Source organism: Mya arenaria, chromosome 13 (genome assembly GCF_026914265.1).
Source record: "Mya arenaria isolate MELC-2E11 chromosome 13, ASM2691426v1".
In the NCBI taxonomy this organism is placed as follows: domain Eukaryota; kingdom Metazoa; phylum Mollusca; class Bivalvia; order Myida; family Myidae; genus Mya; species Mya arenaria.
The window spans coordinates 44,059,775-44,338,157 of NC_069134.1; the positions used below are offsets into that span (position 1 = coordinate 44,059,775).

At 35.0% G+C, this 278,383-nt stretch overlaps 9 protein-coding genes, 1 non-coding gene and 1 pseudogene across 15 annotated transcripts; 7 read left to right on the forward strand and 4 right to left on the reverse strand.

Moving 5' to 3' along the window:
• Positions 1-7,179: 7,179 nt before the first annotated feature.
• LOC128214150 (dynein axonemal intermediate chain 3-like) lies at positions 7,180-36,032 on the reverse strand. 3 transcript variants are annotated; one of them, XM_052920447.1, is made up of 25 exons: positions 35,898-36,032; positions 32,445-32,531; positions 31,702-31,837; positions 31,197-31,265; positions 29,969-30,153; positions 29,552-29,656; positions 28,116-28,280; positions 26,984-27,142; positions 24,935-25,092; positions 24,410-24,521; positions 23,846-24,049; positions 23,193-23,366; positions 22,706-22,828; positions 22,320-22,393; positions 21,461-21,599; positions 21,085-21,169; positions 20,681-20,820; positions 18,154-18,217; positions 17,202-17,332; positions 15,864-15,896; positions 14,560-14,598; positions 13,081-13,285; positions 12,816-12,907; positions 11,887-12,009; positions 7,180-7,989 (listed from the first exon to the last, which is right to left on the reverse strand). In XM_052920447.1, the coding sequence occupies exons 2-25, from the start codon at positions 32,508-32,510 to the stop codon at positions 7,849-7,851; spliced, it is 2,922 nt and encodes a 973-aa protein (XP_052776407.1). In that variant the 5' UTR covers positions 32,511-32,531; positions 35,898-36,032; the 3' UTR covers positions 7,180-7,848. The 3 variants fall into 3 exon arrangements, with proteins under 3 accessions (XP_052776407.1, XP_052776408.1, XP_052776409.1); XM_052920448.1 differs by lacking the exon at positions 14,560-14,598; XM_052920449.1 differs by lacking the exons at positions 14,560-14,598; positions 15,864-15,896.
• A 172-nt stretch (positions 36,033-36,204) lies between these two features.
• Positions 36,205-36,276, forward strand: Trnac-gca (transfer RNA cysteine (anticodon GCA)). Its single transcript has one exon. It is a non-coding gene; the product is annotated as a tRNA-Cys (tRNA).
• Positions 36,277-55,615: 19,339 nt separating this feature from the next.
• On the forward strand, positions 55,616-57,996 carry LOC128215289 (52 kDa repressor of the inhibitor of the protein kinase-like; annotated as a pseudogene).
• Positions 57,997-58,899: 903 nt separating this feature from the next.
• Positions 58,900-63,030, forward strand: LOC128213335 (uncharacterized). The gene has a single exon (XM_052918945.1). It carries the CDS (start codon positions 59,223-59,225, stop codon positions 60,981-60,983), a length of 1,761 nt encoding a protein of 586 aa, XP_052774905.1. The 5' UTR covers positions 58,900-59,222; the 3' UTR covers positions 60,984-63,030.
• A 3,547-nt stretch (positions 63,031-66,577) lies between these two features.
• LOC128213727 (armadillo-like helical domain containing protein 1) lies at positions 66,578-82,024 on the reverse strand. The gene is made up of 12 exons (XM_052919749.1): positions 81,538-82,024; positions 79,498-79,566; positions 78,809-78,975; positions 77,281-77,477; positions 75,477-75,561; positions 74,993-75,112; positions 73,678-73,750; positions 69,075-69,120; positions 68,372-68,455; positions 68,015-68,092; positions 67,449-67,530; positions 66,578-66,937 (listed from the first exon to the last, which is right to left on the reverse strand). The coding sequence occupies exons 2-12, from the start codon at positions 79,560-79,562 to the stop codon at positions 66,918-66,920; spliced, it is 1,017 nt and encodes a 338-aa protein (XP_052775709.1). The 5' UTR covers positions 79,563-79,566; positions 81,538-82,024; the 3' UTR covers positions 66,578-66,917.
• Positions 82,025-82,074: 50 nt separating this feature from the next.
• Positions 82,075-98,556, forward strand: LOC128215290 (transmembrane protein 53-like; the record flags this gene model as incomplete). Its single annotated transcript, XM_052921994.1, has 3 exons — positions 82,075-82,304; positions 93,773-93,973; positions 94,430-98,556. Coding segments are annotated over 3 exons (999 nt in total), but the record flags the coding sequence as incomplete, so codon positions are not given.
• Positions 98,557-101,904: 3,348 nt separating this feature from the next.
• LOC128214920 (uncharacterized) lies at positions 101,905-150,585 on the reverse strand. Its single transcript, XM_052921635.1, has 47 exons — positions 150,510-150,585; positions 150,219-150,275; positions 149,332-149,483; positions 147,774-147,868; positions 147,377-147,539; positions 145,040-145,222; positions 144,334-144,488; positions 143,530-143,815; positions 141,990-142,163; positions 141,583-141,672; positions 140,855-140,965; positions 139,051-139,188; positions 137,793-138,058; positions 137,454-137,564; positions 137,145-137,296; positions 136,623-136,853; positions 135,942-136,083; positions 135,136-135,312; positions 126,902-127,141; positions 125,929-126,153; positions 124,544-124,638; positions 122,068-122,270; positions 121,345-121,496; positions 120,097-120,233; positions 119,645-119,736; positions 119,196-119,372; positions 118,376-118,450; positions 117,954-118,094; positions 116,892-117,070; positions 116,508-116,663; positions 116,192-116,322; positions 114,080-114,213; positions 113,376-113,558; positions 112,238-112,465; positions 111,864-112,050; positions 111,170-111,339; positions 109,338-109,527; positions 108,754-108,916; positions 108,297-108,451; positions 107,985-108,139; positions 107,590-107,694; positions 106,914-107,031; positions 105,725-105,826; positions 105,211-105,391; positions 104,320-104,482; positions 102,848-103,027; positions 101,905-102,471 (listed from the first exon to the last, which is right to left on the reverse strand). The coding sequence occupies exons 1-47, from the start codon at positions 150,562-150,564 to the stop codon at positions 102,319-102,321; spliced, it is 7,308 nt and encodes a 2,435-aa protein (XP_052777595.1). The 5' UTR covers positions 150,565-150,585; the 3' UTR covers positions 101,905-102,318.
• Positions 150,586-152,658: 2,073 nt separating this feature from the next.
• LOC128214050 (dentin sialophosphoprotein-like) lies at positions 152,659-173,199 on the forward strand. 2 transcript variants are annotated; one of them, XM_052920287.1, is made up of 21 exons: positions 152,659-152,723; positions 156,909-157,140; positions 157,864-158,021; positions 159,037-159,187; positions 159,367-159,536; positions 160,978-161,050; positions 161,944-162,204; positions 162,405-163,377; positions 163,913-163,996; positions 165,156-165,214; positions 165,637-165,948; positions 166,358-166,408; positions 166,732-166,863; positions 167,561-167,721; positions 168,154-168,252; positions 168,749-168,950; positions 169,513-169,822; positions 170,097-170,365; positions 170,880-171,035; positions 171,301-171,419; positions 172,233-173,199. In XM_052920287.1, exons 2-21 carry the CDS (start codon positions 156,915-156,917, stop codon positions 172,326-172,328), a joined length of 4,062 nt encoding a protein of 1,353 aa, XP_052776247.1. In that variant the 5' UTR covers positions 152,659-152,723; positions 156,909-156,914; the 3' UTR covers positions 172,329-173,199. The 2 variants fall into 2 exon arrangements, with proteins under 2 accessions (XP_052776247.1, XP_052776248.1); XM_052920288.1 differs by having other exon boundaries at positions 152,661-152,733.
• Positions 173,200-173,246: 47 nt separating this feature from the next.
• LOC128214051 (putative dioxygenase Mb0100) lies at positions 173,247-179,325 on the forward strand. Its single transcript, XM_052920289.1, has 4 exons — positions 173,247-173,868; positions 176,605-176,744; positions 177,449-177,604; positions 178,434-179,325. The coding sequence occupies exons 1-4, from the start codon at positions 173,379-173,381 to the stop codon at positions 178,614-178,616; spliced, it is 969 nt and encodes a 322-aa protein (XP_052776249.1). The 5' UTR covers positions 173,247-173,378; the 3' UTR covers positions 178,617-179,325.
• A 1,134-nt stretch (positions 179,326-180,459) lies between these two features.
• On the reverse strand, positions 180,460-203,199 carry LOC128214220 (protein HGV2-like). Of its 3 annotated transcripts, none has more exons than XM_052920576.1 (13): positions 203,092-203,199; positions 201,857-201,967; positions 201,261-201,379; positions 200,106-200,144; positions 190,291-190,671; positions 189,614-189,798; positions 187,325-187,398; positions 187,076-187,149; positions 184,250-184,340; positions 183,437-183,731; positions 181,721-181,837; positions 181,199-181,291; positions 180,460-180,755 (listed from the first exon to the last, which is right to left on the reverse strand). In XM_052920576.1, exons 1-13 carry the CDS (start codon positions 203,130-203,132, stop codon positions 180,723-180,725), a joined length of 1,653 nt encoding a protein of 550 aa, XP_052776536.1. In that variant the 5' UTR covers positions 203,133-203,199; the 3' UTR covers positions 180,460-180,722. The 3 variants fall into 3 exon arrangements, with proteins under 3 accessions (XP_052776536.1, XP_052776535.1, XP_052776537.1); XM_052920575.1 differs by having other exon boundaries at positions 200,079-200,144; XM_052920577.1 differs by lacking the exon at positions 190,291-190,671 and having other exon boundaries at positions 200,079-200,144.
• A 13,273-nt stretch (positions 203,200-216,472) lies between these two features.
• Positions 216,473-241,901, forward strand: LOC128213353 (transcription factor BTF3 homolog 4-like). The gene is made up of 7 exons (XM_052918966.1): positions 216,473-216,537; positions 221,459-221,520; positions 221,856-221,969; positions 226,811-226,919; positions 227,526-227,615; positions 228,947-229,003; positions 241,335-241,901. The coding sequence occupies exons 2-7, from the start codon at positions 221,461-221,463 to the stop codon at positions 241,379-241,381; spliced, it is 477 nt and encodes a 158-aa protein (XP_052774926.1). The 5' UTR covers positions 216,473-216,537; positions 221,459-221,460; the 3' UTR covers positions 241,382-241,901.
• The last annotated feature ends 36,482 nt before the right edge of the window (positions 241,902-278,383 follow it).

The following is a 278,383-nucleotide window of genomic DNA, read 5'->3' on the forward strand; positions in this document are numbered from 1 at the left end:
TAGGATCATGTTGTGATTTGTGCATTGTTTTCACAATGTATGTTTATATATTATAATCTCCCTCGATAGACCACTCTCTGAATTACTTGTGTATTTTTTACAATTACGACCAAATTGATTACAATGATTATGGGCATATCTCGCCCTATATCAATAGCCAGCCGATAACAGTAAAACCTTACTGCACTTGGATTATTAAATTCCAACAAATTTATCTTCTTTGCACTCTTAACTTCAACATTTCTTATACCATCTTGCCCAAACTTGATTACAATATATAAGGCTACACCATGTGGCACGAATGTTCACATGGCACATTAGCAGGCAACATTTTATAGTATGCAGTACTCTCCCTGACTCGAGCGTTTCTTAACCAAACTTGGCTAAAAAAACAAATGTCTCGAACAAATACTCCACTCGTGGCGCTCACAGCAGCTCATCCATACAAATACTCCACTCATGGCGCTCACAGCAGCTCATCCAATACTCCACTCGTGGCGCTCACAGCAGCTCATCCAATACTCCACTCGTGGTGCTCACAGCAGCTCATCCAAACAAATACTCCACTCGTGGCGCTCACAGCAGCTCATCCAATACTCCACTCGTGGCGCTCACAGCAGCTCATCCAATACTCCACTCGTGGCGCTCACAGCAGCTCATCCAATACTCCACTCGTGGTGCTCACAGCAGCTCATCCAATACTCCACTCTCGGCGCTCACAGCAGCTCATCCAATACTCCACTCGTGGCGCTCACAGCAGCTCATCCAATACTCCACTCGTGGCGCTCACAGCAGCTCATCCAATACTCCACTCCTAGCGCTCACAGCATCTCATCCAAACAAATACTCCACTCGTGGCGCTCACAGCAGCTCATCCATACAAATACTCCACTCGTGGCGCTCACAGCAGCTCATCCATACAAATACTCATACAAATACTCCACTCGTGGCGCTCACAGCAGCTCATCCATACAAATACTCCACTCGTGGCACTCACAGCAGCTCATCCAATACTCCACTCGTGGCGCTCACAGCAGCTCATCCAATACTCCACTCGTGGCGCTCACAGCAGCTCATCCAATACTCCACTCTCGGCGCTCACAGCAGCTCATCCAATACTCCACTCGTGGCGCTCACAGCAGCTCATCCAATACTCCACTCGTGGCGCTCACAGCAGCTCATCCAATACTCCACTCGTGGCGCTCACAGCAGCTTATCCAATACTCCACTCGTGGCGCTCACAGCAGCTCATCAAACAAATACTCCACTTGTGGCGCTCACAGCAGCTCATCCAATACTCCACTCGTGGCGCTCACAGCAGCTCATCCAATTCTCCACTCGTGGCGCTCACAGCAGCTCATCCAATACTCCACTCGTGGCGCTCACAGCAGCTCATCCAAACAAATACTCCACTCGTGGCGCTCACAGCAGCTCATCCATACAAATACTCCACTCGTGGCGCTCACAGCAGCTCATCCATACAAATACTCCACTCGTGGTGCTCACAGCAGCTCATCCATACAAATACTCCACTCGTGGCGCTCACAGCAGTTCATCCAATACTCCACTCGTGGCGCTCACAGCAGCTCATCCATACAAATACTCCACTCGTGGCGCTCACAGCAGCTCATCCAATACTCCACTCGTGGCGCTCACAGCAGCTCATCCAATACTCCACTCGTGGCGCTCACAGCAGCTCATCCAATACTCCACTCGTGGCGCTCACAGCAGCTCATCCAATACTCCACTCGTGGCGCTCACAGCAGCTCATCCAATACTCAACTCGTGGCGCTCACAGCAGCTCATCCAATACTCAACTCGTGGCGCTCACAGCAGCTCATCCAATACTCCACTCGTGGCGCTCACAGCAGCTCATCCAATACTCCACTCGTGGCGCTCACAGCAGCTCATCCAATACTCCACTCGTGGCGCTCACAGCAGCTCATCCAATACTCCACTCGTGGCGCTCACAGCAGCTCATCCAATACTCCACTCGTGGCGCTCACAGCAGCTCATCCAATACTCAACTCGTGGCGCTCACAGCAGCTCATCCAATACTCATCCCCTCATCCATACTCACTCGTGGCGCTCACAGCAGCTCATCCAATACTCAACTCGTGGCGCTCACAGCAGCTCATCCAATACTCCACTCGTGGCGCTCACAGCAGCGCATCCAATACTCCACTCGTGGCGCTCACAGCAGCTCATCCAATACTCAACTCGTGGCGCTCACAGCAGCTCATCCAATACTCAACTCGTGGCGCTCACAGCAGCTCATCCAATACTCAACTCGTGGCGCTCACAGCAGCTCATCCAATACTCCACTCGTGGCGCTCACAGCAGCTCATCCAATACTCAACTCGTGGCGCTCACAGCAGCTCATCCAATTTTCAAAGAAAGTCGAGTGAATGTCAGCCTTGGTGTAATGCACATTGCTGTCTCCAGCATTGTAGTGGAAATAACTAAATCAAAGTGCTGAAAGCACTGATGGACTAGGGCTTCATTTAGGGGAATGTTGACAACCATGTTCTAAGCATTGAAAAAATCGGCTCACATCACAAGGGGTCACTGTAATGGGCTAGCTTAAACTTTTGACTTAAATTGCTTGCAAGCTGCAAAGGAAATTTGAAAAATCTCGTTAAGTGTGTGTAGAGTGAGGGGGTCAGGGTGTGGGGCTAAAGCGTTAAATCAGATAAAGTCATAGTTCTTTTGAATTTCTCAAAGTCGTTTAATCAGACTTGTACAAATTAATTTACGTGTTTGGCGTATGTTAACTAAAGTACACATACTTCTTTAATTTGATCAAATCTTTTATATCAAAGGTCTGTTATTTGCAGTTTCAGAGAAGATTTTCAATGATGTAATTATATACTATATAGAAAACCTGTCACCTCTTTTTCAGGGGAGTTTAAAACCACAGGGCCATACGTTGAACAATCTTTGTAAAAGACATCTACATTGTACACGTATGTCAGACTGCATGCACAATGCTATTAGGAAGAAGTTTTTATTCGAAAAGTGAAGAATTATTTTCTCCCTCTTAATTAGTGCTTGGTATTCAATTAATATAAAATGTTACCATGATAACTTAGTGCTGTTGATAAATATTAGGCACTGCCTTCTGTCTCATGCTATTCTTATTACTGCTGCAGACTTTTGTACAAAGCAAGTTGAGTAGACTAAGATGAGATGAATATCGTTTATCAAGTATAAAATATTAAAATGTCTTTTAAATACACTGACCATCAAATTTCATAACATGGTGTCAGCAGTTCATCACACTGCTTGTGAGAATGGAATACCAAACATAATCATATTCTTTATTATATACCCATCATCAATCCACATGCAATACATATCACAAAATACTTTAACCCATACTCCGCTCCAGTGCAATACGGCCATATACCACTCTTGTGACGTCACGTCATAACAAGTATGTTGCGCAATATTAAATTGACGTCATTAAACCAATGAGTGCATCCTTAAAATGCAATTTATTATGCAAAGATGTGGCTTCTTAGTGATCTAATCAGTAATGTATATAATAAAAGGATTATTAGTACTGCGTTTTGATCCGGATATGGCGAAATTTCATATTCGATTCTGGTAGTTTTTTGTAGATTTTGATTTTACTAAGCTTGTGCCTTGTGAAAACCGAATCTGCAAAAATCTACTTCTTGAGTCGAATACAACCTCCTGGATCAAAAATGCAGTACTCATAACCCTATTAATATGTACAAAACCTGTTACCCCATGGACAGAGCATCTTTAACCCACAGGGCCATTGTAACTTTGAACAATCATTGTATGCAGTACTTATAACCCTATTATGTACAAAACCTGTTACCCCATGGACAGAGCATCTTTAACCCACAGGGCCATTGTAACTTTGAACAATCATTGTAAAAGACAACTACATGTCAGACTACATACAAGATGCTAAGGAAGTAGTTTGGAAAAATGAGAATTATTTTCTCCGTCTTAATTTGTATGCATTAGATAAAACTCAATAAATGCAGCAGTTGACCATTCTTGTATTGTCCTCTGTCACTGTCCTGATAGCTCCCTATTTCAATAGTTGCAAGAGGTTGTAGGTTCATGATTCCCTGGTCCAATATGTTATACAGAAAGAAGAATCAAGAAGCTTTCTTTTCAGGCACTTCGAATTGAATAGTACTGTAACATTTGGAGTGCCTAGAATATGTTGGATTCGTAGGCAACATGTATCAGGTGTTGCAGTACATTTGGCAAATACTTTTCACCCGTCCTTGAAAATCTAAAAAAGCTTTCATTTCGCAAAAGAAGTTCATATAACTCTAATAAGGTTGCTAAATCAGAGTTTGAATAATTCTGAAAACTAGGTGTGCCTTTAATTGCAGCAATTTGAACTCCAACTCATAATGTCAATTAAGCTGGTTAAGCAATACTGCAGTTCCTTGGTATGGGGATTGCTTTATTTACTTGAATAAACAAACATTTCTTGCCTTGGATAGTACAATGTATCTTTGATTTGGATTGTAAAGTATAACTTATATAAATAAATATATATTCTTAACTTTTAATATGTAATTAGACAATTAGTTAATTTTTCAACTGCGCACCAAAACCCTGAATCTGAATACACAAGCTAATGCGGTCAATTGTAACCATGCCCCCCGACCCCCGGTCCCGGAATAGCGGGGACTTTTATTTTCGGTCCAGCCAACACCAGCTAAATTCCCCGCCCTGCGGAGATAATCTGGTGGTTAAGTCCCCACCAAATGCACCCGCACCTAAGGGACATTAGGTTAAGCCCCATCCACACTGTATTTTCCGGGAAGACCCGGCACTGTGAGGCCTAATGAAAGGTAAAAACATGGCCCATTTCGACGGCTATCCCCGGTATATCCCCGGATGTGGGAGCCATGGTTTCAATTGACTGGTGCATAATGATCCTTGTGATTCAATCTCATGCCAAGACGATTTCTGTTCTAATATTGCCAGGTTAGTTATTCTTAAGCATAAAAAAGCCTGGACAGTATTTGATAAAGACTGTTGTGATGTTAAATCTTCATTACTTCACTATTCCACAACATTGGGTGATAATGGAACTTTATTCAATATTTTGATTTTAATTTTGTTCCCTAAACGCCACAAGTCAACTGATTAATACAAATTAATTCAATTCTATCTCCACAATATTCGGCACTGCATTGTTAAATAAAACTTAAAAGTTACACTTGTAAATTATATAACCATATACCTTTCCCTCAAATATTTCACAAATTTGATTCTCATTATTTCCCTCAAATATTTCACAAATTTGATTCTCATTATTGCCCCCCCCCCCCCCCCCCGCAGTGTACAGCAGGTACTTTGACTTTCGGTCCAGCCGGTAAAATCCCTGCCATGCGGGAATGAACTGGTGGTAAAATCCCGTGAATAACCCTGGGGATCTAAGGTAAGAGCAATTCCCTGATATAATTTGCGGAAAGACACAACCAGTGCAATCTCCCGGCATTGCGAGGACACTAGTTTTGGCTTCCATAACTTTAATGTTGATATATATTTACATACTTTACATCATAATGAACAAGTCCAAAAAGGTAATATATAATGTGTTCGCTGAAGTTCTTTAGCTACGAGGACACCTGAAAGGTTAAAACACAGCCCTCCCCCCCCCGGTATATCCCCAAGGGGCCATGGTAACAATTGACTGGTGCATTATACGAGAGGAAATCAAAATTGAGCAGGCAAGATTGTTTTACCTACGGCGATGGTTTATCACACAGTCATTGAACAAAATGTACTTACACTGAGAGTGGCTCCAAGACTTTTCTATGCACATAGGTAAACAATTATCTTATTCATAAGCCAGATGCTGTGCACATATTCATACATTTGGCTTCATTTAGAATGAAACTTCATAAATAAGTATGCGCATATTTGATATTTTTTATCTCCATTTTGCAAAATTGAAATCACATGATTTTATCAAACGAACTTGTATTGCTTGAAAATTTACATGTCAAATTAAAAATGCTACCCACTGTAAGATCAAAATAAATCCGTTTGATGGTGGTAATCATTCAATGGCGGCTTTATTGATAAATCGCGTATGAAATTCACATCATCAGCATCCGGAAGTAGTGATAACATACATGTCTGAATCATTCGGCCGCTCTGATCAGAGTAAATGAGGTCAATACAGTAGACTGGTACCCTGATTTACTTTTCCTAAAAAATATAAAGTTATACAGGTACGCGGCATATGGGTTTTAGTTAACATTAATAGTATTTGAACAATAAATACCAAAAATCATGTTGTGTTTGAAAAAGTGCTTAGTGCCATGCAATGATTAGTTAAAAAATAAACTTTGTATCGAAAAGAAAATATCACGGAAACATGCAAATTATGTCGAAAAAAAGAACAGGGACCGACTTCGGATTTTTTTTATTAACTTAATGGATACCGTTTTTATAAATAAATACCAACATTCTATACAAAGGATATTAACAATACTTTTTTTAAACAAACTTTCCTGGTTGTTTTCTACTTAAACCGCACACTTTAGTCGCTTTACGTATGAATTCTCAAGACATTTCGAATGCGCGATGGTCATCGCGGTTATCTGATACTGGTTTCTTTTCGGATAAAAGAGAAAGAGGGTACCAGTCTATCAATACAGAGCATTGAACGGGAAAATTTGGATGCGTACTTTTCCAATATGTTCATATTCTTATTGCATATAATCTGACCGTATGCAAGAACATTCATGTAGTTAACCCGATTTACTCACTCGCTACGTATGAATTTCTTTTGCTTCATTAAAAGAACATACGGTTAGCTTGAATTGTTAGGAGAAATATTTTTATTGGATTTTTTCATTGTAATCAGTTCTGGTACTACTTTGATTATTCAAATTCGCTAAGGGCAATCCAATCAAAATACAGCGTATAAATACATTACGTCAGTGAACCCCCAGATGGGGCTTGAGAATGCAGATATCGTGAGTATCGCTATGAACTAGGCCACAAGTGCCCTAGTCCAAAAATGTTCCAAGATAATCCAAAGAAACTTGATACACATGTTGCAAGCGACAATACACACATGTACAGCCAGGCCCATTAATCTGGCTTTAATAATTGATGTGTTATGCCTCTTTTTTGATGGAAATACAAGCAACTAACTGTTCAACAGTTTCAAGTTTTATTATCCAATAAAAGCAGAATTAAGTCTGTGTGAAATATAAATATAATAAATACATTAATCAAATCAGAGTCAAGATTAATAACATTAAACAATGGACGGAATGAATGCCTTCACACAAATGTATTGAACAAGTTTTAAACAGAATATCACAAGTCTTTTTAGTACATGTTACATCAATTGATCTTTTAAGCAGAAAGGATAACAAACGTTTTATTGGAATACCATAATGATGTTTGCGGGAATCAACATAAGTACCATAAAAGACATACATGCTAAAGTTCACGTTAACATTTGTAATTTTTTTTTTCCTTTGTCTCATTGTATACAACATGGTAAACTTATTTTTTTGTATCACACATATTCTTGCCATTTTTTTTTTGCAATCAGCCATAAATGAGTATCGGTAATCTCCACTTTTTTACTGTATTTTTCTTTACTTAAAAACTTAAATCTTTGAGCATAAAGTGTTTTAGGTTATATTTGGTATTTTACATTAATAATATCCCTTACATTTATTTCAATTACAAATTCTTATGTTTATTTCCAAACTTCTTAATTTAGCAACCAGTTAAACACCCATTATTTTCCATAATAAATCTATCACAAGTTATTTTCCCACTCCCTGTCCTATTTAGAGTCATTTCCCCTCTCTCCTATGTCTCAGGCAGTGGCTCATCATCCTTGATAATGCCCAGCTCACGCAGGAAGTTGTTTTCCTGCTCCATGTATAGCTGGTATTCATTCTTCTGGCGGTACTCGATCTCTTCGTCTGTGAGCACAACATTCGGAGCAATCTGAAATCACAGAGGGAAAACTATCATAGACATGTTTAATTTCATAAGTTAAATTATGAGTCCTAGAACTTTTCTGATCCTGTGATGTCAAATATTAGTCCAAAATATTTTAATTTTAATGATGTTTTTTTTAAATGCTTTTGACTACAACATCGTTTCCTTTTGTTTATGCTCTGATGAAAGAAAAAAAGACCAAAAGATTGGCAGGAACACAATGTTTACTGTTTCAAAATTTGGATTTCTTTTAAATTGCAGAAATATTTAACATTTGCATTTTGAGGCTACAAGTTCCATTGTAGCATTTGTGTAATGCAGTGATAAAACATTGCATCATCAGGGCCAAGTTGCATTGGCAAAAATGTTATTCCATGGTATCCTATAAAAGAGCCTTCCTTAACTAAGCAACGACCTGATTTCAAAGCCCTGGTCAAAAAAGAATAAATTATCCAATAGAAAAAGAGTGGGCAAGATTAAGCCCCTCCCCCAGTTGATCCATATGGTGTGTCAAGTTCAGTTAAGAGGCTGATTTTCCTTACAACACCCTGAATCAAATTATAGCTCTCTGCAAGGCAGGAACATTTAAGCCATTAGAGGGTATGAAGGGTTCTCTTGTAATGTACCGTTCATAAAATTTGATGGTTTGTTCCTAAAGCGCTTAGAGCTTAGCTTAAATTGTGCACATGTCAAACTTGCAAAGGACTAGATAACTTGTAAGATCTCAGGCTAACTTTGTCTGCATAATTGTACACCTAGCTTATACTTTATTCATAAGTGATCTATGAGCCACTATTTATACACACGATATTAAGTGCATAGGACTTAACTACAATGGTGTTTTTTCACATTCAGTATGAAACAAAATTTCAAATGATTTTTAACATGCTTAAAATTTCAAACTGAAAGAAAACCATACAACATGTATTTGTCTACCTATATATTACATTGAACAGACCATATCAAATTGGTTCCTTGTTTAGTGTCATGTTCTTATTTCAAATTCTCCAAGATTGTACCAGCCAGGGGAAGAATTGTCACAAGAAAAACAAGCACTTAATCCAATAATGAACTTCTTTGATATATACACAACAAGCTCTCAAGAGGTGCTCATATACAAGAGACACTTTGAAAAGCAATCCGGCAATGTAGATCTTCAAAACAATTCTATATAATTGCAGATGCAGACATTTATTAAAAAGATATTTTGCTGGTTAGTAAAATACTTATGAATGCTGTTATATTTATATTTATTTTTGCTTTAGAAGGTCCAAAACCTACCAGGCAGATGACGCTAAACATAGGAATCAATTGGCCTTATGAACGTTGAAACTCAATTCTCAATTATGACCACACGAGATGTGAAGCATCATGGGATTTTAATTTGGCTCAAAGCCTGAAGCCTTCATTAAAAAAAAAACATTCAGAATATATGGGATTATCATTATGTCAATTACTAAATATTTAAGGTAAACACATGCTTTTGAGCTTCAAAATCCCCTGATGCAGAATAAATATGTAACTGAAACTAAAATTGGATCAAAAAAACAAAATTCACAACAAGTTGGTCCCTGAAAACTGTAAAGTTGTGTACTTACATCTTTAGAGCCCTAATGACCAATGAGAAATAGAGGTTAATACAGATGAACCAATGAGGAACAGTAATCAAGACATAGTGAAATGAGGAATGGAAATAAATACAAATTGACAAATGAGAAACAGTGATAAAAACACAGATTGACCTATGAGAAACAGTAAATAAGACAGATAAACCAATGAGATTATCGAGAACTATGAGAAACTGTGAATAAGACAGCTGAACCAATGAGAAGTCGAGAATTATACAGATTGACCTATGTGAAACAGTGAATCAGACAGATGAACCAATGAGAAGTCGAGAATTATACAGATCGACCTATGAGAAACAGTGATTTAGACTGATGAACCGATGAGAAACAGCGATTAAAACTAATGAACCAATGAGAAACAGTGATTTACACATTAACCAATGAGAAACAGTGATTTAGACAGATGAACCAATGAGAAACAGTGATTAAGACTGATGCTTCAATGAGAAACAGTGTTAATGACATGAACCAATGAGAAACAGTGATTTAAATAGATGAACCAATGAGAAACAGTGATTAAGACTGATGCTTCAATGAGAAACAGTGATAATGACATGAACCAATGAGAAACAGTGATAATGACATGAACCAATGAGAAACAGTGATTTAAACAAATGAACCAATAAGGGAACAGTAATTAAGACAGATGAACCAATGAGAAACAGTAATTAAGACAGATGAACCAATAGGGAAACAGTGATGAATAGTAACAGGTTTTGAACCTGTTTAAAAAACATATTGCGGGAAAGACTGTTTAGGGCAACATATCAATAAAGCATTTTAGTTGTAACTTCTTAAATCTGTGAGAATGTCACTATCGACAGCAAGTTCATTCTTTTTGTTTCCTTAGCCCGGTTTAACTTCTGGACTCAGGTTAAAGTTCAGTTATAAGTATGATAATATATATTATATAAAAATAATGAAAATTTGATGCTAAGATAATTTCCCATTTACTATCTTTAGAGTCTGAAGTTGAGAATTATACATAAAACTATTAAATGTATATAAAGTAAATAAAAATTTCTAGCGGATTTCCCCATTTGAAGTATAAACAATTTTAAGAAAAAATGCAAGAATATTTTAAGAGAAAATGCACAAAATCAAAGATTTGCGTACTGTGAAATCATTAATGTTCGTGGGGCATTAATGTTCGTGGTTTTTGTGGGTAGGGTGATCCACGAATTTAAGATCCCACGAAATATAGACCCTTTATTCACTTTTTCAACTGCCATTTTATGTACATACTAGTTTATTCGCTACAGAAGTCGCAGTATACAGCGTTAATACATGTCTCACTGTATATTTCACTATCATGGTTTTGTTAATATATTATATCTGCCTTTAACAAATAATAAACCAAATCATTTAAATGTGTTTCTATGAACCAAATGACAGAAGCACGTGTTTAAACGTGTGCTGTTAATGAAAATCTCCATACAGGTTTACAAGATGTGCGTGATGAGTGTCTCTACTCGATTTTTTTTATTTAATGAAATAACTAATCGGTTACTGAGCACCCAACGTGACAAAGAACAAAACAACGCGTTCAATATATTTATTAAACAAAAACGTGTGAATAAATATTGAAATGATCTTGTTTACTGAAATATACGCACCTTTACGTTGTTTTCACAGTTTGCAAAATTCTTAATTGGTATTCAATGGCTTCCCCTATCTGTATTTATGATCAGGGTACATCTTCTTTTATGACCTTAATTCCCAATTAAATCGATAATTGACATGGGTATATGCACTAATTGGCATCTCGTACCACTTAAGCGAGTGTCATAAACCGTGTGAGGTAGAGGACGGAAATCATGGGCCAGCGCGTGGAGAATATGCAGACGATCTAGGACGATCGCATATTCGAATTCGAATATTCGACCATGAATTCAAGTACCCACGAAATTGTATTTTTTTGGCAAACCACGATATTTCATGCCAACGAATATAAATGATTTCACAGTAATTTAAAATACAGTGACTAAATTCAGACTAACTTTAACAACATTATACACCAAAAAGTTTTTTTATTTTTCAACATGATCCTTTATAATATAAAATTATATACCACAAGATATCTGAAGATTTGTATTTGATATATTTAGTATAAATTTTACTTACAATTAAATAAAGTTTGAATGTTTCCTTTTTAAATAAATATCATTACTTCTTAAAATTACTGATTCAGAAGAAAGCAATCTTATGACATTTTGTTGCTAAGACAGTGCCAAGAGAATAGATCAGTATTGCAGCAGCCTACAGGGACACCTACCCCGGCCTTCCTCTTTGCCTCAGCCTCAATTTCTCTCTTCTCCTTTTCTCGGAAATCCCAACGGGAGACGACAAACCCTCGTCGCTTCACTTCTCGATCAAAGTAGTTAGCCACACCAGTTTCCTGCAATGGTTAGCATGTCTTAAGATTGTTAAATTTAGTTTCAAGTCAGTAAAATTTGTATGAGGACTGTGGGGAAAATTTAAAAAAACAAAAACATTCTGAATCAATCAACTTAAATCGATGTTTCCCAACTGTATGAATAATAAACTTTTATATGATATTTAACAAAACTACATCGTAGTCATAATTTATTATGTTTGCCGATTTTTACTTCACATTTTGTAATAGGCTATTCTATCACGTAATGATCCATAATTGTATTATGTTTATTTGTATGTTTCTTTATCATAATTTTTAGATATATATATATATTTAGCAATGACACTTATTTTGCCGCCAAACAACCTGTTTGTATTGTTTGTTTATATCTACTGATGAAGGCGTTACGCTGAAACGTTTAAGATAATAAACTTTACGTGTTTGTGTGGTTTATTAAATTCATATGAGGACTGTGAAAACTCTGCTTTTCATTTTTTGCTTCCTTGTTAAACAATGAATACCTTGGTATATAATATTGTGCAAACTGTTATTGATAATCATTATTATGTTCTTTCTTCTATATCTACAGAAGAATAATATATAGTTTTTACTGTTAGATGCACAAGCATAATAGCAGCATTCATGAGACCTCAAGAAATTTTCTTTGTGGATAAACTAAATTTTCGAATCAAACTATATATTATACATATATCCATGGGGAAAAAACAGAAATCTGGATAAAATAACTCATAGGGCCTCAATTGTGATAGTGGGATTTTTAAAAATATCTTCACAAATCACAAAATAAGTAGTTTATTATGACCCACCTCATTAGGTGTTGAGAGTCGGAGACTCCATGGTATCTCCAGGATATGCAGGGTCCCTGCGCTGTCCCCCACAGCCAAAAGGTGCTGCTTGTCTAACAACATATGGAGGAATGAATGGTAATGGTTGTATGCCAGCTTTAGATGTAACCAAAAGCATGGTAAGCTAAGGCAAAAAGTTCTTCCATAAAACCATAACAAAATTGCACAAATATTTCCTTTCAGTGTAAAGTCATCAAGATTGCATAATACAATAACCTATACGTACGAGAAACAGGATGTGGGAAGATACGTGTAATGGCGACGGGCGAAACGCTCTGTGTGATGGATGGCTCGTGTGTCTTGTCCAGAAGATCCCAAATATCTACACTGCCATCCATCTTGGAGATGTAGAACACACCAGGTCTCGATGGCGACCAGTACCCAGACGTATACCGAATCGGACTTGGAGCAGACTGCAGGATTGGCCCAGACTAGAATAATTGCATTATTTTGTTAAGACTGGAATTTAATTGGCGCCCAACTGTGTCAAAGGACAACAGTAAACTGAGTTGCAGTGTTAAGGCATTTGGGGTTAAAGCTATGTGTAATTTTACTTGCAGGATTAAGGAACTAAATAAAAGAAGTAATAACATACATACAAAGTTTTAGGTGTTTAAGTTTGGTGAAGGTGAAAGAAATCAGAGGGATATAAGTTTTTTAGCAATATAAGGATAAATACATGCTTATAATGCTTGCATGCTGGATAACTGTTTGATCAGCACAAATGCACACATGATTAAACAAGATACAAGCTACAAGAAGATACGAGAATCTTTATTTAGTCGGGTATATGATAATTAGATATGATTAAACAGCTGGACACAAATTGTTCACACTGTCCACATACAAACCTGAAAACACATCACCATAATACAACAGTGTAGAGAAAAATAATTCAGATTCTCATCCAGACATTTCTCCTACAGTTGACTACCGGGTAGACCTCATAGAGGCCAAGTATTTGTTAAATGGATCAGGGATTTAAAGTAACTCGCTCATGGTTTGTAAAATGCACTTCTTTTTTCTTATTACGAAATATAGTGTGGCAAATCATAAGGAGTGTTAAAACAGAAATACCACAAACTGGAACCCTTCAGCAAATGTTGATATTTGCTAAAATATTGTCTTTGAAGACAACAATTTTCAATAGGGTTAGTAACGCGATTGAAAATTATTTAGGACTGTGGTGTTCCTTGATTGGTTGATTGAAATTATCAAATGATGTTATGAATGTATAGTTAATAGGTTAACATATTCTCCTCTTTTGTTAAAGTACCGGTGGCCGTGAGGACTACCCGGCCGTTTTCTACTTTTTCTTGACTATACAAGTGAGTTCAAACCCCACTAAAACCAAAATACTTCTTTAGGCTATAACTGTATTCTTTTCTGCAATTTTGATATCATAGAGTAAAATAATGATAAAATAAGTGTTTTCAGATGCATTACCGGGAAAATTAATTTTTAGTCCAAAACATGAGCGAGTCACTTTAAACTGAGTTTGGCATGGATGAGAATCAAAGTATTATTTTCTCTGGCTGAACAGATGTCAAAAGCAATACATGTAATTCACAGCAGTTCATGTAATATGCCCTAAATTTAGTTATGACCAACATTCAACTCCACAGAAATTGCTGTTATATCCAGGTACACAACCAAGCACATACAATGAACACTTTGCTTTCATCCAGAAAGCCAACAATACTACCTTAAGCGACTCATTTTCTGCCACGTTTAAATTCTTAGCCTAATAAAATAAATCAAATTTAATGTAATTAAAACAAAATTAGAACATGTATATGAAAAATCCATAAAACCATGACAAGAACAGCAATTTGATATCCATGTAATGAAGGCAAATACAAAAGGATGTTTTAAATTACTATATAATCTCATTTACAGTATTGCATTTATCATACCAGTATGTTATTTCATAACAACACCCTTAGCACATTCCAACACTCAGCCAGTATCTTTATTGATAAAGGGAAATAACTCAACAATTAGCGAAGCCAGAGCTGTATGCCTTGCTGAACATATTTTCATATTGTCATTAATAAAATGTTTACTAAGTTTCATGTGATTAATTTCAACAGGTTTTGAGTTACAGCCAAGATTTAAGCTTTTGTATGAAGTCACGATGATAACAAGTCTATGACAATACTGGAACTTTTTCTTTTAAAATCCAGACTAGCTAAAAATAGATAATTCTGATAACTAGCTTTTTTGTTAGCCACAGACACCAAATTTCACATCAAATGCACAAATAAAAGTTACGATTACAGTGACAAGTTAATAAGTGTTCAAATATTCAAAATATTGCCAAGTCGAAAAAAATTCAGACAATATAAGTCTGCGAAATTAGAGTGTCAAAATGTAAGGAAAATAAGTGTTGTGTGTATTGTCAAGACAGTGACTTTCAACCAAACCATATATACAGTTGCTGAATTTCAATAATAATTTGAAAATGTTCATATGACTTGCTGTTAATTATAAAGCTTCAATAATTCAAAAAACTTCACCACAAAACACTCATTTGAAAAATCTTATATCGCAGAATGGGGGCACAGTCTTTAAATTTGCTCTCTTTCACAGAAAACTATGTTTGATGAGTTAGGTTGAAGTCAATATTTTGACTAGAACTTTGATATATTCTTAATATCTATTAAAAGGAGCAAGACACTTGGCAACCAAGAGTTTCTAACTTTTCTGACTTAGTTTATTTACCATTCTGAGTTACATAGGATTGTAAAAGTCTAAATAATTATAACTACATGCCATGAGTCTATCAACAAATCCTCAAGTGTCTTGCTGCTTAAACTCTCCATAAGGCAATGTTCTTAAATACAGCTTATATACATGTACAAGCATTTCTCTAACATTTCTAGCTTTCTCTTTCTTTCTAGCATAAATAATTTCATATCCATAAGAAATATTTTCTTCAAATACAAGTACAACCACAATTAAGTTTGAACTTCAATGTTCACTCCAATTCAGTGCACCTGAACTTACCACTTCCGCGGAGTTAGGGTTATTCTTGTCAATCTGCCAATAGTACACACAGTTACATACACAGGGTAAAAGGTCAGATTTATATAACCCCCACACTTATGAATAAGTCACATAAGCTTTGAGATTGTAGAGCCTTTTAATGGCCATGATCATATACAAAGATTGTAGAATCAATTTTATATACATATATATGTATACACTTGTTATTAGAATCAAGGTAAAAACACTTCAAAATTTAAATTATCAATAAAGCTCTGAATGGGGATCAAACAAAGGGACCCTCTGAGCCAAAGACCATTGGCTGCTATACAAGTCATCTGACTATTACAGTTTGTTGTTTTAATGTCCTATACAAGGCCTTTAAGTTTGACAGTATGCTTAGATATTTAAAATATCATGTAGATAGATCACAACTACTTATCTTGAAAAATAAAATCACTTACACAATTACAGAAAAGATATACATGTTTATTGTTTACATGAATAAATATAACTTGGGGAAAGCTAGAAATAATTTTCAACAATAATTGACTCCTACTTCAAATACAAGCAATAAAGCAGTCAACAATTGAGCAGAAATTGAGTGATCAAGCTTCAAAATATATGTGGGACATTTTTACAAGCGGCAACACTCAGGTACTTTCTAGCTACAAGGTAAGTTATATAGTATTAGGGTTAATTATATAATAGTATTTATTGGGTAACATAATTGTACATGATAAATTGCAAAGTAAGTGCATTATGCACTAATGTAAACTAAATGATATGCAACTAAGTTGTACAAAATTAAAAGAGGAAAGACTCTTAATACAAGATACTACATATTTTTTATGCATGATTGTTTTGAAAGCTCTATTTTTACCAGTAAGCTTCACATTACTGCTAAGTTGGTTATAAACAAGTTTTTTTTGCTTCAACGTATTCACTTTTAAAACCAAACCACTTAATGAGAACATGTTTCCCAACATTTGGAACTCCTTGGCCATTTTTGTCGAAAACAACCTCGGATGTATGCCGGTACATCAGTTGAAGTAGTTCGTAAATTCTTGAATTATATCATTAATTAAATGTAGTGTTTCAGAGTTGTATTTATTGATCTAAGTTTGAATTGATTGCCAGTGAAGTGTATTATTGCAAACATAATTAAGATTCCCAAGAGTTACGTCATAAAGTTTAACTGCTAAATAAAATTACTATGTGATCTACTTGCAGCGGACTTCAACGTACCCCTTTCTGAGTATGTCAACTGCCCAAATACATCCAAGGTTGTTTTCGATAAAAATTGCCAAGGAGTTTCAAATGGATTTCCCAAAAAACAAACAATGGGAGTCTACTCACAATGATAGCCTCTTTCCAGAGAGTGAAACTCCATCCACCAACACAGAGGAGAACATCGGCGAAAAATGGGGAACGTTGGACAGTCGTTAAGGGGCCGTCATGTACTGTGTGGTAGAAGTCTGGCTTTGGGGCTGGAAATATTTGTATTCATAAAAGATAATTACGCTTTGCTCAGAAATAGTGAATGCCCATTTCTCTGACTTTCATGGTTTAATGCTTAGAGGTATTGTTCAACAAAAAAGTATTTCTTGTTTCAATTTCACAAACCAAATAGTACCGGTAATGCAAAAATTTGGGCTTGTTGCTTTAATTCTAAATTTTATGACTTGTGGTGATGCTAATACAAACATAAAATGATAGGCGAATATAAGTGAATTAATGCTGATTTATTTTTCTTCTTCCAGTAAAAACCTAAATTCAATTTTCCAGTGAGAAACATAATTATGCTTTGCCTTGATGGGTATAAATACAGTCAAGTAAGGGATCTATATCTGTCCGCCCGGTTAGCTCAATCGGTAGAGCGTTGGACTCTGAATTGGACAACCTGGGATCGATTCCCGGGCGGACCACCTCTGTTGTGATTGGTTATGAAATCCTTTCTACGACCATTCGCACTGTACCACTGCCCCTGGCATGTACAGAAGTTGTCAGTTCCTTGCAGAGGTGAAGGCACCTAGTACTGGTTCTGCCCAGGATAGGTGTGCGGTGGTTGAACTGTCACTCTGGGACCCTTCAATGTGCTCACGCCGGGACTCGGAGTATAAACTACTAACACCACCACATCTATACCAAAGAAGCAGGTGCAATTTGAAAATAATTCTGAGCTTCTTTTTTATAGTGGAAATGATGTGACCTGCCCTGTTTTTGAATAACAGGTTTATAGAATAATAGCTCTCAAAGTGCTTCATTTTTAAAGCGGACCAACTCATGAATCTACAAATAAAAAACATACTCTGAATTTTTCCTGTGTCTTGGTCCTTCTGTGGCATCCAGTCAACGTAGACAATTTCCCCATCCTGTCAGGTAACATTTGGGTTACATTTAACAATTATACCCAAGAAAGCAAATATAAAAACCTATTTCTGAATTAATATGTTAGATGAATGTGTTTTGTACCATTGAAAAAGATGTTACAATTTCTTTCAAAGCCCACTAATAAAATCTAATTGCCAAATTTTATCAGACAAAAATGATATTTTTCAATATTTTGTTTGCCTTTATAATAATATTGCTTATAACAAAAAAATATAATATAATAATTACATTTGAAAATATAAAAAATATACTTACCACTAGGAAATCACCTGTATTTTACCAACAGTGACTACTCAGGATATACACACGTGAAAGGTAGATAACATGTAGAAGGTGGATTACACGGCGCAAACCAGTAAAAGGACATACTGTACACAGGGTCATAGACACAAACCCTCAGACACTGACATACACACTGAGGCTGTTATATCTCCTTGCTTAGAGCTCTGTAGCATTGGTAACTGTTTATATATGTAAAATTTTATCCAAAAACAAATAGTTAAGGGGCTCCTGACCTGCGCAATATAGACTGAGACCCGCAGAGATCCCTTATTCTGAAGTAGTTATTCCACATTTTTCACCCAATTGTTATGAAACTTGAGTATATTGGCCTTTAAGGGACAAATTAACATTACTACATAAATAAGTTAGAACATCTGTCATGATTATAAATCTATGTAAAACTTGATTATCAACCATGTTTGGGCCAAAGTAGATCACTAGGTCAGATAAAAGAAAAACTTGTCAATACTATATAGGCCCCTACTTTTGTTTCAATCATTACTAGTTCTTTCGAGTATTTTAGGTGAGTGGTGTCCCTCTTAATTCTAGATGATATTTTACCTAATAATTAATAACCAATTACATATTATACATGTATCTGTTTTAAGGTCTCCATGACACCATAGCATTATGTGTCATAAACTATCCAGATTATCACAATAAATAAAATACAATCATACTAGGAAAGATAAGCATTCACAGGCTAAAGTAAAATCACTTAAGAATCACCAATGTTTGAATAGTTCAGCCCTAGAACCAGTTCAGTCTTTTCATTTTCTAATATCTATATGTCTGGAACCCTGTCACAGACCTTTAAACACAGATGTGATCTCGGATGAAATCATGCTATACATGTTGGTTCAAACACTCTATATAGACATAGAAGGGAGTTTCAAATCTATGGGTTATAAGTTTGTGATCTTGTCTAAATTCTCAATTCACATGATATGTGATTGAGTGACAACTGAAGTAAGCAGTTTACATGCACAAGAAAGTATACAGAACAAACAGTATCAATCTAGAAGTAAAAAGTTACAAAGAATTTCAAGCATAAGGAAGGGTAAATTCTTGTTAAGACAAGGCTAAGGCTCTGTCGACAGGTAACACTGACTTATATACATAACCTCTTGTAACAGTAATTTTAAAGTACAATCATCAATCCAAATTAACCAAAATTACTCATTATGGTAAGCAATTTGAACACAAAGAGGGAAAATGAAAAATAAAAATTAATCAGTAAATCGATAAATTTGAAATGCTGGCAAATATATAAAACAAACTGAAATGAGGACCATGAGTGATAGCTAAATATGGGAAAAACTGCACAATGGAATATATAGAGGGAATAAGATTGCATGCATTCTGAAGGAGAACTTGCCAACTGTATGGCTACATGAGTACTGTATGGTTACATGGGTACCAAGGGAGTACTCAAGTACCAAGGGAGTACTCAAGTACCAAGGGAGTACTCAAGTACCATGGGAGTACATGATAACAGGAGTACCAAGCAGGAGATACAACAAGCCACAGGGTGTCTGAGACCAGGAGGAGGTTATATGGTAAGCAGCTAGGAAAAATGTCTCTAGAAATTCTTGCAATTGTCATATTTAAGTCAGATCATTATTTTTCAGATTTTCATCCACCATTTTATCCCTGTCTGAACCCCTCTCCCCCATCCCCCACTCACCCACTTATTTAATAAATTTTTCGGCAAAAAAGTGGCCCCAAAACAAGGTAACAGTGCCAAAATTCAAATATTCCACAAAACTAATAACTATCCTCTATATCATCTTATATTTTGGAAATCAGATATTCCCAACTGCCCCTATTTACAAACAGGAGCGCCATGGAACGTGTCTCTTATTGCAATTCTTCTCCCTTGAACAAGGGGCATCACTATTAAACTTAGGGTTATACGCCTCACTACCAATGTCAATATTGTCTCTGGCAACATGTGTACCAAGTTTCATTTGAATATCTTGAATGTTTTTTTTTCCAATGAACATGCAGTTAATCCTGACCAAATTTTGTGAAATAATATGACAATGAAAGATTTTGTGACATATTTCCAAGCTCTATAAGGAGTTAGCAGGTAATTATACGCAAATCCAGGATAATTTAGATTATCTGAATTCACGACAATTATCACAACCAAGTCTGACCTCCGTCCCAACAAAGAAGTGTGTCTTGACGCTCTGTAAGGTCCTCTTCTCTTTGCCCGAGCCTGGTTTTCCTGCCTGGAAATAACCGCCTGTGACGCTCGCTTCCTTGTCTGGAACCCCGCCCTCTGTTGCCTTCCCCACTGGAAATATAGGTTCGAAAACCTGCATCATTAGTATTGGTATGTTGAATTGAGTTTAGAATAATAATGTTGAAAATTGAAAAAGTATTCAGCAATATGTAGAGACGAGTATTAATAAATATTTTACATTTTGATAAAAATTAAGCCGTCAGTGCATATTATTGTAAGTTTCTTGTCATTCAAACAAACCCTCAAATCCCTTAGTGTCAACAAGTGTTTTTATAGAGCCCCTGGAGCCGTCTGTTTGAGAAAGTTATAACCTACATGCCCCCCTATCTCCCTGTTTCTCAGCGATTGAGAACCTAGTGGGGGCGTGGTCACCGCCGGGCTCAGACTTGTGCAGGTGCACCTGAAGATAGAAAGAGAAACTTACATATATATTCATAAATGATTCCTTTGGAAATTTTACATGCATTTTTTAATCATATCTAAATTCTAGTTTTATTAAGCCACATTAAAGGTAACTATTTTTCAGGATGACCAACTCATTAAAATTAAACATTCAGGTATAGCAAAATAAATCATTCACCAAAAATTATACATGTACACCCAAATCTTTAACATACTGAAATAACTGTTTATAACTATATACAGGATGAATGGTAAATTTTATTGATAGTGATAGTGTCTATCATCTGACCTTGAGGTGTGGTTTCCATGTGAGGTCAAGGTGTTTGAATGTTTCGGGGACTCCCATGGGGTTCTTTGGCCCGTCTTTCTGCTTCCCTTGTTGTTGCTGAGGTGCCTTTGTGGGTCGAGTGTCCCACACCAGCACACAGCTGCAGAAGAAGAAAGGGGCGGAGAATCACGTAAAAATTGTACATTTAACATAACTAAGGATATATGTACATGTACTTTAAACATATTGTATAATCAGTAATATTCTAAAGTACTTCTACTCCACAATTACCTAACAACAATGTCCAGTAACATCGTATAACTTCATTTTGCTTACTGAATTTCATCATTTATCTATGTGTAAATAGTGCTTTATAACATCCAAAACATAGAATGGAAATGGATTGTAGTTTATAATTCATATTTTCATGACCATGCAAAAAAAACAATTTTATTTCATACTTAGTCACTTAAATATATTATAAGGTTGACAATCAATACTGATGATTTTTTTTCAGCATTAAAGTGTTCTAATTTCCTTATTTACACTGTACTGGTGAGCATTTACTATATGTTCTTATTTCTAAACAGGGTGACAATGAATTTGACTTGAACCAAATTGCAAAAAAAGCATTAAGTCCGGGCCATTTTTTAAAGCAGTAAACTTGGTTGATTATGATGGCCCATCACACAGCCTATTCAGTGGGTCTGTTGGTTATAAAAAATATTGATATAAAATAATGCAAACTTAACATTAAACATGTAAACAAAATATTACAATATAACATTTTGCCTACTTCGTGAGTAAAAAACATCTACAGTTGGGAATATTTGAGGAGTCAGTCACTTCACTGTAAAAACAAACCAATGAATCGCCTTACTTGTCTGTAGCACATGTGAAGATCTGGCAGCACTGGAAACTCTTATTCTCCTGTGGGACACCCATTCTGTTGATCTGAGGGAGATATGGTCATTTGTAGCATGGCATATTCTTAAACAATGGGAATTTAGTTTGCTAATAAATAATATTAATTTAAACAGACAGCACTAGACTTCCAGCTTTTACCAGCTGAAAACTCCCTTTCTATACTTTTTGCTCTTTGTCTAAAGTGAATTTGGCCAAGCAATTTCCATGACTGCTTATAAGTTTTATGCAGTTTGTAAGGAACTTAAGAATTATTTACCCCAGTACAGTAAATAAAATATGTCATATATTCATGTGAATTCAAAATCACACTAAAGATGATTCATACAAACGTTGATATACCTCAAGATGGTCTGGCAGCCAAAGTAGGTCGGTGATGGGCGCATGATGACTGTTCTCAATATTGGATACAGCACAGTATCGCACAATAGGGGTCTTCAGGGCATTTGGGTCCTCAAAACCAGGCTGTAAGAGAACATTACATTTTATCATTACTGACAGGAGAAATATGTACATTTTCAGTCTTTAATGATGGAACTGTAGAAAAATAAGTGAATCTTTATGCATGAAGATTGAATTAAACTTACTTAAATTTGATAAAAAAGTCTTATACAATAGATCTTTATAACTGTAGACTTAAGTGATGTTAACTTCATAATGTTAATTACAGGTGAGTAGTTTAAAATTTTGTAAATATTATGACATACGTGTACATTTGACCAAGCTGCGCTGTATAAGCACAGTTTATTCCTCCAATAGTCCTTGTAAATTTTATCAACCAATAACCAAGTGCTCAATATTCTGAGAGCATCCTCAACAATGTACATACCAGGACAGTGGCCTTCTTTCCCCTATTTCCCCCGCGCGGCGCTTTGAGTCTGTCGGCATGTGCAGAGATATCCCACAACACCAACTGACCATTCTGACACCCTCCAGCTATAATGTTTGGGTCGGATGGACAAAACTGGAAACTGTGGATGTCGTCAGGAGCCTCAAGAAGTAGCTGAAAGCAATTACATAATAATTAAGATATTTTGTTCTCCCAACATATTGTATTCAGTATTTAAATTGAAGGAAGGTCTCTTCTGCAGCACTAAGTCAGTGGTTGAAATTAAAACAAGCCTGCAAGCCCCGCACTGGTAATATGTCCTCCGGGCTTGCTCAAATTCTGAATTTTATATAGCAGGGTTTGTTCAAAATTTGATGCCAAGCAATATTATAAAAATTCGGGCTTGTTCATCCAAAAGTCTAATTTCTATGACTTCTAAGTGATACAATAATGTGAACCTTAAATTAGATGGAATGTACACATTGATTTATGTAAATATCTTAAAAGGTTTTGAGCTACATGCAATCATGTTAATAAATTAACATGACGTTTTCGACACATTTTTAAACCTAATTACAACAATGGCTATTCCCCATTGATTTTCATAAAAAATGACAAGCTTAACACTGAACAGAGAATGAAATACAGCTAACCTGTGGATGGATGGGATCTGTGAAGCTCCATATAAGGATAAGTGAAGGTGTCATGATAACTTTAGCAGCGTTGTCTATCCGTTCATCAAATGAGAGTTTTTCTGCCACTGCCACTGCCACAACACCTTTTATAGTTGGGTGCCACTGTATGTCCGTAATTTTCTTCTCCTTGGAAAACTGTAGGTCTGTGAATGATTGGTACTCCTAGAAATGTACAAAGACACATTAAGCATTAATTAATTAAGCAAAGGGGTTGGTTAAATCATGGTAGATGTTGGCCGCAAGGCCAGGGATTTCAATTTGGATTACAGGAAAACCATCAGTCACCTCTTTGCAAGATTTTTTATATATTTGCTTGTATAATTTTAAAAAGAACTGTCTTTAGCATTTAATTATTTTTTTCTAAAGCAAGTTTATTTCAATTTAGAATGAACGAACAACATTTAAATATGTATATGTTTGAACAAATGCTTTCAGATAAGTTTACTCATATTCATAATATGATGTAAATGTTAGAAAAATATACCCAACAAATACAATTATAACAGCTAAGCTAAGCACTACCTTAAGATGGTTGTCTGCCTTGCTGCCAAAGGTGTCATGTGCATCACCAAGGTGAAGCCAGTCATTGAAAAACACGTCCATAATCTCATTCTGCTGTAGGGCCAACTCAAACCTAGAAAGTAAATAGCAGTTTTGGGGTAAAAAGTATTTTCAATGATTTTTGATCAGATGCCAGTAAGGGCTATTCCATTTAAACATATAACCCCCAGGGGAAAGGCACTTCTAAATTATGCCACCCACCTACAGAAGCAAAATTACCCTTGTGGGGTCCAAATTAGCGAAAAAAGACATCCACCTATATATATATATAGAGGATATCAAAACATAACATTTGTTTTAAAATTCTACTTCTTGAAATAATTTCTTATCCCTGACGAGGTGTTGAGTATGGTGTAGAAGAGAAAACCAGGCCACTCATAAAAGTTAATAATCAAAACATGTTTAACTTTTAATAATATTGTATTTGACTGTGCCATATTTGAATATATGATGTTATGCAGGTATACAAATTTGTTCGAATTTTACCTCGGACAGACCCCGCCAACAAACTCGCCAGTTGCTTTCTTTGCAACAATGGTCTCCTGTTCTTTCGTAGAAAATTCCCGCGGGTAATACTGGGTGTTGGCGTTCCTGGGGTATTTCCACTCTGTCTGGGTACCACTTTCAGTGAACCAGGGAATCGCCTGAATAAACGGTAAAGGTAAGATTCATCTAACATGGCTCTGGACAGCTTTTTATGGTGGCATACATAATATAAACTTTTACAATCAGCTATATATTTGTGATTGATAATCATTTACTATTCAAGAGAGATAACCAGTACTGATCATCAACAAAGCAACCAGGGGGATCAAACCCAGGGTGAGCCTGGTGCAAGAATGGTGGTGAGTTTAATCCTGACAAAGGACCTTTTTCCTGGTCATCAATCTGTCATTACAATAAATAGCGCACAATGTTGAGTGCTTTTCAAAGCAGTTGCACCAATCTTGTGCTCTAAATAAGTGTTTGAAGAAATTATATGAAAAACCTACCAAAGGATTTAATAATTTCCGTGAAGACTAATATATATGCAACTAAAAAATGTAAAGGCTTGACAATTTTAACTCTTGTCCCTGAGACATTAACTATTTAAACTTAAAGTAAAGTAATTTTCTATTGAAATCAAATGATAAAATGTCAGCAATAAAATATCTACAAAGTTGTTTGCCGTTTGAACATCTTAACCAAAACCTTCCTGAGACTAAGTGGTCTAGTGGTTAACCCTTTAGCTCATGTATACGAGATAGGCCGACATAGCTCATTAGCAGATGTAAACGCATCTGGCCGACCCTATACACTACTGGATGTATACGCATCTCCCGCATATTTCAATAGGGTCATTTCAATACTTCCATTTTGCATCTTTCTTTTTGTAAACAATATCCCGGATGTTTAAAAATCTGAAGCTTAACCTTTTGTGTATTGATTTTCCCTCGAAAATGTTGTCTGCTAAAACTTGAAGGTCATTATTAATACTGCCAATCACAGGTGTGAGATCCCACTGTGACGTAATAAAACCTCGAGGAATAGCAGTACTGTACAGTATGGAAATTCCCCCAAAACATTGATGCGTAAATCATTGAATATATTATGTCAGTTTAATTTACCATTAAAATCAATAAAGATTATAATTATTTGCAGATAATGTTTTGTGTTACAAACAATAGAAACAATAAGTAGCTGAGAAAATGATGAGTAAATTTTCTACTGAGCTAATCGATGGCCAGCATGGTTCCGGTCGTAAAATAGGTCAAGTAAACAAGTTAGTGCAAGCGTTTGGTGATTTAGCTCATTGTATTCATTACTTAGAAAACATTTATCGGCATTCTTTTTGTATAGAATTTTATGAGGGGGTAATAAAGTTAAACAGACACTCTGGACTGGATCTCTCAGCTGGACGACACCGGATATTCCTGCCACATTTTTGTGTATTATAAACAAGAACATCAATTGTCGGCTTTTTAATCCAGATGGGTCTTTTTTATAATAGGGGTAATAAAATTTAGATCGATCCCAGCATTTTATTACCCTTTGATTTAATGCTATTATGACATTTCAAAGAAATGTTACAAATTCCATCTTGGAAATGCATTCACAGATGAAATAAAATAATTTTATATTTCATCATTGACACCATTTATTAGATCATTTAACTATAGATCTATAAAAATGTATTCACAAAAAAGATTTGGAAACAATTATTTGGAGTAATATTGATTTTAAGGTCATACTGCTGTATTCATTTGCTCATTTTCAAATATCCTGAAAAGTACCTATAGAGATAAGGACTGCTTATCAGTAAGATGGCTATTGACTGGGAGGTGTAATCTGGCCACTTGTCTATGTGCTAAAGGGTTAAGGTGTCTGCCTTTCACCCAAGAGGTCATTGGTTGAAGCACAACCAGGGGCACATTCTCATGGTCTCTCAAAATGGACACCAGTACTGGTTTCTACCCAGGAAACAAACTCAAGTGTGATTCTATAAGCTATAAGCTTTTGTCACGGTCAAACTAGAATAAATTAGTACAAATGAACCTGAGTGCCCTTGTCTAGTTCATTCTTCTGAAGGTCGAAGGTTTTATCCTTGTATGAGGTACACTCAATGTAGCCATCTTTTACGTCACCCACATTCCGGTCCTGGAATTCGCACGGTGCTCCGAATAGGTGGCGCTTCCTCCGCACTGACACTTTTATCTGGAGGAAAAAAAAAATCATAATTTTTTCTTGTGTTCATATCTATATCAAGACAAAGAAAATCCAATTAAATTTCTATAATCCAACTTAAACAAACAACATCATTCTTAAATGTGATTGATTTGGTTTTAATTAATACTTCCTTTGGGCCCTCAATAGGTTATTGGGCTTTCTTTTTTAAATTGTCATCAGAGGGAGGGTAAAATAAATATAAAACTCAAATAAGTGATCAAGATTTTTTGAAAGCACTGTCTTTTTTTAAAACAATTTTTAAGGAAAGTCTCTCAAAATCACACACAACCTTTTATAATGAAAAAATACAGAACACGACAATTTGTGAACATGCAACAATTCTGTGACAGAGGACAATAATGTATCATTGTCCAATACTAAAAAACCCAGGTTACATGCATGGTGAAATGCAAATATCTCATTTTTGTGTACTTCAAAAAGACAATATCCAAAGGTCGACCATTGTAAGATACCTGATACTGTCCAATCGCTAGCTATTCAGCAGAAATTATCAGACATAAATCAGTTTGTCAGCCAATCCACAGTCAAATGATAAACAATTCATGACATTTAACACAACGTGAACAGTCCTGGCATGAGAATTTAGGGAATTATGTCAACAAAAATTTCTACTCACTGGTTGTATTCAATGATTTGGAAATGTATTTTCTGCATAATAATATATACAGTGTTAAAAACTAATTATCTCAGAAGCTAGTTGTGTAGTTATATCGATATTCATGGAAACAAGAAAAAGGTATTACTGCACTAAGCAACAACACAAATGTCAAAGGCATAATCTTTTTAAAAGAGAGTTATCTAACCTATACAAAATGAGCTTGGAAGATTATACCATCCTTCAATGCCAATCATTCCATGTAATAGGCTATAAACATAACAATTTCAACTGAAAAAAATCTACCGTTTATTAAGAAAAAAGCTGAAAAACTTGTTCCCATACCCTGCGTCTCATTTCCTCAACTGACTCCTCCTTAATTTCCTTCTCACTGCCATGTGAGACCCATTCCTTGGACTGTGGAGGAACATACTTGTACACTGTTGTGTCTTCCTCTTCCTCCTCCTCCTCCCCACCTTCCTCTCCCGCTGCACCTCCCTTCTTAGGGGGCTACAAAAGGGAATAACAGGATTAGAAGTGATATCCCATTCACCCTCCTTTGATCTAAAGTGACTCTCACTGCATTTTCCTCCTTAAGGGCTAAAAAAAGAGATCTGACCTTCTGAAGTTATTTCTTTTTCACTTTTTTTTTCTCCTAAGAGGCTACAATACAGAATAATATTATATGGATCAGAAATGATTCCTATTTGACCTTCTTCCTAAGTTGCTGCAGTACAGAATATATGGATCAGAAATGATTCCTGATTGACCTTCTTCCTAAGTTGCTGCAGTACAGAATATATGGATCAGAAATAATTCCTGATTGACCTTCTTCCTAAGTTGCTGCAGTACAGAATATATGGATCAGAAATGATTCCTGATTCACCTTCTTCCTAAGGGGCTTCAGTACAAAATATATGGATAAGAATTTATTCCTGATTCACCTTCTTCCTAAGGGGCTTCAGTACAAAATATATGGATAAGAATTTATTCCTGATTCACCTTCTTCCTAAGGGGCTTCAGTACAAAATATATAGATAAGAATTTATTCCTGATTCACCTTCTTCCTAAGGGGCTTCAGTACAAAATATATGGATAAGAATTTATTCCTGATTCACCTTCTTCCTAAGGGGCTTCAGTACAAAATATATGGATAAGAATTTATTCCTGATTCACCTTCTTCCTAAGGGGCTTCAGTACAAAATATATAGATAAGAATTTATTCCTGATTCACCTTCTTCCTAAGGGGCTTCAGTACAAAATATATGGATAAGAATTTATTCCTGATTCACCTTCTTCCTAAGGGGCTTCAGTACAAAATATATAGATAAGAATTTATTCCTGATTCACCTTCTTCCTAAGGGGTCTACAAAAGAGAAGACAGGGATCTGACACTTTCTCATGGCCTTTGAATTGAAGCACTTGCTTCTGCACAAATAAAGCTGACATGAGCATGATTCCAGTGTAAGCAAATATTTTTTGTCACAATCATGCTAAAGTTGGTATAAACAAATTACATGTAGTTAGGCAAGTGAGACTGCTGTAGACCCACATGTTAAAAAGGTACCTAATATAATAATACCAAGTCTCATATGTCTTGAAAGGTTTTTGGGTTATGGCCCAGGTTAACAAATGCTGACAACACCAAAGTACAAATGCTTCCAGAAGAACAGTACTACTTATATTAATTAAATATACATGGTTGTACCTTCATTTATAAATCTTGACACATACGTGTAGAAACATTTATATAACAGGAAAATATGCAAAGCTATTCTTACATTGAGCAACTTATCCTTGGCCTCCTCAGTGAGAGCGATGTAGAAGTTCTGGCCAAACTTAAAGTCATAGTCGTAGATGATGAGGAATTCATCGCCTGGGTATTCCTGGAATAGCAGAACATCAAGTAATCAAGAAGTAATAGGTAGCACTCAATATGCAGTACTAGCAAGTTACCATATGGAATCAGAAAACTTTATAATCAGCGTTATCACTTTTCTTGCTGTACTCTTACCATCATCTAATACCAACATGTGATTTTTATTATCAGATATGGAATCAAGAAAGTTTGTACGCTATAAGACATAATCGATGTACAGGCATCAAGAGCCTTCCAAATTTTCTCTTCCTGTTTGTTTTGTAACAATGAACTTAATAATACAATAAGAACATTTGGTGATAAAAACTTCAGAGCATACAATGATTTTCTGTTTCATAGGGTGGAAATCGCAGATGGCAGCACGGTTGTGCATGTCCTCGAGAATCTCCGCCTTGGTGATAATCTTGAATCGGCTGTCCTTCGTCACATCTTCGTCACACACACAGTGGTAGATCTGCTGGGTCTTAGATGACAAGAATATTGGCACAACATTCTCCGGTGGACCTGATAAAATAAGTGTGCAATGAAACACTGAGACATAGTATTCGTTCAGTTATAGTACTACCCATTCTGACAAAAGATTCAAGTTCATAATCTTATTAATTTCTTTTCTATAAGTCATATATCAATGGTAAAATGTCAATTTCAATCACATTTTCATAATAATGAGATGATATTTTAAATAGCATAAAAGCAAGTTGAGGAGGCAAACAACAGATTTTACTACAGTAAAACTGCAATCGCTCGAGGACCCCGGGGAACCGATGTTTCGAATGACCTGAATTTTAATTTTCCAGTCTGTTATGAAATATCTTTCAGTGTATTTTAAGTTTGCAGTCATCAAACCGACTGTTTACTAAAACACCGATTATGTGTTGCCTTGTGGAAATCGCTCATATGTTCATATGCTGTCATATATTAAATGTATACTAAATGTAAAAGAAATATCAATAAACAGAAATGTTTATTTTTACAAAATTGCCATATTGCAAAGCAAAGTGACAAGAAGAAATTCAGAAATTCCAATGTTGGATTGATATGGTAGTGTTCATTCATATTTTTATTACTCAGTTGCATTTCTCACAATTAACTTCTCGTCATTAACTTCTCATAATTATCTTCTCAAATGCCCTTATCAACTTCTATTGGTCATGCATAAACAGTGATAAACGGTTTTTCACACCTTATCAAATTGCCTTTTAACTGTAGTTGCAATTTTTACAACTTGCGAAAATTTTAACACTTAGCAATTGTTTGTTTATTTTGGAACATGCGTTCGGGGAAATGTGTGAAATTATGACCTCGAGGGAGCCATAAGGTTTTGTGCATGATGTGTGTACTTGGGACCAACTATATTGCTCGACTCCTCAACATATTTAGGTTTCGATGCAGCATAGATATATTTCATATGAAAATAGAAGGAACAATTTTCGGGAGCAAGCTCCGACCTCAAGGGACCGCCGGTTTTCGAACGACCCCTTGTTTGAACGACTGCAGTTTTACTGTATATCAATCACTGATCACTCTAATGTTTCTTTAAGTCCTACCTGTGTTTTCCTCTTCCTCCTCAGGGGCTGGAGTTTCGGCCTTAGGTTCCTCCTTATGTCCCTTTTTACCTGCATTGCAACATATCCATTTATTATTTCTATTGCACATAAGCTCTCTGACTCCCAAGTCATAAACTCATCGTTTTTCAAGAGTACCAAATATTCATAAACACATGTTCATCAGCAGGATTCTTTTTTTTTTAAATAATGATTTGCATGCCTTGGGTCCTACCTAAGGTTATGTAATATTTGAGTCCACAAATCTCAAGCAGACTTAAAATGAATCACTGATGGTTCCCTTTAAATAATTAGTAGTAGTAGTAAAAAACTAGTAATGCAAAATCATGTTACACAAAAGCAGAACAATGGGTTTCTTATGAAGAATTTCTTCATATTACATATTTATTTTAAAGATAAATAAGTTATATAATTAATATTCATCCATGCTTTGTCCTTTGAAATAACAAAGCAGATTTATAGTCAAAGTGAAACAGTAAAAACTCACCCTTAGGGGTTGCTCTTCCTCTTGAAGCTGGGCTCTTGGGTGTGACAGTGCCTGACTTAGGGCTCCCAGGCTTCTTTGGGCTTGACTTCCCAGAGCTTGGAGGAGTTTTCTTGGGCTTTGGTGACTTAGTAGTATCCTTTATGAATAATATTTTTTTTTTGAAATATTAGACATAAAAATGTAAGAAAAATGTTTTACATTTTTAACTTATATTCATCATTAAATAAAAAAAAAACTTAGCAATAAATTTCAAGTCTAAACTTCTAATAAATAAATTGTTAATGCTTACTTACACTAGTCACAGTTATGAAAATCATCAATAATGATTTTACATGCTTTTTCAAATATTTTTTTTATAACATATGTGGTATTTGTAAAATAACCAAACCAGAGTCAAAGATTACCATAATTTTCCTCAGACTTATTCTTTTTAAAGTTTGTTAGTCTAACAGACGTATGGGGTTACTTACTGTTTATCTAACTGACTACAAGGTAGAATATAAATTTGTGATACTGACTTTCCTTATAAGAAATTCTTATCAGAAATTCAATTCATAAACAGTCTTTGAAGATTGAAGGACTCAAAAATTCTCATTGCATCTGCTAAAAATGTTCAGGTATGGAAGTCTGAATGACTCCTAAATAAAAAAAATATTTTGCAGAATAAATATTGGCATCCAGTTATTATGCGGCAATCTCAGGTCAATACAAAACAATGTTAGCAAAGGTATTTCGGACTTTACCCTTTCTTTTTCCTCCTTCTGATCCTTCTCCTTGTCAGTAACTTCCTTGGCCTCAGTGTCTGACATTGTGTTGCCTTAGATTTACAGCTGGAAGAATATGGAAAAGGAATATATTATCAACACAGTGTAATTTGCTTTAAATCTTAATGAATTACGTTATTCCACATTAGCTATTTTACGTGCCACAAAGATTACACGATACATTGTATATAACAAGCAAAGTCTGTTTCATTGGATTTTCAGACATAAATAATCCAATTGGTTTTACTATTATAAAGGCAGTAATGGTTCCAGCGTACATGTATATGTATGGTCAATTGTACTCAATGAATAAATGTAAAATAATAAATTAATGCAAACACAGTTGTCGGAATTTCTCAGCCTACCAGGGCATTACTTAAAAAGTTATGTTTAAACAAGAGTGATAAACAAGAGTGGCCATTATGGGATCATTAAATTTCAATTACCTATGATCTAAAGAAAAAATTTGGTTTGATTCAAAACACTTCATATCTATATACATATTTATATGTTTTTTGTCCCTATTAAGATCGCGGGCCTCTTCTAACCAAGCTTCTTTTAACCAAGCTTCACCACTATGGCATAATAATAATATTAAAGGAAATTATTTTGACTGGATTCAATCTTTTCTCTCCAACAGAAGCCAGCAAGTCATTGTGGATGCTAGCAAATCAAATGTTGCACTGGTCATTAGTGCGAGCCCCAAGGGAACCATACTCCAAAATGCATCTCATTAAAAACCAGGCTGTTGCCTGATGATTGCATTATTTTTAGACAAAAACTGAACCTGCAGGACTGTGGACTACTCCCAGACAGTCTCAACAATCTGACATTTTGGGAAAAGAAGCGTGACATGGGCTTCCATCAAAATAATTAAGTGTAATGCCCTGCGAGTCTCCAGGACTAAGAAGAAAATTGTGTATGAATACAGGCTGAAGGGATCCATTCTCCAGGAGACATCAACCTGTAAGTACAGTACTTAGCTGTAGATTTAGCTTCCAACATCTCTTGGAATACCTATATTAACCAAAGTGTCAAGAAGGTCAACAGCATGCTCGTATTTTTTACAGAGGAAGGATACCAAATCCAAGGCATTCTTCTTGATGGCACTTTCCAACCTATAGTACTGTGCTTCGGTCTGGAGCCCTACACAAGCAATTCACATCAAAGCCAGAGATGGTGCAACATAGAGCTGCTCTTTACAGATGCAACCAGTACTGGAACACCAGCAGCATAACCAACATCTTCAACAAACGTTAGAGTACAGACACAAAAATATCCAGCTCACCATGATGCACCAATAACTGAATAATCTGATAGACATCAAGTCAGCAGTAATTTTGGAACCTGACTCTATTTACGCATACAAGGTCAAAACACACTTTCAATTTTAGACAACATGCACCCTGGCCTGACAACTACAAATACAGTTTTTGTTCACTTGCACCATCTGCAACTGTAATTCTCTACTAGCAACCGTCACTGAGGTTCCTAATTTGGTACACAGGAGTTTGCTAAAGGGAAACTCTAAGGCAGCTTTTGCCTGACAGCAGAGCTACAGATAAGGGTCATAAGGGGCGTAAATACACTTTAAAAATCGCCCATTACGACATAAAATCGAACAGCTGTTCGTACTAGTACGATTAAGAATAACAAATAGGGCATAACGTTCTTCCGAGTATTTTTTACCGTTCTAACTAGCCATTTTGACTAAATGTTAAACCGGTTTGTTAAAATCAATTCACTATCCTAAGAGACTTACAGAAGGCTATAAGTCAAGAAAGTAGTAAAGATGTTTAAATTAATCAGGACTTGTAATTTGCTGAGCAACATTTCAATTTTGTGTAAGTTCTTATACAATTATGTACTATAAAAGTTCATTAAATAAAAGAAGTCATTCAATTTTGTAATTTAATGTACCAGTACACTTTTAAAAATCACCACTACACTTTAATGTATGGCCCAAGGGTGTACCATACACTTTACTAGATTGCATAAGGGTGTAAAATACACTTTAAGTAAAATGTTATCTGTAGCTCTATGACAGTTTAAGGAACCCGTGATTGTTATCATCTGAACTGGTTGAGTGAATTCCCATAAGGGGCCACGCTTACTGGATTGGTCAGACGCTAAGGAACTAACTCTTAGGCACTCTTTTTGTTGACTTGCTATTTATATCAATTCTGTCACTTCTAATGCTTTTTCTATACATTTATTTTTATTTTTTCTTGCCATTAGCCGAAACATAATGGTCAATGAGGACAGTGTTTCGTGAGATGTAGATAAAAGATGTGAGTATCCAATTACTGTGGACGTAAAATTTACAATGCCAACTGTGTACACTAGTCATTCTAAAATGCCGTCCAGGCTTTTTTTTTTTAATGGTTAGCCTGGACCAGGCTAACCATCATAAAAAAAGCCTGGACGCTTTTTAGAATGACTACTGTGTACACAAGCCTAGTAGTATAAAATAATAGACGTGTTATACGGGATTCTTCCAATCCCTAAAGTCTAAACGGAAATGTGCAAAAAACGGGAGTGTTTTAAAAATATTGAAATTGTTTTAAGTGAAGTATTTTATTGTTGAAATTGATCATAAAGAGTAATATTCATATTTTACCATGTAAGTGAAATGTTATTTTGCACTAAACAAGCATTTAATGCATAAAAACAAGTTGTTTACCTTTCCAATAAAACGAAAGTTGACTGACACAAACAACTATTATGCGAAGGGGAACAACTAGATACAATCGTAATAACTCGGCCTCCTCCGACAAAGCTTCGAGATAGACCTTGTTATACAATCGTAACAACTCGGCCATGGCCGAAATGTTCCGAGCGATTTAAAACTGTGCCCTGAAGCCTTGCAGGTGCCCTTCATGTATATATCGTTATGTTTTGACAGAATGAAATGAAGAAAAGCCGTCAAACTCATAATTAGAAGTTGGATATTTATTTTTTGTGTACGGAACTAAATATAAAATAACATTATCTGGTAATATTTCTTGTTTTTATGATATTTTATAGACGCTATATGCTTTAACCCGGAATCCTGATCGGAACAACTACCCACTTTTGATACTAAACAATTTGTACATGATGGATTTGCCATATCAAAAATCTAAAAAAAATCCGTCAACGTACAATTATTTGGACTAACAAGCCTAGTTGCCTCTGGTAATTTTCGGTGCATTTGTTTAATGCCATTAATCAAACTAGGCAAATCAATGTTCTGGGCTATGGTGACTCTCTTCTGTCCAATGAGTAAAAGCAGAATCATAAAATTGCCCCTATGCACAAGTGGTGGGTGGGGAAAGGGAATTATTTCCCAATGTTGCAGATACACGAGTTCATATAAAACGCATACATCTCATAACTATTTGTTGGCAATGAAATAAAATTATTAATATAATTTATCTGAAGCATAATTACCCTGTAAAATACTTTAATGGTAGAAGTTTTTATTTGTTTTCGATTCACCTAAACGTTATTTCGTTACTCGGTCGCCATATTGACCGGATATTGACATGTTTCTACCGCAACGGGCACCTGCTTGTCATATTAAAAATATGTTAATAGTGTTTTGGGTTTTCATTAAAAATAAAAGAAAATGTCCCATATGCCTTGTGAGATGATTTTTATAAATGTTTATCTTTTAACCTTAACTAATAATGTATCATACGAAAACAAACTTGTGCTCTATGTATGTATATTTTATATACAGAGTTATAATATAAGTGGGGGTATAGCTCAGTGGTAGAGCATTCGACTGCAGATCGAGAGGTCCCCGGTTCGAACCCGGGTGCCCCCTTAAATTTTACTTCATTATTACGGCATTTTTTAAATCTTTATGAACACTACTATTAAAAAGCTTGTAAATTATTCTATTTTATTGAACGCTCTTATTCAGATAATGAGGCCAACACTTGAATTTGTATAATAATGTAGATAGCTCTTATTCTAACAAATCCGTAATTATTCTAAATTTATTTGATAACTCCTGGGACCAATAATCCTACTCCCAGAGTAACTGTTATCCTATTAATGAGATACTTGCAATGTAGCTCTTATTCAATTGAAGATAGATAGATAAATTTTGATTCAAATGCATTGTTGAACTCTCTTATGATCTCCCTATATCTAAATCTAAGTGACAAGGGTTGATCACAGGTTTGACGTTACTTAGGGGCGTTACGGCTTTTGACCTCCGCCACTCCCGGCTCTGAACCGATATTTATATGGTCTAAACTCCAAATTGTTGGCAGGGAGGTTAAGTGAAACTCCCCCAAGAAAACTTGACAGTTTCTAGGCCTAAATGGTGCATTTTGGGCGTATTTTATTCCTATTTTTCTCCCATGTAAACTTGGATGATCGTGATTAATGTTATCATTTATTCAATTAGACTCTCTAATTGAATTGAAAAGGTATATTATCATTATATGAAGAGATTGACTTTATGTAGATTTGGCATTCCACAAACATTTATAACAAGTTTTTGTGTGACATCATTGTTGTTTTTATTTATATCAATATTTCAGTTGATGAACACGTTTCACGTTTGGTGACAGACTACATTTTCAATTTTAGTAGTTCATTGTAAGTCTTTTCAGGATTATTTGAATTCTTGAAGTGTTTTTTTTTAAATCTCCCACTGTGATTAAATAGAGGATATATATTCTTGTTTGTTTCAGAGTAAGATTGTAATATATTTCACCGAGTGAGCACTCAACGGATATATTTCACAAGTGTTCACGATAAAATATATTGCAATCTTACATTGAAACATTTTTTTTTATTATGTGCCTAAATTGAAGTAAAAAGTCATTTAATTACACTTTTAAAAAACAAAACGCGCCAATTATATGCGCACGTAATGTCAATTCGGAAATGACGTCGTTGAAATTGTGTCCCAGCCCATAGCGCGTTAACGTTTGATTTGGAACAGATCTAGAGGCAGAGGGCTAAAATTTCAAAACTGAAAAATTTCAAATTGATATTTTCACTTCTTGAAATGTTATTTCACTGATAAATCTCTATAAACAACCGCAAACAATATAATTAAATACTTAAGTATACTTAAGTAAGACACAGTAATTAATACGTTTTTATAAATTATCTCTTTCAAAAAGGTTCAATCGATATGTATTGTGCAAGCCTTAAACATGCATTGTCACCAGGTCATAGCAATGGGATTTTCGTGTACAATGTATAATATATATGTTAAGGGGTAAGTAGATGACGCGATATGGGATATGTGGAGCAAAGGAAATCATATCGGGTGAGAGAGAAAGCCCTCATGACTGACGACAAAAGTGACCACCACAGCATTAGGATGTGTCGCGCTCAAGACCCTTGTCCCTACCTTCAAGGTCACAGCAACCGTCGGAACTTAGCATGTCTCCGTAGGTCTGTCCCGTTTTTTTGTCCTGTCCATATATTTCTCATTCATGGTCAGATTTTAAAATTTAAAGTTCATGCAATGGTAAAGAACAGTAAGAGGAACTGCATTGTACTAGAACCATAACTCTATTTTATCACACTACAGTGTTGTTTGATACTAGACGCCAAATTGTGACATCATCTATATCCATGTAATAATCATTATCTGCTTATTGTTGGAGTCCGATGAAAGATCCTTTGACACGGACATATTGCACTAAGGAGATAATGATAATTGCATGGTAAAGATACGGTCCGGACAAGGTTCAGTCTGGACGGACGGACAGACACACTGAAGCACACACATGAAAACTGCGAGACTCCACCTCATCCCTCATCAAGGTGAACCTTCAGGGCAAGTCTTTTGAAAATCCTATAATGTATGGTTAAGACACTGCGCGGACAAGAATCTTTTCATTCTTTTACCTCTAATCTTGACCATTACCTTTTTTATACAGACATGGGTCCGGTTCGTGACACGACACCTCATCACGGTCAAATTTCATAGCAACTTTTTTGAATCCTATTATTCATCCCGGACAAGGGTCATTTCAACAAATGACCTTTAAGTGTGACCTTGTCCTTTCAGGTGGAGAGCTGGGTCTTGTGAGCGACATTCCACCTCATTATGATGTACCTTGATGGCAAGGTTTTTGGAAAACCTATGACGCATGGTCAAGATACAGCCCGGACAAGAAACATTTCATCGTTTAAACTCTAGGCGTGACCTTGACCTTCGAGGTAACGACCTGGGTCTTGTACCCGACACGACAGCTCACCTTGGGGGACCTTTACGAAGAGTGACCCTGAAATCCGAGGTACATACCTGTGTCATGTACCCGACACGTCATCTCATCATGGTGAACCTTCACGGCAAATTTTTGAAAATTCTAAAATGCATAGTCAAAATACTGCCCAGACAAGGATCATTTCAACCCTTGGCCTCTAAGTTTAACCTTGACCTCTGAGTTACAGACAAGGGGGTGTTACAATAAAGGATTTCAGTCGTTTTAATACAGGCTAAAGATCAAATCACTAATTTTTTTTGCAAAAATGACAAAATATGGCACACAAATAATTTAAATTTATGACTCAGGTCGACTAAGATGAGTATTAAAACATTGGTCTTGTGCGCGACACGCCATCATATCATGGTGAACCTTCATAGCAAGTTTTTGTTTAAAATCATATGAAAACTTCTGGATATAATTTAATTAAAATTCATACAATGGTAAAGCATGATGAGATGACGTACATTGTACAATAACCATAACTCAAATACAGCAAATAACAGAGCTATTGTATTTTGTTATTTTTTCTTGTCCAGGCCATAACTTGAAAACTACTGGATGAAATTTAATAAAACATTCAACAACATAGAACAATAAGAGCGTGTAGTGTCGAAGAACCATAACTCTGTTTCAGCTAATTGAATAGTAATTGTCCATTGTTACTTTTGAACTCTTTTCAACAGCAACAACAAAAAGTATCTACAGCATTGCCTTTTTGGGGTTTGATTTATATATATTGTACTGCCGTATTTTTTCAGTTCGGCGTTCGGGCGTTTTAATCACATTCAGTGATAACTCTTTTTTCTTAAATATGCAAAAGACATAGATATGTGGCATTGCAGATAAGATTGTAGAATAAGGCCACTAGGAAACGCAGGTACCATTCAAAAAGAAAGTATAGAAAAACGCAACTAACATTTACTGTGAATTCGTGTTAAGTTATATATTTTTTTACTTAATACTTGATAATTGTAGAATTCATATCAATTAATGACCCCTGTACTGTTTTTCCCCTTCAACATCGATGACATGCATTAGCCTACAGTATTGAAGATTACTCTGACAAAATGGCTATATATCATAATTATATAAAGTTTGAAACATCAATGGTCAAAACTAAAAAAGATCAGTTTATCATAAACAGATTATATCAATGTCAGTTCATGAACATATTTTTAAAACAGAGACATTGATAACAAATCACGTTGTATTTACTCTAACTAATTCAACTAATTTAATGGGATTATGTGGTAAAATTGGAGCTTAGTATTTCCTGCACAAACAACAAAAACACTTTTAAACAAGAGGCACATCAGTGCCTGTGCTCCACTGGCCAAAAGGTTCAAGCAAAGACCACCTAACGAACATTTTCGTCAAGTTTCATAGAAATACAATCATCAATTTTTGAGGAGAAGTTATTTAAAAATTTTTTTTACTTTAATAGCTCTGGTGCCCATGTTGTGCAGCAGACCAGAACTGTTTGGGCTATTTTGGTTAAGGACTACCCAAGTAACATTTCTGTCAAGTTTCATTGCAATACGATCATCGGTTTCTGAGGAGAAGTCGTTTAAAGGTTTTTCTATTTTTACCTCTGGGGGCCATCTTGTGCAGTGGACCGAAACCATTGAAGCAAATTTGATAAAGGACCATCCAAGGAACATTTCTGTTAAGTTTCATCAAAATCTGATCATCGGTTTCTGAGAAGATGTTCTTTAAAGGTTTTTCTATTTTTTTGCCCTGGCAGCCATGTTGTGCAGCGGACCGGAACCATTTGAGCAATTTTGGTTAAGGACCACCCAAGGAACAATTCTGTCAAGTTTCATCAAAATCTGCCTATCCGTTTCAGAGGAGATGTCGTTTAAAGATTTTGCTATTTTTAGCTGTGGCGGCCATATTGTGCAATGGACCAGAACCATTTGAGCAATTTTAATAAAGGACCACCCAAGGAACATTACTGTCAAGTTTCATCAAAATCTGCCGAACCGTTTCAGAGGAGATGTCGTTTAAAGATTTTGCTATTTTTAGCTCTGGCGGCCATATTGTGCAATGGACCGGAACCATTTGAGCAATTTTGGTAAAGGACCACCAAAGGAACATTCCTGTGAAGTTTTGTCAAAATCCGCTTATCAGTTTCAGAGGAGATGTCGTTTAAAGTAAAAGTTTACGCACGCACGCACGCACGCACTCACGACGGACAATCTGTGACGACATAAGCTCCATGGCCTTCGGCCAGTGGAGCTAAAAATCACATCATTTGAGATGCTCGCTGCCATAGGTAATTCCAAATGAACTGGAATGACTTAATGAATAAATCTCCATCAGGCGAAATACGAACAACATAGTTACTGTATTGGCTGTATTCACACATGCCTTTGAAGGTCCATAAATTCTGTCATCATCTTCTAGTGTTTTGCATTTTCCAGTAAGTATGTTGGACATGTTCACCTCTTTGTTCAGCATTTCTGTAAGAACTGTGATTCCTTTCTCATTTATAAATACACATGCACTTTCATCCACATTGTAATCTGCTTTAGGAAAACTTACGTTCGAGAAAATTACTTCATTTCCTTCAATGTCAAATGCACGTACTGATATTTCGTCATTCATAGTGCAATTTACATTATTTCCAATCAAATTCAAGTTTGAACAAGTTTGTTTACCTCTATTATGTGTGATTGTTCTTCCCTGTTTTTCTTTCACTGCTATTCCCTATTTATTCTGCCTTCATGTCATGTTCTTTCAATTTTAATGTAAAGAGTTGTGTTTTCTTCTGCACTAAATCAACTATACCTTTGTTAATGTTCACACCACTAACCATTTTGCTACTTTCACCTTCAGTTTTCATCTGTTGTATGAAATTTTCATATTCAGAAAGCTTTGCCATTGTTTTCGTGCTAAGAATGAAGCATTGTTCATCTGTTCCATGTGCCATTAAGGCAATAAGTGTTGCCTGCCATGCTTTCATTTCAGTCATAATATGTCTTATTTTTGACATATTATATTCCTCCGACTTGGCTTGCAGTTCCTTCAGAAGTTGTGACTGTTGATCTTCAAACATGTCGAATATTTTATCTTTAAGTTTGTTTGTTACTACTAATATTTTTTTCTTGACCTTTTCTGTACTTTCTTCAGATAGGAGGGCAATGTTGTCAGTTTCTTTTACACACTTGTCTAACTGTTTCTTGAATTAATGTGTTTTCACCAGACTGCTCAAACTGTTTTATAAATTCGCTAACATCCTTTGCATCACTACATTGCCTGTGTTTTATAAATTCGCTAACATCCTTTGCATCACTACATTGCCTGGGTTTTATAAATTCGCTAACAACCTTTGCATCACTACATTGCCTGGGTTTTTTAAATGCACATTTAATGCAACAAAGGTCATCATGCCTTTCACAGTATATTTCAATCGGGCTTTGATGTTCTTCACATCTGTCAAATCCCATGAGGCTTGGACATCTTTCTGATGATTGTACCTCATCCATTGCAACCGTGACATGTTTGGATATCATAGGAAACGCTTGTGGTTTTCCAGACAGTTGGAGCATTGAAATTCCTCACAGTTTTTGCAGTATATTTTTGCTTGTCTGCTTTCCTTAAGTCTTTTGTAGCGTTCACATTTTTTGTGTTTTTTACCATCAACTTCTTCAGAAACTTTCATATGTACTGCATCGTCGAAAGAAGATGTCCTTAAAGTGTCATTTGAAGCTCCCATATCTATTTTCATTCAGAAGTGCTATATTTTTGTCGACAAAATATTAAGTATTTTACACAATAAAACAGTCTGTCAGTGTAATACGATTGTTTACAGAATGTGCTTTTTTCTGACGCAGATTTGGTTCCGTCACCTATATGTGAACCTTTGTCGAGGATGTTGGTTCAGCATTTTATCAATTGTTTATCCTTTCACTATTACTGTATCTTGGAATAGAAGTTTTGAAATTCATTTTCAGAAAAACCTCTTATCAGGTTTTTGGACTAGGGCACTTGTAAACTCGCGATCTGCATTCTCAAGCCGTATCTGGGGATTCACTGACGTAATGTATTTATACGTTGTATATTGATTGGATCGCCGTTAGCGAATTTGAATACTCAAAGTAGTACCAGAACTGATTACAACGAAAACATCCAATAAAAATAGTTATCCTAACAAGACAAGCTAATTGTATGTTCTTTTAATGAAGCACAAGAAATGGATAAGTAGCGAGTGAGTTAATCGGGTTAACTACATGAATGTTCTTGCATACGGTCAGATTATATGCAATAAGAATATGAACATATTGGAAAAGTACGCATCGATATTTTTCCGTTCAATGCTCTTTATTGATAGACTGGTAGCCGCTTTCTCTTTTATCCGAAAAGAGACCAGTATCAGCTAACCACGGTGCCCGTCGCGCATTCGAAATGTCTTGTGGGTACGTAAACCGAATCAAGCGTGCGGTCTAAGTAGTAAACAACCAGGATATTTGGTTTTAAAAAAGTATTGTTATCCTTTGTATAGAATGTTGGTATTAATTTATTAACAGGGTTGTTCTTTTTTTCGACATAATTTGCATGTTTCCGTGACATTTTCTTTTCAAATACAAAGTTTATTTTTTAACTAATCATTGCATGGCACTTAGCACTTTTTTTATATACAGCATGATTTTTGGTATTGATTGTTTAAACACTATTAATGTAAAATAAAAACCATATGCCGCGTACCTGTATAACTTGTGATTTTGAGGAAACGTAAATTCGGGTACCAGTCTACTGTATTGACTCATCCACTCTAATCAGAGCGCGGTGCGGGGTGATACAGGAATCCAGTGGATTTCACGTGAAATCCACTCAAAACGTGAAATCCACGCAGAACTCATTTATTTTAATTAATAATATTTTTTTTATTGTATACATATTGGAAAGTGCATCATGAAGGGTTTATATTTCAAATTTTATTGAAATTGGTCAAAAAATAAAGAAGTTATAGCAATCAGAAATCCAGGTGAAATCCAAATTTCGACAAGTGAAATCCACTCATAACTCACTGATTTTAATAAATAATTTTGCGTTTTTGTCTTCTTATTAGAAAGTGCCTCATAAAGGGTTAATATTTCAAATTTTATTGAAATTTGTCAAAAAAATGAAAAAGTAAGAGCAGTTTTTCGAAAATAGATCGGAAATCGAGGTGAAATCCAAATTTCGAGAAGTGAAATCCACTCATTACTCATTATTTTAATTAATATTTTTTTCTTTTTTGTATACTTATTAGAAAGTGCCACAAAAGGGGTTAATATTTCAAATGTTAATGAAATTGGTAAAAAAATGAAGAAGTAAGAGCAATTTTTCGAAAATAGATCGGAAATCGAGGTGAAATCCAGTTTTCGAGATTTGAAATCCACTCGTCATTCAAATTAATATGTTTTTCTTTTTTGTATACATATCAGAAAGTGCCTCATAAGGGGTTTATATTTCAAATCTTATCGAAATTGGTAAAAAAATGAAGAAGTAAGAGCAATTTTTCGAAAAAAGACCGGATATATTGGAAGTAAAATCCACTTTTCGAGAAGTGAAATCCACTGAATAGCTCATTTATTCTAATTAATATTTTTTTCTTTTTTGTATAGATATTAGAAAGTGCCTCATAAGGGGTTTATATTTCAAATCTTATCGAAATTGTCCAAAAAAATAAAGAAGTAAGAGCAATTTCTCAAAAATAGATCGGAAAACGAGGCGAAATCCGAATATTGACAAGTGAAATCCACTTTTAGAGACGTGAAATCCACTCACAACTCATTTAATTTTTACAAATATTTTTTATCAAAGCGGCCGAATGATTCACACATGTACATGTTATCACTACTTCCGGATGCTGATGATGTGAATTTTATAGGTGTTTTATTGAAGAAATTTATCAATAAAGTCGCCATTGAATGATTACCACCATCAAACGGATTTATTGTCATCTTACCGTGGGTAGCATGTTTAATTTGACACGTAGAATTTCAAGCAATACAAGTTCGTTTGATAAAATCATGTGATTTCAATTTTGCAAAATGGAGATAAAGAAATATAAAATATGCGCATATTTATTGATGAAGTTTCATTCTAAATGAAGCCAAATGTATAAATATGTGCACAGCATCTGGCTTATGAATATGATGAGTGTTTACCTATGTGCATAGAAAAGTCTTGGAGCCATTCTCAGTGTAAGTACATTTTGTTCAATGACATATTGTGATAAACCATCGCCATTTGTAAAACAATCTAGCCAGCTCACTTTTGATTACCACTCTTATAATGCATCAGTCAATTGTTACCCCCCCCCCCCCCCCCCCTTGGGGTATACTAGGGAAAAGGGCAGTGTTTTCACCTTTCAGGTGTCCTCGCAGTGCCTGCTGATTGCGGTGGTTTTGTCTTCCCGCAAAATATAGCGGGGAATTACCCTTACCTAAGATCCTTGGGGTGCGAGGTTATTTGGCAGGGATTTTACCACCAGTTCGTTCCCGCAGGGCAGAGCAGGGATTTTATAGGGGATTGGTTGGACTGAAAGTCAAATTATTCCCCAGACCTGGGGGGAGGGCGTGGTTACAGTTGACTGGTGCATAAATTACAAGTTCTTTTTCTGGAGACGCTTTGAGCTCACTTTTTGTTTGAATGAAAATCAATAATCAGTCTGAGATACAGTATGGTGATGCATTGTTGATAGATCAATATAAATTTGTGAAATATTTGAGGAAAGGTATTTGGTTAAATAATTTACAAATGTAACTTTTGAGGGTTTTTTAACAATGCAGTGCTGGAAATTGTGGAGAAAGAATTGAACTTGTATAAATCATTTGGCTTGTGGCATTTAGGGAACAAAATGAAAATCAACATATTCAATAAAGTTCCCTTATCACCCAATGTTGTGGCATAGTGAAGTAATGAAGATTTAACCTCACAACAGTCTTTCTCAAATGCTGTCCAGGCTTTTTTGTGCTTAAGAATAACTTACCTGGCGATGTCAGACCAGAAATCGTCTTGGCATGAGATTGGATCACTATGGATCAGTATGCACCAGTCAATTGTAACCACGGCCCCCACATCCGTTGTAACCACGGCCCCCACATCCGGGGGTATACCGGGGAAATGGGCCGTGTTGTTACTTTTCAGGTGGCCCCGCAGTGTCTTCATGGAAAATACAGTGTGGATGTGGCTTAACCTAATGTCCCTTGGGTGCTGGGGGATATGGTGGGGACTTTGCCATCAGATCATCTCCGCAGGGCGGGGATTTTAGCTTGGGTAGGCTGGACCGAAAGTAAAAGTCCCCACTATTCCCTGGACCGGGGGGGGGGGGAGGGTGGTGCATGGTTACAATTGACTGATGCATAAGCTTGCGTATACATTCAGATTCAGGGTTTTGGTGCGCAGTTGACAAACTAACTAATTACTTATTAGAAGTTAAGAATATATATTTTAGTTTTAAAAAGCACAATACATTGTATATTTTTATGTGACCTAACATTATAATGAATAATTGACTTTTCTTGCACTTAAATGTGAACAAGTATGCTTGGGATTGAACACTAAGGAAAACAAATTTCAAAGAATGAAATTAAATGAAGCACAAAATATCTTTGATATACAAAAAATGAAACTTTTTAGACTTTCAAAACTTTAACATTTACTAAATACGGTTACATAAAATGATGAATACATTTGTAGGATTTGATATCCCACTAAATGTAACCGTCGGCTTCGTTCATTCTAAACTTTCTCTCAGTGATAAGGAATAAATTTTATTCACTGCATTCTAACTTTATGAAAAAAAGAACAATGGAAACAATGCATTTACTACTGTTGATCAGTGCAGATTGTGGGATGTCATGGTTGATTTCACTGAACCACTAATAAGCCCTGCCGAAATTGGATACTGATTGGTCAGTCAGGTGTTTTTGGTAGGCATGATTAGCATGAATCTTAATTTTAACCATCATTTATGAATGTTTACACAATCATTGAATATTGAAATAACAAGCAAAATGTTAGTTTGAATGGTGAAAGCCATGAAATATGTGAAGTATTCAAAAAGAGACCAGTTTTCAGCTAGTGTAAGTATTGAGAAAATTATTAAGTAAAATTATTCATTGTTTATCAGGAAAATGTTGAAATCTCATGTTTAGGCCTATAGTGATCATACTTGATTGCTATGTTATTGCAATATGTTTTATTCATTGCAATATTAATGTAAAACATTTTTATGTTGACTTAAGTTTGTAGATAAAAACTAATGGTATAGGTGATGCGAGAATGATCTCTTAAGTCTTTAAAACCCCTTTTGGTATTGTGAGTTTTTTGCTCCAGTCTTGATCGGTTTAGCTTTTGAAGATTTTCAAAGTAACTGCAAAACAAGTCCAGCTGTCTAGAAAGACTATGTCAAACCCTTACCAGATAAAATTTCTAGTGTTTTCAAATTACCAACTTGGCAATGGTTTTATCATAACAAAGGATATTAATGCTATTGGTTTTAAAGAAAATGCTAGTGTTTTTGTATGTGGAATGATATATCATAAGTGGCACTAAATTGAACATAATTTATAGTTCTCATTGATAAACCACATAGCCCCAAGTACATGTTGATCTAAGATTTAAGGCTTGGATGGAGTCAGGGCAAGAAAATTGCATGTAACATTGTTAATACATTGTACTTTCCAACGCAAGAACTGTTTGTTTATTCAAGTAAATAAAGCAATCCCCACACCAAGGAACTGCAGTATTGCTTAACCAGCTTAATTGACATCATGATTTGGAGTTTAAATTGCTGCAATTAAAGGCACATCTAGATATCAGAATAATTCAAACTCTGATTTAGCAACCTTATTATAGTTTAATATATGAACTACTTTTGCGAAATGAAAGCTGTTTTAGATTTACAAGGACGGGTAAAGGTATTTGTAGTAAAGTAAATGTACTGCAACACCTGATACATGTTGCCTAGGAATCCAAGAAATTCTAGGCACTCCAAATGTTACAGTTCTTTTCAATTCGGAGTGCCTGAAATAAAAGCTTCTTGATTCTACATTCAACATCTTCTTTCTGTATGACCAATGACCAGGAGAATCATCAACCTACAACCATTTGCAACTATTGAGAGAGGGAGCTATCAGGACAGAGACAGAGGACAATACAAGAATGGCCAACTGTTGCATTTATTAATGTCTTTTACAAATATTGTCCAAAGAATGGCCCTGTGGTTTAAAACTCCCCTGAAAAAGAGGTGACAGGTTTTCTATATAGGATAGTATTACATCATTGAAAATCTTCTCTGAAACTGCAAATAAAAGACCTTTGATATAAAATGATTTGATCAAATTAAAGAAGTATGTGTACTTTGGTTAACATAGGCCAACCACGTAAATTAATTTGTATAGGTCTGATTTAACGACATTGAGAAATTCAAAAGAACTATGACTTTATCGGATTAAACGCTTTAGCACCCCCTCCCTCTACATACACTTACCAAGACTTTTCAAATTTCCTTTGCAGATTGCAAGCAGTTTTAGTCTAAAGTTTAAGCTAGCCCATTGAACAGTGACCCATTGTGATGTGAGCCGATTTGTTTAATGCTTAGAACATGGTTATCAACATTCCCCTAAATGAAGCCCTAGTCCATCAGTGCTTTCAGCACTTTGATTTATTACGTTATCTTGAAGGTAGATATTATTATGTCCTACTTCATAAACTTTAATGATGTACATTGTACCTGACATTGTTGGAAGAATAACAATTATATGGAAAAAAGAGCTATCACTGAATGTGATATAATGCTTGGACGCTTTTGTGACAATGTAGATCACGACATGATATAGAACGTTAGAAAAAAGTCCTATCATAATATCCGTTATGCAAGTTTATACACCGAGTAACGTGATACAGGTCGTCGGAGAAGCGTCCAATCGAAATATTTAAATTTTAAGCACTAGCATGTCTGCAACTAAGATTTTACATGACATTTCCCGAAAATGACGTCATAAATCAATTGCTCTGATGATAAGGCATTTTCATAAATATAAACACATTTCAGCAATTGAATATATTCAAAAATATTTCTTTAAGAAATATAGTACGTTCTGGAAAAATAAACATACGATGGTGGTACGTAAAGATCGTGGACAGGCTTTCTCAGGCTATTTCTAAATACCAATATAATTATATAATGTCGATCTAACTTAGAGTCACCTACTTTGGATCATTTAATTAAGAAACATATTGTGTAAGTATGACCATATCGTATTCTAGAAAACGTTTCTAAGGAAACTTAGGATGTCGAACACGGAGAACATATTGAAAATGTTTTGAGTCATAAAATACTTAAAACAAAGTTTGCATGATTCAAAACTCAAAATAAAATTAATATTTGAATGTGATAACGCAACGAATTTATAGAATTGAGCATCTCATAGGCGAAAAAGGCAACGTTAAAACCCTTGAAATCGATATAATTACATATAGCAGAAATTCTTGTCATGGAATGTTTTGCGGTTTATTCTTATCATTTGCTCCTTAAGGTTTGGCCACAACGAACCCATGACGCATTTGTGCCACGACACGACATCAAATCAGGGACAATCGTGGGTCATCGTGGGTGGTCGCAAGACAGTGCTGCGAAATTTTGAGCCTAGTGGCATCGACGTGCCGTCGTGAGGCAGAGTTCTCCGATAAGATGGTTGGCCATTTTAGGTTTTTAGAGCATAGTGCACAGACAGAATGTAACCCTGGTTAGAGCTACCCTGGTTTTTAACGTGCACCTGTGTTAAACATTGTAACACGTGACCCCTATTTATCGTCCCTCCCGGAAGACTATTAGAATTTTTTGTGGTACGGCGGGGATCCAGCGACCCCTGGATTGTTTGTCAAGTGTGTTTTCACTAGACCACAGATCCACCACTGAAGGCAGGCAACAGACCAGGCCTTGTTATATAGTCAGAAGACGGAGGTGCGAGCAATCCATGGGTGACCCATGACTGTTGTGCGATAGTCCTACGAGTAAATCTCGACCTGGCCGCCCGATAAACATCCCCGACAATGCCCGACATTTCACGATGATCCTAAGACTGTCGCACGACTGACTTGCGACAAACCAAAGTATCAAATAAAGTAATTTATGAATCAAATATAAAAACTTTATTAGATCTTTCCTTTCTAAATAGAGAAAGAGTTGATCTAAATATAACTTTTAAGTGAGGCCACAACACATCTGCAAACATGTCAAACCGACGGATTTTCTGGTCGCAATTGCAACGTCAAGCCACTTTGAAAATCCCACGACAAACCCGCGTCGGAGCTCGACGTCTTAGCGACGTCAAATGTTTACTGAGCCGCGATCGGTTTGTTATAGCGCAGTCAACGTCGAACCTAATTCAGGGGGTCCAACGTGTTTTGTGTTTGCCGAATCCTAAGTGAGGGAAATGTGTGATGTGGAATAAAATGGCGGTGTTCGAAGAGATATTGGTGTTTTGGGAGGATATTTTCACCTGGTAAGTAAGTTTTATCACTTTCTTGCAGTATAAATACGCCTACCCGGAGGCAAAACGTGTCAGCTTCTCTCAGTTTTTAACCTGTTTCTATAGGCATTAACAAAAAAGTTATTGAATGTATAAGCTGAGCGATTAGTTGTTTACAAAGTGAAAATAAAAAAATGTGTGACTTGAAACTGTGTTTTTTAGTCAAAGTGCACCTTTCTTGTACCGATTTTAGCTATTTTTCGTTGAATTTTTGCATATATTTTTAGTTTCGACGGTAAGGGCGCTTACATGGGCACTACACGGCCGATTTTTCTATGTTTAAACATCTTTTATGTACCGTGTATCTGTTATGCAAACTTACCTACCAGATACACTTGTATACTATTCTAGCAATTCATATAATATGTGCTCATTAATTAATACTCTTTATAATGTTTATATCAATGTAAGAACTCTTGATGTAACTCGAGCGTCTCGCAATACGGCAAATAAAAAGAATGCAAACATTATCAGTCCGATACTAGTCTACCACTGTTTTAAAACGTATTTTCGTTTGCATTCGTAATTTAATGAGCAAATATATGAATTGCTAGGATAGTATACCCGTGTATCTGGTATTTTTTGCATAACACGGTACGTTCTTATAGGCTAACAAATTGCGTTTTGTCAAAAATAATAACATGTCTTATTTAAATCCCAATCAGTAGTTATTATCCGGACAAGTGTGTGAAGGACTGACAGACGGACAAAGCGGCGACTTTATTCTCCTCCCTTCGGAAAACATGAAAATAATAGCAAAAAAATGCATTATAAATCACATTATACATTTTTATAAATTATCGTTTAAAAAAGGGAATATTATATGTATAATAATAATAATAATAATAATAATAATAATAATAATAATAATAATAATAATAATAATAATAACATCATTATTTTAAGAAGGTAACAAATTATGACATAATTACAGTGTAAACTATATAACATCGTATTTTCAATATGGCCTTCTAAAACAAAACATAATGACATCTTTACACAAATCACACATGTATACATACTATTATTCAAATATCATTAAATACGATAAACTACAAGTCATATAAAGCATAAATGCATAATTAAACATGTTAATTATGGTAAACACATGTATACAATTCACACATGTATACCATCATTCAAATAGCAAAAAGGATAAAAATGAATCATCATATTGAAGCAATGGAGCTGTATTGTGCAAGCCTTTAAATATGACATTGTCACCAAGTCAATGGATTTTGGATTCTAATGTACAACGCATAGTATACAAACGTACTGTGATTGCCCCGGATATTGTTAAGTTGCATTAAGCCAATAAAGAATACCAGGTGATCAAGGCACATAACTCCACAAATCGTTCAGCCAGATGTATGAGACTTGCACAAAACCGCGCTGCTATGTTGACAACACCATGACCATACTTATTTAAATGTTCAGCATAGATTCATGTGCAAAAATGAAAGTACAGTTAGATGTTGATATTAAATGAACTTTTCGCAGCCATATGAACGTAATATTGATTTGAGTGACGGCGATTGTTTAAAAAAAAACACCCAGATCAAGGGTTATAGACAATACCTTGTCCTTTTTCATTGAAAAACCGACGAGCTAAAAAGATACCTCTTAGAAAAAAATGCACATGAACATGGCTGCGACAGTGATAAGACATTGTTTGGCCACCAATTAGAAGTAAACATTTCAAGTACAAGTATATCAAGTATTGTAAACAGCGATTTGATACTGTGCCATATATCGCAATTCTTTGCACTGATTAAATGTGAGGTTCAATACATATGATAAAAGTCATAAAGTAGAATGTAATATGATATCTGCCTTTCAGATATCATCACTTCTATATCAGGTCAATTATGGAATTAAACATCAGACTCAGTTGTGATGGCGTAATGGTCGGGTCAACCCATAAAGCAGCCAATCGGCGCAAGTAGAACAAACAAGATATCTTAGTAAAAACTAAAAAAAATCCGAAAATGAATTTCAAAATCGTTATCATGAGATACATTACTAATGAGATGAACACTTTTTGATATATTGATAAAAGGTAGACCAGTGCACTGATAAGTTTTCAAATAGATAGCTCATCACGCCTTAGATTAAAGACAATTGATATCAGTTTGAACCTCAAGTGTGCTTTACCTAAATACTTAAAAAAATGAAAGACGAATACGGTAAGCATGTATTAAAAAGAAACATCACTCAAAAATATTTTAGTGTGTTGTTAAGGAAAGTTCAACGTTGATGAAATCAACCTATTCAACCATTGTTTAAGTTTGTTTATGATTTCCTACACAAGTTTACTGTACATAATTGGACATAGTTGAATTGAATTTGGACGATTACATTAATATAATATGTTTTAATTAACATTATACACTGTTCTGCACTTTAGTTTTTAACAAGTGATGTTTCAAACTATATAAAACAGTATGCCTCACTTGTGTACTGTATGTGTAAAGAAGAGTTTACGCAAAAAATTAATAACAACTTATTCAATCTTAATTTTTTTAAGAATTATAAACATAATTTAGATAACTAAATGGTGCACAGTATAATGTAAGGCATAATAAAAATTGATTCACCCGGTAGTAAAATCATTATATTTATATACTAGTCTCAAATTATAGATGTGTTATAATACGGGATTCTCCCAATCCCTAACGTCTAAACGGGTTTGTGCAAAAACCGGGGGGGGATTTGAAAAATATTGAAATTGTATTATAAAGTGAAGTATTTTATGGATGAATGATAAATAAAGGTTTATATTCATATTTTATCATGTTAGTGCAAAGCTATTTTGCACGAAACAAGCATTAAATGCATTAAAAAACATTATATTTACCTTTCCAATAAAACGAAACTTGACTGACACAGACAACAATTATGCCAAGCGGAACAACTCGACCCAATCGTAATAACTCGGCCACCTCCGACAAGCTTCGAGATAGACCTCGTAAATACAATCGTAACGACTCGGCCATGGCAGAAATGTTCCGATTGTTGTAAAATTGTGAACTGCAGCTTCATGCTCGTTATGTTTTGACAGAATGAAATGAAGAAAAAACCGTCAACTCATAATTCTTCGTTGGATATTTATTTTTTGTGTACGGAAATAATATAAAATTACATTATCTGGTATTATTTCTTGATTTTATGATATTTTATAGACGCAATATATATGCTTTAACCCGGAATCCCGATCGGAATAACTAGACCCACTTTTCGTACAAAACAATTTGTACGTGAAGGATTTGCCATATCAAAAATCGTAAAAAAAATCCATCAACGTACAATTATTTGGACTAATTTATATACATGCTAAATGCTCAATTCAACTTAAAGTAGCTGTAAAAGAAAGAGACATAGTGTTTGACTATTTCTCCGCTTTATACAAGAATGCCTAAGTCGATCAATAAAAGGACATCATATGTAAATATTTATGCGAAAAGCTACAGAAACAAGCTTAGTAGCAAAAAGTTTAAACATACACCCGGTTTAATGGCACTGGGTAAACGCCAAAGACATACATTGTAGAACATAAAATCATAAACAAACTGAAACAATGGTTGTCAAATAGCACAAAACTCCACAAACAGCACAGTGCATTCATAATATATATATATATAAAAACTAGGTATGTTTATCAAGGATTGTTAGGTACCGCCTTGGAACGGTCAGTAAAATGTAAATTTACTTGGGGTTTAAACCAGTTTGTGTGCACAACCCCACTCTTATCCCAACAATCATGAAAACTAAATGTATAAACTATGTAAAACATTATCCCCCTTTGCAGGCGCGTAGCCAGGCATACTCCCATACTCCCGGGAGTATTTCGATTTTGAAAAATGAAAATTTCAAATGGCCTAAAAATGATGTAAAACTTGAACCCTAAAGGGGGTACAGGCAACATATTACACAATGAAGACAGTCACAATTCGCATAAAATAAAAAATTCACCACATTTATAAATGCGTTTTTATACTAGCTTTTGTTTTCAGCAGTATTTTTTTTCTTGTTTTTCAATCGAAGGTAAACTACCGGTACAATTACATATCTGTATAAATCTGAGTTGTCTCCCATACATTATATACATGTCAAGTAAAGTTTATTGAGCGGGTAATTTTAAACCAATATGGCTTCCACAACATCAGCCGGTCCGCCGTATCCAGATCTTTTTCGGGAAGATGGCACCTGTGCCTCTTCGAGAGCATATGAAGACAACTTCAAACACAATTTGATGTCGCAACAATGGACTGGCGCTTCAACATTTAAATTTCCAACAAGGTTAGAAATGTTTTATATACCCCCCTCCCCCTTCTACACACTTTAATTCTATTTAAGCGTAAAATAGTACAGTATTTATTACATCATTACTGCTGTTGTTAATGATTTATATGTTATAATCATTAAATGATTGGTACATATTAGCATTAATTTATACTGAGTACAGTGTTAGTTTATACGACTTTATTTTATTCCATCTCAATCAGCAGTACCATCAGCTCAATACAAATAGTACTCAATGCACTGATGACAGCGGCAATGAGACTGTGGTGTAAAGGATGCATGGGGGACGTACGAACTTTACAATGTTAGTTCGATCCGAGCCGACGTCTTCAATTTTTTATTTTTTAAACTAACCCGAGATACCAAAATCATTAAATGTGACATAAAACTGACAATATGACTCGCGTACATAAATATTTTAATATATTTATATTTTTTTGTTTGTGTATACATTCAGGTACGCCCAAGGACGATTTCGTACACTACAAGCAAAGTATTTTGTGGACTTCCCATGGCTACGATATTCTTTATCGACGGATGGTGTCTATTGCGCCCAATGCCACTTATTTTCCGGCCCTGATTCACGCGTGAAAACCCTTGTTAGCTCGGATTTCCGTGACTGGAGCAATATCGCAAAAATTGTTGCTAATCATGCTAAGTCTGAAGCACATTTGGCGAACTGTGATTCTGCTGATACTTTCTTGTCCGTCATGAATGGCAATCAACCAGACATAATGCGAAAACTGTCATCACAATACAACACCGTAGTTAAAAAGAACAGACAGATAATGATAAGCATCACTGAAGCAATTATCTTCTGTGCAAAGCAGAACATTGCACTCAGGGGGCACGATGATGATGGGGGAAACTTCAAAGCTTTATTGAGCTTTCAAGCTAAACATGATAGAGTCTTGAAAGATCATCTTACAAATGGAGAACCCCGGTCCATGTACCTGAGTCCGGATATTCAAAACGAACTTATTGGGCTTTGCGGTAAACAGATTTCGGACGGTATTGTCTCGAAGTGTAACGAAGCAAATGTTTTGGCTTCATAGCAGATGAAGCCACCGATGCAAGTACAATGGAGCAAATGGCCATGTGTCTCCGTTATTTTGATGGAACAGGTTTACGTGAGGAGTTTCTAGGCTTTGCAGAATGTGAATCGACCAAAGGCGAATCATTAGCAAATGCGTTTTTAGCCAACCTTGAGCTTGCGGGTGTGCACATCAATCACATGCGTGGCTAAGGATATGACGGCGCAGCCAACATGTCAGGGATCCATAGGGTGTACAAGCTAGGATTCGGCTGCGTATTCCTGGTGCAGTGTATACCCATTGCAAGGCACATAGCCTTAACTTGTCAATTATCCATGCCTCGAAGGAAATGTACGCCCGGAACATGATGGGGACTGTCCAGCAAATTGCTTTTGCGTTTAACTATTCCGCCAAGCGCGTTCTAAGGTTCCAAGAAAACCTTGAGAATGACCCCGCTGCACGCGAAGAGATGGACCGGCGCACGAAGCTCCAATCTTTGTGCGAGACCCGCTGGGTCGCAAGGGCAAAGGCGTTGCACACGTTCCTGTGTTCATATAGGTATTTTCATAGTCAAACATTCAATACTTTGCAAATATAATGAATACTCTGATGAAAAGAACAGTTTTTAACTTATTTCATACTGATATTTATAAACATGCATAAAACATTAAATATAATTTGTACTCTACATGATTGTATTAAAAACATAAGAACATTTTAAATTGAGTTTATAATCTCTGATTTTTGCGATTAAAATGCCTGTTAATGCCTGAAATAGTACGTTTCAAAACCACTTTATTAATTTTTTACTTCCATATTAAACTATTCATATTTCAGAGTTGTTGTGGGGTCATTGGACGAGCTAGCGAGCGACTATGGGGACACAAAAGCCGCGGGATATAGCCGCTCAATACTGAACTTTGAGTTTGTCATAACATTGGTCGCGGTAGAGCATGCGTTGTCGGGTCTTGTTAACATATCAAAGATCCTCCAGAAGAAAGACTGCGACTTGCTTGAGGCAGCCGAGGAAGCACGAGTTGTTATCACCATGCTGGAGGTATTTTCGTTATTTCATTTATATGTAATATGTATATACATAATATAGTATTAATATTGTATGTATGTATGATCAATTGCCGTTCAAGCTGTCTTGTTTCAGACATGTTCGTAATGTCTATAGATATAGTATGATAATTCGACTTACTGGAATTAACAAATAAGTTTTACGCATAGCAACTCTCGAAAAAAATAAGTATGTACTATATGAAATGATGAATTAGCCATTAATATAAGACTTAGTATTATGTATGATTGTGTAATGGCTGGATTAATGCTTATAAACAATATGCGTTTATATGAATATCAAACCACCGCATTTCTGTGTGGTATTAAAACAGTATTCTGGTCATATTTATATTTATACATTTAACCGGAACTCATTACAGAATGAACGAAATGACGATATGCTGTGGGACTACCCATATGACAAAGCCGTTTCTCTAGCAGACGACATCGGCGTGGAGGCCACCGTTCCTCGTTGCCACGGTCGGCAAGCCAACAGACCAAACGCTCCAGCCCAAACCCCTTCGCAATTCTGGAGAGTCAACATGTATCTACCATTCGTAGACCATCTCATTGTGGAGTTGACGAATCGGCTGTTAAATCCACATGGAAGATTCACTGCTCAGTATCTACTGCCAACAAAAGTACAAATTAGTTTGTCTTTAATTTTGTCTTATATTTATATTTTATATGACTAGTGAATTAATACATGTTTCAACAATGATATAGATGATATTTGTTGACTTGAGTGTATGATCATGTTATCATTCACGAGTGGTCAGAGAAATAATATTTTCACGAGTAGCGAAACATGTTTCTTTATTATTAATAATATATTGGCGTGTAGATATTATATCGTTAAATGTCTTCATCATATTGGTAATGATACAAACTAGTCGCGGTAAAAACAATTGCAAACTTTATAACCATGCTTATTGTTTTATTATAACTATAGGCTGCTGGGCTCACACCTGCTCGGGCTGCAGAGATATACGCAGTGTACCAGCCAGAACTACCAGGGTGCGACCAGGAGACGTTCGTGCGGGAGTGCAACAGATGGACGGCTAAATGGACGACAACATCCCCTGCTCCATATCCATGCCTAGAATCAAGCTTGGGCGTGGCATCTGAGGCGTCCTATCCTAATATCCGGATATGCATGATGATTTTGTTGTGTATGCCTGTATCCACAGCTACGGCAGAGAGGTCGTTTTCAACGATGAAGCGGGTCAAGACCTACCTCCGAAATACCATGACCACAGAGAGGTTATCCGGGCGTGGGCTACTGAATATTTATCAGGAGCGAAACATTAACGTGGTGGATGCTTTTGCCCGTCAAAAAGATCGTCGCCTTGCTCTTATTTTCAAAGTTTAACCATATTGTAGACGAAAACTTTGGTTAAGTGGTTGCATAAACACTTAATGAACTAACTGACGCCGCAACGAAAGATGTTTGATATTATATGAATGTTATTTCAACTTTACAAAAATGTATAATGAAGTTAGTATTTGTTACGTATCGAATGCTAATATATGTGACTTTGCATTTTCCTTACATATTTCCATTAAAATCCCCCAGATATATTGCACGGTATAAGTCTTACAATTTTGATGCCATAATGCCCTCAGATGCCGTCTAAGACGGTCTGTGAATTAAAAAAAATTCGGGGGGGGGGGGCATGCCCCCGGACCCCCCTAGAAAGGCGGGAGTATCTCGAATTATGGCCTGGCTACGCCCCTGCTTTGTATATATATATATATATATGTGTGTAAAGAAGAGTTTGCTCCAAAATTTAATAACATTTCATACAATCTTAAATTGTATAAAAATAAAAATAAACAATATTGGATGTCTGATCATAAATAGTGCACGGTATAGTGTGTGGTTGCATACATCCGGTTGTACAAATAATTATAATATACTGAAATACTTAACTCTGTTTAATATGACTACATTTAAAAAAAAATGAACTCATAAGGCCCCCAAAAATAATCTTTGTTTCAAATAACACTATTGTAGCACGTTTTAAATGAAATGGTACAATTTTAACATGTTCACTCAAATATATTCGTTTATTTACGAAATTATTAAAAACTATCCACATATCGATCAAAACGCAAAAGGTGGTCGGAAGGAAAAAATAGGCCTTCTCGGGTTAGGTGGAAACAAATAATTGTTTTGTTACGCCTTATTTTATTTGAAAACTTGAAGAGATAGGTAACACAGGTAGGTTTGCATACCGGTAACATGTTAAATTGAATTTCAGATAGCAAAACACTGATAAAAATGTATTGGGATTTTGCCAAACAGGTAAATAAATAGTTAAAAGATGAGCATAACACGGAATAAACTGTTTGACTGAAAACTATTCGTGACTTTGTACAGAAGTGAATTAAAATAATCAGCTCGATTACCAATACAAAGTAAGAAAATTTCTAACAATCAGCAAATTTATTACACAGCTTATGAGAAAAGGACAATCTTCGTTTTGAACATTGAATATTGTGTAGAAAGAATCATCACAATATTATATAACCATAAATACAATATGGCAACTCATAACATTCATACAAGAAAACCATATTTGGACATAGATTCTGATGAAGTTGGTGGAAAAAAAACAGCATCTCTGCGAACCCTGCAAAAGACTTCAGGAGACCAATGAAGCAGAAATGTACTGCAAAAACTGTGAAGAATTTCAGTGTTCCAACTGTTTGCGAAACCACAAGCGTTTCCCTATGTTGTCAAAACATGTCATGGTTCAAATGGATGAGGTTCAATCAACAAAAACATGTCCAAGCCTCATGGGATTTGATAAATGTGAAGAACATCAAAGCCCGGTTGAAATATACTGCGAAAGACATAACGAATTTTGTTGCAGTAAATGCGCATTTAGAAAACACAGACTTTGTGCTGAAGCAAAAGATGTTAGCGAATTCATAGCACAGTTTGAGCAATCTGATGAGAAAACATCGTACAAGAAACAATTAGACAATTGTGTAAAAGAAACTGACAATGTAGTGCGTTTGTCTCGGGAACAATACGCTGAGGCCAACACAGATATATTGGAAGTGACAAATAAACTTAAAGATAACATAGTGGACATTTTTGAAGATCAACAGTCACATATTCTGAAAGAATTGCAGGCTAAATCTGAAGATTGGATTGGAAGCACTTTGTCAGAAATAACAGAAATTGAGAATGAACTAAAAACATGGCAGTCAACATTTACTGACATACTTGCAAATGGAACAGATGAACAATGCTTCATTCTAAGTAAGAAAACGACGAAAAAGCTGTCTGATTATGAATATACCATACAGCAGATGAAAGCTACAGTCAAAAGCAGGAAAAAGGAATGTGTTGTGAGCATAAATGAAGGTATAACCAATTTAGTGCAGAAGAAAACACAACCTTTTACATTAAATGTTCGGGAACAACTAAGAAATATCAGTGAACTTGTAGGAGAGCAATCAAACCATGATAAAGACGACAAATCAGTTCAAACTATAAACGGAAATAATGATTCAAAGCCACAGAATGTACAGCTACATTTACAGGTTTCAATGATGCTAGAAAGAAACAGTAAGAAGCACGAACCAAACACTACTGGTGTCGATTTTCTCCCAGATGGAAGGATTGTTACAATTGATAACATGAATAAAAAATGTTTTGTTCTGAATGAAAACTTAAGGTCAATTGGTAAACCATTTCAGTTTAATACTAATCCTTTACATCTGATAACATATGAAAAAACAAATGTAGCTGTGTCAGCTGGAGCCATTGTATTCTTGCTTAAAATAACCACTCAAAATGCAATCATGTTTGTGAATAAAATATCATTTCCTTTAATGATTGATGTGATGGCCAAGTTCAACGGTTCCATGTTTATTGCAAGTACAATCAATGATGCACATTATCCCGTGCGTGCATTTGACATGGAAGGAAATGTTGTCAATTTTTCCAAAATAACTTTTCCTAAAGCAGATTACAATGAGGATAAAAGTGCATGTACATTTATAGCTGAAAAGGGAATCATCGTGCTTACAGATAAAGAAGAAAGCAAAGTGCACATGTTCAATATTCACACAGGTGCCAGTATTGCACTAGAAAAGGATGACAACATTTCTAGACCATCACAGGCTTGTGTTGGCAAAGATAACACCGTGTATGTTTGCTGTCAAGGCAGTAATTCCATTGTTCGTATTTCACCTGATGGAGATATTCTACAAGTCTTTCAAGTTAAAATGGAAATTCCAAGTGCAGTGAGCATCTCCAAAGATGGCAAGAAGATGGTTGTTTCTGGTGCTAGAGAAGGATATGCGAAGCTCCATATTTACGATAAATACCCATCAAATTAGTAAAACAAGTTAGAGCAAAAACATTTATGTTAATTGAAGCTTTGCATGAACTGATTATGTTGTAAATGAACATTATACATTGATATGTTTTTTAGAGTTTAACTAGGGATATTTGTGACCTACAAGCATCAATTCCTGAGTGCTGGGGTGTCATAAAACATGTGCTAAATTGTATTGAGGTGTTTTAAGAATTACAATTCACTTACAGAAAAAACTTTTTAACATCTTGATCTCAAAATCATTTGCTGGTTAAGGGCAATCTCTAGAATGTTTAATGATCCTGCACCATACCAACCTGCAGTCTCTGCACGGACAAACTTCAGAAACATTATGTTCGTGATCGTGAACTTTCACCTAGAAACCCAAACAAAGACAGGATTGATTGATGACTTATATACCAGCATAAAACAAAAGGAATCGCCTACTGTGAAGTAGAAGATATCACTGAAATTTCATGATTCTTGACCCATACAATTGGGAAAAATGTTTGTGAAAACTGGGATTTTTTTTCCAAAACAGACCTACTTAGCCCGAAAATCATAGGGGTCATGTAAATGTTAAAATTATTTGTGTTTCATGTTTTTATGTCAAACCATTCACGAGTTATTATACAATAACACGTTTCTAAGCTGTGACCTTGAACTTTGACATACTGAACCTCAAAACAAAATGGTCACATTAGAAATGCTTAAGAGCAACCTGTAAGTGGAGTTTCATCAGGGTTTTCCGTGACACAGAAAACCTTAGTCCCTTACGTATTTTCTGAACTTCTAATAGCTGTGACACCCTGAATTTGTCAACCACGAGAGTACATTGACCCTCAACTTAAAAATTCCTAAAGAAAAATGTTAAATTGTTCTCAAGTTATTGTGCAGAACTTTTTTCCAAAAACTGTGGCTGTGACCTTGACCTAATGGCTCCCAAAACAATATGGGTCTTGTACTGGTCAAGACAACCTACTTATGAAGTTGTATGGTCATAAGTGGAAATCTTTCGCAATTAATAGGGCAGACAAGATATTGTCTTTCGACCGATCAAAAGGCCAAAACAGATAAAAACCGACATATACCAACATGTATACCCATCTTCGTTAAATGGGCCGTAACAATGACATCTTTATTGATTGGCTAAGTTCAATAAAGATATAAAAAAGAGCTTTAAACATTTGTACAGGCATAGGCTTAGATGAACTCGGATCAGTTTAAGCCCAGTCGTTATGGGTGGCGGCGGATTATCTTCGTGGCAGTTTGTCAACACAGACATTTTTTTTTACAAAAAATGTATAAAAACAAATGTTGTATATCGGACATGGCATTTGAAATAAATGCCCACAGATGCCCACTTTTCATTCGAAGTTATGTGCTCAATGTGTTTTCCCTTGACTCATATACGAGCTCGATCAGGTCTTGGACTTAACAACCTTGACCTTCGAAATAAATGAAATTGTTTTGGAACGTAAAACTATTGATGGCATTGTTCAAATACTTGTTACCCTTAGATTGTATTGGCTTATGCTTCCATTATGGCGTCAGACAATCATTTGACAGCAATATAGCATGTGATGCTCTACGGCTAGTGATATCGCTCTTAAGCCAAATATGTATTATTATGTGGCCAACGCCATCTAACAAAGATTACAAACCACTCCAATCTGCAAATCCTTAATCCGATATGTCAACGTATTGTATTACCAAGGTTAGGAAAAGAGTTCAATCTATATTTGTTTTTTTCAGTGTGTTTTATTGTTTAGCATGCTACTTAATTATTTTATTTTGTGCAAAATGATATATATATATATGATATGTTTGTTACACTATATAAGCATTACGGTATTATGATTGTCTGGTCATTACGTATGTTGATTTTATCATTCTATGATACTCAATCTGCATAATGGTAATTGAAATCTGATTATTAATCTTTTGATGGGCTGTTCGTCGACCCACATGTGCTGTTTTGGGGAATTGTATAAAACACATGTTGCTGTTCACGAGTCATATTGTGTTTTATCATTGTACGCTATTTTGAATAAATACCCTAACTTGCATTCTAGCTATGTTGTTGTGTTTTCCCTTTATACACACAAGTTTGACCCGGCCAATGACTTTACAACCTTGAACACTAACATAAATATAAGAAGTTTAAAATTAACATTAAACACTGTTCTACATTTTAGTTTTTAACAAGAGATGTTTCAAACTATATAACAGTATGCCCCCATTGTGTGTTTGTAAAGAAGAGTTTGCTAAAATATATTAATAACACCTTATACAATCTTATATTCTGTAAGAATATAAACATAAGTTGGATGACTAAATGGTGCACAGTGTGTGGTTCCATGTAACGCACAAGATAAAAATTGTTTCACCCGATAGTTGAAATCGTTATATTTATATACATGCTAAATACTCAACTCAATAACGATTACATTTTTAACAATAGCTGTCAAATATAGACAGCGCGTTTGACTATTAATATAATGTCTCCGCATTATAGCAGAAACCTTAAGTCGATCAATAAGGGGACATCATTTGCATTACACGCAAGATAATTATCTGACTTAATTAGTTACAGTGTGTGTATACCACGTGATAAATTACGTCATATATGCTACTATGAGTTATGTAGGTCGGATGGTTGAAAATGTACATTAAATGAAAGATAGAGTTCTCTTTCTTGTTAAACTAAGTATGTTGGATAGATTGGAACACATATCTAGAGTTTCAGTGCAATACATGATGTATATGCTAAGATATTGACATAAATGTCGTTCAATTCAAAACCTCAACCAGAATTTCAAAGTTGAATAAAAAAGGGCAATAATTTGCATTATATTCAAGATAAGAATTATGTCTCGTGATTACTTAAGTAGTTTGGATGGTGTGACGTTGACGCAATGGTGATAAGTATAGCTGTCTTTATTCTTCGAATAGTTGATCAAAAATGAATTCTTAAGTTGATTTATTAGGATAGATAGTCAAACATTCAAATGGTAACCTTTATAAAGTGACGAAGTGTACATTATTTTTACTTTGCCCAAACATATTGTATTTAAATTTAAATAGCAAAACATTGATACATGTATATAAAGGTGTTGGGATTTTGCCTAACAGGAAATGATATAGTGAAAATAATTAATAATCTGTATGGCTGTAAACTATCGAAGTGCCTTTGTAATGAAGAATGAATAAGAAAAATAAAGAAAAACACTTACAGTCAGCAAACTCATCACACAGAATATGAGAAAATACCATCTTTGTGCTGAGCATCGAATATTTTGTAGCAAATGAAGCCGTCAATACAATATGGCAACTTCAAATGTTAATACAAGAAACCCATATTTGGACATAGATTCTGATGAAGTGGGTTGACAAAAAACATCTCTGCGAACCATTTAAAGTATTTAAGAGACCAATCAAAAATTTACCACAAAACATGTGAGGAATTTCAGTGTTCCAACTGTTTGGAAAACCACAAGCGTTTACCTATGGTGTCCAAATACATCATGGTTCAAATGGATGAGGTACAATCAACAGAAAGATGTAAAAGCATGGTGGGATTTGACAAATGTGAAGAACATCAAAGCCCGATTGAAATATACTGTGAAAGACATGAAGACTTTTGTTGCATTTTATATGCGGCTTTAACAAAACACAAGCAAGGTAGTGGAGCCAAGGATGTTAGCGTTACCTTAAAACAGCAAACTGGTGAAGAAACATCGTTCACGAAACAGCTAGACAATTGTGTAAAGGAAACTGACAATATTGCACTCATATCTGAAGAAAGTACAGAAACGGTCAATACAGTAATATTGGAAGTAACAAACATACTTAAAGAACAACTATTGGGCATGTTTGAAGATCAAGTTGTTTCTGCAGTAGATTTTGTAGTGTACCTGCTTGGAACCGGTAGTCATACATATGGTTCCTCTAAGCCCTGTGTCAATATTTCAGCAAGACAAAGTACGTCCTCTACATCACGGTTTAGGTACTTTTTACATGTTTACAGTGTAGATTTTCTCCTGTTGCCTACTGTCTCTCCTGACTGCAATGCAATAGAACCCATGTCGGATGTAGCAGCCAAGCAGCGTTCAGGAATTGACAAATGCTCTTCGGGAAGAGTGGAATCGCATTACCCTGAGCTTTGTGTGCAGGTTTTGTGTGCCATTGAGGCGTGGACATTTAGTTTAAACTTTTTGCTACTGAGCATGTTTCTGTAGCCTTTTGCATATATATTGGTGCAGGTGTTGCCCACCACGAAGGTCATACTCCATATTGACATATTGTGGAAGTGATCATGATTAACAATAAATTTCACCTGTATCAGCATTATGATTTCGTGACTTTCTGCATACTTTGGATTGTTGTTATAAAATATATTTTGTAAACATTTATTCAGCTCGTTGTTTTAGTAATTAAATACAGCCATCTAAAGACCACTGTATTGTTTTTTGTTTTATTTATATCAGTTTATAAACCAAACTGCATTTGAATAATTTTTGAACATTCAATGATATGGCCCAAACAAGCACACCTTATGTAAAATAGGCTAAGGAGAGATAACTTAATAATCTATTTTCATCCATCCATTTAGTACTTTCAGACAAGCACCTATTAATGGAATATATAAGGTTACGGGGAGATAAGAGGGGGGAATAACTCAAACTACGCAGAATTATGGTTCTTGGGTGCTGTACTTGTATTCCATATACATGTATCTTTATTTTAAGTTGTTTTTCAACCACTTTAGTATTTTCCAAGATATGACCATCCAAAAACATCAGGTTAAGGGAGGATATATAAAAATGTGGTGGGAATGATTATGGTGTTTGTGCACTGAACTTTCTATCATCGCCATCTATTTATATTACAAATTTAAATTCAGTCCCTTTAGTACTTTCTAAGATATGGTCCGGACAAGCTGCGCTCATAAAAAAGTGGTTGAGAGGAGGTAAATAAATAATTATGAAATAAATATGCATCTTTGAACTAAACCAATTATCGTTATCATTATTATTTTGTTTTAAACATGTTTAAATGTTAATATTGTTTATTGTATTGCATTGTTTTGTCAGATGCTCGAAATGAGCCTTGACCAATAAAATAAAACTTTCTTTCATGATAGGGTTATTGTTTCTGTGCACTGCACTTCCTCTCATTGGCTTCCATCTATAAATGAAGTTTTATTTCAATCCCTTCAGTAGCTATTCTCTCAGTGGACAAGGGTGTGATGATCAGACAGGAAAAAACGGTGAATTCATGCTCCTCCCTTTGGAAAGCATAACAAATTAATGCAAAAAATGTTTTATAAATCATATTTTACATTTTTATAAATTATAACTTTTGAAAAGAATGTATTGCACAATCTTTAAATAAACATTGTCACCAAGACTGTGGAAATTGGATTTTAATGTACAATGTACAAATGGACTTTGATAGACCCTGATATCGTAATGTTGTAATAAGCCATGACAGACCATAAACAGGTGATCAAGGCACATAAGAAGAAGAGTTATGAGAATTGCACAAATGCTGCTTTGTTGAAAACACCATGACTTCGACAATATAATCAACAACAGACGATCTAAAAAATGCTTATTCAAATGTTCAGCTTTTATTCAAATGCAAAATGAAAATACATGTAGATGTTGACAATAATAAATAAAAATCAGCAATAAGCGCAAATTTTTTGTAAGTCTATGAAGTGTTCTTCACAAAGAGAAGTCATCATTTGCTGTCCAACCAACATGGCCATGAAACAATGTAGAAACATCTCAGATTTTACTTCAAATCGGAAACAAAAGCAGAGACAAACAGAGTAGTTCATCTTTCAATAATGTCAGCAGAAAATTCTTTAATATTCATAATGATGAAAGCTACATGTATGCTGTTCACAATCACATCTGCTGGGAATGGAAGGCTTTGCCAGACCACCTCAATCCACTCTGTCCACCACTGGAATCAGACAAGGACACAGTTTAATATTGTTGAGTATAACTATATCATGTATATTGCAATTCCATGTACTTTAAAGGTCATGTTCTGATATTGTGAAATAAATTACATGTACTAGTATCACATGACAAGTTATTCATCATTAAGGCATCCGCTACACAAATATATGAAGTTTGGATGCCCAGTCACCCCATATTATTTTGGTTTCATGTGCAGAAAAAGAATATGTAAAAATAAAAGACAGAAATTAATCAAATAAACAAGCTTTTTCACTTGAAAAACAGGTAATTTCACGTCTGATTAGCCAAAAAACAAACTACATTAAGACATTAAGAAGTTACAATTATCTATCTTGCTATCATAAACTCTGTATTAATTTGAAATGTTGTACACAACCGGAATGCATGTGTGTAAATGTATATTTATATTATCATAATTGTTATACAGTATCTCTTTTAATAAAAGCAAATTTTGATAACACTACAAAGCTTTCATTATAAGCCATACTCACATTTAGGAATATTGAGTTTGTTGGAGACTAACACATCAGCTTGCACATGATTCATGTTCAGATATAATGTCTCCGGATTGGACTGCAAATTAATGGTTGTAGAATTATATACCCATCAACATGTTCCAGTAAAGACATTCACTCTATTTAATGGTCACTATAAAAGAATTAGTTCAAACCACAATTGTACTCTTGATCATAAGTAATGTAGTCTATCAAGGAGCTTAACTTAACAATTATTCAATCATTACTTATAAGCTTTGGAAGTTTGTAACACATGTTTATTGTCAAAGGCACAAGGCTTACTTAGATTTTGTGAAGATTTCAATCATTTTTTGAGTTATGGCTCAATTTCTGCCAATGCCACGACGACTAAGACTAATTGAGGATTCTACATAAGTCAGGTGAAATTACAAATACAAATAGAGTGAGTTAAGCCCATGCACTGAACGCATGAAATACAGCCAAGCTTAAATGCCTTTTTTGCTTACTTGTCCAAAATCAATTTATTCCGAAGATTACAGATAATTATTTAAACGTGATATTGACTATTAAAAAGCTCTTACCATGAAAAGGTCATACAGGTTATCACCCATGGCATCTCGGACATGATCATCAACAATCGGGAATGTTCGACACAGGTACTGAAACAAAACAAACATTTATTTTATTTTTATGTGTACCTTTTTTTAAGAAACATATATTAATATGAAACCTTGCACTACCAGTAATCTTTTTAATATGAGTCTACTACTATTACTTCAAATGATCTTCTTTTTCTAACTTGTATTTCTTACCAGCAGCTGTCACCAGTCTAAGCAAAGGCCACCATAATGCAGTATTCAAATTTATTTGTTTTCCCATTTTGCCCAGAACTTCTATTGTGACACTTATTTAACAAAGCATTTGATCTAGATGCATACCTCTAGCGATATGCTGGCCTGTCGCTGACTGTCGGCGTAGTCCATGTTTCCCATCGCATACGTAAGGTTGTGCACGACTCGTAGCTGAAACATAAAATAAATAAAACATCTATCAATAATGTGAATGTGATATGTTTGTGATAACATTAAGGAAGCAATCAATGTAGCACACTAGTAGCTGGGGTGAGTTGCCTAAGCATCTAGGAGATTCTTTATATTTGAGACACGCCAATATTTCCAAAAAGATAAGATAGATAGAAGGCCATTGGGTAAATAACTTATGAAGAAAATTTTGTTGACCAAGCAGTTTCAGACTGTCCACTTTCTTCAGTGGATTTCGAAACGCATAACCAACATGCATTAGTGAAAATTTCCTCAATATCGGGGACAAGTATGAATAGAATATACCAAACAATACCATTTAAGAATTTTCTGGGGAAAAGGAAACTGACATTGCAACATTTAAACCATATATTTAGGTTCAAGTAGCTCCATCTTGTGATACTTACAACTTTTACGCCCTCTTAAACCAAATCTGGAATCTGCCTCTGCATTTGTACCTCCATCCATAAGTATTACCTGTATCAGTTATCTTGGTGTATACTCACATATTTTTCCCACTGCAATATTTCTGTATACTTCAATATTTGTTACCTACTAAGAGAATCACATTGATAGTTAACTACTTTGTAATCAGACTTACTTGGATTAGTTTTTCTGCAAGCTCATTGGAGTCCCTTGCCAAAATCCTGAAATCAAAATAAATAAAGTTCCATTCAAATACAAATGCTAAAAAACACCATTCCTTTATTTATAAAGCGATTTACACTATGATTTAAAACATAAAAAAGAAAGATAACTATTTTGGAATGAAAGGCTAAGCACAACTTAAGATTGCCAATTATTGTCTTTTGTTTTATTGCACCACTGGGGATTACCAATCAATGTCTTTTGTTTTATTGCACCACTTGGGATTACCAATCAATGTCTATTGTTTTATTGCACCACTTGGGATTACCAATCAATGTCTATTGTTTTATTGCACCACTTTGGATTACCAATCAATGTCTATTGTTTTATTGCACCACTTGGGATTACCAATCAATGTCTTTTGTTTTATTGCACCACTTGGGATTGCCAATCAATGTCTATTGTTTTATTGCACCACTTGGGATTGCCAATCAATGTCTTTTGTTTTATTGCACCACTTGGGATTACCAATCAATGTCTATTGTTTTATTGCACCACTTTGGATTACCAATCAATGTCTATTGTTTTATTGCACCACTTGGGATTACCAATCAATGTCTATTGTTTTATTGCACCACTTTGGATTGCCAATCAATGTCTATTGTTTTATTGCACCACTTTGGATTGCCAATCAATGTCTATTGTTTTATTGCACCACTTTGGATTGCCAATCAATGTCTTTTGTTTTATTGCACCACTTGGGATTACCAATCAATGTCTTTTGTTTTATTGCACCACTTTGGATTGCCAATCAATGTCTTTTGATTTATTGCACCACTTTGGATTGCCAATCAATGTCTTTTGATTTCTTGCACCACTTTGGATTGCCAAGCAATGTCTTTTGTTGTATTGCACCACTTGGGATTGCCAATCAATGTCTTTGTTGTATTGCACCACTTGGGATTACCAATCACTGTCTATTGTTTTATTGCACCACTTGGGATTACCAATCACTGTCTATTGTTTTATTGCACCACTTTGGATTACCAATCAATGTCTATTGTTTTATTGCACCACTTTGGATTACCAATCAATGTCTATTGTTTTATTGAACCACTTTGGATTGCCAATCAATGTCTTTTGTTTTATTGAAGCACTTTGGATTGCTTATCAAAGTCTTTTGTTTTATTGCACCACTTTGAATTGCTTATCAATGTCCTTTGTTTTATTGCACCACTTAGGATTGCCAATCAATGTCTTTTGTTTTATTGCACCACTTTGGATTGCCAATCAATGTCTATTGTTTTATTGCACCACTTTGGATTGCCAATCAATGTCTTTTGTTTTATTGCACCACTTTGGATTGCTTATCAATGTCTTTTGTTTTATTGCACCACTTGGGATTACCAATCAATGTCTATTGTTTTATTGCACCACTTTGGATTACCAATCAATGTCTATTATTTTATTGCACCACTTTGGATTACCAATCAATGTCTATTGTTTTATTGCACCACTTTGGATTGCCAATCAATGTCTATTGTTTTATTGCACCACTTTGGATTGCCAATCAATGTCTATTGTTTTATTGCACCACTTTGGATTGCCAATCAATGTCTATTGTTTTATTGCACCACTTTTGATTACAAATCAATGTCTATTGTTTTATTGCACCACTTTTGATTACAAATCAATGTCTATTGTTTTATTGCACCACTTTTGATTACAAATCAATGTATTTTGTTTTATTGCACCACTTTTGATTACAAATCAATGTCTTTTGTTTTATTGCACCACTTTGGATTACAAATCAATGTCTTTTGTTTTATTGCACCACTTTGGATTACAAATCAATGTCTTTTGTTTTATTGCACCACTTTGGATTACAAATCAATGTCTTTTGTTCTATTGCACCACTTTGGATTGCCAATCAATGTCTTTTGTTCTATTGCACCACTTTGGATTGCCAATCAATGTCTTTTGTTTTATTGCACCACTTTGGATTGCTTATCAATGTCTTTTGTTTTATTGCACCACTTGGGATTACCAATCAATGTCTATTGTTTTATTGCACCACTTGGGATTACCAATCAATGTCTATTGTTTTATTGCACCACTTTGGATTACCAATCAATGTCTATTGTTTTATTGCACCACTTGGGATTGCTTATCAATGTCTTTTGTTTTATTGCACCACTTGGGATTGCCAATCAATGTCTTTTGTTTTATTGCACCACTTGGGATTGCCAATCAATGTCTTTTGTTTTATTGCACCACTTTGGATTGCCAATCAATGTCTTTTGTTTTATTGCACCACTTTGGATTGCCAATCAATGTCTTTTGTTTTATTGCACCACTTTGGATTGCCAATCAATGTCTTTTGTTTTATTGCACCACTTTGGATTGCCAATCAATGTCTATTGTTTTATTGCACCACTTTGGATTGCCAATCAATGTCTATTGTTTTATTGCACCACTTTGGATTGCCAATCAATGTCTATTGTTTTATTGCACTACTTGGTATTGCCAATCACTGTCTATTGTTTTATTGCACTACTTGGGATTGCCAATTGTTGTCTATTGTTTTTTTTTACACCACTTGGGATTGCCAATAATTGTCTATTGTACCACTTGGGATTGCCATGTATTGTCTATTGTTTTATTACAACACTTGGGTTGCCAGTCGTTGTGTATGGTTTTATTTCACCACTTGGGATTGCCAATTAGTGTCTATTTATTTAACCCTTGATAAGTTTATTCAGTAAACTCATGTCATACATGCATGACAAAATGAGAATTGCAATGAACATATTATACAGTTACACATAAAGAGGCTTTGAAAAATTAACTTCAATCATAATAATAATTAACATCATGGTATAAAGAGGAGTACATTATATTTTATAAATGACTTTTTTAATGATACATTTCATAAATTTACACAACTTTGAAAACATAATACATTCTGGGTTTAATTTCATAACACGTTAAATGACAATATATTCGGAGTTCTAAAATTACAGTTATCAATGAAACGTCGCCTTTCGTTAGTGAAATAACTACACTCTAACAAATAATGAAATTCATCACCAATACGATTTGAATCACAAAGGTGGCAATTTCTGTCATTTATATTAATATTCCTCCAACTACCTACTTCAATAGGAAAATGATTGTTTCTTGTTCTAAATCGTATAACATAGTTCAATAATTTTGGCAGTGTTTTAACAAGATAGTTTTCAAATTCAAAATGTTCTTTAAACAATCTATAATTTACACATTTACTTGAAGAGTTCACAGTAGTGTACCATTCGTTTAAAAACAAATGAGACAATTTCTGCTTAACACTCTTTTGTAACCATTTTTTATTCGGAAATTCGTGGCTTTGCCAAACATTAATAAGACCACATTTGATGAAAATATTCTTAACATGTTTAATCCATTTGAAGTCATTAGCTCTAACATTGGCAGAATACAGGAATTTACTCAATGTGACATTGTATACTGAAATTGAGAGTTTATGACATGATGGAACGATCAAGTTGGACCAGTAATTGACCATACGTGAATCTATATCTATTTGTAAAGGCTTAACACCCGTTTCACCATATATCATACATGTTGGCGTACTACTTTTAACATTTAATATATATTTTAGAAATTTCAATTGGACCTTTTCGAGTATGTAATTGTTGCCAAAACCCCAACATTCACAACCGTATAGTAATATAGGTTTGATAATTTTGTTGTACAAATCTATTTGTAAATCAATAGATAAACATAAATATTTTGACTTTTTAAGCAAACAGAACATTGCCTTTGTTGCCTGTTTTGAAATATAGTCCTTTGTTTTACAAAACGAGCCACTTTTAGTAAAAATAACTCCTAAATATTTATATTCCGTAACAACATCTATTGTATCATTACATAAAGAAAACGTATGGTGGTTTAGTCTACCTCTAGAGAAAATGACAACCTTAGTTTTTGAGGTATTAACAGTTAAATTCCACTGTAAACAATAGTTCTCATACAGGTTTAGTGCATTCTGTAAATCTATAGCAGATTCAGACAATATAACAGTATCGTCCGCATAAAGGAGTACAAATAACTTTAAAAAATCAATTAACCTGTAATCATGTTCATGTTTGTTAATAACAATACCACTAAGGTTTGCCAATAATTGTCTTTTGATTTTTTCAAAGTTTTTGAACACAATTAATAGTTTATCCATGTGGTGTTATTTACATAACCTGCATACAAAAATTTAACTACATCAAGCACTATCAATATACCTGAATAAACTTTGACACATTCAGAGAAAAGAATTCTGTGATAAATTTCTTTGGTATAAAAGAATATAATTATTGGTCAATTAAATTATGTACAGTGTCTTCATATTTTTTAATGATCCCTGTACATGTGTCTATAGTATAGCTGAAAATATGGAGAACAGTAGTGAAAATGTTCTACTTTACATAGAAAATCAATAAGACAAGCCAATTTAAAACTGTTCAAATAAATTTCATCATAATTATATTATTTGATTGCAATCATTTGAGTTGGTAGTTTATGCTATCTGGTAACTAATAAATTTGATGGTTGCTGATGATAGTTACCCGATGGTCTTGGCAGCGGCTGCCTGTTGTACAAACACCGGTAGAGGGGCGTTCATCTTAGGCACATCAGCATCTACATAATGCAATGCAAAGTTAAACATAACCTTATTGTAGTGATTTAATCTTTAAAACATACACCACAGATTTAATGCTTCCATTTTTTTACATTGTGATTCTAACATAGCTAAAGAAATTTGATCTATAGACATAATATTATACTGTGAAATCATTAATGTTCGTGGGGCATTAATGTTCGTGGTTTTCGTGGGTTAGGTGATCCACGAATTCAAGATCCCACGAAATATAAACCCTTTATTCACTTTTTCAATTGCCTTGTTACGTACATACTCTAGTATATTATTTACAGAGGTCGCAGTATAGTGTGTTAAAACCTGTCTCACTGTATAACTTACGATCATTATTCTGTTAATATATTATAACTGCCTTTAACAAATAATGAACCAAATCAATTAAATGTGTTTTATGCAGCAAATGACAGTTATAAGCACGTGTGCTGTTAATGAAAATCTCCAAGTTTACAAGATGTGCGTGATGAGTGTCTGTACTCGATTTTTTTATTTAATGATATAATTAATCGATTACTAGTACATTGAAGGTTACTAAGCACCGAACATGACAATATACGCACCTTTTCGGTGTTTTCACAGTTTGCAAAATTCTTAATTAGCATTAAATGGCTTCCCCTATCTGTATTTATGATCAGGGTACATCTTCTTTTATTACCTTTATTCCCAATTAAATCGATAAGTGACATGGGTATATGCACTAATTGGCATGTCGTACCACATTAGCGAGTGTCATAAACCGAGTGACGTAGAAGACGGAAATCACGGGCCAGCGCGTGGATATTATGCAGACGATCAAGGACGATCACATCTTCGATTTTTTTTTTTCAAAAATGAAAATACACGAATTTAAGTACCCACGAAATTGTTTTTTTTTCGGCAAACCATGACATTTCATGCCCACGAACATTAATGATTTCACAGTAATAGAATAAATATAGTACATCTAGCTTGCTTCTATAAACAAAAATGCATGATATATTATATTATTCTGGTTACTGTCCAATTTTCTTTTCATAAACTGTGACAATAGTGAAATATGAAACCACCTGTAACTTGAAACAGATGCTAGAATGGAAAAGGATTTTATGTTTTACTGGTTTAAAGAAGACTTATTATTTTTTAGAAACTGCTGACCTTTGGGAATAGATTACGATCGATCTGAACTTTATACAGAACTCTATTCAGCAGCAGCGCACTCAACTATAAAATCTATTTTCTAGACATACCATCAAGAAGATCTGGTTTCTGAATGATATCCTCCTTGGCAGGCCGCAACAGTCCAACCAGGCCGCTGAGCAATGTTCCCGAGACCTCATAATCCATCAGCTCCTTGATTAGCTCAATGGCTGAAAATATGAAATAGTACAAATAGAAACTAAGCTGGTTATCAGTTCAGCATTTAGTAGGTTTGGTTTCTGTATGACATCCTTCTTAGTTAATGGCTGACCATAGAGCAGGTTGCCAAAGACCTCATAATCTATCAGCTCCTTGATAAGCTCAATGGCTGAAAATGTCAGGTTTCAGAAACAAGGGTTAAACTATTCCTACTCTGCATTTGTATTCAGACGTTTTAGTTGCTGTTTTTATAATCTAAATTTGATTTTTATTATTCATTGATTTTTGTTTATGATGAAAAAAGGATCCATGTTAACTAAAAGTGATATTTTTTGTCAATAAAGTACCATACCTTATTGACAACATAAAACTTACCTTCAAACTGAACCTCTAGATGGAGTGTTTTCAACAAATTCAGCAGTGGCTCAACAATGGATGGGTTGGCATTCTTCACTATTGGCTAAAACAAAGGTTATTTAAGAATACAAGTTAATACTATAAAAAGCAAATGACAGGTACACCAACCATACCATTCAGACAATACATCTTAAATTGGTAGATAATATAGCCTACAAGAGCCGTCGTAAGACAGCGCACTCGACAACACCACTTTGACTTAGAATACAATAACAACGTAATATTACCAAGTTTGGTCTCTTTATGTCAAACCGAACTAAAATTATTCAATACATAAGGTGACTGCTGCCCTCATACCAGCCCGCCCAAACAATGATGCAAGTCATTCAAATAACTTGATTTCCCATTATGAAAATGTGGTTAAGAATATACAAATATGCCTTTCAAAGGGAATTAAAAAAAATAATCAAGGGCCATAATTTGTATTTTGGCTTAAAACAGTGTTATGTTACTTGTTGTAAGATGGTCATAAATAATTTTGAATTTTATTTAGTGCAATTAATGAACGGTATAGAAGTTTTTTTATTAAAATCCCAACTTGCCCTTAACTTTTACTTGCCTAAAACTTTAACCTAAGTCAATCAGGGGCCATACCTTGTATTAAAGATATGGAGTTATGTAACCTCAATGGGTGATGGTCCTGAAAAATTGTGTAAAGTATTAAGTCAATTGAATGAAGGGTATAGAAGTTATTAAACAATATCCCAACCTACCCTAAAACTTTAACCTAAGTTCCATAGTCAATCAGGGGCCATAATTTGTATAAAAGATAATATGGAGTTATCTAACCTCATTATGTGATGGCTCTGAACATCTGTGTAAAGTATTAAGTCAATTGAATGAATGGTATTGGAGTTTTGAGTGAAAATCCCAACTTGCCCTAAAACTTAAACCTGCCCTAAAACTTTAACCTAAGTCAATCAGGGGCCATAACTTGTATTTAGGATAATATGGAGTTATGTAACCTCATTGTGTGATGGTCCTGAACAACTGTGTGAAGTATTAAGTCAATTGAACAAAGGATAGAGAAGTTATTAATAAATATTCCAACTTGCCCTAAAACATTAACCTAAGTTCCATAGTCAATCAGGGGCCATAATCTGTGTAAAGAATAATATGGAGTTATCCAACCTCATCATGTGATCGCCCTGAACAACTGCGTGAAGTATTAAGTCAATTGAATGTAGGGTATTGGACTTATCAGTGAAAATCCCAACTTGCCCTAAAACTTTAACCAGACGCAGACGCCGACGCTGGGGCGAGTAGTATAGCCCACCTATTCTTCAAATAGTCGAGCTAAAAATGGTAGATGATACGGGCCACATTGGCAGACAATACTGCCTAGACTGATAGACCATATGGTCTAGATTGCAAGACCATAGGCTAAGACTGATGAATTTGATATTGCCCAGGGACCAGTCATTCAATATGGGCCATATTACATCGTCTATTTTATTCATTTGAACATTCTGCTGCATTGGCATTATCATTTATGGACCAAGGTGAAGGTCAATTTAGCTGACTTAAGCGGTCATCTGCTTGGCCTTTTGTTATTTACAGGACAGGATAGAAATGAGACCCTTGTGGACCAGCCATGAACCATACATTGGGTAGAGGGAGAAGGAACCTTGTTCTAAATATCTGCATCAACCTGAATAGCTGGGCATCAATTTATTGAGCCTTTGGCCAGCTGAAGGACAGGATGGCAATGAAGACCTGCCATGAACCATACCCTGGGGAAAAGGTACATTGTATTACATACCTGCACTACCCTGAGTGACTGGGCAGCCATCTGCTGAGCCTTTGGTGAGCTACAGGGCAGGAGGGCAATCAGACCCTTGTAGACCTGTACCTCAAACTTGGGGTTGCCCTGTGCCAACATTAGGAGCAGGTTCCGACACGCATCCTGAGTCTCCTCTGATTTTGACTTGGCCAGGCATTCTGCTATGGCTCTGATACCTGTAAATATAAAATACATTATAAAATATTATTTTTAAACAATGTTATCATTTATTACAGTTTAACCATTATGTAACCCTCTTTACTTCAGATAGTCTTTTGATTCATCTTTTATCTTTTCTTGTAGTATACCAGTTTGTGCACTGCAGGGCAAATGCCAACAATATTTTGTTGGTTTAATTTAGTGATACAAGGAGAATATCTTAGAAATTGGAAGAGTCAGAGTTATATTATATTATACATTATGTACATGTATATGTATATCAAATATTTTATACAATAATTTGATACTGTACTATCGGACCCCTGTACTATATATTGTAATTCTTTAAATACAGTGATTAAAATGTGAGATATAATACACATGATTGAAGTTTATGAAGTAGGACATACATGTTATATTATATCTGCCTTTCAGATATCATCACTTTCATATTATGTCACTTATGCACCAGTCAATTGTAACCACGGCCCTCCCAGGTCCGGGTGTATACCGGGGATAGCCGGAGAAATGGGTTGTGTTTTTACCTTTTATGTGGCCCCGCAGTGCCGGGTGAATGCGGTGGTTTTGTCTTTGTGCAAAATATTGCGGGGAATGGGCCTTACCTAGGCTCCCTTGGGTGCGGGGCTATGGCGGGGATTTTACCATCAGTTTATCAATCCTGATAAAGGGGGAAGATCCACAATGCAGTTAAAAACTGTCCTGCTACAATAACTTCAAAATGTAGAACAATCATAGAGAAGTCATAACCCCATTGGATACACTCTTAGGTAGTATCAGGTAGTTACTCCTAGCCTTTCGTGTGGTGAAGATTCTGGCTGATCTTGACTTAATTTCTTTAAGATATTCAGTACGAATGGACAATTGATACAATCTGCTACACAATTGAGGATTAAATCAGATATTTGAGAAAATGTGAGGAATCTTACTGAGATTGTACACACATTGCAATTATCCTATTCCTATCGCGATACAAACAATTTTATTTTCCAAACGTAGGGTAATCATTAGCATTTGTACTAAAGATTAAATTGGGGAAATATTCTCCTGATTAATTATTATGAAAGCCTAAATGATAAGACAGGGGAATCGGGACTAAAATTGTGAAAGTGAGAGCCAGACTTTACAAGATACAAGAATCTTTATTCATGGTTGGGTTACCATAATATCAATAAATATTAGCTCTTTGAGCTATTTTCCCTGAAAACCATTCTAAAATTGAAGGTCTCCTCTATTAATTAATTTTGCTTTTTAGTCCTCTACATGCCTTCCACTAAAATCCGCTACATTGTTCATACCTGAGTACATAACGGATTTTTGGTTGACTTACCATAGCTTTCACAGATAAGTTCCTTGTATTTTCTGCCAGCATTTGCTATGAAATGTAGATTTTTCAATGCCTCACTCTTATCCAATTCTTTTGCCTGCTTCAGTCCTATGACCTCGAGTAACGTAAGGACACCACCAACCTCCAAGAATTCTGCCATAAATTTGTGTCTGGATGGGAAACAAATCATTCTTTAACATAAGAAAATCAGAGTCATTATATACAACTCTGTATAGGTAAAATAAGGCTAAACAGACTAAAGCCATCAAAGTATTATGGAGAGTATTTGGTAGACAATATTATACACATATTACTGATTTTATTTTAAATAAATATACTTAAAATCTTCACAAGTACAGGTAGATGCCAATGCTCGTTCTTTTACTTCTTTTTGTGATACACTGATACCAACTACAAGTTGTTGACCTTTTTCAGTTCTTTTTTTCAAATAAAACAGGTCCGGATGGCTCAGAGGTAGAGTGTCCACCTCCCGACTAAGAGGTTCCAGGATTTTGTGGCGCCTTACAAGAACACTCAGTATTGGTGAATTTGACCAAGGAAGCAGACTCGAGAAAAATAACTCGTTTAAAATAAGCTGTAAGCTTTCTACACAATCAAGCTTAGATAATTTTGTATAAACTAGGTATAAGAGTCTAGTAAAATAACCTCAACAAAAATATGGAAGTACATACCCACTTGAAGCAGAAAGAAATATTGATATTGCTTGCAACTGTTCATTCAGGCAGGTTCCTATCATGTACCTTTGATACTGTTAAGGAATGTTGATCAATACATATATATAGAGAGAGAGATAGCTCATGTATATAATAAATGGCAACATAATATTTTTTTCGTTAATGTATATGGATCTGGTTGGTCAGTGTTTAATTTAAATTGCAAACTTATACAACAAGAGCTGTCATAGGACAGCAGGCTAAGACTATGCCGCTTTGTCATAGAAATGAATACATTAATGTATGTGCCTGTTAAAAGCAATAAAAAAAGCAAATTAAAAAGTAGACAACCATGATGTGACAAAACCAGGTTTTCAATGATTGACAGCACTTCAGGCTTTGTTGTTAGATTCAGTTTCAACTGTTTTTTTTCTATTTTTGCTAACAGTGTCTTTGACCCTCGGAACCCTTATCACAATCACATGGAAGTCCTCCATAAACTCTTCCTACATATCAAGTTTGGTCACAATATGTCAACCCTAACTAAAGTTATTAAAGTACCACACTCTTATCTATTTTCAGTAACAGTGACCTTGACCCTAGGGGCCCCAAACACAATCCCATGAAAGGTCTCCATAAACTCTTCCTATACACCAAGTTTGGCCACAATATGTCAACCCTTACTTAAGTTATTCAGAACTAACCATTTTTCTATTTTTACAGTGACCTTGACCACAGAACTCGGGGCCCAAAACACAATCTCATGAAAGGTCTCTATATACTCTTCATATATACCAAGTTTGGTTGAAATATGTAAACCCTAACTTAAGTTATTCATGACCAACCATTTTTCTAATTATAGTAACAGTGACCTTGACCTTGTTCCTTAGGGTCTCAAACACAATCCCAGGAAAGGTCTCCAAAAACTCTTCCTATATACCAAATTTGGTCACTATGTCAAACCTAGCTAAAATTATTCGATACTTAAGGTGATTTTGATGCAGCCCTCCCACCAGCCATTCCGAACAATGACGCAAGTCATTCTAATTGGTAGTTATTCCTTTGTTAAAAACCTGGTTAAGAATAGAAAAAATGTGCCTGTCACAAGAAGTAAAAAAAGAAAAAAAGTCAATCAAGGGCCAATTATGTAACCTTATTAAGTATTAGGTCAATTGAATTAAGGGTAAAGAAGTTTTTTGTTCAAACCCCAACTTGCCCTTAACATTTAACCTGCCCTAATACTTTAACCTACATATAAGTCAATCAGGGGACATAACTTTTAAGGATAATATGGAGTTATGTACATGTAACCTCATTGTGTGATGGTCCTGAACAGCTGTGAAGTATTAAGTGAATTAGATTGAAGGGTATAGAAGTTATTAATAAAATCCCAACTTGCCCTAAAACTTTAACCTGCCCTAAAACTTTATTAAACTAAGTTCTTTAGACAATCAGGGGCCATAATTTGTATAAAGGATACTATGGAGTTATCTAACCTCATTGTGTGAACTTTAACTGGATGCCGACACAGACGCCGACGCCAGTAGAATAGCCCTCTTAATTATTTGAATAGTCAAGCTAAAAACTGTTCAATACTCCAAGACAAACACAACAAAACACACAAGAATTGCTCTGGGCGATGACAGTATCAGAACAGTATGATGCCATTTATTTGTGGGCATGTTGGCATTCTTACTATTCAAAAAATGAATATCCAGGCATTCAATTGTTGTCAATTTGTAACTTATCACTCCACATGCCGAACCCTAGACATGACCTATATCTGTAAAATACCAGCATAATGACAAAAAATCATATTTATACCTAATAAAGCTACTTTTTGTCAATAAGAAACTTTCTGCCACATTGAGAGTGCTACAACAGTATGGAGAACACGGCAATGTAACAGAATTGGCAACTCAAAACGACACCTTTTATGCTTTCGCAGCCTTTGCAATATTGTGGCACCCTGAACATTCCTGAAAATTGTATATTTGAATTGCTCAGATTGACATTACATATTAACTGTTCAATGTCAGTTTAAATTTAAAAGGATACGTAAGTCGTAATCAAGCTGTAAGTCTTGTAAGAAACAAACTTGCTGCTTGTGCAAATTCTTGCTCTAACTCTGGTCCTGTTTTATTTTGATTCTGGATGATAAAATCTTCCAATATCTTCTTGCGAGTACTTTTACTTCCTTTGTCCCATTCTTGTAACACAACCATTACCTTCGAAATAGCTGTTTGTTGTTTAGCTGACATATTTACTCAGTTGACACTATTTATTTTTTATTAAATTAAAAAATACCAGTCCCTCACTTTGGACTATGTAAAGAGCACCTGCACTCTGTCGTCTATGAGGATATGACACTGCTGTTTTTATTTACCAAAATAAAAAGAACTCTGATTTTGTTTTGAAGACGAACATAAATTGCCTAGCTATAACTTTTCTTATAGTTATATATCTTACATATGATAACAGACTAAATGTACTTAAAAATCAGCTGTTAAATTGGGTTTTGTAGCGTCCTGTTGCTACACCGCCATATTTGTTGACACCTGTTACAAAGGCGTTCATTGACCAATCCATTATAAATTGACCAATCAGGTGAGAGAAAACAAATTTAATACAGAATCTGACAAGAAGATGGAGGACGACGATCTTGAATACGATATCACCTTTCCTTCTCCAAATTCTACTGAAATAGGAGAAGAAAATGAAGAGTGTTTTAACGACAGGAAGGAACCAGTTATAATTCTTCTAGGCTGGTTGGGTTGTCGTGAAAAGTATCTGGCGAAATACGGGCAGTTGTATGATCAAAGAGGGTTAGTATTTATGTATTGCTGGATTCGTAACTGAACGTTTCGAACCAGGAAATACGCCGAAATAGTATTTTTAAATTGTACTTGCTCAACAATTCATCGTACTTAATTACACTGCATTGGCCTTAATTATAAAATGCATAATAAATATGATAAAAAAAACTTGTGATGTATAAAATCAAGGGACACAATTAAATTTTACTGATACAGTGGTAGATCAAAGACATAGTCCACCTAAATGGCTGTCAACGAGTCTTTTGACGATTTTTTTACTATGGCAGACTCTTGACGTCCACCATCCCAGCAAAAAGTAGCAAGCGGTCCTTGCGCAGAGAATCCTTGCGGCCATAATTTTGAAATTATCTCCGTTATAAATTCAAATTACTACGAAAATATTATTGCCCACTATTAAACACATATTTAGTTATGTCAGTATGCCCAAAAACATGTTAAGTTATCATAAAACACTTACAAATGTCGATTGTTTATCAAGTATCCCGATATTGGTAAATCTGGGGAAAAGCTGACTGGGTGTACATGTATAACAGTATTCGTGATCCATAATATATTAATGTGAAAATAACAACTGATGTATGTATTTCTTTAGACCTTGCGATCAAGGATAACACGTGAAAGTGCAAGCACTTATTTCCAACAGGGTCCTTTGTTTTTGCTGAAGGGACAGCACGCTGAAGAGACAGTTGTGGGATACAAGGAAGTCCGGGTGCGAGACCCTAGCTCTTTTTCGAAGAGACCCCTTGGTTCTTTTACGTGCTCGGTGTAAAGCACCGATACACGGGGTACAACTTTCCTGGGTTAAACCAGTACTGAGTACACCACTTTTCCAAGCACTACCCTTTAAATGCCAAGCGCCAGGCAAGGGAGCTACTTGTACCAACTTTTAACGTCTTTTGGTATGACGTGGCCAGGGATCGAACTCACGACCTCCCGCTCCGTAGGCGGATGCTTATCCACTAGGCCACGGAGACTGATGACAAATTAAATCCAGTTCCGATCACTGTCGGATAAAAATTGAACAACTTTGTCATTATTATTTAACATCAATGCATATTATTACAGTATATCATTTTGCCCGTTGTTAAGCGGTAGTGAGTTGTAGCGTTTCAGGGATACATAAGACATGTCAAAATAATAAACAAGTATCCCTGATCGCTCATTATTGTAGCTAATCAAAGACATTGAATTTTTGTTCACTTTACCAGGGGGTCCAACGTGAAATGTGTTCGCCGAATTTTAAGTGAGGGAAATTGTGTGAAGCCGAATAAAATGGCGGCGTTGAAAGGAATTTCGGTGTTTCAAGGATGTATTTTCACCTGGTAAGTAAGTTATATCACCTTTCTCGCAATATAAATACGCCTACCCGGAGACCACAAGTGTAAGCGTCTCTCGGTTTTTTAACCTAGATGTTTCTAGAAGCCTTTACAAAAAAGTTATTGAATGTATAAGCTGAACGATTGATTGTTTGCAAAGTGAAAATAGAAAATTGTGTGACTTGAAACGGTGTTTTCGGCCCTAGTTTCCCATTGTTGTACCTGTTTTAGCTATTTGTTATTAAATATTTGCATTATTTATCTTTTCGACCGCTACTGCACTTACATGGGTATTATACGGCTGATTTTTTAATGTTTAAACACCTTTTATTTTGGGCGACGAAGTTATATGCAGTTTTTGTGTGAAGCAGAATCAGAATAAGCGTGCTTTAAAGCTGCATTTTCACAGATTACACGGTTTGATAACTTTTTAATTTAAGTCCTGAACGATTTTTGCGAAAATCCATGGAAACCCGCTTTATAAGACTGCCGACAAAAAATTATATTTAAATTCAAAAAATTAATTTTCTATTTTCACTTTGTAAACAATCAATCTTTCAGCTTATACATTCAATAACTTTTTTGTAAAGGCCTCTAGAAACATAGGTTAAAAAACCGAGAGACGCTTACACGTGTGGTCTCCAGGTAGGCGTATTTATATTGCGAGAAAGGTGATATAACTTACTTACCAGGTGAAAATACATCCTTGAAACACCGAAATTCCTTTCAACGCCGCCATTTTATTCGTCTTCACACAATTTCCCTCACTTAAAATTCGGCGAACACATTTCACGTTGGACCCCCTGTTTACATGTATAGTCTTTAAAACAACCCTGCTGACAAGTTAGAATTATACACTGTCTGCCTGATCAAGCAAGTTAAAAAGCGGTAGGAAATAAACCAATTCAGAAAAGGGTATGATTAAAATACGAAAATATGCTATTTTCGCGAAAATAGCTTTTTTGGGTATGACTAAAATATGAAAATAGGCTATTTTTCGCTAAAATAGCTTTTTTGACTAAAATACGAAAATAAGGTTATTTTTGATGAAAATAAGTTATTTTCGCGAAAATAACATTTTTGACAAAAATTTAGTTATTTTTTTGATAAAATATTTGGGGGGGGGGAGTTTTGGTAAAACTCTGAAAATAGGCGAAAATAACATTTCGGAAAAAAATGTAGTTAGTTTTTGGATAAAATAAAGTTATTTTCGCGGAAATAAGTTTTTGTAAAAATCTGAAAATAGGGTTAGTTTTGGCGAAAATAACATCTTTGACAAACATGTAGTTAGTTTATGGCTCAAATAAGGTATTTTCGCGAAAATAAGATTTTGGTAAAAATCTGGAAAGTTTTGGTGAAAATAACATTTTTTTGAAAATTATGTACTTACCAGTAGTTTGGGCTAAAATAAAGTTATTTTCGCGAAAATAAGATTTTGATAAAAATCTGGTAAGTTTTGGCGAAAATACCATTTGTGACAAAAATGTAGTTAGTTTTTGGATAAAATAAAAAAGTTTGGGGTGAAATAAGTTTGGGTAAAAATCTGAAAATAGGGTTAGTTTGGGCGAGAATTTTTTTTGGACATGTCGGCATCCCCTTTAATATTTATGCAAAAAGCAACAGAAACAAGCTCAGTAGCAAAAGTATATACATAAACCCTGTTTAGTGGCAATGGGCAAACGCTAAAGACATAGAACACAAAATCACAAACAATTAAGAAACATATAACAGCACACAAACTTGGTATGTTTATCAAGAATAAAAAACATCATTGTACTAAAACTGGGAACAAATAAAGAAAAACAGTATTAAAGATAAAAGCGACTTTTATTTGCTAATTTAATCTCTCCTAAATGATATGAAAATTTAAAAGATTTGAAGAAAATGAAGTCACATGCCAAAACACTCGAAGTCAGCCAAAACGTGTTCGCCAGATACGGTTTTAAAGAAAACATGAATTAGCAAAATCTTCATAAAAATCAAAGCAATGAAAGCTTAGTTATGAAAGGATGCTATATTCAACCCAATATTTTGTTTCATGTATTCATCTTCAAAAACAAGAAGGCAAATGCTCTTCAAAAAATTGCCTTTATATCCACGGTTTAAATAAAATCCAAGTAATTCATTAAGTATCTGCCCAACTACCTGCTGGAAACATTTTAATTTAACGAATTTTCTTTAAAACTTTATCATAAAAATTGGGATGAGCAATACTATCAGCAATGAGCGATTTAAGACTACTATTGTTGTAGGACATATCTTTGATTGTTCCCTTTAGTATTTCGTGTACCTGCTGCAGTAGCACTAACGGTCTATAATTATGGGTCATTGTCATTAACTTAATCCGCTTACTGACAAACAAGTGTGTATAACCGCTTTGATGTTGCACATTTCGGAAGGAGGTGTGATCAACAGAAACATGTCAAAATACTATCAATAATCATTGTTCAATTTTCTTAAAAACACAATTGTTTCGAAACACTAATGCACCTGTCATATGTGTTATGTAGACCGAATAAAAGTTTTTCGGATTAAATTAAATTTTGGATTAAAAATTGTCATTTACGGCAACAGAAGAAGGTATTTTTCCCATTTTTTAAAAAAAATCTTATTTTCGCGAAAAGAACTTTATTTTTGCCAAAAACTAACCACATAATTGTCAAAAATGTTATTTTCACCAAAACTAACTCTACTTTAAGATTTTTATCAAAATCTGATTTTCGCAAAAATAACTTGATTTTAGTAAAAACTATATACATTATTGTCAAAAAATGTTATTTTCGCCAAAACTAACCCTATTTTCATATTTATATAAAAATCTGATTTTCGCAAAAATATCTTGATTTTAGTAAAAACTATATACATTATTGTCAAAAAAGGTTATTTTCGCCCAAACTAACCCTTTTATACGCCCGAAGGGTCGTATTATGTTATGGCCTCCATCGTCTGTCCGTCTGTCTGTCCGTCTGTCCGTCCGTTAGCAATTCCGTGTCCGGGCCATAACTTGGTAACTAATAAAGCGATTTTCAAATAACTTTATACAAATCATCACTACATTAAAAGGATGTGTCGCGCGCAATTTCCAGGTTCATACCTCAAAGACTAGAATCACCATGGGGGTGCGTTAGCAAATCCGTGTCCGGGCCACAACTTAGTCACTAATAAAGTCATTTTCAAATAACTTTATACAAAGCATCATTACATTAAAAGGATGTGTCGCGCGCAATTTCCAGGTCCATACCTCAAACACTAGAATCACCATGGGGGGGGGGGAGCGTTAGCAATTCCATGACCAGGCCATAACTGGGTTACTACTAAAGCAATTTTCATATAACTTTATACAAATCTTCTCTACATTAAAAGGATTTGTCATGCTTTCCAGGTCCGTACCTCAAAGGCTAATTTCACTGGGGGGTGTTAGCAATTCCGTGTCCGGGCCATAACTTGGTAACTAATAAAGCGATTTTCAAATAACTTTATACAAATCATCACTACATTAAAAGGATGTGTCACGCGCAATTTCCAGGTCCATACCTCAAAGACTAGAATCACCATGGGGGTGCGTTAGCAAATCCGTGTCCGGGCCACAACTTGATCACTAATAAAGTCATTTTCAAATAACTTTATACAAAGCATCTTTACATTAAAAGGATGTGTCGCGCGCAATTTCCAGGTCCATACCTCAAAAACTAGAATCACCATGGGGGGGGACGTTAGCAATTCCATGTCCAGGCCATAATTGGGTTACTACTAAAGCAATTTTCAAATAACTTTATACAAATCATCTCTACATTAAAAGGATTTGTCAAGCATGCTTTCCAGGTCCGTACCTCAAAGGCTTATTTCACTGGGGGGGCGTTAGCAATTCCGTGTCCAGGCCCCAACTTTGTGTTACTACTAATAAAGGAATTTTTAGAAAACGTGTCCTAGCCACAACTTTGTAACTAATAAAGCAATTTTTAGATAACTTTATACAAATTATTGCTACATTAAAAGGATGTGTTGTGAGCACTTGCCAAGTCCTGCTACTTTTAAACTTGTATTCTCAGATTTTCTAAGGAAGTTTCAGATATTCTATTTTTTTATAAAAATATTTCATTTCATAAAATCTGATTCCATATTAGTACATCCTTCATTGCACTACTTACCAGTATGTATGTTGTTTTACAATTATTCTATGTTGTAAAAAAATACTGTTGAACAAAGGTTTTTATTAGCACTGCTAACTTAAGTATCATTAAAGTTTCAATATTGGAAGTTTAAGCCTTTGTTGTAAACACTTCACACCTAGTAAGCAGTATACTAGCATAACCTAAATGTTTATTAAAGACCTCAAGCCAAATCTTCTTCGGGCGTATAATGCTCCGTTTCGCGGTGCTCTTGTTTCATATTTATATCAGAATCTTAATTTCGCAAAAAAACTTTATTTTTGCAAAAAAAATACTATATTTTGATAAAAAATGTTATTATCGCCAAAACTAACTCTATTTTCATATTTCTTTCAAAATCTTATTTTCGCGAAAATAACTTTATTTTTGCCAAAAACTTACTATATTTTGGTCAAAAATGTTATTTTCGCCAAAACTAACTTTCATATTTCTTTCAAAATCTTATTTTCTCGAAAATTTATTTTCATCAAAAATAACCTTATTTTCGTATTTTAGTCAAAAAAACTATTTTCGCATTTTAGTCATACCGGCTTTTTTGTCTAAATATGAAAATAAGGATAAGAAAGGTTTGTAACGAGGTTGATTTTTTTGTGATTAAAACTAAAAAGTTTTTTTATTTTATCGAAAATAAGGATATTTTGAGTGAATAAAATAGGATATTTCTTAAAAGTGATATGTAATATACTATAAGAGCGTTTAGTTGTAGATGGATTAATTTTCTGATTTCTGGCATTAGCGGGGCCCCCAAAAAAATTGTTTGTTTAGGGGAACCTTCCCAAAACTAGGTAGGGTAGGTAGGTTTTTTTTTTTTTTTTTTTTTTTCAAAATCTGTCGTTAGTTCAGAGTGTTTTCTTTCACATGGCAGTCTTTCCTACATTACTGTCATTGCCTGACTTTGTTTTATCATATAAACAATAATTCTTATTAAAATCTGCATTTATCCGCACTTCGTAACTCTCTATTCGCTAACGAATATTTTTTTTGCTCAGAAACGGGAAAAAATAGTAAGGGTCGGTGCATTTTTATAGGTTGGGTCGGGTTACCCGAAACGGACATTTTTTTTTTTAGGCCTGGTAGAAAAGTATCCATTTACATCCAGGCCACACCATGTGGAGGCGCTCTTGCCATGGCCCGTGTGATGTAGAATGAATTAATTAGTTTGTGAGTGCGTAAATGAATGAATGAATGAATGAATGAATGAATGAATGAATGAATGAATGAATGAATGAATGAATGAATGAATGAATGAATCAAAGCATGAATGAATGAATGAATGAATGAATGAATGAATGAATGAATGAATGAATGAATGAATGAATGACCTATTGAATAAATGTGAGGTTTTAGTCCGTGTTTTATGCCGGTCGGGACGAGCTTAGTGCGGCTGTCGAGAGTATGTCAAATAGGAGGTCGCGGGAGTTGTCGGGTCGCTGAGGAGATTGTTCCCGAAAATGGGAGCTTCACTGACTGAGCTGAATAATGAAGATGAAGTTTGTTTAAAAAATCAAGTCCTTTATTTTGAAAGCAAACACACATATATATATATATCAATAAACACAAAGTACAAATAGATGTTACAAATATTTAAACTAATTTGGGGAAATTAGCATACAACTCGCTTTTAAAAATGCATGTGAAAGGTTAACTGGTTGACAACATTTCATATTACAATAAGTTTAATTTAATAATTGTTTGTTTAATAACTTTAATAAAATGAACTTTATAAATACTTGCAAACAGAAATAACATCTGTACATTTCTAAGTGAGTTCATATTTTAAGACAAATAATTGAATAACATAATTTCCACATAATTCAAACTTCTTATTATATGAATATAACTTCTAAATGTTTTAACAATAAATTCACAAAATATTAAAACTATTATATTTATAAGTACTTTGATAAAATAAATTGAGTTAAACACAAAAAGAATAATATATAAAAATAATGACAACATACCTGAATAATGAAGATGAAGTTTGTTTGAAAATCAAGTCCTTTATGATTTTCAGGACACAGGCTTCATCTTAAATACTAAGTTTTTAACAATATGATACAGATCTCAGATTTGATAAGCATCATTAAATCATTAACTTGTCAGTACAAAAATTCTAAAATTGAAGCTGAGTAGCCTGAGGGATTGTGCTACTGTTTTGAAGAAAAATATATGATAGGTTAACATCAATTAATGTAATTAAAGGAAACCACTTAGCCTAAGGTGGCCAAATTATTAAACTTAAAATCAAGTTAAGAATCTAAAAAGATATTTATTAACTGCCAAAAATATTATACAGGCTGCAGGCATTTATATGTTTACATGATGTATAGACATGCAAAGTTCGAAAAGGAGTTTTTAGTCAGAATAGTTTTATTCTTAAAATATATCTAAATAAATAATTCTGAGTTATTTAACAACATACACATATTATCCACATACAAATAAATATTTGTAATTCCAATTATCATTTTTACATAAATTTATATTTAATTTATGTAGCAAAAATGTGGGGCATAATACGTGTGTAAGACCGTTGGTTCCATAGATGGAATTTGTAATTTCTTTTCGAACTGTGTTTGAATATCCCACGGAATCTTCCATATATCTTATGGTATTTTCTTTGAGATGTTTTGTGCAGAATAAACAATTGCCATCACCGTTGCTACAAATAGCTATCTTAGGGGTCGCATGATATTCCCGAAGATATGTATTGGCTATTTCGGAAAATATCTTTTCGCCAAACCTAACCCCGTTTTCAAATTTTATTAGACTAACTATATTTTTGTCCAAAGTGTTATTTTTGCCAAAACTAACCCCATTTTAAGATTGTTATCAAAATCATCTTACATGTATTTTCGCGAAAATATCTTTATTTTAGCCCGGAAATAGCTTTATTTTAGCCCGAAAATAACTTTATTTTAGTCTAAAATTCACTATATTTTTGTCAAAAATGTTATTTTTAGATTTTTATCAAAATCTTATATTCATGAAAATAACCTTATTCTAGCCCAAAACTTACTATATTTTTGTCAAAAATGTTATTTTCACCAAAACCAACCCTATTTTCAGATTTTTATCAAAATCTTATTTTCACAAATAACCAATAAGGTTATTTGTGAAAATAAGATGTTGATAAAAATTGCAACGGTGATGGCAAGTAGCCCAAAACTTACTATATTTTTGTCAAAGATGCTATTTTCGCCAAAACCAACCCTATTTTCAGATTTTTATCGAAACTTATTTTCGCGAAAATAACTTTATTTTCATTAAAAATAACCTTATTTTCGTATTTTACTTTTTAGTCAATAAAGCTATTTTCGCGAAAATAGCCTTTTTTCGTATTTCAGTCATACTGCAGAAAACTAAACCGAAAATACATCAAAATGGTTTGAGGATACTGATAGTATGCTTTTGGCTAGCTTTTTTCTTGAAAAATGAAATAAAATGTTTTGTTTGTACTAACTGAAGCAGTCAATTTGATTCTGTTTAATAAATAACTGTTTGACCTTCACATTGAAAATTTTAAAGTTTATTTGTAATTATCACATTATATATGTATTGATGTTCAGTCTACACTTTGTATAAAGGGCTGCGGCATAGATAAACAAATATGCGTTATTACTTTGATTGTTTGGGCAAGTTAGGAAGGTTTCAGGCAAATACAGTTTGTAAGCAGCTTGCAAACTGAGTGAGTTAGGCATACTATTTTACTTTGAGTTTGAACATTGTATAAAATAGAAAATAGGAGTCTTTTTATGATTTTTGATATCTGCAGATTCATGGCATCCATTCCACTGTCATTGCTGTTTAATGATTCTAAGTGCTGCTATTGGTAACAATTTTAAGCTTATCAGAAGCTGTTTAAAGTTTAAATTAATTCTGATCAGACAATTTATTTACCCTTTGGTTAAATGTTTCTTCATGTAAAACCATTGAAAAAAATAATGTAATATATGGATTGAAAAGATGGCCAGTTGATAATCATTGCAGTTGACTGTTAACATACAGGGACCCATGTTTTTTAAAAAAATATGGTCTTTATTTTCTATTTTTTTACTGCATTATTGGTTGGGTTGTTTGATACAGGTTCATGTATAATTAACAAAAATTCATTTCAGTTTTAGAATCTAAATTGGAACTTAAGCTTAAATGATTGCATGAGATTTGGGTGAGTTTAGCTGTTACAGGGAAATATAAATATTTCCTATTTTGTTTAACAGTTTTGCATTAGTTACTGAACTCCCTATTGCTTTTTTTCTTCTGCTGTTGATGTGGGAGGTCCTGCTAAGAAAGCACCATACCAAAAGATGATATTGAATTGGTTCTTGTGCCTCCATCGCTGGATGACTTGTTTTAATTAAGGAAAGAGGTCCTCTGTGTATAATTTTGTTATCCTCCGCCTATGAAATAGGGAGGGGGATATTGAAATGGCGTTGTCTGTCCGTCCTTCCGTCCGTCCGTCCGTCCGTCCGTCTGTCTTTCTTTCCTTCCGTCTGTCCTTTCTTCCGTCCGTCACCTGCGTTTTCCCAGTAACTAGCCGGTATAATTTCATGAAACTTAAAATAAATATGAACCACTATACTGGAATGATGCCCGTCCAAAAAAAATTTGATTGGTCAATTGTCCCTGGAGTTATTGCCCTTGATTTTTTGAAAAATGCACATTCACAGCCATTTCTCAGTCACTAGCTGGCAGGATTTCATGAAACTTAAAATAAATATGAATTACTATACTGGGATGATGCCTGTTCATTTTTTTTTTTGATTGGTCAATTGTACTTAGAGTTATTGCCCTTGATTTTTTGAAAAACTCATTTACAGCCATTTCTCAGTAACTAGTTGGTAGAAATTCTTGAAACTTGAAATAAATATGAACCAACATACTGTGATGATGCCTGTTTATTTATATTTTGGATTGTGTAATTTCTATATGAGTTATTTGCCCTTGATTTATTAAAAGATCCATGTTTGCAGCCTTTTCTATGCAACTAGCTGGTAGAATTTCATGACACTTGGAATAAATAAGAACCAACATACTGTGATGATGCCTGTCTATTTTTCTTTTGGATTGGTCAATTTTCCTTAGAGTTATTGCCCTTGATTTATTAAAAAATCATTGTTTGCAGCCGTTTCTCAGTAAAACCAATGTGCTTATCTTATTCTTTCTGAGATTTTTTTTAACCTTCAAGCACAAACAAGCCATCAAGCACAAACAAGCCATTGTTGGCGGGGGATATCTTTTCACTGAAAATGCTTGTTTACATTGACTTACATTGTATATATATATGCTAGCTTGAAAATATGACTCAAGTTAACTTAAATATTGATTATTGGTGTTACATGTAAGATTGCTTGAATTCGAAATTCATGACTATTGACATCAATCCATTTACTTCATGTATATATCAAATAATTTCTTAATTCTTGAAAAATGTTATTTAATTATGCCCCCCTTCAAAAAAGTATTGTCATCAAACTTGAGATGAAGGTTGACCCCTATTGTTTTAGGGTGATCAGGTCAAAGGTCAAGGTCACAGTGACCTTGAACGCAAAAAGCTGGTCTGTGCGTTAACTCGACAATGCCTGCACCCATGGCCCTCAAACTTGACATTTAGATTGGGGTGACCTGAAGATTACCCCTATGAGTTTTGAGGTCAAAGTCAAAGGTTAAGGTCAGAACTCATATTGGTCATAAAATTACTTATCATATTTACTTATTCCCGGCTGCTAAGGGGATACATGTTTATCTGCAAATATCAGTTATCATCTGAACATGATAAAAAACTGGACCTTTTATCCTCACACTTTGAATGGTCATAATCTTAAAACTGCCTCAAAGGCAACCAATGTCAATGACAAATCAGCTGTCTCTTCAGTCCATGCATATTTCATTAAATTGTACAAATATTCTTGACAACATGGCTCTCAGGGAGGGCATAATGTTTGACAAACATCTCTTATTTATTTTTCAGCTGCATCACCATAAGATACACATCACCAAGAGATGTAGCCTTCTTCAATGTTGAGAGGCTAGACGATGTTGCTTGTAAGCTTCTTGATCTGCTCAAAGATTACTCCATCGATGACAACCCTGTCATGTTCCATATCTTCAGCAACAACGGCAGCTATGTCTACTCCCACATTGTGAAACTTCTTACCAGTGGGGATGAAAGGTATATACAATGTATATATATATATACATATATTTATTCTATTCTAAATGAAAACATTACTGTATATTTACCCCATTGATATACAGATATCTAGTCTTTATGTGTATTGCTGTCAGATAAATTTTAATTCTGACAAGTTGCTTTTTATCATTTCAACTGTAATGTGGTCAAAATATTATTTACATTTACTAGTTAATGGTTATGTATTTTTGCTAATTATCTGTAAAACAGGGTTTCCAATATGTTCTGACTATCCAACCCAGTTTGCTATAATGTAAGTGGGACAGGTATTTAAAAATTTACTATGGACAAAGAATATAAAGTTGTGTAAAATAAGTTTGGTCTGGTAATAGTATCTGGTATTTGGACGTTATTCAAGATGTTTGTAATGAAAAAATTACATGTTCATGAACATTTGGATGCAGTAAATATTCAGTGAAAATATGTCTGTTTCAGGTACAAGTTTGTGAGTGTATGTGGTGTAATCATAGACAGTGCACCTGGAAAGCCAAGGTTTGTTAATGCAGCCAAAGCCTATGGTGCCAGTCTCCATGTGAATCCTGTTCTTAAATGCATGATGATGTTTGGACTACTGATGTATCTTGTTGTTAATGGATGGGCAGCAAAAATATGGAGCATGCTAAACCCCAAATACAAACAGAAATCAAACCATTTCTTGTTTGACAATATGGCCGAAGACCCAACAAGGTGGCCTATGCTATTTTTATACTCAACTTCAGACAAGATCGTACATTACTATGACATTGAAGACATGATGAGCCAGAGACGAGCGTTGGGCGTTAACGTAAGCAGCGTATGTTGGGACGATACAGATCACGTTTCTCACTTGCGAAAGCATCAAGAGGAGTATGAACAGGCTTGTGAGAATTTTCTGGAATACTGTGTGTCTGGGGCAGTCTCCAGTTTTGATGTTGCCGGAGCGATGAGTGGCTTAGAGGCAGACGAGGAGGAAGTGGAAGGTTTTGAGACGGAGGAAGATTATCTCCTTGCGAAAAAACAGTGACACGGATATTGTATATTAAACATAGCAACGAGTAACAGCTACCCTGATACATATCAGGCTTTGTTTCTAACAGGAAGCCTTAGTTTAGCTCTATCGTTACAAGTATGTTGTCGGCTGTATCCTATAATTGGTTATTGTTACCCTAGAAGCTGTACCAAAATAGCCTTTTTTGTTAAATGTATAAGAAAATCCTTATCAATAGTTGTATAAAAAAAGCCTTTATTGTTAGTTGCGTAAGAAAAGCATTTATTGTTAGTTGTATTAGAGCCTTTGGTGGATTGAGAAAAGCCTTAATAGTTACTTGTAAAACAGAATGCTTTATTGTAAGTTGAATAATTTGATAAAAGAGCTTGTTCTATTAGTTGTATTAGAGGAAACTTTATGGTTAGTTGTTTAAGATTTGCTTTATTGTATGCTTTAAGAGATTAGAATTTATTGTATGCTTCAACTGAAAGAGTTACCTGTAATGTGCCATTGGCTGGTGTGATAAAATGTATGTTGTATAAAAAAGCTTCAGTGTTAATTAGCTTTTGAATGTTAGCTGTGGAAATTGCATAAAACATTCTATTAATGATAATTTGTATTCTGAAAACAAGGTCAACACTTAAAATAAACCTAATTTAGAGTAAATACAAAATGAGTAAATTGCATTTTTTGCAAGATTGCACAGAATGGCAAATGTATTTTTCACTCTTTTATTGTGAGAGTGGTCCATCTTCGGTGTAGAATCTAAATGCAGTGCAGCTTTGTCAAAAATTATTTTAGTGCCATAAATGCATTATATATTGCCAAATAGCAGTTTGTACTACATTTTAAAAACTGCTTTGTGTGGATATATATATTTCTGTGATATTCAGGTATGTCTCGATTTGTGTTGTATCCTTTTCAACACTGCATGCTCCTCTTAAGACACAGCCATAACTAGTCTACAATTATATTTTCTTATTAAATTGCAAACAAAAATTAAATTTTACATAAGGTATATCTAAAAACATTCCATTATACATATGTATTTTTTTTTATAGAAAGATCTGTAGATCATAAAAGGAGGAAGACATATTTTTCATCAGATTGCATGTGGAATGAGCAAAGTGTTACAAAATACATTAAAGCATTTAAAGTTTTCAGGATCGGTGCTTCATGCAGCATTTATTATTTAATTACATCTTTATTTTCATCTGTGCTAAGTGTCTTCAGCTCCTTTAAATAGCATTTGATATTTGTCACTTTGTTATATTTTATTAGCTTTTTATTTATCATTTAGTTGATGTAGCTTTTTATGTTATAAATATATTTTTATTTTCTCAGAAGTCATTCATGCTTCATCCACTTGAATATTGCATGTAATGAATATAGAAACTCCTACACATTATATGACATAGTAATACTATTAATGATACATTGTGTAATTGAAAGCTTTTCATGTAGAATCTTGAGTAAGAACATCAGGAAGAACACCACATGTTTACGATTTAAAATTTTAACATTGTATCAAATATATTGCAATGTGTGTGAATTATAATACTTTTTCTTTATAATTACTTACTGATATATACAATCTTCAGAAGTCAGAGCCTCCATTATCTACAAAAAACAACACTAGTCTGTCAAAAAAGTTAAGGAAACTTAAATTGAATGTTGTAAATGTCTAGTCAAATAGTTGTTTTTGTGTGTTCTGTGCATATCACAATGCATCGTAGATGATTCATAATACTTTGCAAAAACAGTTGCATTGAATTATTATAACGGTCTATAAGTAATAGCTACTGCACCCACAAGGTGAGCTATTAAAATTATACATGTTTGCTTCAGCTCGAGTGTATAACTTCAACCACATGCTAAGTGGGTGACATAACTGTTTTGTGAGTGTGAGCGCATGTGTGTTTGGTTGGTGGTCACCAAGCTGGACATGTGGGTTTACTCCGGGTACTCCGGTTTCCCCCCACTAGCGTGCGTATAAGTGAATAGTGCTGTAATACTTCTGCATGCTGGATACCAAACAATTAAGCTCCTCCTTCTTTTTGCCGTTCCAATATGGGAGTTAATGTATAGGTGAAAACAAAGAAAACACTCTTCAATGTTTTACAATTCAAAATTTCACATAACCCGGTTAAACAAAGTTTACCATATATTCAGAATCAAAAAGTTTCCTTGAATTCATAAAAACACACAATAAAACATTGTCAAATATCACCAAACTTTCATATGACCAATGATTGGATTGTTTTTTGTTAGTACATGTATTCAAATTTCAATAATATCTGTGGTTGTAGCGGAGGGGATGGAATCAAGTACTGTAAACTTACCTAGCAATGATTAAAGCAATTAACCCTGCATTCATTAAAATGATAAACTACATATGGGTTATTGAAACAATTGCCCTACAATGGTAAACATGTTTCATTCATCATAGATGTATGTGTCAGTCTAAATGAATCATGACAATGTGGCCATCTACAATCATTATGCTTACAATGAGTTGATAATGAGGGACCATACCATTTCAATGACACAGAAATTATCACTGGATAATAATGAAGAACACAAACTCATATTTATTCACCCGCATTATTATGATGATAGATTCTCAGTTTCTATAATTTTCAGTCGCATACTGATACAGTTTAGTACATGCTATGAATATTTGTGTGCTTTGCATATTATGATTACGGAAAAAGTACTCAATAAGTAGCAAAATATATGTTACTAACTAGATTCGGAAATCCCAAAGTGCACCATTGTGTGAATAAACCATTCTATTATTCCTTGCATCTGGGATGTACTCTTCATTTAAATCTTCAGATCTACTGGGTAATCTTCCAGGCATGAACAGAAATCTTAGTTATAATTGTTGCACATTTACTCAAATAATCTTGCCATTTAAGGTCATACTTACTTGAATACTCCATATGCCAAGGTAGAGATTACAAACCCATTTATCTGTAATTTCTGTTAATTTTATTGTGATAATTCATTACAAGATTTGTTTTCTTTTTGTAAAGTGCTCATTAATATTGCTTGATTTATGTGAACTTCTTTGAACAACTTTTACCGATATATTTACTTCCAAAAAAATATTATGGTCTATGTTTTAATAAGAAGTAGTATGTGGAATAGATTCTGTTTTATAGTAAGACCAGATTTGAATGAAAAATTCTCTAGTAAGTTATTTGTTCCTTTTTTTAGCTTTTCTGTTAAAAAAGCACAGGTATTGTGTTAGCTTTTGTGGCCTCCTGTTACTGTAGCTGTAATAATGGTTGAGCTACTCCCCTTTTTCGACTGAACAAGAACACAATCAGTAGAAAATTGTCTTCTACTGCAGTGCTTTCATTAACTTCATCTTTAAGATTAAGACAGTTAATATAGGCTTTATTCAGGCTTTTGTTCTCATTTATAAATGTTGGCATTAGATCTTGCATACTTCTCTTAATTGCTTTTGATGTAGAATTTTTGGCCTACTTGTTTTGAGCTTGATGTTATTAGGCTGTTATTTGAAGTACATTTGCAAGTTCTTGTTTCAGATGTATTTTTGTTTACTCTAATAAATTTGTATCTTTTATTGTGTGTCCTGTTGTATATTAAGATTCCAAGTCGCTGAACAAAAATGCCTCATGGTGAAGCATTGTGTGTCTCTCAAAGGGGCCATAATGACATGAAGCAATTGCAACCCGCGATGAATGTGACAGATGGCAGCACTGAGTCTGTGTGTACATTTTCTTAACAATTTCAGTGGAAATTGTACAATTGTTTTAGTTAAAATGCTGACAATTTTAACAGTCCAAGAGCCATAACTGAGTTATTATTGGTCACCAAATCTGTCAAGAGATATGAATATAAGGATCAGAAACATGTTAATCAAACACATTTAAAATATCATGCTGATAAATATCGCAAACAAGTTTATTGAAGATATACAGTGATAATGATTGAGAAATGTCCATTTTGGTCAAAAAAGAAAAACAAATGCTCAAGTAAGAGTGTAGGCCACAGTCAGTTTAATTCTTTGTTTTTATAGTCCAAGAAAAGGTTGACCCCTTTAAATAATATTTTGTACGCATTTTTGGCACCACAACATACAGGTCAAGGTTAACAAACTTTGGTTACAAACCACTATTTTTTACAGAAAAATGTCTCCTTTTGACTTAAAATTTGCAAGAAAAAAAAAGTCTTGACGATAACTATAAAAGGGTCAATGATATGGATAATTTTCAATAAACATATTCAATACCATAACATACAGATCATATTTGTCTCTTTTTACAACCTACTTATTTTTTAGGGAGTTATGGCCCCTTTCCAAAATTTGTCTGGACAATGACTTATGACAGGTGGATTAAAGCGATGTAAAGTAGTAGAGTGGATTAAAAAAACACTGATACAGTTATGGCCCCTTTTTGAAAAAGTAGTTTACAACCTGTGCCCCGTCAAGCATGTAGGGGTATATATCACTCCTGCAATACTTCTTGATTGATTGGTCAATATTTATCCAGTTATTACTTTTTGCAAATCAAATTGATTCAATGTGCAATCTAGCCTACGGATGACCTATGGACAACTTACCAAGGTATTTTACAATGTCAGTCAAAATTTAGTTAATTTTATTGCAGCTTGTTGACCTAGAGCATCACATTTTAACCATAGCACTAGATAGCCTAAATCATATGATTGGTATCTCAAAATTACTAAAATAAATGTATTAACAACATCTTTTTGTTTGACACATATTAATACTATTTATTTGTAACATGGTAACATCAAAGTTATAATCAACAATATAATCAACAAAATGGTGAGTGACTGGGGAAAAGTAAACAAAAAATCACATAATTGTAACAAAATATCACATAATTGTTACAAAATATCACATAATTGTTACAAAATATCACATAATTGTAACAAAATATCACATAATTGTAACAAAATATCACATAATTGTTACAAAATATCACCTAATTGTAACAAAATATCACATAATTGTAACAAAATATCACATAATTGTAACAAAATATCACATTATTTTAACAAAATTTCTCATAATTGTAACAAATATACTGTATAGGAAAAAATAACCCTCTAACATATATCACACGTCCATGATTCAGGCACATACTGCAATAAACATGGACAGTTAACCGTTTCAAAATCTCTAGCCAACCTCATTTTCTAAAATAACATAATATAAGGCAGATTTCACAAAAAAGGCAATTATTTGGCCCATTTGCTTTCATTTATTGTTATTGCATGTCAACTTCATATATACAGCAATTGCCTTTTCCAACCCAATAAGAACACCTAATAGAAGTGATTTGTATTAAAATAATGAAAATATTGTGTTAAATAAGGTAAAAAAATGTAAAAATATGCCGATATTTAGGACAAAAAAGACAGAAAATCTTCCCGGTACCAATATACCACTTTTTTGAGGATGCTTTTCAGTAACATCTGGTAAGTATTTTATTCTTGTCTGTTGAATAATGTTTGCAAGAAATGTTAATTAAAACAATAATATATCTAAAATGATTGCATTTCGTTCGTAATATACTTAAATTTTCGGTAATTGCGCATGGTGATAACGTTACGGTAATCTGTCCTCGAATTGTTGTGTAACATTAGCAGACATGATCCACTGCTAACTGTTTTAAGCCTAAACACACCTTTATTAAATCACTGAAAACAAAGACTACGTGTTGGATAAAAACAGTATTGCATGTAACAAGAAATTGGTCATTCCCGATCATAAAGTTTTTTAGGTCTAAAAATGTGTTAATGTTACTCAAAATCGATTCTGTCCCATTTTAGCATGACGATAGCACCTTTTCTATTCGTGAATAATTTACACCGACTGAGGGTTAACATCCGGGTAGCGATTACTTTTATATTGGACTGGTTCACAGTTGACATTGAAATGATAAAAATAGTGGTGAATACCGTTGATAAAAACTTAATCCAAGTTTGGCTCATTCTGTCCTTCGATGTAACGTTAACATTATGTCACGCTAGCATTAAGACAAGCGCTTAATAAAGCAAGAAAATCGTTGAAATTTGATGACTTTCCCAGAGTTAATTATTCGAACATAACAATGTTGTCTGTAAACTATCGTTTGTAAGTATTCCTTCATTAGGTACGTAGTTTATATTGAATTCATACCGCTTTTGTGTTTGATATCGTTATTTATTGGACAGAATTAAGAATTTTTGTGATTATCAATTGACCGTGTTTATCAATCATTTATATAGTTTGTTTTATACTGTATCAAGCTCAAACAGTCTGTGGTAGGTCTGTATTTTAATTTGTTGTGAAACATTCTGTCCAACTGCTAATGTGACATACTGCTAATGTTACTCATTCTGTTTTGTGGTAACACTAGCACATACTCGCAATTAGCAATTTATAATATATATGTTTAATATCAAAGGTAATGATAATTGCACCATACAAGAGACATTTATATTACCACAACAAAACATTTATGTTTATAGCTTATCTGATCTGATATAAAAAGAAAACCTATGTTTGCAGAAAACATTTTCTGTCTTGTTGTCCAATTAGGGTTTGTTTCAATAAATTTATTTGAGAAAAACGAAACAATCTTTATTTTTTGTCTGTACAATCTGTTTTATAGATAAATGAACCATTTAGTGCAAGACAAAATACTTCTTTGGATCAAAATATTAAAAAAAACAAGTTTTTACCGGCAATATTGTAACACTAGCACAAATGGTATGGTGATACAAAATTCTTTTTTTTATAAAAATGCATGAATAAATCATTGCAAATGTTCTAAAATATGATAGATAAGAAATTGCTGTAAAAGATTATGTTGAAATCACAAATCTGCAATAAATTTTAAAAATCAATATTCGCCGGGAACTTTTTGGTCACCAAAACGTGAAATCTGCCATAAGCTAACAGGTTTCATTTAGATAAATAACTTTCTTAAACTTGATTAATAAACTCTAACACATGTTAACAATCAGGGAATCTTTAAAATCAATTCCTTTAAAAGTCTCAGAAATCTTTAAAAAAATAAGATTTATACTAAAACAAAATGAGTGTGGTTACCTTGATCTTGTTATAAGGGACTAAAGATTGTTTGATAAATTCAGGCCTTGTCTCTGGGACAAAGAATCATTGAGTAATGAAACAACTTTACTATCATTTAGTCAAAACATACTTAATTGTGTATTTTAATATAGCGCTTGTTTGATTAAATGTGTAGTTAACTGCTGCGACTTTTAATAGAAATTGCATGCACAGGTAAGTCAATTCTTATGAACAAGACAACACCAGTCTTTTCTGGTCATTTTTAAAACAAAGTCACTAAGCTGCAGGGCAGTATTCTGCATTATCCCTCCTGGTCTGGGCTACAAATTCATCAACAACCCGGTTCAACTGTTTATCCCTCCCATTCTTCACGACATTCAGGTCCCAGAGAGCGCCCTTAGTCTCCTTTATCAGTATCACATAGTCATTCTGAAATCACAAGGAAGATACTGTATAACCTTAGGCTCACCCAAAGGGGAGGGGAAATAAAAGCTTTACCATTCGTCTGAAGAGTGTAATAATATTTTTTTCAAACAAGTGTTAGACAAGTATGTTTAATGAACACTTATGTGTTTTACTCACAAACGCATGTAACCAAATATAAGGGAGCTTCACCCTTTTAATGTATTGATTATAACCAAAGTCACTGTTTAGGGTTGAACTATTAATAGGAATGTTAAGCTTGTAATCAAATTGCATCTATTAACAATTAAAGTGAAATGTCTTAAAATATGAATGGACCCAAAAAGCTTCAAGGGAACATTTCACTAAAGTTAATTATGTGTGGCGTATGTTAAACCCATACATTTGGCATGTCCTTTATGTCCTGGTAGCCATCTTGTTTCGTAATTATGTTCTCTTCCCAGTTGATTCCCATAATTCTACGGCTCGATGTTTTGGCATAAGTTGAGAACACATTTAGCACGATTCCCTGATCTGTCAGTGCACTAGATAGAGTGTTCAAGTCATCCGAACTGCCTGAACTCTGAAAAAGACATTTCATGCTTAAGTGGTAGGGCTTTTGTGAACATAAGTTTTATGCTGAAAAGTTTTTTTGGGAACAGTTATGGTCAAGAGAGTTTAATGTCACAGATATGGTAAAGTGAGTTTAGTGAACAGTTATGGTCAAGAGAGTTTAATGTCACAGATATGGTAAAGTGAGTTTTGTGAACAGTTATGGTCAAGAGCGTTTAATGTCACAGATATGGTAAAGTGCGTTTAGTGAACAGTTATGGTCAAGAGAGTTTAATGTCACAGATATGGTAAAGTGAGTTTTGTGAACAGTTATGGTCAAGAGAGTTTAATGTCACAGATATGGTAAAGTGAGTTTAGTGAACAGTTATGGTCAAGAAAGTTTAATGTCACTTATATGATAAAGTGAGTTTAGTGAACAGTTATGGTCAAGAGAGTTTAATGTCACAGATATGGTAAAGTGAGTTTAGTGAACAGTTATGGTCAAGAGAGTTTAATGTCACAGATATGGTAAAGTGAGTTTAGTGAACAGTTATGGTCAAGAGAGTTTAATGTCACAGATATGGCAAAGTGAGTTTAGTGAACAGTTATGGTCAAGAGAGTTTAATGTCACAGATATGGTAAAGTGAGTTTAATGTCACAGATATGGTAATGTCACAGATATGGTAAAGTGAGTTTAATGTCACAGATATGGTAAAGTGAGTTTAGTGAACAGTTATGCACACTTTGGTTGTGTTTTGTGAATAGGTATGCCTAAGAAATGTTTGTGAAAAGTTGTGATAAAGGGAGTTTTGTGTAACAATTATGGTACAGTGAGTTTAGTGAACAGTAAATTATTCAAAATGTTTTTTTAACAGCCATTTCTGAACAGTCATACTTCACAGAAGTTAGCAAGCATTTGCGCATTTTAACAGTAAATTGGTGAACATATACTAAAGTGAGTTTTGTGAACAGTTAATTAAATAGGTTAGTGAGATTTATATTTTTATACTAAAATGTTTTCTTTCTTTAAATGGCTATGCTAAAGTAAGTTTGGTGAACAGTATTTGAAAACATTCATGTATAAGTCAATTTGCTGAAGTCAATTTGTGAACAGTTATGGATTGATACAGATAATTAAACTACTTGAATTTCATATAATTTTAGTTTTTTATGACAAGGCTGTCTTCAGGTACGTAGCTGTTACCAAGCCATTTGAAGAATAGACAGAATCTAGTTTAAATATTTGTTGTATAACTTACTGGGGGATAACTGTGTCACCTTCATCTGATGAGCTCATGACTGTGACACAGTTATCCCCAGTACCTGTTCCTTGGTCATGATGAGCACAGCAATCTTGTGTGCGGTGGGGCGGAAGGGGAACTGAGCTGCCAGCCGTAGTGCCTCAAACCCATCAGAAAGTTTGTCGCCATCGGCCCACACATTTGCTAGGTTTTCAAACCCGTAATCCTCTCGATCAATGAAGTATCTAGAGTATAATTCTATCGAAATAACACATTATGTAATGTGAAATAAATACTTTTGGTATGACACTGGACAACTTTTACGATGTGGATGCCCTTGATAAAAGTACAGGCACATGGACTTGGATTGATTACATTATTTTGTTAAAAAGGAACTGGGTATTAGAAATTGAAGAGGGAGTACAAACCCAAAACACAGCCCCAATAAGTGAACATAAAGTAAAACTCTCTCATCTGCAAGGTGATGGTGTAACCCTCGTCCCTCATTCAGATCTATCAAATTTTCCCAAGATTCAAACCCAAATTCTGCTTTTCCATTATTATCAAACCAAAACTGCTTTTGAATTATTGCTACTTTTAGTGTTTCTGTGTACTGCATACAAGACTTCAGCGCCAATGGTTATATCTTAAAAAAATTCAGTTAAACATTATGCAAGATATTAATTCTATTTTATTACCCATTTAAAACTCAGTCATGTTTGTTTAACAAGGGATCTAAACATGTTATCCATATGGCAAAACAGCTTGTTGGAAATATAACCATGAACACATTTTTAAGCAAATAAAAGGTCGTGGGTTGGAGCCCAACCAAGGCTAAAGTTTATTAGTGCCTTATAACGTACTGGTTTTGATCCAGGATATGGATTCATAATTGATTCATATCAAATTACAGCTGTATTTACAATCAAGCTAAAATCTATCACTATATTACAATAAAAATACTTTTCATTACCCATTTCCACCACTGTCATCTCCACTCTGCAATACGGCTGGATCATATCTACCCTCTTTGGCATCACCTCCAAATGTCACTATACCGAGACGAACATCTGAAAACTCCTCCCATCCATCTGTCTGGGTCAGTAGCAGACCAAGCAGGTACTTGTAGGGGGCGCTATCTTTAGCAACATCAGCTGAAAGGATAGCAAGGAATATGTATATGAATATAACAAACTGCATGATTACATACGGTGATGTTTTACTATGTTTCTCATACAAGGCATATATATTACTGTTCACATTTAAAAGACTACCTTACTTCATTAGTTTGATTTTGTTCATCAATAAGCTAGTTTATAATCTATTGGTTAATACTCCAACAAAGAATTCAGTGATATATGATGATAGCCAAATTTTTGTTATTGACCCTGATGCCGACAGTCAATACTTTCTTCTTCTTAAAACCCCCTAGACATGCTAAAACTTAAAAAGGTTAATATTTTGTGCTATTGTAGACAAAATCGTACACATGTCCATGCTCAGGTGCTGAGAAAGAACAAAGACAATATCGAGAGGTCCAGTCTTGGAGCTTGTGAAGGACTCTAGAGCCTGAGGTAGCCAGCACTCTTCTGGAAAACAGAAAACATAGCCGAAAATTCATATATGAGAGAGGTGTTTTGTGATTGTAACCTAAATAAAGTCATCTTTTTAAACACTCAGAAGATATGGATTGTCAGATCCCTTAACTAAAGCCAGGATACTAGGTGAGTACCTAAATCGGAACACTTTCGGCACTTTTTTTTAAAAATAATTTTAGTTAGACTTGCATCACAACTACAATATTTTCCAACAGCATACTAGGATTCAAGACAAATTGGTTGATATAAATGGTATTTTTAAAAAGTACTTTATTAACCGCACAGTCAAGGACTGCCATTTCTGTCCTTGGAGTACCTAAATATGGAACAGTTTTAATTTGTTATTTATTTTTATGTATCCTTTTAAAATTATTGCTTTTATTGTTTTGTTTTAATAAATTAATAATTTATTTCATTTCCAGCTTGTTTTTTTGTCTGTAAAATTTGACGACTTAAGTAAAAAAATACAGACTGTACCAGTATGCTGTGATTGTGACAAGCATGAGCGTTCCCCTGCATGCCATGTACCGGTGTTGACATTTGAACATGAAAAACTTTAAATGATAGCGGCATTTAAAATACTTACCAGAGTATCGTGTTCTTTGAAACTTGTATCTAAGGCAAGTGTCATTATTGATTAAAATCTTAAATAAACCAATCGCAATATGAAGAACGCTTTTATCACCAGTGTTCCATATTTAGGTACTGTTCCGATTTAGGCACTCACCCAGTATGCTTTTATTTACTGACGAAACATAAACCCTTTTATTTAGTTATTTGAATACTGAGTAGTTGAATGACAACCTGCAGTGTCATTTTTATATGTAAAACAATTTATTTTTACCTTGAACACTTTTTTAACACATGTTTCAATAGGTTCTTGTCCTAATTATCTTTTTTTTAAATGGAAGGGATGAGTGGATTTTATGTTTTATTTGTAAATAAAAATCCTGTCTTTTTTACACATTAGTGCCTTTTTTCCAATCATTTACCAATTTCTTGTCAAATACAATTGTTTCAAATCAAATTGGCATGAGTCGAGAATAAAAATGGTTTGTTTCGGTCTGAGATGACTCACCTTGTGGCATAAACTCTTCGGCAATCTGTAATTGAATCTTACACTTTCTGACCAGATTAGCCACAACCTTGCACACTTTGTCATCCCCATCTGAGCATGGAGTTGCCTTACACACAGCCTGGAAACAAAACCATTTCCATTAAAGAGAGATTGATGTTTCATGTTTTCAAATCAGTAGGACTGGTGTTCTGCATTTTTGCAATGACAACATAAACATTTTTCATAAAACCATCTGAGCAAGTTTTTAAATCGACACAACATTGTAATCTGGTATGGAAACTTGCATGCAAGTGAATTTGTTTTCATTTACTCAAACATGAAATAACGCATTCACATTACGCAATTTGATTATTTTCAATTTATACATAATATGAAACTGTTTTAAATTTGAGGGTTGCATTGTTGTTTTTGATAAATGTTTTGTTTGGTTTTCACCAGAGGGCAGTGCCATCTGTAATAAGAGGTTGGTACATTTTAACTATTACCCTTGACCACGTATTTACATTGGAATTGAAGTAATGCTTATTTCAGTGCAGAAGTCTTGACATGAATTTGAGTTATTGCCATGCAACTTGGAAGTGTTTTGCACAATAAGTACACTGGGGACTTCACCAAAGCTATGCCAATATCACATCATTTTTATTAAAATCAGATTACATAAAAATAAAGAATTCACCTCAAGATCATCCATCGAACAGCTGCTCATGGCTTTCATAGTATCAAAGCAGAGTTCAGGAGGTCCATATGGACAGGGTTGATCTGTGCTGCATGCACCCTTGGGCTGAAAACATTATGTGGGTTATCAAACTCATGTAGCTGCCTGGCATGTACGGTGGTAGAACAGTGCTCAAGGAGTCCATTTGGAATGGAATGGGCAGATTAAACTGCAAGCTTCCTTAGGCAAAAAAGATGATGATGATGATAATTAGGTGGTGCAGATAAATGTAAAAGAGCCTTTCTGATATACCTCTTGTTGTTTATAACCAATGTTAACCAATGTTGACTTCCACCAGAAAAATACATTATATTCACCTATAAACCAAACAAATTAACACTTAAGTATAACCTAACCTCACAATCTGGCTGCTGATTGGTTCCCTGTTCATAGCAAGATGATGGGCCAGCCACTGCATAAGCTGCAAGCAGGGAGCCTGTGTCAGAGGTTATCTGCCCATTCAGCAGACGCATGTCTGTGTATTTTGAACCATCATTAATGCCAAAGAGACCTAAATAAAACAAAAACAGTTCAAACAAATTACTTTTGTATCAATATACGGTACATGCACATTTAAAATGTAACGGCAAAACTAAAAAATAGATACACAAGAATTTCCAAATACCACAGAAAAGATTAACAGCAGTTATATTGACCATTTTACTTACCAATCGTAGAATTTCTTTTTGCAGTCATGTAGAAATGGCATGAATCAACATCCAACCTATCACAAAACACTTTCAGACCAAAGTTTGTAGTCAGGGTGATAAGGTCATCATTGGTCACAACTGTTAAACCTCCACTTGTGATCTTTCCGTCTTTCCTTTAATATAAAGAAACAAATCTTGCCATTTTTTTCTCAACCCAGGTATGTGTCTCAATATTTTGGTTTAAAAATGCTATAAGCAGGAGCTTGTCTTTAAACTGATGTTAGTGAAAATTCCTGACTTTGATATGATCCAATACACAAAACCATCTTTACTTTTTGAAAAGATAATGGTTGGTGTCTTGAGAAAAGATAAACACATGGTTCACAATCAAGACATGGCTCAAAATCAAGACACAGTAAGGAAAGTGGCTAGTTGGCCTGGAAAGCTGCACACAATTTAACCAATGTAAATATACCTTTCAAGTTTACAATTGTCGACAGTGACTCTTTTATCCCAGCCAATAGAAATGCTTGTTTCTGGAGTCACCACAGTCACACCAACAGGGGAGAGTACTAGGGAATATTGTCGTCTGCTGGCATCTGCCAACAACAGATATGTGCATTCCTTGGCCTTCATGGCTGAAAAAATTAGCATACTGTATATAGGACATTTCAGGTGCCAAGGTCCTAATGGCAAAGCTTATATAAGGATATGATTATACCGGTAGTCAGATTGATGGAAAACTGTTGTCTGCTCGCATCTGCCAACAAAATGATATGGATTAAACATGTTAATATTTATGTCATTTTAGGGGTTACCCACTATGGAGAGCAAAAAGGAAAACTGTTGTTTGCTGGTGTCAGCATTCCTTGGCCTTCACAGCTAAAAATACCATTAAACGCTTTTAACTCTCCCATGAAACCAACACGCTTTTAGGACAAATGTGTTTGTGTTGTTTTTTTTAGTCAATTTTGCAAGTTTAAAAATCTTGAACCCATTATATAATAATCATTTTATCAATAAAGTAATATTCTGGTATGTTTCAACAATTTACTGTACCTGGGATGGACAAGAAACGGTCCTTATAAGTTTGAACTATCCAATCTCCAGACCCATCATGATGCCTTGTCACCATGGCAATGGGAAGAGCTGGGGGTTGTTTTCTTTCCACAAAAATAGGTTTAACCTTTGCAAGGTTGTACGACAATGTGCCCCAAATCTGCTTTGTTGATTCCTTCAATCCTTGTTTCTGTAATCAGTTGCAAGGGACATGTTATCGGAAATAATTGCTCTCTTCTTAAGATCACATAATTCTAGAATAAAAAAGATCAAACAATTATTGACTTCTATTGAGGACAAAATGATGTATTGCTAGACTGTGAAGTGAAATTTAGATGAGGCTCATTGAAAGATTGTTTTTTTCATATACAGTACATCACCACAGTAAAACATGGATAACTAGAACTGGTGATACCTCGAGAACTGTAGATTGGTCGAATACCTCGAAACCTACACGAGTCGAGCACTTGAGCACCATTGTTGGTCCCAAATACACAAATCATACACAAAAGCAAGTTGTAAAAATTGCAATGACAGACAACATGAAAATTAATGATTATTAACCAAAAATCACTGTTTACGCATGACCAATATTAATTGATAAGGACATTTGAGAAGATAATGGTCAGGGAAGATAATGATGAGAATTTAATTGTGAAAAACATAAATGAGTAATAAACGTATGAAGAACACCCTACTATAACTGTCTAGCATCAAGATCTCAACAAACAATCCTCCTTGTCACTTTGTTTTGTAATACTGTGAAATCATTAATGTTCGTGGGGCATTAATGTTCGTGGTTTTCGTGGGTTTGGTGATCCACGAATTCAAGATCCCACGAAATATAAACCCTTTATTCACTTTTTCAATTGCCTTGTTACGTACATACTCTAGTATATTCTTGACAGAGGTCGCAGTATACAGTGTTAAAACCTGTCTCACTGCATAACTTACGACCATTATTCTGTTAATATATTATAACTGCCTTTAACAAATAATGAACCAAATCATTTAAATGTGTTTTATGCAGCAAATGACAGTTATAAGCACGTGGTTAAACGTGTGCTGTTATTGAAAAGTTTACAAGATGTGCGTGATGAGTGTCCATACTCGATTTTTTTTATTTAATGAAATAATTAATCGATTACTAGTACATTGAAGGTTACTAAGCACCGAACGTGAAAATATACGCACCTTTTCGGTGTTTTCACAGTTTGCAAAATTCTTAATTGGCATTCAATGGCTTCCCCTATCTGTATTTATGATCAGGTTACATCTTCTTTTATTACCTTTATTCCCAATTAAATCGATAAGTGACATGGGCATATGCACTAATTGGCATGTTGTACCACATTAGCGAGTGTCATAAACCGAGTGACGTAGAAGACGGAAATCACGGGCCAGCGCGTGGATATTATGCAGACGATCTAGGACGATCGCATTTTCGATTTTTTTTTTTCAAAATGAAAATCCACGAATTCAAGTACCCATCAAATTGTTGTTTTTTCGGCAAACCACGAAATTTCATGCCCACGAACATTAATGATTTCACAGTATTGGAAATGAGAAAGAACTTACAAATTGTCAAACACCTGAGCAATCTAGTGAACATCCCATTACTGGAAGAAATTTCATTAGGACAAAAATCAAACGCGGAATAACTCAATCTATCGAATAACTCGAGAATAAAGGTTGGGGCCCAGCATCCTTGAAATATCGCCATTTTCTGTAGTCTTTTTTTTGAATAACAAAGTAAGGCATACATACATTAAATTTTGCTTCTAAAGGATAGAAATATAGTTATAAATGTCTTAAAACAACATGAGAATTACCATCAGATTGACATGCATGTCAAATGCGACGGTGTATGATCGTTTGTCTAGAACTTCCTTCATTTTAGGCCCTCTGACCAGATTTGACACCCAGACCAGGTATGCCTTGCTAAAGGTTTTCAGAGCCAAGAAGTGGGCCATCTCAAATGCTTTCATGGCCGGGTGAGCTTCTGTAATACATTACATTACAAAATCATGTTACTTTAAAAAAAAATTGATCTTCTAATGTTACTTATATTCTACAATATTATCAGTAACTGAACATTTTCTCTTAAAGTATGTTAACTATTATTAACCCAAACTATTGATCCCAAAAATATTATTCATAAGTACGGCAGACAAATGAGAAAGGTTGTCTGTTGTCCTGTGTGCCGTCACACATAAGAGCGTTGTAAAAACATGAAGACATTGTGACATTGGTATGTTTCCAGTTATTTTTGGCTTTCAAAACCTGAATCTTTTATTATTCAGGCTTCTAAATGATGAAAGTACAATTTGAAGTAAGCCTTATGTTTTTTTAGCCACAAAAACACAACATTGATAAGTTATCAACTTCATTTCAAACCACCTATATGCATATTGTTACTAAAAACATGAAAGCTTAGTTTAAAGAGAATATCTTGAACAGTTTTTGACATATGGTCAAGGTTCAAGTTTTGCATGACTCTGCCAAAAACAGCAATGTAAAATGTACCTTTTTTGCGCGCACCCTGTTCTTGCAACAATTTAAAAAACAGCGCAAGTCTAGCAGGTGGCCCGGATATCTGGCCCGGAACCAGTCTATATTTGAGGGGAATCATATTTTGGGAAATCATTGTCACACCCATCACGGTTTTGAACACATATGGTCCCAGCACGGTTTTGGCTACTGTACTCAAGCTCTGAAGTAAGTGAAAGGTAATACTGAACTAATTCATAAAATTGAATACTCTTTTCTTTCGCAAAAATTAATAAATATAGCAATAAAAATAACTGCACAGTCACGATAAGTTTGATTATGAGAGTTATCGGTTCAGTATCTTTAAATTCAAGTATAATTATGCATCTTAAAAATGGCCAAAAACTCACCATTTCTGTGAAGGGCAAGTTCTTCTCCATGATTGGCTTGTTAATTTCTCCACGCACATGGTCAGCCACGGCACTGACCAACCTTGAGTACAGAAGAGGCCTCTGCTGGGTATTCTCCAGGACTTTCTGGTCAAATGATGGCTCCCAACTTACTTTTATGAAAACAATACTGGACCCAACTGGTTTAAACTCCATCGTCCACAAAAGTACTGGAAATTTTGCACCTGGCTGGAAATTTAATGACCCATCTTGATTGTCAATATCACCCTGCTATACTGTTTATTGTTTTAATATTGGTGGTTCTTTAGTTTCAATTTCATTGAGTTTCTGGCCACTTTGTGCGATAAAAAATATATGATGTTAGAATTTACTAAGTGGCATATATATCCATTTTGATATATCCCTGAGTTTTATATTCAAAACCAGCTAATAATAATAATCTTTTTCTATTTTTAAATTGACATTTTGACATGGAAAAAGGTATTCAACATATGTTAAGACAGGTGTTATCAACTGTGTTTAATATCTGATAAAATACCGCCTGCTTTTGAGATCCAGCATTATAATGTACCGAAACCTTAATCAAGAGTGCTGCGGAGCAAATGCCAATGCTCATCTGTTTGTTTTAAATTGTGAAGGGGTCATTGCAATCATTAAAGCCAAAGTAATGGGCGTTACTGTAGCGTGTAATCTTTAGCAACAAATGTATAACGTTTTATTGTATATCTTGAACAATGTTTGAGTTATGGCCATGACATTTTGCATGTCAGCAACAACAACGATGCCAAGGCTATGACAATTCCTTGACTTTTTTTCTTCAAAAAACAGACAAGGTAACAACTAGCATTGATTGCTTGTCTACGAGTGAGAGTGGTCTTGTAATATAACATGTCCATGGGTTTGATTCAGGGATACCTTCTCATGACCTCTCAAAATGAACATCAGTACTGGTTTTTACCCCACCCCCCCCAAAAAAACACAAAAAAAAACCCAAAACAAACAACAACAAACAAACAAACCCTAGAGCGAATAATAGCTTAAAGGCTCCTCATAATGAAACTAAATTGAATAAGTTTAAAATGATCTAGGTTGCAAGTTACAGCACAATCATTTTAGAAAAGGTAATCCAAGTAGTTACCATTATCATGGATGACTTCATCTGCACTGTCATGGGTCCGGTGAACATGAATGAGTAGACCAAGGCAACAGGCTGTGAGTTTGGACGTATTTCACAAACCAACATGGGCGGAGCCTGTACAGGGGCCCCCGGTATACGCTGTAACTTATTCTCAAATGAAAACCCACCACCTTTCCCAAACACCTAAAAACAAACCATACATATCTTATGAGATGAAGTGTAAGCAAAATCATATATGTTGAGCTTATATACAAGAACTTTTCAGTTATTTTTTTTCTTAAATTAAGTTGAAAATATTCTAATTAAAAAACAAGAGGGCCAATTTGACTCCAGGGGCATGGTTACACTAACCTTAGTAGCGGTCCACTAGACATTGCAACATACCAAATATCTTACCTCTAGGTCTTGCCATTATTTGAAAACATTTAAAAAAACAACCTTACACAACAATCTCGTTAGAGAACCTCTAAACAATGCTACATCCCAAATATCTTACCTCTAAGCCTTGTCATTTCACAGAAGATAATTTTAAAGGTTTCCATAATATATAAATTCACAGAAGATAATTTTAAAGGTTTCCATAATATATAAGACAATGCAACAAGAAACCAGCTGTGATGTTATGTGATTGAAAATAGAGAATAAGGTACACTATTAAATTTAGACCACTAAACATCAAAAATAAAATGTGTTAGGGGTCTTACTTGTAGTGATACAGATCCATTATTTGTGAACTGTAATGGTTTGATCATATAGTCCGTATCCATGGTGATATTGAAGATTGCGTGGTTGAAGGCAAGTGAGTGTTTCTTGTGATTCTCCTCATTCAGAAATTGCTCTGGAAACAAAGATTACTCTACTGTAGTTTGTTACAATTTTCGTAAAGTCCACTGTTCATGAAATATAAACTTAAGTAAAGTTTTTGAGGTCTAACATTCCGGATGTCAATGCCTATTTTGCTAGGTTTTAATTTGTGACCTATCAATTCGCACAAATCAGGAAAATTAAATCCTCCTGAGGCTTAACCAGTAAATTGTATCTATGAACTCTTTTATCATAAATGATGTACCATGAAAAAACATTATTATATATATCCTAATTGAATAGCACTGAAAATGCTGTGTAATGAATGACCCTTCACGGCATTTCTTTATGTCCATATGTGTATACGTTCTCAGACATAGATAATAGATTCATTCAGAAACAAGAGCACCGGGAAACGGAGCATTATACGCCCGAAGAAGATTCGGCTTGAGGTCCTTTTAATGTAGTGATGATTTGTTTAAAGTTATTTGAAAATCGCTTTATTAGTTACCAAGTTATGGCCCGGACACGGAATTGCTAACGGACGAATAACAAAGATGTGGCCTGGACACAGAATTGCTAAAGCCCACCATGGTGATTCTAGTCTTTGAGGTATGGACCTGGAAATTGCGCGCGACACATCCTTTTAATGTAGTGATGATTTGTATAAAGTTATTTGAAAATGGCTTTATTAGTGACAAAGTTGTAACGCCCCCCCATGGTGATTCTAGTCTTTGAGGTATGGACCTGGAAATTGCGCGCGACACATCCTTTTAATGTAATGATGCTTTGTATAAAGTTATTTGAAAATGACTTTATTAGTGACAAAGTTGTGGCCCAGACACGGAATTGCTAACGCACCCCCATGGTGATTCTAGTCTTTGAGGTATGGACCTGGAAATTGCGCGCGACACATCCTTTTAATGTAGTGATGATTTGTATAAAGTTATTTGAAAATCGCTTTATTAGTTACCAAGTTATGGCCCGGACACGGAATTGCTAACGGACGGACAGACGGACAGACAGACGGACAGACGATGGAGGCCATAACATAATACGACCCTTCGGACGTATAAAAATGGTTACTCAAGTAGATGGCCTTTCTCCAGACAGTTTTTTTGGTAAAACAAAATGTGAATCGATCGCAGATTTCCTCATAAACCTAGGAAAGCATTATTTAATGTATTATAAAAAACATGGCGCGTCACTAATCTTAAAGAGACTAGACACCAGATGGTCCCAAATAAGACAAATGCAGTATTTCCTCAAAACAAGCCTAGATATATATATACAAGCTAGTATGGGGCTGAGAATACATCATTTTACTTGATAAAAAAAAATTGTCCCTGTCTTAGCTGAGTTTACCTGTTTAAAAATAGTGCATATTATGGTTTCCCAGTTTATATTGTGTATGTTTAGAATGTGAAAGTCATGTAAGTACTGATACATATACCGACACTTTTTTAAAAATCTCAAGGAATTTACATGCTAGACAAAGCCAGTAAATTGTGAATTGGAAAAATATGCAAAAGCTGTGATACATGAGTAAGTTAGATTCAATGCATTGTACACAATGATATCAATTTTATGTAAGTTTTCGACAATTTTATTTTTTCTTGCAATAGTTTCATCTGTTGTCTATTCCCTTATCTTGTGAAATTGACTTAAACCAAAAAATCACAAAAAAAGGACCTCCAAAATTTTATACAATCAACAATATTTGCTAGAACATAGAGATAAATTGATGATTTCTTAAAGTTCTTCTTATCCCTTATCAAAATGTTCAGTTTAGTTTATACTTAATCCTTTTGCTTAAATGTGACAGATGCTGACAGCAAACAGAATCACTCTCAATTCCATGGCCTAGGTAGAAACCAGTACTGGTGTCCCAAGAGAATGCTACCATTGTGAGGTTAGAACTGATAACACATTAGGGGAGAGGCAGACACCTTTACTGCTAGACCACACTCACCATCAATAATCTAACCCTAATTCTGTTGTTAAAATCTTACCTCGATAATTGAAGGTAAAAAAGGGGACCAGCTTATTCTCCATATGAGCCCTCACAAAGTACAGGGGTTTATGATGGGTGTAGGCATCCCAGTCAAACCCAACAACAAACTCATACTCTAGACTTGGGTCACTGGAAGGTAAAACCATTGATGTTAGTCTGTATCATTCATTTAATTGCAAAGTGGCAAAGATAGTTTACAAAGTTGTAAACCTTGGGATCTTATAAGACAAGTCTATAATATATCTTAGATGCTCAAGTATGAAAAGACAGACATTAAAATATTGAGGCGCCCATCAACATACTAAATTACAAACCTATGCTCCCAAGCAAAATCAAATGTCTTTGAAGCAACTCTGTGTATGTTAAAGTTGCCGCAGTAATGTTCTAGAAGAGGGGAACCATCTGTGTCTGGCGTTGGGGCACCACTGAGGGAAGTGTAGGTCACATTGCCATCACCATGTGACCAGAAACTGTAAAGTGGACAATAAAGACAATGTTTTTTTGATGTATGTTTAAGTCATTTAGATAATTTAATCATATTCATTTGAAAACAACCTACATATTCAGCCAAAGCTGGATTGTTAAAATTTTCAATTGAAAAATGTGACGTCTGAATTTTGCAAAGGTCAAGGCACACACAATTTAAAGTTACATGTACTACTCAACACAAATACTGCAACATTACTTGGACCACTTACTGGAAATTCTTGAAGGTCGTGTGGATTTGATATCCGAAAACCAACTGTGCTTCAAAATTTCTGTAACCCGCATTCCAAGGATTCTTCAAGGTAACATCAGTCACAAACTCTAGAGCCCCGGGTAAGGCTTTCTCAGAGTGAAATATGGGCTTCACAACATGGTTTATGGTCAACTTGGTCTGGAAAATGTAAAATATGATATCTTCATACATTTTCTTATTTGACTTTACAAGGTCATATCTATCACAACCCTGGCAGTCAAACATTTGCTTACCAACATGGTTAGTGGTCAAATTGGTCTGACAATATAGATTGTCTAGCACATATTGTTCTTTGACATTAAAAACGCACAGCAAATGATAAACAAATTATGTTTTTCTAAATAAACTGACAAAGTTATAAGAAAAGTTTTATAGTAATGGTTAACTTGTAGTCTAATGAGATGTCATAATCACTTACTTTGATGCACAGTTAACTAAGTTTTCATTGTTATATTCAAATATGCTCACTCATGTAAGGAGCTTTACTAAAAATCTTAAATATGCATTCAATAACACCATCTATTTATCGCAAAAATAACATGCTGAGCTCCTCCCAAAGCAAGACAGAAGAAAGCAAAAAACTATGGATTGTTTGAGGTCTCACCTACAAAGCAAGTATATTTTGGCCACTGGGGGAGGACAGGTACAGTGGCATAGCTTGAGTCTCCGTGTGGTTAGTTGCATTCCTGTGAAGTTAACTTGACCTATGAGCTATAAACTGCCCATAATCTTACCTTCCTTACAGGTAGTCCCAGATACTGGGGATGTCAGGTACACATGAAGTTATGGTAGATTAGGAAGCTTAAGATATATGTGTACTTGTGTCTCTGGATGGTTAGCTTGAGCCTCTGTGGAGTTAGCTTGAGTCTTTCTGGGGTTAGCTTGAGTCTCTTCGGGATTAGCATGAGTGTCGTTGGGTTAGATTGAGTTTCAATATGGTAGGCCTGACTCTCTGCGGGGTATGTTTCAGTCTCTATGGGGTTAGCTTCAACTATGAACTATAAACACTTAAAGGTCTTACCTGCCATGCCGGTAGATCCCAAATGCTGGGTATGACAGGTACTGGAGGAGGTTTAGGTAAGTTTGGTCTGTCAGGTGTCTTCTCTACCTCAATCTCTGTGGGGTTAGCTTGATCCCCATCCTGGCTCCTAACAGCCACTTCCTGCAATACAATTACCAGTAATCTTTGACAAATTTTTAAGGCAGGTCTGAGATTTTTCCTTCCTGAGACTTTCCATCACGTCATAAAATCTGCCATTCCTCAAACAAGAGCACTTCTAGTGAATGCAAAATCTTTTCCATGTTCTTCGTTGGTCAAGTGGCAAAACTCATTTTTTTACAAAAAAATTCTTTCATTTGGCATCTTTTACTGTATCATCAAACAAAACACTTACGTTCCCCAAAATTCACAGCCTATTGACATATTTATCCCCCCTTGCTTACCTCTTCATTTGAGGCCTTTTCCACTGAGTCAAACTTGTCATATATACTTGACAGAGATCTTTTCTTCCTTGACGACTGAAATAAAAAAGTATATAAAGAAATTATTGTAAATGACTGAATCTAAGTTGATAGGGGTTATAAGACGCAGGCAAAAATATCCATGAAAAACACGAGAAAAAAACGTTCAATCTATGTTTTGGGTTTTATGACGCAAAGAAAAATGTTAAAATCATCTGCCGCCATCGGCCACCATGTTTGTTGACAGTGACAATTTTTTTGTTTTTCTTGAAAATTGTGATGGACAATTTCATTCATACAATAATGAAAATTTAAAATAAACATTTTACGATACACCGTATCCTGATCTTAAACTGCCATTTTCACCTGAATAAACTTGATCGAGATGACGCAAGCAACATCCCTTTCTACATAAATCTAAACAAACTAGTTTTTTCACCATTTATTTTTCTGAAGAGCCAATTTCAGCCTGAAATTGACCTAAAAAAAAAAGAGTCAAAAGCTTGTTACTGTTTGTAAGAAGCAGGCATTTTTTTTACATTGAATTTAAGAAATAAAAGGAAACTAAAACAAGGATGCCCCAATATGCTGCAATTGTCACATAAGCAAGGGCCATAATTTTCTCCATAAACCAAAATTATGAGTTCCACAAACTAAGTGCAAGGGAAACCAAATCCAAGGTTCACAACTTCATCACCTATGTAACATTCTGCCAAGGTTTGTTGTCTCTTGGTGATATAGTTCTGGGGTTTTAAGCAAAACAGCTAATACCATATATTATTCAAGGCCATAACTTTATTACCTCATTATTCACATAATCAATTTCGCTGGTCAGGCTAAAAGAAAGTCTCTCCTCTATTGCCACAGAGCTTTTAACATGTATGGTAAAATCTTCTCCTGTCATATCCATAACCCCGTTGTAGGTGACTGTCGCACCATCTTTAGATGATAATATGTTACCCTGTACAGTCATCGTTTTCTGGAAAGATAAATTTGTGTCCATAATCATACATGTTAACAAAACAGCTGGAGTGCTACAAATGTAAATATAACATGAATATTCATATACAAAAGATATGCTATTTTAAGTCCAACATATGTTGGAAAATGCTTTTTACCAGTACCAGCTAAAATAACTTAAAGAAATGCAGAGGGACCTTGCGCTGGACAAAAGTACAGGCTTGAACATCTTATAGTTTTACTAAATCCTTCTCATAAAGCCTTGACATTCCTGTTGATACATTCACTGACCTGAACACCATCAGCTTCGTATGTGATGACATGGTGTCTTTGTGTATTGCCTGGGCTGTATTCAGTAGTTGACTCTATGTTCACTGTGTGTTCTGTATGTTATAATATTTGGGGATTTTTACTATGAAAATAGCAAGGGCAACGCATTATCATTATTTCATTTTCTAAAAAAAGTATGCTGTGTTGCAACACAGGATTTTTAGCCCAATGTCAGATTTTTTTAATAAAAATGAATACCGGTAATCCATATAATTATTAATATACCATAGCTCATTTTTTTCAAAATCAAGGCTTCAGACATAGAGCCAAAAACCCTGTGACAGTAAAAACAGTCTAAGCATTTAGTAGGAATTAGCCTTTTAAGTTTCAGAAAAGAAATCTTATCATAAATATTTCTTGTGACATCTGAGTCTGAATCATAATATTAAAGTAATATATGATAAAACATTCACCATAATACTGAATATTGGTTAACATAGATCCAGTGTTCTGCTTGCTACGAGAGAGTTGTAGAGTGGTTTTGTCCCCATTTCTCATGGCTGCTAGGGCATCAAGGTGCAGCATGTACATGAATGGCAACGTCTGGGAACTGAAATGACATAAGGTGCAGCATGTACATGAATGGCAACGTCTGGGAACTGAAATGACATAAGGTGCAGCATGTACATGAATGGCAACGTCTGGGAACTGAAATGACAGAAGGTGCAGCATGTACATGAATGGCAACGTCTGGGAACTGAAATGACACAAGGTGCAGCATGTACATGAATGGCAACGTCTGGGAACTGAAATGACACAAGGTGCAGCATGTACATGAATGGCAACGTCTGGGAACTGAAATGACACAAGGTGCAGCATGTACATGAATGGCAACGTCTGGGAACTGAAATGACACAAGGTGCAGCATGTACATGAATGGCAACGTCTGGGAACTGAAATGACACAAGGTGCAGCATGTACATGAATGGCAACGTCTGGGAACTGAAATGACACAAGGTGCAGCATGTACATGAATGGCAACGTCTGGGAACTGAAATGACACAAGGTGCAGCATGTACATGAATGGCAACATCTGGGAACTGAAATGACACAAGGTGCAGCATGTACATGAATGGCAACGTCTGGGAACTGAAATGACATAACATCACCATAAAAGTGGGCTGGCCATTTCATACCAAAGACATAAATGTTCCTGCAATATGATAACATCATATTAGAAAGGGTATTAAATCCTAGTGCATCTATTCAAGCTGAGTATTCATCAAACCCAGCAAATTGTTAACCATGCATTGGTGCTTCATTAAAGATCCATGCAAGGTTCTATTCGAAAATGTGTAGGCCAATTTTACACCCATAAAATTATTCAGCGTATAGTATTAGGAAATATTTCAACAAAATGTAAACTTTGCTAAAAGGATAAACAATTTGTGTTTCTAAAACTTAAGTTTACATTATAATTAGCCATCTTTGAGAAAGCTACAATGTGAAAACTTCGTGTGAAAAGTGTGCCCTGTATTATATCATAAGTCCGAGTATGTACATGTGACGTATCTTCAATTGAATGTAAAAGCAATCAATTATATGTATATGAAGGAGTGAAAGTTAAAGAGTCTATATGCCTCAATATCTTATGTCACTTTTCCCTTTTGCCTTTAAGGTCCATCATTCCGAGTCTAACAAAGTCATGAAACTACACAAACCAATAATAGGTGAACGAGAGATCCATATTTTTAGATAACAGACTGTCTTCCATGTTTTCAGCATGCATCTCGGCCCTTACATCAACTCCAAATGATGGGTGGGTGATGTTGAATATATACTGCCGGTCTTTACCATCCAGGTAGATATATTTCTGTATGGAAGAAAATGTATTGACATTAACATTATTTTGCATATATTTGTAAAAAGAGTTGTCTGTTATACAGCTGGCTCAACTACCTCCTCCATGCCTCTCACAGGAGGTCAGGGATTTGATCCCCAACAGGGGGTATAGCTTCTTATGGCTCCTCAACAAGGACACATATACTGGTTTCTACTGAAGAAACAGGCTTGAGAGTGTTTTGCATCAGAATTCAGCTTTCTTTACAATCAAGTAGAATATGTTCAATTATACATTAACTAACCCTTGATAGTTATGCCACTTAAACAATGCATTTATTTTTTGTTTACCATAAATATATGAAACAGTTAAAATCATACATACATCTTATCTGTTCTAACATATGGAGTAAATTCTAGGCATTTTCATTCGACTGTCAACTTGATAAGACAATACACAAAATGGAATCACTAACACTGGTCTCAAGATAATGATAAAAAAAAATAAAAAAATCTTTATTAAGATGACAACAAATCCATGGCTATGACAATAACTTGTCTGTTTTTCTTTTTCTACAATAAACAAACAAATAAAAGACATTTACCTTAAGTATGATTCCAAGATAGGGGTGATCTTTCACAGATATTAAATCCTTGTAGTAGTATTCATAGAGTGTGTCAGAATGGTAAGAGGTCCAGTCGCCTTGGTAATTCCATTCAATCTCCGGAAATGCAGAGTCAACTGTCAAGGATCTATTCTGTCTGTTGAATTTTATGTGAATGTTGAAAAGCCTGGACATCATGTCACCTACAGAAAATTGACAGTACCATATTACAGTACTAGAAAAGCCTGGACATCATGTCACCTACAGAAAGTTGGCAGTACCATTATTACAGTACCAGAAAAGCCTGGACATTGTGTCACCTACAGGAAGTTGACAGTACAGTATTACAGTACCAGAAAAGCCTGGACATCATGTCACCTACAGAAAGTTGACAGTACCGTATTACAGTACCAGAAAAGCCTGGACATCATGTCATCTACAGAAAGTTGACAGTACCGTATTACAGTACCAGAAAAGCCTGCACATTGTGTCACCTACAGAAAGTTGACAGTACCGTATTACAGTACCAGAAAAGCCTGGATGGTGTCACCTACAGAAAGTTGACAGTACCGTATTACAGTACCAGAAAAGCCTGGATGGTGTCACCTACAGAAAGTTGACAGTACCGTATTACAGTACCAGAAAAGCCTGGATGGTGTCACCTACAGAAAGTTGACAGTACCGTATTACAGTACCAGAAAAGCCTGGATGGTGTCACCTACAGAAAGTTGACAGTACCGTATTACAGTACCAGAAAAGCCTGGACATCATGTCACCTACAGAAAGTTGACAGTACAGTATTACAGTACCAGAAAAGCCTGGATGGTGTCACCTACAGAAAGTTGACAGTACCGTATTACAGTACCAGAAAAGCCTGGATGGTGTCACCTACAGAAAGTTGACAGTACCGTATTACAGTACCAGAAAAGCCTGGACATCATGTCACCTACAGGAAGTTGACAGTACCGTATTACAGTAATAGAAAAGCCTGGATGGTGTCACCTACAGAAAGTTGACAGTACCGTATTACAGTACCAGAAAAGCCTGGATGGTGTCACCTACAGAAAGTAGACAGTACCGTATTACAGTACCAGAAAAGCCTGGACATCATGTCACCTACAGGAAGTTGACAGTACCGTATTACAGTACCAGAAAAGCCTGGATGGTGTCACCTACAGAAAGTTGACAGTACCGTATTACAGTACCAGAAAAGCCTGGACATCATGTCACCTACAGAAAGTTGACAGTACCGTATTACAGTACCAGAAAAGCCTGGATGGTGTCACCTACAGAAAGTTGACAGTACCGTATTACAGTACCAGAAAAGCCTGGATGGTGTCACCTACAGAAAGTTGACAGTACCGTATTACAGTACCAGAAAAGCCTGGACATCATGTCACCTACAGAAAGTTGACAGTACCGTATTACAGTACCAGAAAAGCCTGGATGGTGTCACCTACAGAAAGTTGACAGTACCGTATTACAGTACCAGAAAAGCCTGGATGGTGTCACCTACAGAAAGTTGACAGTACCGTATTAAAGTACCAGAAAAGCCTGGACATCATGTCACCTACAGGAAGTTCACAGTACCGTATTACAGTACCAGAAAAGCCTGGATGGTGTCACCTACAGAAAGTTGACAGTACCGTATTACAGTACCAGAAAAGCCTGGATGGTGTCACCTACAGAAAGTTGACAGTACCGTATTACAGTACCAGAAAAGCCTGGACATCATGTCACCTACAGAAAGTTGACAGTACCGTATTACAGTACCAGAAAAGCCTGGACATCATGTCACCTACAGAAAGTTGACAGTACCGTATTACAGTACCAGAAAAGCCTGGATGGTGTCACCTACAGAAAGTTGACAATACCGTATTGTTGTACAATCAAATGATCCAAATCTTCACTTTTGTCTGAACAGGATTAAAAATAGTAAAACTGTTGTTGTTGTTTTTTTTGCTAAAGCATATTGTATAACTTTTGTAGCAATAATAAAATAGCATCATAAAATCAAAATCTTTATCAATTTGTACAAAAAACAAAGTCATATATTACAAAAAACAAGGTCACATATTATAAATAAAGAGATTATGAACAACATAACATTCTTAAGTTTTTGTATTTTAGACAAGAGCACAGCACGCAGATGCCGACACCCTTCTGCTTTTCTTGGCCCATTTTCATGCATTGTTTTGCAAATCTTCATTACCACCTTTAGCCAAAGTTATTATAAGACTTGTAGCATAATAATTGTGTGTATTGTCATGTCATGAACATTTGCACCAAGTTTCATGTCATTAACTTTTTTTATTATTTTAGCTATATATAGCCAAGGCTTAATTGTTTGCTCAAAGCTGATGGCCTAGACTACAACAATTTGCTCATCTTTTTACCGGGGAAACAGACAAGCTAAAAATTAGTGGGTCTGCCAATTTAAAGCAGAAGCATGCAAGTTACTAGTATGTTAAACTACCTTTCCCTGTGTGTGTAAACTGTAGATTGTCAACTAAAGCACCACCAGTCTCTTGCTCCACAAAGTACTCAAAGCGCAGCTCATACCATCCAACTCTGCAAAGGAATAGTGATAGATGATAAGTTGCCTCAGAAAAAACTAATTTCTTAAAGGAAAGCTAATATTCATACAGCATCAAGTTAAATTTCAATTGTTACAAGTTTTTCTCTTCTTTGTTGATAAGTATTCATTCAATTTTTTTTTTTAGAAAAACATCCGACGTACCAACCCATTAGAAAAAGTTGCAAACGGGATATTCTGTTTAGAGATGGTCTTATTAGACATATTTTTATCAGCAACTTCCATGGTGACGGAGATGGCATATGGCCCTGACAATGCATGGTAGTGGTGACAGAGATGGCATATGGCCCTGACAATGCATGGTAGTGGTGACAGAGATGGCATATGGCCCTGACAATGCATGGTAGTGGTGACAGAGATGGCATATGGCCCTGACAATGCATGGTAGTGGTGACAGAGATGGCATATGGCCCTGACAATGCATGGTAGTGGTGACAGAGATGGCATATGGCCCTGTCAGTGCATGGTAGGTGTGACAGAGATGGCATATGGCCCTGACAATGCATGGTAGTGGTGACAGAGATGGCATATGGCCCTGACAATGCATGGTAGTGGTGACAGAGATGGCATATGGCCCTGACAATGCATGGTAGTGGTGACAGAGATGGCATATGGCCCTGACAATGCATGGTAGTGGTGACGGAGATGGCATATGGCCCTGTCAGTGCATGGTAGGTATGACAGAGATGGCATATGGCCCTGACAGTGCATGGTAGTTGTGACAGAGATGGCAAATGGCCCTGACAGTGCATGGTAGTGGTGACAGAGATGGCATATGGCCCTGACAGTGCATGGTAGGTGTGACAGAGATGGCATATGGCCCTGACAGTGCATGGTAGGTGTGACAGAGATGGCATATGGCCCTGACAGTGCATGGTAGTTGTGTGAGTGTCTTATCTAACCATTTCACCCCAGGGTAGGTATCAGGAAAAACAGGTGCACTGCCAATGCTTGTTTTTTGTTGTTCTTTTAGTCCAAGAAGGGGCTTAACTCAACTATTATTAAAGCCATTGTTATGGCCGTAAATAAAACGGATGAGTTGGTGATAATATTGGTAGGTTGCCCTTTATAAAGATGTGCCTTTTGTCCTTATAAACAGGTCAATCTAATTTCAAATGAATATCTTAAAAGGGTTTTGAGCTATGGCCAAGGTCAGAAATTTTGCACAACAACGCCACCAAAGACACCAAGGTTATAACAATGCCTCCACTAATTAATTTGAAAAACTGAGACAGGTAAAAACAGAATGGCCAATTTGAACTTACTTATCAACAACTTCCATGGTGACAGCCATGTCAAATGGCCCAGACAATGGGAAGTATGCGTGGTTATCTGACGCCTTCACATCAGGATATTTGGCGACAACACAGAAGGACCGCCCTAACAGCAAGGATTTCTTAGAGTCCAGGCATCTGGTGTAAGTTTTTTCAAATGCTGCCTCTCTGCTCAGTTCTTCATGTCCAGAGTGATGTAAAAGGAACATCCTTCCACTGAGAAAGTATAAAACAATACATTTAAATTGCTTAGTGGCTCTTTTCTAAATTATTTGTATTGGAAGTGATAGAACACATCTTAGCTTGTAATTTCATCAAGACAATGGCAATAATGCCAAATATGGATGCCAGGTGTCCCCACAAAATTGTTGCATCATGTCATGGGTAGTTTTTGCTGAGTACTTAAATGTTTGATCTTAAAAGACTGAAAGTACATTATATAGTATAGAAAATAGTTGTTGCATTTGTGTTTTTGTTCTTTTCTTCAACTGAAATCTTACGCTAAATGGCATATTTCTTCTTTATAGAACTGGTAAGGTGTAAACAGGAATAAAAAGTTGTATATCCCATATCATTTACAGTAACTGAAAGTAGTTCTCAATTCATGATTCAAATACGGGAATATAAGGCAAGAATAATTCTATAAATAACTTCAAGAGAAAATTCTTCAGTAAATAACTTTACTTATAAACTTTAAGTCTTGTCGATTTTCAACACAACATAAAAACAAAACAATAACCACACCTTTGATGACACCACTCATGTGACTAACCATCATTCTTATAATAACTGATCCAATTAGCTAACATAAGAACAATTCTATAGATAACTTCCAGGAAAAATTCTTGCAGATTTTCAAGTCAACGTTAATACAAAACAATAACCACACATTTTATGGCATTCATGTGACTAACCATAATTCAATAATGCTTGATCCAATTAGCTAACATAAGTCTTGACTCACTCAGCATGCAGGAGCTGCTCAGAAGTTTTACTATCCCCGCTCATTAGTATTGGCTGCAAATAAAACTCTATCTTTTCCTTTGTAGGGTTTGCCGTTTTGACGATTAGATCATCGTACCCGTACTTTACTCGCATGCGGGCCCCACGTTCAGAGTTAAGCCCTATCCTCATCTGTAAGCCTGAACTGTGAGTTGACCCACCAATGGGAATGGTCAGTTGTCCAGTCATTGTGGTTGCATATCTGAAGTAGCCACATTTAAGATTTACGAATTGTGTGTAAAATCACAAAAAGAAAATTTCACGGCTGCACTCTGATTAAATTGAACTGTTTCCCTACGAGCATTTTATCTTCGCCCATTTTATCTTCGCCTGTGGGCAAGATAAGAATTTCTAGCATGGTTAATTTATTGGATCTACCTATCTGAGGTGGGAGAAATCCACCTCTCACCCAATTTACCAGAGAAACATCTGTAAAAAGGGGACACAAGTACTGGTTTCTACCTGGGAAAAGGGACACAAGTACTAGTTTCTACCCACGAAAAGGGACACAAGTACTGGTTTCTACCCACGAAAAGGGACACAAGTACTGGTTTCTACCTGGGAAAAGGGACACAAGTACTGGTTTCTACCCACGAAAAGGGACACAAGTACTGGTTTCTACCCAGGAAAAGGGACACAAGTACTGGTTTCTACCCAGGAAAAGGGACACAAGTACTGGTTTCTACCAAGGAAAAGGGACACAAGTACTGGTTTCTACCCAGGAAAAGGGACACAAGTACTGGTTTCTACCCACGAAAAGGGATACAAGTACTGGTTTCTAACCACGAAAAGGGACACACGTACTGGTTTCTACCAAGGAAAAGGGACACAAGTACTGGTTTCTACCCACGAAAAGGGACACAAGTACTGGTTTCTACCCAGGAAAAGGGACACAAGTACTGGTTTCTACCCACGAAAAGGGACACAAGTACTGGTTTCTACCCACGAAAAGGGACACAAGTACTGGTTTCTACCTGGGAAAAGGGACACAAGTACTGGTTTCTACCCACGAAAAGGGACACAAGTACTGGTTTCTACCCACGAAAAGGGACACAAGTACTGGTTTCTACCCAGGAAAAGGGACACAAGTACTGGTTTCTACCCACGAAAAGGGACACAAGTACTGGTTTCTACCCAGGAAAAGGGACACAAGCACTGGTTTCTACCCAGGAAAAGGGACACAAGTACTGGTTTCTACCCAGGAAAAGGGACACAAGTACTGGTTTCTTCCAAGGAAAAGGGACACAAGTACTGGTTTCTTCCAAGGAAAAGGGACACAAGTACTGGTTTTTACCCAGGAAAAGGGACACAAGTACTGGTTTCTACCCAGGAAAAGGGACACAAGTACTGGTTTCTTCCAAGGAAAAGGGACACAAGTACTGGTTTTTACCCAGGAAAAGGGACACAAGTACTGGTTTCTACCCAGGAAAAGGGACACAAGTACTGGTTTCTACCCAGGAAAAGGGACACAAGTACTGGTTTCTACCTAGGAAAAGGGACACAAGTACTGGTTTCTACCCACTAAAAGGGACACAAGTACTGGTTTCTTCCCACGAAAAGGGACACAAGTACTGGTTTCTACCCACGGAAAGGGACACAAGTACTGGTTTCTACCCGGGAAAAGGGACACAAGTACTGGTTTCTTCCCAGGAAAAGGGACACAAGTACTGGTTTTTACCCACGAAAAGGGACACAAGTACTGGTTTCTACCCACGGAAAGGGACACAAGAACTGGTTTCTTTCCACGGAAAGGGACACAAGTACTGGTTTCTACCCACGGAAAGGGACACAAGTATTGGTTTCTTTCCACGGAAAGGGACACAAGTACTGGTTTCTACCCAGGAAAAGGGACACAAGTACTGGTTTCTTCCCAGGAAAAGGGACACAAGTACTGGTTTCTACCCAGGAAAAGGGACACAAGTACTGGTTTCTACCCACTAAAAGGGACACAAGTACTGGTTTCTACCCACGAAAAGGGACACAAGTACTGGTTTCTACCCAGGAAAAGGGACACAAGTACTGGTTTCTACCCACTAAAAGGGACACAAGTACTGGTTTCTTCCCACGAAAAGGGACACAAGTACTGGTTTCTACCCAGGAAAAGGGACACAAGTACTGGTTTCTACCCAGGAAAAGGGACACAAGTACTGGTTTCTTCCCAGGAAAAGGGACACAAGTACTGGTTTCTACCCAGGAAAAGGGACACAAGTACTGGTTTCTACCCACGGAAAGGGACACAAGTACTGGTTTCTTTCCACGGAAAGGGACACAAGTACTGGTTTCTACCCCGGAAAGGGACACAAGTACTGGTTTCTACCCACGGAAAGGGATACAAGTACTGGTTTCTACCCACGGAAAGGGACACAAGTACTGGTTTCTACCCGGGAAAAGGGACACAAGTACTGGTTTCTACCCACGGAAAGGGACACAAGTACTGGTTTCTTTCCACGGAAAGGGACACAAGTACTGGTTTCTACCCACGGAAAGGGACACAAGTACTGGTTTCTTTCCAGGGAAAGGGACACAAGTACTGGTTTCTACCCAGGAAAAGGAACACAAGTAATGGTTTCTACCCAGGAAAAGGGACACAAGTACTGGTTTCTACCCAGGAAAAGGGACACAAGTACTGGTTTCTACCCACGAAAAGGGACACAAGTACTGGTTTCTACCCACGAAAAGGGACACAAGTACTGGTTTCTTCTGTACTGGTTTCTACCCAGGAAAAGGGACACAAGTACTGGTTTCTACCCAGGAAAAGGGACACAAGTACTGGTTTCTACCCAGGAAAAGGGACACAAGTACTGGTTTCTACCCAGGAAAAGGGACACAAGCACTGGTTTCTACCCAGGAAAAGGGACACAAGTACTGGTTTCTACCCAGGAAAAGGGACACAAGTACTAATTTCTACCCAGGAAAAGGGACACAAGTACTGGTTTCTACCCAGGAAAAGGGACACAAGCACTGGTTTCTACCCAGGAAAAGGGACACAAGTACTAATTTCTACCCAGGAAAAGGGACACAAGTACTGGTTTCTACCAAGGAAAAGGGACACAAGTACTGGTTTCTTCCCATTGAGTATCAATGCTCTTAAACAAGAATGTAGATCATAAGGTCATTCTCAAGGACATGTGCAGTAAATACTAAAATTTATTTGAAATAAGTTATTTCAATGTCAAGGTTGAGTTAATCCTTCGGAAGTAAACAGTTTCTTTTGTATGCCTTTGACACCAGCTCAATCTTTACAGAACATGCCTATAACTTGATATAACATATGCATTTTTTCCTCTTCTACAAACAGTGTAATCTTAGCAGCTTACTCCAACAATGTAATATAATGGGCATTTATAAAATTTGCATAAAATTTCATTTCAATTCGTTTAACAGCTCTTAATTGATCCAAATTCAATATTTTTATGCTTTAAAATTATAAAAATAATGTATAAAAATATGTTTTAGGAATTGTTCTATGTCATATATTTTTTACAACAAGAGGGCCATGATGGACCTAAATCGCTCACCTGAGTAAAAGAGTTTAACCTTTGTTATCAATATAGCTTGTTTCTTAAAGAAAATTAAACAAAAGCTGTCACAGTATGTGACAAATGCCCCCGAATGTGACATTGTCCTATGAACAAGTACATAAAAAGTTGATCTTGCCTTTACGTATCAAATACATATGGCAAGTTATTTTAAATTGCCTCTGAACATAAAAAAATACCACCCATACTTGACAGCCTACACTCTCATGTCCTCATATTCAGCATTCCATTGTGAATAAGTGTGCATCTTTCACCTTAGAGGTAGGGACATGGGTCTTGCACACGACACATCGTCTTGGTATGTCGAATACATGTGGCAAGTCATTTTAAAATCTGTCCATACAAGAGAAAGTTACAGCCCGTACACGACACCCTATACTCCATGTACTTATATGCAGCATTCCATTGTGAATAAACACTAAGTGTAACCTTCAACTTAGACGTAAGGACATGGGTCTTGCACACGACACGTCGTCTTGGTATGTTGAACACATGTGGCAAGTCATTTTAAAATCTGTCCATACAATAAAAGTTATAGCCCCGACATGACAACCTAAACTCATGTCCTTATATATGCAGTATTCCATTGTGAATAACACTTGGTGTGACCTTGACCTTAAGGTAGGGACACGTTTCTTGCACTATCCACACAGAAGATAAGAATGTAGTATCTGCATGAACAATAATCTATATGAAGTTCAATGGAAAAGTCTGATTATTAAATTTATTATTAAGTAAAAATGAAATTTCTTCTAAAGAATAAAGTGTATAATAACAAAAGATGTTTGTCAAACATTATGCCCCCCCTGAGCGCCATGGTGTTATATGAACAATTGAATGAAATATGCATGGACCGAAATGACAGCTGATTTGTCGCTAACATTGTATGCCGCTGAGGCAGTTTTAAGATTATGACCATTCAAAGTTTGAGGATAGAGTGTGTTATGACCATGACCTTTGACTCTATGACCTCAAAATCCATAGTAGTCATCAGCTGGTCACCAAAAATCTAAATGTTAAGTTTGAGGGCCATGGGTGCAGGCATTGACAAGTTATCACACAGACAAGCATTTTTCGTTCAAGGTCACTGTAACCTTGACCTTTGATCCAATGACCCCTTAAATCATAAGGGGTCATCTACAGGTCAGACACAACTCCAAGTCAAGTTTGAGGGCCATGGGTGCAGGCATTGTCCAATTATCACTTGAAACATTTTCGCATTCAAGGTCACTGTGAACCTGACCTTTGACCCAAAGACTCCTAAAATCAATAAGGGTCATCTCCTGGTCAGGCCCAACTTACATGTCAAGTTTGATGATCATAGATTCAGGTATTGTTGAGATATCACTGGGAGAAGATTTGTTAACTTTTTTGCGTTAAAGGTTACTGTGACCTTGACCTTGGCCTGATGACCCCCAAAGTCAAGAGGGGTCATCTACTGTTCAGGCCCAACCTTCATGTCAAGTTTGATGACCATAGGTCCAGGAATTGTCGAGTTTGCTTTCAAGGTCACTGTGACCTTGACCTCTGACCCCTTAAATCAATAGGAGTCATCTACTGGTCAGGCCCAACCTCCAAGTCAAGTTTGAGGGCCATGGGCGCAGGCATTGTTGAGTTATCACTCGGGCAACCTTTTATCGTTCAAAGTCACTGTTACCTTGACCTTTGGCCCAATGACCCCTAAAATCAATAGGGGCCATCTACTGGTCAGGCCCAACCTCCAATTCAAGTTTGATGGCCGTGGGTGCAGGCATTGTCGAGTTATCACTCAGACAACCTTTTACCATTCAAGGTCACTGTGACCTTGACCTTTGGCCCAATGACCCCCAAAAACAATAGGGGTCATCTACTGGTCAGGCCCAACCTCCAAGTCAAGTTTGAGGGTCATAGGTGCAGGCATTGTCGAGTAATGACACGGATAACCTTTAACCATTCAAAGTCACTGTGACCTTGACCTTTGGACCGATGACCCCCGAAAACAATAGGGGTCATCTACTGGCCAGGCCCAACCTCCAAGTCAATTATGAGGACCATGGGTGTAGGCATTGTCGAGTTATCACATGGACAACCTTTTACCATTCAAGGTCACTGTGACCTTGACCTTTGGCCTGATGACCCCCAAAAACAATAGGGTTCATCTACTGGTCAGGCCCAACCTCCAAGTCAATTATGAGGGCCATGGGTGCAGGCATTGTTGAGTTATCACTCGGACAACCTTTTACCATTCAATGTCACTATGACCTTGATCTTTGACCCGATGAGCCCCAAAAACAATAGGGGTCAGCTACTGGTCAGGCCCAACCTCCAAGTCAAGAATGAGGGCCAAGGGTGCAGACATTGTCGAGTTATCACTCGGACATCCTATTACCATTCAAGGTCACTGTGACCTTGACCTTTGGCCCGATGACCCCCAAAAACAATAGGGGTCATCTAATGGTCGGGCCCAACTTCCATATCAAGTTTGATGACCATAGGTCTAGGCATTGTTGAGTTATCACTCGGACAAGCTTTAAAATTATTTTACCATTAAAGGTCACTGTGACCTTGACCTTTGACCCGATGAGCCCTAAAATCAATAGGGGTCATCTACTGGTCAGGCCCAACCTTCATGTCAAGTTTGATGACCATACGTCCAGGAATTGTTGAGTTATCACTCGGACAAGCTTTGGTCTACCGACGGACCGACCGACCGACCGACCGACCGACATACCGACATGCCTGTGCAAAGCAATATACCCCTCTTCTTCGAAGGGGGGCATAATTATTTAAATCTATGAACCTAAAAAAAGAACAATAATTACCTCAGAAGTGACTATGTTGAAGACTTAATAAAAATTGAAATCTATTCCCTTGTTACTAAAAATAGAAAGTAGTGGAATCTCCAACAAAAAGGGAGACCATATAGCAAGACTTGCTGCCCTTGCTTCAAGAGTAAACTTAACATAACTATCAGATTTTAACAAAATGTATTTATAATGAACTTGTAGCCCACGGGCTAAGGCAAATTTTTCTCCAGGGGCATAATTTGAATAAACATGGTAGATAACCAATCGACAATTTCATACACCAAATTTTTAAGCACTAGGCTTCATAATATTTGCCAAAAAAAGTCTTGTAATTTTCTTTTAGGTTGCCATTGCAACCAGAGTTCTGCATTCATTTCTTTGAACTATTTTGAAAAAACACCAACCAAGGATCATTCCTATGAAGTTTCATTAAAATGGTCCAAGGGGTTTAGGAGAAGATGATGATTATAATCTTTAGGTTGCCATGGCAACCAGAGTTCCACATGGAATTAATTTCTTTGAACAATTTTGAAAAAGCACCAACCAAGGATCATTCCTGTGAAGTTTCATTAAAATTGTCCAAGGGGTTTAGGAGAAGATGATGATTATAACCAATTGTTGACATTTTCCTTTAGGTTGCCATGGCAACCAGAGTTCTGCATGGAATTCATTTCTTTGAACAATTTTGAAAAAGCACCAACCAAGGATCATTCCTATGAAGTTTCATTAAAATTGTCTAAGGGGTTTAGGCGAAGATGATGATTATAACCAATTGTTGACATTTTCCTTTAGGTTGCCATGGCAACCAGAGTTCTGCATGGAATTCATTTTTTTTTAACAATTTTGAAAAAGCACCAACCAAGGATCATTCCTATAAAGTTTCATCAAAATTGTCCAAGCGGTTTAGGAGAAGATGATGATTATAACCAATTGTTGACATTTTCCTTTAGGTTGCCATGGCAACCAGAGTTCTGCATGAAATTAATTTCTTTGAACAGTTTTGAAAAATCACCAACCAAGGATCATTCCTGTGAAGTTTCAGCAAAATTGTCCAAGGGGTTTAGGAGAAGAAGATGATTATAACCAATTGTTGACATTTTCCTTTAGGTTGCCATGGCAACCAGAGTTCTTCATGGAATTCCTTTCTCTGAACAATTTTGAAAAAGCACCAACCAAGGATCATTCCTATGAAGTTTCATCAAAATTGTCCAAGCAGTTTAGGAGAAGAAGATGATTATAACCAATTGTTGACGCCGGACGACGGATGACGAACGACAGACGCCGGACATAGACCGATCACAATAGCTCACCTTGAGCACTTTGTGCTCAGGTGAGCTAAAAAAGTAGAAAATATGTTTTCCTACATCGCAGATATCCCTTATTCGAAAAACCAAACTACACCAAAAAAAAATGGAAAACCCCAACCTGAGATTCTACAATGAACCAATACGTCATTTTGAGGAGATGAATTTTAAGCACTTTTTACAAGATAACATTTTCAATGTTTATTTTTTAGTTTTAGCTCTCTAGCCTCTATTTGCAATGGACTGGAACCATTTGAATAGGTTTGAAAATGACCAATGTCGGGTGGTTTCGTGTTTCTCTCGCAATATTGGCCACTTGGTTTCTGAGAAGATGTCACATAACCCAATTGTTGATGTCACACAATATACAATTAAGGACAGACAATAAACACTGGGTGATCACAAATCATAACATGCTCTGGTGGACTAAAAAAACACACTAACATTTATACATATCACATGCATTGAAATCAACCCACCTGCATCACTATTGTATTTCATAAAATCTTAAATCTAAAAATAATTATTTATTTTCTGCTGTAGCTCTACTAGTAATGGAAAACTTACATAACACTTTGACTTGATGTTGCTTCTACATTAGGGCTTACTTTTCCCATGAACAAAGCGAGGTTGGACTGAAGGTCAATGTCGATCTTGTTGAAGCCTGCAACGCTTACAGACATGTTCATGGGCAGCCCGGCACATGTCGGCAGAATCTTCTGCAAACTTATCCACTCTATGTTCCTGTAGGGGAAACAGTACCAGTGTTTTCTGATATTTCCTAATAATATTAATATAGAATTAAACATTTTTCATTTATAATAAAAATACATCAAATTAATCTTACAGATATGTTACCAAGTTTTACACAGGTGTTTCACAATAATTGTTTGCTTTGTTTTGGTTTCTATGACAATTCTAAAAGTTTGAACTTTGTTTATAAACATACTAAAAGGAAACAAGGAAGAATGACAAACATGTTTTAACAAAAATGTCTTTAAGAATTTCATAAATTTAGAGGATTAAAAAAGGAATGTTGACATTTTTACATTTTTAAAGGTGTAATGCCAACATATCATAATTTAACTATGCCTTAGAAGAAATCATTTAACATGACAATTCTAGAGTTTCAAATAAAAGAGTGTCAAATCATATGTGAACACAGCATAAATTGGACAATGACAGTGTTGATATTTTGTTTTTAGACTGATGAATGATTTTAAACCACCAGTAAGCATACTAAATACATGTACCTAACACACAGATTGACATTGCTGTACAACATGGCTTTGTGTTAAACATCCACCTACATAAATGTTAAATAGTTTCAATACTATTAAATACTGAGATTGAACAAATTCTGGTGACTTTACTTGAAACGTTTAAAGACATCCATTCCTGCCATTAGTTGGTGGAGGAATTTCTCTGGAGAAAATGGCTGTCCACTCTGCGGATTTTTAGCTTCTCGAACCATGGCGATAAGCTCCTGCAGGCTTGCAAACACAATATTTTTACCTGCAAATGAAGATTTATGCATCAATTTTAGATTTCTTTCAAGATATGTACATCTTGAATTTATGAATCCAACAAAAAATATTCATAGTTCTGGCCATATTTGGTGATGAATGGACAAAGGCTTCTAAATATTGATCAGAAAATACCAATTTTATGTATTTTTTAGACTGAAGCGATATGGCTGGTTATCAAACTGTTCCAAGATATTATGAGACCGAATTTGGTGATGATTGGACAAAGGCTTTTAAAGTTATTGAACACACAAGACTAAATTTTAGGTAATAATTAAAGGACAATTACTCTTGAGTGACAAGAGTGATATGGCTGGTTATCAAACTCGTCCAAGATATAATACCCATACACATTCTGACTAAATTTGGTGATGATTGGACAAAGTTATTGAGCAGACAACACACTGGAAGCTGCCTGCCTGCCAACCCCCCCCCCCCCCACCTGACCGCCCGTACTCCACAGCAAAAACTACAATGTGTCCTTTTTTTTTTTTTAAACAGGCATAATTAAAAAAACAACAGACATACCTTTCAATTTTAAATTCACACCAAGGTCAAAGTTCATTCCAGGATGGTTAACCTTGTCTATGATCGCATTCACTGCTTTGATAATATTCCTCTGAAACTTGGCCACTTTCTCCTCTCCCTGACTGCTGCCCTGTGCATGACCTTGACCTTGGGCCATCTTGTAAAGGGCATAGAGGTCAGATAGGGTCATATCAGTCTTTCTCATAATCACATCCATTAGCAAGTCAAATCCTGCAGGTAAAAAAATCATGCTTGAGAAAAGTTTAAAATCTGTTTGTTGCAAAAAATATAGAAGGAGATACATATGACATATCTCATCTTCAATAATGATGATCCAACAACAAGCTTAAGATGTTAATCAATGTCATCTATGTTTTAAAATCACCAAAGAAAATACCATTGATGTTTAAGATGCTTGTGTTTAAAATACCAATGCAGTATATAACAGCATAATGTATATTGTTCATTTTAAACTGACATGAACTACTTATTTCTAAGGAAATTTCAAACTATTTCCTGTACCTTTAATATCCAATGTGACTTCTGCAATGTTGTACTTGTGGTCCCTGATGTGATAGTTCAGGGAGAGTCGCATCATTGAGAGGATGTTGAACGCGGGGTCGTACACAATGTCCACGTACAGGTTACCTCCAAACATCTCGGACAGCCCATGTCTAGATATTCAAAATGGTTTGGGTTTTTTAAATACACATATTTCAATGAAATATTGAACAAAAGTGCAGTAAGCCGTTGCAAAACATGTCTAATTTATTGTCATTAAGGGCATAACTTAATTATTTAAGCTATACCAAGTATGCAAAAATGTCTTACTTCAAAAATCCCGAAAGATCAATAGTTTTTGAAGTTTTGGGGCTATAGGCATCTGGTATATCAAAGTTTACTGGGTTTTGTTGAAAGACCGATGTCCATGCTGCTGTTACGCTGAAGAATAAACAAAATCAATAAAATAATAATCAAACTATGCATAGCTTTACAGACAGTGCAAGGCACAATTTTTTTTATATTATAACAATCATTCAGTTTACAGAGGAAACAAACTTTTAAACAGAAATTATATAGAACAACAGATTTTTATTTACAACACTAAGTTTTAAACGTTGAGCGGCTTGAATGGTTATCACTATACAGTTTAATTACAGAAATTCATACTTAGCCATTTCAGGGGTACTACCCTCCAACAGCGTTCTAATGTTTGAAACCATATAAGCCAACAGCTGCTCGACATCATCCTTCTCAGTGACTTTTTTCATTAGCCTCCTTACAATGTCTAAATCCGTAGTTTTTGCCAGAGTGGTAAATGTTAAGGCTCGTAATGTAATATCCTCTCTCCGGTCGTCAAGAATGGTAAAAAGAATGTCGCGCATAGCATCAGGTGTGCCTTTGTAACTGAGCAGGGGGCTGGTGGAATCGAACAACTAAAAAATCAGAAGAGTGGCTTTTCCTTTTGATATCATGATTATGGTTAACCTTATGACAAGGAGTGTCATGAAGATCAGCATGCATGTCATGCTACTCAACCAGAAGAAAGTTGGTATTAAATATACAAAAGGTAAAATTTATGTCACAGTAATTAATTTAGATATGAGAGGATTTTGATTATCAATTACGTTGCATATTAAAAATATCAATATTGACAATCAAAATCTAAGCATTGCAAAAATGGAGTAAAGGAAAAAAATACAAAAAAAAACAACCTCTTGTAGTTCATGTTTATAGGGGATATTCACTTTGAATTTTATGATACTGTGAAATGATTTGTTTTTGTGGGCTTGAAAGTTTGTGGTTTTCTGAAAAAGGACAATTTCATGGATTCTTAAATTTGTGGATTTTCATTTTTTGAAAAAAATTAAAAAACTGCAATCATAAATCGTCTGCAAATTCACCATGCGCTGATCTTGTGCTATGTATCATAAACGTCATGCAGTTTATGACACTGCAATGGGACAATTTTTGCAAACTGTGAAACACAGAAATAGTGTATAATTAAATAATGAATTAAATATTTAATCAAAGAATTAAAATCAAGTAGCGAGGCTCAAACACATTAGGTTAATAATCAGCCCATTTTACATAGTGCTGCACAAGTTGATAATCAGCTTGTTTTAATGTTCTGTAATGACTGGCAAAAAAACTGCATGCAAGTACTAATAATTGACTTTAATATATATTATCATTGAGGTTAAACAATGAGTTATGTACAGTGTACTTACATGTTGTATACCGTGACCCTGTATATTCATGTGAATAGATTTATACCCTTTTACATAGCCAGTATGATTTCAGAATTAAACATCAAATTTTTGTTGAGATCTTGAATTGGTGGATAAGCCAACCCACGGAATCCATATAAATGAATGTCCCATGAATATTTATGATTTCACAGTAGATGATACAAATCTCACTATACCTGAACAACGTCCCTTCTAGCAGAGACAGGCACATTTTTGTTGATAAGGCACTGTAGCACAGCCGTTAGGAACGGACGTTCTTGGTAATTTTCTAGGACATATTGTATCGCATGGTCTCGCCCTATGTTTTCTAGGGTCTGAAAGAATACAAATTGGATAATTTAATTCAAGATCAACTTTTGTTTAAACTGGACAAGCAGCAAATGCCAACATGTGACTATTTGTGTCTCAATTGTTATGACATACAGGCTTTAATAAGCATGTACATATTGACACTAGTAACATGTGCACCACATTGCATGTCAATATCTTTAACCACTTTAGAGATATGGCCAACGTTAACAAATTTTAAAGACCTTGGGCCCAATGTTCAGAACTTTCTTAAGGTAAATGCATGCTGAACAACATCCTTGTTAACTTGTAAATGTGAACTATTTGATGATGTGCTCATAGATTTAAACAAAACAAGTACAGCTAAACAATCTCAAATATTGCAGATCTCAAATGCATCCATTTTTCTTTCAAAGCAGTAAAGATTTGGAAGTCAAGTACAATGACCTTCTGAACAATAGGCCCATTGATGATGCCAATATTCACTGCAATTTGATGCAAGTATCAATGATGCAATAATCAATGATGCCAATAATGATGATGCCAATATCGATGATGCCAATATCAATGATGCCAATGTCAATGATGCCAATAACGATGATGCCAATATCGATGAATGCCAATATCGATAATGCCAATATTGATGATGCCAATATTGATGATGCCAATAACCATAATGCCAATAACAATGATGCCAATATTGATGATGCCAATATCGATGAATGCCAATATTGATGATGCCAATATTGATTATGCCAATATTGATGATACCAATAACGATTATAACAATACTGATGATGCCTATATCAATGATGCCAATAACGATGATGCCAATATCGATGAATACCAATATTCCAATATCGTTATAATTGATGATGCCAATATCGATCGATGATGCCAATATTGATGATGCCAACATGGATGATGCCAATATTGATGAGGCCAATATCGATGATGCCAATACCAATGATGCCAATATCGATGATGCCAATATTGATGATGCCAATATTGATGAATGCCAATATCGATGATGCCAATATCGATGATGCCAATATCGATGATGCCAATACTACTTGACACTTTTTTTCCCACAACCTAAAAACATATTTTTGTGCTTCGTAAAAAACTGTATCATGGTATCATATAGAAGCATTTACTGGGAAGAATTAGAAGAGAAATAACATCAACGCCTGTCTGTTCTTTTGAGCCAATAAGGGACATAACTCAACACAGAATTATGGGCCTTGTTACACATGTGCACATTCTCACTAGTAATGTGAATATTTGAATGGCTATCAAATTGCAGCCAATTTAATGTTTTGTCACTGTTTTAAAGACTTTTTTAAACTTCCCAGGGATATAACTTGACAGAGTCATAGGCCATCCTACACATGTGCATATTGTGACTAGTAACATGGATACAAAGTTTGATGTGGATATATTAAATGATTATTGAGTTCTGGCCAAGTAAATCAAACGTATGACAACAACTTGACCTGTTTTCTTCAAGAATCTTTAGCTGCAATGAATGGTCATTTATTTCACATCTTCTTAATAAGCAAGTAAAACCATTTAAAATTAAATGAATACTAGATGTGGTCACCAAACATCAGAATTTAACATTATAGTTAATGTTGGATAATAAGTTTATGTGTGGGTCAACTCCCTTAAACAAGCTAATATTCAAGCTACCTTTATTGCTATGCGGAGCTCCCTGTGAGCGGTCAGTGGTGTGTCTGTGTCACACTGTTCCTCCAACTTGGCCAATATATCCTCTAGCACTCTCCCAAGAGTAAGGTCAGCCTGTAACACATGTATAAATAGAGGGTCTAACAATATGGAATTCACAGAACAGAAGAGCTACAATCAATAAAAACGAGCCTTAATTATGAATAACCACGAGTGTGATATTTCATTCATATCAAAATGCTGATAAGCCATACTTATGATGATATTCAGTTGAACCTGCAGATCCAAAAAGTATTTTATGACACCATTAATTCATATTTATATCAGATAAAGTAATTTGATGATTAAAAGCACCTAACAAAAATAAAAAAAAGCATCACCAGATAAATAACATGTTTACAACTCTGCAATTATGATACCACGGCAAAATTTGTTACAGTACTTACATATCAAAACTATGATATAAAATGCATAATTAAGGTGGCAAAACTATAAATCTATGTGTATGGGCAGACTTTTTTCACAGTGCTCTTTAAATCTGCTCTAAAATGAACAAGTTTAAAACATCAAGGCCATAGCCTGAATGCATGTTTTAATTTGTGCTCTATGTCCAGAAGATATAAGTAAGATTTACATGACATATACACTGTATGTGTATTTTTGCAAAATTTTAAACCTCACAAAATTAAAACAATTTACAGTCCTGTTGCAATTTGAAAATTTCTACTAACAGTGAGTGGCACATTTTTTGAGTGTTTCTGGTGACTAAGAATGGTACCCATCGGCATCAAGACATTTTTCTTCTGGGAGGAGATATAATCCTGAAAAAAACATATGGTGGAGGATGAAATTGATGCAAAAAGACCTACGAAGTGTTTCAAGTGTAAAGACATGTTTGTAAGGATATAAGGTTAGGATAATCTTTATAATTGCACACTTCTTTAGTCAACAATAAACAAAGAATGTCACTGAATAAAAAGAGATTATCAATTTTATTCCTGAAATGGATGCATTTTATAATAAAGGACCCAATTTACTTTCACGAACCAAACTATTGACATGCCATGTATTTTCTTAATACTGTTCATAGAGACACCCATGCAATCATGGTCAAGATAGCGCTGTGCAGAATACTTACATAGAGAGGGGACACCACAGTCTCGGGTACATCAGGGAGATGGGTGAGACTGCCAATAAACATGAGTTCATGGACCCAGTCCACACCACCCGCCTTTAGGGTCGAAACTACACTGCGCATACACGCCTCACTGCCACAGCTGTTTAGACCATCCAGGTAAAAGTTAAGGTTAACCTGAAAAGACATGGATTAAAATATCACAATTCTCTATTTATAACTTGACAATAATTGAAGCAAAAGTTATGGGCTTGCCAACCAATGGGCAAATAATCACTTGCAACAAGTGCATCTAGTTTCATGTGAATACAGTAAAACTGTGTTCACTCAAGGGCGTTTGGGCCTGAGCTAAAACTTCAAGAGATCCGATGTTTCAAACAACCCAAATTTCCATTTTTGTCTGTGATGAAATGTCTTTCAATGTCTTTCCAAAGTTGTCATAATGATCGTTAACTTTGGCACCAGTTATGTAATGTGTTGTGGAAATTGATTATATATTCAAAAGCTGTCGTATACTTAATGCATAAAATGGTGTTAATCGATTTTTCACATCTTATCACATTTCCTTTGATCTGTCATTCCAATTATTACAACAAATTTTACACCTCACAATTGTTGGGTTTTTTTGGAACTCACTTTCGGGAAAATGTGTGAAATTATGACCTCGAGATAATCATAAGGTTTTCACATGATTTGTGTATTTGAGTCCAGCAATTTTATTTTTATTAAGGTTAAAATATTTACAAACACACCGAGCTATCGTAATACCTCAACTTTTTTTGACATTAAGCTAAACAATCTGTGTTAATAACCAGCATAAAACATAAACTGTAACCTTTACTCTTACTCTAATTCTACATACAAATATCGAGGTAAACAGGATTGTTATTACAAAAATAGTTTAACTGATTGATTTTCTTCATAATAGAAAGGTCTTTTTCAATACGTTTTCATTGTTGATGAAGTTGCACAATATCCTTGTGAAGCGATTCATTCCCTAGAATTCCTTAAGTAAAATGTGTCCCCTGATGGGAGCACCCATCATTATCATCATCTCAATTATAATGTAAATGGTTCCTTCAACCTTAAACTTTGACCTAATTAAACTCAAAATCATTAGAATTCATATCTACCGTTTATGGTCAATATTTCTACGATGTTTGATGACCATAGGATCAAGTGTCTTAGATATATCAAGCCAAAACTGTTTTTTGAATAAGAAATATACTCGAGGTTAAAGGGACTTACAAATTTTATGTAAGTATGATTAAATTATGTTTCTTACTTTCATGAACAAACATTGCTTACTTTTATGAACAAACACAAAAAATAAACTGACAGATACTCATTTGACAACAAATTCGTAATTCAAGGACTAAAAATAGTTCCAATTTTAATAGCTTTTGTAAAGCTTTTTGGCATAACAGAGCATGCTTTCTCTCAATTTAAAATCAATAAATATTACCAATAGAGCTCTTATATTGATTAAAAGACATTCATATAAAAACAATCTGAAACATACTTAGTAAGAATCAAGGCTAACCTGTTGGTCGGCAGAGGGTCGGAGGGCTTCCAAAACATCACTGGTCGTGTGGCGAAATTTATAGACGAGTTGCTCAAAACTTGCAGGAACATTCTTGTATGTATATCCTCCATTTTCATACTCTGACAACAGATTCTGAAATGCAGCTGAAACCTCTGACTCTGAAAATGTCTGCATGTCTCCACCAGCGAAATCAAATTTTATATTGATGATTGAGCGTCCATTGAGGCTCTCATCTGGTCTCGGTAAGGACTCTTCCACGGAGCTGACCAGCTTCAGATCTTGGCTGTAATTAGAGAAACAAATTATTTTTAAAAAAAACACACCAATTTACAGCCTTGACAAGTACAGCGGATACAGCGGATTTTGACTTGACCCTGAACTATAAACACTAGCAAGGCCATATTCGAAAAATCGAAAAGGGATACATTGGTTGATAAGATGGCCCCTGTGTATATTTTCCCTAAAAGCCAAGCCAAGTGTGGGTCAAAGGTTTGAAATACTGGCCCCATTTTTTAATTGTAACAAGAATAAGTATCTTATTTCAATTATCCAAATTACTTACTTAAACTTGATTTTACAAAATAAAAATTAGTATCGTGAATTTCATTAAGATGATTTCCTTTATAAGTCTAAAAACTCTTCAAAATGAGAATATTACACAAAAAATAGTGTGATTAGCTTGATCCTGATATAAGGACATAAGACTGTCTGAGAAATTGGGGCCTTGTTCAGAATGCAACAAATGTATCTGTAGAGAAAAGTAAACCATAAAACAAACTGATCCCTATAACTATTATGTACCTGACTTGAACATAAGCAGTGTTTATTTCCCCCTCCTGGCTAGTATGTGCCAGAGGTTTGAAATACTGGATCTGTTCACACGTCACATGGTTCAGTTGCTCGTCATTGTCCAGTCTGTAGTCACATCCAATCTCCGACACAAATGGGTAGATCATCTGATAAAATTGATATGCTAGAAATAAACAGCTGTTACAACTAGATATACAGCTAAAGGTTTATAATCACATTTTTGTAAGCATTCCATATCAACATTTTTTTGTATGAATTGAAGATGATTTTTGTCTGATGGTACAAGCATACCGCAGAATTAACTAGATAAGGAATCACCACCTCTAATACAGTGATCTCCCTTGACGAGTAGACCTCTGCCAATATGTATGAAAAATGATGGAAAAAAAATTTATTAAAAGATTTTGAACGTGGTCACAGGGTTGTTTTCATTATAACAGAACATGTAGGAAGGCTGTGATTACTGTACATCAAAGGGAAGTCACTGTTTTATGGAGTTGAAAGAAATCATGCCAAGGGAAGTTATACTTCATTCAATTATTGGTCAACTCTTGAGGTTACAAGAATGTTACTCTAACTGGCATGACTTCATGACTTGCAAATATGTAGATGAAATATTTCGAATAGTTTGTATGTCTTTCCGAAATTAGTGTATAATTTAACTTTTACTTGGCTGAATAGATCCTGACCAACTGACCTCAGAAATTGGCTCCTCTGTGTAGCCACCAGCAAGAGGTCGTATAAGAGATGCAGGGTTCGTAAATTGCTTCTTGAAGACCTGAGGAATGGAGCATTCCCGGAGATTTCGATGAGTGTGGATTGTGTTCATCTTGTCACTTGAGAATGTGTATTTGGTTTGACATGTTCCAAATATGTCAGCCTGAAATTGAGTAAAATATATACTTAAAGTAGTTTATATAGTCCATTGTGTTAAAACTGTCACAGGTACATTATTACATGGTCAGTTCACTTGCTGTATTTACCTACAGTACTTGTGTCTGTTTTGAGACATCAAGGAGGGGCTCGAAAAAAAATACTATTATTAATCACATGATTGTAGCTTGTGCAAGAGATGAAAAACAAAACAGATTATGATTTACAGATAAGTGATACCTGTTACACTCTACAATTAATGGTCAGAACTGGCTGCGATCAAGTGACTGAAAACAAAATCACTCTTACATGAATTAACTTTAGAAGTAGTGAATATAAATAAAAGCTGACTTCAGTAGTTTGTTTGTGAAATGAAATTTATGAAAAAGATTATATGTGGGTAACAATGCAAATGTTGATCTTGACATATTACAAAAGATTAAACTGTACTCTAAACAGAAACATTCATAATGCTTGTAACTACTTAGTTAGTGCCGAGCTATATTTTTTATTCTCTAGAAAACCCCCAAACGTGATTCTTGCAACAGCCTCACTAAGTCAAGGCTGTATTTGTTATACATATTGTGTCTGGGTTGGACATTTCAGTTGTAAATCTTAACTGTTCTTTAAACAACATTGTGGGCCAATTGTTCCCAACTTTGTTCAAGTAAATTAGATTATCAACATCATTGCTGTTAACTTTCAAAGCCTTACTACTCCGCAAATTTAATGGATACACTTGTGAGCTGCTGTATTTTTAATAAGTTTTGAAACAACTGTTTCAGCAGTACCTGTTCATATTTAAATATGTGTGCACATCATCAAATACTTTTATTACATGTCATTTATCAGGTTGTTAACTTTAACAAGAGTTCTGAACAATCAGCCAAATATCTTTACAGGAATATGCAACCAGGTATAAGATATATAATGGCACAAATACTGTCTTACTACCAATCCGCACCAGATCCACAAGTATATTTATGCAGTTAGTTCCATTAAACATATACAGTTGAACACCGTTAATCCGAAATCGTAGGGACCCAATAAATTACTTCAGAATAGCGGTGTTTCGGATTAACAATTTTCCGCCCGCAAATGACAGCGTTCGCGAATTATAGATGACGTGAAATACTAAGTCATGATGATTGCAATGTCGGTTTCACTTTACCAATATAACACTAGGTTTGTGGTATCTATCGTATTCAAAAATATTTGTTGATTTAGTGTTTAATAATCGACAAACAATTCGTTATTATACTTTAATAAAACAACATAAAACATTTAAAACAAAATGACAGCACATGTATGTATTCGGAACATAGCACAGTTTAAAAAAAGCATGTTTAAATAGCACATGTTGTTTACTCAGTATCGTTCAGTTTATTTTTTAAAGAATGATGTGATGTCTCGCTGAACTCTGTTGATTCCGTTGATGTGTTTCTTAGTCAAGTATCCGTCCAGTTTGTTAATGAAGTCGTAGAATTCGCTTCCATCTGTCTGCTGCTCCAAATATCGTCTCATTCCGGTGGTGAAGGATGTCGCTTGGTAATATTTATTATTTATTATATACACACTACATCACCCAAATGAATCGCTCATTTTCTGACATCGATGTTTGTAACATATGCGTGCTCAATGTCATTCTTTAACAAGCGCTAATTGTCCTCCATTGTCACCTCAAGCCAATATCCGAGTGCATTCGCAGTAGGTGTGAAAAACATGATCGAGTTCGAAATAAGAATTGATAAATAGGTGTGAAATACTAAATCGGGACCGCAATTTTTACCGAATAGCGATTTAGGATTAAAGACCAAAAATTTAGTTAAACGAAGAAGGAGTAAAATCGGGACCGAAAAATAATTTTGAAATAGCGATAATTTCAGCTAAACGGTGTTCGGTATAGCGGTGTTCAACTGAACATAACTATGGTTCATAGCTATTCTATTATTAATACAAAGCTTAATGGTGAGAGTGGTGTAATGGTCTAAACAGTGGCCGCCTCTCACCCGAAAGGTTGTGGGTTCAATCCCACATCAGGGGTACTTTCTCATGGCCAGTACTGGTTTCTACCCAGGAAATGCATTCCATAGTAATTCATAGCAGCTTTAAGCAGACTTCAGAATCAAGCAAAAATTAGTATAAACAAATACAAAGTCACCTCCTGTAAAGGTTTCTCATATTGGTCAGCCTCAAGTATCTGGAACTCAACGGCCGACAGAATGCCTCGTTTAATGTTCAGGGAGGTGACACTCTCACCATTGTCAGCGACAATACTGTTATTGAGGATCAGGCCATTGCTTGTTTGGAAATAAAGTTCATATCTGGAAAAAATAAATATAGTTCATGCTACATCTATATGTAGATAATTTTCTATGAATGGTTCTTTGAAGATTAGTCTCCAGTGATTACATCACTCTGCAAGGAGTATACTCGCAATTGGCTAAAATCGTATATACATACAGAAGCAGTCAGGACAAACTATTTTCAAAATAAAAAAAATGCCTGGAATTCATATATAATTCTTCTGTTTGCAAAGACAATGAAACAATTCCTGCCTTTCAAGATCCTGAAGGAATCCATCTGCTCTCAAAACATCTTCATACCAGTCCTCAGTGCCAGACTTTTTCTCTTTGAGACTACAATCTGAAATCTTTGTATGTAACAAAAAAAGAACATTATTTTGAGAATGTTCAGTAAATTAAACTTATGCATAATGTGGGAGCTGGACAAAACCTCCCATGTCATTTTTGACTAGGTGGACAATACATCCTAGATCATTTTACATGGTGGATAAAACGTCCCATCCTCGACATTAAATCCCATAAATGTTCGACAGTATGTCAACACATTTATTACCACAAATAAAGCTTGTTTTTCAAAAACTATTAAATTATTTCTAAATGCCGATGTTTGTTACTTCTGTTAATGGGCTTTGAGTGTCAAAATGATCTGGAATGTTTTGTCCACCCTGTCAAAATGATGTGGGAGTTTTTATCCACCTAATCAAAAACGACATGGGAGGTTTTGTCCTACAGTCGCATAGAGTATATCATTAATTAGCAAGGATATGATGAAGTGATCAGGAAATGATGTCATATTATATTTCTAATAGATAAATAGTGAATAAACTTTGACACAACGTCATTAGTAAACAGAGTTGTACTTGCAACTTCTGCATGAAACTGTTGCAAAGTTTTGGGTATGTATTGCTACATGTATAAAACATTAGATAAGTATATAAAATATAAATACAATATCACATTCATGGTCATTCAATATAAAAAATTCAACTCACAAAGGTTTCAAAACAATAAATAAATGGTTCAACTTATTGAATAATTTCCATATTGAATGACCATTTACATAATACTATGCTAACCTTGTCAGTTGGGGTCATTGACAAATCTAGGTCACATTGTGAAAAGGTTTATTATTCGAGGCCAATAAAGGATTTCGATAACTTGAATAAATGGTAATACATCCATGGCTATTTTCACTTCAAATATGATATAAAAACTGTTGTCATACTTTACAAATGCATAACAGCAGTGTTCACTGAACAAGCAATAGGATGAGATTTTTGTTTACTAAATACAAGCAAAACAGATGAATGTACAAAATGTATGGTTTAGGGTATATAAATAATAGCTAAAGAACTTCAGCGAACATGTTATATATAACCTTTTGGGACGTGTTAATGTGTAGCAAACATCAAAAAAAAATAATTTCAACATTAAAGTTATGGAAGTCAGAACTACATGTACATGTATGTAAATAATTGCAAATTTCATACATAACTTTTAAACAAAGCTATAGCATTTTGATCATCTGATCAATATTCCTCTCGGGAAAATACCAAATGGAAATATATTATTTCACGTAATAGATTATTCTATTACCTATACTTTGTATCATTCTATTAACCGTTTCAAAACAAAAGAAAACAAGTATTACTATAACGTTGCGTAAATAAACAATGGTAATTATGTTTCTAAGGGAGGTAACAACTAAGTTATATTTACTCCAAAGAAAAGGTTACATTAACGTAAAAGAAAAGTATATCGACACACTTGATTGATCTTAGTAGGCAATATGAAATTAGTGTGTACTCACCTGCATTAGAACTTCGCAATAGCGGGGTACTTTAAATGTCACACTACATGCAATTTGTGATCCTGATTTTGAATCAGACACGCCAGCAAAGAAGCTTGAGGTTGTGATAGTATAATGGTAGGTGTAAACATTCTTTCTTTTGAAAAACGTCTCTGTAAGGAAAAAAGTGGAACAATTTCATTAAAAGTTAAAGTGTATGTTTAGATATATCTAAAACAATTTGTACTTATAACATTGATCAGGTACAGTCCAGGACTTAGCGTACGGGGAAGGGGTGAAATGTACAGTAAGACTCAAACCTGAAACTGGCGCGTCGAGACTTTCTGTTAAAGACGTTTCTTCAAAAAACTCACCTTACATTACATGACGCAACAGTTATTTGATTTATTTTTGTGTGTAGATGGAGCACTGAGTATACACTCCTGAGAGGGTGCATTAACATTGGCTGGTGAAATGGTTGAATTTGAAGGATACATTAGGAAGTAAATGCACCTGATTCAAAATATGTAATACTAAAATATATGCTATTAACAGTCGAACTGGAATGTTGAAAAGTTGGTTTCGGGGCGGATAATGTGCGAAATAAGCAGTTATCCGGTTAGCGCACTCGCTTTTCACCAAGCCCTATTTGAATTACAACTTATTTGGGGAAAGTTATATCAACTTATGCTAATTAAGTCACTCTCGTTGGTACGATGTTGCGCGAGATTGTGACCCGCGGTCTTGTGTTGTTAGCCGAGGAGCCGAAGTGCCCGGAGAAAATCCACTTGTCTGGCTTGGTGACAATCAATCAAACTAACTTACTCCAAGAACGGGAAAAACAATTGTAAAACAATGTTTGAACTAAAAGAATTAATAACAAATCATTCGAAATCGTGAATATTTACCTTTTTTGTTGCATTCACTTCTCGACGGCCTCTGAATTGATGCAGTATTTGCTAGTTCTAAAACAAATGTAGATTTTTGCTATATACATTCTGAGACAGCTTATTAAAATGTGCAGTCTTAGTGACCTGGGGAAAATTGAAATGGATGTATTACGTAGGCTAACAGCGAATAATATAAATCGGTCATGTGTGAAAGAATTAATTAAAAATGCACGTGTAAACGGTGTAATTGCATCGTTATAAAAAAGAAACAAAGAGACGATCCTGGCCGGCTGCATGGCTTTCAGCTACCTGATAAAAAGATACATCCCAGGAAAAGGTAAATACTGTTGACACACAATTTCATCCTGTTAATTTTTCCAGTTCGTTAAGAAATGTTTAAATAAATTAATAATCACAAATTCAATCTTAAACAACATAAACACTATACATTGTTTCACTTTTTGAAAATTTTAAGTAACTATTATACAGAGAATCAAACTATTTATTCACGAAAATAGTTATATCATCGACATGACATTGGTCGACTTTTGTTTCAGAAGCTGATTACAGCATGAGGTCATTCATAATGACATGTAGGTTATTGACTTAAGATATATTATCTCTGATACAATTTTCGTTCATATCAAGTACTATATTTATATGAATGTAACAACTCACTAAATTCATTTGCATGTTCTTTACTACTCGTGTAATTTTTGATACTCGAATATTCGCTTATTCATATATCGCATTTTCCTAATTTTATGCTGATCAATATTAATTCTAGAACTAAGTAAATACTTAACAGTTTACTTTTTGCTTTTGTTTATTGATAATTATCATATTTTATATTATTTTTCAAAATAAAAATCAAGCGGTGGACATTGACCTATGTGTCAATGAACCAATGTTTATCACTGCTATCATATTATAAATGCATGTTCTTGGTTTACTAACCAAGATTTTTATTAAACTGTGAGATAGGTTTTGATACAGGACGGTCCTTTTCTAAGTATATTTGTACCGTAACACCAACAGTCATTGAACTCCAGCGATGTTCAAGAGTTGTTTTTATTCAGAATGACTGCTTTTTGCTACTTTATATATATATATATATATATATATATATATATATATATATATATATATATATATATATATATATATATATATATATATATGAGAGAATTTGTATATTTGAGAGATGACCACAACCGCTAAGATTGTTTGCGAAAAAAATGTAAGAATAAATTTTTACTTTCATTTTGTTCTTATCTGTTTGTTTTGCTGTATTTTTTGCGAAGATTTCTTGAAATAGGTAGTATTTTCATAAAGTCTTATATTGTCTTGTACTAATGTGCTAGTTACAACGTATACTTTTTGTCTCAGATATTGCACATTAACCCGCTCAATGCAGTATATGTCAGCGGCGGATCCAGGGTTTGATAATAAAGGGGGCACAACTTTTGTCGTGTAATTTCTCTCCCCGGAACATTAATGGATATAATATAATATAAATCGGTGAGGGAAGGAGGGGGTGGGGTGAGGGCAAAGGGCATATTGCCTTTTTCGTTTGAAATCGTGCATTCTGGTGTACTCTATTCGTATGTTTATTTGACATTGTAAAAGCGGTGCGGGGTGGACACCAGTGTATTTCACGTCAAAACGTGAAATACACTCAGAACACATTCGTTTTGATAAATAAATAAAGGGTTTATATTTCAAATGTTATTGAAAATGGCCAAACAAATGAAGAAGTAAGGGCAATTTTTCGAAAATTGATCGGAAATCGAAGCGAAATCCAGTTTTCGAGAGTGAAATTTACTCATAATTAATTCATTTTGTATAATAAATAAAATTTATTGCAAACATATTGGAGTATGCCTCATAAAGGGTTTTTGATTTAATTTCACGTGAATGTAATCCATTGGATTCCTGTACAACCCTGTACCCCATATAACTGTGAAGTCCCCCTAAAATGTCCCTTTTACGAAAATGACACATATTGTACTACTTCAGATAAGCTACAGATCTAATGCACGAAATACCATCAGTTCGATAAGTGTAATGTTTTATTCTCGAGCTCACTTCATTATTTGTATTCTGGGTTTCACTTTGGTATCATTGAATATTTTACTCGTGAATACTTTGCAGCAGCATGAAAAATATGCGACAAGCCTGCATGGTCAAGTTATTTCGGTAAATGTCTGTGTTGTATATAAATATCAAAATATAATACCAACTGGAAAAAGTCTGAGCCAGTCCACTGAAAACCCTTTTTATAAATGTCCTATTAAATCGGATAAACTCTACGCAGCGGCGCATGTGGGGAGGTCACTGTGTAGGATATTACAAATTTTGACAGTCTATTTTCTGGTAGTTTTTCCTACGGTTCAAAGCCTTTAATTTGATTGGCTTAAGGTATTTGGAATAGACCAATACCTATCAAGCTTTGGAAGCGGAAGTTGTTATTGGAGCGAAGTTTAAACTGAACTATTTTGGAATCAGCGCTGTGAGAAAAAGGTTTAAAAAGGTTTTTGTTTATTTGTTTGAAATAGTTGAAATCAATCTGACTATTCGATACTAATGATAATTCGTTTTCATAAGACATTTGATGACACGTCTGGACTGATACAACACTTGTTTAACTCTGTGAATAAGTTTTAAAAGATTAAATCATTAAATGTGTGGAGGAGCATGAAGAATTCAGTTTGTAACAAGTTGATATACAACTTATGTACTGTGAGAAGAATAAGAGGACTGTGAGGTTTCCAGCAATTTCTAGCATATTATTTCTTTCATTTTCACTACCAGTTCATTGATTTCAGCAAGATTTTCTTTAATGAAATATTAAATTAATCGATTACATTGGAGGTTACTGAGCACCTAGCATGACTGTACAAAACGACACGTTCAATATACTTATTAAAGATGCACTCTTACTCCCAACTTAGTCTAAAATAATAGACGTGTTATACGGGATTCTTCCAATCCCTAACGTCTAAACGGGAATTAGTCTAAAATAATAGACGTGTTATACGGGATTCTTAAAATCCCTAACGTCTAAACGGGAATGTGCAAAAAACGGGGGTGTTTTAAAAATATTGAAATTGTTTTAAGTGAAGTATTTTATGGTTGAAATTGATCATAAAGAGTTATATTCATATTTTACCATGTAAGTGAAATGTTATTTTGCACTAAACAAGCATTTAATGCATTAAAACAAGTTGTTTACCTTTCCAATAAAACGAAAGTTGACTGACACAGACAACAATTATGCGAAGGGGAACAACTCGATACAATTGTAATACCTCGGCCTCCTCCGACAAAGCTTCGAGATAGACCTCGTTATACAATCGTAACATCTCGGCCATGGCCGAAATGTTCCGAGCGATTTAAAACTGTGCCCTAAAGCCTTGCAGGTGCCCTTCATGTATATATCGTTATGTTTTGACAGAATGAAATGAAGAAAAGCTGTCAAACTCATAATTATAAGTTGGATATTTATTTTTGTGTACGGAACTAACGTAAAATAACATTATCTGGTAATATTTCTTGTTTTTATGATATTTTATAGACGCTATATGCTTTAACCCGGAATCCTGATCGGAACAACTACCCACTATGATACTAAACAATTTGTACGTGAAGGATTTGCCATATCAAAAATCTAAAAAAAATCTTTCAACGTACAATTATTTGGACTAAACGGGAATGTGCAAAAAACGGAGGTGTTTTAAAAATATTGAAATTGTTTTAAGTGAAGTATTTTATGGTTGAAATTGATCATAGAGAGTTATATTTATATTTTACCATGTAAGTGAAATGTTATTTTGCACTAAACAAGCATTTATTTAATGCACTAAAACAAGTTGTTTACCTTTCCAATAAAACGAAAGTTGACTGACACAGAAAACAATTATGCAAAGGGGAACAACTCGATACAATCGTAATAACTCGGCCTCCTCCGACAAAGCTTCGAGATAGACCTCGTTGCACAATCGTAACAACTCGGCCATGGCCGAAATGTTCCGAGCGATTTAAAACTGTGCCCTGAAGCCTTGCAGGTGCCCTTCATGTATATATCGTTATGTTTTGACAGAATGAAATGAAGAAAAGCCGTCAAACTCATAATTATAAGTTGGATATTTATTTTTGTGTACGGAACTAACGTAAAATAACATTATCTGGTAATATTTCTTGTTTTTATGATATTTTATAGACGCTATATGCTTTAACCCGGAATCCTGATCGGAACAACTACCCACTTTTGATACTAAACAATTTGTACGTGAAGGATTTGCCATATCAAAAATCTAAAAAAATCCGTCAACGTACAATTATTTGGACTAACTCCCAACTAAGATTTACCACATAATACAAATGTGTTGATATACCAAAAAGGATGAATAAATGTCACAAACAATGGTTCTTATGAAGAAAACTGAGTTTAATTTGAAAGAAAGGTGCAGAAAACATGATATTTCTACCTTATGCGACTATAGTAGATCACAGTAAATCTTTTAGCATTCACCAATCATTTAATATTTTTGCCGGTTTTAAGCAATTATATACATGGTTACAATCTTGTTATCAGTTACTAATATTTTCCATAAATGCATTATTTAGTAAGTAGTTAAAGATGCATCAATCAAAATTCATGTTTGTTATAAAAGTGTATGTTATGATTTAAGAGTGTCACTTTAAACAAAAACATGGGAATAAATATTGAAATGAGATGATTTTTTAGGGATTGTTTACTCAAAATGACGGATTTTCTCTGTTTTCACAGTTTGCAAAATTCTTAATTGGCATTCAATAGCTTCGCCTATCAGGGTACATCTTCTATTATTACCTTAATTTCCAATTAAATTGATAATTGACATGGGTATATGCACAAATTGGCATGTCATACTGCACGCTAGCGAGTGTCTTAATTGAACTGAGTGACGTAGAAGACGGAAATCACGGGTCATCGCGTGGATATAATGCAGACCATCTTTCTAAAATGTAAAACCACAAATTCAAGTACCCACGAAATTGTAATTTTTTCGGCAAACCATGAAATTGTAATTTTTGGCAAACCACGACAGTGATTTTTTTTGCTAATTTTAGGGCCGAATATCGGCCCTTTCCACTTGTCAAAAGGCCTCCATTTTCCCCCAAACATTGCCAGTTTTTTCCAAAAACAGAATTCAGTTTTCCCCTTTTTCTTGAGTTTTTTTTACTTGCAATTTAAACCTGCAAAGTTAATTTCCCATTTCAGTGAAGCTACTTCTATTTCATACATTTTTTTATAGCAAACTTTCAGATATTATAAGTCCTTGTATCCGCCAAAATCCGGTTCGGGTAACCACAAAATAGCCAATTTTTGTTTACAGTCTTTTTTGCCGGAGACATTTTGCAGGACGCACTGTTATTTTCCTGCTTCCGGTTTTAATTTTCAGTTTACTTTCAGTTTTTCGTAATGCAAAATACACGTTTATCCTGACAATTGTTGCCATAGTCAATGAAGTATGGTATTCAGTAAACAACAGCAGTTTCACAGCATCGAAGGGAATTTATTTATGTCTGTTTTAAGTATCAATGTTTTGTTCTCAACTGTTTAATTCTAGATAATGACTAAATTAGATTTTGAGTGCAAAATTTAATACACAGACTTCAAAAACATCGACACACAATTGACAACCAGTTTAAACATGTTGTCGTGAGTATTGTTTTGAATTCAAAAATGCATTTCTCAGTACAGTATTCATATTCACTAAATCATCAATGTTTAATATAAGAAGGTAAAAAAACTCGGACAAGCTTGTTAACTGCTGTCTTGCATAACCATGTTATAGAAAAAGTCTGTATGGACACACATAATATATAATAATCTCAGTAAAAGTAGAAAATTAATTATTTTATAAGTAAAATTACCATGTTATTATTTTCCCAATTTTTGGACTTTTCACGCTAATTTTCCCAATAGAAAAGGCACAGGCAGTAAAATTATTTTGAAAAAAAATCACTGCACAAAATTTCATGCCAACAATAATAAATGATTTCACATTATTCAACAGCTTATTGTGTATAAAATAATCATAGTCTATAATTCATATTTTTTTTTAAAAAGTATCAACTTTATTATGATGAGGCTTGAATAATTTGTCCTCAATAAAGTTAACAAATTATTTGGGATTATATTTTACAATATATATTGTTTTTTAAAGTATTGTTACAGACCTAGAATTAACAATCCATTAAGCATGTAAGTTACAGATCAGTGACATGTAAAGTACAAGTGATGACCAGTGTTAGCAGTTTTGGGACCTCTAAAATACTTTTGGCAGATGAATATATACGAATGCGGGTCAAAAAGGACCACTTCCAAAAAGGCCCAGTACCAAAAAGGCCTGGTTACAATAATGAGCGATCAGGGATACTTTTTTTATTTTTTTGATATTTCTTATGTATCCCTGACTGCCATAGTAAAAAAATCATCAAACGACTCGTTGAAGGCCATTTAGGTGGACTACAAATATGCCTGGTGTTTCCTTTGATTTAAAAGTAGGCCTTTTTGGACCGAGCCTTTCTAGTACTGGGCCTTTTTGACCCGACTCTATTACGGTAATACATGCTACAATCTTAATAAAGTCAGCATTAGCACCTGTGATAAATGATGATATATGGATATTTTTTACTTGAATTTGTTATTTCATTCAGTAAGAAATGGAAGGTGGAAAGGCAAGAGGTGAATTTGCCAGCGCATACAAGCTGTCTCGCCCCAAACTCAATAACAAGGCTCAGAGGCGAGAAAGAAGATCTATTGAACAGAAAGAATTTCGTCATGTTGGTCTGATTAGGCAGCGTAACCTCCAGGATCTGTCCCCACTGCAAGAAGGAGACCAAACTGTCAATAAAAGCTATAAGGGCAAGACACCAGTCAAAGTAAAAGGTAAAAGAGTTTGTTTAGTCAGTCACATTGACAACTAAGTATGATATGCTAAAGGAATCCAAACCACAAATAACTTAAAAACCTTTCACTTTTATAGCTCTATTAACCTTTATATTAAATTATTTTGTTGGTAAGATGTTTATGGCAGAGTGCATTTTCAACATTTAGGGAATTATTGGGGGAAAAATGCTAAAATTGCATGAAAATAAGCAAGAATGCCTTAAAAATACACATAGAAAAACCTATTTGCTAAAGGACCCTTCGAGGTACATTTAACATGCTTTTTGAAAGATTCTTTTTTAATTTTGGAGGGAAATCTATACGATATAAGTATGAAGGATTTCTGCTTTGCATTTTACGCCATTGGGAAAATTGTCAAGATGTCAGTGTCTAACGGACGCGGACAAAATTGCTATCAACTGACAGTTTTACATACTATTTAACATTTAAGAATATATCAACCCTTCCATTCAACAGTTATTATTATTAGAGGAAAAAAATAAAATATATTTTTTTATATATTTGGAATTTCATTTTTGAATTATGGAAAAAAGTAAATATGTTAAATCATTTGGAATGGGGTTCCAAATGGGACAGAAATGAGAGTGTTGGAAAGTTTACATTGATTTCACTTCTGTGCATGTTTTTATCTCTTTTTTTACCAAATTCCAACTTAACACGTCTAATAATTTTATATTGTACTTTTAAATTACTCTCTTTCAGAAAAAAAGGGCGTTGATCGTCTTGAACAACTGAAGAAATGGAGGGAAGAAAGAGAAAAGAAAAAGACTGTTGAAAAAGTATCCACAAAGTCCTCGGTGTTCAAAGTGGGAAAACTTGAACACAAAGAAACACACCTATTTGCTAAAGGACCTTTCAAGGTACATTTTACATGTTTTGTAAAAGAATCTTTTTGAGTTTCGGGGGGATTTTTAATATATAATTACATGTATGAAGGATTGCTGCTTTGCATATATATTTAAGCCATTGAGAAAGAATATCCAGTTGTCTGTGTCTAAGGGACAGATTCAATATTTCTATCAATTGGCAGTTGAACATACTTCTTTTTAAAGTTTATTATCTATTGATTTTATTATAAACAAGGTTAATAGAAAACATAAAACTGAACATCTTAAGTTAGGGCTGACACATTGTGACCAAACTTTGTATATGGGAAGAGTTTATGGAGACCTGCCAAGGGATTGTGTTTGGGACCCATTGGGTCAAGGTCACTGTAACTGAAAATAAAAAAAACCAGCTGAAACTCAATATCTTTAGTTTCAGTTTATATACTATAAACTAATGTTTAACTGCCATTTATTGAAAACCTGGTTGCGTTGCATTGCAGCCTAACTTGTTGATTCCTATTAAGAATTAAGATAAAGATTGCATGAACTTGTTAGTGTAGGTGAATCAAGACTCATTACAATACACAGGTTTTTCTGCCATGTTCATAGTCAATATTCAGACATGTTCCCAATGCCAAAAAGTTTCAAAATGTTCAATAAAAATTCCCAATCTAAAGTTACCAATATGAAAACTGTAGATTATAGGTAATTTCCTCAAAATATTGATAACATGTGCAAGAAATGGTTTTTCTTTTGGTTTTTAGCAAAATTTCTCAAGTTGTGATACAGTATATACAACAGTGTTTATATTATCTGCACGTAACTTGGTCTGACAGAATATCTGTCAGATGTGAATATGTGTTATCTATCAGTATGGTCATAAGCAAGATAAAATTTATAGACTTAATTTTGTGTTATACTTTCTTATTTCGATCACAATATAAGAAAATCAGACCGAATATTTCATGATATCTGGACCAGTGTGAGTATGGGTAGCAGCTACATAAGATTGATTTTGTTGCAATAATTTCCATCTATACCCTTTCAGAAGCATCAAGTCAGACCACAGCCAGTTCCAAAGCAAGATAAAGTTCCAGAGAAGCCTGCTGTTGTGAAAACCACAGCACCACTAAAGACAGCCAAAACAACAAATAGTGCATCAAGATCAAGGAATGCTTCAGGCAGTAGGAATACTTGCAGTGAGTGTTTTTTACATTATAATGAATCCCAACTAACCACCCCAATCATATTTTTTCAATGAATTTCATCAAATATCTTTGGAGAAATATAAGAAATGTGTATAGCAAAATCTACATAAGACCGTTCAAACACAATATATATATGGATTTTCAAGTGGGTTACAAAAATCACTTTACAGGTAACAAGTCAAGCGCCGCAACATTGACCAGGTCCCGAGGCCAGACCCAGCAAGCAACCAGAGGTGTCAGCTCCAGCAGGGAGACTCGCTCTAAAGTCACCAATACAGCAGAGGCTAGGAAACCTGCTCATACCACACGCGCATCTTTGGCCAAAAACAAAAAGGCTGAGGTAGTGTTCTAGATTACTATAGGGTTTGGGCTAGAGCGTTATGGGAGGGTTCTGCAGCATGTCCTTTTTGGAAGCACCCTTCTACCCTAATGAAGACCAGAATGTGCACCCACCTGCCGACAAATAATTATGGTCATACTTTACATATGTGGTGGCTGAAACTTAATATTAGGCCTAAAAAAAAAAATTGTTTGGTTAGGGTTACATCCTTAAAAAAAATAGGTAGGGTAGGTAGGCTTTTTAATTTTTTTTATTTATTTTTTTTATTAGGTTTTATATAAGATATATATAGATTATATTTCATCATTGGAGAATGGTGTTAAAGCTATTTTCTGTACAAGCATTTAAGGATTAAACTTAATATTAAAAAGCAATTAAAAAAAAAACGAAATATTTTTTTTATTTTTTTTTAGTTTTTCATATTTTTTTTCAAACTGACTATAAAAATGGTAGGGTCGGCGCCTATTCCGTAGGTAGGGTCGGGTAACCCGAACCAAATGTATTTTTTTTTTAGGCCTTACTTAAATTGTTAAACCTTTTCTATGAAATTCACAATGTTTTAATAGTTATTCACTGCCTGATACAATGTGCCCTCTAGTCACTCAGCACCCTGTCCCTTTTTGTAGCACCCTGTCCTTTTTAAAATCTGGCTAAAACCCTATTACTAGTTACCAATTTGTTGTTTAAGGGCCCATATTCACGAAATATCTTTTGTAATTTCTTATTTTTAGTTGATTTTCTAAGGCTTTCATAATAAAAGAAAAACAGAAGAGTTTTTATCTTCAAAGTAAGTTAAGTACATACAATGAATGAAAATCAAGTATTTGATATATTACTAAATTCTGATACCATATGACCAGTTAAATGCATATTTTAGGAAAATGACTTAAGTTAGGAAATTATTAAATAGGTTTTATGATACCGGCTCTGGTATGCAATCGTGATCTCCTTCGGGATCAAGATTGCGAATGATTTGAGAAAGAAATCTTTCTCTTAATGTAGACTAATATTTTAATATACAGTATTGTTTAGAAAAACAACAACTATGTTTCAGTTTGTGTAAAATTGCTTCTGTTAAGAGTCCAGCTAGAGTCATGTAATACCTAAAAAGTCAACAGAAACATGAGCACATTTAAACCTCTTTATTTTATGTGGTGTCAGTCAGGGTTCCCGCTGGCGATCGCCATTGTCGCCATTTGCGACAAAATCGCAAAAGTGGCGACAACTTTTCAAATTTGGCGAATTTATGGCGACAACGATTTTTTTCTAAAATATTTTCTTAAAATGACGTAAGTGGTGACCATGCGGCCTGCATGATAATCGATTCTGACAGTCATAGTTGTACCATAGTCAAATCTAAACAGTACTGAAGAATAACATTATATGCAACATAAAAAACTGAACTTTTCATTTTTGATATGCATCTGTCTTTTGTTTTCAGAGCACTGTGAAAAGTAGCAAGCAACCAAAGACACTGGTCGACAGAAATGCAAAGCGAGCTAGAACGAATGAGAGTAAGTTATTAAGTAGGAGTATATTACCATACATATAAATGACAGTAATTCAATTTCAAATTGGCTTGAGTGCATTCTTCTGTTCTTGAACATTTCGAATTTGAGTTGCATAAATTTGCTGGTCCAAACCATTACTTTGTGCACATATTACCAATAAATTGTGCATCCCCAGAATGCACATCTGTAGGAATGATGAGTCCTCATTTAAAACAAGGAGTAAAGAACTAAAGATGCACAGCAAAAAGAATCACTGCAACAATATAGAACAGTTATTAGATAAACTGATCTATAAATGGAATTAAGTTGTGAAAGTTAACTGTCTTAAACTAATAATGGCATTTGACAAGTGTTAAATTAATTTAATCCATCTTGTTATACATACATTTTTGGTTGTCTGGGGTGAAGGAATATGTCAGGGTGTTGTAACAGTGTTGTTGTCATCATAATTGTGCAAAACATCTATCTAGGCCATTACCCATAATATTCAATATTGTTTTATTTATTCCCTTATTTCAACTGAAATTAAACACACTAGTGTTGGAGTACATTTGCAATGGTTGAAAGTTTTCAGTACAGGTACTGTAAGTAATTTGATAAAAAAAACTGTGTAATGTATTGTATCTATATGTTTTAATTGTATTAAATATTCTCAGGATTGTTGGAATGTCAATCACCACTTCCATCAATAAAAGAAGAATCAACTCTCAAATTCTTATACATTAACTAGGCTTAAGTAATTTTAGCAAGCCAGGAGCAATATAAAAACTCAAACTTCAATCCAGTCTGACAAACAGTATAAAACATATTACCAGTGCAAGGCTTTATATGTGAATTTAAACAAGTTCACATGAGGTACATCAATTTTGTATTTCTAAAACCATGAAATATTTCAGGTCCAACAAGAGAAAATCATGCAGGAGATTTCAACGAAACCAGGATTACCCGAAGGGGTGAAGAGAATTCTTTTGCTCCTGAGGATTTCACTTTCAGTGCTACTTCGTTCGCTTCAGCCTCGTACATGTTCCAACCTCTAAGCCCAAACAGTGCGAACATGTTCCTAAATGCAGGCCAGGATAATTCCTGTTCTTCCTTCTTAATGAATGAGCCAGGGAGGATTTCAACTCCAAAGACTGTGATGATGAAGAAAAAGAAAGGTTGGTGTTTATAACAGTTTTTGTTTTTGCTGATTTGTGTCAAATCATTTAAAAACTCAGTTTTCTATACAACTGGAAATCAATGAAGGTTAAAATTTAATAACCAAGCATATAGGTGACTATGTGAAGTTGATATTCTTTTATGTTTATCTTTTACTTTGTTACTCCTTTCCAAGGCATCATTAAACTCCTTTTTGCAGCTGACGCAGATCGTACATTAGTTCAGGAGATTACTGTTGTTGCGTCAGAGAAGTCTGCCAATGAGAGTAGTCTAAGAAGATCCTCGCGGCTCCGATCTCAGACAAGCACTTACGACCAGAACTCATTGTCTGTCTCTGTGACCATGTCTGCCACACCCTGTCAGCTGGATCAATCAGCTGAAATTTTCCAAGCTGACATTGGAAATCTGCAAAAACCAGAAATACAAGAACCTCATGTGGAAACTGAGACAACTGACACAACTCTGATGGAGCAAACAATTGAAGAGGCAGCAGACAGTTCAAACCAATCTGTTAAAGCTGCTAAGCCAACACCTCGTACAAGTCTGAGAAGATCTATTTTACTGTCTCATCCAGAGCAAGGTCAGGAACAGGGTACAAAGACAGATGAAGGAAAGGTTCCGAGTTCCCCAAAGAGTGCTCGTCGTAGAAGTTCCAGGAGATCTGTAGTTACATCATATGAGGAGGAAAATCAGTCAATTGGAAGTGCCTTAACACCAGGTCAGTCAGGGGCTGGCAAGACCAGACGATCTGTTGCTTGGTCACCTAAAGTAGAACCTGTTCCAGAGACAACCAGCTTAGAATCTGAGACTGTCACACCATCCCAACAGACAAGAAAGAGCAAGCGCCGATCAGTCATTTCACGGCCAAATGCTGACCCCATCATTGAAGAGAAGACTGAGGCAAACACAACACCTAAATTGCTAGCAGCAACCCCAGGAAATAGAAGAAGTTCAAGAAGGTCTATCATTACAGATATTCCTGAATCATCAGAAGAGGCTGATGTTGCACCACAAGCTTCTGCCATTCCATTTGTGGGTCCGCCACCAGGTGAAGATACCTCTGATATTGGTAATGATGATGTCTTCAATGACTCGCTGAAGGAAAATGTTTCCCCTAGACCCCGTTTGAAGACTCCAAAACACATCAGGAACAAATCATTTGGTGGATTCAGGTAAGCATCAATTCTGAAAATAAAGTATTCTGTTCATACTTGTGTAAATGTGGAAAATAAAAGGAAATGATCTTATACTAGTAAATAGTTACAAAAAAAAATGTTTTCAAGTTTAAATTCTTACTTTAGTACATGGATTTAAAACTTTGAGCAAGCCCTGCTATTTAATAATATAAATTTTGAATAAGCCCTGTTGACATTTAACTTGTTTCTGAATTACCGGCTTGTGCTTATTTTGATCCCTGTTTACATGGACTGAAGTGAAACTAGCAATATTTGTCAGTTGAATTGATTTATATCCAAACAAGTATATCTTGAGGTTATTTTCTTGCAAACTGTATGCGAATTTTGTATTTTCTTGATGTTTAAATTTAGGATAAAACTCAGGTTACCTCAGCTTTGCATTCAGCTGTCTTATTAGGCATGTCAGAAAAAAATCAGTTTGTCTGTATCTTAAATTAAAAAAAAATAATCTTACAAAGTAACACAATATGCTGAAATTGACAGATTTGCTAAGAAAAATGTTCACTTTCAGGATTCCAGACTCACATTCCGCTGTGCTGTCAGGAAGGAGAAGTGCTAAGAGGAAGAGCATGATGCCGAAAAGCCCGGAGGAATGGTATGTGAAACAGTTAATATAATATTATATTATAAATAATACTAGGAATATAAAGATGATAACTTCATTTAACATGGATAACATATTCTACAGTACTTACCATATGGTGCAAGACAAACAATAATTTTTTACAGCCTTTCCTAACAATCAGCTCACATTTTTATAACTTATTTATATTACCAAACGATCTACATGCTACTGTCTATGTCTTCATTGTATTTATATATTTATGTTTTCACAATCAAATTTAACTGTAAGGTATAATGGCTGGTGGGGAAGAGTCAATTTCATTTTAATTGGAAAATTATTGTGTAACTATATTGTGTCAGCTGAATGATATTGCCAATGATTACGGTAAGTATAAAAAAATGGCCCTTCTTGTAGAGTAAATATTTTTATCACAAATGGCATAGTTTTTTTTTAAGCAAACTAAGAATGTATCATACATATTGTATTTAGTCAAAAACAATGTCAAAATTTAATATTTAAATAAGGAAAATGCAATTTCATTTATTACCTATTTCTTAAGGGAACTTGGCACAATGGAATAGCGTTAAATAGGTTTACTTTTCACACCTGTGACCTGTGTTGTTACATCCTGTGTTAGGTTGCATCAAGCCCATGGCTACATGCTACAGCAATTAGGGAAAATTGACTTCCTGCTGACATTTTTCATAGTGCAAAACAGCATTGTTCAAGTGTTAGTTGTCAGAAATTAATTAATGATAAAGCTGATAGTACATATTACTAATCGCCTGTCTTTAACACAATCTCAGAGATCATACAAATGTTTGTATATATATAGCAACCATTTTGGCAAATGTATAACACTGCAGTATTTTATTTGTCAGAACAGTTTGCAGATTTTAAGATTTTACTGTTTGCTTTTATTCAAATCAAACAATACACATATTGAAACTTGCAAACTTGATCTCTATACTGCTTGTAAACAAGATCATTTCTTTTACAAATATACATTAAAAAGAATTGTGGTAGTTTTCAAAAATTGAATTGTGATTTTAGCATTTGAAGAACTTGTCTGTTAAATTCTATATCCAACACATATATGTGAATCTTGTGGTGTAATTCTTACAATGGAGTTGAGTCCCTGTGGTTATATGTCATACACCGTGAGAAGAAATGTTGATTGTATTGTCAGGGTGGAGGTTCTCAAGAACAGCCCTATGGTGGAAATGAAGAGGAGAAAGTCCAAGTTTGGTAAGTACATGAGTCAGATAAGCTTTGTGCCATTTCAAAGGTAACTGTACAATTTGAAACTTGGAAGGTTTGGATGCTTAAGTATGGAATATTAGTAGGCAAGGGAAACACCTAAAATAGACATCTTTAATCATTATAGTTAAGTTATTGAGAATAAACATTACTGATGAAGACTAGAATATCTTCTGCAATTAACTAAATGCTTTTAAACATTATTAAAACAAAAGGTAGATTGTTGCGGTTGCAAGGTATGTTTTTTTGTGTGATTTTGGTCAGTTTTTGGACATGTCATGTAGTCAGTAGAAAAAAATAGTCAAATAAAAAAAATGCTCTGATTTTAAACTACCATATTGTTTTAAGAATAATCTCAAATATTGAACCCTTGGGAAATTTATATAATCAGAAATATGCATTTTCACCAGGTGACATGTCACTGCCAATCCTCAACTACGATGAGGACATCCTGGACAGTGAAGAAGCACATAGTATTCTCGAGTCCCCAGAGGAGACTGCCCAGACAGACCAGGAGCTAGCTGCCCAGTCCTCTAGCAAGCCCACAGCTATATCAGGCCCTGGTTCGCCTGTTTTCTCCATAACTGAGGCTGTTTCCAGTATGGACAGTGAACGTGATAGGAAAATGTCAGGGCGGCGATCGTCAGCTGCTTCTTCCCCTTGTAGAATAGTAGCAACTACGCCTGCTTCAAAAGCTGAGGCAGCTATCACAGCGTCTGCAAGTGAGAGATTCAATAATTCATATAAGCATTGTGGTTTTAGGCTTAAGTTGATTGATTAATGCTTTCCAGTGACACTGCTGAATGATTTTTGTATGTCTGTCATTCTAATTTTCTAACTCCCTGTTTTTGTAAGTGATTTATGCAAGAATTGGTGGCAGATGATAAATTAAAATGATTTTAGTTATAAAGACACATTGAAGACATATTAATTCAGCATTAGAAGTCAGATCGTCCACCCCATTCCCGAAGATAAATTCTTTAAAATCATGCAGAATTTCCAAATTTCACTAGCCACTCTTGAAATGTTCACTCCCAATAAAGTGATTTTAGCTAACTAATACCCTAACTTTAGACTCTTGAATGTAAAACATGTACTTTTTTCTCAAAGGCATGTCTATAATAATTGCAGGCACAGTTCAGGTTGGAGAGGTCAGCAGTACACAAGGAAACCTCAGTGATGGTAAGTGTTTACTGTCTTTCTTATTAATTCATATCTTTCTGATTGTGATACAAAGATACTCCTGCTTTGTGCTGTAAAACTAATACTCGGGACAATAAAAAGCACTAAAACTGTGCCAAATAACATATTGCATCGTTGTGCCAAGTGAAAATATGCTTTATGAATTGTTAATCTGCTAAGACATGTTTACAGCAAGAGTCTGGAAATTTTTGACAATTATTATTCACCAACATTAGGGAGTTGCTGACCCATTGTCAGTGAATTTTTCTATTCTTCTTAATAACTTTTACATCATGATAATGTATCGCTATCTCTTCTTGCAGACAACAATGGTGACAGTGAATACGATGTTTTGTACTTCCGTAACCTGCTGGTGACTGAGAAAACGCGTCTAAATAACCTGTGTGATGTTTGGAATGGAGTTATGGAAGGAAACCCCTCCCTCACTGAGGAAGGTAAAAAAAACTTGAATTATAGCTTCGACTTGCTGGAATTTATAAAACTGCAACAATTGTCATAAAAGATTAAAGTTATACAATGACTTGGTTTTATGTTCTCTGTTATACTCGGTATCAAGAAAGCATTAAAAAATGGTGAAGTTTTCTCATCTATTGTATAGGGTTTAACCCATCTTTTAAAAAGGACGGGGTTGCAAAAGAGTGACGGGAAGCAATGGGTTGAAAAATGCATGTGCATAAGATATTTAACATTGTGAATTGGAAAGATAATAGTAGGAACTATGTTGAGTTAATGTTATGTTAGGTTTAAACTGCAAAATATGTATTAGTCAAAAGTTCTTATAATGATCTGAAGTATTTAATTCTATATCAGTATGAAGGCAGAAGGGTACCCATGCTGCTCACCATGAGTGCAGAAAGGTACTACCACAAATGGACACAGTGTAGCACTAAACCCTATGATAGTAGTAGTAAATTGCAGTCATTGAAATTAGACTTTCGGATGAACAAGCCAGAATTCTTATACTATTGCATGGAATCATATTTTTGAACAAGCCCTGCTATATAAAATTCAGAATTTGAGCAAGCCCGGAAGACATTTTACCAGTGCAGGGCTTGCGGGCTTGTGCTAATTTCGACCACTGAAATTGATATCAATTAATCTGATAGATACTTGTATTACTCCGTATTTCAGTGACTGGTCAGATCCGGACAACAGTGGGTAAGGCCAATCTCCTGATGAACCAGCGATTTAAGCAGTTTACTGGTCTTGTTGATGCGTGCGAGTTTAAGACTGGGGAGAAGGAAACCACATGTACTGACCTGAAGGGCTTTTGGGATATGGTCTACATTCAGGTACCATTTTCATGTCTGTTAGACTGCCGATCAAATATTTTGATATTTTAGGCGCTTTTCTGTTTGAGAGATTACAAGTAGTGTGTTTGATTTGTGAGAAATTTAAGTGTGATATATCCAGGGTCCACTTTCACTTACCTCTTGAAGTTCAATTTGGGGCACAGGAAATCAAAAAACAAAAATGTTTTATTTTATTGGACACAAATTATCCTCGTATATCTTGGTGCATAATGGTGCATGGGAAATTGGATTAATTTTCACTATAGAACAGGGCAGGGATTGTATTATATCCTTGGTCAATTATTGATTCTCACTCAGGTGTCTGTCTGTTGGACTTTTAAAATGGTTTTGTTTAGAAAGATAATTTGTTCATAGTATAAAAACAGTGAGATAGACCTTATAACTTTTTATCACATTCCCTTTCTCCACCAGGTCGAAGATGTAGACGGTCAGTTCCAAAAGCTGACCCGTCTCCAGGACAACAATTGGATAGACACAGAGGTCAAACCAGTCACCAAGAAAGTGGTAAAGGTCAGTAGGTCTAATTTGTTTGTGCATATTAAGACATGCCAGTACACATTTATCCTATTCTGAATCACAAAAGGACACAGTTGTCAAATAGCTGTAGGTCAAGTGATTATCTCTTGAAAATGTAGTTATATTGACCAATCTCCAAGAAAAAAACAGGATTACACAGAGATTGTAAGGTTGCCAAAAGGTTTTCAAGGTCAGTTGGTCAAGGTTACATTGTTTTACTTTATGTATGAAAACATGAACACATTTCAGAAGACAGGGTTTTTTCTTGGACATGAGAGTATTAAAATGATGTGCAGAATGAATAATTAAAAATTGAATTGAATGTGAATGCTTTTTTAATATTGAAAATCTATATTCAGTCACAATTTTATTCATTAATTGATTTATAAGTGAAAATCCCCTGGTCTTAATCATCAAACCAAAAGTGGCTAAAGCTGTCAGTTCCATTATGAACTGTAACATTGTAGAAAATATATTTCAAATGTTACAGAAGAAGGTTTCAAAGCCAGTAGTGACAAAGCCAGTTAAGTCCAAGTTTGCAGCATTCCGGGCTCAGATGATAAAGAAGAAAGAGGAAAAAGTGAGCTCGCCCAAGCAGGTTGCCACCCAGGAGGATGAGGAGAAGGTTTTTGAGATGCCCGGATTCTTTACAGTTGCGTCTCCTGTACGCACACCCAAGTTCCACTGTGATGGTTAGTACCCATGTGATTTTATTAAGACCCTTTTTCACAATTATTTGTATTGACACTTGGAGTGGTCCAAAAGTTTAAAACGTCCTGATTTGGTATTTAGTTTAAACCCGCTGGAAGGCGTAGCATTGTATTTTTCCCTTGTTTTTATTTTTTTTATTCATCACATTTAAATCCAGTTTAAATATACTGACGGTGACCCTCTGTCAGACTATTGCAAGCAAGAAATTTATTGTGGGACTGAATCATTTATTATGCAGGCCGCATGGGCGCCACTTACGTCATTTAAAGAAAATATTTTAAGAGAATATGGCGACCGCCAACGGGAAGCCTGATTTTAAGGATGGACTAATATTACGTACTAACACTAAGCCAACATTAACTGCAAATTTTTAAATGAAAATGATTTTTATTTTGCATTTAGACATAGAAATTGCTTGAGTGATAAAAAACGTGAAGGTTATGAATAAAAAAAGATTTCATGTAAATAAACAGAGGACAAAAGTTATGTACCTGACAGTGCGCCAGATGCTTGTCCATACTGAATATTTTGCAATCTTTACAGGTGGGACACCAAAGAAAACTCCCACAGCTAGCACGAATTCTAACCCAAGCAGTAGTAGCACGCTCACAGTTCCATCCAGCCTAGAACAAAGCCAGCCAAAACATAGTGCTTGTGATTTACTTACAAGACGTACTCCGTCGAGGAAGAGTTATGCTCCTGCTGTGCCGAGCCCACTCCTCCTGGACACCACACCCGCTCCGCGCCCGGTACGCTCATGTACGCAAAGAACGCCCGTTGTGCCCAAACGTTTACTCGACGAAGAGGATGATTCAGTCAGCGATAGCAAGAGACTTAAACTTACACCAGCTAGGTAGGTTTAGTTTTCTTTATTGGTTCTTGCAAATTCTTTAGTGTTACTTTACATATATATATTGGTTTTTGCAGATTGCATCACAAATGTTAGTTTGACTGTGAAAACAGTAGAATTTACTAAAAGTAAAAGCACTTTCATATGAGCCAGTATGTGAATGATTAAACGACCTATGCCTTTAGACCCCAAATGAATGTCTTATAGTGAGTTTCTTTGAAAAATTTCACAATCAACTTAAAATTAAGTTAATCCTTATTTGTTCATTAATGCACAGAGGACTGCGGACAAGGAAGTCAGTGAACTTTATGGATGTACCGTCATCTGTTGAATCCCCACGTGTGGAAGGTACAGATGAGGACTTTGCCATCCTACTCCAGCCCACTATGTGTGATTCCCCCACAACCCAGGCATCCCCTGTCCGGGCAGAAAGCAACGAAGAGTTCCTGAGACTTCTACAGCCCTCTTCTCCTGCTGAGCCCAAGGAGACACCCGACTCTGATGATGTATTTTCAAAATATCTGCAGCCACAGGATTCTCCTGCAGGTTAGTAATTCAGATTTTTTCAACACATACCTGAACTTAAATATTTTCAGCGATCTTCTCTCAGGCCTTAATAAAGTAATGGTTAACACTGGGAAAAACCTAGTTGCCTCAGGGATAAATCTAGTGTCTTCAAAGATAAGCTTTAACAACAACAACAACAGCAAAAAAGCAAAGTTGTACTGTACACTTCTTGCTCCTTTGCAAAAAGGCTTGGAAAGACATTCCACTAATACATGTATATACATCAAGTAACTAAGATGTCATTCCACTAATAACCAAGTTACTTTTACCTTTTTCATCCTCAAAAAATCTTTGTGTTATTTTCAATCCCAATTTAAGTAAAACCTGTCCCTGATACGACCTTTACACTTGAAAAAGGTTGTTCACCTAAGATTTCATATAAAAAGATTCAATTCAGGAAATATTTAAATTTAATAATGTTCTAAGTTGTTGTTTTCCGTCATTGGACCCGTTACTGCTCTTCATATCACATATATCTAAATAAATATTACAGAGAAGCCGACAAAGCGACGGCATTCAAGTCTGAAGAGCTGTAGATCCACGGATAAAAGACGCAGCCGGAGCAGGAGTGTACACTTTGCTGGTGGCAAAGAAGAGGAGCTGGGGCACATGAAGCTTCCACACACCCCATACAACAGGGACTCACTTGGTAAGACAGTAAATACTATGATTTCAAAATGTTACAGACTACCCATGAATATATATTGCTATTTACATGATTTTAATACATCTCATTATCATTTTTTTTAATTATCGATATTGCATACTAACCAAATGTAACATTCTATTTAAAAATAGCTAAAAGTGATTATTGATCACTTTTTTCAACATTTAAATGTTTTGATAAGCCTAAAGAGTTTGTTAAGTCTTTTTTCATAAAGTTAAACTAACTTCATATGGACTAAAAAATTCAGTGAAGACAAAGAGAACTTCAAGGCGATCCTCCAACAGTAAGGCAAACCTGGATGACATCTTCAGCATCGATAACATCGATAATGACGAAAACATCCCACCACCTTCCTTCCGCTCAGCTGTAAGATTGCATTGAACTATGAGCTTTGTTAGACCACCTAATCAACAGTATATGACAAATATTGTAGAAACAGAATTTCAGTTCATTACTTAAAAAGTTAGAGATTACTAGAAATCAAATCAAAATTTGAGTTAGACAAATCAAAGAAACCAAAAATTACATTTTCACCGAAACAATTTGTTTTGGAATACATCTCATTACAACCAAGGATAAAATGTATGAAAAGTAGATAGTATGGTATGCCCATTGATAAGATGGTGAAATATATACCTCTGTACAAAAGTGTACAACTATTACTAACAATTCAATGTTAATATTTTTAACATGTCTCTTTTCCCCAAAAAAATGTTGATTTGTTGGAGCAGTTGTGTCACCAGTATTGAAGATGTGAACCTTGGTAAAAAAAAAGAAGAGAAAAATTCACATGAAATTTGGTAGACATTTCACCAGCAACAATGACCTTTTCTGGTTGAATAGCAATTTTGCATTGCGACAACCGAGAACCCAAATATTGTTACATGCTGACGTGAATGTGATTAATTTTTGAAAACAATCCAGAAAACAATAATAAAAATAATTTGTCAGGATATTCAAGGAGATGTCATGAAAAGTAGAATGAATAAATTTGTGTAAAACACACACATTCTTGTGAAGATTTTGGTATATATATAAACCAAGACTAACAAATGCCACTTGCTTAGCAGGGAAAGAACCTGACAGGTGTTTGCCATCCAGTTGCAGTTCTCTTTCAGAACCATTATAAGAATGTATGTTCAAAATGCAAAGTTCAAAATGCAACACATTTAATTTCAGAGACCTAGTCTGTTGGGCACACCGCCGGACATCAAGAAGGGGAGCAGAGTGAACAGGAATGTGCCGACAGCCACCCTCATCTCATTCACACCATGAGCAACGTGGACCCTGTCTTACTTTCTCCCGGAGAAATATCCAATTGTATAAACATTCAGTCCTGGAGAAATAGAGTTATATACACATTATTTTGGAGTTTATAAAGCTTGTGAGATTGAATTATTACATATTGGACAATATATGGCAGGATGTGATTCACAGTCAGTGTTTTATCATTTGTCTTAAAGCTTATAAAGGCGACATATTGGACATTAACTTGTAAGGCTTCAAAACCTATTTCAGTGTTTTATATGTGTTCTACATCCCTCTTTTCTAGTGCTAATTTAAAAGAACAGGAATGCAAGTTTATTGACTGATTTATTGTCTTAAACAGTAAATCAAATTTTCATTAATATGTTAGCTCACCATTCATACTACTTAAAATAGAAGTATTTTATGCAGCATTCATGAATGTTCACAAACAATGATTGTTCCCGAAAATTTAACTGGATTGAAAAATTCGTCATTGAAATGTACATATATATATATATTTCCGACTTTCGAAACTGCAAGAAATATTTTCTTCTTAAATCTGTCATTGTAGCTAACCAGTTTTTTTTTATTTCTATGACTTATGCAAAAATATAATCAACTTCCTACAAGAAAATATTAATGCGTTTGTAATAATCTTGACAGTTTCCAAATGTTTATATTGACATCAGTTTTCATACATTGTCTTTTTGTATTGTCTTTTTCACCTCTTCCATTTGTACCCAATTGGACCAGCACTTAGTTTAGTTTTTTTGTACTTTTCCTCTTGACTGTTATATCCTTCACTGTTTTATTACCTATGCATGTTCCTATATTCATACTTGTTTTGTTAAACTGTACAGATATTGTCAGTATGTTGCAATAAATGCCATAAATTGTATTGCTTTTAATGGAGCTTGAAAAGCGGTAGATAATTTGTGATCAACATTTAGTGTAATCTAACCGTAAATCTGTATCAGCATGACGCTTACAGTATTAAAGCATGCGCCTACTGACTATCGTGATCACAATATTAGATTTTTGTTATAACATCACGGACACGAATCGGTTTATAGGTCCATGTTAAGACTTATTAAAATGCGAACATGTTTCCTGCGTAAATTTAAAACGTCAACCGAATCAAGATTATTTTCGTCCGTATTTGATGTGCATAATTTGGCACTTTCAGTTTGTCTAACAATGGACGTTAAACCGGCACAACTCGGTGTCGAGATACGAGGTGTAGACCTAAATGAAAGTATTTCCGAGGAATTGATTAAAAAAATTAAATCGGAAGTGCATGTTCAAAGACTTCTCATTTTTAAGAACCAAAATCCCATCAGTGGAAAACGGCAGGTTGAGATCAGTAAATGGTTCGGCGATCTGGAATCGACCTTTTACAAGCATCCGAAATCGCCACATCCGGATGTATTTCGCGTTTCTAACGTCGCGGAAGAGGGTTGTACCAATGTAGGGAGAACCGGGTGGCATATTGACGGCAGTTTCATGGCTAAACCTTTCGGATTTTCACTGTATTATATGACGTCAGTTCCTAGAAATGGAAACACTGGTAAGTTTAGAAGCTCCCGACGATCAGTTACTGTACTGTAGATCGTATTTGGAATTAATACATTTTTGTTAAAATGCCAAAGACTATTTAGAGGCCAAACTTATTGTAATTAAAATAACCGACGGATCGATATTTAATATAAAATAATAAATAAAAATAAATATATATTGGAAAGGTAAACAACTTGTTTTAATGCATTAAATGCTTGTTTAGTGCAAAATAACATTTCACGTACATGGTAAAATATGAATATAACTCTTTATGATCAATTTCAACCATAAAATACTTCACTTAAAACAATTTCAATATTTTCAAAACACCCCCGTTTTTTTGCACATTCCCGTTTAGACGTTAGGGATTGGAAGAATCCCGTATAACAAGTCTATTATTTTAGACTAGGTTTCCGACCCACTGATAATGATCTGAGTTTAAAGTGACACTCTTATTCAAAATCAATACAAACACATAGCAAATATAAATTTTGAGTGGTAATCCTTCAACAACTTAACTAAATAACGCAATTATGGATAATAATTACTGAAAACAAGATTGTAACCGTGTTTTTAACAGCAGAATACGCAAAAAAAATAAATAATGCTTAAAGATTTACTGTAATCTACTATTGTCTCCTAAGATAGAAATACCGTGTTTAATGCATTTATTTCAGATTTAATTCGGTATCCTTCACAAGAACCATTGTTTTCGACATTTATTCATCCTTTAAGGATTATTAAATCACTATTATTAATCGTGGTTAATCTTATTTGGGAGTAAGAGTGCATCTTCAATATAGGCGTATCAGGTTACATGGACATTAAGTACATATACTTACTTCAGGATTCAGACTTGTTTATGATTTCGTATTTATATATTCACATGAAACTTGGTAAGCAAATTCATTGTGACAGTATTCGAATATATTATCCAGCCAGTACCATCACCTTTGATGAAACATGATTTTAATAATGCCTCTTAGTCAACTGATTCAAACAATTTATATTAATCAAAGCGCGAGGCGCTGAAAGACTATCTGCGGGCAAATATGTGAGAGTTGCAAATTTTATTTGAACTATGGGAATGGGTGAAGAGCACATAAATAAAAGTGAAAAATGTGCTGACAGCGGTTGTGCCCACACTGGGCGAAGAAACAAACATATCAATATCTTTTTGGCGTCTTGTGTCATTTTGTTTTTTGTAAATTTCACTTCAATCGTCGTATTCCCCCATCCCCATGTATTTAGTGTTACAATGCATGCCCCATTTCAATCGTTTCTAAAGGTTTTTCGTTGCTTTGATTAGATATCATACGATAGGAAAATACAATACATCATAGATAGCATTTCCTTTTATTAACATACACGTTTTGTTTAGGGAAAATCATTTTTTTACAAACAACTTCAGCAATTATTCCATTTAAAATGCACAGCTTTATATCAATTCAGTCGACGTATCCCCATGTATTGTAAGTTACAGTAAATGCTCTTTTCAATCGCGTCTAAAGGTTTTTTCGGCCGGTTTTTGCTTTGATTAGATAGCATACGTTAGACAAATTTTATGGACTTACACGTTTTAATTCTTAAAGGAAAATTATTTTATTTTTACGAGCAACTTTAGCAATAATACCTTTTAAAATGCAGAGCTTATCAGATGGTCGTTTTCCCGCGGTGAGGACAAACATGTGGTCAGTTAATGTATGTAGAAACTATGTTTAGAATATAGGTCAGTTAGTGAAGTTGAAACTATTTTTTAAGATTACCGGAACTAGTTTGTTTTTATGAATGAGAATATGATTGTGCTTTTTATTGATAAATGTAATGTTATTTATGTTTAATGTAAGTACCTATGTAGAAACAGTACTAATGCTGTTATGAATGTTTCGTACTCTTTGGATGTTAAACAGGTTTAATCCGAACTACTTTGCTTCACCAAACGTATGCATGACTCACTGTCGTATCAGGGCATGTGTGCTTATATAAATTGAAAGCCTAATGTCTAAAACTATGCCAAGAATACACCGGAACGAAGCTTTTATGCAAAAATGAAAACAGCTCATTAGAAATATAAACGCCTTAAATCATAGAGTGAAAAGTATCTTGTTATTGTGTAGCAGGTAAATTACAATGTATAGTATTTGAAGCATTAGCAATGCGAAACCTGAGATACAACTATTTTAACACTAAGACAATAATTATATTTGTTTCTTATCTCATAAAAGTTAAATAAAAAATCACCATTACAAATAAGCGTGCTTCAGGGTCACGTCAGGTTTAAATAACAAATCCTGCAGGCGATGGGACACTTGCGGTCGGTAATAATTTCTGAAACATCATTGGCTAAACTAAAGTGAATATCAATACTGTACGTTTTCTTCCTACCAGAGCCTCCATTATCTTGACCCTCATTAATCTGATATATATAACGATCTAAAAAAAGTTATATTCTGCTAAAAATAAAACGCCGGGATACATAATTACAGCGCGGAAATAGCCGAACAAACAAAAACTCGTACTCGGACTGCAACACGACCAATCCATTTGTATGGTTTCGACGTCATTTTGCTAAACATAGAGCGCATTGAGACAAAAAAATGGGTTAAAACGACATGAATAGAAGTAGTTCTTTGGAGTTTGTGGTCTTAAGACTACCTGCGCGCATGCGCAGATAGTCTAAAAACCAGGACAAGTGTTGGCACCCGCCATTACATTTCTTGTAAAAAGTTGTACTGGCTATTCACAGACTTTGTGCCTCTGAAAGAGTTGATAGAGAGCTTATCGGAGGAGCGACGTGCCCGCTTCGAGAGGCTGTGGATGCTGCCAGACCGCCGGGACCGCCTCACACACCCTCTTATATATCCGCACCCCGCTACCGGACAACCGGTAAAAAGTAGTAAAATAAATTGCTGTTGCATTGTCCTACGCTTAGGTCATGACTGGAACCATGACACTTGCCTTACTACGTTATCGGTAAAAATAGCATCAATTGTTTCAATAACAAATTAAAGGCCTAGTTTAATTATTCTACAAGTGACCCCCCCCCCCCCCAAAAAAAAAAAAACAAAAAAAAAACACAACCTCTGTGTATTGATCTTAATCTAATTGCCTAAGTGCGTTATCAGATCTCTGATCTGAAGATCCTGCTGTGCAGTTTTGGAGGTTTTGTTATAGAAATGGACCCTAAATGGCCCTAAGCCGAAAAACAAATACCCAGGAAATTGGCCCCTATTGTGACATCAGTGCAATCGGCAGGAGATGCACAGCAGGGGATTGTCATGCCAAATATTCCTTAAACTTGGCTTTAACGCAGATTGCTTGTATGTTGTTGCCTGGTTTGAGGCTTTTGATAACAAAAACGCTGCAGGGGTCAATAAATATAAATCATTTGAACACGGAACCTGACATTTGAGCAAAACTAACACTTGTACGTATTGAGTTGGATGTGCTGCCCAGTAATGTTTTTTTTAAGATTAAATTTGTTAAATATCAAATATATCACACTCAGTTATTCTAGATTATTTACGCCCTTCTCTGAAATCTTATATAACATCTCATGAATTTAATAATTTTGATTTGAAACATTTCAGACACTATGTTTCCACCTCGGTATGACCGAACGGTTCGTCTGGGATTATGGAACGCCCCAACAGCGCGTTACTGACCGCTCCGAGACGGCCGAAATTATACAGGAAATTCATAACGAAATTGTCAAGGACGACCGTAAACTCGTGTATTCTCATAAGGCATGTAGTTATGATTATATGTGGTATTTATTGTTGGAATTGTGATGACCATCGCTCAATTATACGTGCAATAAATATTTTCACATGAAACTTCACATCACACAGAACAAATGTTACTTATGCTGATTTGAGCAACAAGATACATAATACTGACTGTAATAATTAGTGAGTAAATTAGGGATGGAAACCGGATACCAAATCGCTATCCGGATATTCGTATCAAGTATTCGAATACTATCCGGATACTCGTATCAAATTGTTTTCATAATAAGTAAATTTCCTATTATATGTCACCCACCTTCTGTTATTTGACACAAGTGTCCACTTAATTTATAATTCGTCATATGGCAATTTCACTTTTTCATTCATTCTTTCTCAGTCTTAATAATTTATAATGTATTAATCAAAGCTAAACAACTCATTTTACGTCATAAAACTCATGATGAATACCACATAAACACCTCGCGAATTTGATGTCACTTCGGCCGAGGTGGTTGCTTGGTTACTGCCACGTGCTTTCGAGTTTGTTATTTATCAACAGGTTTCATGTTAAATGACGCTTTGATTATTTGATTAGTCGATTGTAATTTTATTTCATTATATTGTTTGATTTAATGCAATACCTACAATTTCTGCGGTGTTTTTTGATGAAGGATATAATTGCGGAAAAGATAAGAAGACAAAAAGACGATATATTTAGAAACGTACGGTAAAGTTTGTCGAGGTAGAATTCCGAGTGTACTATTTTCATGTTCATATCACTCATAACACCATATCAGTATGCATTTTACAATACTTACATATAGTGTTTATACATTCCTTCATTCAGTGGGAGGAGGGCGACTTCATAATTTCTGACAATCTCGCAGTGGGTCATGAGGCGTCCCCCGAAACCCAGTTGCCAAGGGAAAAGGTTGGGCTACGCGTCCTTCACCGGACAACGATCAAAGGCACGAACGTGCCGAGCAAACCGGGCGTGGTGGCGGAGGGGAGTAGCGATGAGGATAGATAAAAGTGGAACATTTGTACAAAAAAATACTTGTTTCTTGTTCGAGCCCAGGACCCATATTTACTTACGCCCGATGTCTGAGTTCTAAAGAGAGCCATTTTGTATATGACCGTAAACCTATTGCCAGGAAATGTCGATGTTAATAGCTGTACTGTACAAGTTACAAATAATATGTTCATTGCCTTATCACGTGACATGGCGTTTGTGAAAATAAAATTGAAGTATAAAACACGATTTGGCTATACATACCAGATAAATTGAAAAGGGCAGATATTTGCATTACACTCTATATTATTTATAAAAGGTGGTCAACAAACAGAAAGACTAACATTTTGTCAAAATGTATGAATGTGTTTTGCCTGATTGCTACGAAAAATTGTACTCTGAAGAACAGTAGGGTAGTTTCCGTGCGCAAATCGGTTGTATTATGACCAGTTTTTCAAAAAGAAACGTTTAATCCCTCTTGTACATGCATTTGCTTGACATCTGACAATTGGCACGACTGCCTCCTACATATTGCTGAAGTTAAATTCAGGCTAGATGTTTCAAAACCGACAATCGCTGTGATTCTGTTTTTATCTTTTTACAAGTGCTGTGCTTAAACTGTCAAGTATAAAATATTCAGTTTTGAGGATTGCTTATGTTTGAAACTAGTAATGTTATTGAAATAAATTGATGTGCTTGTTGTGTTTGTATGACTAGTAACACTGTATTATGTGTTATTATTCCTTTCGTACCTTTGTATATTTATTTGTACCGTTCTCAGTTATGTTTCGTTTAGTGTGTTACACATCATGCTTATAATAATGACATATTCAGAACATGTCATATTTGTATTAAGTTTTGGGTTATAAAACTTATAAATATCGGGACAGAATCAGGTTCAGGTTTTGCACTATCCATGTGTTAAACGAATTTAGTTGGAATTAATCTCATTATCGTAGTACATGTCCTTATGACCGGTGGTTACAACAAATATCCTCGCAAGACGTCATCGCTGCCAAGCATCTCCGGCCGACCAAGGACATGCTTATCACTGTAGGACGAACAATGAAGGGCTTCCAACTTGTGGCTAAGGAATAATGCTGCCTTGCTACGTTTGTCATTTTATCAAGTATATCCCTTGACTATCACTGTGGAGAAATAAACGTATTACAGCGAACATGTCTGCCAATCTGGCTAGTACTTGCAAATGTACAGCGGAAAAATCTGGCCTGTTTGATACACTGCTACCTGCTTTTATTTCAAGAAAATAGCAAGTCTGGCTATTGGATTCGAAGTGACTTGAACGTTCAAAGTCTGCTTGTGCGCTTTGGTTGCATTATGGTTGGGCTCCGACATGTGTCCAATCACGACTTGTGCACTTAAATGCCATTAAGGGACTAAATAGTGACTGCTGTTTCCACCACGGGCATGTAGGTTATATATACACTGGAACTAGTTAAGAACCAGCTCTGACCAGGGTTAAATATACTAAGGCCAAGTTACGAAGGAAGTATTTCAACCATTGATAGTACGCGACCTTGACCGCTAGAAAAACGGACATTTTATGACGCCGTCTTTACGATCACGCTTTCAAGTTCATTTTAATATATTGTTTTATTAGAAAACACTAATTTATTCTCTATTTTTATAGAATTTCATTACATTTTTTCAATCTGGTCTGTTATTTTGATCCCCAGTATCAACTTCAACCAATATTCCTAGTGTCAATATCCACAAATGCTTAAGCATTAATTGGAGGAAAACACGAAACTCGCACCGAGAAGACTAGCCCAAGGGAGCATTCAACGTAAGAAAACAAGTTTGACTAACTAGCATAGTTATGGTAAAGAAAACTAAACCATTTTGCTGCACAAATTTATTTGTACAACAGAACAGAAAATAATCCGATTCTTCAACGCAAGAACATGAATAATTCAATATCAACTTTCTTTTAACAATGGTTCCTATATACACAGTCACATTGCACGTCCTGTCGCGAGGCTTTGTATGCCAAGTCTCTCACAAGTCCTAGGCATCATGTGTACATAAGGTAGTACAATCCGCCCTTAATCCTCCCAATAACTGTCCGTGTATCATTCCTTCTAGGGCAATGTCAGGCTTACTTCAGGACTTGGTCTCCATGGGCTCTTCAGCTTTCTGAAATATTCAGTGCAAGTGTCAATCTCCAGGAGCACTCCTATTGTCTGTCTAGTTAACCGAGATCAGTTAAGGTAGAACTAAATGATTTTATCACATGCGTTATATAGACATGTGTAATATAACAATATCACACTGCATTTTGTAATCATCTGATTTGGAAACAAAAATTGCTCCAAGTTGATATAATATTCCAGTTAGTCACATTTATTTATAATATTCCAGTTAATCATGCATTTATTTCTAAATGTTTTTATTAAGATTAAGCCAAGGCTCTCTTACTAATATTGTCGTTGAATAAATTTGTGTATTTTAGACAACTCACGAAGATTCCTCTAAACAAATACTTCACCTAAATTACTGGCACTATAACGACTCCAACACTAAAGTTAAGAACAAATGCTTTTTCTTTAAATTTCAAATGAGCTAAAATGGTCGCTTACCTTGTCATGACCGTTGACCTTCGGTGCGTCTCCAGCGCCCTCTTCGGACTTTGCCTTTTTTGTCGCCTCCTCATCCCCCTCTTCAGACTTGCGCTAAATGGACAATGCAGACAAAAAATAATAGATAAAAAAACTACACAGCCAAGTGTGGGAATATTTGTGTGGTAAATCACAGTACCTTGCATATTCTAATTCAAACCATTCTATAATTTAACATTTATTAACAGATCACAAAATTTACAATAAACAAGACAATATACCCATTTTCACATCAATTTCTGGTTTATACCAACCTTTAGAGAGCCTTCAAATTATTTACATGAAACTGGTTTACTCTGCTATTGACAGTAATTTCACGATCTTGTTTGTTGAATAAATTTGTCTTCAAAGTTCCAAGAGCATTTGTTTGCCTAAGGTTTTTAATATGAATATTCAAATCAGGGCAGTCCTGCTTCAATTACCCAACCTTTTTTAGCCATAACCTGAATGGAGAGTAAATAAATCTTTTCTCTGCACACTGACCTTTCTCTTGATGAGGTGGCTTATGTCGCTGGCAGCCTTTTCTTCCTTGGATGGCTCAGCTGGAGTGTCAATAGGAGCAGAACTGCTGGAACTGCCGGAACTAGAGGTCAGTCCTCCCTGGAAGTACAAGACAAGGACATTTTAAACAATGGTGCAGCGTTTTATATAACTAAATACTGTTTTTTAATATACTAACCTAGTATATGGTTTGTGTAGCTGGAGCTTTAGCAAGGCCTTAACTGGCAAAATAGCTGTGCAACCACAACTTCAAGTTCCAATAGTCAGTTGACTTCTTCGTTATCAATGCAAGTTTATGCAACAGGTTTTGGGTTCACATGGCAATTCTTAGTAATGGTAAATATAGCACACACATGATTAACCATTAATTATGACAAAACCCATCAATTTAACAGATCAGATAGAAATGAAAGTATGTTAACATATTTGAAGGACATAAGATTTAGATAAAAAGTATATAATATCTATAAACATTATATATTTTACAACGACTGTGAAAAAGGTTATACTAAGCACAAGAGTGTGGTCTTGTATTGTGGGGAACCCAGAGTACCTGGTGAAAACCTTTCGTCCGGATTGGTGACCTTTAACCAAATAAAACTAGAGCTATCACTGAAGGGGATTAATACCCCCCACGCCACCTCTCATTATGATTTATCATTGTATGAAGTTTTATGAAATTCCATCTAATAGTTTCGAAGTTACTGTACGGACAAAAGTTTGACAAAAAAAAACCACAGAAAAAGGCAATAACTCTGTAATTTGCTAAATTATTGTAATGATTCATGTACACTGAACTCCTTTTCATTGTGCTGTACCATTGTACAAAGTTTTATTACATTCTATCCAGTAGTTTTCAAGTTATGCTCCCGACAAGAAAAAAGTGACAAAGGGCAATTACTCTGTAATTGGCTGAAATAGAATTGCGGTTCCCACACACTGCACTTCCTCTCATTATGATCTATCACTGTATGAAGTTTTATTAAATTCCATCCAATAGTTATCAAGTTATGCTCCGGACAAGAAAAAGTAACAAAGGGCAGTAACTCTGTAATTGGCTGAAATAGAATTGCAGTTCCTGTACACTGCACTCCCTCTCATTATGATCTATCACGGTATGAAGTTTTATTAAATTCCATCCAATAGTTTTCAAGTTATGCTCTGGACAAGAAAAAAGTAACAAAGGACAGTATCTCTGTAACTGGCTGAAATAGAGTTATTGTTCTTGTGCACTGCACTTCCTCTCACTGTGCTTTACCATTGTATTAAGTTTTAATAAATTCCATCTGGTAGTTTGCAAGTTAATGTCTGGAAAAATATTTTACAAATAAAGGGCAATAACTCAGTAATTAGCTAAAGTAGAGTTATGGTTCTTGAACACTGCACTTCCTCTCATTGTGGGTTACCATTGTATTCCATCCAGTACTTTTCCAGTAAGTTATACTCCGGACAAACAAAAGTAAAAAAGGGCAATAACTCAGTAATAAGCAAGAATAGAGTTATGGTTATTGTACACCGCACTTCCTCTCATTATGCTCTATCATTGTTTGAAGTTTAATCCAATTCCATCCAGTAGTTTTCAAGTTATGCTCCGGACAAGGTAAATTGCAACGGACCGACCGACAAACCGACCGACTCCAATATACCCCCTTCAAACTTCGTTTGTCGGGGGTATAATAACTCTTTTAAGCAACCTACCAGAGCCTCCTTAGCAAGGTTTTTCAGATCTTCCATATTTTTCTTCTCATCTTCCACATCTTCAATTTTTGCCTTAATGTCAGGAAGTATCTCCTCGAGCTCACCGATTTCTTTCTTTGCTTTGTACACTGGATGGTCAAAGTCAGAGGTTTCTTTTTCTTCAGGTTTAGCAGCATCCACCACTTTGGTTAGGTTGGCTATGCGGTCTTCCATTACTTTGATGGCATGCTGGTAGCTCTCTGTGGATTCTTTGAAGTTCTTGTTGAAACAATAGGCAAGACCAAGTTGGTAATAGCTTAATAACAGTTAAGTTAATAATGGAATTATTTGAATATTTTTTTGAAAGAGAAGAGTATTTTTTGGCTATCCTCCATTCTTAGGGCAATATTCTAGTCAACATCAGCTGCTCAAAAACTTACTGAAAGGCAAGGGGTGCCTATATAATTAAATCATTTTTTTCAGCCAAGTGACTTGTTTGCTTTTTTTTTTTTGGCAAAATAATGTCATGGCAGCACAGATCTCTCCTGTCCGTTATATGATCTACGGGACATTTTGATGAAACAAGCCCACCACAACAGCTGTTGCCTACAATAACAAATGTCGAAGCATACATGAAGGTTTTTGTTGATTAAAACTGTTGTTCTGGAGCTAGCTATACGTAATGGTGCAAATGTCTCTGGTAACGTGTGTACCAAGTTCCATGGAATTGTCTTCAGTTATGGCAAACACTTGAGACAAAAACAAGGCTATGACAATAACTCAACTTTTCCTTCTGAATTCAACCTCAACTGGACTAAATACTATAAAGGATACGTTTCTGCAATCAACCTGTTATCTGAGTCAAGGATTTCTTTCTGTATGTCCAGGCATTTGTTGAGATCTTTGATGGCTTCCTCATATTGCTCTAAAACAAAAAAAAACATTTTGCAGTTTCTATATTGGGAAGCGCAATTGCATACATTTTGGCAACATGTGCCTGAATATCCCGCATAGGAATCCAACAACCTGCGGTCAAATTTCCATTCTGCATACATTTTTTTTTTACATGAACACTTAAAAGAAGAAAGCAAGTGTGGCAATGGGAAGATAATTAAATATTTAATACATTGATTTTATGTTGGCAATAACTTTGTAATATCATCCAGTTCTTTTAAATAATTTGCAGATATTCATTTGAACCTCAGAAAAATAAAGCAACTTTTACATGTGTTAACAATACAGCCCTTATTTAAACATTGTTGTTTTATCATGGTTTAATACATGCATTTTATTCACATTTCGCATGAAATTAATTTTTGATACCCGTCTATAAAATGTGAACCAGTACCTTTAAAGGTGTTTAGATATATAGGGGATATTATGAAAGGACGCTTTTCTGGTGACCTGTATCACGTCGAGTTTGGGGTGTAAACATGCATCCGTCGAAACCGCAGGTCGCGACAGATACGTTTACTCATGGTACTTATTTTACAAGTATACACTAATTGTCATTTCCTGTAGACATGACGTGGCCATTCTTCACAAAGTAAATATTCAGGGGATTTTTTGACGATCATAATAAGCAGAATTGAGGGAAGTTTGTGAGTTAATCGCTATTTCTATCAGTGACGCAAATTCGCCTTATTCACAAATGCAAATAGCTATGATCTGGATATTTACTGAGTGTGTATTTTAAACTTATTGTGGTTTAACGCTGGCATTTTTCTTTCCTTTTTTTTTTTCCGTACTCTCGACATATTATGTATCCATTGCAACTGACCTACCCTTACCCAAGGCAAGCGTTAATAGTGGTAAAACGTCGTTATTATAATCCTTTATAACTTCAACGTCATTGCTGTTTCTGTTTCAATTTCGTTGAGTAAGATCACTGTTTCAAAAGCGAAGTCTGCATGACGTCAACAGATGACGTCGAGTTACGGAGTGCTGTGAAAATGTGCATAGGCCTTCAGATCTCGCCAGCAGGAACCCTAAAGCTGATGAAAAGGTCGACAACGCTTCCACTGTTCGGCAAAACGTTCGTATATAAGTGGCATGAGCGTTTCCGCAATGGAAGTTGTCTATAAAAGACAACACGAGGGCCGGCCAACTAGCGCAAGTGAATTTGAAAATTGATTGGGTGAAAGACCATATCTACAAAGACAGGCGGGCAACAGTGTGAAGTTTTGGAGATGATCTGGATATCGAGATCGACTTTTACCGGATTCTGACTGAAGAACTGGGAATGTCCAAATTACTGACCGAACATGATGTGTGGCATGTTCGAAGGCTTTCTGCAACGTTACTCGGAAGAGGGAGATACCTTTCTCGATCGTATATCAACTGACAAGACTAGGTTGTATTACTATGACCCCGATACAAAAGTACAATCATCGGTTTGGAAAACACCTCGCACACCACCTTCAAAGAAAGCGTGTGTACAAAAGAGCCTAGGCAAGGAGATGTTTATCTTTTTTATGGACAGGCAAGGAATGATCCTGCAACATCGGGTCCCAGACGGCAGAACAGTCAATGCAGATTATTACTCAAAAGGTATTTGTTATTGGTTATACTAGTATGCATACTTGAAATATTGATAAGATTGTGAGTTATGTGGAAAATTCAGTGTTTAATTATGGTCAATAATTTGGATATTAATAATTAAAAAAATTAAAAATCTGATCGTTTAACCATTTGATATTCTTTTTAAGGTTCTACGGAGAGATCTTATTCAAGCATTCCGAAAGAAGCGGCCGAATGCAGACCTGGACCGCTTAGTTCTTCATCAAGACAATGCACCGGCTCATAGGGTAGCATCAACGCAACTGGAGATTGGTTCCCTCGGATTTGAGTTGTTAGAGCATCCGCCTTACAGTTCTGACCTGGCCCCCATGGACTTTCGTACATTTCCGGACATCAAAGGCCAGTTATGAGGTAACAAGGAACTTGTTGGTGACGTCAGCTGATGTCCACGACGTCGTTTGTGCTCCGGGTGTTGCCTGATGGGTAGTTTCTGTACATCCGATAATGGATTCATGTTTATTGTAAGCTGTTGATATATTTACATTGATGTTTCGAATTATTAAATATTGTCATGCTGATTTTTCTGTTCATAATAACCAGTATTGTAGAAGTTATTATACCATTCCGCCAACTTCTGGGACAACCCTCGAAAACATGGATTATGCAACAATTTATGAGCTTCGAAATGGAAAACTACTAGTTCACTTAAGTAGCTGTCTAGATATATTGAAAGTGTTCTCTGCTTAGTGTTTATCCTCATTGTTTTTTGAAGAACATGAGAACCATGTTCCTGAATATTTACATGCTTCTGGAGCGCGAGTAAAGTTAGATAATTTAATGTATTTAAAAGTTGACAGGTTTTACCAATTTTTTTTTGTCACACTATTTTAAGCAACACGAAAGTATTTTCGAGATAACACACGGTACTCGCATGATACGGAATCAGAAAACGACACTATAGCGATACAGATTTTTCAATACGGCGTGCTGTATTTTCACTGTTGGATATGGAAAAGGAATTTGATAGGCATATAATAAATTTGAATATTGGACAATGGTGTCTGTTTTAATTCCCCATTTTTTTTAATCAATTGCTATATATTGAAGTTTGCACAATCTATAGACTTCATTCCAACCAACCTGTTTCTAGGCTGACTTCTCCAAGTTTTAAGTGGGATTCAGCTGACCTTAGTTTCGCTTCCTTGGATTCGTCCCTGTTAACAAAAACAAATTCCAGTGGAGGTGAGACAGGTATGTGATGATACTAGAGTGTGAAAATATATTTGCTGTAGTTGTATCAGAATACATTCTTTGAAAGAAAATGTTGAACACATTACTCGAAATGTCAGCATCCATGATTAAAGCAACTACTTGTATTTATAAGCATACTTTGCGTAGATGAGTTTTGCTAGTTCCAGCATCTCCCAGGCCAACTGCAGATTTGAAACGTCTTCTGGGTTCTCCTAAAATAATTGAAAACAAAAGCTGTCACAGTATGTAACGAATGCCCCCGAATGTGACATTGACCTACGAACAAGGTCAGTACATGAAAAGTTGATCTTGCCTTTACGTGTCAAATACATATGGCAAGTTATTTTAAATTGCCTCTGAACATAAAAAAATACCACCCATACTTGACAACCTACACTGTTATGTCCTTATATTCAGAATTCCGTTGTGAATAAACACTTAGTGTATCTTTCACCTTAGAGGTAGGGAAATGGGTCTTGCACACGACACGTTGTCTTCGTATGTGGAACACATGTAGCAAGTTATTTTAAAATCTGTCCATACAAGAGAAAGTTACAGCCCGGACACGACAACCTATACTCTATGTCCTTATATGCAGCATTCCATTGTGAATAAACACTAAGTGTGACCTTGACCTTTAAGGTAGGGACACGGGTCTTGCACGCGACACATCGTCTTGGTATGTGAAACACATGTGGCAAGTTATTTTAAAATCTGTCCATACAAGAGAAAATTACAGCCCGGACACGACAACCTATACTCTATGTCCTTATATGCAGCACTCCATTGTCAATAAACACTAAGTGTGACCTTCACCTTTGAGGTAGGGACACGGGTCTTGCACGCGACACGTCGTCTTGGTATGTGGAGCACATGTGGCAAGTTATTTTAAAATCTGTCCATACAAGAGAAAGTTACAGCCCGACACGACAACCTATACTCTATGTCCTTATATGCAGCACTCCATTGTGAATAAACACTAAGTGTGACCTTCACCTTTGAGGTAGGGACACGGGTTTTGCACGCGACACGTCGTCTTGGTATGTGGAACACATTTGGCAAGTTATTTTAAAATCTGTCCATACAAGGGAAAGTTACAGCCCGGACACGACAACCTATACTCTATGTCCTTATATGCAGCACTCCATCGTGAATAAACACTAAGTGTGACCTTGACCTTTGAGGTAGGGACACGGGTCTTGCACGCGACACGTTGTCTTGGTATGTGGAACACGTGTGGCAAGTTATTTTAAAATCTGTCCATACAAGAGAAAGTTACAGCCTGGACACAACAACCTATACCCTATGTCCTTGTATGCAGCACTCCATTGTGAATGAACACTAAGTGTGACCTTGACCTTTGAGGTAGGGACACGGGTCTTGCACGCGACACGTCATCTTGGTATGTGGAACACGTGTGGAAAGTTATTTTAAAATCTGTCCATACAAGAGAAAGTTACAGCCCGGACACGACAACCTATACTCTATGTCCTTATATGCAGCACTCCATTGTGAATAAACACTAAGTGTGACCTTGACCTTTGAGGCAGGGACACGGGTCTTGCACGCGATACATCGTCTTGGTATGTGGAACACATGTGGCAAGCTATTTTAAAATCTGTCCATACAAAGGAAAGTTACAGAGCCGGACGGACGGACGGTGCGATTTTAATATGCCCACCGTTGGGGGCATAAAAATAAAATTATATTCGCAAGAGAAACTATTTTGGTATCTATTTTTTACACTACAAATACTTGAATATAATGCAAACAAGAGGTTTGTTCAACATTAATGACCTGTACGATTTATGACTTTTACCATTGACTATGACCTCAATATCCATAGAGGTCATCTACTGGTCACCCCCAACCTTAATGTTGAGTTCGAGGGCCATGGGTGCAGGCATTGTCGAGTTATCACACAGACAAGCTTAGACCTGATGACCCCTAAAATCTACTGGTCAGCGCAGACCTCAAGTCACATTTGAGGGCCAAAGGTGCAAGCATCGACAAGTTATCACTCAAATAACCTTTTCACATTCAAGGTCACTGTGACCTTGACCTAAAATAAATAGGGGTCATCTACTGGACCTGACAAGCCTTATGTCAAATTTGATGACCATAGGTCCAAGCATTGTTGAGTTATCACTCGGACAAGCTTTACCAACCTTATCCCATTTAAGGTCACTGTGACCATGACCTGATGACCCCTAAAATCAATAGGGGTCATCTACTGGTCAGGCCCAATCTTCCATGTCAAGTTTGATGACCCTAGGTCCTGGTATTGTCGGACAAGCTTTGGTCTTCGAAAGGGGGCATAAAAAGCATTGTTTTTCTAAAATAATAGAGTTGCAAGATCACCTCCCTTGTATCTGCTATCCCTACCTCCCTTATGTGAAATAATGTGTCATATTCAGTGCTCCTTACCCCATCCTGGGATCCATTCTGTGAGGTGGTCTCCCCTGCATCCTCTGCTGGCTCTGCCCCTTCCTCCTTCATCCCCTCTCCTTCCTCCTCCATCCCCTCTCCTTCCTCTTCTTCAGTCCCCTCTCCTTCCTCTTCTTCAGTACCCTCACCATCTTCTCCCTCCTCAGCACTGTTCTCCTCAGATTCTAAGAAATGAAATAATTACTTTGGTTGATTGGCTTCCCTCTACTAACAGTCAAAAGTATGTCATGTCCCTTCAGTTTAATTGAAACATTTGTTTCAATACTTTTATTATCTTTTAAATGCATTGTAAACAATAAAAGAGTCAAATGAAACTCCACAAAATTAAAGATAAATATTCTTTAAAAAATGTATCAAAATTAAATACTATCTTTCTTTATCTGAAGTTGTTTACTTTTTTTTAATCTTACTGATCCCATTTTCTTTCTTAGATCAAATATACTGCAAAGTCAGATTTTTTTATGCAAGAAACAGGAACTTGTGTCAGAAAACTAAGAACGTAACAGTGCCTATAAAAAGAATATTATTATAACAGCAGTGCATTGAAACTAACATGTTAGATGAACTGTCTGAAACTTTGGAGAATTAATAGTATGCTTTGTTACTGCAAACTTCCATTATTGGAACCAATAAAACAGTGGAATTCAACAAAGAACCTTTTTCTTCAGTTTTGTCCTTTTCTGTTTCTTTAATATCTTTCTTCACTTCTCCATCCTCTTTTTTCTCCGCATCTTTCTCAGTTTTCTCATCTTTTTGGTCTTTTTCGGATTCTTTAACGTCTTTTTTCACCTTCTCTTCATCCTCTTTCTTCCCTTCCTCTACTTTCTCTTTAATCTCCTTTTCTTTGACCTCGTCCTGTTCTTTCTTCTCTTCTTTGTCTTCCTTTTTCTCTTTGTCTTCAGTATCCATTGAAACCTCCATGGTCTCTCCTGATTCTTTCTTCTGTTCTTTTTCTTTATTCTCTCGTTCTTTTTTCTCAGTTTCCTTTTCTCCCATTGCATCATACACCTCTTTTCTCAATTTATCGCGTTCTTCCTCTTTGAATTAAAATTTGTTTGAACAGTTATGTACATTAAATTTTAAAACAGAAGGGCCAGAATGGCCCTGAATCGTTCACCTGAGATATGTGAAGACAAACACTGCTTAAATACATTTGTTGCAATGTAATTCTACCAACTTAATCAAAGTGCTTAAAGTGTTGAATAGCTTTCGGCCTGCAACGTTATGTGAGTATAATCATGTAATTGTAAAACATTATTAGCATAAACATCTAAAGATAGTATATGCTCGCTCATTATTTCCTTCGCGAAAACTTTTAGAGTTTAATGTTGAATCTCAATGAGATCATGAAGTATAGGTCACTTAAAATGTGGTATACGCCAAAAAGTTACTTATAAGGTATGGAGTAATTCTCAATATCATATAAAACCTAACCAGGGTATGCCAACTAAACCAAATGCATCCCAACAAAATGCATTAGACATATTAATTAGGTTTACGTTTATGGCTTCTTTCTACAGCGCCAAATACCTCTGGATCGAATCACCCACATACTATTTATTTTCAATAAAAATTGTCAAGTACCGTAATTCACCTAAGAGTTCGGACACCTTAAATTAATTAAAAAAAATTCGCTGTCCGAAAACATAGAAAATTACCATTTTATATTTTATTTACATGTCTGTTTAACCTGCCTTTTTTCTTCATGTTTGCATTTTACCACTTATTAATTTATCCGTAGTAATCAATGGTCATAAACTTATTTATTACGCCTATAAGTGTAAATCCATGGGTGAAAGTTGCAAATTTTCAAAATACTGAAAAATTAAGCTGGGGGCCAGGGGTTTAGGGGGCCGGAGGCTCCCGGAAGCTCCAGGAATTAAGCATTTTAAAACACATTTCAAAGCCTTTCCTGTCTTTTAATCAATCAAATATATGTTGGATATTTATAATATTTCTGGCAGCTTTTGTCAACATACATGTACATAAGGCCCCTGACAGAAACATCCCTCAATACTTCAATTCTTGCTCATTAATCAAGAATTCATTTAACTCTGTAACTCATTCAATAAAAGTTAAAAAATGAAAAACAGAATACAATTAAAGATTTATATTGAATAGTGTTTTGCATTTTTATCAAGTTACCAATCGGACCATTTCACACCTTTCGAATCGACTTTTGACAGCCTTTGCCACCTCCATTTGTTTTTCGCAGGCTGTTCAAGCTCTTGAGTACTATACCCTGGGGGTACAAACTTCATTGTTTAATTTTGACAGCAGTATTTCGATTTATTTCATTGTTTATTTTGCTTCCAATTTGCGGTATGTCGTAAATGATACTGATCGTAAATATTCGGCATAAACCGACTTTTTCCGCAATCGAAGTTTTTGTTGGCGCAGAAACTGCCGAGGTTTTTCGGAGAACATTGGAATGACGATGCTTTTTTACGAAAAGAAACGACTATTTATGGAAACGTTCGGCTGATATTGCCGACAGAATTTTACCGCTTATGGCAACGCTATTTATAGAACGAAATTGGGAAACCAGAAAATTTAACTTTGTTTTATCTACGAGTTTGAGTAGATCGCGATGTTGATGATGGGGTTTGGGGTACCCTCCCCACCCCGAAAAACTCCCCGGATTTACACGATTTAGAAAAATGACCCCTAAGAAGACCGAAAATACGGAATTCCGTATTAATACGGAAAACTTTCACCCATGTAAATCCTTCATCAAGTTAATTAAAACACCATTTTATACATGCATTGAACTGAATAAACACATTCTATCGGCTTCAGATAAAAGAGTCACACTGTGTGACGTCACATAACTTACAGTTATACCCACGAGGATCTCGTGGAGAGCATGGACATTGCTATGCATGATTAATGTATAACTGTACAATTATTGATTCTTACAGTCTATAAGTGTTGTACAAGTTTGAAAGTTTATTGGCAGATTGTTTTACAAACATGTCATGTCTATGTTTTCTTAATCCCTTGATTGCCCTTGTTGTTTCTTTAATCCTCCAATAAATATATCACACTTTCTTTTTTAACAGGCAATAAATCGTTTAGGATGGGTAGTAACTAATTAACTTGTCACAGTGGTGTATACAGTTAGGTAATCTAGCCAGGCATTGTAAAGATAAAAATCAATAATCTTCGTCTGTGAAACTTGGTAACTGTGAAAGTTATGATTGATGTCCTTTGGGTGTCCGAAAATTAGGTACACAAAATAAATAATTTTGGAAAATAATTATGGGTGTCCGAATATTTAGAGTGTCCGAACTCTTATGTGAATTACGGTAATAGCAATTTAAAACATAGAAAATATACTTATGAAAGAACTACAATCACCAAAAAACTGATTGCAGGATAAAATGAAGAATTATAATTTCATTTAAATCATTATGAATTGATATATTACGCCTAATTAGCATTTAATTGCATCATAATACGATCCATATTTTTTCAGGGGTTTGAACGACTTCTCAGAGTTTATTTCCGGGGAATAAACCTATCAGAATGCGATGACCATATGATTTTCTGCATAACATAGATTGAACAAGAGCTGTCACAGTATGTGACAAATGCCCCCGAATGTGACATTGACCTATGAACAAGGTCAGTACATGAAATGTTGATCTTGCCTTTACGTGTCAAATACATATGGCAAGTTATTTTAAATTGCCTCTGAACATAAAACTAGAAATGTGTCCATAGGACACGGATGCCCCCACTTCGATTTTTTGTCACAGAAAATAAGCCATAATGATTATTCAGGATAATCTGCACAAGGGCAAATCCTTTCCAAAAATTAGATCGGATAAGATATTTTTTAAGTATTGTTGGGAAATAAAGGGCCCTAACTCCTAAATGATTAAAGCGATTTCCATGGCTATCGAACTTGATCAAGGTATTATGGTCACAAACATGTGTTAAAAGTTTGGTGAGGATTGGACAAACAGTTTTCAAGAATTAGATCGGAAACAATCTTCGGGACGTATTTTTCAAGTCTTTTTTTGCAAATAAAGGGCCGTAACTCCTAAATGACAAAAGCGATTTCCATGGCTATCGAACTTGATCAAGATATTATGGTCACAATCATGTATGTAAAGTTTGGTGAGGATTGGACACATACTTTTCAAAAAAGGGCCGTAACTCCTAAATGACTAAAGCGATTTCCATGACTATCGAACTTGATCAAGATATTATGGTCACAAACATGTGTTTAAAGTTTGGTGAGGATTGGACAAACGGTTTTCAAGAATTAGATCGGAAACAATCTTCGGGACGTACGTACGTACAGACAGACAGACGTACGTACGGACAAGGGCAACCCTATATGCCGCCACTTTGTGGGGGCATAAAAATACCACCCATACTTGACAACCTACACTGTTATGTCCTTATATTCAGAATTCCCTTGTGAATAAACACTTAGTGTATCTTTCACCTTAGAGGTAGGGACATGGGTCTTGCACACGACACGTCGTCTTCGTATGTGGAACACATGTAGCAAGTTATTTTAAAATCTGTCCATACAAGAGAAAGTTACAGCCCGGACACGACAACCTTTACCCTATGTCCTTGTATGCAGCACTCCATTGTGAATAAACACTAAGTGTGACCTTGACCTTTGAGGTAGGGACACGGGTCTTGCACGCGACACGTCGTCTTGGTATGTGGAACACATGTGGCAAGTTATTTTAAAATCTGTCCATACAATAGAAAGTTACAGCCAGGACACGACAACCTATACTCTATGTCCTTATATGCAGCACTCCATTGTGAACAAACACTAAGTGTGACCTTGACCTTTGAGGTAGGGACACGGGTCTTGCACGCGACACGTCGTCTTGGTATGTGGAACACATGTGGCAAGTTATTTTGAAATCTGTCCATACAAGAGAAAATTACAGCCCGGACACGACAACCTATACTCTATGTCCTTATATGCAGCACTCCATTGTGAACAAACACTAAGTGTGACCTTGACCTTTGAGGTAGGGACATGGGTCTTGCACGCGACACGTCGTCTTGGTATGTGGAACACATGTGGCAAGTTATTTTAAAATCTGTCCATACAAGGGAAAGTTACAGCCGGGACACGACAACCTATACTCTATGTCCTTATATGCAGCACTCCATTGTGAATAAACACTAAGTGTGACCTTGACCTTTGAGGTAGGGACACAGGTCTTGCACGCGACACGTCGTCTTGGTATGTGGAACACATGTGGCAAGTTATTTTAAAATCTGTCCATACAAGGGAAAGTTACAGCCCGGACACGACAACCTATACTCTATGTCCTTATATGCAGCACTCCATTGTGAATAAACACTAAGTGTGACCTTGACCTTTGAGGTAGGGACACAGTCTTGCACGCCACAAGTCGTCTTGGTATGTGGAACACATGTGGCAAGTTATTTTAAAATCTGTCCATACAAGGGAAAGTTACAGAGCTGGACGGACGGACGGTGCGATTTTAATATGCCCACCTTCGGGGGCATAAAAATCATTACATCGCTATTTATAGCAAGCTAATTAATATCATATGCAGAACGCAGTCCATAGCTAAAAGAGCAGATTGCTTACTAGGTATTTTCGATGTAAATGTTAATGTAAACAGGTCGGTTACCACCGTAGTTGATATGCCCGTGCGCGCATTAATTCGCCAAAAGTTAAAAATGTTATGTCGATCTGACGATAAGATTTCCGAGATACGGTTATAAAAGTCTGCAAGCCTAGCAGCCTACAGCCTAAAGAGTATAGATAATTTCTTTAACCTACAAGTCTATAGTAGACATAACCTAGATACGTCTAAAAGGAACAATAATTACCCAAGTAGTAACTGATTTGCTAAAATAAATTCATTAAGTATGAAATCTATTCCCTTATGTTCTTAATAATGACCTACAGAATAAGCAAGATGTGCCCCCTTTGCTTCTAGTGTGTATTTAAACTGAGAGATTTTGAATTTTCACTCTGCATACACCATAAAAATCCAGTGGAAAAATTGCTGCAGTTTAAGCAGTTATGTTTTTGCTGAATCCTATATATATATAGCTAGGAAATGATAGATTTTTAAATGTAAAATATAAAGTCAGCCATTTTTTGTTGTTGTTGTAAGTCAATCGAGATTAGGGTTGCATACCGTTCATGACCAAACGGTCCGATACCAATTGATACCAACGAAACGATACGGTATTTTAACGATACCGATAACAAGCGAATAATTTAATGGTTTCTACCTATCAACAATGAGCTTAAAAGACTTAAAATTAAGTATTCCTGCTAGACAAAAACCTTTTCAATAGCATACATGTATTAAAGTTGTGTTGCCATTATATATAACAAACAGGTAGAAAAGTATTTCAAGTAGCGTTGTAGATAGATTGAATCTTGCGCAACATATCTGGAGTTCTTTAGGCAATATCAGAGGTGCTCGGATTGTCTTTGTTACCATTTGTTGCAAGGTCTTGTTTGTAGAAGGGCACTCTAGGAAGCTTCATGCGCAAGTTTCATTGAATTTGGCCTGATATGTTTTAGAAAAGGTCTTTCAAGCCATTGTTGTACATATGGATGGCGGACGAAGGCCAATCATAATAGCTCACCTTGAACACTGCATGCTCAGGTGAGCTTAAAAAAGTTTCACTATCTTGTTAAAACTATATATACTACTTAATATATTGGCAGATTTCAAATCACAAGTCTTCAGTTTCATAACATAACTCATATGCCATTTTTACAGTCAAAAATCTAAAATTTGCAACAAAGTCATTAAACCTTTCTAGTATTCATGGTATTACCGTAAATGACAGGTTATAAGAAGATAGGGGTTATAAGACACATACATATCACATTAAAAAAGTTTTTCTCTCTGAACAAAAACTTACTTTCTGAACATTTTTTAAAGCTGCACTCTCATAGATCAGGGTTCGAATTTAACTTTGAGGAGCACTCGCAAAATTTTGCAAGTGCATTTTGAGGCAACTCGCAAAATGAAAAATCAACTTGCAATTTTATTATCTGCTTTATTCCCTTATAATATTGTCTAATTAATGTAGAAATTTACACCTAAGACATATTATGAATATAAAAAAGTATCAATATTGAGTGACTCGACTACTAGAACTTGTTGATTGGCTTATTCTTTTTGGGGGGTACGGAAAGACTCATCTGATGCTGGCAGCTTTTTGATAACAAAGCTGTCCAATAATTTGACATTGTTCACTTTGTATATTTACCCTCGCCATCGGGTAATTTAATACCCATTCGAACAAGCATGTTACAGATTTCATTAAGTCTGTAAGTATTAAAATCAATAACATTATAAATTTGAAATAAAAAAAGCAACAGTAAATGTAGCGTGGATACTTTGGACCATGAAATCTATCGATCGACTAAGTCTATTCATTTTGACAGTTGGGTGAAAATAAGAGGGTTGTCCGGAAAGTTTTGAGACTGTGTCTATATTTCAAAATGTTTTTAATATAAATGAATAAACAGCTGTGTATATAGACTATTCACGCGATTCCTTTTGAAAAATAAAATTAAATGATCTCATGATAAGGAAGGAAATGATTGTCAAGTCAGCCCATCTAGCGCTTCACGGAGCACTTTGAAATTGACGTTTTCTGAAAACTATTCAAAATTCATATAGACTACTTCGTCTGAATAATAGACGCCAAAACGTCACGTCAAAACATATGACGCCAGAATGACGTCAGCTGCATCACTGTGTAAATTATTGACGCAATCTAACTGTAGACATGATTGTAACGATCAGTGGAAGTAGAGAGGTATTTCGAAGATGTCGGAAAAAATCCAACATTGACGTCAGGCACGGAGCAGCGCACTATGATCAAACACTGAGTTGGCAGCGGAATAACTCCTACAAATACTTATACGTTTCTAACACGGTATAAATCAAAGCCAACATGTTCAAGGGCTTTTTCTTTTTCGCTGGCATATACGTTTCAATGCCGTGCGATTTCAAGCTGAGTGGAAGAACGCCAGTCTCGAGTCAGAGTGAAAGTCAGTGCTTGACATGTTACAAGAAGACCGGCAGAGGACAATGAGGGAAATTGGCGAATCCGTTCAGCTAAAAAGAACAGTTGTTCATAATATCATAAAAGGGTGGTTGGAACAGATATTCAAGCAATGGGTCGATTGTCACCGTAAGTGTGTACGTGCAGAAGGAGCGTATTTTGAAAAACTGTAAATGACGTGACGAAATAAGACAACGAATTTCTCCGTGGCTTGTAACCTGTACTTTTTGCAATGTTTGTTGTATACGTTCACTTCACAGTATATTGTTGAAACTTTCAGGATTTGTTTATATTAGATACAATTGACAGCTGATAAAATTTTAAATGCATCCTATGAGTGGTATTTTTTTTATGAATGCAGTCTCAAAACTTTCCGGACACCCCTCGTATATTCAAAGGATGATGGGGTTTACATATAGTGCGCGAAAGCGCTAAATTTAGCCAATGATTGAGCTAGGTGTTTACGTCATTCGTATTCACTTTGTATAATGCACACCTCGGAGCATCCCAGAAAGATTCGAGATAAAACTCTGCCTTTTCCGTATTTGTTCTATTTTTGAAAACTTACTAGAGCGTGACTCCGTACTGTCTTCTTTATACTGGTAGTGTAAACATGCCACTTATAGGCTGTTTACACTCGACTACGCAGCGGAGTTAAGTTCATGTTTATTCTACTTTCCTTTTAACATTTTGTGGTCTAAAAAAGCCACTCGCAGAACTTTGCGAGCTTGAATAAAAGTCACTCGCAATTTGTAAATGTCGCTCGCATTTGGCGAGTATGCGAGTCTAAATTCGAACCCTGTAGATATACTATTTTAACAACTTATTTTATTTTTTGTCTTAGATAGAGAAACTTATGACGTAAATATCTGCAAACCAACGATAAAAGATTGCCGACAAAAGATCAGATCGCCGATTTTCATATTTCCGTTCGAAAATTTATGTTTTATGGTTTACTTACAGATAAAGAAAAATGCATAAAAAATCAATTTTTGAACTTAAATATAAATATCTGCTATCTATTTTTTTGTCACGACGGTTTTAACCTATTATCGCAAAATTCCAAGGCATTTTCATGACCGGGAACAGACTTTTCAATATTCCCGACTTTTTCCCGGTAGCGTGGGAACCCTGCTGTGAGTAAAGTTTCAATGCAATACATGATATATTTGCTGAGATATTGACTTAAAATTGGTTACATGCAAAACCTTAACCAGAATATCTATGTTGAATAAAAAAGGGGCCATTATTTGAATATAATTCAAACTAGAGTTATCTTACTTGGTTAATTAAGTAGGTCGGATGGTTGAGACCATTGCATTAAGTCTCAATGCAATACCTGAAATAGTCGCTGAGATATTAACCCATGTGTGCTTACACGCAAAACCTTAACCAGAATTTCTTAGTCGAATAATAAAGGGCAATTATTTGCATTAAATGCAAACTAGAGTTATCTAACTTGGTTAATTAAGTAGGTTGGATGGTCGAGTGCCATTGTATAAAGTCTCAATGCAATACCTCAAGTAGTTGCTGAGATATTAACCTATGTGTGCTTGCACGCAAAACTTTAACCAGAATTTCTAAGTCAAATAATAAAGGCCCATTATTTGCATTAAATTCAAATAAGTGTTATCTAACTTCATTAATTTAGTAGGTTAGATAGTTGGGAATACAGATCTAAAGTTTCAATGCAATACATGATGTATTTACTGAGATATTGACTTAAAGGTGCTTGCATGCAAAACCTTAACCAAGGTGTGACGCCGCCGCCTGGGCGAGTAGTATAGCTATCCTTATTCTTTGAATAGTCAAGCTAAAAATAATAAACGTTTTTTGATACACCATTTCCTGATCTTCAACTGCCGTTTTAACCAGGTAAAACTCGTTTCAGTTTCTAAAAACTTAAACAAACCAGTTTTTCCCCATTTATCTCTCTGAAAGCCAAATTCGGCCTAAAATCAACTTCAGAAAAAAATGTCAAAAGCTTGTTACTGTTTGTAAGATGCAGGCATTTTTTTAGTTTGAAATCTGAGGGGAAAAAGTGTGTCTTATAACCAGTCATTTACAGTAATGTATTCTTTAATATCATTTTAACAGAAACTTATCTCCATTTAAATTATAAAATATATTCTAACACAAACTGGTTAATAATTGAAAAAGATGTTGGCACTACCAGTTGCCCGTGGCTATATTTATAACTGATGTAAAAGTATTGCATATTTTCAAGTTTTCTTGGGAGAAAAGAATTAAACCGACAAATGTATAGGTTTTCTACTTCAATGAAAACTTTGGTAAACATGTGGCAACTACAAAATATGTCTTAGCCCCAACATAGTGAAACTAAATTAACATTTGAATTTCACAATGTAAACAATGATGAAGATACCCTTGATTTCTTCCTTTTCAAACTGACCATCTTTCTGTTCTGTTGTCTCATCATCTGTGTCTGGCACTGGCAAATTGCATATAGATATACATTCTAGCATGTACACAACCACTTTTACAAAGCTAAGTAAGCCACAAGATTTATAAGAATCTTAACAAATTATAAGAATCTTAACAAATTTAAGATGAATTGTTATTAGTCATTCCCAGATGAGCCATGATGCAAACATTACTGATTTAAACTGTTTTACACAAGCTCAAGATTATTTCTTTAAAATTTCTAAAATAAAAACAGGACAAGTTAATAGAACACAAATAACAAGGACTCTGCTAAACCAATGGGCCATAAATACTGATTAAGTTGCTGATGCAAACTGTGACAAGAAATTGCACAACAAACTAGCAATAAGTCAGAGATTGAGGAAGGCTGTTTGAGCAAACTTATAGCTCTGGATTTTTAGAATAAATAGAAAATACAATAACAGCTGTACCTGTTTAATGGAGTAAAACATGAGTCAAGCATTATGTTCAATACTATAGGGTTTAAAATCAAGAGCTCATCAAAAATATTTTTAAAAAAATGGTATACACTGTTGCATGACGTAGCAGGCCCTTTTCTAGGAATTGAGAGTAAATATTTGCTTAATATATACTGTGGCAAAAGCTGAAAACCTGGAAAAATTGCTGGGTGCCAGGGGGCTGGTTAAAGGCCAGTGGATCAAAAAAATTACCTCCCTTGATGTTGTACAAACTTTCATTCTTTAGTCAATCTTGATGTTGTACAAACTCATTCTTTAGTCAATCAATAAAAACATTCAGCTATTAAGCGAAGGCGCTTTCAGGATATATATAGCCGAGAAAATAAGATTGTTCCGTCGAATCATCAAGCAGACGTGTTTTGTTTATAAATAACTGATGAACTGAGATGTATGTGGTAATTAATGCGATCAAAGAAAACTTTAACCCATGTTTATAACAATTATCGCCCAAATCCTTGAATTAGGAATTAAAATTTCAAAATAAATTCGCAATGATTTTAATGAATTTTCCAAGAGGAATGATGAGTCAGAATATCTAATCCTTGAGAAAAAGGCATGTTCAAACAACAGTGTACCAGTTACACCTTGGCATAATTTTTACATAAAAAAAACATTTAAACAGCATGAATGGAAGTATTTCCCACCTCCTTGGAGAGCGTTTCCCAGCACGCCATTCTCCATTCTGGCAAGGTCCAACAGAGCCTGCCCATAGCAGAAATAAGCATCTGCACACTCCTTTGCAGTCTCTCCATACGCCTTCGAGCTGCAAAAGGAAAACACATTGTTGCTAAGATTATATCATATTTCTTTAACTATTTTGCCTCATCCAAATGGGTGCTGCTTTATCACAACCCCTAATAATGGGCTGTCGAGTCAAGTCAAATTCGGCCTTAACAGTCCTGTGTCTAGACTCCGGTTTCATTTTGTTTAGCTGCACAATTGATGCAAGTAGATGGCCATAGGGGGACATACCACATCAGATGCAACAAATGAGCTGGGTGGGCCCCAATGCTAGTCAGGGTAAAACCCCCGCAAGTGTCATTTTCAACTTTGTGCCAAGTCTGTTGACACAGTCCCAAACCTAGATTGTAAAAAAGCATATATACAATAGATAATTTACCTCGAACGAAACAGCAGCACCTTGCCTTAAACAAAGAATTTTTGGCTACTTTAGGTTTTATTTGAAGCTTTGCACATGCTACAATTGTCAATAAACAAAGAAAAAGAAATTGCAACTCACAGGATACTGCAAGCTTCTTGGAACTGATTAACAGCTGTAGGAATCTCTCCACATACCATATTCCTCTTGCCCTGGGCAAGAATATTTACTGCAGACTCTGTGGCTGCCATCCTGAAAAAAAAAGAAACTTAAAATGAAGTTTCGGCAAAAAAGTATGGAAAAACAGACAATGCCACACAGCAGATGGTATTGTTGCAGGGCCTTTCGAAGAAAATAATTCAGGCACAAGCTAGGGGTGGGGTGAGGGTCGACTCAAGTCAATTTCTTTTTTTTTACATTTCCACTCCCAAATGGCACATTTTGGTGCACTCTATAGGGCTGGGTGTCGCTGAGAATTTTTCGGTGTGATACTTATTGCAATATGGAGGTAGCGATACGTATTGTCGATACAATACAGCAATAGTTATAGTACAAAATTGTCTGAATAGAGAGTTAACACTTTTTATTTCAGAAAAACTTAAAACGTGTACACAAAAATCACCAACAAAGAGTGTAGTTTTGTTATACAAAACAACAAAATACTTCCAGTATCAAATGATAACTAGAAAAAAAGGTTTTTAGCAAGCAGGTAATCTTTGACTGCAGGGTCTACAGAGATACATATGCATTTTCTTTATTCAATACTTAATACAGCCTGCCAAGTATCTGCAGCCAGTTACACATATTGCTGTTCATATCCTATTGGGACCTGTGTGAAGATACACAGCCCTTTTGAGAATGGACCCAATGCCTTTCCCCCATTGGTCAGAAAAGAAAAGACTCAACACTTAATTCAGTGGAGTTTTTGTAACTGCTGTAGGATACGGCGTTGATTAATGACCCTGTATAGGTATCATTATTAAAATCGCAATATTGCGTTTATTCAAAATACTTGTTCACATACAAAATTCCGGTAGAAAGCCTGGCCCCATTCCCCTTATGGCTGTTGTAGAAAGACAGCCGTGAGTTATACTTATTATTATCAATTCTTAGTTGGGACGGACCAAAGCTGAGTGCAAATCATTCATACTCCTGAGAAGTGATCATATTCCTAGTACTTTTCATCTCCAGTTCGAAATTGTGTCACTATCAGCAGGTTAAGACCATTTTTGACTCATAAATGAAACACTGTCAGATTGTGCACAACTTGGTTGCTGAAAAATCCTAAATTTACTTTCCTTCAAGACAATAGAGGCGAGTAACTCCATAAGCACTTGTTGATTTATCAGTAAAAAATATAATTCATTATGTTATACCTGTCTGAATCCGACGACGTGCTGGTGCCTTCTGATGACATTTGTGACAATTTTATTTTCCTCGAGGATTTTTCGCGCGACACTTTTGTCAACAATAAATTTAAAGAAAATACGCTTCCGTATTGTACATGGTCAGCGTGCAGGAAAATTGAAAGCACTCTCTATATGTTGAGCCGTATGGGATTTTAGTGCAAGTAACGTTACTTCGGTTGGTTCTTTGTCTCTTTAATAAGGTTTTTCCTGTTTCATGTTTAGTCTGATTCGGTCACTTGATTATATGAACTTTATTGTAAAATCCATGTTAATATTTTTCACAATTTAATGTTTACATATTTTACATCAACACATTTAGACTTGAGACTGTTCGGTGATGGCTTTTCACATTAAGACAATTATTATAATTGATATGTGTTCTGATATTTAATGTTTAGCTTAAGTAATATGAAAATACCGCATCTGGAGTTAAATTTTACTGTTAAACTGCTAGACACAAATGCAGTTTTCTTGCTGCGTTCTTGGTGTACATATGTAGATGAATAAATGGAATACAAGATTTAGCTTTATCGTATCTTCCATAAACCCCCTTACATTAAAACACTCAGCTTGTTTTTCTTAAATGTATGCGACAAAAAAAAAAATGACATATTTTATTACATTTCCAATAATACAATTGGTAAGGAATTCATTATCTCTTTTATACCGTGACTGTCAACTTTAGACAGTCCATATGTTTGCTAAAGAGATGTATTGGGAAATAATTTGATCTCTATAAAATTAAATATTGGATGATACTTTCAGAGAAAAGGGGAATTATCGGGGGATCTTTAAAGTCATGGAGCCTTGGAGGGACAGGTCGATGTCGGGTTTTCCATATCTAAGATTAAAATAGATATCCATATTATATTGTAAAGGTCCGCTGTAAACGGCCGAAGGTGCGTTCATAATAATATTCCGTATAAAACGGAAGTACGTTCATACCGGATGTAAACTTGGTTGGTGATATGCAAATTAGCAAATCCCGGGCTATGTGAGAATAGAGAAGTTAGTGTATATAAAGAACAGTGGACCCCCTCAGGGTCGAGCATGCTTTTCCCTGAAGGGATCTGTTGGTGTTTGTTTCATTACGCCAGAAAGCTCGACTATCTGGTGTTCGTTATTTTTGTTTGGCTCGCACGTTACAATAGTAACATTGTCTTGACAATAGTTTGGAAAAATATATTTTAAAGTTTTTTTTCATTTAAAACATTTATAATTGCTAGTACCTGGGACAAATCAATCCTATTCCCAGCTAGCCCCTTAACTACATGTAGACTCCCTATCAATTAAACAAGAAGAAGATTTTAACATGCTGTAAAACTGTTTTATATAAATATCATGCATTTACATCTTTACTTAATTTAAAAAATGTATTTTTTATTCGTGTACATGTATATTAATAGACGCGACCAGGTCTATAGGGATGATACATGTTTCCAGTTTTCCATGGACAAGGGTCTTTGGATAAATATTTAGATTGTAGGAAAAGTGAATACTTATCAATAATACATTTTGTTCAACTTTCCTTACCATATGTTGTAATGGTACCTTTTGATGTCCGTGAATAGTCTTACCTGTAGGAAAACAAAGAGTACTAGCCAGTAGTTTAGCACTGCTAGGGTGATTAATTCCAGGCGATTATGCACAAGTATTTTAATTAATGCCTGAAAGGATAATCAATTCAATTCATTTTCGCTATCGTATTCAACTTCATTGTTAACTGTTCTACTTCTGTTTAAATGTATACACTTAATTATGTTTCATAGGTGAACGAACAGGCAACCATTTGGTCTGGGTTTTTTTTGGACTAGGGCACTTGTGGCCTAGTTCATAGCCATAACCGCGATGTCTGCATTTTCAAGCCGCATCTTGGGGTTCACTGACATAATGTATTCATACGCTGTATTTTGATTGGATTGCCGTTAGCGAATTTGAATAATCAAAGTAGTACCGGAACTGATTACAATGAAAACATCCAATAAAAATAGTTCCCCTAACAATTCAAGCTAACTGTATGTTCTTTTAATGAAGCACAAGAAATTCATACGTAGCGAGTGAGTTAATCGGGTTAACTACATGAATATTCTTGCATACGGTCAGATGATATGCAATTCGAATATAAACATATTGGAAAAGTACGCAGCGAAATTTTTCCGTTCAATGCTCTTTATTGATAGACTGGTACCCTCTTTCTCTTTTATCCGAAAAGAAACCAGTATCAGCTAACCGCGGTGCCCGTCGCGCATTCGAAATGTCTTGTGAATTCATACGTAAAGCGAATAAAGCGTGCGGTCTAAGAAGAAAACAACCAGGAGATTTGGTTTAAAAAAAGTATTGTTATCCTTTGAATACAATGTTGATATTCCGAAGTCGGTCCCTGTTCTTTTTTTCGACATAATTTGCATGTTTCCGTGATATTTTCTTTTCGATACACAGTTTTTTTAACTAATCATCGCATGGCACTTAGCACATTTTTAAATACAACACGATTTTTGGTATTTATGTTCAAATACTATTAATGTTTACTAAAAACCATATGCCCCGTACCTGTATAACTTTATATTTTTGAGGAAAAGTAAATAAGGGTACCAGTCTACGTATTGACCTCAAAATTTATGAACAGAGCGGCCGAATGATTCAGACATACATGTATGTTATGCTACTTCCGGATGCTGATGATGTGAATTTCTTAGTGTTTTATTGAAGAAATTTATCAATAAAGCCGCCATTGAATGATTACCACCATCAAACGGATTTATTTTCATAATACCGTGGGTAGCATTTTTAAATTGACACGTACATTTTCAAGCAATACAAGTTCGTTTGAAAAAATCATATGATTTCAATTTTGCAAAATGGAGATAAAAAAATATCAAATATGCGCATACTTATTTATGAAGTTTCATTCTAAATGAAGCCAAATGTATGGATATGTGCACAGCATTTGTGAATAAGATGATTGTTTACCTATGTGCATAGAATTTCTTGGAGCCACTCTCAGTGTAAGTACATGACATTGTGATAAACCATCGCCATTGATAAAACAATTTTGCATGCTCAATTTTGATTTCCTCTCTTACCACAGAGGCAGGTTGCGTTGTTTTGACATAAATTTTTTGATAAAGTTATGGCTTCTTAAACAGGGTCATGTCAGCAAATATATGGAAACTCAGGGTAAAAAAAAACAACAAAACGGACAGGGGCGTGATGTGTCAAAACAAAACAACCTGCCCCTGTGAAATGCACCAGTCAAAAATAAATATCAACATTAAAGTTATGGAAGCCAGAACTAGTGTCCTCGCAATGCCGGGTGATTGCGGGGTTTTGTCTTCCCTCAAAATATATCAGGGAATTGCTCTTATCTTAGATCCCTTGGGTGCGGGGGGGTTATTCACGGGATTTTACCACCAGTTCGTTCTCGCAGGGCAGGGATTTTACCGGGGATTGGCTGGACGGACAGTTAAAGTACCTGCTATTCCCTGGGGGGGGGGGGAGGGGGGCGTGGTTCGTGGTTACAATTGACTGGTACATACTTTACAAGTTCTTTTTCTGAAGACGCTTTGTGCTCACTTTTTGTTTTCTAGCCAAGAATGAATATCAAAAATCAGTCAAAGATACTGTATGGTGATGCATTGTTGTTGATAGATCAATATAAATTTGTGAAATATTTGAGGGAAAGGTACTTGGTTAAATAATTTACAAGTGTAACTATTGAGTTTTATTTAACAATGCTGTGCCGAATATTGTGGAGATAGAATTGAATTTGTATTAATTAATCAGTTGACTTGTGGCGTTAAGGGAACAAAATTAAAATCAAAATATTCAATAAAGTTCCCTTATCACCCAATGTTGTGGAATAGTGAAGTAATGAAGATTTAACCTCAAAACAGTCTTTTTCAAATGCTGTCAAGACTTTTTTATGCTTAAGAATAACTAACCTCGCGATGTCAGACCAGAAATCATCTTGGCATGAGATTGGATCACTATGGATCATTATGCACCAGTCAATTGTAACCACGGCTCCCACATCCGGGGGTATACCCGGGGATAGCTGGCGAAATGGGCCATGTTTTTACCTTTCAGGTGGCCCCGCAGAGCCAGGTCTTCCCGGAAAATACAGTATGGATGGGGCTTAACATAATGTCCCTTGGGTGCGGGGCATTTGGTGAGGACTTTACCATCAGATAATCTCTGCAGGGCGGGGATTTTAGCTGGGGTTGGCTGAACCGAAAGTAAAAGTCGCCGCTATTCCGGGACCGGGGGGGGGCATGGTTAGGCCTAAAAAAATTACATTTGGTTCGGGTTACCCGACCCTACCTACGGAATAGGCGCCGACCCTACCGTTTTTATAGTCAGTTTGAAAAAAAAAAACTAATGAAAAACTAAAAAAATAAAATATTTTTTTTCTTTCTTTATTTTAATTGCTTTTCAACGTGTAGTTTAAAACCTTTAATGCTAATACAGGCGATAACTTTAACACCATTCTCCAATGATGAAACTAACATTCTTATATAAAGCCTAATAAAAAAAAAAAAAAAAAAAAGCCTACCTACCCTACCTTTTGAAAAGGATGTAACCCTAACCAAACAATTTTTTTAGGCCTTACAATTGACTGATGCATTAGCTTGTGTATTCAGATAAAGTTAAGAATATATATTTATTTATATAAGTTATACTTTGCAATCTAAATCAAAGATTTGAAAAAGGTATCCTTTATCAATAAATGCAAGTATACATAAATGACTGTGCAAATCTTTATGTATCATCCAAATATGAGTACCTTGCAGGGTGAATGTTATTTGTAAAAATTATACCAAGTGAGCTTTCAAGATTACCTTTCCAATCGCATACACAATGCAGTTTGAAACCTGGATAATTAAAACAAATCTTGGTTGTAGACCATTACTATTAAATATTTGATAAGTCACAGACATTATAAGGTACAGTTTAAAGGGGCTGTACTCAGTTTATGATGAAAAAGCAAAAATTTAAAGAAAATTGTAGAAAATTGACATAAACTTGGTATCGATGTGTACAATTAATGCATTGAAACTTACTAACTGATGATCCCCATAGTTTACCAATGATTTATTAATAGCAGTTATTTCGTGTTTTTCCATTAAAAAAAGATTACTAGGTATGTCTACCGAGTAGAATTCATTCCTTATGCGTGATCTGCCGTTGATGTTATTACATGATATTAGCGAGTTAGGTATACATCTGGAAAATTCCACCCAGTAAAAGTAAATCTTCATAGCATAGTGGATACGACACTTCACTGCAATTTTTTTTTGTATTTTATTTACAATAACGATATCAAAGAGTAAAATATTTTATTAAAAAAGTGTGCTTAGATTCGTTACAGGAAAAAAACAACTCTTTGGTGCCAATCTGGTGTACAGTCCCTTTCATAAACAACAAGTGAAGCCAATGCTGTATTAATTTGAGACAAACAAAAAGAAGACAGCACAAAGTTTAAAAAGTGTGACCAATGTGAGAATACCTTACATAATTTATAAATTTTCATGCGATTCAGACAATTTTAATGCTAGAATTCACAAAAAATCATTCCCTTGAATTATTCCTGTCATAGTTTAAAGCTGCACTCTCACAGATTTACCGTTTTTACAACTTTTTTTGTCTTGGAAAGAGCAAATTTTTGCGTAAACATCTTCAAACCAATGATATCAGATTGCTGACAAACAATCAGCTCGTAGTTTGTCATATTTCCGTTCGAAAATTAATGTTTTATGGCTTAAACCGTTACTAACAGTTTAAGAATAATGCTTAAAACATCAATTTTTTAACTTTAATATAAAAATCTGCCATCTAAATTTTGGTAAGCAGTCTTATATAACTGGTTTCCATGGATTTTCGCAAAAACTGGCTCGTTCCAAGACAAAAAATAAAAAAGTTGTCAAAATGAGAGTGCAGCTTTCAACTCATAATAAAATTTCAATGCACTGCATTTGACATAATTTTAAACAGATGAAAAAATGTTATTTTTAAAACGCACAATATATCCTTTATTTGACCTTACATTATAATGAATTTATTCAGATCATTATTAAGTGACTTTTCTTGCACTTAAATGTGAACAAGAAAGCTTGGGATTGAACACTAAATGAAACAAGAATGAAATTAAATGAATCACAAAATATCATCAAAATTATACACACAAATGTTCTTTGATATACAAAAAAATGAAACTTTTTGACTTTCAAAAATTTAACATTTACTTTATACGGTTATATAAAATGATGAATACATTTGTAGGATTTGATATCCTACTAGATGTAACTCGGCTTCTTTCATTTTCTAAACTTTCTCTCAGTGATGAGGAATAAATTTTATTCACTGCAGTTGTTTTCTAAGTTTATGAAATAAGAACAATTGAAACAACTCATTAACTACTGTTGATCAGTGCAGATTGTGGGAGGTCATGATTGATTTCAATGAACCACCAATAAGCCCTACCAAAATTGGATACTGATTGGTCAGTCAGGTGCTTTTGGTAGGCATGATTAGCATGAATGTTAATTTTAACCATCATTTATGAATGTTTACAAAATCATTGAATATTGAAATAACAAGCGAAATGTTAGTTTGAATGATGAAAGCCATGAAATATGTGAAGTATTCAAAAAGAGACCATTTTTTCAGCTTGTGTAAATAATGAGAAAATTGTTAAGTAATTTTTTTTATTGTTTATCAGGAAATGTTGAAATCTCATGTTTAGGCCTATAGTGATCATACTTGATTGCTATGTTATTGGAACTTATTGCAATATGTTAATTCATTGCAATATTTATGTAAAACATTAATTATTATGTTGACTTAAGTTTGTAGATAAGAACTAATGGTATAGGTGATGTTAGAATGATCTCGTAAGTCTTTTAAACCCCTTTTTTGCTCCAGTCTTGTTCAGTTTAGCTTTTGAAGATTTTTAAAGTAAATGCAAAACAAGTCCAGCACGCTGTCTAGAAAGACTATGTCAAACCCTGACCAGATATAATTTCTTGTCTTTTCAAATTACCAACTTGGCAATGGTTTTATCATAACATAGGATATTGGTTTTAAAGAACATATGTTAGTGTTTTTGTATGTGGAATGAAATATCATAAGTGACACTAAATTGAACATAATTTATAGTTCTCATTGATATTACACATAGCCCCAAGTACATATTGATCTAAGATTTAAGGCTTGGATGGAGTCAGGGCAAGAAAAATGCATATTAATACATTGTACTTTCCAACGCAAGAACTGTTTGTTTATTAAAGTAAATAAAGCAATCCCCACACCAAGGAACTGCAGTATTGCTTAACCAGCTTAATTGACATTATGAGTTGGAGTTCAAATTGCTGCAATTAAAGGCACATCTAGTTTGTAGAATTATTCAAACTCTGATTTAGCAACCTTAATATAGTTATATGAACTACTTTTGCGAAATGAAAGCTGTTTTAGATTTACAAGGACGGGTGAAAATTATTTGCCAAATGTACTGCAACACCTGATACCTGTTGCTTAGGAATCCAACAAATTCTTGGCACTCCAAATGTTACAGTACTATTCAATTTGGAGTGCCTGAAAAGAAAGCTTCTTGATTCTACATTCAACATCTTCTTTCTGTATGACATATTGGACCAGGAGAATCATGAACCTACAACCTTTTGCATCTATTGAGATAGGGAGCTATCAAGACAGTGACAGATAACAATACAAGAATGGCCAACTGCTGCAATTATTGAGTTATCTAATGCATACAAATTAAGATGGAGAAAATAATTCTTATTTTTTCCAAACTCATTCCTTAAGCATCTTGTATGTAGTTGTCTTTTACAATGATTGTTCAAAGTTACAATGGCCCTGTGGGTTAAAGATGCTCTGTCCACGGGGTAACAGGTTTTGTTGTTCCTGCGTTTTGATCCAGGAGGTTGTATTTAACTCAAATAGATTTTTGCAGATTCGGATTTCACAAGGCACAAGCCGAGTAAAATCAAATTTACAAAAAACTACCAGAATCAAATATGACATTCCGCCATATCCGGATCATAACGCAGTACTAATAACTCTTTTATTAAATACATTACTGATTAGATCACTTAGAAGCCACATCTTTGCCAAGGTTACACATAAGAACACCATTGAATTCAAATTATTCGATTTTGTTTTGGGTTTGTGAAAAATATAATGCTTTTTGTTTGGGATTTTTTTCTGAGAATGGGGAATTTCAGAGGCTAATGCTGCTGCTGTTGCTGCCACTGCTGCTACGTCAATTCATTCTCATTCATCAGAGGTTCGATCGTGATAAATCTAATGCTGTGGTACGCATAGCATCATCACTCTAGTGAACGAGAATGCGTCAATTGAACAATAAGTGTTTGAAGTACCATATTTGTTTAATGGCTATGAGTCGTCATGGGTGAAAAAAGCCGTTTAGCCTGAAAATACCCTTAGATACTCTTCGGACCGTTTTTATTTCAAAATATGTCCATTTAAGAACTAATCGGGAAACTGTTTGAGGGCAAATTACACCAATCTGGAAGCCACAACTCGGTGCTTTTTTCAGACACATGACAGTGAATCAGAGCGTCTACTTGCCATCTTTATATGTTTAAAAGCTGAATGGTTTTCGATGTAAAAAAAGGATAACTGAACATGCTGGATCTACTTGATCTTTTTTTAGTTTATATTTTCAACAAAGTGTATGTACTCATACACTTATCGAATACATATAGTGGTTTTGTTTAACCAATTTTATTTTCCTGCTAAGAAAACGTAACTCTTTAGCTCACCAGAGCACGAAGTGCTCAAGGTGAGCTATTGTGATCGGTCTTTGTCTGGCGTCTGTCCGTCCGTCCGTCAACAATTGCTTAAAAAAACTTCTCCTTTGAAACTACCTGGCCAAATTCAATGAAACTTCACAGGAAGCTTTCTTGGGTGACCATCTACAAAAATACAACAATGGCATCATGATTGATCAACAACAACAACAACAAAATGGCCGACTTCCTGTTTTGCTTCAAAAAAACATCTTCTCTGAAACTACCTGTCCAAATTCAATGAAACTTTACATGAAGCTTCCTTGGGTGACCATCTACAAAAATACAATAAGGGGTCATGATTGATCAACAACAACAACAACAACAACAACAACAACAACAACAACAACAACAAAATGGCCAATTTATTATTTTGCTTTAAAAAAAACATATCCACTAAAACTACCTGTCCAAATTCAATTAAACTTTACAAAAAGCTTCCTTGGGTGACCCTCTACAAATATACAACAAGGGGTCATGATTGATCAACAACAACAACAAAATGGCCAAAATGTCAAAATCTGATAGTTATGTAAAGCTTACTCTTGAAACAAGGGCAGCAAGTCTTGCTATATGGTCTCCCTTTTTGTTGGAGATTCCACTACTTTCTTTTTTTAGTAACAAAGGAATAGATTGAAATTTTATTAAGCCTTGAACATAGTCACTTCTAAAGTAATTATTGTTCTTTTTTTAGGTTCATAGATTCAACTTATCATTATACACTTTATTCTTCAGAAGAAATTTCATTTTTACTTAATGATAAATTTAATAATCAGACTTTTCCATTGAACTTCATGTAGATTATTCTAAGCTACAATCTTATCTTCTGTGTGGATAGTGAATAAGCTTTAATGTATTTCAAGAAAAAAATGGTTTTGAAGATGTGAAGGAAGGTGATGTTGTCCTAGATGGAAAAAGCAATGATATTAGTGGAAGGTGCTGAATGTGTTCTGATATTTGATTTTTAGACCTTAAAGGCAGTTTGTTGATTTTATTGGATGGTGCACTGTTTGTTGTTTGTGTATCTATACTAAAAGTTCTTTCAGTGTGCAAGCAATTTAACATAGTTTTGTCAGTGTGCAGGCAATTGAACGAAGTCCTGTGTGTGTGCAGGCACTTAAACAAAGTCCAGTCAGTGTGCATGCAACTGAAAAAAAGTCCTGTCAGTGTGCAGGTATCGGTACCAAGTGCTGTCAGTGTGCAGTCAATTATCAAGTCCTGTCAGTGTGCAGGCAACTGAACAAAGTCCTGTCAGTGTGCAGGTATGAGAATCAAATTCTGTCAGTGTGCAGTCTATCATCAAGTCCTGTCAGAGTGCAGGCAACTGAACAAAATCCTGTCAGTGTGCAGTCAATCACCAAGTCCTGTCAGTGTGCAGGCAACTGTGACAAGTCCTGTCAGTTATTATCCAGGCAACATGTTTAAGCAGTATGTTTTTCAATATTCTTTGAGGACAAATATCAAGCTATATTGATTACAAAGGTTGAACTCTTTTACTCAGGTGAGCGATTTAGGGCCATTATGGCCCTCTTGTTTCTAACGTTACAAGATACAATCAGTCTTTATCTAAAGTCGGGTATATGCTTACATTAGCACTATGAGCTATTTTACAACATGGATGACAAAATACATAGCATATCAAAACATAACAAAGAGCTGGTGACCTAGCTGAAAATAAATGAAAGGATCTGGGACAAATAACAAAATCCTACTACAGAAAGCAAATAGTTTTAAATAGGTATACATGTATTCTCTTTTATTCCACTTCTCAGTGATTTATCAAATTATATAAGTGACATGACATGCCGGAATGTAATTAATAATATAAATAATACAGGTTCAAAAAATACATAATTTATACAGATTATATATGTGTATAATTATTACAAATAATTGGTTATAATGATTGAACCAATCCTTCAAATTTTGCTTTCAATATATACAGGCATGCATACTATATATTTACCCGTGATATATAACGAAAAATAAGCATTTAGTGGCAGGTTTAAGATGTGTATGTTGGGGTACTTATGCGACAAAATGCAAACTATATTTGATCATATTTACACACTAGTATTGTTATTGTACACACTTATAGTACCGTGAACAAATTTGCATGCTTTTTAAAGAAATATCTTAAAAGTTTCCTCCGAAAGACTGAACGCTGTATTAATGAATTTTGGCTGGAAGATTGAGCGCATTAGATATTCATTATCCGAATTTACTAGCAACGTATATATGTTCTGACCGCATACTGTTTTAATTTCGTGTAGAAAAGTTTTTTCTGAGGCTGCCAGTTTTTCTAACATATGATAATGGTATGCACTATAATACCACTAGTTATAGTTTTGCAGAGTTTACACGTGTATTCGAGTTGAAATTGTCTGTAAACTAAGGCCTTGGTTGTACTTATGGCGTGAATGTTTCCGTGCGTGACTGTGCATTCAACCAAAGAATGGATGGAGCAAAAGACTCATGGACACTTTGGAATCTTCGGAAATCCTCGTCAGAGTTTGTTTTTCTTCGCCACTGTGTTTTGTGATACAATGATAATGTTCGATTGACATCTAGTATTAGTTTCCACTTACTTTTACCTGGGAATATGGATGTTTTAAGGTACACATTCAAAACCCAATCAGTTCGTATTTTAGCAAAAGTGATATTATTTCTGGAATGTAGCCTGTCCGATGTTTAAATCCCTTTGTTACGTATAGGTTCAGTCTAAAGTTGAATATTTGACGGGTTATAATAAGGTGGGCATAGTACAAAGTTTTTGCAGGAACATGAGTTTACGTTTATGAATGTCGTATTCCATTGTGTACCAGCCTAGCATGCTTAGGGCCATATCCGTGCGTGTCGATGTCGGCAAACGTTGAATTCGTTTAGCTGCTAGGCGTTAAAACTTTCTAATCGCAGCATTGTAGTATATAATAATAATAACTTTATTTCATGAAGATAACACATTAAGTTACATAATTATCTTCTTTACAATGTGGTCTTCAATGGATTCTACAAACGTATTAGTATACAATTCTTATTCAAATAATAACAAACACGACGAAATTCAAACACAACATATACTCAGTACAATGTTCAAAATTATAAAAGACAAGAATAAATCGCATTTAAACAAACAATTTGAAAAGACAGTCATTCACTAAGTCATTGTTTTGTCATAAGGTGTTTTTTGAATTGTGTTTTAAATGCAAATAAAGATGATGATTCGCGAATAAAAAGCGATATTGAATTCCACACAGATTAAGCAAAATAAATAAATGGCTTTTTACCATATATATATATATATATATATATATATATATATATATATATATATATATATATATATATATATATATATATATATATATATATATAGTTAGTCTTATAGCAGAGGGAACGGCTTAAATTATTACGGGTGCACGTGATAGACCACAATGAGTAGTTTGTGTTATTGGTAAATGAAATAACTTCACTTAAGTATTCAGGCATGAGACCATGCAAAAGCTTATAAATAATAAGTCCAACACTAAATTTACATCTATTGTCAAACGATTACCAGCCTAATTCTTTGAACAATGGACTAAAACGGTGGACCATAATTCTGCGCCGTACCGTGAGTGCTATGGATATGCTAACTTTAGTCACGAGAGAGGCTATTGTCATTCTTCCGGAACGTAAGAACATTTGACCATTAGCGTGAATAGTCGTGAATGCCCGCAGAGTTTTACCACCGTATTGTATGTGTTCCGGCGTATACTTTGTTATATCCGGGGGCTTTTCTCATCTTCGTTTTTCTGATAGCATTATTTAACCCTTTGATCTGTACGTTTTCTGTTAAATTTGGGTCGAACGCATAGTCTATTGGAACAAGTATTTACAAAAGCCGGTTCTTATTATACGCATGCATACAATTACAAAAATATACTTAGTATATATAGTGACAACATCAACAAGTTCCCCGTGCTGTACGGCCAGCCCACACTCGCACGGTTCCTTTAGTTGACACACCACTGCAAAATGGTTAGTTCTTTCAAGGATACGCGTATACTTGCGTATTTAAAACAGCAAAATTATAAGAAGCATTATGAACATGGGAATTACACAATAGCGCACTGATGTGCAGTTGGTAAAAATGTTATAATCATGTAATTTACTCGGCTTTCCAAAAAAAATATATTTCCGGGAAAGTATTGCTTAGAGGATGTACTTATTAACCATTTGTTATTAGTGTAATTTCGCGTGAAAAAATGGTCAGTTAAATATGAAATTGACTCTGGATATAGAGTTTTAAGGATATTTATTTAGTGATATTGCGGTTCAGGCAAACAGTTTCCTACCATGTGACCAATACTTCAAACTCTTTAAGAAACATATTGTTTATGTAAAACTTATTGAAAATACTTGACTGTTTATTTATCAATAACTGTTACTTTTAGTGTCGGTATTTTATTTTGCTTGCAAATTATCGGCGATTAATTGTGATTCGGGAAAAATATTTTAGCATATAGATTATTATAGTACACAAAAAATGATGACGTATTTGTCCTTTTCACGGCGGCCATCGAATACCTCGTGGGTTAAACGAGTAAGACGCAGTTTTTATGCGATTTTATAAGAAAGATCTGTTTAAATAGTGCCCTTACCAAGTTAAACAATTGCAATTACATGTACACATAATATTTATTTTGCAATTATGTTGGTATCATTACAATTTGAGCAAATATTTGGGACCATTGTTTAGCGGGAGCATGACAAATAAGGACATGCTTAGCAAGTTTGACCATGGTGACCGCAGGTTGTGCTTTGTTTTAACACAATAACAACATAGTGGGACGTATTTAGAGGTTTATTTTGGTCTGGAAATACGATTCTGGGATGTGCAATTCAGACCACACTTAAGAGATCATGTGCTGTTATCTCATTATTAGTAATACATAACTGTTAACAAGGCCAGATACAGGTCTAGGATAATCACAATCTTGCAGACTTCAATAAATTTGCAGGCAATACATTAAATGATAATACTTCACATGTTTGCATCTTTAAAAATCTCCAAATTAAAAAATCCATTATTCAAATGGACTGGTAATTTCAGGCGCATAGGAAGGAAATAGTCCCAATAATTGGATGTTGACGGATTTTTTTAGATTTTTGATATGGCAAATCCTTCACGTACAAATTGTTTAGTATCAAAAGTGGGTAGTTGTTCTGATCAGGATTCCGGGTTAAAGCATATAGCGTCTATAAAATATCATAAAAACAAGAAATATTACCAGAAAATGTTATTTTATATTAGTTCCGTACATAAAAAATCAATATCCAACTTATAATTATGAGTTTGACGGCTTTTCTTCATTTCATTCTGTCAAAACATAACGATATATACATGAAGGGCACCTGCAAGGCTTCAGGGCACAGTTTTAAATAGCTCGGAACATTTCGGCCATGGCCGAGTTGTTACGATTGTGTAACGAGGTCTATCTTGAAGCTTTGTAGGAGGAGTTATTACATAGTAAAATATGAATATAACTTTTTATGATCAATTTCAACCATAAAATACTTCACTTTAAACAATTTCAATATATTTACCCCCCCCCCCCCCCCCCCCCCCCCCCCCCCCCGTTTTTTGCACATTCCTGTTTAGACGTTAGGGATTGGAAGAATCCCGTATAACATATCTATTATTTTAGACTAAGGAAGGAAATTGACATTGGGGCCGCGGAAAGGGGTGGGCTTGGGAGGGATGTCCCCTCCTGTCACACCCCTCCCGTCATCGAGATTTTTTTCAATTTTAAGCATTGAAAGACTATTTCCAGTGAGTTCAGGTTTTATTTTCATGTTTTATTCTAATCCTTTTTCGGTTAAAATAGTCGAGAGATATAAAAATAATAACGTTTCGTAATGTTTTTTGGCATTGTAGTTACAAATCCACCAGTATTTATTAACTTTTAAATAATCATACTCATGTAGTCTCGCAATGTATGTTAATTAGCCAATTGGCGCAGTAACCTATTTACATAGTGAAGCCACGAGTGACTTTGGAACCATTGTGAGTTGAATGCTCTGTGTTCAGCTTTTTTAGTGCCAAAAGATCTCTTAGGAAATTTAAATATGCTAGGCTGATTTTGAACGTCCATTTTAATGTCAAACTTGATTGTGACAACGTTCGAAACATTACATTTTGCTGGCTTTATAATGGCAATTCTGATTTGACAAGTAAATACAATTATCACAATCAACTAGAGTTTTTGAAACATCAAAAACGATACAAATAATTATTATCTTATTGCCTCGTTTTCTTCTACTTACCCGTCTTTAATAATCCGCTGACTATTTTCACGCCATTCACACGCCAATTAGCTACATGGTGTAATCATGACATGTGACCTGTAAATTCAATATCGTGTCAGACTGGTATTAATCTATATGCAGGGTTCGAATTTAGACTCGCATACTCGCAAAATGCGAGCGACATTTACAAATTGCAAGTGACTTTTATTCACGCTCGCAAAATTCTGCGAGTGGCTTTTTCTAGACCACAAAATGTTAAAAGGAAAGTAGAATAAACATGAACTTAACTCCGCTACGTGGTCGAATGTAAACAGCCTATAAGTGGCATGTTTACACTACCAGTATAAAGAAGACAGTACGGAGTCACGCTCTAGTAATTTTTCAAAAATAGAACAAATACGGAAAAGGCCGAGTTTTATCTCGAATCTTTCCGGGATGCTCCGAGGCGTGCATTATACAAAGTGAATACGAATGACGTAATCACCTAGCTCAATCATTGGCTAAATTTAGCGCTTCTGCGCACTATATGCAAACCCCATTTTCCTTTGAATATATTTTCGCCCAACTGTCAAAATGAATAGACTACGTCGATCGATATATTTCATGTTCCAAAGTATCCACGCTACATTTACTGTTGCTTTTTTATTTCAAATTTATTGATTTTAATACTTACAGACTTAATGAAATCTGTAGTGTGCTTGTCGAATGGGTATTAAATTACCCGATGTCGAGGGTAAATATACAAAGTGAACAATGTCAAATTATTGGACAGCTTTGTTATCAAAAAGCTGCCAGCATCAGATGAGTCTTTCCATACCCCCCAAATAGAATAAGCCATCAACAAGTTCTAGTAGTCGAGTCACTCAATATTGAAACTTTTTAATATTCATAATATGTCTTATGTGTAAATTTCTACTTTAATTAGACAATATTATAAGGGAATAAAGCAAATAATAAAATTGCAAGTTGAATTTTCATTTTGCGAGTTGCCTCAAAATGCACTCGCAAAATTTTGCGAGTGCTCCTCAAAGTTAAATTCGAACCCTGTATATGCGCTTACCTTTATTTAAAATACGATTTTTAAGAAAATCGGTATTAAATATTCGCGGCATTTAAAATACGATTTTTAAGAAAATCGGTATTAAATATTCGCGGCCCCATTGCCGTTAATTGCCAGAATATTGGGGCTACAGCCCCAGCTCCTACGCGCCTGAATTTTATTATTTTCCAATGTTCTTGTTCAAATATAATCTTCCCACAGTTATATATGTTATTATGTAATTAATGTTTTATAATAGAATTGAAAAACATTGTGTATTGGGTATATATGCGTCCATTGGGTGAATTTCGTTCAACTAAACCAAGGTAATGTGATTTTTAAATCAGGCTGAATCCTCTTCGTCTTGGTTGTGAATAGCCACAATAATGCACGTTTAAGGAACTTTTTTTAACATTTGGATATTCAGTTTGTTCCCTAAATGCCACAAGTCGACTGATCCATACCAATGTAAAATATATTCTTCAACTGTAACTCCACAATACTTAATAATTCACTGTTAAATAAAAACACAAAAGTTACACATTAATTATTTTAGCCAAAACATTTCTCTTATTTCACTTAAGTATTAAATGACACACATATAATCAGTCTAATTCAGATCGACTTCTGTCAATAAGGCAACGCCATTTTGAACCTATCTAGCAGGTGCCCGTTATCTTTCTGCTCAATATACTTAGCGCTGGAATCTGTCATTCTTGGCTAGGAAAACAACAAGTGGGATATGGACGCGTAGAGTCGCCAAACCAAAAATCGTCCAATACTCTGAAGGGGCTATTTATATGGACTAGGTTGTGAAATGCTTTAGATGTTATTCATCTTTGTTACTCAACTGTTACAGTTTTTTGTTTCCATATATATATCTTCTGGTTAACACTGTGGGCAAATTCCTCTTGAACATTGCATGGGGGAATTTAAAATCAAACTACCAGCCTCTACACTTGGTCATTTCTTAAAGGGTAACACATTTTTATACGTCGGAAGGGTCGTATTATGTTATGGCCTCCATCGTCTGTCCGTCCGTTAGCAATTCCGTGTCCAGGCCATAACTTGGTAACTAATAAAGCGATTTTCAAATAACTTAATACAAATCATCACTACATTAAAAGGATGTGTCGCGCGCAATTTCCAGGTCCATACCTCAAAGACTAGAATCACCATGGGGGTGCGTTAGCAATTCAGTTTCCGGGCCACAACTTTGTCACTAATAAAGTCATTTTCAAATAACTTTATACAAAGCATCATAACATTAAAAGGATGTGTCGCGCGCAATTTCCAGGTCCATACCTCAAAGACTAGAATCACCATGGGGGGGGGGGCGTTACAACTTTGTCACTAATAAAGTCATTTTCAAATAACTTTATACAAAGCATCATAACATTAAAAGGATGTGTCCCGTGCAATTTCCAGGTCCATACCTCAAAGACTAGAATCACCATGGGGGGGCGTTAGCAAATTTGTGTCTGGGCCACATCTTTGTTACTAATAAAGTGATTTTCAAATAACTTTATACAAATCATCACTACATTAAAAGGATGTGTCGCGCGCAATTTCCAGGTCCATAACTCAAAGACTAGAATCACCAATGGGGGGGGCGTTAGCAATTCTGTGTCCGGGCCACATCTTTGTTACTAATAAAGTGATTTTCAAATAACTTTATACAAATCATCACTACATTAAAAGGATGTGTCGCGCGCAATTTCCAGGTCCATAACTCAGACTAGAATCACCAATGGGGGGGGGGGTGCGTTAGCAATTCTGTGTCCGGGCCACATCTTTGTTACTCGTCCGTTAGCAATTCCGTGTCCGGGCCATAACTTGGTAACTAATAAAGCGATTTTCAAATAACTTTATACAAATCATCACTACATTAAAAGGATGTGTCGCGCGCAATTTCCAGGTCCATACCTCAAAGACTAGAATCACCATGGGGGGGCGTTAGCAATTCTGTTTCCGGGCCACATCTTTGTTACTCGTCCGTTAGCAATTCTGTGTCCGGGCCATAACTTGGTAACTAATAAAGCGATTTTCAAATAACTTTATACAAATCATCACTACATTAAAAGGACCTCAAGCCGAATCTTCTTCGGGCGTATAATGCTCCGTTTCGCGGTGCTCTTGTTATTTGGTGGTAATTAAAATGTTTACTGTATTGTAGGCATGATAATGAATCCAGAGAAACTTAAACAGCTCCAAGAGCAAGTTCGCATTGGAGGAAAGGTAATACTTTTTGTTAATTACAGTTCGGTTCTTCATTGTCGTTTTTATGTATTTTGCTAGAAACACTGAACACTGAATTTATTTTGAGAAGTCTGTAACATTTCTTGTGACATTTTGTATGATAAAAACGATATAATAGAAGAGATTTACATGAATGCTAACTGGTAAAACAAGAACAGAATGTACAATGTTCAAATTTGTTTTTAAAGACAATACTTTGAACCTATTTGCCAAAAACTGTAAATATTTCGGAACTGATTTTTCTTGCACAGCTCACTAGAAATGATGAATGTGATATTTTAGAAATTGTTTTACTTACGCATTTCCATTTCCAGGGCACAGCTCGCAGGAAGAAGAAGGTTGTGCACCGAACCGCCACCACAGATGACAAGAAACTCCAGAGCTCCTTGAAAAAACTTTCCGTCAATAATATTCCTGGGATTGAGGAAGTATGATTGTTTTTGTAGAGTAAATAATGTTTTAATTAGTTAAATTGTGCAATGATTCAATTACTAGCACTGTTAGTACATGTTTATTTTATTTCATGTTAAATTGTGTTGATAAACAGGCATTGAAAATATACTAGTACTTGGCATCAAACCTTTTCAGCAAGCTGTTTCAAATAAAATTTAGAACTTTACCGAGCCTGGAAAATGTTTTACCAGTGCAGAGTTTGGGCTTGTGCTAATTTTGATCAAAGCTCTAGTTAATTACTAACCAGTATGACTGTGTGGTAGTTTTGGTATGTTGTACTGATTGTATTCATCATGTAGGTATGCCTTTTATTGCCCTCAACTTTAAGGGGGCATATAGATTTATCATTTCCCAACTGTGATTCATTAGGCCAAAAAAATGTTTAGGGTAACCTTCCCAAAATTTCTAGATAGGGTAGGTAGGGATTTTTTTATTTTTTTTTTTCAAAATCTGTTGTAAGTTCATCAGAGTGTTTTCTTGCACATGGCAGTCTTTCCTACATTACTGTCATTGCCTGACTTAGTTTTATCATATAAACAATAATTCTGATTAAAATCTGCATTTAACCGCCCTACGTAACTCTCTATACGCTAACGAATATTTTTTTGCTCAGAAACTGAAAAAAATAGTTAGGGTCGGCGCTTTTTTATAGGTAGGGTCGGGTTACCCGAAACTGACATATTTTTTTTAGGCCTAATACCTAGAGTTGCGGAAAAAGTATCCAAGGTTCGAATTTAGACTCGCATACTCGCAAAATGCGAGCGACATTTGCAAATTGCGAGTGACTTTTATTCAAGCTCGCAAAATTCTGCAAGTGGCTTTTTCTAGACCACAAAATGTTACACGGAAAGTAGAATAAACATGAACTTAACTCCGCAACGTAGTCGAGTGTAAACAGCCTTTAAGTGGCATGTTTACTCTACCAGTAGAAGACAGTACAGAGTCACGCTCTAGTAAGTTTTCAAAAATAAAACAAATACGGAAAAGGGAGTTTTATCTCGAATCTTTCCGGGATGCTCCGAGGCATGCATATTTCAAAGCGAATACAAATGACGTAATCACCTAGCTCAATCATTGGCTGAAATATATTTCCGCCCAACTGACAAAGCGAATAGACTTCATCGATCGATATATTTCATGGTCTAAAGCATCCTTGCTACATTTACTGTTGCTTTTATTTATTTTGAATATATAATGTTATTGTTTTTGTGTCGCCTGAAAAGACGACATATAGGGGTTACTTTTGTCGTCGGCGGCGGCGGCATCCGCGTCCCATTTTCGCTTGTCCGGGGTATATCTCCTAAACTATTAGTGGTATCAACTTGAAACTTCATATGTACATAGATCTAATTGAGGGCAAGTGCAGTGCACAAGAACTGTTACTCTTGCTTCCATATTTTTAGAGTTATTGCCCTTTGTTATTTTCATGCTTAAAGTTTTGTCCGGGGCATATCTTGTAGAATACAAGAGTTATCAACTTGAAACTTCATATGTAGATAGATCTCATGGAGGGCAAGTGCAGTGCACGATAACAGTAACTCTTGCTTTCTTAGTTTTAAAGTTATTGCCCTTTGTTAATTTTCATGCTTAAAGTTTTGTCCGGGGCATATCTTGAAGAATATAAGAGGTATCAACTTGAAACTTCATAGCTAGACAGATCTCATTGAGGGCAAGTGCAGTGCACAATAACAGTACCTCTTGCTTTCTTAGTTTTAAAGTTATTGCCCTTTGTTAATTTTCATGCTTAAAGTTTTGTCCGGGGCATATCTTGAAGAATATAAGAGGTATCAACTTGAAACTTCATAGCTAGATATATCTCATTGAGGGCAAGTGCAGTGCACAATAACAGTAACTCTTGCTTTCTTAGTTTTAGAGTTATTGCCCTTTGTTAATTTTCATGCTTAAAGTTTTGTCCGGGGCATATCTTGAAGAATATAAGAGGTATCAACTTGAAACTTCATAGCTAGATAGATCTCATTGAGGGCAAGTGCAGTGCACAAGAACCGTTACTCTTGCTGCCATATTTTTAGAGTTATTGCCCTTTGTTAATTTTCTTGCTTAGGTTTTGTCCGTGGCATATCTCGTAAACTATAGGAGGTTTCAACCTGAAACTTATTCAGTAGGTATATCTGATTGAGGGTTCAAATGCCACCTACACTTGAAAGTTTAATGGCAACATCATTGTCTATAAATGAATAAAATGCCAATCTAACAGCTATAATGTCGACAGTAAATTATTCGTCAGGCGACACATCCGACTCGCGGAGTTCTAGTTAATACTTAAATACGACTTAATGAAATCTCTAGCTTGCTTGCCGAATGGGTATTACCCGATGGCGAGGGTGAATATACAATTTTAGTGAACAATGTCAAATTATTGGACAGCTTTGTTATCAAAAAGCGGCCAGCATCTGATGAGTCTTTCCGAACCCCCCAAAATGAATAAGCCATCAACAAGTTCCAGCAGTCGAGTGACTCGAGATTTATACGTTTTAATATTCATAATATGTCTAAGGTGTAAATTTCTAATTAAATTAGGCAATATCATAAGGGAATAAAGCAAATAATAAAATTGCAAGTTGATTTTTCATTTTGCGAGTTGCCTCAAAAAGCACTCGCAAAATTATGCGAGTGCTCCTCAAAGTTAAATTCGAACCCTGGTATCCTATCTAGATTGATGAAACTTTATAAAATGTAAACTTGTGCACTATTATTAACAGTTTTAAGTAACTATTTTGGCTAAATGAAATGAGAGACTTATTTTTGTTAAACTGATAATGTTTCCAGATATTGGTACCTTCGGTTTAGCATTTGGCTGCCTCCATTAAGGGTAGAGGAATGATCAACAGAAGTTGTGCATCTTGTGTTTTGTTTGTGGCTGTGCACAGCAGTTATGGCCCATGACAAAATTTGAATTTTCTGTCTAAAAAATGTATACGAGCTGGTCATAATTAAGATATTAGTCTGTATGTGATGTTGTGCACCTGGGGTCATGGTCAAGGTCACTTTTACCTAAAATAGAAAACAGATTTTCACTTTAATAAGTCCAAATCAAATTGTAGTGATAAAATATGGTATGCAGTGATAATAAGGTATGTACTACTTATGTAGGTAAATTTCTAGGTGGAAAGTTTGATATTGACTTTAAGCCATCAAAGCTGTTTGTTATGCAACCGGTAATGTTGTCAGTTGATGTATTTTTGGTGTATTTGGGTCACATTTCTATTTTCATTATAAATTACTGTTATGAATTTAAAGTTGTTATCCCCCGCTGAATCGAAGATTTCGGGAGGGGGATATTGTTTTGGCGTTGTCCGTCCGTCATTCCGTCCGGTACCATATTTTGGAAGGCATTGGTCAGAAAATGATCAAACTTGGTCAGAATGTTCCCCTTGATCATATCTCGACCACTTTTAAAGTGGGTCAGATGGGATCAAAAACTAGGTCAGTAGGTCAAATCTTAGAAAAATCTTTGGAACAAACTAGAGGCATTATACAAGGTCAAATATTCATGAAACTTAATCAGAATGTTTTTTTGATAAACTTTTGGCCAGAAATAAAACTGGGTCACATATGGTCAAAAATTAGGTCACTAGGTCAAATCTTAGAAAAATCTTGTCCGGAATCATATCATGGTAACGATTGGTCAAGTTATGTTCAAAATTGGTCATGATGTTAACCTTGATGAAATATGGACCACTTAAAAAATTGTGTCACATGGGGTCAAAAACTAGGTCAGTAGGTCAAATCTAAGAAAAATCTTTGGAACATACTAGAGGCATAATACATGGTCAAATATTCATAAAACTTAATTAGAATGTTTTCCTTGATGAAATCTTGGAACTGGGTCACATATGATCGAAAATAAGGTCACTAGGTCAAATCTAAGAAATGTTTGGTCCGGAATGGAAATGATTGGTCGGATTATGTTCAAACTTGGTCATGATGTACCATTTGATGAAATATGGACCGCTTGTTAAAGTGGGGCATATGCGGTCAAAAATTAGATCACTAGGTCAAATTTTAAAAAAATCTTTGAAACACATTAGAGGCAATATGTATGGTCTTATATTCATGAAACTTGATCAGAATGTTTTCCTTGATGAACTCTTGGAGCTGTTTTAAACTGGGTCACAGGTGATAAGAAATTAGGTCACTAGGTCAAATCTTTCAAAAATCTTGTCCGAAAGCTATTTTATTGTGGTGTTTGGTCTGATTAAGTTAAAAAATGGCCAGAATGTTCTCTTGGGTTAAATTTGGACTGCGTTTTAAAATTGGGTCATATGGGTCAAAAACTAGGTCACTAGCTCATATCTTACAGAAATCTTTGGAACACTCTAGAGGCAATACATCTGCTCTAATTTCCATGAAACTTAATCAGAATGCCTTGATGAAATCTTGGAATAGTTTGAAACTAGTAGGTCATGTGGGGTCAAAAATGAGGTCACTGAGTGAAATCTTAAAAAAAACTTGTGGACACTCTAGAGGCTATATTTTTTTGCATATATCTGGACCAATCTTCATGAAACTTGATCAGAATGTTTGCCTTGATGAAATCTTAGATTTTTTTTATTTCAAACAGTTGCAATCAAACTCAAACTCATATATATATATATATTTCATCAACAATTGATTTCCATTCCTTGACTAAGCCCAATCAGGCGGGGGATATCAATTCAACGAATTTGCTTGTTGATGTTGCTTCCTACAGGTTATACATCAAGATTATAATGGACATACTCTTCTTTTATCTGAAAATGTAACCTAGCACACAAGGAAAAAATAGTTACACTTGTTCAACTTTGTTTTTGAACAGGTAAATATGATAAAAGATGACGGACAGGTAATACACTTCAACAACCCTAAGGTTCAAGCATCACTCGCGGCCAACACTTTTGCTGTCAGTGGACATGCAGAAAATAAACGTAAGTTTTATCTTGTTGAAATAGTCATCAAGTTCTGTTTGCTAAGATTTATCTTCTTGAATGATACAGATAAACAACACAGATGTTAATGATGTATCTTTTGACGACTCCAACCATTTAGCTTTAATAATAGAAAATATACTGTGTGATTACAGCTTTGCAATTAAAATTATAGTGATATATATTTGATGATGTTTGTTGTTCTAAGCTATAGCTTGTTACCAAGTTCATTAAACTTCATTATAGCCCAAAGTGTTGGGTATATTGGAGTAAGCTTGGTTGGGTAATGTTCAGAAGATAACTCATGAAATGTTCAACAGATGGGGGAAAAAATGATATGGTATACATATTGGTTAAAATCAACTGTTTATGGAAAAGCCCCTTTTTATTAAAAAAAATAGTATACCATTCGTGTGTCAAGGGAGGTACTCTTCTCTCCCTTCACAGCTCTAGTCTAGAGGCTTATTGTTTTCTGAGAGATTACATTTCTGTTAACTTCAGCTATGTTTGTTAAAATAAGTTTTAAAATGTCCAAGTGTGTTTAGAGTTATGCTCATTTGTGTAGTAACCTGCATCTACAAAACATTATTTGTATGTATTTTTCAGAGATTTCCGAGATGTTACCTGGTATTTTGAACCAGCTTGGATCAGAGAGTTTAAGTAGTCTTAAGAAACTGGCATCAACAGTTGCTGGGGGTAAGAATGAAGGATTGTTAGCAGCTTATTTTGTCTAACAAGATGACCTTTTCTTTTTATCGACCGGTATGTTTGTTAAAGAATGCCCAGTGTTGGATGTTTAATGTTATAACATAAAATGTTTCCTTAAATTAAGTATTGAATCCTGACATATTTGCTAAGAATGTGTGGTTAGCCAACTGTTTGTAAGTAGGGAGAAAATGACATGTATTACCCACTGTAATTGGATTAAAAGAAGCACATTGAATGATGAAAACTTGGAATTACCATTTGATATCAAATGAAAATATCCAAGCGGCTTTTTTTTCTGATTGTGCCTGACTGTAGTCCTTAAGAAAAGATGATTGATTGCTCATAACACTGTTTTATGACAAAGTTCAGTAAATTTAAAGCACAATAACAACTTTGTATGTAGCTTTAACTGTTTGGCAATATTTGGGGTGCTTGTTGAAATTATTTTGTTTTTAAATAAACGTGGTCTTAGGTTCTAGAGCCAAGAAATACATTTAAAAGTACAGCTTACGGTTTATTTCTATGCCCCCCTTCGATGAAGAGGGCGTATGTTGCTTTGCACATGTCGGTCGGTCTGTCGGTAGACTTTCCTAGTGATAATTCCTGTACCTATTGTCAGCAAACTTGACCTGAAGGTTGGGCCTGACCTGTAGATGACACCTATTGATTTTAGGGGTCATCGGGCCAAAAGTCAAGGTCACAGTGGCTTTTAACCAAAAAAGTTTTAAAAAAGCCTCTCCGCGTGATATCTTAACAATGCCTGGACCTACGACCATCAAACTTGAAATTGGGGCTAGGCATGACCCCTATTGATTTTAGGTGTCATCGGGTCAACGGTCACAGTGACCCTGAATGTGAAAAGGTTGTTTGAGTGATCACTGGGCAATGCCTGCACCCATAGCCCTCAAACTTGACTTGGGAGTTGGGCCTGACCAGTAGATGACCCCTTTTGATTTTAGTGGTCAAAGGTCAATGTCACAGTGACCTTAAATGCAGAAAGCTTGTCTGTGTGATAACTCGACAATGTCTGCACCCATTGCCCTTATTCCCTGCTGCTAAGAGGATACATTTTTATCTGCAAATATCAGTTATCATCTGAATATGATTAAAAACTACCTACTATCCTCAACTTCCAATGGTCATAATCTTAAAACTGCCTCAAAGGCATCCAATGTCAATGACAAAGCAGCTGTCATTTCGGTTCATGCATATTTCATTCAATTGTCCAAATAAACCTGACAACATGGTGTTCAGGGGGCATAATGTTTGACAAACATCTCATGTTTAAATTCTAATTTTACTGCATGTGTGTGTTGCAGGAAGTGGAGACAATACCAAGCCAAACACAGAAGAGGTAGATGATGACGATGTTCCTGGTAAGTGGATTGGCTTTCAAGGCCATTGTTGTAGACATATTTTCTTATGCGATGGTAATGTGTACGTAGTATGTGCGTTCGTGCGTCCGTGCGTCTGTAAACAATTGCTTGTGAACACGATAGTCTTCAGTTTTGATTGTATCTCGATGAAACTTGTAGAGTATCTAGATATCCATTAGAGCTGGATTCCTTTCGAAAACCAGCCAGACCCGCCCATGCATGCCTAGATTATGGCCCTTGATAGTATAAAAAAATGCTATTGTGTAAACAATTGGTTGTGAACACAATACAGTCTTCAGTTTTGATTGTATCTCAATGAAACTTGTACAGTATCTAGATATCCATTAGAGCTTGGTTCCTTTCGAAAACCAGCCAGATCCGCCCATGAATGCCTAGATTATGGGCCATGAAAGTTTTAAAGAAATGCTTTTTAATGCATAGGCCCTATTTTTAGCCAGGTCTGCATGAGCGAATTCTATTTTTAGCCAAGTTTACATGTACATGTAAATTTAAGTCTGGAGTTAAGGGAGACAATTTGCAAGTCTAGGATTTTGAGAGACAATTTGCTTTTTGCTTCTGCAGTTGATTTTGTGAATTACTCTGCCTTTTTCTTGTTGAAAGCCCAAAGGCCATTTTTTAGCTTTAAATTCTGTAGTTTGTGCATTCATCTTAACAAAATTGGTTGTGAATGTTTAAGTTATGCACCTGGTGTCATTACTGGCCACACCCAGGGTTCACAGGTTTGGTAAACATAAATCTGGAAAGGTTTGAAAATCTTTTTGTGTGTTCGTGCATCCATCTCAGCACAATTGATTGTGAATGTTTGTTCAAATTGATCAATGTTGTCCTAGGATGCCCTTGACTTTGACCTTTTGACCAACTTTTTTTTAACTTTTAAAACTACAGAAATTTTTACTACGAGTACAGTTTTGAAAGCATTTTTTTTTTTTTTTGTCAGATGACTTTTACTTGGCACATATTAAAATAGTTCATGCAAGTAATCTGCTTACAATACTTTCTGGGCTCAGATGTTGAACGTGCTACGTTTTCAGGTAACCCAAACACAAAACATTAACTAGATGTCTGTTGCCTTTTACCCATACATACATGCTCTGGATTGAGATTACCACAAAAGCCATGCCAGTAGACCATAGGCCCTTTTGGGCCTCTTGTTTCATTATGTTGAGGCCAAGTATTCAATGCTGCTTAAATTCTATTCTCAAATGTACAGGTCTTGATTTATGTAAACCAATTGTTTGAAGAATGAAGCAGCACATTCGATATTCAAAGACTATTGGAGAGTTGAATTAGAGAAATGATTAAGAAAGTTCTCTTTTGCCTTATTATATGGATGATAAACTACGAGTACAAATCATGTGTAAAAAGTATGTTCGGTACCCGACAGGTTACCTTCTTAGGCAATTTCATCATGATTTTACATTCTTGGGAGGTTGAAATTTAGTAGATGCAGATCAGTATCTTCCACAATATAAATCGATGGAATGCAGATTTATTCCTTAAACGAAAAATGAACCCGGGAGATCACTAACAAAACTAACTGTGTGCACTTAATAACCTTTTTTATGCCCCCACAAAGTGGCGGCATATAGGGTTGCCCTTGTCCGTACGTACGTACGTACGTACGTATATGACTTGTACGTACGTACGTCCCGAAGATTGTTTCCGATCTAATTCTTGAAAACCGTTTGTCCAATCCTCACCAAACTTTAAACACATGTTTGTGACCATAATATCTTGATCAAGTTTGATAGTCATGGAAATCGCTTTAGTCATTTAGGAGTTACGGCCCTTTTTTGCCAAAAATTCCCGAAGATTGTTTCCGATCTAATTCTTGAAAACCGTTTGTCCAATCCTCACCAAACTTTAAACACATGTTTGTGACCATAATATCTTGATCAAGTTCGATAGTCATGGAAATCGCTTTAGTCATTTAGGAGTTACGGCCCTTTTTTGCCAAAAATACTTCAAAAATATATGTTTCCAATCTAATTCTTGAAAAGTATGTGTCCAATCCTCACCAAACTTTACATACATGATTGTGACCATACATACATGATTGTGACCATAATATCTTGATCAAGTTCGATAGCCATGGAAATCGCTTTTGTCATTTAGGAGTTACGGCTCTTTATTTGCAAAAAAAGACTTGAAAAATACGTCCCGAAGATTGTTTCCGATCTAATTCTTGAAAACTGTTTGTCCAATCCTCACCAAACTTTTAACACATGTTTGTGACCATAATATCTTGATCAAGTTCGATAGCCATGGAAATCGCTTTAATCATTTAGGAGTTAGGGCCCTCAGATTATCCTGAATAATCATTATGGCTTATTTTCTGTGACAAAAAATCGAAGTGGGGGCATCCGTGTCCTATGGACACATTTCTAGTTTTAAAATAATCTGCAAAAAATTGTTTTGTTTATTGATATCTTCTTAAAATTAACATGTATTTTGGTTGTTATCTTTTTTCTGACAAAAAATTATGTCTCATTAGAAAAACCTGACTTTAAGGTTCTGAAATCCAAAAGTTGTGTATTCGGGATTGTGAACACTGAATGCAATATTTGATGACCTGGCCTTCAAGGAGAACATTTTGCAATCTGTATGAAAATGCTTGTTAAAGGCTGTTCCATCATTTAACATCTCTAGACTTGTTTGGGATGAGAAAATTTAGCTACCTATTTGATGCTGTAAATCAAAACTTTCAAATAATTAATATTGGATAAAGGGATAATGCCACAGTGACACTAAATGATGATAACTTGGAATTACCATTTGATTTTCAACATGAAAATACAAAAGCGGCAATTTTGTCTGATGTGAGGCTGTTGGCACATTTACAACTACATATATTATATGGAATTTATAGCATTCTTTTTAAGGAACACAATTTCTTTCACACATCTGCATTCAGATATCAACATTACTGATCATTCTGCCCAAAACAATCATTAGTGAGGGGTTGTCCCAAGACAATATAAGCAAACATTCTTTTGTGCTAATTGTACTGTCAATTTAATATTTTTACAAGACGAATTTTGATGCAAGACATCAAAGATGCGGCTGAATATGTTTTAAGCGTAAAAATATATGTTTGTTATCATAATGACAGTAAACATACGTTTAAATATTCTAACATTTGTTAACATTCCGAATAAACGCGGACATAGCTGAACTATGACGATTTAATTAACTTTCTAGATCGTAGTAACTCCGTTGTCTCCGGCATGCGTAAATTATTTAGACTGGTACCTTGCATTATCACTGATCAAATTATTGGTGTCGGGTCCATTCGGCCGAGATATCATTTCGGCCTGATCCTTTTCGGCCTACTTTTATTCATTAATGTTTGTTTTAAATCGTGTGAATTACGCTTTGAACTTTCATTTTATATCAGTTAAATTTAAATTGTGTTAATTTCATTATTGCGACATATATTTGTTAGTAAAATCGTGTGAATTAAGCTTTGTACTTCCAATTAATGTCGTGTTAAGGCACTTATATTTGTTATCAAATGCATGATTTAAACTATTATCCACAATATGCCCGTAAATTCTCACATGCTTATTTACTACCACAGCGTCTATATAAATCGTTTTCACAGAAAGTAAATTTCTAAACTAATGAACTCGTATGACCGGCGACCAGTCAATACAAAAAACACAAGAGAATAACTTTTTTTAATTTCCTGTTTTAAACATTAGGCTTATCCGTTTTATAAAACGTTTTGGAAGTTTTACACACATCAAAACGGTTATTGACGCCAAATTTTAAGTAAAGTTGAATAAGAGTTGATATCATTAACAAATCTTCTTTTTTTCATAAGGCCTAAAAAAAAATACATTTGGTTCGGGTTACCCGACCCTACCTACGGAATAGGCGCCGACCCTAACGTTTTTATAGTCAGTTTGAAAAAAAAAATGAAAAACTAAAAAAAAAAAATATTTTTTTTTTTTGGCTTTTCAATATGTAGTTTAAAACCTTAATTGCTTATATAGAAGATAACTTTAACACCATTCTCCAATGATGAAAATGACATTCTTATATAAAGCCTAATAAAAAAAAATAAAAAAAGCCTACCTAACCTACCTATTTTTGAAAAGGATGTAACCCTAACCAAACAATTTTTTTTAGGCCTAACTAAAATTTATCCGTATTCACTTCCCCATAGACAATTGCAAACACGTATCCCTCCAGGCCGCGTCTAATGATCAATTAACATAAGTGTACATGTATATTTTAAAACTTGCAAAAACATGTTCAAATGATTCAGTTACTTGTTAAGTTTTGAGCAAAAGAAATGTCATTGTATGACTAATGATGGTTGATTTTCAACATGAAAATACAAAAGCGGCAATCCTGTCTGACTTGACTGTTGGTATCACTTAACTTAAATGCAAAAAAACAACAATAAGTAGCACTTGCTGTATTTTGTGCACCAACCTGGAAGGAGGGTATATTGCATTTAAGCAGAATTTAGGGGCATTTTATCATGTTACTTAATTGGACTTGTTTGTGGTGGTAGATAACCTGCATAATTGGTGCTAAGTCAAAATGTTCAAATAATGAACATTGAATAAAAGATCATGCCACAGTTAAATGATGATAACTTGGAATTACCATTTGATTTTGAAATGAAAATGCAAAAGCGGGAATTCTCTCTCTGTTGGTATCACTGCACTAAAATCAGTAACTGAAATAAGCATTAAATACAATAGCTACCTGGATTTTCTGGGGAGTCGTTCAAGAACTTCAATTATGGCCATAATTTATAATTGTAAAACTATTTTATTAAACACCGCTTTAATGGTTGATATTATTCTGTTTGAACAATGTATGTTAAGTTTTGCCTGTCTTAAATACAAGACAAAAGAGCATTAGTTTCTTTTGAATGAAAAAGCTGGTTCCCTGTACTGAAAGGATATTTTTTAGAGGATGATGCCACAGTGACATCAAATGATGAAAACTTGGAATTACCATTTGATTTTGGAAATGAAAATACCAAAGCGGCAATTCTTTCTGATGAAGCTGTTGGCACAAACATATATATTTATAGGCTTAAGTCCTTGGTGACGGACAAACTGGCATTCTTTAAGAGATTACATGGTAGGCGTTGACTTGAAAACATTTCAAGAAAATGACACCTAGTGATTTTACATTCATTTTGTGCTTTGATAAGCCCCTTCAGTATACTATACCTGCAGTAAATTCTGTGCATAGTTTGCCCCTTGTAAACTAGCCTATCTTGGACTAGGAAGTATCATTTTGTGGTGCTTTTTTGAATGCTTGTAACAATAACTTGGTGATGACATAGAATTACCACATTTTATGAACGAATATAAAATAGGGATGGCAACGAGTATTAAAATTAATACTCGAGTACTCGTACGATTGTTCGATCGAGTACTCTGGTACTCGATTACTCGGAAAAAATGAATATGTGTTCGCGAAGACAAGATTGTGTATACATGTATCGTTAATGGCGTAGATTGTGCGTTGGTCGTATAATTGGTCATTTTCACCTTTAAAGTAAACTTTCATTACGTATTTTAACAAATAATGATATAAAAAGAAAACAAATGTTGTTTCAGGCTTTTAATTTAATATTCGTTTCATTTTATACAAGTATGCACTGCAGAAATGAACAACAATCAGAATTTCAATGAACGAAAATTAATAGCATACATAAAAAAGTGAACGAAATTCAATACCAAGTTCAGTATTTTTAGTTGTTTACTCTACAAATTATTTTTTTAAAATGATAGTTTTTCGTACTGTGTAATTGTTGTTTACCTCATTAATATTCATAATTCTTGATTTAAAATATTAACCAATCAGTTGTGATAATCATTGCAAAAATAATTAAAATACGCCCATTAAGATATCAATTCTAACGGTCGATACTCTTTCGCTCGTTAGCGTCCATTGTTTGGTGAAAGGTCTTTAATTGGTATTTGGTTGTCCGGTTAGCGCAGTGGTTAGCGCACTAGCTTCTCACCAAGGCGACCCGGGTTCGATTCCCGGCCTGGGCGCATGTGAGATTGGTTAGTGGTCACCAAGCCGGACAAGTGGGTTTTCTCCAGGTCCTCCGGTTTCCCCCACAACACAAGACCACACTCTCGCGCAACATCGTGCCAACGAGAGTGACTCAGTACAAGCTATCATAGCTTTCTTCACAATCGTTGTAAAATATATGATGTTTAAACTTATTGGTATACAGTAGAATTGTGTAGGTTAAAGCACCGCTATCAAAACTTCGCTAATTGACATCAGTGCTAATTTGAAATAGGGGTCCTTTGTTGACAGTTTGCAACTATCACAACAACAGTCAACTAATTGATTGAGGTCAATTGTATACACAGCAGGGATTAGAGGGACCGTAAATTGTCCTTTTGGCAACTAACCAGATCTGATATTTTGTCTGTAAATCGTGTATTTGGTGATTTTTATAGTTTTTTCCGAGTACTCGAGTAGTGATTTGGTGCTCGAGTTTTCGGACGTTCGATCGAGTACTCGGGTACTCGTTGCCATCCCTCATATAAAATAAAAAACTTTATTTTAGAAATATACATATGAAATAGTATTACCACATTTTATGAATGAATATAAAACAAAAAACATATATATTTTATAAATATACATAAAAATATGAAAAAAAGGATAATGCCACAGTGACACTAAATGATGATAACTTGGAATTACCATTTGATTATCAACATGAAAATACAAAAGCTGCAATTTAGTCTGATTTGGCTGTTGGCATTACTTAATTAGGGGATTTCGTAGCATTCAATTTATGATAAATCCTCCCGCATTTATTTGCAACAGATACATTTTGCCAGTAACATGTGAACAGAAATGAAACATAAACTTTAGAAGACATGTTTAAACAGAGACATTATGCAAGGGCCATCATTCTAACAAACATAGTTGTGCTGATAAGCCTTAGATTTTAAATGACAAAACCTTGCCTCCTTTACATTGTGTGATACAACAGTTGCTGTACATGTGTTATAAGATTATTAATAAACCTACAAAAAAAAACAATTAAATAAAAAAATATCATTCGATTTGGAAATGAGAATACAAAAGCAGGAATTTTCTCTGATGAAGCTATTGGCACCACTACACATTAAAAACAAATTTCGTAAATTAAAGCATTTAATTGAATAAATTCTGGCAAAAATATTGCAAAGCTAATGCTACTATGCCTTTGGCTATAATTAACAAAAGTTAGCATTTTCCTTTGTGTTTGTTCTTGCTAAAGAAAATGTACCTGCAGATATTTATAGATGGTGACCCAAGTTTGGTAAATCAATAGAGGTTATGGAGACCTTCACACTAGGAATGCATTTGAGGGCCAAGGTCACTGTCACTTACCTGAGAAAACTTAATCTCTCAAGGAAGGTTGAAGTTCTTCAGTCTATCATTGAAAATCTGGTTAAATCTGGTTTTGTTGCATTATGGCTTTCCTGTTAATTATGAAATGCTGACTTCACATATTTTGAACTTCTATTTTGATAATGTTGAAATTTATAAATATTACTAAAATATGTTTCTGAAAAAAGTTCTTAAATGAATATGTTTGAGTTATATTTATGTCTGAAAACAGAAATAATAAAAATGCCACAGTGACATACAAATGATGAAAACTTGGAATTACCATTTGATTTTGGAAATGAAAATACAAAAGCGGCAATTCTCTCTGATAAAGCTGTTGGCATGAAAACATGTTCCATAAGTTTTTAGTTTATAAAATATTTATTCTAGACAAAGTATTTTTGAAACCATGTCCTTGGCTGTAATCAACAAATGCTAACTGTAGCATCCTGGTGTTGTGTTGTAATTTAAAAATAATGTACATACTGTTACATTTAAAGCTCAAATTTCTGTAAGATGTAGCTGTTGTCAAAAACTTAAGTTTATTAGGAAAACGAATGCAGGATTTTATTGGTATGAAGTTTAAAATCTTGAATAACTTGCATTACAAAAATTAATCTATCAATAATTGATTTTTTTTGCTTTTTGTCAGGTTTCAACATTTTTGAAAAATTGGTCTGACTTATTTTCTGCACATATTGTATTGAAAAGATTTATGGAATAATAAGTACAATGAGTTCATTACAAATTGCTGTAATGAATTGAAAAGGAAAGTTTGATATTTTGAACTTCTATTTGGAAAATGTTGAAGACAATAAATATTACTAAAATACTTTGATTAAAAAACAAAAACAAAATTAGAATGCCACAGTGACTTACAAATGATGAAAACTTGGAATTACCATTTGATTTTGGAAATGAAAATACAAAAGCGGCAATTCTCTCTGATAAAGCTGTTGGTGCAACTACACATTTAAAACAAGTTTTGAAACTAACTGCATATACTTGATTAAATTCTGGCAAAATTTCGTGGAGCCATGTCATTGGCTATAATCAACAAAAGCTAGAATATTACTTTGTATTCTTGCTGAAGAAATGTACCTTCTGATATTGTTACTGATGAAATGCTTGAACTTGACATTAATCTAATAAAATAAAACAATGCCACAGTGACCTACACATGATGAAAACTTGGAATTACCATTTGATTTTGGAAATGAAAATACAAAAGCGGCAATTCTCTCTGATAAAGCTGTTGGTGCAACTACACATTTAAAACAAGTTTTGAAACTAACTGCATATACTTGATTAAATTCTGGCAAAATTTTGTGGAGCCATGTCATTGGCTATAATCAACAAAAGCTAGAATATTACTTTGTGGTCTTGCTGAAGAAATGTACCTTCTGATATTGTTACTGATGAAATGCTTGAAATTGACATTAATCTAATAAAATAAAACAATGCCACAGTGACCTACACATGATGAAAACTTGGAATTACCATTTGATTTTGGAAATGAAAATACAAAAGCGGCAATTCTCTCTGATAAAGCTGTTGGCATGAAAACATGTTCCATAAGTTTTTAGTTTATAAAATATTTATTCTAGACAAAGTATTTTTGAAAACATGTTCTTGGCTGTAATCAACAAATGCTAACATCATACTGTTGTGTTTTAATATAAAAATAATGTACCTGCCCTTACATTTAAAGCTCAAATGCAGAAAAAACCGCTGTACTGTCATAGTCTTGGTGTTGTAATGCAGTGTCATAGTACAAAAATGTGTATTAAGCAAGATATACAAGGAAACTTTGGTACACATGCTGCTAAAGACTATATACACATGTATAATCAGGCCCATAATTCTGTCTTTAGAAATCAACAAGTTGTGCTCCTTTTTACTGAAAAAATACTAGCCTTCTCATTTGCGCTGTGGCTTGGCAATACCATTTGAATTTGGAAATAAAAACGCAACAGTAGCATTTCTGTAAGGTGTGGCTGTTGACAAAAACTTAAGTTAAATAGGAAAATGAATGTAGGGTTTTATTAATATGAAGTTTAAGATCTTGAATAACTTGCATTACCAAAAGTAATCTATCAATAATTGATTTTTGTGCTTTTTGTCAGTCTTCAAAAAATTTGGAGAAAGTTAGAAAGTTTGGTCTGACTTATTTTCTGCACATATTTTATTGAAAAGATTTATGGAATAATAAGTACAATGAGTTCATTACAAATTGCTGTTATGAATTGAAAAGGAAAGTTTGATATTTTGAACTTATATTTGGAAAATGTTGAAGACAATAAATATTACTAAAATACTTTGATGTTAAACAAAACAAAATGAGAATGCCACAGTGACTTACAAATGATGAAAACTTGGAATTACCATTTGATTTTGGAAATGAAAATACAAAAGCGGCAATTCTCTCTGATAAAGCTGTTGGTGCAACTACACATTTTACTTAAATATTTTGCTGTAAAAACAAACAAAATTAGAATGCCACAGTGACTTACAAATGATGAAAACTTGGAATTACCATTTGATTTTGGAAATGAAAATACAAAAGCGGCAATTCTCTCTGATAAAGCTGTTGGTGCAACTACACATTTAAAACAAGTTTTGAAACTAACTGCATATACTTGATTAAATTCTGGCAAAATTTCGTGGAGCCATGTCATTGGCTATAATCAACAAAAGCTAGAATATTACTTTGTATTCTTGCTGAAGAAATGTACCTTCTGATATTGTTACTGATGAAATGCTTGAACTTGACATTAATCTAATAAAATAAAACAATGCCACAGTGACCTACACATGATGAAAACTTGGAATTACCATTTGATTTTGGAAATGAAAATACAAAAGCGGCAATTCTCTCTGATAAAGCTGTTGGCATGAAAACATGTTCCATAAGTTTTTAGTTTATAAAATATTTATTCTAGACAAAGTATTGTTGAAAACATGTCCTTGGCTGTAATCAACAAATGCTAACTGTAGCATCCTGGTGTTGTTTTGTAATCTAAAAATAATGTACATACTGATACATTTAAAGCTCAAATTTCTGTAAGATGTAGCTGTTGTCAAAAACTTAAGTTTATTAGGAAAACGAATGCAGGATTTTATTGGTATGAAGTTTAAAATCTTGAATAACTTGCATTACAAAAATTAATCTATCAATAATTGATTTTTTTGCTTTTTGTCAGGTTTCAACATTTTTGAAAAATTGGTCTGACTTATTTTCTGCACATATTGTATTGAAAAGATTTATGGAATAATAAGTACAATGAGTTCATTACAAATTGCTGTTATGAATTGAAAAGGAAAGTTTGATATTTTGAACTTCTATTTGGAAAATGTTGAAGACAATAAATATTACTAAAATACTTTGATTAAAAAACAAAAACAAAATTAGAATGCCACAGTGACTTACAAATGATGAAAACTTGGAATTACCATTTGATTTTGGAAATGAAAATACAAAAGCGGCAATTCTCTCTGATAAAGCTGTTGGTGCAACTACACATTTAAAACAAGTTTTGAAAATAACTGCATATACTTGATTAAATTCTGGCAAAATATTGTGGAGCCATGTCATTGGCTATAATCAACAAAAGCTAGAATATTACTTTGTATTCTTGCTGAAGAAATGTACCTTCTGATATTGTTACTGATGAAATGCTTGAACTTGACATTAATCGAATAAAATAAAACAATGCCACAGTGACCTACACATGATGAAAACTTGGAATTACCATTTGATTTTGGAAATGAAAATACAAAAGCGGCAATTCTCTCTGATAAAGCTGTTGGCATGAAAACATGTTCCATAAGTTTTTAGTTTATAAAATATTTATTCTAGACAAAGTATTTTTGAAAACATGTTCTTGGCTGTAATCAACAAATGCTAACATCATACTGTTGTGTTTTAATATAAAAATAATGTACCTGCCCTTACATTTAAAGCTCAAATGCAGAAAAAACCGCTGTACTGTCATAGTCTTGGTGTTGTAATGCAGTGTCATAGTACAAAAATGTGTATTAAGCAAGATAAACAAGGAAACTTGGTACACATGCTGCTAAAGACAATATATACACATGTATAATCAGGCCCATAATTCTGTCTTTAGAAATCAACAAGTTGTGCTCCTTTTTACTGAAAAAATACTGGCCTTCTCATTTGCGCTGTGGCTTGGCAATACCATTTGAATTTGGAAATAAAAACGCAACAGTAGCATTTCTGTAAGGTGTGGCTGTTGACAAAAACTTAAGTTAAATAGGAAAATGAATGTAGGGTTTTATTAATATGAAGTTTGAGATCTTGAATAACTTGCATTACCAAAAGTAATCTATCAATAATTGATTTTTGTGCTTTTTGTCAGTCTTCAAAATATTTGGAGAAAGTTAGAAAGTTTGGTCTGACTTATTTTCTGCACATATTGTATTGAAAAGATTTATGGAATAATAAGTACAATGAGTTCATTACAAATTGCTGTTATGAATTGAAAAGGAAAGTTTGATATTTTGAACTTATATTTGGAAAATGTTGAAGACAATAAATATTACTAAAATACTTTGATGTTAAACAAAACAAAATGAGAATGCCACAGTGACATACAAATGATGAAAACTTGGAATTACCATTTGATTTTTGAAATGAAAATACAAAAGCGGCAATTCTCTCTGATTTATCTGTTGGCAGACTCCAAATGACGCTTTCCTTTACTAGTAACTTATGAATTAGGCTAGCTCAAGTTTCCTAATTTACTAATGTGGGTATTCAGCACTCTAGTGTTTAAAACCTTTTTTTATAGAACAAAGTTGGCTTAATGTTTAATCAAGCAATAATGTGAAAACGATGCAGACTGAGACTTTTTCAGAAATGTTTGACCACCAGTGACTGGTTTCAGTATGAATTTCTTTTCTATTTCAGATCTGGTTGAAAACTTTGACGAAGCTTCAAAAGGGGAAGGAGACTAGACTAACAGCAATTTGAACGTTCTTCGTTTCATTTTCACATTTATATGTTCTCTATGTGTTTGCTACAACAGATTGTGTGTATTTGAATGACCCCCAAATAATGTACAAAAACGTTTCCCCCCAAAATACAGCTTGATACGACGCCAAGCAAGTAGGTCCAATGTTGACCAATGCAAAATTAATGGTTTTCTGATGTTCCAGATAGCATTTGATTTCATCGGTTTATATTGGATCTAACTGATAGGCACTTATATATTTATTAATTATGTGCGAACAAAACTTACAAGGAATATATGTAATATGTGTTTTTAAATCATGTAGTACTTTGAAAAAATACCATACCGTTGCAAACATGATGTAAAGATGCGTTTCTTAAAGCTATCATCTCAGTTAGCATTAGTGCTTCAACATCATAATGTAATATTTACTTTCTCAGATATTTGATTGTAGGCGACATTTTTACTTTTATTTCCTTGCCTATGTTCATTTATCTAAAAAAATAAAAAAAGCTTTTTTGGTACACTGCCTTTGTTTTTATCTCTCCGGATTATTTTGCAAGAATAGAGAATACGGCGATTGGATGAACTATTTTTGGTGAAAAAATAGTGATTGGATGACATGTTTGTGGTGAAATATTGTTGCCATTATGAAAGTTTATTATGATGGATATTTAATTGTAAACAGTCTTCTGGAATTCAATAGGTGTTATGTTTGTAATATACAAATATAACACCTATTGTATTCCAGGAGGTCCAAGCATGCAGGTGGGAAGAACAATAAAGGTGGTCTGTTTTGCCTAACCTAACATTTTTGTGCTCCATGCAAAGGTCTAGGTTGGTGGTCAAGGCCAAGCTGTATTTTGTCCGATAACCTTCCGAGTCACAAATTATAAGAGATTTAGGCCAGTCCTTGGGGGGGGGGGGGAGGATAAAAATATTGTCTGATAGATGAGTATCGCGCCCCGAGGTTGTGATAGGTCGGACGTCCTTAGCCTTGTTTTAAGCCAAATTTAGGTGAATTCAAATGTTCATGTACATCAATGTGATTTAAATGTCAAGTCCATCATTACGGGCCAACAATTGAAAATCTTGTTCCTGCACGAGGGAGAATTTTACACTGGCTCATTGCTTTCTTTAAACGGGATACTTTCCGGTAGGGTCGCAACACTCGAATTAAAATGATGGCTGCTTCTGATCAAGTTTTTCTGCAAAAGTTATGTTCCCAGTTCTAGTGAGCATTGAGTAACCGTATTAAAGCGTTGGTGACGGTCTCGAGGTTTAACTACAAAGGGGAAAAGACTGGCCCGAATATCTCAAATGCTCTAGCCAAATTCGATTTACCATACGAAAGCATAGTATTATTCAAATTTTTGCATGTGTTTTTATGCTTTTTTGTTTCATGGAATGTGTTGATAAAAACGTTTTTGTCTTTATTGCAAAGAAAACTAATTTTAAAGCAAAAAGTATACTTAAGTGTAACAAAACAATGAATTGTACATTTATGGCTGTGGGATATTCCCTCTCGGAATATTGGTCAAAGGCGTTCTATTATCAACACTCTTTGATAGAATGCGCGTTTTAAAGGTGCAAAAACATTAATAACCTCTTATACCATGTGATAAATGAGATAAGATTGAGATTTGACTGATTTGATCGTGATATTGGGGTCAGGTATACTCGACAGGTTATCGATTTGGTTACACAAGTGAACATTTTTACGAGTTCTAAGTTGACTACAGTTGCATTGAAATTCTGTGTTAAGCCTTTAATTCTTTTCAACATGTTTACGAATAAGAAATATTTTAGTCTGTGTTTCTTAGTATATATATTCTCAATATGATAGTGTCATGAGTCATGACCAATATTAATTAATAAAATATAACTAGAGTTTTATTCCATAAATGTGAATGATGCCGTTCGAACCAATAAATCGTTAGGTTTATCCAATTGATATAAAACGAGTACTGCATTAAAATTTTAAGCGGAGATTAACCCTTAGCAACAATAGGCTCTCTTAAATCATTGGCTAAATAATGAATCGCCTTACCTCAGGCCATGTTTTCCACAACTAAGTGCCGTCTTCCACCCAAAAATCGGCGAACCAGCGTTTTCCCCCCACTAACCAACAATACTTCCACCACTTAACCCCGTAAACTGTTAAAAGCATTCAGCTAATATTCTGCGATACTATACCATTGAATCTTTGAAAAATACCCATTTGGGCTACAGCAAAATTTGATAGTGACATTCATACGGAACTCCTCGGCCATTTTTTATTATCGAAAACAACCTCGGATGTATTTGGTTGATTTACATACTGTGAAATCATTAATGTTCGTGGGGCATTAATGTTCTTGGTTTTCGTGGATTGGGTGATCCACGAATTCAAGATCCCACGAAATATTGACCCTTTATTCGCTTTTTCAATTCCCATGTTATGTACATACTCTAGTTTATTCGTTACAAAGGCCACACACAGTATACATCGTAAATATCCGCCTAACTGTATATCTTACTATCATTGTTTTGTTTATATATTCAGGAATCGATGATTTCGCTAAGTTATTATAAAGCTTTTAAAGCTTGTGGTAGAACCTTAAACGTTGAACATAAAGAACCTAAGCGTAAATTTAAAAATCCATGGTTTAATCAGGAATGTGAAAAGTCTAGACGGGAATGTCGTTTGGCTAATAGAAATTTTAGAAATTTCAAATGTGATGGTAACTGTAGAATATTACTGTCAAAGCGCAAACACTATAGATATGCAACACGCAAATCAAAGAACATTTATAATGCTAATAGGAAAGATGATTTACATAATTTAGCTAAATCACAGCCGCAGAAATTCTGGTCAGAAATTAAAAAACTTCGCAGTAGCAAATCAGGCATTTCAAAGTTGTCAGAAGGCGATTTTTTTTACCATTTTAAGAATTTGTTTTGTGATAGCACGATGTTCAGCGATGATGAAGTTGAAAGATCTTTTTTAGATAGTAATGATGTTGTTAATGTTGAGCAATTGGACAAAGAGTTTGATATTGAGGAAGTAGGTAAAGCTATTGCAATTCTTAAGCGAGGTGAAAGTAGTGGTACAGACAAGTTAACTGCGGAAATGTTTATCGAATGTAAAGACATATTTGCTCCGGTGTTAAGCAAATTATTTAATTATATGTATTTCAACTCTATATCCGACTAGCTGGACAAAAGGTATTATTGTCCCTGTACCTAAGAAAGGTAATCTAAACGATGTAAACAACTACAGAGGCATTACCCTCACAAGTATTTTTTCGAAATTATATTCAATTATTCTGGATAATAGGCTGCGGCTGTGGGCGGACAATAATAACTTACTGTCAGACTATCAATATGGCTTTAGAGTAAACGAAGTACTTCTGATTGCATATTTGTTTTATGGTCTATTATTAACAAAGTAATTAACAATCATAAACGAAAGTTGTATTGTGCATTTGTTGATTTCCGTAAGGCGTTTGATGTTGTTTATCGGAATGGTATTTGGCTTAAGCTTATTCGCTACGGGGTTTCTAGTAGGATGGTATCAATGCTTAGGAAAATATATGATGTCGTTGCTTCATGTGTCAGAGTAAATTCAGAGTATACGGATTTCTTTGAAAGTCATATGGGTGTAAAACAAGGGGAACCACTCTCTCCACTTTTATTTCTGTTTTTCATTAACGATATGCAACAGCATTTGGATAGCGATGACGTAGATGCTGTTACTATTGATGATATTCGTATATTTATGTTGTTATTTGCCGATGATACTGTGTTATTTTCATATTCTGCTGATAGTCGGCAAACATTGTAAAATAATCTGTGTAATTATTGTAAGACATGGGGTATATCTGTCAATATTGAGAAAACTTGTGTTATGGTATGTAAAAAGGGCAACCATTTAGAAAACGTAGATTTATATTACGACGGCAAGAAATTAAATGTTGATAAATTTACTTATCTTGGGAGTAACGCTTTCTCGCAACGGTACTTTTTTGCATGCTCAAAAGCATTTATCTCAACAAGCCTTAAAAGCACTTTTTTCTCTTTCTAAATTATTTGAGCTTGTTGTGCTTGATATAAGAGATAAGCTCAAATTGTTTGATGCATTAATTAGCCCAATACTTAATTACGGCTCGGAGATTTTGGGGATTTCATATATCATCCGATATAGAACGTGTTCATCTTAAATTTTTAAAACATATCCTTTGTGTAAGACAACAACTAGTAATGTCGCTGTATACGGCGAATTAGCAAGATTTTCAATGAAAGTTTTGCGAAAAATACGTATTGTAAAATTCTGGTTTAAATTAAAGAGTAAACCTGATTCACTTGAATACATAGTTTATAATATGAAAAATGACCGCGGTCAGTATATTAATACATGGTCTTTATCTGTACAAAAATTGTTTAATGAACTCGGGTACTCGTTCTTATTTGCACTTGATGTTGTATCACAAGCCCAAGTTGATAGTGTTGTAAGACGAGTATATGATGTATATTTACAAGATTGGGGTGATATGGAATATGTACTAAATGTAATATGAACTGTGTTGAAAATGAATACCACTTCTTACTTATATGTCCATTTTATTGTGATCTTAGAACATCCCACTTGCCTAAGTATTATACACGTTGGCCATATTTGTCCAAATTTGTAACATTATTGTCAACAACTAACGTAAATATTATCAACAAAACCGCAACTTATTTATATCAGGCTTTTAAACGACGAGGTTAATACTTTTTCATGTTAATACATGACTTACATAATGATATGCTTAATTATGAAGATGATCTTATCAACCCATATAGTTTGCATACTTTTCTCCATAATATTATACTAAAATTATGCTGATTTCTTGTAAATTTCACCACCATGCTTGTTATTCAGTGTTGTGGCAATGTATTTGCCAATAAAATATTGACTTGTTAATATATTATATCTGCCTTTAACAATTACTAGTAATAAACCAAATCATTTTAATGTGTTTTTATGAACCAAATGACAGAAGCCCGTGCCTAAACATTTGCTGTTCATGAAAATCTCCATGTTTAAAAATGTGAGTGATGAGTGTCGGTTCTCGATTTTTTTTTCTTTAATAAAATCACGGACCTATAAACCATATATGTTATGTTAAAAATAATTGATCGATTGCATTGGACGTTACTGAGCAACGAATGTGACAATGTACAAAACAAAGCGTTCAATATACTTATTAAACAAAAACGTGTTAACAAATATTGATGAGATGATATTCAAAGGTAATTGAATTTGTAAACATCAGCTATCTTCAGGGATTGTTTACTCAAATATACGGACCTTCTCGGTGTTTTCACAATTTGCAAAATTCTGAATTGGCATTCAATGGCTTCGCCTATCTGTATTTAGGATCAGTACATCTTTTATGACCTTAATTTCCAATTAAATCTATAATTGACATGGATATATGCACTAATTGGCATGTCGTACCACTTTTAAGCGAGTGTCAGAAACCGAGTGACGTAGACGACGTAAATCACGGGCCAGCGCCCGGAGATAATGCAGTCGATCTAGGACGATCGTATTTTCGATAAAAAAATAATCAAAAATGAAAAACCACGAATTCAAGTACCCACGAAATTGTAATATTTCGGCAAACCACGAAATTTCATGCCAACGAATATAAATGATTTCACAATACTCAAAAAGTGGTCCGCTGCAAGTAGATCGCGTAGTAATTTTATTTAGCAGTTGAACTTTATGACTTAACTCTTGTAAATCTTAATTATGTTTGCAATAATACACTTCACTGGTAATCAATTTAAACTAAGATCAATAAATACAACTCAAAAACACTACATTTAATTGATGATATAAGTTAAAAAAAAAATACGAACTACTTCAACTGATTTACCGGCATACATCCGATGTTGTTTTCGATCGTTACTCCGGTCTTGTGTAATTTACTGTATAACGTGAGGCTCGTTCGCCTTTAAATCGAGCTATGAAGTTCAAGTCGGTTCTTGACGTGAAAAAGTCGTTAACGCCAACTTATGATATACACTACATACCAAACTGAAAGACTCGTGATCATTAGCGATTCTAACGCAATAGGTATCCTCTCATATGGGTTAACAATTGTAAAGAAGTTTGTTTGAATTACACCAACATGTTGATAATTTGGTTGCAATAAACAAAAGTAGTTAGGGAGGTGGGGGGGCAGTTAGTTAAGGAACTAAACTCACTTAGGAAACATGTACAGTCGAGAAATTACCATGGAGTTTGGAAAACAGGAACTTTTATTATACTCATGCAAGCACAATTACAACATGCATATGTCATATTTGCCGAGAAAATGCGAAACATTGTGGATTAAATCAACACGTTTATTTTTAAACATTGCCTCCTAAGCCACAATCTACTCAATAATTTTCATATTTAAAATTATGATACCAAACTAAGGGCGTTTTTGTTGATACTAAACCATATTTAGTTTAGGTTTCAATGGTTTCAGCAATTACGAAACCGGTTTTGATAGTTACGAATGCATGGTTTTGTATACAATTTCAACAACATGGCGGAGCTATTGTAGCTACTGTGCTACACAATTACTAATATAATACCTTTATCATTTAGCTCATTTGCCCATTGTAAGGCATTCCGGCATTGTTTTCAAAAAGATTTAGTTTCAACAAACGTGGTTGATCACTTTCCGCCATGTTGTTTTTGAAGTAAACTAGTTTTCGGATGGAACGAACCGATGAAACCGCCCCCGGTAGGGGTCTCGACAGTTTCAAAAACCGGTTTCGGTTTTCGTTAAAAAACAATTAAAACTGGTTTTGGTTTTATTTGAAACTGTTACAATAGATACACAGTTCGTGAAACCGATATAAAACCGAAACCAGTTTATTGCCAACAAAAACGCCCTAAGATGTCGCTCGAAGAATATGTTTTTCGCCACATACTCGAGGTTTTCTTTCAAAATTTAAAGAAAAACTCCACTTTTCAGGCAAAAGTTAGTACCTGAATCGGTACATTTCATTCTAAATCAGCCATTTTGTTTGCCGTGAAATATTTTTCTCACTTGTCAGAGGCGTAGCTAACCCTCTTTTAATGTGTATTTATAATTGTGCTTGGATAGGGGCACTTGCCCCCTCAGAAAATTTGAAAACCATGGTGCATTCTGGGCATCCTGAGGGGCTTTATTTAGTACTGGAAAATAGACAGTTTTAGGAGCATGTAGTCAAGTATGCTTACTGCAACATTTGCTTATGTTTGCATGAAAGGAAAGTACGTGTCCCCAAATTAACATTACACGAAGTAAATCATTAAAATAACGAAAAATATCCGCATTTCAAACATTTGCGTTCTGAACAAAAGTATGATACACTGGCCGATTTTTCACACAGCATTGTTAATTTGTCATATTCGCCATTTTGTGTGTTGGCAGTCATCAGCCAATGAAATTGCTCGATTCAACCGTTATACTCAGAAATCAAAATGGTCGATAAATCACCGAAACCTCTCCGGAACACCTCGGCCACTTTCCATCGAAATCAATCGAAATAATACTACTAATAAATTGTAGTGTAACGTGTATTTGGTATGTCTTCGTTTCAATTAATTGCCAGTGAATTGTTTTATTTAATAATTAATAATCCCAAGAGTAAAGTCATTAAGTCTAATTTTCGATGAAAAATGGGCGAGGAGTTCCGAATGAACCTACACCAATCGATACTCCGGCCGTGTTCAATCAAAAACGGTATGTTCCAACTTTCCCAACCGCTATTTTTTAATTTTAAGAAATTAGCGGTTGGGAAAGTGGGAACAAACCTCGAAAACACCCTCGGATGTATGCCGATACACCAGTCAAAGTAGTTCGTTATATTAATAATAATAATAATAATAATAATAATAATAAATAATAATAATAATGATCATAATAATATTTATGAATAGTAGTGTTTTATTTGTATTGTAATTTGCATTAAAATTTATTCCCAGTGCAGTGTATTATAGCATAATTAATAATAATTAATATTTCTAAGATTAAAGGTTTAACTGCTAAACTGGAATAACTTCGCGATCTACTAGCAGCGTGTTTGAATGTAAAGAATTCTGACACTCTACCGTCCATAAACATCCGAGGTTGTTTTCGATGGAAAATGGCCGATTGTACCAAAACATACCTTAATGGGTGCCAATCGTAACAACTTGGCCATATCCGACAAGTTTTGATATTTATAGGATAAACGAAAATGTGATGAGGTCACCGGCTATTAACAACGTTTTCATCCGCGTAAAGAAGGCCCATTATACTATTATTGCTCAAGAATCAATGTTTAATTTTCCAAAACCACAGAATGTCGAACGGGGATAATTACAACATCTATACTATATTTTCAACAGGACCAGTATATAAACAAATAAACATCCATAAACAAATATCACTATATATCAGTGAAAACCACAATACTAATTGTATAGCTTGAAAATGGGGAATCAAACCATTTGCCATGTTCTGTCTGTACCGCTATGATCCTGGCTTACTAAGAGGTCAATCAATTAGAAACCCCACGGGTGTCCGAACGTAAAAAATGGAAGCAGTAGCGCAATGCTCCAATTGAATTTTTCTAGTCTCCAATAGTTCAGCAACCGCTTTAAACCGTACAAAAGGATACTTCAAAGCTTCCCTACATATTAACGTGATGTTTATTTTGTCGGCTTCAAAAACGCGTACATATACGGAATGTTCCATTTTAAAATTTCTTGGACGAACGTATTATATATAAATTACGTTACACAGTAGGGGTGTCAAATTTATTAATCTTCTGAAAAAGTAGTAAACCATTAAGCATATAACATCTTTCATATAAGTTTATGATTTACAAGTTAAGTTTAGACACTTTATACTAAAACCACAAGATAAATATTAAATACAAACAAAATGTCTGAAAGACGTATAACGAAAACGGCAATAGCCGTTAATTGTCAAATACTTTACAACTTTCACTAAGACAGATATAAGTTGTTGTTTATTGTTCAAGCTCCGGACTTATTTAGTCCGGGAACACTACAGTTGGCTGGCAACTCAGTCAGGTGACAAAGGCAAGGCAGTTTAACAGGCAGACACAGAGACAGACAAGAAAGCAAGTAAGTATGTAAATACTTTATTTATGACATTATTCAACAATGGTTAACACAGTTTTCAATATGATCCAAACACTGACGTCAATGTCAATTCATCACGATTATAACTACGTATACTAGGAGCAAGACCCTATTGCGAATCACAGGGTTATTTCACATTCGTCTGATTTGTAGGAGCAAGTCACTTCAATATCTTAGTCCACTCTGATTTGTATTAAAATACAGCATAAGCAGAGCAAATATGAATGCATGGCATTGAGAAGGCCCTCGTTGGTTCGGTCGTCGCCGTAAAACGCGGTTCTCTCAACACAAACGCGTGCAAACTGTTCATGGTGACGCTGTAATAGTTCAAACTCTAGTTGAAACAATATTATGTTTTCGTTTTTTAATAACAAAACATTTCCATTTCCGAGCAGTTCAAATTCAGAACTGTTGTATTCAATTTGTTTACAGAAGAACAAGACGGTAAGATACAGAAAGGGTGTGGTGCTTCTCATATTTATTTTGTGTTGAACACAGTGTGGACACTCATAGGTCTCAAAGTTAATAGTATACAAAGTCTGTGGAGCCCAAACTGTGACGGACGTTCCCTGGACTTTGCTCGTTAAATTTAGACATGCGTGGTATGTCCGATAGTCGGCCGTCAACTCATATATTTGCTTATGAAGACGCTGGTCAAATTTCATTTCGGTACCATTTAAATTCAACGACCATGGTTGATTCAGATTATTTTTGATGCTTGACAAAAACTCGTCAAGAAAGAATTCGTCAAAATATCTACTTAATTCTGCGACAAAATAAGGAACTGTGTCGCTACTATTCTTAAAGCAGATATTTATGAGGACTATATCCCAGTACTGCCATGGCATGAGAAATCTCTGTTCATTTTTAAGAATAACTGATAGATCAATCGTTAAGGCAGACAACTCCTCCAGCGTCAAGTGCGCTTGTGGAATGAGCTCTACCATAATTGAAGGACGAAAATGCTTCCACTGCTGAATTAATGGGCGACATTTTTCTTGCTTCTGAATAAAACCACTCTGGCAGTAGAGCGGTCGGCATTCATTTCTCTCCTGAAAAAAACACCAATGATTATAATTATAATGACACCCATACATTCTGACATACTGATATAAATCCTCAACATTATACATGGATAGTGCTTAAGAGAAAGAATAAGTGGTTTAGACAAGCAACTATTCCTCAGGTCACAAAGTTTGTTTTTGAATTCCTTGAATTTCCATACATTAAGGTCAATGTTACAAAACTGGCTTATATTTTTTGATTAAAAAAAACTCAATTAGATTTGAGAAAATTGATATATATATATATATATGTGTGTGTGTGTGCGTATTAAAATGCTCTTGTTGTCTAAAATGTTTTGCCATTTAAGTAGAATTTAAGAGGCAACTCATATATATATAATGCGTTACTGTAGGGTTAATTTGAATTGTAAAGATTACCTTTGTACAAGCATTGAGTTGCTTAGGGAGTTTCAGATGAGACTTTAAAAGAAATTGTTCTTCATTTGTATCCAACAGAAGTATCAGATCCACGTGATCACCGTAAACAGCAGTTGATTGCGTGTACCTACGAAGTGTTTCAATGGATACTTCTAAACTAAAAGAGAAAATACAAATAATGAGATGCCCTTTAGATAGCACCATCAGAAGGCTTAATTGTTGTATTGTACAACTATTTTCGCCCAATTGTAAAGACAGCTGAACGCGGAAATCAAACACTCTCTTGGTCGTTTCCTTTGCAAGATATAAATGTGCCCTTTCTGGGAGGCCCAGAGAAAAGTTCCCCTGGTGGGGATCGCATTCACGGAGTATTTAGTGGAGTATGATTACTAGACCACTTCAAGCTATCATTTTAATTTCATTTTCAGCATGACTGTTAGAAGTGAATTTGCAAATACTGGAAGTCAAGGGGCATTTTACTGCCACCATTGTTGACTGGATATGCGCCACTTGTGTAATTGTGTACCCAAAATGCCTCAATACAAGTTTGCGATGAATGATTTATATAGATTGGTCCCCCCAGCTCACTATTGGAAATGGTTTCATTTCTCTCGTCCTTCCTTAGTTTCTGTCGTTGTAATCTAGATGTTACATAAAGTAAGAAAAAGAAAGACTCGGTCAGTTAATTGACAGGACAATCTTTTGAGAACAGGACGTTTCGTCCAATATAATTTATAAATGAACTGGCTGTTTTGTTGTCAAAGCTCGGGTTGAATTATTATTCAAATATTTAAAGACCAGAGGGTACGTTGACAATTTTGTTTTTATTTTTCTTCCGGACCACGCCAGATGTTTTACCAATTTTGATAATTCGTCGGATATCATAATCAGTACCCGTAATTGTACGTTTAATAACAAGTTCAAATGATTTTCAAAACATTTAAATTAACATGCCATTTAAGGAATAAGTGTTGTCTTGGCTTCCAATTCAGCTGTGCAATATTGCTCAATTCGCCGTGATGATATAACATGACGAAGGTTAGAATTTGTTTAACTTAATTTCTTTTGTTAAATATTTTAAACACTGTTTAACACCAGAAAAGAAGTATTTCCTTTTCATTTAAGCAATTATATTTAGTATTAGGCATAATCATTTAAATTGCTGCCACGTTCCCTGATTCTGATTTTGCGTATTGACAGTGTTGTATGAGTTGTATTTTCAGTGACAGTCACAGGGGTTTCTCACGATTTTCTATTTCCCTACATATATGATGTATAGACACAAGGGGTATACAACAATTTGACCAATTCTCAAAAGAATGGATTCACCGCAACCTTACCAATAAAATATCGATACGACTGCATTCGGACACACATTCGCAAAAAAATCCCAACTAAAAAAGTAAAATCATGTTGTGTATAATGTAATTCGCAAATAAATATGCAGTTCAATTAAAAATCAAAAGTGTTAACTCCAAAGACTAAGTATATAAATGAAATTCACCGCTAAAATTGGCGAAAGTCACCGATCCAATTTTGGTTTGGTTTTATACATCGGCCATTTTGATTTCTAAGCTGATTTCTTTGGCTGATAACTGCCATGTCATAAAATGGAAGTTTGACAAGTAAACAGTGTTGTGTGAAAAGTTCTTGTATTCAGCTCTTGTTCGGAATGCTATGGTCACAAATGCGGATGCAATGATGATATTCTATGTTATTTTAATGATTGACATCGCTAAAAATTCGCCTCTTCGTCGATAGAAATTCCTTTTACATACTTTGTTTTGCTTTGTGAATCCGTGTCAGAATTGCGCAATTGTGTTGCAACCCTTGTCATACATATAGGGTAAAAAAAATCGAGAGAAGTCCCTGTGTTCTCGGTCAATTAGATGACTTGAAGTAAAATATTTATGATTGATAAGGGCTCGTTCGCTACGCTCACTCCATCCATTCTTAATCATCAATATTTTATTTCATGTCATCTCACTATTACATAGCCGTTGAACATTTCTATTCTTACTTGCAAAGAGCGCAAAACTCGTTCTTGTAAGTCTTCTTTATAAAGGTAAACGGCAGCACGAGATCACCTTCGCAAGATTCCTGGATTTCCTTTGCATGTATGTGCGGGTTCATTTGTTGCATTATTTTTTCGTCAAGTCTGTAATGTTAAAATAAATGTGCGTAAGCCTGGGTGGGGTGATCTTTGCAGAACTTTTAATTATAATACATTTCGGATAGCGTTATAATCGTACATTTATAAGTGTTCTCTTTCAAGATAGGTTATACAAAACATAAGAATAAAGAACAAACCCTAAATATGTTAGATTAATCTAAATAATACGCCAAATAAGAAAAAACATAATTGGATAAACATTTTGGAAATTTTGCATGAAAAATATCACAACTGCTTGTTTTAGATTAACAGTAACGGGCAGTATTGATTTGAGAAAGGTCATTTATAAAGTTTGTCAAAGATTGTAAACGTAATTGCAAAGTTTAAATGATATTGTTATAAAACCAATGCGAAGTAAATATGTTATATGGAACGTGTGCATGGGGGGATTCGAAAGAGCCCAAGTGTTTCGTGCAAAGGCCAGTTATGAAGCTTTCTGTCTACGGACGGTGACCGAGGGCTGGGGTTGGGTTCTTTTTCTAGCACATTTAATATTTGATGATAAATTGCGTTGTTATTATAAATCAGGGCTTATATCAAATCATTTAATTGCATTTAATAATAAAGCATTTATGAGCTTGAAGTTTTAGTTATGATTTACAGTCATACTATTTGTTTGATCATGTTTTATTTTGAATTGTACAAAATAAAATACTTAAACACTCTCAAGAGGCGCGTTATTGCAAATAAATAATCTTACAGGGTTCCAACAAAGGTACACATCGCTAGATAGAAACAAAACAAATAACCATCAATCAATGTCAACATACGTGCATGTGTCGTAGGAGAGTTTTGGACATCGCCAGTGACGGATGCGTTCTGGTCTTGAGAAAACATAATAAACTTTACAATAGGTCAAATCTTGGTTTTGTAGCTGGTTAAATAATGTAGCAGAATCAATTCTTATATTTTTTCTCAAATATTTACACACAAATTGAGTTTGGAATATCTCCTTGTTATGATCGTCACCATGACATTTCGCGCATTCGATGTTCTTATAGATTTTACTTCCGGACCAAACCGGATGTAAAGTTGGATCACCAATGGTGGTTACGTTACGGTCCCCACAAGTATGGTTAGATCTTGGCTGAAATGAAACAACATCTTGATGATATCTATTTGATTGAAAATCACGTTCGCTGGACAAAATAATGATGTACTGTAGCCAATTGTATGCAACAGTTTTGGTTTGGTCAAAGTTATCCAAAATGTTTACTGATTGGTCAATATTTACCCAATAATAACTACTAACCAATTAAATTGTTTTAAACAGCCAACTAGCCAAAAGAAAACCTGTGGATAATTTATCAGAGTTTTATACAATTGGCTGCTGGTTAAAGTTGTCCAGCGGTTAACATTAACCAAGTTGGCCAGTTTATCCAAACCATTAATCCGATTTTATAAACGTAAAAATGCAGCGGCTAAGTTAACCAACTCGGAAAACTTTAACTTAACCAAAACCACCAAAAGATCCCACAATGCACTGATACATATGTTTCCGGTCAGTGCATGTTTACCGCATTTTTCTATTAACATCGATGACTTTTCCGGCAAATACAATGACCTCACGAAAAGTCAATTTAAATGAAACAAAAATACCGAATAAATCTATTACCGCTTTTTACACACACTACACGAACTATAATAACAACTAATCTAACTACAATATACCTTAACAAGTTTATTGTAAGTACCAGATGCCCAGAAATTATATTTGGTAAACCAAAATAAAAAGTATCACTTTGATTAAAATGTAATGACATCGTCCATTCAACTGTGTTTTTTAAGATGCCATCTAAGGAATGTTGTCAGTTTCAACTTTGTCCTTGAAAAAATCAAATGAGTTGTGTATGGGGCCACTCCTATTGACGCCTATTCAATATAATTATCATGTTTTCTTATTTGTTTACATTATTAAAACTTTTAGTTTGTATTTGTTATAGTAGCTTTGACTGTAATAGTGCATGGGTATTATTATGTTATTTTAAACTCCGTTATAATATAGGTGACTTTTGGTATCAGTACATTCAAATTAATAGTTTACTTTTAACCCTCTGAGCATAATATTATATCACACTAAACTTATTCACAATACGGCCTTAGATCATTTGTCAAAGAAAGAGTAGCAACCATTTTACTAATGTTCATAAGAAAATCACATCTACAATTATTTGTTTCTGGTCTTGAATGCTTTACTTATGATCATTTTGTCACACACACACACACACACACACACACACGCACACACACACATATATATATATATATAAATAATGCATTTATGAAAAATATAAACTACTGATAACAAGATTGTAAGCGTGAATTTAATACCAGAAAGCGCAAAAAATATTGGTGAATGCTAAAAGATTTACTGTAGTCTACTAAAGTCTCATAAGGTAGAGATAGCGTGTTTTATGCTCATTTCTTTCAAATTAAACTCGGTGTCCTTCATAAGAACCATTGTTTTGACATTTATTCATCCTTTTTCGGAATATTAAAACAATATTATTACTTTTGGTAAATCTAATTTGGGAGTAAGAGTGCATCTTTAATGCTTGTTAATACTCAAATGCTGGACATATTATGTTTATTTAACTCGATTGTATTTGTATATCATCAATGGAAGAAACATACTATGCTTTCAGCCTGCCTAATTGTCTCTGCCTAATTCAGTAGTACTAGTTAAACCATTATGTAATTCCAGTTCCACTTTCCAGGACCACAAAATTAATAGACATAGGATATAACCGCTCGTCTTTATTTTCATTCCAGCTATATATGTAAATAAATTCATAGTCAATCTATCAGCTACCTATGATTAACAGCATAATAAGATTACATTAATCAAATCTTAAATTTTATTGTTAAAGAGATATGCAAGTTTATTAAAATAACAACAACCAAACTACACAAATCTGGCAAAAGCCTATTCATTTTACTCTATTTATTATAAGACAACCCTGTTTTTCAACCGACCATTCATCATTCAGTCAAACTATTCTTTATTCAAAATATTTTTACAGTAAATGCAGTCCTGTGTCAGTATAAGAAAACGTGAAATGCTATTGTTTATATTCCAATCGAGCCATTAACTGTCAATTTTATAGTTTACAAAGAAAACCATTACTAGTGAATTTATATCAAATGACTTTTTGGGTGACTTTTAAAAAAACAACAAAAAACAACAACAATGAACTAAACATTGTTTCGACATGATAAGTTTTTGTTTTTTCTTACACTGTCCGTTCTACTCGCTATTTTAAAATTGCCATATTAAAGAGGTCTAACAAACAAATCGAATGAAAATCTGATAATTAACCATAAGTATTTGTAATTCAATCATGGCAATACACGACACGATGTTGACAAGTGAGCCCTCTAAGAGCTGCAATTTCACAGGTTTTATTCCTCTCATGAACTTTTAGTTTCAATTTTGTGGTGTTTCCTAAAACATGAGTCTGTCAGATGAGCTTGGTCCTCCACTAGCAGCAATCTAAAGAAAAAATATGAAATATGAATTATAATTGAATATTTTAAATCATATTAATCTTGTATGTGTGTTGAGACATTTGATTACATTTTAAAGGTGTATGAATGATATGTTTGCCAAAGAAGGGAACGCTCCTTTAAAACATCACGAAAACTAACCTATATAAGTTACAAGAACTGGATTGTCCAAACATAAGTGTAATGCAACGAAATGCAATTTAGTCTATATAAGACTCCAGTGGTCATTAAGCAATAAAGCAGAAGTATGGACATTCATGCTTTACATTTGAATGTGGCTCCAATAAAATGTACCCATTGCCCTTCAAGAGAAAATTTAAAACAAAGTATTTGACATCAGGCAGTCACGCAGACCGACAGATATTCAACATCCTACCCATAACATTTGGTAGGGTAGGCATTTTTTATAACTACTCTTCCTTTATTATATGATATCTATGTTCATAGTCATTAATGAAGGTTGAATTATAAAGAAGCCTTATATTATAAATAAATATATATGTATTTGCCTTTTTTTAAATAACTGTACTAGTATACTGCTATGTGTTTTGAAATTTGTTTTCACAATATGATTTTTTTAACAAACTCTGGTGTCGGTTCCATTCCCTACCAGATATTTGTAAAACTTTACAACAGTGGTTCTTTTGACTTTGGCTGGTAAACCAATCAAATAAAACATAATTATACATATGATACAATATGAGATCAATTATCTATCAATTTATCAATGACATGTTATTCGAAAGATGCAGTAAGGTCTCAAACTACAATTATGCTCACTCCTTAATGTCCACACGCACACACGCGCACGCGCACCCTCACGCACACGCACGCGCACGCACGCACGCACGCACGCACGCACACACACACATTTCATGTGTTTTCAATATAATTACATACCACTGTCCGTAGCAATTATCCTCCTGAGTGCCTCTACTAGGTTTTATCAAGAGAAAGTTGAAGAAGTAGACATTAGAATGGGTAAGATTCTTTGAAAATGACGTCATTGCTGTCAACTTTTCTCTCTGTTTACACGCGGTTTATTTTAATTGTAAATATGTGCAAATATAACAAAAACTGTTCAAAGCGAGGGTATATTTATATAAAGAAAGGGTGGAACCTGATAGCATATGTTGGTCTCGACCCAATGTCGTGACATGTGTAAGATTTAAGAATAATGTGCACACAAAACAAGATGAATATCGTTCTCAAAATGCAGCTTGTTGTCACTGTTTTTTTCATGGATCCGTGGATAAGTTACATGCCTAAATTGGGTCACAAATAAGATATTGAGTTTTTCTTACCTATAAATTCACGACTATCATGGATATCGATGTTTTAATCTTTTTCTATTAAGAAAGAGTCCATTTGTCTGTAAAATCGTCGAAATTAAGTGGGAATCGAGCTTTTATTTATGTCTGGTCACCCATCTTTGTTTTTGATAAGTCAGTTAATCATGTACTCTCAGAGGTCGGTTAATATTTGTCTAAAAGCCCAATCACGCGCTGGTTCGGATAAATTTATTTTTATACAATCGGTTTTCGGATACTAGTAACTTGACAAAACCAGGAAGATAACCAAATGATAACTGGTGGCTGGGACCTATCTACGGTTATACAATTGGCTTTCGTACGTTACGGCATAAGTCTTAATATTTCTTTAATATGACGCGCTTAACATTAATATTATTTAAAAGAACAATAGCAGTTAACAGCGATTACAACGAAATAATAGGAGAAACAACTTTACCGGACAGGTGTCGACCATGTAATAAGCAATAGGCTCGTCCCTAAGCTTTTGTGGAGAAACGTACGTATCAATACATTTGACCTGCCCCGATTCCACCAAGTGATGATGGTCCATGTCCTTGTAACAACAATTCAAGCTTAATCCGCAATCTTGGAAACACGAGCATTCTACAATAATGGACAGTATCTGTTTGTGAATGGAATGCAGTATAATGACCCCACACATAGCTTAAGACGAAGGCAACATAATCATAGGTTTAAGGAAGGCCGTATTTCCACTTCTTTAGTTCGCTTACGTGTTCGTGAAGGAAAAGTGATAAAAAAAACCTTTGCTAAATTTGCATGTGTTCTGAATAAAAGTAGACATTAAATTAATGAAATTATAGATTTTAGAAAAGAGTTACCAATCTTTAAGCACATGACTATGTGGTGTCACCTCGTACCTGATTAAAATATAAAACCCTTCTACTTAGATTATAGTCTATTATACCATTTCTCGAAATAACAAGAAAAAATAATTGTATTGGTTTGTATTTGTGTGTATTTTAGTGCAAGAAAACGCGTAGTTATCACGATTTTGATTTTTACAATTTGTATGAAAAACAACAACAGTAGTTGATAATAAAAATTGGTTTGTTCTTAACACATGTTTTATTTCAATTAACAATAACTTAGTTCCAACACCATTATATAATTGTTCTCCAAGACTCTAAGAAGATAATTGCCTAATGTATACAAAATATCTACGATATATCAATTAAACGAACAATGAAACAATGTATCTCTTTTAAAATGTTATACTTTCAGTTTGACTTATACATGTACACATGTGCGCTACTGCAATCAAATAACATTAACAAACGACAACATGCGACAAATTCATGTATTAATATTTTAAATAATTATAACGATAAAAAAAGAAAATCAGTTCTACTGCACCGGAAATGAAGGGTTAACGCCAAGATTAGTTTGTTTAAAAATAATAGCATATAATTACAATGATCAAATGACGTCACGCTTATCCAATCAGAGCGGAATACTGAAATAATGGAATACAGTATATATCTTTATAAACATTTTTTTGATCGTCTATATCCAATATATACTCGCAAAAGTTATAGAGATCATATTGCGTCAGTCATTCATCGATTTAATTAAGTTGTTTTTTAACAAATTATAAATTTCTATACACCCACTCATGAAATAGTCCTTCACGGACCGATGGGTACGCAGCGAATCCAGAACTAAAGATTGTGTCATATGCTTGCTTTAAATCTATAAAGTATGTAAATTATAACAAAGAATTCTATTTTGAAATATTGTTTTCTATTCTTATTTTCGAAAATATATACCTTATTTTCGTATTTTAGTTAAAAATCTTATTTTTGCGAAAAAAAACTTACTTTCGTAATTTGGTCATACCGGTTCGAAAAATCCATTGAAACCATTGAACATTTCCCCATACTTAACAAAATGACGTTTGATGCATTACTCAAATACGCGGCGCAATAGGTTCAAATGAGAATCTATATTTTTATCTCAATTCGAATGAAGGTAAACATGGGTTTATACGTTATAAAAGGTGATTGAAATAAGCAACAATTTAGGAGTATTGTTGAAAATGTGCCCTACATATAAGGTCGATATCAGGTGCGTCAAATAAAAAAGAAGCGAATAACTTTGTTGAATTTTGTTATAGACGTCTGACTATCTTTTTAAAACATGTTTTTTCATCTATTTACGGACATTGAAATGGCTCTTTACTAACTAGTAAAAGAGAAAGTGAAAACATGTGTTACGCAAAGTATTCACTTTACTTTAATACAATCTAAAGGTTATCCATAGACACATGTCAATTGGAAAGTGTAAGCATTTATCGCTTGAATAAATCCTCAGAAAGGACAAGCATTACTAAATTAAGACTGAAACATACACGACCCTAATTGTTATCTCTATTTTTAGCGACTTGCATATAATTACCGAAAAAATGATGAATGGTTTGTTGCTGATGAAATCGTCTTTGTACAAATGTTGTACTGTTATAATATTTTACATAACTTTAGCCTTTTAAAATATTATGCATTTCTCATGAGACAAACCTGACAATATTTTTATCTTTACACAAATCATATGCTATATTTGTTTTGAACATCAATATTAATGAGTTGGCTTAGTTTAAAAAAAAGAAAGAACCAGAAATTAAACAGTCTATGTGTGTGCGTGTGTACTGTGTGTGCGTGTGTACTGTGTGTGCGTGTGTGCGCACGTGTGTGTGTCCACAAATTCCACAACGCGTGTGGAACTATCATTTATGTATCGTTACCTTGAAATGACATATGCATGACCAGTAGACTTGTTTGATATTAACCAGATATTGATTTTTTGCTGGAATGAAGGTCCGTTGTCTACTGACTATTTTGTGACATCTTATAAGATAAAGTGAAACATTATAACAAATATTGAATTTGTCGAGATTTTTTCATATTATTTATTTTAATATTTATGTTAACATTTTTTTCTGAAGAAAATAATTAATCTATAAATATATTTTACCTGAGCAAGAGCCATAGGGAACCAGCTGACCTTCTGGGACTTCCGTTGACGTTCCGTTACAATTGTATGACAAAGGACAAATGTAAAACACTTGATCATTGTCCCGAAAGCTGTTGGCTGGCCCGCACAGGACAGTTGTTATAGATAGGACGTATACAAAAACACACGCTTCAAGCATGGTCAATATCGTCAGGAATGAGTTTCGAAACGAAATATGTTTATTTATACGATGGTAATATAATCTTATAATGTGGAAACAATAACCCATTGTAAATTCCATTTCATTAACCAGAAGTGACCTGAATAATACATCATTGTTTGAACCGCGTATATCTCGTTGCTGTATTCATACTACGCGTTTGATCTGATTGGGTCCCATGTGATAAAGGTGATCTACGATGTTGGAACAAACAAATTGACAAAGGTTTCATTTCTCATGAAATATTAAACTGAATTTCTCAGTTTTCATCGCTGCTAAAGAATTAAATGTTATAATGCTACTTTAAATAAGCTTGTTCTGTGACGCGTTGAACCAACTGAATATCATTTCAACACTCGCGTAAATGACGTCATACACGTCTGATTTTATTTCAATTAGTTTGCTGACATCCTTTTTGCTTGCCTCTGGGATGGGAACTTGAAAGGCGATGGTTAACTTCATGAGCTGTTCCGTTTCATTGACAGACCTTCGTTTGAAGGGCCGCAGAAAATCTAGATAGATTTAAGGGTAAATGTAATCTAAAGTAAGCAACGTTGTACTCAAATGATAATTTATCGATAAATGGTAAGATGAATATTAATATTAACCCAATTGTGGCTTGCGGTATAATATGCGAATACCTTGCGAGGAAAGGGAACACACGCTCACACACCACACATGCTAAGATACTGAAAGTGACGAACACATGCAAGAGCTGTCTAATACGTAGAAGTAGTTCGCATTTTAGCAAACGTCGGCGCTCGTAAATGCTGGAAGAACATTGCATTTACGGTTTTTAATAAATTAGGCCATTTTTTATTAATTGGTTAACCTTTTTTTTTTAAATAATATCGGATAGTAGGAAGAAGAAAAGAAATCCAGACAAGTTATTAAGTTTTTAACAATACAATATGGTTATTATTACTGCGTTTTGATCCGGGAGGTTGTATTCGACTCGAGTGGATTTTTGCAGATTCGGTTTTTACGAGGCGTAAGCCGAGTGAAATAAAAATCTGCAAAAAATCCACGAGAGTCGAATACGACATTCCGGATCAAAACGCAGTACTAATAATCCTTTTATTATATATATTACTGGTTAGTTCACTTAACAGCCACATGTTTTCATAATAAATGCCATTTTAACGACGCACTATTTTGTTTTATGTCGTCATTTTAACATCGCGCAACGATACTTGTTATGACGTGGTGTCACCTGAGTGGAGGATTACGGCCGTATTGCACTGGAGTGGAATACAGACTACCGTATTTTGCGATATGTATTGTGTGTGGATTTATGATGGGTATATAATAAATGTATTTATCATAAGTATTAGTGGCAAAACCCGGAACACAAAGATTAAATCTCAACAAACTGAAAAGACATGAATAAATGCGTAATCATGTTTTGTTTTCTATGAAAAACAATATCTGCATTGCCTCGATTTTATAATAAATATTAACATGTTCAAATGCTCACTTTGTCTTACACCTGGGTTTGGCCTTTCAGTCCAATGTTCCCTCATACCAATTTCATATTTTAAATTAATGTAATCATGATATAAGCATTTTACTCACTTCACCTTGAAATTATGTCACATAAAATCAATATTATTAAAAACTTTCAGTTTCACTTTTTGTTGTTGCTTATTTGAAGAGCATTCCTGACTGCAACAATTTTAACCATTTGCAACACAGTGGCCACATATCGGCCTTACAATGTCTGACCAGCAATATTAATTGGCTCCTCATTTCTAGGCACTATTTCTTCTTCTCCACAGAAAAAGCACACTGGAGCAAATTTCACTGACTCACCTGCAGTATAAACTATTATTTATAAACTTAATTTTGCACCAAAGCTCAATTATTTTAAAATTTAAATTTTTAAATGGAATAATGAAATATACATGTTAAAATGAAAATTTATATTCAGCAATGCATTTCTGAAAATAATATATATTTTTCTGCAAATAGCAGAATTTTACTTAAACCAAGAGTTTGATTACTTGAATTGTAGGTAGTCTCCATATATGTTCAACAAGTAATGCCCCCTCGGACAAGCACGGTGTCGTGTCAAGGCCTTCGGTCTGGGAATGGGGTAGCTACACACGATAAGTGTTTTTTGTCAACACCAACCAGCGTCTCGTGTGGTTCATGTCAAGGTGATGCTGAACAAAAGAATACGCCTTTTCCCATATTTGGAACAGATAGTGAAGCTTTGAACCTGGGCTACACAATTAAAGAAAAGATTCATACATAGAAAGATGTAATAAAATGCCACTTAATTCCCACAGGACTTAAAACAATTAAGGTCATTTACGGGTGTGTTCAGTCTATACAGGGTTTACCTGGACTACACAACCAGCACATTCCTCGGCCTCACTGAACTTGAATCAAATCATGTAAGTGACTGTTACAATGCTAGCAAACTACGAGTTCGAGGCCTGGACGTTTGAATTTTTTACAAGCATTTTTAACCAACTGCGCTAACTTGGCCGGCTTAGAACTATATATATATATGTGATATATATATATATATAGTTCTTAGCCGGCCAAGTATTATTATATTTATTAGTATATTTGTACAGTGAAAACTCACTAAACCGGACAAGGTCCGCACTGGGCAAAATTTCCGGTTTAGTGAGGATTCCGGTTTAGTGAGGATTTGATGTACGGAGTAAGTTTACTGAAAATATTAACTGAGTTAACCTTTAAAGGGAAGTTGGAAATTGGAATAAAATAAAAACACATTTATTTTACATCAACGATGGTTCAAGTAACTTGAAATAATGCATAGAGTATACATGTATATTCATTTATATATCAATGTACATTACAGATACAGTTTATACAGTTTTAGACGGAGGTTGAGACATGATTAAAGCACATGCAAAAGTGATAAACATAATTCTGCGTATTTATTACATCTTTTTTTCCGAGTCTAAAAAAATAAAACAACTCGCGTAATTTAATGCTTGTTAAGTATGTTTGATAGTTTAATTAACGCACCGCTCTAATTTGATTCACTCATAGATGTCTTTAGATAAAACAACGCTCCAAAATGATCACTGCAACAAACAAATTAATGTTTCAATCAATTTTCTTTTCACAAGTTTGATTAACGTTTGATTATCGCGCGGCAGTCAATCCACAGCGCAATCATCATTATCTATTATCGAGTTATCACAACATCAAAGGTGCAATATTTAACGACGCACCGGGTGTCAAAACAAAGTGACAAAGTGACACGCGATTCGCGAATTCCTAATACACAAAATCATTTTGACATGTTTGAACAAATATATGTCCGGTTTTGCGAGGTAAAATTACGTTGACAACTAACAAATTTCCTCGATTTTTTGTCCGGTATCCGGAATTCCGGTATTGTGGGGATTATTTTACATTGAAAATAGAAGGGGAAAATCGGGACTCTGAAAAAAGTCCGGTATCCCGATGATTCCGGTTTTGTGGAGATCCGGTTTAGTGAGGTTCTACTGTATATTAACTCTGACTGTTATAACAGTTATGAGCCGGCCGAAAAATATATGACAGAATACATGGTAAGTGGTATTTGTAACAATTTCCTACTTTTTTTGGTTTTATTTGTCCATAATGTACTGTAAAACCATTCCTAAATCAAAATACCTTGGGCAAATCTCTTCATAAAAACGGCCTCTATGCTTAATCGGACGTTCCAAAACTCTTTTGGCACGTAATCCCCCTTTGCTATTTGACAAACCGTCAAACACTTGAAATACGCCAGTTAATCAGCATCAACAGTTTAACTTCTATATCTGACCTGTATCAGCAGAGTTATTGTCCTAGTATTTTCACCTTGTTGAATATGTGCGAATACACTTATATGTAAGATTTATTATGACCCGACTACAGTTGATCAGTCTTCAACGATCGTATTTTTACGCAAGGAAAAATCATTAATTAACGGTCGGGGCCGGTCAGTTTGTATTGTTAAGAATTAATCGGTCATCAGTTGGAATGACCCTTGGATCCATCTTAAACTGGGTCAAAACAGAATGTAACACCGGCGGATTCATAGACTAGATGACTAACATCATGTGTACCAAAATGTGAGGCCGTCTAGTCATCTCGCTTTCCCACTTTATCAATTGATTACTAGATTGGGGTGATAGTTAATCTTGCAAATCACTGTACCGCCCATTAGTGTAAGAAAAAAGAACATGAATTCTATCCATAGTTGACGATGTGAAGGACACTTTTTGATGCACAAACTACACTTTAAGACCGCAAATTTCTCTAACTCGGAGATTAGAGGCACACAGGGAACTAAGATGGTGTCACTAGTAAAGCAATGTTTAAACGCTCCCATAAGATGATATATCACCGAAGAAGCTTATTTAAAGTAACGTGATAACATTTAACCATGTGTTTAACAGCGTTGATAATGAGAAACGCCATTTGATATAACATGGCGTAATGAGACCTTCTTTCATTTCATTCGTACCGACATCTTTAACGATCAGAGCAAACGCAAATTAAAAATACAGAAAGGTGATACATGCTGTTCAAACAATGCTGATATAATCGGGTCACTTCTGGTAAAACAAAATCGTATTAATAATGGGCTATTGTTTCGACTTAAGGCGTTTATTGTTGTTGTTTTTTCTTTGTGTCCCCTCCGATCCAACACCATTTGCGTTTTGATCATTATGTGGGTTTTTTTTAATTATTTTTTAGAATAAATGAATTTCTTTTAATGAACATGTTAACATTTCACCATTTTATTTTGAAAAGTTTCTATAATAGTGATGCACCTTGATATAGGTCGTTTGGATAGAACAGAATCCCGGTCCTCCAAAAAAAATCTCAACTTTATTTGAGATGTTAGTGAGACAAATAATAATTATTCATTGGCCTTATTAGATTTCTTTTTCATCTTATAAATAAACATATATCATTTCGAAACTCATTCCTGGCGATATTGACAATGCTTGTATTGTGTATAATTGCCAATGTCATTTCCATAACACCTGTCCTTTGCGGGGCAGGCAACAGTTTTAGGGACAATGATCACGTGTTTTATATTTGTCCTATGTCGTATAAATGTAACAGGACATCACCGGAAGTCCTTGAAGGACGGTTGGTTCCCTCTGACTGCTGCTCAGGTAAAACATGTTTTTAAGAATTACTTATTGCCATCTGTTTCATTGTTTTAACAACAATTTCAACAATTACACTCGACAGAAATTCTTTCCCGACAACTTTTATCTTAAATATCTGTAATACTGTTTAACTTTCATTAAACAAATATTTAACAGAATGGTCTATAAATAACGGACTTTCATTTTGGCAACCAATGTTCAAAATCAGGTTATCAAAAATACTTCCACGCCCCTTTGGAGATCATGAATATGCCATTATTTGGTAACGTAACATTTATGATAGTTACTCACTCCTAGAGAAATTGATGGACTACCACACACGCACGCACGCACGCACACACACACACACACACACACACACACACACACACACACACACACGAACACACACACAAACGCACCATTTCAGATTCTGGTTCTGTTTTTAAAAAATACAGAAATGAAAATAAGATCTTTGTTATATTTTATTTTAATGCATTATTAAATTTACTTGGACTTTAATTATCAGAAGAAAAAATATGATTTGTTTACAGATACAAATCATCTAAGCGATATGTTGGTGCCTATACAGATACAAGTCATCTCAGCGAGATGTTGGTGCCTATACAGATACAAGTCATCTCAGCGAGATGTTGGTGCCTATACAGATACAAGTCATCTCAGCGAGATGTTGGTGCATATACAGATACAAGTCATCTAAGCGAGATGTTGGTGCCTATACAGATACAAGTCATCTAAGCGAGATGTTGGTGCCTATACAGATACAAGTCATCTAAGCGAGATGTTGGTGCCTATACAGATACAAGTCATCTAAGCGAGATGTTGGTGCCTATACAGATACAAGTCATCTAAGCGAGATGTTGGTGCCTATACAGATACAAGTCATCTAAGCGATATGTTGGTGCCTATACAGATACAAGTCATCTAAGCGATATGTTGGTGCCTATACAGATACAAGTCATCTAAGCGATATGTTGGTGCCTATACAGATACAAGTCATCTAAGCGATATGTTGGTGCCTATACAGATACAAGTCATCTAAGCGATATGTTGGTGCCTATACAGATACAAGTCATCTAAGCGATATGTTGGTGCCTATACAGATACAAGTCATCTAAGCGAGATGTTGGTGCCTATACAGATACAAGTCATCTCAGCGAGATGTTGGTGCATATACAGATACAAGTCATCTCAGCGAGATGTTGGTGCCTATACAGATACAAGTCATCTCAGCGAGATGTTGGTGCCTATACAGATACAAGTCATCTCAGCGAGATGTTGGTGCCTATACAGATACAAGTCATCTAAGCGAGATGTTGGTGCCTATACAGATACAAGTCATCTAAGCGAGATGTTGGTGCCTATACAGATACAAGTCATCTAAGCGAGATGTTGGTGCCTATACAGATACAAGTCATCTAAGCGAGATGTTGGTGCCTATACAGATACAAGTCATCTAAGCGAGATGTTGGTGCCTATACAGATACAAGTCATCTAAGCGAGATGTTGGTGCCTATACAGATACAAGTCATCTAAGCGAGATGTTGGTGCCTATACAGATACAAGTCATCTAAGCGAGATGTTGGTGCCTATACAGATACAAGTCATCTAAGCGAGATGTTGGTGCCTATACAGATACAAGTCATCTAAGCGAGATGTTGGTGCCTATACAGATACAAGTCATCTAAGCGAGATGTTGGTGCCTATACAGATACAAGTCATCTAAGCGAGATGTTGGTGCCTATACAGATACAAGTCATCTAAGCGATATGTTGGTGCCTATACAGATACAAGTCATCTAAGCGATATGTTGGTGCCTATACAGATACAAGTCATCTAAGCGATATGTTGGTGCCTATACAGATACAAGTCATCTAAGCGATATGTTGGTGCCTATACAGATACAAGTCATCTAAGCGAGATGTTGGTGCCTATACAGATACAAGTCATCTAAGCGAGATGTTGGTGCCTATACAGATACAAGTCATCTAAGCGAGATGTTGGTGCCTATACAGATACAAGTCATCTAAGCGAGATGTTGGTGCCTATACAGATACAAGTCATCTAAGCGAGATGTTGGTGCCTATACAGATACAAGTCATCTAAGCGAGATGTTGGTGCCTATACAGATACAAGTCATCTAAGCGAGATGTTGGTGCCTATACAGATACAAGTCATCTAAGCGAGATGTTGGTGCCTATACAGATACAAGTCATCTAAGCGATATGTTGGTGCCTATACAGATACAAGTCATCTAAGCGATATGTTGGTGCCTATACAGATACAAGTCATCTAAGCGATATGTTGGTGCCTATACAGATACAAGTCATCTAAGCGATATGTTGGTGCCTATACAGATACAAGTCATCTAAGCGATATGTTGGTGCCTATACAGATACAAGTCATCTAAGCGATATGTTGGTGCCTATACAGATACAAATCATGTAAGCGATATGTTGGTGCCTATACAGATACAAGTCATGTAAGCGAGATGTTGGTGCCTATACAGATACAAGTCATCTAAGCGATATGTTGGTGCCTATACAGATACAAGTCATCTAAGCGATATGTTGGTGCCTATACAGATACAAGTCATCTAAGCGATATGTTGGTGCCTATACAGATACAAGTCATCTAAGCGATATGTTGGTGCCTTTTGAAGTGGGATGTGTGGCAACGTAGCTAGTTCTTACAAACATTTGTAAAGGCGTATACTTTATATCTACACACAAATCAATTGTTTCGTTTTGTTTCGATCATTATGTCAATTGTCAATTATTATGTCAACATAATAATGCATTCTTTTTTTATCTTTTGCATCAACCTATACTGCTTAAAGACACAAATATAGGGTTAGGATCAGACTTAAGTAAGCAATGTGTGTGTTATAATTCTCAATTTAAAGACAAAGACAAATGAAAACTACTATTTTCTCTAAAACATTGTTGTGTATGTCTTGAAATAACCATACTTATGAGGCACACGCTGATGAACTGATCATTGTGCACGCTTTTGTCCAAACGGCTCTTATCATTGACGTTAGAGATATTGACGAAGACATAAAGTGAAGATACTATTAGATGGTAGGTATAAATACACTTATAAATCATTATTTGTTTGTTTTAGTTATGAGCGATTTATCGCACATTATTTGGTCAAACATGCTGAAACTAACTACAGAACATTCATAAATCATGAACATCATAATATATAGTAAAATATTTGTTTTGTAAGGAATGTTTCCACACTGTCGGTAATAATTGATTAGGTTTGGTTTATGAGAGACTGATATATTAATATCCTTAATGGAAAACTGTGCATCATTCATCAGTTTCCGGTGATATGTGAACACATCATATGCATATCACTCTATTTCCTATGATAAATGGTAGGGTCGTGTCGGTTTAATCTTAAAAATTAACTTGCCATTCACAAGGCTTTATTTGGTATGGACTGTTGATAAGGTGTTTTTGGATGCATTTTCGCTGCGTACCCATTCGTCCCTGATTGGCTAATTTAATGAATCGGTGCATGTAACCCGTGTACACAGTCAACGTAATATGATGTCTACATATACTACACATGTATGTGATTATATTGGGAAATTTTGGGGAAATACGATCAAAATTTAATAATTGGTTTATTAAGACATATATTACGTTTGCCTAGTTTGTCTTTCAATGAACAGTTGGCGTTTATGAAGGCATGAGATTATGACGTCATTGATTATTTCAGTTTTGCGCTCTGATTGAATTTGCACGATTCGGCTTTTCTTTAAACAAACTCATATTTTCGAATTCGTTTGATCTCATTTGCATAAAAAATATTATGCTTTAATGGTGATGAATAAATATTTAAATTGTAAATATAAGGATTGATCGCAATTTGTCGTATGCTCGTGTTGTATGACCGCAGGAGGGCAAGCGAGCAAATTTGCACATAGCAGTCGGTTTATAGGTCAAACTTAAAGCTCAACATTTTAAAGGAACTGCATTGTTGGATTGTTCATTGACTTGATATATCGCCTATATTGTACATGAGGCAAATATCTCGCCTATATTGTACATGAGGCAAATATCTCGCCTATATTGTACATGAGGCAAATATATCGCCTATATTGTACATGAGGCAAATATCTCGCCTATATTGTACATGAGGCAAATATCTCGCCTATATTGTACATGAGGCAAATATCTCGCCTATATTGCACATGAGGCAAATATCTCGCCTATATTGTACATGAGGCAAATATCTCGCCTATATTGTACATGAGGCAAATATCTCGCCTATATTGTACATGAGGCAAATATCTACGTTGACTCTTGTATAAACTTGATATTTTATTGTTCGAACTACTTTATGGTTACTTTTAATTCGGATTAAGATTTTTTTTCAAATATTTTATTTATCACATTGTTACCAATAGCATTATAAAACTCGTCAACAAGTTTTCAATTTTAGTGTCGTTTCGCGACATATTCGTCAATTTCGTTCTTACATGTTTTTATCATTTTAAATTAAACGCATGTATTTAATACTTAACATATTCAAATTATGACACAAGTTCTTCTCTATGTGGGTTTATATTTTAACACTTTAGGACTCTTTATTACAACACATATCTCATATTGTATTTTTTTACGCGATAGAAAATCCCCTAACTTGCTTCTTCTTTTCGGGAAGATAAAACACAAGTTTTTTATTCTACTTTTTTTTAAAGAAATCGATTTGAAATTGGTGAATTCCTCCCTTTATCATGTGAGTTTTGTTTCTGGTAAACGAGGAGTTTTGATAAGGTCATGACTATAGAATACTTAGTTAGGCTTATCATGTTTATGCGGCAATAATTATAAGAGGCGAATTTTGACTCGGCCGTGTACATTAAGAATACTGCAAGCCGGAATAGTCTTTGATAGTTATTGATATGAGTATAGTTTTCACCAATCAGAATGCTGATTGCGACCAATCAAAGTGCTTGGTTTTCGACTAATCGACTCTCATTTCAAATGACCAATGAAAGCATCGCGTTGTTTGAGCGCTTTTCGAGGCGTCTACACCGCCGAGTTTTTTTTTATATATTGTCATTCTAGATGCAGTTACTGACTAAACAAAAACAGTTAATTTGATGATCTGTGTTTGAACCTAGAAATCCCAGTTTTCTGTTAATTCACAGATTTGCTATAACTTGACTTTAACTTTGTACTCGGTCATCTAAGATATTAACTACCTTTACTGAAAAGCTTAGGTTTGACGTAGTGTTTAGTTAATAGCTGACAAGTGGATCGAGATATCTCAGAGAGCTACGATAGTTAGTTAATTTAACCCTAAATGTATATGTTCTTGCTGTAAGGCTCAGTTATCATGTACAGCATAGTAAGTTGGAATTCGACGATCTATCAGAGAAAGCTGTGCTTTCCTGTTTGACGTAGTTAGAGCTTACGTAGTCCAAATAAGTGTACGTTGACGGATTTTATTTTACGGTTTTTGATATGGCATATCCTTCACGTACAAATTGTTTTGTACCAAAAGTGGGTAGTTATTCCGATCGGGATTCCGGGTTAAAGCATATTGCGTCTATAAAATATCACAAAAACAAGAAATATTACCAGATAATGTTTTTTTTATATTAGTTCCGTACACAAAAAATAAATATCCAACAAATAATTATAAGTTTGACGGTTTTTCTTCATTAACGATATATACATGAAGGGCACCTGCAAGGCTTCAGTTCACAATTTCAAAACAATAAAATGGTCGAGTTGTAACAATTGGGTCGAGTTGTTCCGCTTGGCATAATTGCTGTCTGTGTCAGTCAACTTTCGTTTTATTGGAAAGGTAAATAATGTGTTTCAATGCATTAAATGCTTGTTTTGTGCAAAATAACTTTTCACGTACATGGTAAAATATGAATATAAACCTTTATTATCCATTTTAGCCATAAAATACTTCACTTAATACAATTTCAATATTTTTCAAACACCCCCGGTTTTTGCACAAACCCGTTTTGACGTTAGGTATTGGAAGAATCCCGTATAACACGTCTATTATTTTAAACTAGAGCGTACGTAGAGCTTGAGCGAGCGCTTGCAGAAGTAAAGGAATTAAGTGAACCTTCCTCTATGTATATACCTAGAAAGCTGAACTATCTGGTATTGCATAATTGATAAGTGTTCCATTTAAAAGGAGTCACAACTAAACAAAAACAGTTAAATTGATGCTCTGTGTTTGAACCAAGAAATCCCAGCTTTCTGTTAATTCACAGTGATCATACTCATAAAATTAGATTTTGATAATTTGGAAAGTTTGTGATCCATTGTTTAAAAATCAATCAAAGGCAAGAAGCCACAAGGAAAATTAGTTATACAAAACTTCTTCCATAATAGTTTCGTGATTAATTATTTGAAGCCCAATTAAATTCATTTGTATACAATCAAAAAATAAAGAACTCCTCGAAGAAAAATACTATAAAGTTTCATATTTTGTCATATATAAGTTAGTTCTGCAAGATTTAATAAAATAGTGAACACCCGCTCGGTACACACCGCTCACGTTACAATAGTAAGTGATTAGAAATACCAAGCATGTGCTTAAAGATCGAGACACATTTTTGTACATATTATCATTTAAAAAAAAATGTATAGGATAATTTACTGTGACGCACTTCCGGGGGTTTTCCGTTACTAAAAATAGCCTGGCCGTCATCCTTCCGCTTAACTGCCATTGTTGTACATTGTCTATCGAGATTTCACAGTTTACTTTCGCATATTTTATGGAAAAATACGATGGGGAAAGAATGTATTGTTGTTGGATGTTGTAATAGAGACACAGATAAACAGTAAGGACTAAAGTTCCATAGGCTCCCCATAGAAGAAACCCGTAGAAAGTTGTGGTTAAATGCCATAAACAGGAAAGACACAGTTACAGGGAAAGACTGGGTTCCAGGCGATGACGGGGCTAGAGTTTGCAGTGATCATTTCATACAAGGTATTTTTTCAGGTAGGTATAAAGCTGTCCGAAATCTAGACTGGGCCAATTTGTCAAATCACGACTCCATTTCTCATCAGGAACTTTGTATGGGTCTGGGAGAGTTTTCAGACCTTTATCAAACATCAGTTTGGAGAAATACCTTTTTCTCGCTTCACTATCAAGTCCTTTAACATAAATTGACACATCTGTCAAGATTTCCAGTACTTTTTCAGCCATGACCTTTAAGTTTACGGTTCAGATAATAACAACAATGGCGATTTGGCCGATCGATTGACGGCCAGCAAATGCGCATGCGCGGAAGTTGCGTCATTCTCGGGATTCCCAAATTCTCCTATACTTTCACTTTGAACACATGGTAAATTTAGCGAAGGTATATTTATTACTTAACCCTCACCCTAACGTCATGGACACGGAAGCGAAATACTAAAAAATAGTCGATCGCTGCATTCGATTCACCAACTAAGTCTAAGGGACCAGTTCATTAATTGCAGAACAGTGCTTTCGATATTTTCCACGTTGCACGATAAAATATGAACTTCAATATGTTATATAAAAATGTAAACTTTCATTGATAATGAAACCTTAAATTATACTAGCCCTGATTATCATCTTTTGGGGAAAAAAATGATTTTAAATAATAACTTTCCCCCAAATAGATGAAGGTTACACGGTACTATTACAATATCGTTTGTGTTTCAAAAACTCCTACGCAGTAATCTCCCTTGGCGAGCAGCAAAAATGCGAGTTTTAATAAAAATGTCATTCGAAAGAATGAATTCCAGATAATTCCTTCTTAATGTTAAGTATTTTTTATCCCCATTCTGTTTACTCGTAAGAGTAAAATGTGTTCACAAAAACAAATACAATATATAAAGTCCGGAATTCACATAACACGCCGGAACAAATAAAAGGTGAATTTCATGCTTTTGAAATTCATGTATTAGACCATTGACTCTATTGTTTCCGAAGTAACGTGTGTATATTTTTGGTATATTTTTTGCCCCGGAGGATTAGCTTGGGAAAACCAGAAAATCTATAATTTCGGGCTTAAACTATTGCATCAATATTAGCAACCATAATGTCCTTCGGCCATATGTATACCCAACATGTTATCATTGAAATAATAACCTTTTTTGGTTATCTACAAGCACGTTTTATTGCATCGACTAGTTGCTATGCATCATTTTTTTCTTGTTGTAGAATGTTCGTGTTTGCCGGATTGCGGCTTAACCTTAAATTGTTGTTACAAGGAAATGGACAACTATCGCTTGGTGGAATCGGGGCAGGTCAAATGTATTGATACCTATGTTTCTCCAAAAACGCTTAGGGACGAGCCTTTTGCTTATTACACGGTCGACACTGTCCGGTAAAGTTATTTCTCTTAATGTTTCATTGTCATCGATGTTACGGTTATATTTTGTTTCATTATGTTAATGTTAAGTGTTAAATGTAATAGTTCACTGAATATCGTTAACGCTCGGATATCTTTCCAATAATGATCAGTAAACCGTTATTTTGTTCAAGCAATGTGATTGCTGTCAATCAAATAGCTGGTTCAGATATCATCAAGATGTTGTTTCATTTCAGCCAAGATCTAACCATACATGTGGGGACCGTTACGTAGCCACCATTGGTGATCCAACTTTACATCCGGTTTGGTCCGGAAGTAAAATCTATAAGAACATCGAATGCGCGAAATGTCATGGCGACGACCACTACAATGAGATGTTCCAAGCCCAGTTTGTTTGTATTATTGATTGGAGAAGAATTATTGATCCTGTTACATTATTTAACAACTACAGAACCAAGACTTATCCAATTGCAAAGTGTATTATATTTTCTCAAGACCAGAACGCATTCGTCACTGGCGATGTCCAAAGATCTTCTACGACACATGCAAGTATGTTGACATTGATTGATGGTGTTGGTCTATAGTGTTGTTTCTGTCCAGCGATTCGTACCGTCATCTACACCTATGTAAGAACAACCACGTGCAAAAAAAACGCGCCTGTTGACACTATTTTAGTATACAATTTCATGCAATTTAAAATATAAAATTTTCAAACAAACAGTCATTTAAATTATTCTAATTGCAATTTTAAACTCATTTTCGTGTTTAATTATCAAAATGTGAATCAAATTAAGTTTAGTTTTTGTTTAAGCGTTATATATTATAAATGTACGGTGATAACGCTTAGCGAAATGTATTTTATGAGATCTGCGGATATTCATCCCACCCAACCTTAAGTCTATTTATTTTGACATTCCAGACTTGACGACAAAATCATGCAACAAATACACCCGCACATAGCCACCAAGGAAATCAGAGAGGCTTGCGAGAGTGATCTCGTGCTGCCGTTTACAAAGCATACTTACAAGAACGAGTTTTGCGCTCTTTGCAAGTAAGAATAGAAACGTTAGAGTGTCGATGATAATCAAATATTCTCTTTGAAGTCCACGTTTTCCAAAACCGCTGCTTACGCAAATCAGCAATATCCTATAGCGTAATTGGTTGATTGACATTATCACGTTATGCTTTCAAGGTATTTAATAAATTTAAAATACACATTCCAATACGTATGAGGACCTGCGGCCGAATGGTTGTGTCATTGTATCAAAAAATATTGACTGAACCGGCTTGCGTGCTTCCCACTAAAACCAGAATATTTTTCTTTGTATTTTTTTCTGCCATTTTGGTATCAAAGAGTAAAATATTTATAAATTATATGCTTCAGATGCATTTTCGGGAAAACTAATTTTTGGTTCAAAAACAAGAGCGAGTCCTTTAAATGTCAAACATTCGATCGAATATTTGTTTGCATTCCTACGAAAGAAATCCTTATGAATACTGACCCAGGTTCCTGTTGTATATCATTAAATCCTAAACTAAACTTTAGCTCAATTTCATGATTAAATAAAATAACACATGTTTCGTATTATTGCAGCAATTTTTATCGATTTTTTACATCCATGTATAATAGCTTCCTTGTTAAGCTTTATCAGAGACAAATGTTGCTTATATCCCATTTTAGAAACAAATACTCGGGCCGATATTTAGGGATATGCACCGCTTAAATAATTGAATTGGGGATGAAAATTTTATGTGTAACATGTCCAAATTCGGAATTCTGCATAATTTTTAAGAATTTGCCAATTAAAAAAATGTCTACCGCGGGATGTGTATTGAAATACATTATTTGGTATGTAAATCATAATGTTCGACATACCATTTGTGTGTTTGATCTTAAACTGCCATGTCATTAATAACACAGCTGCAAGTCAGTTTACTGTGTGTGTATTTTTTTTGTTTTATACTAATTTGTTAATACTGCTGAAATCTGACATGAAATACTATCGAGTCCGTTTACTTAGCATAAAGTATTAGTGTGTCCTTTTTGAGAGGCCAAGAGAAAAATCACTCCTTGGGGAACGAACTCGCGACGGTATGGTAAGATCACTAGACCATCCTTCTGATTGTGTTTTCTGACGGGTAGCTTATTAATTGTTTTTTTTCTCTTTCAGTTTACATGTATCCATTGAAATATTACGCATATGTACCAAATCAGCTTCTGTTTACGGTGACGCCGTGGACCTTGTTCTACTGTTGGATACACATGAAGAGCAATCTCTTTCAGCGTCTGATCTGATATTACCCAAGCAACTAACTGCTTGTTCAAATGTAATTTTTGCAGTTACATTTTCACATGTATTTTTAGGTCTTGATTTGCTACTTAAATACAACTAAAATGGCAGAAGCTCTAAGACAAGAGCATATCTAATATAAACTTCAAATTGCTTAAATCTTACCGGGTTCTATTATTAAAAAAAACATACGTCAGTTATATTACATTGACAGAAATAGAAATTCAGGGAATTCAAAAACATACTTTTTGACCTGAGGAATAGTTGTTAGTAACAACCATTAATTATTTTTGGTAAACAAAAAACTTGTAGTTTTATATGAGAGTTTTTATATAACAGTATGTCAGAAATCATGGTTATTATTATTAATTATAAGCATCCTTATTTCAGGAGAGAAATGAATGCCGACCGCTCTACTGCCAGAGTGGTTTTATTCAGCAGCAAGATAAAT

Coding starts and splice junctions, on each gene's coding strand:
- LOC128213353 (XM_052918966.1), top strand. CDS start 221,461: ATGATAATGAATCCAGAGAAACTTAAACAGCTCCAAGAGCAAGTTCGC. Junction 221,970..226,810: donor ATATTCCTGGGATTGAGGAA/GTATGATTGTTT, acceptor GTTTTTGAACAG/GTAAATATGATAAAAGATGA. Junction 229,004..241,334: donor AGATGATGACGATGTTCCTG/GTAAGTGGATTG, acceptor TTTCTATTTCAG/ATCTGGTTGAAAACTTTGAC.
- LOC128214051 (XM_052920289.1), top strand. CDS start 173,379: ATGTTAAGACTTATTAAAATGCGAACATGTTTCCTGCGTAAATTTAAA. Junction 176,745..177,448: donor ACCCCGCTACCGGACAACCG/GTAAAAAGTAGT, acceptor GAAACATTTCAG/ACACTATGTTTCCACCTCGG. Junction 177,605..178,433: donor AACTCGTGTATTCTCATAAG/GCATGTAGTTAT, acceptor TCCTTCATTCAG/TGGGAGGAGGGCGACTTCAT.
- LOC128214150 (XM_052920447.1), bottom strand. CDS start 32,510: ATGTCAGACACTGAGGCCAAGGAAGTTACTGACAAGGAGAAGGATCAG. Junction 31,838..32,444: donor AGAAGGAGGAAAAAGAAAGG/GTAAAGTCCGAA, acceptor TTATTCATAAAG/GATACTACTAAGTCACCAAA. Junction 12,908..13,080: donor CTTCCCACATCCTGTTTCTC/GTACGTATAGGT, acceptor ATATGTTGTTAG/ACAAGCAGCACCTTTTGGCT.
- LOC128214050 (XM_052920287.1), top strand. CDS start 156,915: ATGGAAGGTGGAAAGGCAAGAGGTGAATTTGCCAGCGCATACAAGCTG. Junction 165,949..166,357: donor AGCTATCACAGCGTCTGCAA/GTGAGAGATTCA, acceptor TAATAATTGCAG/GCACAGTTCAGGTTGGAGAG. Junction 167,722..168,153: donor GGGATATGGTCTACATTCAG/GTACCATTTTCA, acceptor TTTCTCCACCAG/GTCGAAGATGTAGACGGTCA.
- LOC128214920 (XM_052921635.1), bottom strand. CDS start 150,564: ATGAAATTGTGTGTCAACAGTATTTACCTTTTCCTGGGATGTATCTTT. Junction 116,664..116,891: donor ACGACCTTCAAGAATTTCCA/GTAAGTGGTCCA, acceptor TCCACTTTACAG/TTTCTGGTCACATGGTGATG. Junction 102,472..102,847: donor ACATAAAGGACATGCCAAAT/GTATGGGTTTAA, acceptor TTGTGATTTCAG/AATGACTATGTGATACTGAT.
- LOC128213335 (XM_052918945.1), top strand. CDS start 59,223: ATGAAGTTGGTGGAAAAAAAACAGCATCTCTGCGAACCCTGCAAAAGA.
- LOC128213727 (XM_052919749.1), bottom strand. CDS start 79,562: ATGATAGGAACCTGCCTGAATGAACAGTTGCAAGCAATATCAATATTT. Junction 78,976..79,497: donor TTTCTTTCTGCTTCAAGTGG/GTATGTACTTCC, acceptor TTTCCCATCCAG/ACACAAATTTATGGCAGAAT. Junction 66,938..67,448: donor CAAACTCAATATTCCTAAAT/GTGAGTATGGCT, acceptor GTCTGATTCCAG/TGGTGGACAGAGTGGATTGA.
- LOC128214220 (XM_052920575.1), bottom strand. CDS start 203,132: ATGTCATCAGAAGGCACCAGCACGTCGTCGGATTCAGACAG. Junction 200,145..201,260: donor GGGAAACGCTCTCCAAGGAG/GTGGGAAATACT, acceptor GCAATTTGCCAG/TGCCAGACACAGATGATGAG. Junction 184,341..187,075: donor AGAAGTCAGCCTAGAAACAG/GTTGGTTGGAAT, acceptor TTTTTGTTTTAG/AGCAATATGAGGAAGCCATC.